At 33.0% G+C, this 273,278-nt stretch overlaps 29 protein-coding genes and 2 pseudogenes across 43 annotated transcripts; 14 read left to right on the top strand and 17 right to left on the bottom strand.

Moving 5' to 3' along the window:
* The first annotated feature begins 681 nt into the window (after window positions 1–681).
* LOC108480444 (omega-amidase, chloroplastic-like) lies at window positions 682–4,792 on the top strand. The gene is made up of 10 exons (XM_017783455.2): window positions 682–1,074; window positions 1,173–1,289; window positions 1,630–1,854; window positions 2,350–2,443; window positions 2,712–2,786; window positions 2,894–2,972; window positions 3,520–3,535; window positions 3,990–4,070; window positions 4,213–4,295; window positions 4,407–4,792. Exons 1-10 carry the CDS (start codon window positions 799–801, stop codon window positions 4,483–4,485), a joined length of 1,125 nt encoding a protein of 374 aa, XP_017638944.1. The 5' UTR covers window positions 682–798; the 3' UTR covers window positions 4,486–4,792.
* Window positions 4,793–14,516: 9,724 nt separating this feature from the next.
* LOC108480436 (protein BIG GRAIN 1-like B) lies at window positions 14,517–16,220 on the top strand. The gene has a single exon (XM_017783443.2). It carries the CDS (start codon window positions 14,772–14,774, stop codon window positions 16,131–16,133), a length of 1,362 nt encoding a protein of 453 aa, XP_017638932.1. The 5' UTR covers window positions 14,517–14,771; the 3' UTR covers window positions 16,134–16,220.
* Window positions 16,221–20,212: 3,992 nt separating this feature from the next.
* LOC108480454 (serine/threonine-protein kinase STY46-like) lies at window positions 20,213–22,340 on the top strand. The gene is made up of 5 exons (XM_017783467.2): window positions 20,213–20,646; window positions 20,948–21,232; window positions 21,311–21,824; window positions 21,903–22,045; window positions 22,143–22,340. Exons 1-5 carry the CDS (start codon window positions 20,398–20,400, stop codon window positions 22,338–22,340), a joined length of 1,389 nt encoding a protein of 462 aa, XP_017638956.2. The 5' UTR covers window positions 20,213–20,397.
* Window positions 22,341–23,729: 1,389 nt separating this feature from the next.
* Window positions 23,730–28,623, top strand: LOC108452496 (mechanosensitive ion channel protein 10-like). Of its 5 annotated transcripts, XM_053028545.1 has the most exons (8): window positions 24,026–24,442; window positions 24,735–26,103; window positions 26,209–26,329; window positions 26,550–26,843; window positions 26,927–27,129; window positions 27,311–27,600; window positions 27,725–27,752; window positions 27,836–28,623. In XM_053028545.1, the coding sequence occupies exons 2-6, from the start codon at window positions 24,758–24,760 to the stop codon at window positions 27,585–27,587; spliced, it is 2,241 nt and encodes a 746-aa protein (XP_052884505.1). In that variant the 5' UTR covers window positions 24,026–24,442; window positions 24,735–24,757; the 3' UTR covers window positions 27,588–27,600; window positions 27,725–27,752; window positions 27,836–28,623. The 5 variants fall into 5 exon arrangements, with proteins under 5 accessions (XP_052884504.1, XP_052884505.1, XP_017605783.1 ...); XM_053028544.1 differs by lacking the exons at window positions 24,026–24,442; window positions 27,725–27,752 and adding an exon at window positions 23,730–23,990 and having other exon boundaries at window positions 27,836–28,531; XM_017750294.2 differs by lacking the exon at window positions 27,725–27,752 and having other exon boundaries at window positions 27,836–28,531.
* On the bottom strand, window positions 28,254–31,205 carry LOC108452519 (40S ribosomal protein S3-3-like). Its single transcript, XM_017750320.2, has 6 exons — window positions 30,663–31,205; window positions 30,152–30,299; window positions 29,868–30,039; window positions 29,058–29,112; window positions 28,835–28,966; window positions 28,254–28,620 (listed from the first exon to the last, which is right to left on the bottom strand). The coding sequence occupies exons 1-6, from the start codon at window positions 30,690–30,692 to the stop codon at window positions 28,435–28,437; spliced, it is 723 nt and encodes a 240-aa protein (XP_017605809.1). The 5' UTR covers window positions 30,693–31,205; the 3' UTR covers window positions 28,254–28,434.
* Window positions 31,206–31,223: 18 nt separating this feature from the next.
* LOC108457474 (NAD(P)H-quinone oxidoreductase subunit U, chloroplastic) lies at window positions 31,224–32,642 on the top strand. Its single transcript, XM_017756561.2, has 5 exons — window positions 31,224–31,635; window positions 31,787–31,848; window positions 31,939–32,028; window positions 32,115–32,255; window positions 32,416–32,642. The coding sequence occupies exons 1-5, from the start codon at window positions 31,365–31,367 to the stop codon at window positions 32,509–32,511; spliced, it is 660 nt and encodes a 219-aa protein (XP_017612050.1). The 5' UTR covers window positions 31,224–31,364; the 3' UTR covers window positions 32,512–32,642.
* A 52-nt stretch (window positions 32,643–32,694) lies between these two features.
* On the bottom strand, window positions 32,695–36,435 carry LOC108457465 (uncharacterized). Its single transcript, XM_017756548.2, has 3 exons — window positions 35,971–36,435; window positions 34,574–34,803; window positions 32,695–33,198 (listed from the first exon to the last, which is right to left on the bottom strand). Exons 1-3 carry the CDS (start codon window positions 36,311–36,313, stop codon window positions 32,920–32,922), a joined length of 852 nt encoding a protein of 283 aa, XP_017612037.1. The 5' UTR covers window positions 36,314–36,435; the 3' UTR covers window positions 32,695–32,919.
* A 629-nt stretch (window positions 36,436–37,064) lies between these two features.
* LOC108487811 (transcription factor MYB114-like) lies at window positions 37,065–38,187 on the bottom strand. The gene is made up of 3 exons (XM_017792166.2): window positions 37,955–38,187; window positions 37,737–37,866; window positions 37,065–37,628 (listed from the first exon to the last, which is right to left on the bottom strand). Exons 1-3 carry the CDS (start codon window positions 38,097–38,099, stop codon window positions 37,331–37,333), a joined length of 573 nt encoding a protein of 190 aa, XP_017647655.2. The 5' UTR covers window positions 38,100–38,187; the 3' UTR covers window positions 37,065–37,330.
* An 11,492-nt stretch (window positions 38,188–49,679) lies between these two features.
* On the bottom strand, window positions 49,680–50,653 carry LOC128293207 (transcription factor MYB114-like). The gene is made up of 3 exons (XM_053028886.1): window positions 50,419–50,653; window positions 50,178–50,307; window positions 49,680–50,064 (listed from the first exon to the last, which is right to left on the bottom strand). Exons 1-3 carry the CDS (start codon window positions 50,558–50,560, stop codon window positions 49,737–49,739), a joined length of 600 nt encoding a protein of 199 aa, XP_052884846.1. The 5' UTR covers window positions 50,561–50,653; the 3' UTR covers window positions 49,680–49,736.
* Window positions 50,654–67,135: 16,482 nt separating this feature from the next.
* Window positions 67,136–68,209, bottom strand: LOC108486926 (transcription factor MYB114-like). The gene is made up of 3 exons (XM_017791096.2): window positions 67,980–68,209; window positions 67,739–67,868; window positions 67,136–67,623 (listed from the first exon to the last, which is right to left on the bottom strand). Exons 1-3 carry the CDS (start codon window positions 68,119–68,121, stop codon window positions 67,296–67,298), a joined length of 600 nt encoding a protein of 199 aa, XP_017646585.1. The 5' UTR covers window positions 68,122–68,209; the 3' UTR covers window positions 67,136–67,295.
* Window positions 68,210–84,779: 16,570 nt separating this feature from the next.
* Window positions 84,780–88,211, top strand: LOC108454579 (cytokinin dehydrogenase 7). The gene is made up of 4 exons (XM_017753123.2): window positions 84,780–85,636; window positions 85,781–86,053; window positions 86,660–86,922; window positions 87,733–88,211. Exons 1-4 carry the CDS (start codon window positions 84,941–84,943, stop codon window positions 88,058–88,060), a joined length of 1,560 nt encoding a protein of 519 aa, XP_017608612.1. The 5' UTR covers window positions 84,780–84,940; the 3' UTR covers window positions 88,061–88,211.
* A 4,154-nt stretch (window positions 88,212–92,365) lies between these two features.
* Window positions 92,366–94,161, top strand: LOC108489258 (uncharacterized). Its single transcript, XM_017793665.2, has 2 exons — window positions 92,366–92,627; window positions 93,232–94,161. Exons 1-2 carry the CDS (start codon window positions 92,561–92,563, stop codon window positions 93,825–93,827), a joined length of 663 nt encoding a protein of 220 aa, XP_017649154.1. The 5' UTR covers window positions 92,366–92,560; the 3' UTR covers window positions 93,828–94,161.
* LOC108489267 (uncharacterized) lies at window positions 93,709–95,232 on the bottom strand. Its single transcript, XM_017793677.2, has one exon. It carries the CDS (start codon window positions 95,106–95,108, stop codon window positions 94,551–94,553), a length of 558 nt encoding a protein of 185 aa, XP_017649166.1. The 5' UTR covers window positions 95,109–95,232; the 3' UTR covers window positions 93,709–94,550.
* A 2,286-nt stretch (window positions 95,233–97,518) lies between these two features.
* LOC108489250 (myosin-15) lies at window positions 97,519–114,450 on the top strand. The gene is made up of 39 exons (XM_017793652.2): window positions 97,519–97,911; window positions 98,100–98,228; window positions 98,334–98,483; window positions 99,382–99,527; window positions 99,619–99,775; window positions 100,201–100,259; window positions 100,856–101,012; window positions 101,488–101,637; window positions 101,719–101,855; window positions 102,535–102,681; window positions 102,815–102,916; window positions 103,091–103,148; window positions 103,243–103,344; window positions 103,877–103,914; window positions 104,011–104,137; window positions 104,229–104,402; window positions 106,078–106,209; window positions 106,909–107,018; window positions 107,390–107,450; window positions 107,584–107,761; window positions 108,278–108,483; window positions 108,765–108,884; window positions 109,419–109,517; window positions 109,814–110,035; window positions 110,234–110,373; window positions 110,545–110,656; window positions 110,846–110,896; window positions 111,015–111,104; window positions 111,235–111,405; window positions 111,576–111,728; window positions 112,002–112,178; window positions 112,583–112,717; window positions 112,917–112,987; window positions 113,075–113,174; window positions 113,243–113,299; window positions 113,380–113,436; window positions 113,524–113,604; window positions 113,682–113,764; window positions 113,944–114,450. The coding sequence occupies exons 1-39, from the start codon at window positions 97,906–97,908 to the stop codon at window positions 114,065–114,067; spliced, it is 4,569 nt and encodes a 1,522-aa protein (XP_017649141.1). The 5' UTR covers window positions 97,519–97,905; the 3' UTR covers window positions 114,068–114,450.
* A 789-nt stretch (window positions 114,451–115,239) lies between these two features.
* On the bottom strand, window positions 115,240–116,435 carry LOC108483215 (protein OXIDATIVE STRESS 3 LIKE 1-like; annotated as a pseudogene).
* A 1,987-nt stretch (window positions 116,436–118,422) lies between these two features.
* On the bottom strand, window positions 118,423–123,774 carry LOC108458825 (guanine nucleotide-binding protein alpha-1 subunit). Of its 3 annotated transcripts, none has more exons than XM_053028570.1 (14): window positions 123,418–123,774; window positions 121,920–122,113; window positions 121,725–121,797; window positions 121,117–121,154; window positions 120,941–121,030; window positions 120,731–120,808; window positions 120,529–120,636; window positions 120,301–120,402; window positions 119,962–120,017; window positions 119,610–119,744; window positions 119,387–119,480; window positions 119,223–119,282; window positions 119,061–119,140; window positions 118,423–118,981 (listed from the first exon to the last, which is right to left on the bottom strand). In XM_053028570.1, the coding sequence occupies exons 2-14, from the start codon at window positions 122,004–122,006 to the stop codon at window positions 118,804–118,806; spliced, it is 1,179 nt and encodes a 392-aa protein (XP_052884530.1). In that variant the 5' UTR covers window positions 122,007–122,113; window positions 123,418–123,774; the 3' UTR covers window positions 118,423–118,803. The 3 variants fall into 3 exon arrangements, with proteins under 3 accessions (XP_052884530.1, XP_017613717.1, XP_017613710.1); XM_017758228.2 differs by having other exon boundaries at window positions 121,920–122,233; window positions 122,925–123,763; XM_017758221.2 differs by having other exon boundaries at window positions 122,925–123,757.
* Window positions 123,775–134,120: 10,346 nt separating this feature from the next.
* LOC108450097 (polyadenylate-binding protein-interacting protein 7-like) lies at window positions 134,121–139,593 on the top strand. The gene is made up of 6 exons (XM_017747561.2): window positions 134,121–134,606; window positions 135,408–136,295; window positions 136,970–137,420; window positions 137,525–137,595; window positions 138,306–138,430; window positions 138,873–139,593. The coding sequence occupies exons 2-6, from the start codon at window positions 135,501–135,503 to the stop codon at window positions 139,165–139,167; spliced, it is 1,737 nt and encodes a 578-aa protein (XP_017603050.1). The 5' UTR covers window positions 134,121–134,606; window positions 135,408–135,500; the 3' UTR covers window positions 139,168–139,593.
* A 989-nt stretch (window positions 139,594–140,582) lies between these two features.
* Window positions 140,583–144,559, bottom strand: LOC108450080 (uncharacterized). The gene is made up of 10 exons (XM_017747549.2): window positions 143,529–144,559; window positions 143,357–143,448; window positions 143,054–143,156; window positions 142,530–142,792; window positions 142,190–142,321; window positions 141,938–142,060; window positions 141,693–141,821; window positions 141,390–141,604; window positions 141,152–141,305; window positions 140,583–141,032 (listed from the first exon to the last, which is right to left on the bottom strand). The coding sequence occupies exons 1-10, from the start codon at window positions 143,731–143,733 to the stop codon at window positions 140,814–140,816; spliced, it is 1,635 nt and encodes a 544-aa protein (XP_017603038.1). The 5' UTR covers window positions 143,734–144,559; the 3' UTR covers window positions 140,583–140,813.
* Window positions 144,560–152,403: 7,844 nt separating this feature from the next.
* On the bottom strand, window positions 152,404–154,739 carry LOC108484885 (uncharacterized). Its single transcript, XM_017789015.2, has 2 exons — window positions 153,282–154,739; window positions 152,404–152,670 (listed from the first exon to the last, which is right to left on the bottom strand). Exons 1-2 carry the CDS (start codon window positions 154,487–154,489, stop codon window positions 152,622–152,624), a joined length of 1,257 nt encoding a protein of 418 aa, XP_017644504.1. The 5' UTR covers window positions 154,490–154,739; the 3' UTR covers window positions 152,404–152,621.
* Window positions 154,740–164,883: 10,144 nt separating this feature from the next.
* On the bottom strand, window positions 164,884–168,076 carry LOC108454444 (F-box only protein 13). Of its 2 annotated transcripts, none has more exons than XM_017752908.2 (2): window positions 167,084–168,076; window positions 164,884–166,368 (listed from the first exon to the last, which is right to left on the bottom strand). In XM_017752908.2, the coding sequence occupies exon 2, from the start codon at window positions 166,342–166,344 to the stop codon at window positions 165,100–165,102; it is 1,245 nt and encodes a 414-aa protein (XP_017608397.1). In that variant the 5' UTR covers window positions 166,345–166,368; window positions 167,084–168,076; the 3' UTR covers window positions 164,884–165,099. The 2 variants fall into 2 exon arrangements, with proteins under 2 accessions (XP_017608397.1, XP_017608414.1); XM_017752925.2 differs by lacking the exon at window positions 167,084–168,076 and adding an exon at window positions 166,564–166,681.
* A 1,295-nt stretch (window positions 168,077–169,371) lies between these two features.
* LOC108454464 (protein TIFY 3-like) lies at window positions 169,372–172,290 on the bottom strand. Of its 2 annotated transcripts, none has more exons than XM_017752938.2 (5): window positions 171,974–172,290; window positions 170,686–170,797; window positions 170,402–170,609; window positions 170,216–170,273; window positions 169,372–169,826 (listed from the first exon to the last, which is right to left on the bottom strand). In XM_017752938.2, exons 1-5 carry the CDS (start codon window positions 172,120–172,122, stop codon window positions 169,664–169,666), a joined length of 690 nt encoding a protein of 229 aa, XP_017608427.1. In that variant the 5' UTR covers window positions 172,123–172,290; the 3' UTR covers window positions 169,372–169,663. The 2 variants fall into 2 exon arrangements, with proteins under 2 accessions (XP_017608427.1, XP_017608434.1); XM_017752945.2 differs by lacking the exon at window positions 171,974–172,290 and adding an exon at window positions 171,588–171,925.
* A 5,079-nt stretch (window positions 172,291–177,369) lies between these two features.
* LOC108481728 (brassinosteroid-responsive RING protein 1-like) lies at window positions 177,370–178,307 on the top strand. Its single transcript, XM_017784820.2, has one exon. It carries the CDS (start codon window positions 177,489–177,491, stop codon window positions 178,035–178,037), a length of 549 nt encoding a protein of 182 aa, XP_017640309.1. The 5' UTR covers window positions 177,370–177,488; the 3' UTR covers window positions 178,038–178,307.
* A 1,629-nt stretch (window positions 178,308–179,936) lies between these two features.
* LOC108489690 (brefeldin A-inhibited guanine nucleotide-exchange protein 5-like) lies at window positions 179,937–197,488 on the top strand. Of its 2 annotated transcripts, none has more exons than XM_053028872.1 (34): window positions 179,937–180,240; window positions 180,313–180,546; window positions 181,407–181,467; window positions 181,853–182,036; window positions 182,273–182,394; window positions 182,478–182,536; window positions 182,621–182,678; window positions 182,755–182,839; window positions 182,928–183,089; window positions 183,235–183,293; window positions 183,411–183,480; window positions 183,564–183,626; window positions 184,352–184,474; window positions 184,608–184,661; window positions 184,779–184,867; window positions 185,024–185,120; window positions 185,212–185,310; window positions 185,441–185,599; window positions 185,733–185,843; window positions 185,914–186,098; window positions 186,620–187,243; window positions 187,540–187,957; window positions 188,783–189,022; window positions 189,194–189,317; window positions 189,410–189,558; window positions 192,864–193,199; window positions 193,385–193,551; window positions 193,651–193,901; window positions 194,182–194,360; window positions 194,856–194,972; window positions 195,051–195,187; window positions 195,283–195,616; window positions 196,177–196,272; window positions 197,059–197,488. In XM_053028872.1, exons 2-34 carry the CDS (start codon window positions 180,444–180,446, stop codon window positions 197,119–197,121), a joined length of 5,178 nt encoding a protein of 1,725 aa, XP_052884832.1. In that variant the 5' UTR covers window positions 179,937–180,240; window positions 180,313–180,443; the 3' UTR covers window positions 197,122–197,488. The 2 variants fall into 2 exon arrangements, with proteins under 2 accessions (XP_052884832.1, XP_017649880.1); XM_017794391.2 differs by having other exon boundaries at window positions 179,940–180,240; window positions 180,384–180,546.
* Window positions 197,489–198,031: 543 nt separating this feature from the next.
* Window positions 198,032–202,295, bottom strand: LOC108489697 (uncharacterized). The gene is made up of 11 exons (XM_017794402.2): window positions 201,699–202,295; window positions 201,515–201,608; window positions 201,286–201,366; window positions 200,472–200,588; window positions 200,209–200,400; window positions 199,639–200,081; window positions 199,446–199,545; window positions 199,243–199,302; window positions 199,045–199,137; window positions 198,701–198,820; window positions 198,032–198,521 (listed from the first exon to the last, which is right to left on the bottom strand). Exons 1-11 carry the CDS (start codon window positions 201,830–201,832, stop codon window positions 198,186–198,188), a joined length of 1,770 nt encoding a protein of 589 aa, XP_017649891.1. The 5' UTR covers window positions 201,833–202,295; the 3' UTR covers window positions 198,032–198,185.
* A 3,656-nt stretch (window positions 202,296–205,951) lies between these two features.
* LOC108458180 (pectinesterase-like) lies at window positions 205,952–208,555 on the top strand. Its single transcript, XM_017757477.2, has 3 exons — window positions 205,952–206,654; window positions 206,763–207,222; window positions 207,622–208,555. The coding sequence occupies exons 1-3, from the start codon at window positions 206,103–206,105 to the stop codon at window positions 208,311–208,313; spliced, it is 1,704 nt and encodes a 567-aa protein (XP_017612966.1). The 5' UTR covers window positions 205,952–206,102; the 3' UTR covers window positions 208,314–208,555.
* Window positions 208,556–208,954: 399 nt separating this feature from the next.
* Window positions 208,955–214,922, top strand: LOC108479091 (uncharacterized). The gene is made up of 6 exons (XM_053028519.1): window positions 208,955–210,381; window positions 210,492–210,652; window positions 210,757–211,443; window positions 211,529–211,560; window positions 212,939–214,052; window positions 214,139–214,922. The coding sequence occupies exons 1-6, from the start codon at window positions 209,162–209,164 to the stop codon at window positions 214,819–214,821; spliced, it is 3,897 nt and encodes a 1,298-aa protein (XP_052884479.1). The 5' UTR covers window positions 208,955–209,161; the 3' UTR covers window positions 214,822–214,922.
* A 473-nt stretch (window positions 214,923–215,395) lies between these two features.
* On the bottom strand, window positions 215,396–221,672 carry LOC108483005 (DNA repair protein RAD51 homolog; annotated as a pseudogene).
* A 1,586-nt stretch (window positions 221,673–223,258) lies between these two features.
* Window positions 223,259–233,738, bottom strand: LOC108453098 (1-phosphatidylinositol-3-phosphate 5-kinase FAB1A). Of its 4 annotated transcripts, none has more exons than XM_017751044.2 (14): window positions 233,490–233,738; window positions 232,985–233,071; window positions 232,045–232,742; window positions 230,993–231,721; window positions 230,467–230,620; window positions 229,972–230,316; window positions 228,240–228,810; window positions 227,899–228,137; window positions 227,489–227,820; window positions 226,885–227,008; window positions 226,627–226,797; window positions 224,897–226,432; window positions 224,157–224,423; window positions 223,259–223,842 (listed from the first exon to the last, which is right to left on the bottom strand). In XM_017751044.2, the coding sequence occupies exons 3-14, from the start codon at window positions 232,650–232,652 to the stop codon at window positions 223,519–223,521; spliced, it is 5,400 nt and encodes a 1,799-aa protein (XP_017606533.1). In that variant the 5' UTR covers window positions 232,653–232,742; window positions 232,985–233,071; window positions 233,490–233,738; the 3' UTR covers window positions 223,259–223,518. The 4 variants fall into 4 exon arrangements, with proteins under 4 accessions (XP_017606533.1, XP_052884250.1, XP_017606507.1 ...); XM_053028290.1 differs by having other exon boundaries at window positions 232,045–232,716; XM_017751018.2 differs by having other exon boundaries at window positions 227,899–228,810.
* A 2,911-nt stretch (window positions 233,739–236,649) lies between these two features.
* LOC108452629 (AT-rich interactive domain-containing protein 4-like) lies at window positions 236,650–244,113 on the top strand. Of its 2 annotated transcripts, none has more exons than XM_053028288.1 (15): window positions 236,650–238,222; window positions 238,323–238,511; window positions 238,775–238,828; window positions 238,922–239,010; window positions 239,282–239,555; window positions 239,687–239,743; window positions 240,430–240,461; window positions 240,619–240,754; window positions 240,848–241,021; window positions 241,302–241,841; window positions 242,421–242,558; window positions 242,633–242,731; window positions 242,944–243,044; window positions 243,152–243,242; window positions 243,706–244,113. In XM_053028288.1, the coding sequence occupies exons 1-15, from the start codon at window positions 238,067–238,069 to the stop codon at window positions 243,799–243,801; spliced, it is 2,226 nt and encodes a 741-aa protein (XP_052884248.1). In that variant the 5' UTR covers window positions 236,650–238,066; the 3' UTR covers window positions 243,802–244,113. The 2 variants fall into 2 exon arrangements, with proteins under 2 accessions (XP_052884248.1, XP_017605924.1); XM_017750435.2 differs by having other exon boundaries at window positions 241,302–241,853.
* A 10-nt stretch (window positions 244,114–244,123) lies between these two features.
* LOC108452639 (uncharacterized) lies at window positions 244,124–247,288 on the bottom strand. Of its 2 annotated transcripts, none has more exons than XM_017750443.2 (8): window positions 247,091–247,288; window positions 245,977–246,736; window positions 245,770–245,862; window positions 245,562–245,663; window positions 245,407–245,472; window positions 245,057–245,122; window positions 244,865–244,933; window positions 244,124–244,763 (listed from the first exon to the last, which is right to left on the bottom strand). In XM_017750443.2, the coding sequence occupies exons 2-8, from the start codon at window positions 246,625–246,627 to the stop codon at window positions 244,305–244,307; spliced, it is 1,506 nt and encodes a 501-aa protein (XP_017605932.1). In that variant the 5' UTR covers window positions 246,628–246,736; window positions 247,091–247,288; the 3' UTR covers window positions 244,124–244,304. The 2 variants fall into 2 exon arrangements, with proteins under 2 accessions (XP_017605932.1, XP_052884249.1); XM_053028289.1 differs by lacking the exon at window positions 247,091–247,288 and adding an exon at window positions 246,860–247,060.
* A 7,132-nt stretch (window positions 247,289–254,420) lies between these two features.
* Window positions 254,421–262,156, bottom strand: LOC128293108 (uncharacterized). The gene is made up of 7 exons (XM_053028518.1): window positions 262,135–262,156; window positions 261,584–262,052; window positions 260,929–261,241; window positions 259,795–260,062; window positions 259,629–259,746; window positions 258,971–259,124; window positions 254,421–254,498 (listed from the first exon to the last, which is right to left on the bottom strand). The coding sequence occupies exons 1-7, from the start codon at window positions 262,154–262,156 to the stop codon at window positions 254,421–254,423; spliced, it is 1,422 nt and encodes a 473-aa protein (XP_052884478.1).
* Window positions 262,157–273,278: the final 11,122 nt, after the last annotated feature.

Raw genomic sequence — 273,278 nt, 5'->3', positions numbered from 1 at the left:
CACGTTAACAACACTCCTTAAATATTTACAAAAATATTTATGGCTCGGTTTATAGATATGATGTCCCAATACCTCATTTTCTAAAATCGTTTGAACTTAATAATTCACTTATATAACAAAAATAACTATATCAATGACCTTTTTAAAACTATATTTGACACTTAAATATTAAATAATAATATTCATGAACTTACTTATCGAATTTAATGACCTCAAAACTATTATTTCTGACACCTCTGAAAAACTGAGTTGTTACAACATCACGATAAACAATTTAATTTATTTTAATTATATGCATATTTAATGTGTTATTTCAAATCATATGTTTCATTATTTATTTTAAATATATATTTTATTTTAAATTTATGACTTTTATTTATATATAAGATTTTAGTATTTAACAAAAGCCAAATATTTAAAGCTAATACCATTTCAAAATTAAAATAACCGCATACAAAATTTAAATATCGAATTTGGTAAAAACACAGTACTTTTTACGTGTGACTAAAAAAACGCTTCCTTAGATGTGGATACCATATTGTTTAATTATTGTTCAGTTTAATATTTGGATATAAACTATAAACTTTAGTTGATTTTTTTCCCTTTTCTTCCTATAAATAACAATTTTAGTAAAACACCAAATGTTGGATTAAGTTTTAATCTTTATTATTGGTTGTTTCCATGGGTTTTAAGATGATATTTGAGTACGAATAACTCTTGTAAAAAAAAAAAAAAAATCCCATTAAAATATTTGCCGGAAGCAAAAGACTCAGTAGTAAACAAAAGGTCAAAACAACTATGAAGTCATCAGTTGTTAGCTCCAAGAATCTAATAAGACTTCAATCCGCTATCTCACGCTCCTTTCTTCAACACTCATCCAAACCCATTTCTCAAACACCGTTCTTCATTCCAATCTTCCTCACAAACACCATAAACCTGTACAATCAACGTTACCAAAACCTCCAAATCCAAATCCGGTCCAACTCATCATCCATAATGTCATCATCAGCTTTCAAGCCTGAACAAGCGAGGCTACCACCTGCTCTTCCTCTTCCCTCCCCTCTTCTCACCAAGGCAACCTCTTTTGCTATTTTTTTTTTTGCTGTCTTTTCCTTTTTGTTGTTTTGATTGCGTGTTTGTTAAAGTGATCTGTTTTGGGTTTGTTGTTATAGTTCAAGATTGGGATTTGTCAGTTGGCAGTGACACCTGATAAAGAGAGGAACATACAGCATGCTCGGAAGGCCATCGAAGAGGCCGTTCAAAAGGGTGCCCAGCTTGTTGTCTTGCCTGTGAGTTTTATTCTTGTCTATGTCTCAAGGTTTCTCCGTTCTCATGTTCGCATGAGGGTTTTCGTTAGGTAACAAATTGTGCATAATTAAGCTTTGTGCTATTGGATTCGAGGTTGAAAATTTAGAAGCTTGGAGGGTCTTAGAAATTTGAGCATACCAGATAAGCTAAAGCCTAATTCTTTTTTTTCCCATGATTTTTGGTGAAATCAGCTTGACGAGCCAAATATATGGTGGAATATTAAACCAGAAAATGGTTGTTTTGGTGTTCCCCAATTACATATAATAGATTTTGCTATTAACATTTTAAGGCCCGTCCTTCTTTTCTGTTTTTCTGTTTCAGGAAATATGGAACAGCCCATATTCAAATGACAGTTTTCCAGTTTATGCTGAAGATATAGATGCAGGTCATGATGCATCTCCTTCAACAGCTATGCTGTCTGAAGTTTCTAGTCGTCTGAAGATCACGGTAGTTGGTGGCTCTATTCCTGAACGCTGTGGGGATAAATTGTATAATACTTGTTGTGTCTTTGGTACCGATGGAAATCTGAAAGCCAAGCACCGCAAGGTAGAGGCACTTACTATCCCGTATGGTAGTATATAGGAATTGCCAATTTTGTGCATTGTGTATGGCTGAACTTGGCAATGCATTATGGAGCTACTGTTTATTTTTAGTTCATTAGGTAGAATGAATTTGACTATGGTGCAACATCTGTCAATTCATCACCTGTATAAAAGCTCATACATCTACACATATTGCTAGATGGCTGAGCCATTTAGTACTCAGTTCTTGATATAATTGTGAAATTTTTTGTTTTGTACCATTAAAACTTATCTGTCAGAAGAAAAAAAAACATTGATATTAAGCTTTATCTTTACTTTTTGCTTTTGCTGCTAAAGTTTCAAATACACACACACACCAGTATGCAAACACCAAAATTCCTGATCTCTGATACCAAGTCTGCTGCTTTCTTTAGACAATTCTAAAGTTCTCTAATATCATTTTGAAGATTCCCTTTGAAGCTGGTGCACATGATATTTATGAATTCCTTTGGAACTACAGATTCACCTTTTTGATATCGATATTCCTGGGAAGATTACCTTCATGGAATCCAAGACTCTTACTGCTGGGGAAACTCCTACCATTGTGGACACAGGTTGATGTTTCCTTAGACTTCGCATGCATGAACATGTTACCCTGTCCATAATTTTTTTAGAATGGTTTTCTAGATCATATATTGTATATCATCTCGTCCACTGTCATGAGACATTCCTATGTTTCTTACATCTTTACCATTATTTGGTGAAGTACTATGTCAAATCTTCTACAATCAGATTTAACTGACTAGTAATTATTATCAGCAATTAAGTATACTAGGTGAATGGTTTTATAAGTGGGAAGCTAATCATCAATAGTTCATGCAGATGTTGGGCGAATTGGTGTAGGGATTTGTTATGACATTCGTTTTCAGGAATTGGCAATGATATATGCCTCAAGAGGTGTGTATTCCTCTCCCTTGCACCGTTATTCAATTAATTTCATTTGTAATATTGGCTTTTGGTAGCTGATGAATGCAATTATTATTTCCTGTGTTTATTGAAATTAGGTGCTCACTTGCTATGTTATCCTGGAGCATTTAACATGACAACCGGACCATTGCATTGGGAGTTGCTGCAGAGAGCAAGGTGCTAGTTATTTCCCTGCTTTCACTTTCCTTGTTAATCTTTTTAACTTTACTGAAAGGTAGAGAGAAATAAGGTAGACTGGGGAGGGGAGGTGATGCAGTGACTGAAAAAAGCAATATAAAAGTCAGTGTTATAATTCTTTTGGCCTTGTATCCTTACAGAGATGGTTCCTAGTTTTAGCTTTAGGTGGACGTTATGAACTTCATACATGGCAGTAAGTTTATCTTTAAACATTACCTTCTGAATTTTCTTTGCCAAGACACCAATAAATTTACTTGATGAAATGGAATTTATCATGTTTGATCATCTTCCAAAACCATCATTTCATTTAAAGAGAGAAAATTAGATTACTTGTACAGCGATGGATAAAAACTTAGATCAAGTTGTACCAGTTTGTCCTCCACGTTTGCTCTTTTTTGTTTTTAACATCCAACCGTTTCTCAACCTGAAGGGGACTGTCGTATTGGATGATTTAGTGAGCTAATTGTTATTTTGTGATAGTAGTTGTTCATCTACTAATTTTTTTTTCTTGCTATTCTGTATGCAGGGCTGTGGATAATCAGGTATGGTAACAAAATTTTTCGTAAAGGCTTTCATAAGTCTCATAATTAGCATACTATACTATTTGGTTTAATAAGACAGACATTGCTATTACAGATGAAAATTAATGTAGATCCTGTTATTTTTATAGTCAAAACCAGAATGCAGTCAGTATTTGGTTAGTCTAACATGCTGGACTTTGATGGTGTTCTGGTTGGTAGCAAAGACACTGCTTTTTTTCCTTTGGCCTTTTTTTTTACGAAGGATTCTTTCCTTCTGTTTAATCTTAAAAATACTTGTTTATATAATTCATGCTCTGATGTTACCATATATACTGGATGGTGAAAATGGGACGGATTCATCAGAACTGTGACTTCAGATCACTGGATCTCTGCACTGTCTAGGACATGAATATATGATTTCTCATAAAAGATTTCATTCTTTTTTTCCTTCTCTAATAAAAATTTTAAATAACAGTTATATGTGGCAACTTGTTCACCTGCTCGAGATGCTGGAGCCGGTTACGTGGCTTGGGGTCACTCAACCCTTGTAGGACCTGTAAGTGGATACTTGTTTTTTTAGCTCTGCTGTGGGTTTATGAATAAAAAGGCTTTTCTCCTGTAATACGAATTCCTGAATCTTTTATGGCTTGAAGTGTTTTGAGCAAACAAATACATACTTAAATTTTTGCTTGTGACAGTTTGGAGAAGTCCTAGCCACAACTGAACATGATGAGGACATTATTATAGCAGAGATTGATTACTCAATACTTGAGCAACGAAGGTGATATGGCTTCCACATAATATTTGTTCCATACATGTTGCATGTTTATGGTTTTATTCAATCGTATATACTTTCTAGTCTTTTTAATTGGGTGCCTTGTATGAAATTTAGGTCTAATCTCCCTTTGGCAAAGCAACGGCGGGGTGATCTTTATCAGTTGGTGGACATCCGGAGAGTCCGTGCTCATTGATTAGAGAAGAGAAGCATGTAAATAGCTATGAGTCATGGTGGGGATGTAATTTAAGGTGCAACTTTACTAAAATCATGGGACTGTTGTCGTCCTTTGTCCAGTTGAAGAAAATCTGTAGTTAACCTTAACCAGATGTTTATCATTCGGATGATAGCTTTGCAACCCATATTTGAACAATAATTGGATGTGATACTGTTGCCATGTTTTTAATTGCTAATTTAGCCGGACTTAGTTTTCAACACTCTGTAACATGGATGATGGACTTAAAAATGATGACACGTTATCTTATCAGCTAAATTTTGCAGAATTTTTGAGTCGTTATGATACCGTTTCCTACAATTTTCTTCAAGAAACGAGCTAAATTACTCAGGATAGCACATATATATAGTGAAGATCTAATATTTGGTTGGGAGAGGTCACAACTTTGCTCGGACAAGGTTGGATTACAGTATCATAGCCAATATGAAAGAGTCAGTTTTGACCTCAATTGCTGATGTAGGCTTGAAAATGATTATTTGGAGAAGTATTTCCGTAAGTCAACCATTTCTCCTGGCTATCATTTTCATTTTGCTTTCTCATTCTCAATTTGTTTTTCATCTATATATGATTGAATGGGCATGTCAAATCCTGTGGATAAGTGCTAGAAAATGTGGGCCTAACCTTAATAAGTATCATGCATACCCAGAATAATATATATTAAAAACTATAGACCTACTTAGACTGGAGACGTGAATATTAAAGAAGAAGACGACCTTCAGGGTTAGTTTGTTCATTCTCCATATCCACTCCCCCCTCGCCCCATAGGCCCTAGCTTATATTATCCTTCTTCATTCACATGGGTATTCTACATGGGAGAGTACCAGAAAAATGTGGCTTTGTCTCCTATTTTTGAATAGTAATCGCGATAGTGTTTCCTACCATTGTTCAAACAGAAAGATACCGTTTAACAAAAGAAACAAATAATCTAAACCTAAAACACACTATTTCCTTTTGCTCTACATAAAGGACTAGAAAGCTGCCGAGTCATCGCATGCACGACCGCACGTGGATGCATCATGCTGGACTCACTCCACTGCAATTCGCAAACATAAGCAAAAGACCCCCAAAATAGAAAGCTATTATATCTCTCGTCTTGTTTGCTTCGTTGGAAAAGACCAAAGTTGTTCTGTTCCTTTCTTCATTGCCAACCAAAAACGAAAAGAAAAGAAGACTCTAATCAACATTCTCAACCTCTGATTCTCAGTTAACAGTTGTGGGATCTTGCCCTGTCCACGTGAAAAAATAATACATGTCTGAGGCAGGCAGGCAGGGTGTACAGTGTTGTCTGCAAGATTGCAAATTGAAGAGGTGAAAATATAATCAGGTGTGGCCATGTAGTTCTCTGCTGAGGAGGCAACCTCTCGATCCTACGAAGTCTATGTCCCCTTGTGATTAGACCCTACGTATGTCTCGTTGGGGCACTTTCAGATTGTCCTTTGGAGGCCCCAATATTCTCATATTTCCCATCCCAGTCACCCAACTTTTAATTTAATTGACTCATTATAAAAAATTCTACGCCTTAATTTTTTTTTATCGGAAAGGGACTACTATACACGTGGCGAGTCACAATTGGTGAGTATCTGGGAAACTAGACCTTTGGGAAGGAATGAGGAAGCTCAGAAAGGATAAGAGAGGCTAATAGCCTTTAAAGCGCACGTGTCAAAGGCAGTGAATGTAGTTCACGTGCCTCGGAAATGGCCCCCACATTCCGTTTCCCCACAGTGGCCAAATACTTTAGGCCCCACCAGACCAGAACAGCGCATGATGCCCTAACAGCCGTTAATTATTAACGCCCGTGCAAAGCTTATGGTCATAGCTGTTTCTGCTCACATTGGACCCCCTCCGCCCCTACACATTCTAATTAATTAAGAAAATCAGTCAGTCGTCCACATCCCTTACTTTGCTGTTAACTCTTAGTCTTAATCCCCTTGACTAAATCTAGGTAAGGTTTATATTAGATTAATTATTAGCATATAAATTCATATAGAACCAATCAATGAACTACACCGAGGATATATAGCAACTTGATTTGTTTAAGAGAATATCTTATATTGGCCCGTTTCTGTTTTTTGGAACCTCTAATTGGTCTTTTCTGACTGTTACTCTTGTTGGCCTCTTGACCCGATCCTACACACAATTTTAATATATATAAAAGTTTAAGTAAAAGGAATGAAATAAATTACATCTGATTTTGGGAAGATACCCAAGTTTAAAATGGGTTGAAGATTTAATTGATTTACAATTATGATGACCAAAGTATGGTTGAAGAGAGGAATCATGCAATGGGATGGGACCAACGTTCTGAAACCGCGGGTCTCTCTGTCTCTGCACCATGAAATTAATTAAAGACAAGATAGTCGATATAGGTTTCCCCATGGTGCCAATGCCATTCAGTATTGCCCTGGGAAATGGGATATGGCGTTTCCTTTTTAAGCAAAGCAAGGTATAAAATGCCGCACGAGGCATCAAATATATCAAGGGCCTACCCCCCATTTTTTTTCTTTAAATAGTAAAATATATATCTAATATCTTCAGGGTTCAACCAGATCTATTCGCATCATATGTTGAAAGTACAGACAACCATGATATTCAAAACAAGAAAAGAAAAAAGTACACATCGATCATTGTCTAATATTGCTTGCTAAGTGGTGGAAGCCACCCTTGCATGTTGTGTATTTTGTAGGCTTATTTTAACTCTAAAATTCAAAGGTGATTGATGAGAGATACTGCTTGAGACCAGATCAATGACCTTTCTGTATCGATCCCCTTTTTTCCCTACCACAAAGGGCACATAAAAGAGTTATGCTTGTTGCTTCCATTATAGCTTATGTCCTGGAAATGGAGGTACATTAGCAAACCAGAAACAGGAAAACATGTGATCCTTACAGGAAGTTTCGAGGCAGACGATCCCTCTCCTCGACCACCCTGTAAATGATAATTAAATAGGGATTGCAACACAATGTTATGTAATCACTAATTTACGTGTTTGGGCTGTCAATATCCACTGCACTACCAATAAAAACGATCCGATAAATAAAGCAAGTAGCAGATAATGTCTAGATGGGGTTTGCTAACAAGGTTAAGTGAACTTGGCCTGGGGATGTTGCTATAGCATGTGATGTCTTCGGCCTCCTCGATGAGAACCTTCCTTCAAATTTAATTCGTCCACATGGTTCCTTCGTTGTTAGGTTGATGGATTCAATCCATACCATATCTGATCATTTATGCATGTCTAGAGTCACTTTCATTAATTATTCAGGCATTAGATTGCTGGTACACTTTTAGAATATGAGCAAATTTACTAATCAACTATTTTGTATGTAACTGAATTTTGTCACTAAACTTAAAATTTAACTGAATATTTTTGCCACCAAATCTAGTTTTAATTAACTTTTACAGCTGATTATGTGAAAATAAAATTTTAATTTAATATCTAAAAATAAGTTAATTTATAAAATATTAAAATAATAAATTAACTTAGAATTCTAATTTAGTAGGAGAAATACTTGAATTTTTTATAAAAAAAAAGCATGTTTATTTTTTATAAAAGAATTGCTTTGTTAATTTTAATATTATATTCTTTTAGTTATTAAAGTAAAATATTAAAAATAATTTTAAATTTAACTTTGCCTTCAAAACAATTTAAATGAAAATTGAATAGAAAAATTAAGTAGAAATACAAAATTCAAGATATAGAATTAATTTATTTTTAGTTTGTTGATATATATATATATATATATATATATAAAATAAAAGGTAAGTTAGATGCAAATTTAATGTAGTTTAACAGTTGAACAGCTAGAATAATCTCTAAGTCTCTAACACACTACAATATTCTTCTTTTTTTTATTTAAACAGAGTGATTTTAATCAAATAATGACGAGTTTTAGCTTTGGATTAGCCAAACACACACACACACACACTTGTCTTAGTCAAATACTGTAGCTTAGCTACCCAAATCGTGTCAGAAAATAATGCGATTTGCTTTTCGGGAAGTAATGGGTGCATGAACTTTCTTTAGACCGTATATTGACTATTCCCTTTTAAAGTAGAGTAGAAAAAGGCATCTCAGCCTATACGAGATGTGCAAAAGTGGATATTTTAAAATAATAAAGAAGAAAAAGCCTTTGTTTTTTGTTTCAACTTTGAACCGTTATTGAATCCAGAGCTTTTAAAATTGAAACAAAATTAAGGCTGCCTCCCCCTATCAACTTACCCACATAGTTAAATCTGATTTATCCATTCCTTTTACTTATATTTCACATATATATAATTTCACAATAAATTTATTTAATCTCAAATATTTCTTAAATATTTAAATTAAATTCAAATTTTAAAATTAATATTATTATAAAAGTTTCACTTAAATATCACATTTAACCTGAATAAAATTAGACTCAAATTATAAAATACTTAAAATTGTGCAATGCTATTATTGAATCTCATTGCAAAGTTTTTATCGATAATCTTTAATGAATCATAAAACATTTTGAATATTAACTCTCCTTCATTTTAAATATTTTTATTTATTTAAAAATAACACGTGTCATAATTTTACTAAATAAAAATTACACAATTTACCAATTTTTGTTATAAACCATTAATACGTACAATGGAACATTAAATTTTAAGTTTTCGTAAAAAGTGAGGTCTGGATTACATCATTATAATATATGTTTTTTTTTTCGAATAAACGTTATTTATTTTGTGATTAGAAAAAAAGGTAAAAATATTGTACGAATTAGATTTACTTTCTGGTACATCGTACAAAGCAGAGAGTTGTCTCAAAACTGTAGCAACTGCTCCCTGCTGAAGATTCACGGCAGTTCCACAACGATTTGCTATCACTTCAATATTTATATGGTAGTGAAAAATATGCACTTAGAATTAATCAGTTAATTGAATGACAAGAAACTTTTTAGAAGGAAATAAAAAAATATATATCGAGGATTTCCACATTCCATTGTATGTCTTGTCTCCTGCCTATTATGGTTCAACTATGCCAACTCAATGGCAATTTTAAAACCATAGCAACACTCAACCTTCCTTCATTAGCCAATAACAAATTTTTAGTAATAAAATTTGAACTTTCCTGCCCTCCCTCCTCCTTTGATTAATTATTCTATAATTGTTTATTTTTATTTTAAAAATATTCTAAGGAATAAAAATGCCTTTTTAATTTTGTCTTATTTCATTTTTGCTTGTTATATTATACACCTACTGTAACATTCCCTACCCGTATCCATTGTCGGAATAGGTACGAGGCATTATCGGAATTTACTGAATATTTTCAGATAATTCTGAGTCATTTATTATTCATATTTTGAAAATAATCATAACGTCTCTCTATTCGGCCCTCGAAGCCCCAAACATACATTAAAAACCAACCAGAATTAAATCTGGATCATAAAAATAATTTCACAAAATCTTAAATTTTATTTTCATCTAAGTACTTACCATTTCAATACTTCTTATAATTAAACATGTTACCGTTCAATCAATAGCTTGACACTTGTCTAAGCGTCAAACAACATCATTGTTAGTATACTTGCATATATTTCATATAAATTCAACATTTATATACTTATTTTCTCGACATGTTACACTTGAGTTTAATAATTGTCTTTACTTACGTAATTTCCTTGTATTAACATATCAAAGATAATCATATATGTACATGTCATGAAACATATCATTCTCTTACCGTTTCTTCATAAGTATATATCAATCATTTCATTGTATCAATATTTCATGCACCATCATTTCCATATATTTTGTGTATATTTATTCCGGTAAAGTTTATATCAAACTTAACATAATTTATATTCCATGTACTTATTCTTATTTTGTTTATCTATCTTCATAATTATTTCATACAACTATTTTGCACATATATTTCCATATGACCAGTTCTTGTAAACATTTCACACAACTATTTCATATAACCATTCGTCATTTGATACATTTTACCTGAATATCAATTGTTCAATAGATGTCATCGCGTCTCCCATCCATGGTCTTATTTATCTTTGTCATGATGCCATAGTGTCTTTCAACTATGGTTTTACTCTTTTTCTGTCATGTTGCCATGGTATCTTTCAACCATGGTCTTATTCATTTCATGTTACGCTGCCATGGTATCTTTTAACCATGGTCTTACACATTTCATATCAGGTTGCCATGGTATCTTTCAACCATGGTCTTACACATTTCATATCAGAGAGCACACTCCTACGAACCTCATTCTTACAGTGGGATTACCAGTCCAGGCTAAATCCCCTGCAACGACAATTGCTCTAATGAGCTTGGATCTGAATTACCAGTCAGGCTAAATTCAGACCCTAATTTGGATTACCCGTCCAGGCTAAATCCATTTACACGTATTCTTCGGGAGGGCTATATCAGGATAGGATCACCCGTCCGGGCTAGATCCTTTTTACCGTCAATTCCTTTTCAGAGATTCATCGAAATTTCCTTTTATTCAACCGGGATTTCTTCCCATTTTTATCAAATATATCAATGTTCCATCAATTTTCATACAATGAACATTCAAATTATTTTCACATCAATAACATACATTTCAAGCATTTAAGAATATAATTCAAGTTACATGAACTTATCTCATTGCTTGTTTGTGTTTATAATTTCATTAATCCGATATCTTTTCTTTTCTACGATCAAGTCTCATATTTGAGTCGTCCGGATCTTTATAAATAAATTTGATCACCATTTTCATTCATTTCATATTCTAATGCATTTAATTAATGCTCTAGGCAAAATTACCATTTTGCCCATAAACTTTTAATTAATGACGATTTCATCCTTAGGGTCAAGGAAAATAAAATTCTTGCAATTTAATCCTTATTTCCAGCTATTATTCTCATATGTATTGATAACAGTACATGAATTCTATAAAATATCAAAATTTTCCATAATTTCAACACTTTTCAAATTAATCCCTAAAACATGTTTTCCCCTAATCTTGAACTAAATTAATAATTTCATTCAATTTTGTAATTTAAATAATAAAATAATCCATTTAATGCAATTTGGTCATTTCTAAAATTTTTACAAAATTGCCCATAAAGTTTTACTTTTATTCAATTTAGTCCCTGAGCCTAAAATATACAAATTAGCCATGCTAGATGACTATTCATACATATTTTTCCTTCTCCTCCTCTCCATTCCACATCCCTAATGTAGATAACACACTTGTAAGTAACATTATCCATAATTTTTATTATTTATTTTTATGAAAATTCAAGCTGTCTATCTGCATCATAGTCACTAAATTATTTATATCTGGAGCTATAGAACTCCAAATTAAGATCTACTAATTTTACCTGAAACTAGACTCGTATATATTCTTACCATAAAATTTTCAGAATTTTTGGTTTAGTCAATAAGTACAATTTATTCTTTAAAGTTACCCCTATTCTGCTGTCTAACAGTTCTGGCCCTTCTTCACTAAAAATTAATTATCTTCTCGTACAAAATTCGAATGATGTTCCCGTTTATTTCTATTGAAAATATACTCATTCAGGATTATAAAAATATAAATTTAATCCCATAATTATTTCTATCCAATTTTTTATGATTTTATAAAGTCAGAACAGGGGAATCTGAAATCATTCTGACCTTGTCTCACAAAATTCATCATATCTCATGATTTACAATTCCATTGCTTACATAATTTCTTCTATAAGAAACTAGACTTAATAATATTTAATTTAATATTTTATTCATCCTATAATTAGATTTCTACAATTTTTATGATTTTTCAAAGTTAGACTACTACTGCTGTCCAAAACTGTTTTAGTACAAGATATTAAATACCATGTTATAACACCCTTATTTTCTTTTTCTACACCATTTCTCATCACTTTCTCTTATTTTCTCTTCACTAACATTTCAATAACATAGGACCTTATGTAAGAAACCTCTACTATAACATTATTTCCATGCTTTGTCAATAATAACAAACTTAAAAACATATTGAAATCTTCTATTGATACTAATCTTTAACTTGATTTTCTCTCTCCTCCAACTTCTATTTCTTGAATCCAACTTGATATTCTAATTCCCCATGGTCTCTTTAACATTTTTCTCTCTTAGTAGTTATGGAAATTCTTTTGATTTCTAGGTGAAAATGGTGAATTTTTGGTGGAAGGACCAAATTGTAAAGAAAACAAAATTTCTTTCTTTTCCTTCTCTTCTAAGGTTGGTTGCATGGGAAAGGAAATGTGATGTTAATTCTTCATCTTTCCTTCCTTTTATACTAAATAAATAATAATATAATAATAATAAACATCTCATAGAAATATTAATAAAATAATATTTATCTAATTAATTAATTTAAAATATCATCAATATAATCATTACATTCTAGAATTCTCTCTCATACTAATTGACCATTTTGCCCTTCATGATCTTTTAGAATTTCTTCCTTGAGTCATCACTCAATTTGGTAAAATTGCGATTTAGTCCCTCATAAATTTTCACCTATTCAATTTGGTCCTAATTCATCAATTTTTCTTGGTTTCTAGATCATTCCACCCTTAAAATATTTGCACCATTAGTCCTTCAATTTTTTTATAATTACACTTCAATTATAATTACACTTCAACCCCTTAAATTTTGAGTATTTTCTCTTGTGCAACAAGACTTTTCTCATCTTTGCAATTTAGTCTTTTCTTGAATTAATATATCATAATATACTTCTCAATATTGACATAACTCAAAAATTCCCTTTTGTCACTTTATTTCCTTATTTTACTATATCACGAATAATATTTTCTTGTAAAAATTTTAGAGGTATTACACATACTTTTATAATAACTATTATTTTGAAAATTCATTTAAAACAAATTTTATTTAATGAGATTATTATAAGATACATGATAAATTTTAATTCCAACAGGCTTAATTTAAAATATCAATTAAAGATATTTAACGTTGTTTTAAATTTACTTATAGAGTTAGAAAATTTTGATTATAAAATTTATAAATTTTATTAATACTTTAGTTTGGTAATATGATTTTATTAGTAGTGCCAAATTGTGAAAATAAAAAGTAATTTCAATACCATCTATTCATTGGTAGTATTAAATTCTCTTAATAACATGATATTTTGATAAATTTACCTCACATTAAATTATCTTAATTTATTTTCTCTATTAAATTCGCTTATAATATTATTTTATAACAATTGTATGATTTTTATTATTATTTTAGTTAAATTCGCTCTTAAATAGTGACAAAAATATTTTAATAAAAAACATATTTTTCAACAGTGCCGTATGTAAAATTTAAATTATATTCTCACCTCAATAGTGTAATCAGTATCACCATTACACCTAACATTTATTGATAATAATTTAAATAATATAATACAACATAAATGATACTAAATAATCTTATATTTCAATAATTTTAATATTTGGAAAATTCTACATTCCATCCGCCAAATCTGTGTAACTAAAATCAAATATACTCTCCCTATAAAAGAGTTAAAACCTTGAAAATAATATATATAGATATATAAATTGTGATACTGGTATATGAATAATTTGAGTTATATAAAATTAAAATTTGTTATTATATATAATATTTACAATGATTTTTCATTTTATATAATGATTAACTTTAATTGTAATTATTGATATAATAAATTATAGTTTTTAAATAATCCGAAATAATCGAATCTATTTCAAAGTCGTTTCATCTTTTCTTTCCAAAAGAATGTGATATGAAATTATTTCCCAGACCACCATTACGGCATTACCATCTCCATCTTTAAATACCCAGAAATCATTTTTCCATTCTTAAACCAACATTTGGACCCACAAGACTGACAAACCCTTGTCCTTCCTTAATAGATCTCATCGACGGTCCAAAATTCAAAGTGAATGAAAATGAAAGGGCTAATCTGGGGATTGCCCAAAAAAAGCGGAAGAGTGCCACATAGACAGATGACAATCTGGCATTACTTTCCATCGTAGTAAGTTGTAAAACACCGTTTATATAAGTACCTAGCTTCTGTTCTCCATCCACCTTCATCTCCAGGAAGAACAAAAAAAAAAAAAAAAACCCATCGATTTCTCTGTTCCGTTTCATATTTCCTTTCTTTCATTTCCAACAATTCAAAGAAAATTTGAAACAGTGATCTCATTTCTTTGTAGCGGAAATCTTCTCTTCTTTTTTTTTCCGCTGCTTTTGAACCCTTGTTCACAGGCAAAAGAGAAGCCATGTACAAATTGGAGAAAACAGTGTACAGGCAGGAGAGAGACAACCCATCTTTTTCATCTACTCTGCTTGACAAAATCTACCGTTCCATCGATGATGGTGACACCAGGAATGTTGACTTGAAATTCTACAGGGAAACAATGCAAAAGAAACAAAGCAAAGCTAGCGTGAGATGCAATGGAAGCAGAGCAGAAGAGGAAGATGAAGAAATGTCGAGTTTCCGACGAGCTCGTTTGATCGAGAAATGGATGGAAAAGAAGGTCACTGAAAAGGCAAATGCAGGCAGGAAACAGGTTTCACATAGTGATTATGATCATGATCATGATGTTCTTTTCTTTAGCTCCACTTCCACCTCATCCGATTCCAGTTCCGGTGGTTTCTCATCGTCGGACACTGAATCTATGTATGTTTCAAAATCGAAGTCATCATGTTTTGTAAGATCGAGGCCTAAACCAGTAAGGACCACAATGTCAGCTCGGTCGGAGAAACCACTTAAAACAGAGAAAACAGGGAGAACAGAGAGGGCTTTGTTTTACGACCACAGGGAGTCGCATTTGCTCGATGATTATCATTACAATTCCGCCTCCGACTACACACCAAAGCTCGAAGAAAGTCTTTTCAAGTCAAAATCAAGAGCCACTCAAATTTACGGCAATTTAAAGAAGGTGAAACAACCCATTTCACCAGGCGGCCGTCTCGCGAGTTTCATCAATTCTCTGTTCACAACAAGTAATACAAAGAAAGCAAGGGGTCCGTCTTCGATGTTAAGCTGTGATGATGAAAGGAAATTGAAGTCCGGACAGGTTTCAACCTGTTCTTCAGCTTCCTCGTTTTCAAGATCATGTCTAAGCAAGAACTCACCTTCGACTAGAGAAAGGTTACGAAACGGAGTCAAAAGAAGTGTTAGATTTTGCCCAGTGAGTGTAATTGTCGATGAAGACTGCAGACCCTGTGGGCAAAAATGCTTATACGAAGAACAAGACTCGAGTTCAGTGTCGGTTGCTGTCCCTACCGTATGGAAAATTAGGAAATCGCCATCAAGGAAGCTCGACGAAGAGATAAAGTTACAAGCAATGGAGAAAAGTAGGCGAGTAGAAGAAATGGCTACTAAGTTTTTAAAAGAATATCATCTAAACCAAATGAAGGACTTTATTTCAAGGGACAATCACAGTAATTATGTGATGGAGGAGATGGAGGAGATGGAGGAAGATGAAGATGATGCAGCAAGCTATTCGAGTTCGGATTTGTTCGAGTTGGATCATCTTGTTCTTATTGGTAATGATAGGTATCGAGAGGAGCTTCCAGTGTATGAAACTACTCATGTAGAAACAAATCGAGCCATTGCTAATGGCTTGATAGCATAGTTAATTTTTCACTGTTCCTTTTTTGTTATTTTGGTTATAGTAATGACAAGGCTTTATGCATTATTCTATGGCCAATTTTAGTGTAAATATCTTTCCAATGGATTTCACTTTCATTTTTTTGGGTAACATGTATCATTTTAGCAAATGGGTAGCATGTAAGAAATGAAAAACAAAGGCAAAGTGGTAAGATAGAAAGAAAAAAAAAAAGTGGAAGGGAAGAATGGAATTTTGGTTATCTTCTGTTTTTTCTCTGAAAAAGTGAGAAATGGGGATTTGATAATGCTTTTGATCATGATCTGAAGTGAAGAGATACTGACAGTGGCATTTGATTGAACAATGAAAAAGAAAAAGAGAAAGAGTGGGAAAATGAAAGATTCGAATGAATGAATGAATGAAAGACAGAAGGATTGTGATGGTAAAGGCAAAGGCAGATCTTCGTTCCCCCCATGGGAATAGCGAAAGTTAAGAATTGAGATTAGGAGCTTTTGCTTTCTTTCTTGAACACTGTGTTGCCAATTCACCCATTCAACCCTCTTCCGCTTCTTTGTGAATCCACTTACTTAAAGTAAATAAATAAAACCATTCGATAAGATTTTAAAACCCTACTTTGCTATGATCTTTTGAACCAGGTCGAACCCAGTAATTTTGTATCAGATATAATTCAAAAACCCAAAAATTCGATGTTAAAATAGAGAGCCAAAAACAGAATTTACCATTTAACCAAGTGGTTGAAATAGACTAAATTGAATTATTAGATTTTAAGAGGGGCTAGGAAATAAAATTATACCATGTTACCAATGGGGCAAGCTGCCAAGGCCATGCTCCCTGATTTCGCCCCCTGTTTTGAACCAAGATATGTTTAAATTAATAAAAGATATAAGGATGATAAAATTTTCTTGTTTGAAAGCCATCGTGAATTTTAACCGTGAAAGATAAAATTTTTGAACGTATTTAACAGATGAAATGTAACCTTTTTTTAACTATGCAAACAACAATGCCAAATAATGAAGCTTTTCATGCTACAATAATTTACTGTGAAAAAAAAAAAAAAAGAGTACATCTCCCACTGAAGTTTACGAACAATTTTATAAGTTAACAGGTAAAACGTAAAATATGTCAGAATCATTAATAGGAACAACCATTATCTGTTTTCTTTGTTTCTTTTTGGGTTTCCTAGGGAAGCAAGCAAGAAGATGGTCCACGAAATTTAATGGGATTTGATTGAAGCAATTTCAATAAGAAACAGAGTTATACGCTGCTGATCTCCATTATTACAATTCAATCTTAGGATCCCTTTACCTGGTAAAAGGGACCAAACACTGTGACTCTGCTCTTCAATTTTCCTACATTTTCTACAATACATCTTTGTCCAAACGATTGGAGAAGGCAGCGACCAGAGAGCTGAAAACGCTATGAAGTTGCCATTTATTACTATAGATTTACTGCTTCCTCTATAATCACCCTAATGGACCAAACTAGTCGCATAATCTGTAATAAAATTTAATTTTTTTTTTAATTTCATTTCAATCGCTGCTTCCAAGACAATAGATATAAGGTAAGAAAATTGGAAAGTCCCAAACATTCATTTATTTAGGTTGAATACGATTAAAGCAATCGATTAAGTAATAAATAAATAAATAAATAAATAAATAAATAAATAAAAACTAGAAAGAGATGTGTATATAAAATTATATTATTATTGGTATAAATTTTGCTTTTGGCAACCTCCAAGAACTTTGTAATGAAATGGATGGAGGAAACAGAGATAGTGACTCTTTAACCAACTTAAGGTTGATGTCAATAACTTTCAATTCATATATTAATATTTAAGTAGACTTTTATAATTGCCTATAAACGCATCATTAGTACTACGTGACAAGCATGAAACTAGAGTTTGTAATGTTAAAAAAAAGAGGGGTCGATCCTATCGAAATTTATGATTATCGGTTAGTATTTTTGGTATATTATTACAATTAAGTTGATTTAATGAATACATTTAATTTATACAAAAATATAGAAAAGATTATGAAAAAGAAGAATGGGTTTAAAATAATAAAAGACTTTGTACGTATTAATACGATACTAATTACCGCATGTTAAGAATGGGCATGAGCCGCCCACTTAGTAGATGAAAAATCTCTTAAAGTCAAAATCTAGTATGAGCATGCACTAATAAACAAGCTTAAACTATACTTGTTTAGGACGGCAGTGGATTTGTAACTAAAATTCAAGAATTGTAGGCGGAGGATGATTTGTTTATTTACTTCACCACCTTTAGAGTTTGAAAACCTTGAAAGTAGTTGCAACAAAAGCTTCATTGTTTAAACAACAACTAATATAGTAATAATAACATTGAAATTAATTAATCAGTATCAGTTACGAATCTATCACTTGTTTATATATTTTTATTTTGGGATAATCTCTCCTCTTTCCCTCTCTAGCCTCCATTTGTTAGAGATGCCCAAAACATCGAGATTAATCACTGAACTCGCATAATAAATTTAAAAAGCATCAAGAATTTGTCACTAAATTCGTCCTAATGAATACATTAGAAGCGAAACTTGCTACTTTTCATAAAAAATTATACCAGTTAAAGATAGTAGTTTTGAAAGCGAAACTTGCTACTTTTCATAAAAATTATACCAATTAAAGATAGTAGTTTTGAATGCATTACTTAAGGCAGTTTTGGTTGTTTTGAGCATTAGGGTTATAATTATCATCTTGTTCTTGCCCTCGTACTGCTTTATTCTTTAGTAATTAAGTTAGAACGTGTGGGATTGTAGCATAATTGGTTTGAAGTTTGGGTAGGTGAGTTTACTCATGGGACAAGTTTAAATTTTGAGCTGGGATTAAACAAAATTAATGATCAGTTTTGAGTAACCATGATCTACTTAAGGGCTTAAATTACCTATTGATCAACCCACAAAACTTGACTAATCCTTAATCTTATATATATTTGAAAGAATCTTTTATGTCAAATAGTTTGTCTTCCAAATATTGGCAGGCCCAAGGTTGTGGTAATAAATTGGTAATTTGATAGAATCGAGTTGTGGAGAATGGAGCATAACATTAGCTTCAAGTTTCTAAGTTTATTTGTGTCGTTTAAGGCAGGAAAAAGACAAACAAAACTAACAACCAATGAGTTGATAGACAATGGGGGTTAGGGTTCCATTCCAGGGTGTATTCCATCTGGTAAAGCGCTTTGGAAACTATTTTAGCTTTTATTCTATTATTTTCTTTTTGTGGGAATCAATTCCCATAAACAAAACAAGAAACCCCCTATTGTTTTTATCTTCAAATGCAGAGAGAAAATGTCACTATTTTGGAGCCTAATATCTGCTAACGAATAAGATGGCAGCAAGTTTTTTTTTTCTTTAATGGGTTCATAAATTTAACCACCATTCATAAACTTAAGTTGAACCAACCCCTATTAACAATTTTTAACTTAGCAAAAACCGCGTATGAGTCGGCAATGGCCAATCAACCTGACCTGGCCTGCTGCTCTGCAACTTGGGATGGTCCATTATTTGGCTACCGTTGCTTTGGTATAGTAAATGACAAAGATTTATGATTGGCGATCCCAAGAAGAGTTTCCATAAGATCCTTACCAGCTTTCCCTTTTTCTTTTCTTTGATCCATAAAAGTAAAAGAAATGAACTCAGATGCACGAGTGAGTTCATATTTGATCCACAAAAGATTCAATCTTAGCGATAAAGGAACATATTGAAAATGAAAAAGAAGAGAAAAATATTTAACTTCTTTTTGGAGCCATTTAACGTAGCTTGTAAACTTCATTGTTTCAACGACCCTATTCATTTCTGTAAAGTTCAGTTTTCAATTTTTAGAGTGAAGCAAATGACCTAACCTGGTTGGCCTATTCATTTTCACTTATTAAAAGCTTTGATTTCAATATAGCAGGAGGTTTTGCAAGGACGAAATGATGAATACAGTATAAATATAATTGCATTAATTTTCCCTAAACATGCACGCTTTCTAATTTGCAGAGTAGAGTATGGACCATGTTTATTGTGGTCCAATTTTGTATGGATTCTGAACGTGTTTCTTAGGTAACCACGCCTGACAATGACCATCAACTTCATTTTTCACATCATCTTTTTGGCATTGGACTGAACGTCACAGTTCACAATTAACATTAGCCTATAGTTTCATTAGAATATCCGTCCAGAACAAGAATAAGACCATTTTAAAAGGAAGGACCATTAACATCGAAATGAACTAGGCAAAAATAAAATACAACATAGAAATGAACTCGACTTCCGGTACCCCAGAGCAGAGAAGGGGCACCGCCGTATCGCATCATCATCAACAAGCTCTATTAACGATTCCCGTGGTAAAAATAGATAAGGCTACGACATCTAAGCAATTTTGCTTTGGATTTAATGATTGTTTGGGAAAAGGGTCGGTTGCCTCTACGAACCCACAGCATTTGCAGCAACACCAACAAGGAAAGCAACAACGTTCACGTAGCCCGACCTCCAAATTAGAGCACCAGGTATAGACTTTGGACCACCTTCTTATTCGTTAGGTGAAATCGTCACTGCATTTTTTCTTTCTTTTTTTGGTATTATCATTGAAAATGTACATAAGATACAAAGCCTCATTTGAATATTGTGGTCCATTCACCCTTGAGGCCCGAACTCTTGCCTTTTTCTTCCACAAGGTAAACCAATGTTTTCATCGATTTGATTTTAATTAACAGCTGAAATTAAACGTAAGTGGGTCATAAAAAAATACCATGAAAAGATGGGCTTAAAGAGTTTTTCTGATGTTGTATGATTTGGGCTTTGGTGAAGGTGACAGAGCTTGAACAGGAAGTCCAGAACCAGAAAGAAATTCGGAGCATGTACAAAATGAGAATGGAGAGAACACAAGACTATTTAAGGTACTGTCTTCAAATAGCTCAGGATAATGGATTCTTGGACCTTTTAAGTAACCACAAATCTCCTGTTTCTCGGGATGTTGTCCTCAATATCGATACCACCAGTCCTCAACTCCCTGCCCCGGTTTCTCACCAATCAGATCTAGGTCTACTCATCAACCAAGCCAAGTTGAACGGATGGTTCATTAACCCCATCGAGGTAATGCTTACGGGATTGCATGATCGTTTTGTTTCTTCAGAGAAGCCAATGACATGTTTTTATAACTTACTGGAGCAGATTGAATTGCGAGAAGTAATTGGCCAAGGAAGTACTGCAGACATTTACAGAGGAATTTGGCGAGGCCTTGAAGTTGCGGTGAAGTGTATATATCCCGATTTCTTCGAAAAAAATGAAAACGGTGTGTCATTTTTTGCTCAAGAAGTCGAAACATTATCTAAGCAGCGCCATCGCTTTATACTACAGCTAATGGGTGCATGCCTCGAGCCACCTATGCAAGGTTGGATAGTGACGGAGTTCTTGAGCATGACGCTGAAGGATTGGCTACATGGACCGGGAAATAACAGGCGAAAAGAAAGGGTGATACCACTCCCTCCGTTGCAAGAGAGATTGAATAAAGCCGTGGAGATTGCACAAGCAATGCAATATCTCCATGAACAAAAACCCAAAGTTATTCACCGTGATTTGAAGCCTAGCAACATTTTTTTAGACGATGCCAAGCATGTAAGGGTGGCTGATTTCGGGCATGCTCGGTTTTTAAGTGACGAAGAAATGGCACTTACAGGCGAAACAGGCAAGAACCGATCTCTTTTGCTCTGATTAAGTCACTCCGAGCTAGTTATTTGCTCTGAAATTTTGCTTGTCCTCTCAGGAACTTTTGTTTACATGGCACCAGAGGTTATCAGATGTGAACCTTATAACGAAAAGTGCGATGTATACAGCTTCGGAATCATTCTGAACGAACTCATCACAGGCAATTATCCTTATATTGAGACCAATTATGGACCGGCCAAGGTATTTTCAATCGATTACTCGTTAACGTTGTATCATCTCTGCTGCTAAAATGTTACGAATTTAACACACAACCATCGGATGATATTGTTATCATTAGATTGCCTTGGAGGTTGGAGATGGAAAGCTAAGACCAGCACTTCCAGAAGACAATGGCGAATGGAAGGAGCTGATCGAGCTGATTTGCCAGTCATGGGATGGAGATGCCTGTGTTAGACCCACCTTTGCAAACATCACTTCCACTCTATCAAATATCCAAACCAGATTCAATGACAATAGAGTCCCATCCATCCATTAAGTAGCCATGGTTCAGTGCAATTTTAAAATGTTAAAATTTATATAGATGTTTAATTGTATTAATTTTCTAGTTCTGACAATTTTACATTTTTTTTTGTCAAAATATGCAATTACAAAACAATAGTAGTATCAACAAGACTAAGCATATAGAGTCGTCTATCTAATCGAATTTGGTCAACAACCTTTGAACGAGGTGCATAGAATATTTCAGGGCCAATGGGTAATTTCTTCATCAATCCGGCCAGAATATGAGCGAAATTGGCATCCTTTAGTATCTGCTTAATTTCCACATGCCAATCATGTATGCATAGTTTTTGAATTCTTAAAATCAAATCTTTGTTCGGTTGACCTTTGATTCCTCCCTGAATCCCCTTGATAACTAAAGCACAGTAAACCTCAACGATAACTCTATCTCATTTAACATCTTAAGTTACTCGGAGACTATCATAAATAGCTCAAAATTTTAATTGCTCTATTTCTTCTAATGTTACGTCCTATCCCCACATTCATTTACCATACTCATCTTTTATTACTGTGGTAAAAAAAAAAAACTAAATTTGAAGACTGAATGTGAACTCTATCAGCATTCAACTTAAAAGAACCAAGATTAACAACTAAGAAATGGTGGACAGGGAAGCACTAAAATTACTTGACCTTAACTTAATAGATCTTACCCAATACCATGAAGACTAAATAACATTGTCAACATTAAAAGGGATATCTTGGAAAACTACAAAATTAAAAGAAAAATATATATTGGGATATGGGGAATGAAGCTATTATAAAACATGGGGAGGGAAAATTCATTAGCAATTTTGTTCCAAATTTTGTATTGTATTGCATAGTAAATTAAAATAAATTTTTTTATAATTTCCACTTAATGGTAACATATGGAAGGGAAATAAATTATTGTTAAAGACTTTCATTTCGATACATTTTTTATACCTGAACTTTTATTTCAATTGAAATTATTTGTGTTTTGTTAAAATAATTCACGCCTATTTACCTTAAATCAAACATCTTTAATTGATCACTTTAACTTATATCCCTAAACCTAAAAATTAAATTTTGTCTTTCTTTTAAAGCATATACATGCTTTATCATGTTATCTGTTTATCATTGACTCATCTCAACTCAAAAAATAAAAATTGCCTCAATGTTAATTGCATTTTATGGTTAAATGTATTCATGAAATAAAAATAATTTAAGTATGAATTTTAAAAAATAATTAAATTTTCGTTCAAAAAGTAAAACAGTTTTTTGAGAAAAATTAAAAATATGGAAAGATTTAAAATAAATAAAATATATTAATATTATTTTTAAATCTGACCAGCCCGCCATCGACGCCTCTAGTTAAGTCGGGCACCGATCTCAGACATTCAAAGCTGATTCCTAGGTCATCACCCACATGAACAAATCTAGTTATGACATGCGTCACCAAATAAAAGCTACGTCATGGCCTAAAGCTCAAACAAAACTACAGACCTCGTTGCAGAGGAGCGAAACCCTACCTCGTACTCACAGATCTTCAAATTCCCAGATTACCCTTCATATGCTCATCGTTTACTTCCGGCTCCCGCCCTAGTTTTCTACAGTAACACCACAAAAAGGAAAAGCAAGGGTCATTCTCGTCCACGAATAAAAAGTAAAAGTTCGTATCATTAAAAATAAATGTATATGCTATCTCGGTGACAATGAGTTTAGCCATGCTAAGGACGGTTTAATAGTTTATTTTTTGTTTGACTCCATTGTTGACTCTCTCCAAATATATGTATATATATATCTCTGTTTCCCACTCTGTAGCGTTTTCCATTTTTCCTTCTTAGATTGTTCTTCTTTTTCTGTTGGCTTGTTAATGTGAGAGTAATTAACTAGTGCAATTGCTTGTCTTTCACTGCCTCAACCAAATATCTCTCAATCTTCGTCTCTTTCATTTAATTCTATTTTCCCTTCATTTTCCAGTTCTTTCCTGCTCTTTATTTGGTATCTTTGCACTGCTTTGAGTGGTGCACTCCTGGTTCTTCCTTTGTACGCTTCCTTTGTACGCTTTCTGGGTATTTTTTGGATTCTTACTTTATTCTGGAAACCTGTTTCTTTTTTCAGGTAATAGTGAAAGGATTCGCTGCGACTAATTTATTTATAATTTTTTCTTGCTAAAGTTGAAAATTAGTAGTATATTTTTTTAGTTAAATAAGTTGATTCTTTGTTTCCTATATGGTGCCATTGATTTAACGGAGATGTTATTCCAAGCTACTTTAACAGCTGTTTATATTTGATTAATGAAAAGTCTCACTTTTTAAATGTAAAGTTTCCTCTTTTGTTTCTAAATGTGAACCTGGTTCTGTTTCATAGGCGAAAGCTAAATTATTTGTTTAATATTTTTATCTCTTACCAGGGTTTTGACGGAAAATTAAAGTAATGGCGGAGGGAAACGGTGGAGGAAGACAAGTGGTGATTAATGTTGCCGGTGAAGGGCTAAAAGGGTCTTCTCCAAAAGAAGCAGAGGCATTGAACCCTAAGCAAAATTCTCAAGGTGCACCCAACAAAGCTTCGACTGAATCTGGTGCTGTTACTGCAAGTAAGCCACCAAAAGCCCCAGTTGCAGGTAATGAACCTCTTCTTAGACGAAGGTCATTTGTTAAACCCAAGTCAAGATTTGGAGAACAATATTATATCCCTGAATCTGATGAAATGGAAGAAACTAATTTAGCTAATCAAGAACAAGTTGGTTGTAATTCTCCTTATAGACACCCCATCAACAAGGCCTCCCCTAATAACAAGTCGGCTAGAAGTATTAGGACGGACTCTGCTGTGTCGAAAACGTTATCGATGGCTTCTAAAGGCTCCACTGGGGAAAATGAAAATGAGGAGATAATTAAGAAAGTTAAACAGCATAAAGAGCAGCATAAGGGAGTGAAAGCTAAGGTTGTGATTGAGTGGGTTGTATTTTTGTTGCTCATAGGGTGCTTAATAGCTAGTTTAACAGTAGGTGAAGAAAAGAATATCCTTTTATGGGGTTTGGAAATTTGGAAATGGTGTGTACTTGTGGTGGTTATATTCTGCGGTATGTTGGTTACTCGTTGGTTTATGCATCTAGTTGTCTTCTTGATCGAGATTAACTTTTTGCTTCGGAAGAAAGTGCTATACTTCGTTCACGGTTTAAAGAAGATTGTTCAGGTGTTCATTTGGCTGAGTATAGTACTTCTTACTTGGGTTCTTCTCTTTCTTGATGTTGAGAGATCGAAGACTGCCTCAAAGATTCTAGATTATGTGACGTGGACTCTAGTGAGCATCCTCATTGGAGCATTTTTGTGGTTGTTGAAGACTTTGATGTTAAAGATTCTGGCTTCGAATTTCCATATGAACAAGTTCTTTGACAGAATACAAGAATCAGTCTTCCATCACTACATACTTAGGACCCTTTCGGGACCACCATTTATGGAGATTGATGGGATTCAAAAACCACCGGCTCATTTGATTGTTAGCAATGCAAAAAAGGGTAAAGAACCAAAAACAAAAAGGTTGATTGACATGGGAAAAGTCCATAGATTGAAGCGAGAAAAAGTTTCAGCTTGGCATATGAAGGTGTTGGTAGATGCCATCACGAATTCAGGGCTTTCAACAGTCTCCGAAACATTAGAGGAAAGTGCGTATAATGGTGGCAAAGAAGCAGAACAGGAAATTACTAATGAGGAGGAGGCACAATATGTTGCTCATCAAATTTTTGCACACGTTGCACAACATGATAGTAATCAAAATCGCAAGTGAGAAAATCCGCCCTCCATGATGCATCTAGTGATTTTCCTGCCAACTTTTATATTATTATTTTAATATTTCCTTACCCTAACTATTTGCTGTTTTACAATCAGTTACATTGACGAGGATGACCTCTTAAGATTCATGATTAAGGAGGAGGTGGATCTTGTGTTTCCTTTGTTCGAAGGATCTAGCACTGGAAAAATTGATAGAAAAAGTTTCACAAACTGGGTGGTAAAAGCTCCTTATGAAAATCGGATAAAACTTGAGCAACTTTTTGAATCTTTTTATATTTTACAGTGTGTGTGTGTGTGCTTCCTTGCAAATGGAAAATAGCAAGTTTTTATGGTTTGAACACAATCGGACACTATAGGGTGTTGCTGCAATGAAGGAAAACCATCCTTAAAGATGAGGATTTTTCTATTAACATGCCCGTTGTTGTTATTTTGTACAGGTAAAGGTTTACACGGATCGGAAAACACTAGTACATGCTTTGAGTGACACCAAAACAGCCGTAAAGCAGTTGAATACACTCGTGACAGTGATCCTAATTATTGTTACTGTCATCATATGGCTTCTTTTGCTGGAAATTGCAACCACGAAACTGCTTTTGCTCCTTTCATCGCAGCTTGTAGTGGCTGCTTTTATGTTCGGAAACACCTGCAAGACTATCTTTGAAGCTATAGTATTTGTGTTTGTGATGCATCCTTTTGATGTCGGCGATCGTTGTGTGGTTGATGGTGTTCAGGTAACTATTGAAAATGACATTCTTACATGCATGTATGGGAAAATTACTAATTATGCTTATCACTTGGTAATGGTAACTGACAGTTGCTGGTCGAGGAGATGAATATTTTAACGACCGTCTTCCTGAAACTTGATAATGAAAAGGTGTACTATCCGAATTCAGTTTTGGCTACAAAGCCCATCAGCAACTATTATAGAAGCCCGGATATGGGTGATACAATAGAGTTCTCGATTGATTTTTTGACCCCAGCAAAGACAATAGGCAGGCTGAAAGAAGAGATAAAGAAGTAAGTTGACTTCAGTTCAAGCATGTAAGGTGTCTCCATGTTATATAATATTTTTTATTATGTTTTGATCTTGATAGTTGAGTATGATTTTTATTATGTTTATCAGAACTTACTGTTCTTTGTTCTGAGTTCGTTTTGGTCTGTACAATTTATGATCTTTCTGCTGCCATGTCTTAACCAGGCATTTGGAAGCTAATACCCTGTGGCGTCCTAATCACCTTGTGGTGGTGAAGGAAATCGAGAATGTGAATAAGTTAAAGATGGCTCTCTTTTGTAATCACACGATGAACTTCCAGGACTTTAGAGAGAAGAACAGGCGTAGAACCGAACTGGTTCTTGAGCTGAAAAGAATTTTTGAGGAGCTGGGTATACGATACAATCTTCTTCCTCAGCATGTGAATCTCAACCAGGTCAATCAAGACAGGCCGGATGCAACCTATGCGACCCCTTGGTCATGATCGCGTATTATAGGTATGCATCCTCATCCTTTTGGCATATAATAAAGAAGAGGCCACTTGTTATGATATTTGATCCACTCTTTTACCTGTTTGCATTTGATGCATAAATAATTCTAGATCATTGTAATTTATTGTAGTTACGTCGAAATGGAACTTTTGTCAGAGGTCGAGGAAGGCAATGCTTTGATGAATTGGAACTTTCTTCGAAATTTACTTCTAAATTCTAATGGCATCTTTGTTTCAACCAGGGATGAAATGGGCTGACACTGTTATCCGGAGCTTAGGACAGGAGTGGTAAGTAATGAAGCCCGTTCAGCTGTTGTAATCTAACTTGAACCAAGTGCATTTTCAGATTTAAGATTACTAGTATCGAAGACTTTTAAGACCTATGATGCTATGCCGATTTGAAGATTAATTTTCCTCATGTTTAACAGTCTTGAGCTCTATTATTAAATGTCAAACTCAACCTCTATTCATCATCAATTTGCCAATATATTTCTATCACATAACCTACAAACAAATTACAAAAGGGAATATTTACATCTTTCTATCAAATTCCCAATATGTATCGCCATGGTTAATAATTGTAGTTTGAAGGTACTGCCCTCAAATATCTTGGTTGATTGAAACCATCTGCTTCCGATTTAATCAGCGTGGACGATAAGCTAAGCAAACAGATAAGCTTAATAATATTCCTTTAAAATATACCAAGTACACTAAACACGACCAAAATCCACCTCATTCGCGAAATAGTAATCCGTACAGGCAGAAATCTAGTGATCTCCTTTAACTAAATAGTTGAAAACTTGAGTGAAACACTACATTCAAGGCTCATTTGGGGTGGGCTCTAAACCACAACAGGAACCTCGATATTGGTTGGGGGAGCAAGCGGTTCAAAGTCTTTCTTTTCTGTATACTCTTCCTCTTCCTTGGGAGGGTGGATGGTGACGAGATCAGGCAATGGGGTCATTGGACCCTGCTTGCCCTTTGGATCCCAATCCAGCATGATTTTAACTTTGATACCCAGCACACCCTGAATACATTTCAAACACAAGAATAAGACTCGATCCAACAAAAGATTGTGCGAGTCAGAAAGAAAATATTGCAAAAAATACACAAACCAAAAAAGGATCACTCTTCGAGTTAGAAGTCTTTACACTAAACGAGTTAGAAGTCTTTACACTAAACTGAACCGTTAGATGATAGCAGCAAGATACCAAGCAACTAATTTAAGCATTTCAACTGACCTGCCTAAGAAGGACATGTCTAACAGCAGAATCAATATATTCCTTGACGGGATGACCAGAGGATATCATGTACCCATCCTTGAACTTCATCGACTTTGCACGCTGAGCTCGGAGTTTTCCACTCACTATGACCTGAGTTCATATCCCAGAAATATAACTATGATGTCTAAATTCCTGGGTGCAGCCAGTTAGAATCAAGGAGGACAAAAGCTACTGGATTTACCTCGCATCCCTTGGCTCCACTCTCCATGACAAATCTGAGAACACCATAGCAAGCCCTATCCACAGTCCAGAAAGAACAAAAAACCCTACTTAGACTTTTGTTTGTTTTTCAAGGGGTATAAATGAATGCTGGCATTCATTTCATTTAGAAAAACAAAGACTTAAAATGCTAGCATGAGAACATCCTTAAGAGTTAGGTAAACAAAAATACTACAATTAACTTCTCTACATCTAGATGAGGAAAAATAAAGAAAAGACAATTAGCTTGCAGAAGTAAACTAAATCTCACAAGACCAGCATACATTGTTCAAGCAAATAAAAATGTAAAACATGTTGGAGGATATTCCAAACTCCAAGCACCTTAAACTGAACACAAGAAGCCTGACAAACTCCATTGAAATATTTTATTTGGGCATCTGATCACACCCCCCCAGGCTTTCATGCAACAGATGGGGGGCTAAATAATAGTAATGCATCAATGCCCGTGCAAAGAGAATTGTTGCTACATACACAAAAATATAAGAAATATATTCGATGAAATCTACCATCTAGATTGGTGTTGCAAGAATATGAATGTATCTTTTCCTTGACCTAAGAAATCTAGATGGAATAAAAAATATAGTCATCCTCAGACACGAGAGAGTATTGTTTGTAAGTTACCAACTCGCTGTAAAGATGACATTAGACTAATAGGACACCTGCACCAACATAAGCTGGAAAACATATTTTCATGCCCAAGCCCCAAAGCAAACCCAAATCTTATAAAACTTTATGTAAAACCAAGACACGACATAAGTTTTCTTTAATTTACCTCCGAACAGCAAGGCCTCCAAGGAGCTTGTATCGCAGGGATTCGGCCTGTGCAATGGCGCAAAGACCCCTGTTGTTAACTTTCTCAGCATAGAGTTCCACACTGTTCTCTGGAAACTTGAATCGTTTCTGAACAACAGAAGTCAACTCTCTAATCCTTCTACCCTTCTCACCTGACATAAAATCATCAAACATCAAGTGAGAATTAAAAGATTAAAATCAACAATACAATCACAGCAGAAAAGGGATGATCGACACCTAGAAAAAATTGGGTGAATTAATTACCAAGAACATTTTGAGTACGAGTAGCTCTGATGATGATCTCAGTACGCATAGGAGTAACTCTAACTTCAACTCCGGAGTATCCATCCTCAGCAAGCTCCCTTGTCAAAACCTCATTTAGCTCCGCGTAAAACACTCCATCCGCAACAAACTGTACGCCCGATCAAATCGTAAACAAAAAGCTTTAAGCATCACATGATGACTATTCAGCTCAACGGATGTGAAGTAGCAAATTTTCTTCTTTTCTTTCAAAAAAAAACTCCTTTGGTTAGCTTATTATATAACCAAGTATAAACTCGATTTCGGTTTCTAACCAATATGATATCTTCCAAATAAATGAAGAAGAAACAACATATACATAGTAACAATCATTCAAGTAATTACAAATGCTTTATTGCATAATTAGAAAGAAATGAATTGAACTAATAGATTTTATCACTTGACAACGAAACTAAAGTTGCAAATCAGAATAAATTCTGGGAAATGAAGGAAAGAAAGCGAATGGAGGAAGAACCTTGCGCTTCTTGCTAATCTGAGCAGCCATGATTTTAAGGAGAATCCAATCGTGAGAAACGGTGAGTTGAGATTGCAAATCGCTTCGCCGCTTTGCTAGTAATTAGCTAACAGTATAACTAGTGTTCCTTTTATGGGGCGAAAATATATGGATAGGTGGCGGGCTAGGGTTAGGTTAGATACCCAAAATTACTTTTCAAACCAAAATCCAAATACAAGAAAAGATGGTTTTCTATTTTTTGTTTTATTTTCATTTTTAGAAGATTATCTTTTTTGGAAATTTAAAAATACATTTGATGAATAAAAAGAAATTTTACTTTCAATTTTCAAAATATAAAAACACATTGATTTTTTAATTATAATAAAGTATGATTAATAAAATATGTATATTTAAAACATATTTGAGAAAAAAAAATTATTTATTTCAGTAGGTGATGGAGGGATCCGATCCTCAGCTTGGGCCAGGGTTGTTTGAAAATTAAAAAGATTAACGCCGTTGCCGGGGATCGAACCACGTGACAGGCGGAATACTCACCACTATACTACAACGACCCGGTTGAAAGCTTGAAAAATAGTTTATAAGTTTATATTCTTATTGAAGATAATGTTCCTTTGGTTCAAAGTTCACGTCTTATCTACTCTTGTTTTCAATAGAAAAACTATTGGAAAGTAGCATACCAGAAAACTGAGTATCAAACAAGTCATGGCTCTATCAACCACAGCTGCAACAACACTATACATTTCTGGCAACAACATACATGCCTCAACCCCCAAAAACGCCTCCTTATTCTCAAATTCTACCATCAGTTTTTCAGCAAAGCAGAGAAGAAGGCTAAGCATCAGGAGCTCTGGTGATGTATCATCCGAGACACCAACGACCGAAACAGAATCTGAAAAGTCCATTGATGAAGCTCCTAAAGGACCTCCTTCTTTGATCTCTGCTCTTAATGTTGAACGAGCTCTTCGTGGCATCGGTAAAAGCAATGATCAACCCTTTTCACTTTTATTTATTTATAGGACTAGCATTTTAATCCAACAACTTCAAATTCTTACGAGATGTGCCTTCACCGTTATTGCTGGGAAAAAGAATGCACTCAATTGATGAGGTTTTAGTTTAGCATGCAGCAATCACAGACGCAGATCACTATGGTAGACTCGGCCTTCAAAGAGGATGTTCTTATGAACAGGTCCTTACCAAATCAACAGTAGCATTTACTCCATTCTGATAAACTCTCTTCTTCTTTTTTAAACTTTGGTTCGGTCCCTTTGTGTTTCAGGTCACTGTGGCCTACAGAAACAAGGTTGATGAACTCCTGAATCAGGGACTAGATGAAGAAGAACTCAGCAAGAAAATGGATCTCTTAAAAGTTAGTCTTTTCAAACTGTTCTCTCGTATAATAAACAACAAAGTAACTATGTATGATAAACTGAAAAAACTTGGTTTTGATCACAGGAGTCGTACTCGATTTTGTCGTCGGTAGAAGAAAGAAGGCTGTATGACTGGAGCTTGGCTAGAACTGAACAACCAGACAGATATGCTTGGCCTTTTGAGGTGGATATCACCCAAACTCCTACGGAGGAGCCTCCACCAGGCGTACGTAATCAACCCAAAATCTCTTTCATTTTCCATTTTCGTTTCTAATTATTTTCTTTTATACTTATTTGTTTTCAGCCAATTATAAGTTACTAGTACTAGTTTTTAAACCATACATTTTAGCTAGCTCTGAGAGTTTATTGATCTGTTGGCGTGACAGGAGCCGGAGGACGTCGGACCAACAAGAGCGGTGGGATACTTCATGCTGGGATGGCTAATACTGTCTTTCGTCTTGTCTATTGCCTTTGCTCGATAGGGCATGTTTTAATCTATATATATAATACTTGTTTTTTTTTTCTTTGCTTACACGAACTTGGCTGAAGAGAACCGCCACTATTATCATTCTTTAGCATCAGGAAAATATAATTAAATCAACTTTCAATCCAATCCAGTCATGTCATCAATGATACAGAAAACTGCAAAAGGGCAAACCATAAAATAGAAAATCCAGTGTCTTGCTGATAGTGAAGGTAGCAAACAAACTTCAAAAATCTTTTTACAAGGTGAAAAGCAAGGTAGGATTAGATCACTTCCATCCTTTATTTACAATCTTACAAGAAGGCATAGCTTCCGCTATATAGTTTAAGGAGTTTTACCAATACAAAACCTATATTCTGGTAGCTTTTTATCAAGGAATACAAACATTTAGTATTCCGATTGAGCTTCAAAGCGAAGAAAATATGGGAATACCTGGTAGGGTAGACCCGGCATCAACGATGAATATGTTACCTGTTACGTATTTCGAAGAATCATGGATTAAGTATCTAACTAGCGAGGTTAATGCAGGATCTGCCGTACCAAATGTTCTTAAAGGGTTGATTTTTGTAGCCACTTCTTGTAGCCAAGCCTTCTTCAGAAGGCCTTCTGTGATCTCAGATTTGAAAAGCCCAGGTGATATTGAGTTCACTCGTATTTTATGCATCCCCAGTTCCATGGCCATGGTCTGCATAATGATCATTGTCATTCTTGAATAATAATAACTTCCATCGTTCTATAATTATTTTTCGAAGAAATATTTAATAAACTAACAATTCAAAGAAAAAAAAAGATAAAATTTAATTAAAATATGAAAAAAATAATTTTGGAAACAACTACCCGATTGAAAAAGTGATGGGAGAATAAACTTGAAAACAGTCACCAGTTTTTCATTTTTCCTGAAATATTTAATAAAATAAAGAAATACATGATTCACTTCATATATGCTTGTTGGAGGATCTAATATTCACCAAATTCTACAATTTTAAGATACAACCTCTCATTTCTTACAATAGGATGCAACCTTTCTATTTTTATCCATTCAGAGAAAACTGTAAAAAACTTGGTGACTACGCTTAATGGTTTCCATATAAAGGAAAGTACCTTGAAAGAGATTTGAATCCATATTCTAATTGGTTGTTTGGGTTTGCACTTGATAGGTTTCTAGTTTTGTGTTTTTGCTACATTAAGAATGTCATTTAGTTAATGAAAAGTCATATATTTCATCATAGGACCAAACACATTGATTTCACATATCACTTCATTCAAAATAATTGTTTTGCTTTTGTGATTAGTAAGGCTTCTATTGAGGAGAATCTTATGAAAATGTTGGTCCAAGCTACCCCTACGTAGGAGTACAAGCATTCCTTGGACTTAGTCCTTTAATAAGGAAGTACCAAAAGTGTCAATATAGGGGAGGCGGTGATTGGCTATAATACTTGCTTTGAGCAATTTTAAGCCAATTAGGACATTTACGGAAGTAGATGGCTGAAAATTCAACATGACAACTTCCACACATGTCGTCTTTTTTTTTTTTTAATTGTTGTCCTACTTGCACCCTATCTTGCCTAAAGCCCCTTAATGCGACTTGGGAATAGGAGGAAAAAAAATGATGCAATATGAGGCTTTATGGTGTGGTGTGATAAGTTTTAAGAGAAAACTAAAAGTAATCTTCATCTTTTCTTGAGTATATTGAAAATTTCTACTCTGACCCGTGGATATAAGCATTAAGCAACCATCTAAATTCATGTGTTTTTGTAAGATTTTATTTTAGGAAATTATTTTTAGATTTATGCTTTAGTTTAGTGTTCAGTATATGTATTTGCTTTATATTTGACTTCCTTGGATTAGATCTAACACAGATTTTTTTTTTTTTTAAATTAGTGTTATGTACATCATAGAATTGCTTTCTTTCTACCACTTGATAATCATCTTACACTATATCAAACTTGATACTCACAAATGCTTAGATTTTCTAGAGACAATATTGCATAAAAAGTTGAGAAAGTTAAAAACTCGTATAATTTTAAAACATCTAAAAAAGTTTTTAGTAAAATAATTACCTTTGTCATGGTGTTCAGGCCTGCTTTTGAGGAAGCATAAGCCAAACCTCCAGGTAGTTGCCCACGATTAAGACCAGCGATGGAAGATATATTGATTACAGATCCTCCTTGTTTTGCATCACGCATGAGCATGCAAACATATTTTGACACCAACCAAGACCCTGTTAGATTGGTTCTGATGTTTTGATCCCATTCCTCCTCAGTCAATTCCAAAGGATCCTTCACATTACCTACCAACGCATAATAGTTGCAAATGATAAACAAATTTCCGACATAATGACCACAAACTGAACAAAAGGATTGTGACAAACTTGAAAATGTTTCACAAAGATCAGGTAAAAAAAACGAAGCTGGAACTGGTTTCTTTCTTTGTTTCCATTTTAAATTATTAATGAATAATATTTTGTACGTAAAACCCAAATGACCCCAACCCTACAAGACAAGTTCCACTTAAACAAGCATTCTTGCTTTCTTTGTCAAGGATTTGTTTTCAAAAAAGATAAGATGGCCCGACCGAAGGACTAACACTGCCTTATTATTGCCACTAAGTGACATATATACCAATTATCTGTGTAACAGTATAAGTGGAATTATGTAAATAATCCTAAGCAGATTTACAGGGATCTAGAATGATTTATAGGGGATCATATAGTTGGCATCCAGAAGTGCTAAATGCCACCACAGAGAGAAGCATGGTGTCAGTTAGGCTATCCGCCTGAGTCCAGTAACCGGATCACCGACAAGTGGATAAGACGTGCCAACCAAAGATTCTGGAATTTCCTTCCCGTGTCAGCACATGGGAGAGTATGGCTTTGGATCACTTCTACGACATCAACTCATGGTTCCCGTCATAACCTAGTTTACAAGTGATTGAAGTGTTGGTGAAAACCTCAGATTGACTAATTTGCTCACTGTTGGAGCATCGTTGGTTGAGAATATTTGGTGAATTGATATGCTACTTTGTGGGAGGTTTTGTGCAGTGTTGGTGTTGATTGGTCAGTGATTTATTGCTTTGTCGATTACAAATTACAATGTTGGTGATTGGGACTTGGCGTTAGCTATGGAACGATCCATTGGACAATTCATAGGAAAGTGTTTCGATCGAGGAAGCCTTTCCCTTGTTGTGGTTCGTACCATGTGAATAAACTATGATTAATATATGAAACTTGTCGAACGGAGCTCCTAGCCCTAGAACATCGGAGACTTTCAAAAAAACGCCTCTATCTATTCTAAAATTTGTCAAAGAACACCTTTATCTATTCCATTGAAAATTAACATCGGAGACTTTCAAAAAAAAAAATCGGAGGTAATTTAGACCCTACTAATTTTCCAGCAAATATGATTGTGCAAAACTAATTAAGGAACGGGAAAATTTTAAATAACAGAAAATGGAGAACCTCTAACGCCAGCGTTATTTATTAAAGCATCGATCCTCCCAAAGGCATCCCAGGCCGCTTTCACAGAGCTCTGTATGGTGGATCCGTCAGCACATATGTCGAGCTCGACGGCGAAAGCTCGAGGGCCACTAGGCTGGGTTCCGGAAAAAGGAAAGCTGAGGTGATTGATTTCATCACAGAGGGATTTAAGGCGATCGACGCGGCGCGCGGCAGCCACGATACGACAGCCGGCTTTACTCAAGTCAAGACAAAAGTCACGACCTAAACCAGAAGATGCCCCCGTCACCATCACCACTTTGCCACTGAGGTCGGCCCATGGCTCTAGTTGCTGCTGCTCCGCCATCGCCAAATCAGATGGACGGTGGAAAAAGAAGGATACCAAATTTAATAATCACAGTCTACGAGGGAGTCGACTCTAATGGTTTTAAATAAAAATGGGCAAACCAACTTAATAGAATGAATTGATTTATTTTTTTTCACTTAATTATTTATTAAATTTATTTTTATCATTCAACTATTTAATTTATCTTTATTGTTCATCCAATTATCTTAAATTTTTAATATTTATATTTTTTATTAACTAGCTGATAACCAATTACAAAATATAATTAAATTGATACAAAGTAAAAAAAAAATTAAAAAAATCAGAATTTAATCATAAAAAAATCTGCAGTAATTATGTATGGCGAGACTAGAGAACAAAACGAATGGACCAACACTTTATATCTAATTTAATACTGTTAAGCATAGGTACAACATTGATAGGTAGTTATCAAAATAGACATTTTTAAAGTAAAAGTATCATATTAAAAGATTTAATAAACTGTAGGGATCAAATGATGACATTATCCCATCTCTTGTTAATCGTTTCACTTGTCAGCAAACCTACCAGTACTGTTTTGGGCTTGGGTCCATTTTGAATCAAAGTGGGTACAATCTCGAAGGGGAAAAGAAAGAGTTGCAAATATCATCGCTAATTCCGGATTAATTAAAGTGCTTGTAATGAGCCATTCAAGTAAGGTTAATATAAATATTGTAACGATACTATGAAATAGAAAGTAAATTAAATAAACCATCTCCATCCAAATCCAACCTTATTTATTAGACCTCCACGAAAGTCTTCTTTCTTTTTTTTTCTTTATGAAATAATCAAACATACAGCTTTACTTTTCCAACTTTACAATGTCTTTTAATGGCCGACTCTCTCACTCAGTAGACAGTTCCGAGGTCCAAGTCTGCCATTAACATCGCGACATTTTTCATAATTTGTTAATCCAAGAAAAAGAATCCCTTAGTCAACAACATTACCAGAAATGAAACTGAAGGGTTGAAATAGATGGACAAAGTCTAAATAAAATAATCAAGCTAAGTTAAGCCATAACTCATCCGTTTCAAAGAAATGACTCGTCCACTCCAAGTTCAGAGGCTCCTCGCTATAACAATCGAACAAGCTATCATCACCATTAATGAAACAAGCTGTGGAGTTTTCATCTCTCTTGGATTCACTTACCTTACAATTCTCAAGCACCGATTCTTGCATTCTTGAACCTATGGTTTGTTTCTCATTTTGCTTCGTTTTCTTGCTCAAATGAGAATTCCAGTAGTTCTTGATTTCATTATCGGTTCGACCTGGTAGTCTTCCAGCAATCAAAGACCATCTGAATGATAATTAACGTCATATATATTCATTTCAATCATTAATTGGTCAATAAACTCTGACACTTAGTTATCACAACTACGACATAAAATATAAACTAATAACTTACCTGTTTCCGAGCAGTTTATGTAGCCGTAATATCAAGTCTTCTTCTTGGTCCGAAATGTTGCCTCTCTTTATATTGGGCCTAAGGTAATTCATCCATCTCAATCTGCAACTCTTTCCACTTCTGTTAAGACCTGGAACAAAGAGGAAACCATCAAGTACAGGCTCATAATAAAACCATCATTGTAAGAATTACACTTCAACATTTATTCTCAAATGAACCTGCTTTTGCTGCAACTGCTTGCCACCTCTTTGGACCATAAATTTCAACTACTTGAGCAAGCTTTTGGTCTTCTTCATCTGTCCAAGCTCCTCTGTTCACTTCTTTCTTACTGCATTTAGTGCTTATAGGAGGAGCCACTGGCATCTTCTTTCACCTTCTTCCTATATTTTCCACAAAACCAAAATTCTATTAATTAGCAGAGACAGAAAAGGAGATGGGTCTGCAACGGGATTGCAATGGAAAGGTTTATTTATGCAAGGTGGTACATATATATAATATAATACGTAAGTACGTACCATTCTAGGGTAGAATATAAACCCAAGGGATTCGCAGCCAACTAACATAACCCATTTATTGGTCAAAGACGGGATTTAGAGACTGAAAGTTATTCCAAATTAGATGATCGTGGCATAAAGACGTAAACAGTGTCTCCACCTTCTATATATATTAATTGCATGTGATGTTGTAGTGGGGAAGAGGAGTGAATATGTATTACTGCAGTTAGTTCTCCAATCAAATTCGGGAGGTAAGAACAAGTAGCAGAGAGTCAAATTAAACGACAGTCAAAAACTTCATTTCCGATCCGTGACCTCCTTGCCTGTGCCATGCAGGGGAATATACTCTAACTATAAGCACATGATCCATCTTTTCTTTTTGGGGCAATATCATTTGGTTTTGATTTCCATCACTTATTTTAGTGTTTTTTAAGAGGGTTAAAACCAAGTAACGTGGACCAATAAAGTTATTACACGTGTCACACATGTAAAAGAGACCTTAGGTATTTAAGTAGCTTTTTATGTGTATTTCTCTAATCTCACCAATCTAATTACTATAAGAAAAGATTGTATGAAATAGTAATTTTTTTAATAATTTAATATTACATCAATATTTTAATTTTAAAATTTAGGATAAAATTACTAATGTAGTATTAAATTATTGAAAAAGAATAATATTTTTGTTCCATACATTTCTTTCTAAATTACTATGAGTGAGCTCACTACAACAAAACAGGTTTTTAACGGCGTTTTTTTAGGCCTATAGCGGCACTTATAAGCGCCACTAAAACAATTTGCGGCGTTTTTATAAGCGCCGCAAAAATCGCAGCTATAGATGACGCCGATAAATTTTGTGGCATTTTTTGAGAAAAAAAACAGCTAAAGGTCATGACTTTTAGCGACGCTTTCCCCAAAAACGCCACTAAAGATCATGACCTTTTGAATCATTTCATATTCATTCTTACCTTAAATGATCATACAAAATTTAAATAACCTAACAATGGACACATTTTAAATTGTTTTTGAGTTCAAAAACATTAACAAGAGAACTTTTCATTTGATCAAAATGTTCATAATCAATATTTGAAAACCCAATCTAATGACTACAATACACTTTCTTCTAAAAGTAAAATATTTGAAACTTCTACCGAATAAACAACATGATGTTCACTATAAGAAACTTTAACTACAAGCATACTACACTTGTCAGTTTAATTCCAGCACAGCTTCTTGATTGACCTACTCCAAACCTGTACAAGTACTTTTCAGTTGAAGCCGCTGCACCCATGATCATACCTAAAATTGCAAAAACATAGAATCAATGAACTCATAAAGAGTATAACAAATCATCTGTGAGCTTTGAAGTTCTTAAAATGCTACACAAAGAACTTACATAATTTATACATATTTATTTCTCTTTTTTTTTCCTGGCTATAGATTTTTCAAAATAATTAATAAAATTATAATAAATTCCACTTTTAGCATAAATTCAAGGGCTTATGCAACCAAAAAATCTTAAAATTTACCCTTAAATAAATCCATAGATCCCTATATTACTCTTATTAAATCCTTAACCTTTAATTTACATTCAAGTAAGTTCTAACTCGGAAGAAAACACACCGAACTCGCACACGATCCTCAACCAACGATGGAAGCCGAGAAAGGCAAATTTCAGCAGCCATGTCCCATGCATCCCGGAATGTGCGAAGAAAATTTTAAAATAAACAAGCGAGAAACAAGTTGAAAGGTAAGTCAATATCCCTTGCAGTACCACATATGGTGCGATGGGTGACCAAAGAATCATCGACTTACATTTATAATCATTGGAATCAAGACAGAGAAATAATTGCACAAAGGACTACAATCTAAGCAATAATTAGATAGATACAGCTTTTAGTTACCAGTAAACCAAATAAGGAAAAATGAACATTAAAGCCAATACAAATCACATTTTAAGCTGAAAGACTCACTGAAGACTTATATGTAAGAAGAGCAAGAAAAAAAAGGAAAAAGAACAAAACCAAACCAAAACCAAACCAAAACCAACATCCAAGCATTCCATTTTATACTGGTGAAAGATTTTTCAAAAGAAACAGAAAAACCTGAACTTGAACTCACCTAACAATTTTTGTCCTCTATTACAATTCTAGATGCCAAGAACAAGGCAAGAACTCATGTCAGAATCAAACTGGTAATGGATAAACTCGGGACTCATCAAGATAAAAAATAAAAAAGAACCTACCTCGTGCTATTGCATCCTCTTTCCTTCTCAATTCCTGCAAAATATAAAGTTAACATTCAGTTACTACAAGGACAAATTAATCTAAGAGCAAAATGAATAGCAAAACCACCTTACATACAACACAATTACATCTTGCATCCGAACATATAAAAATCAAGTCATTGCATAATTTTAATATTTTCATAATAGAAAGACTACAGAACATAAAGATATTTTACAAGCATTCAAACAGAAAAACTAAACTGAAATATGAATAGGAAATTCAGATTCAAAAACTATGGTTTTAATTTTTTTGTGCCAAGATATCAATATTTAAATTACTTCAAAAATCTGTATAATTTGTAACTGCAATGCGAAAGGAACAACTTATCACAATTGATATCGAATATATCAAAAATAAATCGGAAGCATCACACTTATTATTCAAGGGCCAGCCTCACTCGAGTGTAAACAGCCAACAACAAATTACCCGTTCACGCTTATTCAATTTAGCCTCTTTTTGCTTTAAGTTCCTTCTATCTTGCTTTTAGATCTTAGATTTGATAAGACAAAAACATCAAAAGAAGTCTATGATTTTAATCATATATATTTTAATCATTTTGTGACCAAAGAATGGCTGTTGGATAGAAAATATGATTGAAAACTTAATTTGTGCAAGTGCAGTACTAGGATTCCAACTTTTTCCTCCTTAAAACATGTTGTCGTTTGTAACCGCATTGAAGCGGCGGCTGTTTTGTCTCACGTCACTGTTATATTCTTTCATTTGTCGCTGCACAGAAAAACATTAGTCTAAGAATGTTAAGAAAGATGAAGGTTTTATTTAACTTTTGGTTGATTGTTGTCAGTTTTTAAGCAAATTTGTAAGATAAAAAAAAAAAAAGAGTATATTTTGTTGATATATATATTGTCACAATTCAATCTAGCTCATTCTATTATGGAATTTATAGGTTTTTCAATTCTTATCTCTTTTTAAAAACTTGAATTCACATTTTCAAATATAAATGGTATAGCAATAACAATTATATATTTTTAAAGATGAAAATAACATGTTGCTTTTTCAGAAGCGATCGATATGGAATTTTATCCATTCTTAATGTCGTAAATCCACATCAAGATATTTCATTAATTTTACAAATTAAATAAAATAATAAAAATGTGCCAATGAAAGTTAAAGTGTTAAAATTAAACCTATAATTACTTATAAGTAATTGCAAGAAATGGAATTAGACTAAGTTTATATCTTAAAATTATCATTATTACGAAGATTTTACTTAAAGATCATCCCGATTAAAATAGTACAAATCTCATACCCATGGTTGTATAATTAAAATTTGAGATATCTTCCGGTGTTTGTTGTCTTACCTCACCAGACATTTTTAAGGTGTTGATCTCAAATGGCATCTATTTAAACAACGGTTGTATACCTCAAACTTGGGCCAGTACGAAATATCATATGATGAGTACAACGTGAAACAAGTTCCCACATATCTAAAGCCGGTAGCTCAACTAAATCTTGGCTAATCTCAAATTGAAAGACGTAATCCATAACTTTTTTTTAATAAGTGAAACAAAAATATTGATGAGACTCAAATTTCGACATTAAATTTGTAACGTTTTATTTATGTTTATATCTAGGAATTTCAAGCTCCTAAAAAGTGATGATTTCATGTAAAATGGTGAATGCTATAACAATATAAGGCTCATCCTCAATAAGGCTTCAACAGGATGACAAGTGATCCTTCTAAAACTTTAGAATATCTCTAGAAAGCCATGTGCAAGATCAGTCCTCAGCTTATTAGATGTTCTTTGTCAAATGGTTGTATAAATACTAATAACAATAAAAGAAAAAGGTAAGAAAACTGACACTAGGCCACATTCATACAGGCATTTGGAAATAAATCAAAGTCAGGATAAATATATAGAAAATCCCTAACTACTAGACACACAGAAATGAGAAAACTTCATTCAAAAGCCAATATTAACCAAATATTAAATTTGTACTACAAGAAATGAACCCAAATTAATCTGCAATTAGAATATCTTATCTTGTATTCTTTTAAAGCAAGAAATATTACTATCAAAATCATATCCCTTTAAACTTTAATTACCGTCAATAGAAGTTTTAAAATTTCAACGCTTTATCTTAACACTAACCAACACAACAACAAATGACCATTAGGTTCACATATCTATCTTTCTAAGCAAACGTAATTAGGAAATGGACTTAGTCCATTGACGAGAAAGTAAGGTAAAAGGAGGAGCTTAATTGAAAACCATCTAGCCAGAGAAATATTATTTCATGCTATCAATAAAATAAAATAATGCATAGAAAAATGTAAAGAGCAAAGAATCAGTTGAAGAAGCAAGTAAAAAATAGCTTAAGAGTCAGGTATAACCTTACAAAGCTCGAGACTGCACGAGGCTGCTTCCATTATTATAAAATTTAATTCCCCTGCTCCTTTAAAGATAAGAACAGTAAATAAAGATCTGGAAATGATAAATTCTGTGATATAAAATGAAATGCAGTGTAACAGCCAAATTTTTCAGTGGTGTCGGAAACAGTGATTCGAGATCACTAAATCCGACGAGTAAGTTTAGAAATTTTAACAAATAATAATTATAGGCCAAGCGCGAACTTAAAAGAATTATTTTTAATTAGTGAATTTTGCGATTTTAAAAGAATTAATCAGGTAAATTTGGTTGAAAACGAGGTATCGAGATCTCGGATTTATAAACCGAGCCATAAATATTTTTATAAATATTTATGGAGTGTTATTAAGTTATTATTAAAGTTTTGTTAGAAAATTTTAATGTTTGGTTAGTCAATTAATTAAAAAGGACTAAATTGAAAATAGTGCAAAATTTATTAATTTGTGATTAAATAGTTTAAGTGATTAAAAAGGATGGATTTAAAAGGAAATTGGACCCAAATTGTATGGGCTGGACGGTTGGGCAAGAAAATCAGCAAAAAAAGACAAGGAGAAACAAGGGCAAAATGGGAAATTTGGCAAATTAAACATATAAAACAAGACAAATTTGAAAAATCTAGAGATATCATCATTTTTCTTCAGAAAAAACGCCATGGGAGGTCTGAAAGCTGCTGGTTTTTCATACTTTGACATATGTGAGTTCAATTCTTACCCTTTTCTTTGAGATTTTTATGTTTTGTGACTTTTACAATTAGGTCCAAGTGTTTAATTCATTAGTTTTGATTTTATGAACAAAATTAAAAGCTATCGTTGATAAGCGTTAGCTGTTTATGATGAAATAAAATGAATTTGAAGCTTTGATTTTGTTGTTTGATGATTTTATCAAGTAATTTCAATAGATATTGATTTTAGGACCTAATTGTGAAAAAGTTGTGAATTAAGGTTTAGTGTTAAAATTCTGATTTTCAAAGATTGTGTAATAGTTTAGAATGATGGAATAAAATGTTAATTTAGAAAAATTAGCTTAATAGATGGGCTAATTGAGCAAGGACTGAATTGTACGACCTTTGAAATTTAGAGGAAAAATGGTAATAAACATCTTGAACTAAAACAATATTGGACAGCAAAAGTAGACTAACTTTGAAAAATCACCATAAATTGTAGAAATCGAATTAGAAGATGAATAAAATATAAAATTAAAGCTTATTGAGTATAGTTTTTCATAGAAGAAAGCGTGTAAGCAATGGATTTGTAAATTATGAGATATAATGAATTTTGTAAGATAATGTTAGAATGAATTCGGGTTTAGGACCTATTTTGACTTTGGAAAATCACCAAAATTGGAGAAAATTAATTAGAGTCTCAAATGTATATGCTTAGAATCCTTAATGAGTCTATTTTCAATAGAAATCAATGGGAACATTATCCCAGTTTTGTCTTGTGATATAATTAATTTTAGTGAAGAGAGGTCGAAGCTGTTGGATAGTGAAACAGGGGAAACTTAAATAAATAAACTGTACTAATTGGCTAAACCAAAAATTCTTAAAATTTTATGGTGGAATGATATGTGAGTCTAGTTTTAGGAAAAATTTACGGATCTTAAATTTGAGCTCTGTAGCTCGAATTATAAATAATTGAGTGACTATGACTCGTGTGAACAGATTGATATGAGCATTAATAAGTAAATTGTGAAATCGTACTTACAAGAATGTTATATACATTAAGGATGTGGAATGGAGAGGAGGAGGAGGAAAAATATATATGAATATTCAGTTAGCATGGCTAATTTGCATGTTTTAAGCTCATGGACTAAATTGAATAAAAGTAAAACTTTAGGGGTAATTTTGTAAAAATGTAAAAATGACTAAATTGAAGGAATAAATTGTTTTATTATCTAAATTAATAAATTGAATGAAATTATCAATTTAAGATTGGGTGAAATTTGGGAAAATGGTAAATTACCAATATGCCCCTAAATCTTGGTATTTTTGCAATTTAGTCAGGTAGGTTCAGATACCCTGAATGAGCATGTAAATATGACAATTTAAGTATTGTATCGTATTTTATATGATATTTTGAATTGAATATATGAAAAGGATGTTACATGAAACATGAAAATGAATACTAAATAATATAAATTAATTGAAATTATTCTGAAAATTTCGGTAATACCTCGTATTCTATCCCGGTCTCAGGTACGGGTATGGGGTATTACATGCAGGGGGCGAAATCACCTTTTCCTCTTTGTTTTGGTTCCACACCTACAGAGATAATATATATATTAAAAAAAATGAAAATGAAAATACTTTTAAAGTCATCGACTAGACTAGAATTTTGAAATTGAAAATAAAAGACTTAGTACAGGAACTGATTCTTAAATAATGCTAAAACACAAAAATTACAACATGGAAAATTTCCCTAAATTCCGTAGCTAAATTGACCATAAAATCATCGAAAACAAGCACCATCAGATTTCAAAAACAGAGAGAGCAAATCGAGTAAAAGAGAAAAGAGTGAGAAAATGACTGATCGAGAATAACCTTCAAGTCATCGGTGGAAGGAGAAGCGTTTCCTTGAGTACGGCAAGCAAGTAAACGGCGACCACCTTCATTTTACTTTGATATCGTGGGAACGAGAGTGGAAATGTAGCCGCGGAGGAAAAGGAAAAAGGCTAGGGTTTGCAGTGAAAGGATGAAAATGTGCGTTGCTAGCTAGGGTTTTTGTTTTTTACATCGTGGCCGTTTGATTTAATTTCAGCCGTTGATTTTAAAATTAAATGCCCGATTTTACGGATTGATGGGTGCTCTTTGAGCCCATCTTAGAAGCTTCAACATATCATATTTGAAATGAAGTTTGGTATTTTTAGAGTAAATTACATTGTTAATCACTCAACTATTAATAAATTTCTTTTTTATCATCTAATTATAAAAAGTTACAAAATAATCACTTAATTATCAAAATTTTCTTTTTTCATCACCAACTATTCAAATTTTTATCTTTTGGTCATTAGTCGTTAAATTACTATTGGAAAGATAACTTGGAAACTTTAAAATTTGTATAATAATAACTTTAATTCTCAACATTTACACATTGTGAAATTTAGTCCTTTTTTTCATATTTACTTTTATTTGTAACATTAAGGGTTAATTTTTCAAAAATGATAAAAGATGAAAATTACTATGGATTTTCGGTATTTCCATCTTTGTTATATTTCCAATCAAATTTAATTGATAGATTTTTTAGGTGAAAATGTCACAAAGAAAATTAAAATTGAAGAAAAGACTAAATTACACAATGTGTCAATATTGGGGTTAATTTTTTAGAATCAATATTAAATTAACACAACATTTAAATGTTGATATTATGTCAAATTTAAAATATACCATATCATCTTCATTGACCATTTAAAAGTTGTTGACCAAAAATAAAAAATAAAATAGTTGGGTGATCATTTTGCAACTTTTCATAGTTGGTGACCAAAAACAAGACAAACGAATAGTTGAGTGACTACATGTATAATTTACCCTATTTATAATTTAGCCTCTATGATTGAGAGTGGTGAAACAAGAAAAAATTTATACTAAAGGGTCAATATCAAATTAGAGGTAAAGGTGTTTATGAGTCGGGACTAGGTATGAGATTAACACTCTTTCAAATTGAAATTCTTGAATTGTATGTGATATCGTTTCAAACCCCATTCAATTTTAATTCCATAATTTATTATGAACATAAGCTTTTACATTAATATCTATGTATATACACATCAACATCCATATGATGTTTTTTAGAGTTTAGGGTTTTAGGTGTTATAGTTTAATGTTTAGGGGGTTTTTAGGATTTAGGGGTTTAGTGTTTTAGGGGTTATAGATTAGTGTTTATTATTTTTTTGGGGTTTAAGATTTTAGGGATTATATGACTTTTAGCGGCGTTTTGCCGAAAGCGCCGCTAATGCTCTGGTTTTTAGTGGCGTTTATCGAAAGCGCCGCTAATTCTCTGGTTTTAGCGGCGTTTTATCGAAAGCGCCACTAATGCTCTGGTTTTTAGCGGCGTTTTACCAAAACGCAGCTATTGCTCTGTTTTTAGCGACGTTTTTGGTAAAACGCCGCTAAAGCCCTATTTTCCTGTAGTGTTTACTGGATTATATTTTAATTTTTTGTCTATTTGTATGGTATAGTTTATAATAATGAAAGCGTTTCAATGGAATAATTATTTTTATGATTATTCATAGTATATTCGGTTTAAAAATATGAATTCCTTTTGCTGGAAAATACTGCTTCATAAAATTCAATAGCAAATATAAAAGGAGAACAAACCCTTATAGTAACAAGCAGACCCAAGGCCCTGAAAACATCAACAATCCAAAAGACCTGCACTAAAAATAGAAGAAACCAAAGCAATAAAACAACCACCTCGGGGACAAATGGTATCAAAACCCTAAAGGCCAAAAAGAGCTTGATAATTGAGAATTCTTGGCAGAAAGAAGAGAGGCTCTGCTTAAAGCCAAAGCCTTATAGCAAGTGTCAGTCACCAGTGCTCTGTCTGGTGTGTTGATAGTGGCAATACTTACATCTAAGGTGTTAAGGATTCTTAGTATCAACTTCAGAATTATATACTCAAAATCTTACAACCAAGTCCATCCCTTATCCTGTAACTTATACACATTCTTACTTCATTTTAGGAGGGCCCCTTCTGTTCCTCTGCAATTTCCTTGATTATCACGTTCAGATTGGAAGGGAAGTCGTACTCCAGAAGCTAATCTTCCAACTTTTTTCATAACAAGTTGCTGCAAAAGTTGATACCTACCGTCTCTTTCCATAACTTCTTTCTCAGCGCAGACCTTAAACTGAAAACTCATTTTATTTGCATGAAGCTTCTAAATTGATATAAACAACTGATCTGTCGGAATAAGAAATTAAGAAGATTAACAAATTCCGCATTCATATCAGCTATGCTTTCTGGGAAATTTCACACTCCACGCCTAAATTCCTAGATGTTTTCTTCAATGTGGGACTTAGCTTCCTTGTTTGTAACACCATCCAGATGAACTAATGGGCTTTCATATGTGCAAACCCTTTTAATCAAGAAAACAAATAATAGAATTGAAGCGTGGTTGATTATTTTAAGGATACAACAATTCTTAAAATAACAAAAACATGATGATAAAAATAGCAGTATTAAGTTTTATATAATGTTTTTCACAACATTATAAATTTCAGAAAAATTATATTTATTCATTTATTACTATTCTTTTTTAAAGTTATATTTATTCGAATAAATTTATTTAATTACAAATAAAAATTATTATTATTTTTAAATAAAAATAATAATTGTATGTATAAAAATAAAATTCATCTTTTGACCTAACAATAACCCAATACATAAGCCCACTGGATAGGCTAGTTACCCAATTCAATTATCAGAAAATTCTTTAAACTTTATATATATTTTCAGAAACACTTAAATAAATATATGTTAGGAATGTGGGATCATTAACATTGTAAATTACTAATAGATATAGATTAAAAATATTTATAAAAGCTTGATATTAAATATAGTAATGTTTATTATTTTTAAAAGATAAAAGTTTTTGATAATTGTCTACTTGAATTATGACCCATTGATAGGAGGTAACAACTCAGTTAACTTTTTAAATGCAATATAGACAATAACTAGAGGGTAATCGAATCACCAACACAATTTCAAATCTATAAAATTAAATCTTGTTTAATATTTATCTACTAGTCATCTAATTTTCTCATGTATATTTTTCCCTTATTGATAATCGACGTCATGTTGAATGCCTTTTCATCTGATTTGGTAGGAAAGCACGTCTAACAGAGTACATTATCTATTTTTCTTTTAAAAAATGACTTATTTTCCAAAACATCTAAAAAAAATCAATCTAAAAACCTTAATCATTTCTTAAAAATCAAAATTACCCCTTTAATTTCATATTTATTTATAAGACTAGTATTTGATACATTGTAAAAAAAGTGGAAATATTTCATAAATAGAGTTAAGATAATAGAACTTGTATTTTAAAATATATATTTGAAATATATTTAAATAAATAAATAAAACAGAAGTCAATTATTATTGTATCGATAGAAACAATAAGGTATGTTCTAGGATTTTTTTTCTTCCTTTGATTCGTTTTTTTTTTTTTTGCTTTGACAAATTTTTTTTACGTCAAACAAGCACATGAAAACAAGTAAAATATTCATTGTAAAATATTTTACATACAGTCTTGATATATGTTAACTATAACAAAAAAGATGTGAGAATAATTTTTAATTTTGAAAAACATTTTACTGAACTGATTAAATAATTATACAAATATAAATAATAATTAAAAAAAAGCAGATTCTGAAATTCCATTAGGAGTTGAGAAGTAGATAAAACTCCGTTAGTGAATGTCTTCAATGGTCTGTTAACCTAATACCGATAGGCTTTGGGTTTGGGTACAATCTCCAAGGAAAAAAGAAACAAGAAGAGAGTTGCAAATATCATTGCTAATATTGGATTAATCAAAGTGCTGGTAATGATCCATCCAAATATATTATTAAACTTATTTTCCTTCCACAAAAGTCTTCTTCCTTTTATCTTTTAATGGCAGACTCTGACTCAGTAGACGATTCCAAGGTCGAAGTTTGGCAGCAACATGATCACATTCACACTTTTCATTTCTCTACCTTTGAAAATAGAATTCAATAATAATCTGAATTATACTTGAATAAGGAAACATAACATTTAATATTTGTTAATCCAAGGAAAAACCTTTGTTAACAGAACTGAAACTCAAGGATTTTACTTGGATTACCAACAAATGTAGATATCAAGCTAAGTTAAGCCATATCTCGTCTGTTTCAAAGAAATGACTCATCCACTCCAACTCTAGAGGCTCCTCGTTATACAAATCGAACAAGCTACTATCACCATTGAAGCAAGATGTGGAGTACTCTTCATCTCTCTTGGACGAACCTTCTTCACTCGCCTTGTGTAGAGGCTCCTCCCTTTCGCTTACCTTAGAATTCTCAAGCACCGGTTCTTGCATTCTGGTTTGCTTCTCATTTTGCTTTATTTTCTTGCTCAAATGAGAATTCCAGTAGTTTTTTATTTCGTTATCGGTTCGACCTGGTAATCTTCCGGCAATCAATGACCACCTAAATCATAATTAACGTCATATTAATTTCAGTCATTCACCAATAAACCCAGACACTTAATTATCATAACCACGACATATATATATATATATATATAATATAAACTAACATACCTGTTTCCGAGCAGTTTATGTAGCCTTAGTATCAGGTCTTCTTCTTGGTCTGAAATGTTGCCTCTCTTTATATTGGGCCTAAGGTAATTCATCCATCTCAACCTGCAACTCTTTCCACATCTGTTGAGACCTGAAACAAAGAGGAAAGCATCAAGTACAGTTTCAGAATAAAACTAGCTTAATATGATCTGCTTCATCGATCATTGTAAGAATTGAGTTGAACATGTATTCTCAAATGAACCTGCTTTTGCAGCAACAGCTTTCCACCTCTTTGGGCCATGAATTTCAACGACTTGAGCAAGCTTTTGGTCTTCTTCAGCTGTCCAAGCTCCTCTGTTCACTTCTTTCTTACTGCATTTAGTGCTTGTAGGAGCCATCGGCATCTTCTTCCACTTTCTTCCTATATTTCCCAGAGATGGGTGGTAGGGATTTGCAAAGCTATACTGGCAGGGATTATTTATGGAAGTTGATATATATATATGATTGTAGAATAAAGGGAATCTATTATATTTTATGTTCATACAAAAGATTACCAGTGCTACAATCCAGCGGCTGCTAAAGACATACAATATTATATAATATAATATAATATATAATATATTAATTGCATGTGATGTTTTTAGTGGAGAAGAAAAATACATGTAATCTCTCAAGCTTGCATGTATAATTTATATATAATATGTAATTTATATATAATTAGCGTCTGACGTTTAGTGGAGAAGAAGAATGAGCAACTGGGGGAATGAGCTCGATCCTCTAGATTTGAGGACAACAAAGAGTCAAATTAAATGTCAGTCAAACCCATCATATACGTGACATGACCTCATTGTCTGTGTCGCGTCCGGGAATATATAACACTAGCTATTGTGAACTGTGAAGTAAAAAATTGTTTTTGAGTCTTTTTATTAATTTGTAATTAAAGTAAAGTCACTGAATCAAATGGGAAAATTTTGTTCTAACTATAAGCACATGATCCATTCCTTTTATATATATCTTAAAAGGTCCTGAGATTCAGTTTCCGGTCATAGAAGCATGTTACATACGGTTGGAAGATAGAGTACAAAAGGATGTTGGTGGGATAAATCACCTAATCCCAGAAAAATGTAAGGGGTTTAGGTGAAGATTAAACAGCGCTTACGACATGTGAGAGTGATGGATTTAGCATGTAATTCAGGAATGGTATCTTAGTGGATGTATATATATGGCTTGGAAGGGTCTGTCCTCTTGTACGTATCTTCAGATTCAGATACAAACGCCTGCTAAACTTAAACCCACTAGGCTACCTAAAATAGATCTAATATACATTCAAGTATTCTAATATTATTTTTATATATCAAAGGTGAAACTTGGACGAGGTGATATAATATATATTCAAGCAGGGACGGCGCGAAGGGCAGGCAGGGGTAAATTATAAGTTAATTTAGTTGTAGAAATTTATTTTGGCCTCTCCAAACATGAAATTTTTTTAGTTTCCCTTTCAAATTCTATTAACAATATACAAATATAAAGTTATATTTTAACTCCAAAAATAAATTTCTAGCTTCATCATGTGGTCAAGTGAATCCACCAGTTAAGATAGTTTTTTATGGCTAAATTTTACTATTAATTATTGTATTAGATGTAGGTTTAGTTCATATACTTCAAAATGATAAAAACAGTTTCTATATTTTTTGAATCAGTCAATTTTAGTTAGTGTATTCTTCAAATTTTAAATTTCAATCTTAAACCAAATAATAACAATTAAATTCAATTGATTAAATTTGGTTATTGATTTTGTACAATGCATAAAATTATAGACTTAGTTCATGTTTTTCAATTGGATCATTTTAGTCCCTACTTTTTAAATTTTAAATTACAATTTTAGCACAAACGACAATAATTAAATCTATTTAACGGACTTTTTTTATGAGTAAAATGTGAAAGTAACTAGTTAGCTAGCACAACATTGCACATGTAGTAATATATTTGTCGCATCAAATTTTAAAAATAATAAAACTTAATAAATTTAAAATCAACCATTTAATAAAGATTATAATTTTAAAATTTAAAAATAAAATTACTGAAATTATCAAATTAAAATATAAAAATTAAATTTACAACTTTTTTTTTTTTTTCATTCAATGCCTTCTGATTTTGGATTGAAGCAAATTTTTTTTTCCAACTATTTGTGGAAAGAGATAATGGTGCGTCAATCTTTTGTTGTGATGAGCACGAGAGGCAATCATAGAAACATTTTAATCGTTATAAATATAAATTTGAATATATAGAAACAGAGGTTCCAAGTTGCAAGCACCCACATCCCTGTCATGATTACTGATGTATGTAACGGTGATCATGCGTGTAGTAAATTATTTCAATAAATTAGGTAACAGCCGGTTTTTTTTACTTATTGTGGGTTTAGTTAGAATAATGATGACAATTATCTAACATTGTAGTTTGGGAACTAATATTCTTAATCATCTCCAGAAAACTCCATCCTACACCACACCCACTTATGCTCCAATGGTTTGTTGTAAAGTCAATAAGTTTTGAAACAAGAAACTCGGGTTTTTTACCTCAATATTATAAAAAAAAAATTATACACCAAAATGGGTTGTCAGCTAGATTAATTACGAAAATGATATACTTTTTGGGGTCGTGCCTACTTGACAGACACAACCTATTATTTTATTATTAATTTTTTTTTTGTTGTAAAAAATTATTATTATATTATTTTTAATATTTATATTAATATATGGATAAAAATACGGGTTTTATACGGATAAAAATACCGAAGCGAATCGAACTGTCGGGTAGGCACGACTAGTCGTGCCTAACATGACACAACCTCTACACATTTCTTTTTCTTTATTTGCATTTTACAAAAATTAGTCTTATATCACTTTTGGTCCCTCTACTAGGCCTAAAATTAAAATTCAATCTTTATACTTGAATTTCTACAATAATATTTGGTCCTATTTTTATAATTTTTTCTAAATAATTAATATTGTTAATTACTCTGTTAAAGTTTTTAACGTGTTTTTTAAACAAAATATTAGTTTAACAAAACAATGATATGTTGTTGTAATAAGTTTTAAATAATAAAATTTCTAACAAAAATGTATTCCAACTTAACATATCATTGTTTTGTTAAACTAATATTTTATTTAAAAACACGTCAAAAATTTTATCGAGTAATTAACAAAAATTTTAATACAATTTTGTTAGAAATTTTATTATTTAAAACTTATTCCAACTTAACATATCATTGTTTTGTTAAACTAATCAAAATTTTATAGAGTAATTAACAAAAATTTTAATACAATTTTGTTTGAAATTTTATTATTTAAAACTTATTCTAACTTAACATATCATTGTTTTGTTAAACTAATTTTTGTTTAAAAAACACGTCAAAAATTTTATTAGAGTAATTAACAATGTTAATTATTTGGAAAAAATTATAAAAATAGAACCAAATATTATTGTAGATATTCAAGTATAAAGATTGAATTTTAATTTTAGGCCTAGTAGAGGACCAAAAGTGATATAAGACCAATTTTTGTAAAATGCAAAGAAAGAAAAGGAAATGTGTGGTGTTGTGCCTACTGACAAAGCTTGACCTGCTTTGGTATTTTTATCCGATAAAACCCAGATTTTATCTATATATTAATATAAATATTAAAAATAATATAATAATAATTTTTAAAACAAAAAGAAATTTAATAATAAAATAATGGGTTGTGCCTCTGTAGGCACAATCCCAAAAAGTATACCATTTTCGTAATTAATCTAATGACAACTCATTTTGGTGTATAAATTTTTTTTTTTATAATATTAGGGTAAAAAACCCCAAGAAACTCAATGTGGAACCAAATATTTTTTTTCTTTTTATAACTCAAATTCTCTTGCCAGAGTCAACACCCATGCCTTAATAGGCTTTACATTTGAGTGTATTATATTGTAAGAAGAGATTACCACTTACAACTTAAAATTTTACATCAATAAACAATTTAACCAGCATAACTCATTTTTCACTACACCAATGATTAATTGACACAAATTATAATTTGTTGACAATATAACGAAAAAAGAAGAAGTTATTTTTAATTTGTAAAATGGTTATATCCTTAATAACATGGGACAAGTGGTTCGCAACTGACTCCTCGTAAGTTATTTAGGTCTTCTTATTGGACTAGCCTATCAACGGTCTATGACACACCCCTCATTAAAGCCAGCTAAGTTTAATTGTCCTATACGACCTCAATGATAAGAATGTTAGAACATGACAACTAGACCTGATTATGGATCGAGTTTGGGTCATGTCAGTGTCAAATTTTAGGCCTAGGCTCGTCCCAAAAGGCCTAAAACTTTTCTCAAGCCCGACTAGATAAAAAATGCTAAAATCGTGTTTCGACTGGTCCTCCAGATTAAATTTTTTTATATAAAAGTAAATTTAAAAAATATAATACATCAAATACACTAAAAACATTAAAATAAATGTTTTTCAACAAATTAAAATGCATTAAGAAAAAAATTTATACTTAAATAATACAAATATAGTTACAACTTAGCAAGCAAACCTCTAAAATAGTAGCAAATTAACAATAAAACAACAGTTATACAATATCCAAACAATAACAACAAAATATTAGCAATATAATAGCAAAATGACAGCAAAACAACAAGAAGAAAAATAATTTATGCATATTCGGGTCGGACCGACCCTAGGCAAAAAAAAATTGCCCAAGGCTCGACCAGTTTAGAAAACGGGTCTTATTTTTTGTCCAATCCCATTTTTTGGGTCTATATTTTTGCTCAAACCCTCCCACTTTTAGGATAGACCTTCGAACATAGTTAGGTGGCCCAACCTAAGAACAAGTTAATGACAACCTACGATATTAGCAATACCACACAGTACATGCCACGGTGACACCTAACCTAAACAACATTGACATTTAGCCAACCCACATAAATATTCAATTTATCATACGACTTAATAAATGGCACTACAAGACAATGAGTGACTAAACTTGATCATGTGTTGAGCCACTCACCTAGGCTCGAAGGCCCACTCGAAAAGTGAGAGGATTTTGGTAAAAATATAGGCCCGAAATATGAACTTGGACAAAAAATGAGGCTCGTTTTCTAAACGAGTCAAGCCTCGATATGATTTTTTGCCCGAGCCCAACCTAAATCAACCTAAACTTTTTTATTTTATTTCTGTTGCCGCTTTGTTGCCATTTATGTAACACCCCTAACTCGTATCCGATGCCGTAATAGGGTTACGAGGCATTACCGAACAAGACATCTCATTCACATACATTTATACATTCATAATCAAAATCTATTCACAATGTCCTTTATAAAGTTCTACGAGACCTTAAAACATGCTTAAAAATAGTTCGGGACTGAACCGATAACATTTGCAAACTTAGGAAAACTTAGAAAATTTTTCAACATTTAAGGGTCACACGCCCGTGTGAATAGCCCGTGTGCCTCACACGGCCACTAGACATGCCCATGTGTCTAGGCCGTGTTTATCTTGCCTTTAATTTGAAAGGGTACCCTGGGGACACATGGTAGTGTAACATAGCCGTGTGTGACACACTGCTTAAACACACGCCTGTGTCTCTGTCCATATTGACAAAAATAGGCCATTTGTAAAGCCAATTTGTCATCCTACACTCATGCATACATAACAACCAATTTAGAAACATTTCCATACACTTATAGTCAGCCAAAACATACCAATTCACACACATATCATACCATCTATCATCAACCATTTTAACTACTCAATTCCATATTCAAAAGATACTAAATCATTATGCCAAAATCATCATAACTTGCATAAGTTCCATATACATTAATTCATCATATTATCATCTATTTCATATCACAAAACACATCATTAAACTTTATCAACACTAAGGCCATTACACCAAATCAAACCAATATACATAAGGCATTATGCACATCACTTAGGCCAACTTAAATGACCAAAAACATACCAACATTTTCAACCAAAAGTAAGCCAAATCTCATGGCTTAAATCATAATTCAAAACATATCATCAACTCACTAGCTTATACATGTCATATACCATGTTTACAAGCATCTAAAATACCAACAATGTAATACCCCATACCCGCACCTAAGACCGGATAGGATATGAGGCATTACCAAATTTTCGAATAATTTCAATTAATTTATATTATTTAGTATTCATTTTCATATTTCATGTAACATCCTTTTCATATATTCAATTCAAAATATCATATAAAATACTATACAATACTTAAATTTTCATATTTACATGCTCATTCAGTGGTATCCTAACCTACCGACTAAATTGCGTAAATACCAAAATTTAAGGGCATATTGGTAATTTACCATTTTCCCAAATTTCACCCAATCTTAAATTGATAATTTCAATCAATTTATTAATTTAGATAATAAAACAATTTATTCCCTTCAATTTAGTCATTTTTGACATTTTTACAAAATTCCCCCTAAAGTTTTACTTTTATTCAATTTAGTCCATGAGCTTAAAACATGCAAATTAGCCATGCTAACTGAATATTCATATATATTTTTCCTCCTCCTAACAATACAAAATTTAAATAACCTAACAATGGACACATTTTAAATTGTTTTTGAGTTCAAAAACATTAACAAGAGAACTTTTCATTTGATCAAAATGTTCATAATCAATATTTGAAAACCCAATCTAATGACTACAATACACTTTCTTCTAAAAGTAAAATATTTGAAACTTCTACCGAATAAACAACATGATGTTCACTATAAGAAACTTTAACTACAAGCATACTACACTTGTCGGTTTAATTCCAAATGACTTCTTGATTGACCTACTCCAAACCCTGTACAAGTACTTTTCAGATTGAAGCCATTGCACCCATGATCATACCTAAAATTGCAAAAACATAGAATCAATGAACTCATAAAGAGTATAACAAATCATCTGTGAGCTTTGAAGTTCTTAAAATGCTACACAAAGAACTTACATAATTTATACATATTTATTTCTCTTTTTTTTTCCTGGCTATAGATTTTTCAAAATAATTAATAAAATTATAATAAATTCCACTTTTAGCATAAATTCAAGGGCTTATGCAACCAAAAAATCTTAAAATTTACCCTTAAATAAATCCATAGATCCCTATATTACTCTTATTAAATCCTTAACCTTTAATTTACATTCAAGTAAGTTCTAACTCTGGAAGAAAAACACACCTGGAACTCTGCATTACGATCCTCAACCAACGATGGAAGCTGAGAAAGGCAAATTTCAGCAGCCATGTCCCATGCATCCCTGGAATGTGCAGAAGAAAATTTTAAAATAAACAACTGAGAAACAAGTTGAAAGGTAAGTCAATATCCCTTGCAGTACCACATATGGTGCTGATGGGTGACCAAAGAATCATACGACTTACATTTATAATCATTGGAATCAAGACAGTAGAAATAATTGCACAAAGGACTACAATCTAAGCAATAATTAGATAGATACAGTTTTTAGTTACCTGTAAACCAAATAAGGAAAAAATGAACATTAAAGCCAATACAAATCACATTTTTAACTGAAAGACTCACTGAAGACTTATATGTAAGAAGAGCAAGAAAAAAAAGGAAAAAGAACAAAACCAAACCAAAACCAAACCAAAACCAACATCCAAGCATTCCATTTTATACTGGTGAAAGATTTTTCAAAAGAAACAGAAAAACCTGAACTTGAACTCACCTAACAATTTTTGTCCTCTATTACAATTCTAGATGCCAAGAACAAGGCAAGAACTCATGTCAGAATCAAACTGGTAATGGATAAACTCGGGACTCATCAAGATAAAAATAAAAAGAACCTACCTCGTGCTATTGCATCCTCTTTCCTTCTCAATTCCTCGCAAAATATAAAGTTAACATTCGGTTACTACAAGGACAAATTAATCTAAGAGCAAAATGAATAGCAAAACCACCTTACATACAACACAATTACATCTTGCATCCGAACATATAAAAATCAAGTCATTGCATAATTTTAATATTTTCATAATAGAAAGACTACAGAACATAAAGATATTTTACAAGCATTCAAACAGAAAAACTAAACTGAAATATGAATAGGAAATTGATTCAAAACTATGGTTTTAATTTTTTTGTGCCAAGATATCAATATTTAAATTACTTCAAAAATCTGTATAATTTGTAACTGCAATGCGAAAGGAACAACTTATCACAATTGATATCGAATATATCAAAAATAAATCGGAAGCATCACACTTATTATTCAAGGCCACCTCACTCGAAAGTGTAAATGACCAACAACAAATTACCCGTTCACGCTTATTCAATTTAGCCTCTTTTTGCTTTAAGTTCCTTCTATCTTGCTTTTAGATCTTAGATTTGATAAGACAAAACATCAAAAGAAGTCTATGATTTTAATCATATATATTTTAATCATTTTGTGACCAAAGAATGGCTGTTGGATAGAAAATATGATTGAAAACTTAATTTGTGCAAGTGCGTACTAGGATTCCAACTTTTCCTCCTTAAAACATGTTGTCGCTTGTAACCGCATTGAAGCGGTATTGTTTTGTCTCACGTCATCGTTATATTCTTTCATTTGTCGCTGCACGTAAAAAACATTAGTCTAAGAATGTTAAGAAAGATGAAGGTTTTATTTAACTTTTGGTTGATTGTTGTCGCTTTTAAGCAAATTTGTAAGATAAAAAAAAAAAAAGAGTATATTTTGTTGATATATATATTGTCACAATTCAATCTAGCTCATTCTATTATGGAATTTATAGGTTTTTCAATTCTTATCTCTTTTTAAAACTTGAATTCACATTTTCAAATATAAATGGTATAGCAATAACAATTATATATTTTAAAGATGAAAATAACATGTTGCTTCTTCACAAGCAGATCGATATGGAATTTTATCCATTCTTAATGTCGTAAATCCACACATCAAGATATTTCATTAATTTTACAAATTAAATAAAATAATAAAAATGTGCCAATGAAAGTTAAAGTGTTAAAATTAAACCTATAATTACTTATAAGTAATTGCAAGAAATGGAATTAGACTAAGTTTATATCTTAAAATTATCATTATTACGAAGATTTTACTTAAAGATCATCCCGATTAAAATAGTACAAATCTCATACCCATGGTTGTATAATTAAAATTTGAGATATCTTCCGGTGTTTGTTGTCTTACCTCACCAGACATTTTTAAGGTGTTGATCTCAAATGGCATCTATTTAAACAACGGTTGTATACCTCAAACTTGGGCCAGTACGAAATATCATATGATGAGTACAACGTGAAACAAGTTCCCACATATCTAAAGCGGTAGCTCAACTAAATCTTGGCTAATCTCAAATTGAAAGACGTAATCCATAACTTTTTTTTAATAAGTGAAACAAAAATATTGATGAGACTCAAATTTCGACATTAAATTTGTAACGTTTTATTTATGTTTATATCTAGGAATTTCAAGCTCCTAAAAAGTGATGATTTCATGTAAAATGGTGAATGCTATAACAATATAAGGCTCATCCTCAATAAGGCTTCAACAGATGACAAGTGATCCTTCTAAAACTTTAGAATATCTCTAGAAAGCCATGTGCAAGATCGGTCCTCACTTATTAGATGTTCTTTGTCAAATGGTTGTATAAATACTAATAACAATAAAAGAAAAAGGTAAGAAAACCGACACTAGGCCACATTCATACAGGCATTTGGAAATAAATCAAAGTCGGATAAATATATAGAAAATCCTAACTACTAGACACACGAAATGAGAAAACTTCATTCAAAAGCCAATATTAACCAAATATTAAATTTGTACTACAAGAAATGAACCCAAATTAATCTGCAATTAGAATATCTTATCTTGTATTCTTTTAAAGCAAGAAATATTACTATCAAAATCATATCCCTTTAAACTTTAATTACCGTCAATAGAAGTTTTAAAATTTCAACGCTTTATCTTAACACTAACCAACACAACAACAAATGACCATTAGGTTCACATATCTATCTTTCTAAGCAAACGTAATTAGGAAATGGACTTAGTCCATTGACGAGAAAGTAAGGTAAAAGGAGGAGCTTAATTGAAAACCATCTAGCCAGAGAAATATTATTTCATGCTATCAATAAAATAAAATAATGCATAGAAAAATGTAAAGAGCAAAGAATCAGTTGAAGAAGCAAGTAAAAAATAGCTTAAGAGTCAGGTATAACCTTACAAAGCTCGAGACTGCACGAGGCTGCTTCCATTATTATAAAATTTAATTCCCCTGCTCCTTTAAAGATAAGAACAGTAAATAAAGATCTCGAAATGATAAATTCTGTGATATAAAATGAAATGCATGTAATGACCAATTTTTCGATTAGGTGTCAAAGCAGTGATTCGAGATCACTAAATCCGACGAGTAAGTTTAGAAATTTTAACAAATAATAATTATAGGCCAAGCGAACTTAAAAGAATTATTTTTAATTAGTGAATTTTGCGATTTTAAAAGAATTAATCGTAAATTTGGTTGAAAACGAGGTATCGAGATCTCGGATTTATAGAACCGAGCCATAAATATTTTTATAAATATTTATGGAGTGTTATTAAGTTATTATTAAAGTTTTGTTAGAAAATTTTAATGTTTGGTTAGTCAATTAATTAAAAGGACTAAATTGAAAATAGTGCAAAATTTATTAATTTGTGATTAAATAGTTTAAGTGATTAAAAAGGATGGATTTAAAAGGAAATTGGACCCAAATTGTATGGGCTGGACGGTTGGGCAAGAAAATCAGCAAAAAAAGACAAGGAGAAACAAGGGCAAAATGGGAAATTTGGCAAATTAAACATATAAAACAAGACAAATTTGAAAAATCTAGAGATATCATCATTTTTCTTCAGAAAAAACGCCATGGGAGGTCTGAAAGCTGCTGGTTTTTCATACTTTGACATATGTGAGTTCAATTCTTACCCTTTTCTTTGAGATTTTTATGTTTTTGTGACTTTTACAATTAGGTCCAAGTGTTTAATTCATTAGTTTTTGATTTTATGAACAAAATTAAAAGCTATCGTTGATAAGCGTTAGCTGTTTATGATGAAATAAAATGAATTTGAAGCTTTGATTTTGTTGTTTGATGATTTTATCAAGTAATTTCAATAGATATTGATTTTAGGACCTAATTGTGAAAAAGTTGTGAATTAAGGTTTAGTGTTAAAATTCTGATTTTCAAAGATTGTGTAATAGTTTAGAATGATGGAATAAAATGTTAATTTAGAAAAATTAGCTTAATAGATGGGCTAATTGAGCAAGGACTGAATTGTACGACCTTTGAAATTTAGAGGAAAAATGGTAATAAACATCTTGAACTAAAACAATATTGGACAGCAAAAGTAGACTAACTTTGAAAAATCACCATAAATTGTAGAAATCGAATTAGAAGATGAATAAAATATAAAATTAAAGCTTATTGAGTATAGTTTTTCATAGAAGAAACGGTGTAAGCAATGGATTTGTAAATTATGAGATATAATGAATTTTGTAAGATAATGTTAGAATGAATTCGGGTTTAGGACCTATTTTGACTTTGGAAAATCACCAAAAATTGGAGAAAATTAATTAGAGTCTCAAATGTATATGCTTAGAATCCTTAATGAGTCTATTTTCAATAGAAATCAATGGGAACATTATCCGAGTTTTGTACTGTGATATAATTAATTTTTAGTGAAGAGAGGTCGAATCTGTTGGATAGTGAAACAGGGAAACTTAAATAAATAAACTGTACTAATTGGCTAAACCAAAAATTCTTAAAATTTTATGGTGGAATGATATGTGAGTCTAGTTTTAGGAAAAATTTACGGATCTTAAATTTGAGCTCAGAGCTCGAATTATAAATAATTGAGTGACTATGACTCGTGTGAACAGATTGATATGAGCATTAATAAGTAAATTGTGAAATCGTACTTACAAGAATGTTATATACATTAAGGATGTGGAATGGAGAGGAGGAGGAGGAAAAATATATATGAATATTCAGTTAGCATGGCTAATTTGCATGTTTTAAGCTCATGGACTAAATTGAATAAAAGTAAAACTTTAGGGGGTAATTTTGTAAAAATGTAAAAAATGACTAAATTGAAGGGAATAAATTGTTTTATTATCTAAATTAATAAATTGAATGAAATTATCAATTTAAGATTGGGTGAAATTTGGGAAAATGGTAAATTACCAATATGCCCCTAAATCTTGGTATTTTTGCAATTTAGTCAGGTAGGTTCAGATACCCTGAATGAGCATGTAAATATGACAATTTAAGTATTGTATCGTATTTTATATGATATTTTGAATTGAATATATGAAAAGGATGTTACATGAAACATGAAAATGAATACTAAATAATATAAATTAATTGAAATTATTCGAAAATTTTGTAATACCTCGTATTCTATCCGGTCTCAGGTACGGGTATGGGGTATTACATGCAGGGGGCGAAATCACCTTTTCCTCTTTGTTTTGGTTCCACACCTACAGAGATAATATATATATTAAAAAAAATGAAAATGAAAATACTTTTAAAGTCATCGACTAGACTAGAATTTTGAAATTGAAAATAAAAGACTTAGTACAGGAACTGATTCTTAAATAATGCTAAAACACAAAAATTACAACATGGAAAATTTCCCTAAATTCCGTAGCTAAATTGACCATAAAATCATCGAAAACAAGCACCGTCAGATTTCAAAAACAGAGAGAGCAAATCGAGTAAAAGAGAAAAGAGTGAGAAAAATGACCTGATCTGAGAATAACCTTCAAGTCATCGGTGGAAGGAGAAGCGTTTCCTTCGAGTACGGCAAGCAAGTAAACGGCGACCACCTTCATTTTTACTTTGATATCGTGGGAACGAGAGTGGAAATGTAGCCGCGGAGGAAAAGGAAAAAGGCTAGGGTTTGCAGTGAAAGGATGAAAATGTGCGTTGCTAGCTAGGGTTTTTGTTTTTTACATCGTGGCCGTTTGATTTAATTTCAGCCGTTGATTTTAAAATTAAATGCCCGATTTTACGGATTGATGGGTGCTCTTTGAGCCCATCTTAGAAGCTTCAACATATCATATTTGGGCTGAAGCTGGTATTTTTAGAGTAAATTACATTGTTAATCACTCAACTATTAATAAATTTCTTTTTATCATCTAATTATAAAAGTTACAAAATAATCACTTAATTATCAAAATTTTCTTTTTCATCACCAACTATTCAAATTTTTATCTTTTGGTCATTAGTCGTTAAATTACTATTGGAAAGATAACTTGGAAACTTTAAAATTTGTATAATAATAACTTTAATTCTCAACATTTACACATTGTGAAATTTAGTCCTTTTTTTCATATTTACTTTTATTTGTAACATTAAGGGTTAATTTTTCAAAAATGATAAAAGATGAAAATTACTATGGATTTTCAGGTATTTCCATCTTTGTTATATTTCCAATCAAATTTAATTGATAGATTTTTTAGGTGAAAATGTCACAAAGAAAATTAAAATTGAAGAAAAAGACTAAATTACACAATGTGTCAATATTGGGGGTTAATTTTTTTAGAATCAATATTAAATTAACACAACATTTAAATGTTGATATTATGTCAAATTTAAAATATACCATATCATCTTCATTGACCATTTAAAAGTTGTTGACCAAAAAATAAAAAAATAAAATAGTTGGGTGATCATTTTGCAACTTTTCATAGTTGGTGACCAAAAACAAGACAAACGAATAGTTGAGTGACTACATGTATAATTTACCCTATTTATAATTTAGCCTCTATGATTGAGAGTGGTGAAACAAGAAAAAATTTATACTAAAGGGTCAATATCAAATTAGAGGTAAAGGTGTTTATGAGTCGGGACTAGGTATGAGATTAACACTCTTTCAAATTGAAATTCTTGAATTGTATGTGATATCGTTTCAAACCCCATTCAATTTTAATTCCATAATTTATTATGAACATAAGCTTTTACATTAATATCTATGTATATACACATCAACATCCATATGATGTTTTTTAGAGTTTAGGGTTTTAGGTGTTATAGTTTAATGTTTAGGGGGTTTTTAGGATTTAGGGGTTTAGTGTTTTAGGGGTTATAGATTAGTGTTTATTATTTTTTTGGGGTTTAAGATTTTAGGGATTATATGACTTTTAGCGGCGTTTTGCCGAAAGCGCCGCTAATGCTCTGGTTTTTAGTGGCGTTTATCGAAAGCGCCGCTAATTCTCTGGTTTTTAGCGGCGTTTTATCGAAAGCGCCACTAATGCTCTGGTTTTTAGCGGCGTTTTACCAAAAACGCAGCTATTGCTCTGTTTTTAGCGACGTTTTTGGTAAAACGCCGCTAAAGCCCTATTTTCCTGTAGTGTTTACTGGATTATATTTTAATTTTTTGTCTATTTGTATGGTATAGTTTATAATAATGAAAGCGTTTCAATGGAATAATTATTTTTATGATTATTCATAGTATATTCGGTTTAAAAATATGAATTCCTTTTGCTGGAAAATACTGCTTCATAAAATTCAATAGCAAATATAAAAGGAGAACAAACCCTTATAGTAACAAGCAGACCCAAGGCCCTGAAAACATCAACAATCCAAAAGACCTGCACTAAAAATAGAAGAAACCAAAGCAATAAAAACAACCACCTCGGGGACAAATGGTATCAAAACCCTAAAGGCCAAAAAGAGCTTGATAATTGAGAATTCTTGGCAGAAAGAAGAGAGGCTCTGCTTAAAGCCAAAGCCTTATAGCAAGTGTCAGTCACCAGTGCTCTGTCTGGTGTGTTGATAGTGGCAATACTTACATCTAAGGTGTTAAGGATTCTTAGTATCAACTTCAGAATTATATACTCAAAATCTTACAACCAAGTCCATCCCTTATCCTGTAACTTATACACATTCTTACTTCATTTTAGGAGGGCCCCTTCTGTTCCTCTGCAATTTCCTTGATTATCACGTTCAGATTGGAAGGGAAGTCGTACTCCAGAAGCTAATCTTCCAACTTTTTTCATAACAAGTTGCTGCAAAAGTTGATACCTACCGTCTCTTTCCATAACTTCTTTCTCAGCGCAGACCTTAAACTGAAAACTCATTTTATTTGCATGAAGCTTCTAAATTGATATAAACAACTGATCTGTCGGAATAAGAAATTAAGAAGATTAACAAATTCCGCATTCATATCAGCTATGCTTTCTGGGAAATTTCACACTCCACGCCTAAATTCCTAGATGTTTTCTTCAATGTGGGACTTAGCTTCCTTGTTTGTAACACCATCCAGATGAACTAATGGGCTTTCATATGTGCAAACCCTTTTAATCAAGAAAACAAATAATAGAATTGAAGCGTGGTTGATTATTTTAAGGATACAACAATTCTTAAAATAACAAAAACATGATGATAAAATAGCAGTATTAAGTTTTATATAATGTTTTTCACAACATTATAAATTTCAGAAAAATTATATTTATTCATTTATTACTATTCTTTTTAAAGTTATATTTATTCGAATAAATTTATTTAATTACAAATAAAAATTATTATTATTTTTAAATAAAAATAATAATTGTATGTATAAAAATAAAATTCATCTTTTGACCTAACAATAACCCAATACATAAGCCCACTGGATAGGCTAGTTACCCAATTCAATTATCAGAAAATTCTTTAAACTTTATATATATTTTCAGAAACACTTAAATAAATATATGTTAGGAATGTGGGATCATTAACATTGTAAATTACTAATAGATATAGATTAAAAATATTTATAAAAGCTTGATATTAAATATAGTAATGTTTATTATTTTTAAAAGATAAAAGTTTTGATAATTGTCTACTTGAATTATGACCCATTGATAGGAGGTAACAACTCAGTTAACTTTTTAAATGCAATATAGACAATAACTAGAGGGTAATCGAATCACCAACACAATTTCAAATCTATAAAATTAAATCTTGTTTAATATTTATCTACTAGTCATCTAATTTTCTCATGTATATTTTTCCTTATTGATAATCGACGTCATGTTGAATGCCTTTTCATCGATTTGGTAGGAAAGCACGCCTAATGAGTACATTATCTATTTTCTTTTAAAAATGACTTATTTTCCAAAACATCTAAAAAATCAATCTAAAAACCTTAATCATTTCTTAAAAATCAAAATTACCCTTTAATTTCATATTTATTTATAAGACTAGTATTTGATACATTGTAAAAAAGTGGAAATATTTCATAAATAGAGTTAAGATAATAGAACTTGTATTTTAAAATATATATTTGAAATATATTTAAATAAATAAATAAAACAGAAGTCAATTATTATTGTATCGATAGAAACAATAAGGTATGTTCTAGGATTTTTTTTCTTCCTTTGATTCGTTTTTTTTTTTTTTGCTTTGACAAATTTTTTTTACGTCAAACAAGCACATGAAAACAAGTAAAATATTCATTGTAAAATATTTTACATACAGTCTTGATATATGTTAACTATAACAAAAAAGATGTGAGAATAATTTTTAATTTTGAAAAACATTTTACTGAACTGATTAAATAATTATACAAATATAAATAATAATTAAAAAAAAAAGCAGATTCTGAAATTCCATTAGGAGTTGAGAAGTAGATAAAACTCCGTTAGTGAATGTCTTCAATGGTCTGTTAACCTAATACCGATAGGCTTTGGGTTTGGGTACAATCTCCAAGGAAAAAAGAAACAAGAAGAGAGTTGCAAATATCATTGCTAATATTGGATTAATCAAAGTGCTGGTAATGATCCATCCAAATATATTATTAAACTTATTTTCCTTCCACAAAAGTCTTCTTCCTTTTATCTTTTAATGGCAGACTCTGACTCAGTAGACGATTCCAAGGTCGAAGTTTGGCAGCAACATGATCACATTCACACTTTTCATTTCTCTACCTTTGAAAATAGAATTCAATAATAATCTGAATTATACTTGAATAAGGGAAACATAACATTTTAATATTTGTTAATCCAAGGAAAAACCTTTGTTAACAGAACTGAAACTCAAGGATTTTACTTGGATTACCAACAAATGTAGATATCAAGCTAAGTTAAGCCATATCTCGTCTGTTTCAAAGAAATGACTCATCCACTCCAACTCTAGAGGCTCCTCGTTATACAAATCGAACAAGCTACTATCACCATTGAAGCAAGATGTGGAGTACTCTTCATCTCTCTTGGACGAACCTTCTTCACTCGCCTTGTGTAGAGGCTCCTCCCTTTCGCTTACCTTAGAATTCTCAAGCACCGGTTCTTGCATTCTGGTTTGCTTCTCATTTTGCTTTATTTTCTTGCTCAAATGAGAATTCCAGTAGTTTTTTATTTCGTTATCGGTTCGACCTGGTAATCTTCCGGCAATCAATGACCACCTAAATCATAATTAACGTCATATTAATTTCAGTCATTCACCAATAAACCCAGACACTTAATTATCATAACCACGACATATATATATATATATATATATAATATAAACTAACATACCTGTTTCCGAGCAGTTTATGTAGCCTTAGTATCAGGTCTTCTTCTTGGTCTGAAATGTTGCCTCTCTTTATATTGGGCCTAAGGTAATTCATCCATCTCAACCTGCAACTCTTTCCACATCTGTTGAGACCTGAAACAAAGAGGAAAGCATCAAGTACAGTTTCAGAATAAAACTAGCTTAATATGATCTGCTTCATCGATCATTGTAAGAATTGAGTTGAACATGTATTCTCAAATGAACCTGCTTTTGCAGCAACAGCTTTCCACCTCTTTGGGCCATGAATTTCAACGACTTGAGCAAGCTTTTGGTCTTCTTCAGCTGTCCAAGCTCCTCTGTTCACTTCTTTCTTACTGCATTTAGTGCTTGTAGGAGCCATCGGCATCTTCTTCCACTTTCTTCCTATATTTCCCAGAGATGGGTGGTAGGGATTTGCAAAGCTATACTGGCAGGGATTATTTATGGAAGTTGATATATATATGATTGTAGAATAAAGGAATCTATTATATTTTATGTTCATACAAAAGATTACCAGTGCTACAATCCAGCGGCTGCTAAAGACATACAATATTATATAATATAATATAATATATAATATATTAATTGCATGTGATGTTTTTAGTGGAGAAGAAAAATACATGTAATCTCTCAAGCTTGCATGTATAATTTATATATAATATGTAATTTATATATAATTAGCGTCTGACGTTTAGTGGAGAAGAAGAATGAGCAACTGGGGGAATGAGCTCGATCCTCTAGATTTGAGGACAACAAAGAGTCAAATTAAATGTCAGTCAAACCCATCATATACGTGACATGACCTCATTGTCTGTGTCGCGTCCGGGAATATATAACACTAGCTATTGTGAACTGTGAAGTAAAAATTGTTTTTGAGTCTTTTATTAATTTGTAATTAAAGTAAAGTCACTGAATCAAATGGGAAAATTTTGTTCTAACTATAAGCACATGATCCATTCCTTTTATATATATCTTAAAAGGTCCTGAGATTCAGTTTCCGGTCATAGAAGCATGTTACATACGGTTGGAAGATAGAGTACAAAAGGATGTTGGTGGGATAAATCACCTAATCCCAGAAAAATGTAAGGGGTTTAGGTGAAGATTAAACAGCGCTTACGACATGTGAGAGTGATGGATTTAGCATGTAATTCAGGAATGGTATCTTAGTGGATGTATATATATGGCTTGGAAGGGTCTGTCCTCTTGTACGTATCTTCAGATTCAGATACAAACGCCTGCTAAACTTAAACCCACTAGGCTACCTAAAATAGATCTAATATACATTCAAGTATTCTAATATTATTTTTATATATCAAAGGTGAAACTTGGACGAGGTGATATAATATATATTCAAGCAGGGACGGCGCGAAGGGCAGGCAGGGGTAAATTATAAGTTAATTTAGTTGTAGAAATTTATTTTGGCCTCTCCAAACATGAAATTTTTTAGTTTCCTTTCAAATTCTATTAACAATATACAAATATAAAGTTATATTTTAACTCCAAAAATAAATTTCTAGCTTCATCATGTGGTCAAGTGAATCCACCAGTTAAGATAGTTTTTATGGCTAAATTTTACTATTAATTATTGTATTAGATGTAGGTTTAGTTCATATACTTCAAAATGATAAAAACAGTTTCTATATTTTTGAATCAGTCAATTTTAGTTAGTGTATTCTTCAAATTTTAAATTTCAATCTTAAACCAAATAATAACAATTAAATTCAATTGATTAAATTTGGTTATTGATTTTGTACAATGCATAAAATTATAGACTTAGTTCATGTTTTTCAATTGGATCATTTTAGTCCCTACTTTTTAAATTTTAAATTACAATTTTAGCACAAACGACAATAATTAAATCTATTTAACGGACTTTTTTATGAGTAAAATGTGAAAGTAACTAGTTAGCTAGCACAACATTGCACATGTAGTAATATATTTGTCGCATCAAATTTTAAAAATAATAAAACTTAATAAATTTAAAATCAACCATTTAATAAAGATTATAATTTTAAAATTTAAAAATAAAATTACTGAAATTATCAAATTAAAATATAAAAATTAAATTTACAACTTTTTTTTTTTTTTCATTCAATGCCTTCTGATTTTGGATTGAAGCAAATTTTTTTTTCCAACTATTTGTGGAAAGAGATAATGGTGCGTCAATCTTTTGTTGTGATGAGCACGAGAGGCAATCATAGAAACATTTTAATCGTTATAAATATAAATTTGAATATATAGAAACAGAGGTTCCAAGTTGCAAGCACCCACATCCCTGTCATGATTACTGATGTATGTAACGGTGATCATGCGTGTAGTAAATTATTTCAATAAATTAGGTAACAGCCGGTTTTTTTTACTTATTGTGGGTTTAGTTAGAATAATGATGACAATTATCTAACATTGTAGTTTGGGAACTAATATTCTTAATCATCTCCAGAAAACTCCATCCTACACCACACCCACTTATGCTCCAATGGTTTGTTGTAAAGTCAATAAGTTTTGAAACAAGAAACTCGGGTTTTTTACCTCAATATTATAAAAAAAAAATTATACACCAAAATGGGTTGTCAGCTAGATTAATTACGAAAATGATATACTTTTTGGGGTCGTGCCTACTTGACAGACACAACCTATTATTTTATTATTAATTTTTTTGTTGTAAAAATTATTATTATATTATTTTAATATTTATATTAATATATGGATAAAAATACGGGTTTTATACGGATAAAAAATACCCGAAACGGGTCGAGCCTGTCAGGTAGGCACGACTAGTCGTGCCTAACAGGCAGGCACAACACCCTGCACATTTCTTTTTTCTTTATTTGCATTTTACAAAAAATTAGTCTTATATCACTTTTGGTCCTCTACTAGGCCTAAAATTAAAATTCAATCTTTATACTTGAATTTCTACAATAATATTTGGTCCTATTTTTATAATTTTTTTCTAAATAATTAATATTGTTAATTACTCTGTTAAAGTTTTTAACGTGTTTTTAAACAAAATATTAGTTTAACAAAACAATGATATGTTGTCGTAATAAGTTTTAAATAATAAAATTTCTAACAAAAATGTATTCCAACTTAACATATCATTGTTTTGTTAAACTAATATTTTATTTAAAAAACAAATCAAAATTTTATCGAGTAATTAACAAAAATTTTAATACAATTTTGTTAGAAATTTTATTATTTAAAACTTATTCAACTTAACATATCATTGTTTTGTTAAACTAATCAAAAATTTTATAGAGTAATTAACAAAAATTTTAATACAATTTTGTTTGAAATTTTATTATTTAAAACTTATTCTAACTTAACATATCATTGTTTTGTTAAACTAATTTTTGTTTAAAAAAACACGTCAAAAATTTTATTAGAGTAATTAACAATGTTAATTATTTGGAAAAAAATTATAAAAAATAGAACCAAATATTATTGTAGATATTCAAGTATAAAGATTGAATTTTAATTTTAGGCCTAGTAGAGGGACCAAAAGTGATATAAGACCAATTTTTTGTAAAATGCAAAGAAAGAAAAGGGAAATGTGCAGGGTGTTGTGCCTACTGACAAAGCTTGACCTGCTTCGGTATTTTTATCCGATAAAACCCGTATTTTTATCTATATATTAATATAAATATTAAAAATAATATAATAATAATTTTTTAAAACAAAAAAAGAAATTTAATAATAAAATAATGGGTTGTGCCTGTCAGGTAGGCACAATCCCAAAAAGTATACCATTTTCGTAATTAATCTAGCTGACAACTCATTTTGGTGTATAAATTTTTTTTTTTATAATATTAGGGTAAAAAACCCCAAGAAACTCAATGTGGAACCAAATATTTTTTTTCTTTTTATAACTCAAATTCTCTTGCCAGAGTCAACACCCATGCCTTAATAGGCTTTACATTTGAGTGTATTATATTGTAAGAAGAGATTACCACTTACAACTTAAAATTTTACATCAATAAACAATTTAACCAAAGATAACTCATTTTCACTACACCAATGATTAATTGACACAAATTATAATTTGTTGACAATATAACGAAAAAAGAAGAAGTTATTTTAATTTGTAAAATGGTTATATCCTTAATAACATGGGACAAGTGGTTATGAATCGACTCCTCGTAAGTTATTTAGGTCTTCTTATTGGACTAGCCTATCAACGGTCTATGACACACCCCTCATTAAAGCCAGCTAAGTTTAATTGTCCTATACGACCTCAATGATAAGAATGTTAGAACATGACAACTAGACCTGATTATGGATCGAGTTTGGGTCATGTCAGTGTCAAATTTTAGGCCTAGGCCTGTCCCAAAAAGGCCTAAAACTTTTCTCAAGCCCGACTAGATAAAAAAATGCTAAAATCGTGCTCGACCTGGTCCTCCCGTATTAAATTTTTTTTATATAAAAGTAAATTTAAAAAAATATAATACATCAAATACACTAAAAACATTAAAATAAATGTTTTTCAACAAATTAAAAATGCATTAAGAAAAAAAATTTATACTTAAATAATACAAATATAGTTACAACTTAGCAAGCAAACCTCTAAAATAGTAGCAAATTAACAATAAAACAACAGTTATACAATATCCAAACAATAACAACAAAATATTAGCAATATAATAGCAAAATGACAGCAAAACAACAAGAAGAAAAATAATTTATGCATATTCGGAATTTGACCGACCCTAGGCAAAAAAATTGCCCAAGGCTCGACCAGTTTAGAAAGCGGGTCTTATTTTTTGTCCAATCCCATTTTTGGGTCTATATTTTGCTCAAACCCTCCCACTTTTAGGATAGACCTTGAACATAGTTAGGTGGCCCAACCTAAGAACAAGTTAATGACAACCTACGATATTAGCAATACCACACAGTACATGCCACGGTGACACCTAACCTAAACAACATTGACATTTAGCCAACCCACATAAATATTCAATTTATCATACGACTTAATAAATGGCACTACAAGACAATGAGTGACTAAACTTGATCATGTGTTGAGCCACTCACCTAGGCTCGAAGGCCCACTCGAAAAGTGAGAGGATTTTGGTAAAAATATAGGCCCGAAATATGAACTTGGACAAAAAATGAGGCTCGTTTTCTAAACGAGTCAAGCCTCGATATGATTTTTTGCCCGAGCCCAACCTAAATCAACCTAAACTTTTTTATTTTATTTCTGTTGCTGCTTTGTTGCCATTTATGTAACACCCCTAACTCGTATCCGATGCCGGAATAGGGTTACGAGGCATTACCGAACAAGACATCTCATTCACATACATTTATACATTCATAATCAAAATCTATTCACAATGTCCTTTATAAAGTTCTACGAGACCTTAAAACATGCTTAAAAATAGTTCGGGACTGAACCGATAACATTTGCAAACTTAGGAAAACTTAGAAAATTTTTCAACATTTAAGGGTCACACGCCCGTGTGAATAGCCCGTGTGCCTCACACGGCCACTAGACATGCCCATGTGTCTAGGCCGTGTTTATACTGCCTTAATTTGAAAGGGTACCCCAGGGGACACATGGCCGTGTAACATAGCCGTGTGTGACACACGGTTAAGACACACGCCCGTGTCTCTGTCCATATTGACAAAAATAGGCCATTTGTAAAGCCAATTTGTCATCCTACACTCATGCATACATAACAACCAATTTAGAAACATTTCCATACACTTATAGTCAGCCAAAACATACCAATTCACACACATATCATACCATCTATCATCAACCATTTTAACTACTCAATTCCATATTCAAAAGATACTAAATCATTATGCCAAAATCATCATAACTTGCATAAGTTCCATATACATTAATTCATCATATTATCATCTATTTCATATCACAAAACACATCATTAAACTTTATCAACACTAAGGCCATTACACCAAATCAAACCAATATACATAAGGCATTATGCACATCACTTAGGCCAACTTAAATGACCAAAAACATACCAACATTTTCAACCAAAAGTAAGCCAAATCTCATGGCTTAAATCATAATTCAAAACATATCATCAACTCACTAGCTTATACATGTCATATACCATGTTTACAAGCATCTAAAAATACCAACAATGTAATACCCCATACCCGTACCTAAGACCGGGATAGGATATGAGGCATTACCGAAATTTTCAGAATAATTTCAATTAATTTATATTATTTAGTATTCATTTTCATATTTCATGTAACATCCTTTTCATATATTCAATTCAAAATATCATATAAAATACTATACAATACTTAAATTTTCATATTTACATGCTCATTCAGGGTATCCTAACCTACCTGACTAAATTGCAGAAATACCAAAATTTAAGGGCATATTGGTAATTTACCATTTTCCCAAATTTCACCCAATCTTAAATTGATAATTTCAATCAATTTATTAATTTAGATAATAAAACAATTTATTCCTTCAATTTAGTCATTTTTGACATTTTACAAAATTCCCTAAAGTTTTACTTTTATTCAATTTAGTCCATGAGCTTAAAACATGCAAATTAGCCATGCTAACTGAATATTCATATATATTTTCCTCCTCCTCCTCTCCATTCCACATCCTTAATGTATATAACATTCTTGTCAAGACGATTTCACAATTTACTTATTAATGCTCACATCAATGCATTCACACGAGTCATAGTCACTCAATTATTTATAATTCGAGCTCTGAGCTCAAAATTAAGATCCGTAAATTTTCCCTAAAACTAGACTCACATATCATTCCACCATAAAATTTTAAGAATTTTTGGTTTAGCCAATTAGTACAGTTTATTCATTTAAGTTTCCCTGTTTCACTATCCAACAGCTTCGACCTCTCTTCACTAAAAATTAATTATATCACAAGACAAAACTCAGATAATGTTCCCATTGATTTCTATTGAAAATAGACTCATTAAGAATTCTAAGCATATAAATTTGAGACTCTAATTAATTTTCTCCAATTTTTGGTGATTTTCCAAAGTCAAAACAGGGGAACCCGAATTCATTATATCTCATAATTTACAAATCTATTGCTTACACCGTTTCTTCTATGAAAAACTAGACTCAATAAGCTTTAATTTCATATTTTATTCATCTTCTAATTCGATTTCTACAATTTATGGTGATTTTTCAAACTTAGTCTACTTCTGCTGTCCAATATTGTTTTAGTTCAAGATGTTTATTACCATTTTTCCTCTAAATTTCAAAGGTCATACAATTCAGTCCTTGCTCAATTAGCCCATCTATTAAGCTAATTTTTCTAAATTAACATTTTATTCCATCATTCTAAACTATTACAAAATATTTGAAAATCAGAATTTTAACACTAAACCTTAATTCACAACTTTTTCACAATTAGGTCCTAAAATCAATATCTATTGAAATTACTTGATAAAATCATCAAACAACAAAATCAAAGCTTCAAATTCATTTTATTTCATCATAAACAGCTAACACTTATCAATGATAGCTTTTAATTTTGTTCATAAAATCAAAAACTAATGAATTAAAAACTTGGACCTAATTGTAAAAGTCACAAAAACATAAAAATCTCAAAGAAAAGGGTAAGAATTGAACTCACATATGTCAAAGAATGAAAAACCAGCAGCTTTCAGACCTCCCATGGTGTTTTTGCTGAAGAAAAATGATGATATCTCTAGATTTTTCAAATTTATCTTGTTTTATATATTTAATTTGCAAAATTTCCCATTTTGCCCTTGTTTCTCCTTGTCTTTTTTGCTGATTTTCTTGCCCAACCGTCCAGCCCATACAATTTGGGTCCAATTGCCTTTTAAATCCCTCCTTTTTAATCACTTAAACTATTTAATCACAATTTAATAAATTTCGCACTATTTTCAATTTAATCCTTTTTAATTAATTGACTAACCAAACGTTAAAATTTTCTAACGAAACTTTAATACTAACTTAATAACACTCCATAAATATTTATAAAAATATTTATGGCTCGGTTTATAAATCCGAAGTCTCGATACCTCGTTTTCAACCAAATTTACCTGATTAATTCTTTTAAAATCGCAAAATTCACTAATTAAAAATAATTCTTTTAAGTTAGCGCTTGGCCTATAATTATTATTTGTTAAAATTTCTAAACTTACTCGTCGGATTTAGTGATCTCGAATCACTGTTTCTGACGCCACTGAAAAATTTGGCTGTTACAAATAAGTAGTCGATGGTGTGATGATGGTTCCCGATGATCCCCAATGTCCGTGCTAGCTTCGATTCTCTATAAAACAAAGACAAATAACACACAGTAAGCTTCATGCTTAGTAAGTTCGTACTAAATATACTCAACAATTCATAAAATACAAATCATCAAATAATAAACACTTAGTAAGTCTAATATCATCATTCAATTCTAGTCCATGACCATTATCATGTATACAAATCCCTCACTTCATACGCATAGTATCAACTACCATATAGGTTTCGTATCGTACGTACCTGTACTTTTCCGTATTTATTTATTTCATTCTCACCTCTTTATTCAATACATTAAACCACCCAGCAATCTTTCAATATTCAATAAACTCGTATACTTAGTGCAATAATAATTAGCTGAAGTCATAACGATATCACACACATAATGCCATCACATTTTACCGAAGCTATCTCGGTATCGCACACTTAGTGCCTCACATAGTCGAAGCTATTCAAATTCGCACACTAAGTGCTTTATATAGCCGAAGCTATCTCGAAACACACACTGGTGCCAAACATAGTCGATTTATCGCCGTACGCAATCGTAGTCTCATATGTACAATTTATGCAATATTAAAGCATTAAAACATAATTGTAGCAATGTTTATCACATATGAATTTATCTCGTACTCGGAATTGACGAATCGAATCGATTACTCGACAACCTTCGATTTTCCCCTATTCAAATCCGAATTCTTTCTTTCTTGATCTATATGTATTCAAAATTAACTCTTTTATTCCTCAATTCATTCAATTTCATCCAAAATACACAAATTTGGGAAATTTTACACATTAACCCCTATAAATTCACATTTTCTCAATTTAGTCACTATTTCATAAAAACACAAATTACTCAAAATTCACTAAGACTCATGCTTGTCTGAATTCTCTATGGGTCCCTAACAGCCCATATTTCACATTTATTTCACAATTTAACCCCTCAATTTACACTTTTCACAAATTAGTCATTTTTATGAAATTTCACTAAAAATCACTTTACAAAACATGATAATCTATCAACAATTACTCATTTTCCATCATCAAACATTCAAGAACACATGAATTCATCAATGGAAACTTTCATAATCATCAAAACTTTCAAAAATTGAGGCACGGGCTAGCTAGTACTCAAAGCAACAATAACAAAAACATGGAAATCATTAAAAAACGAGCTAAAACCGTACCTTAATCAAGATGAACAAGCTAGCCGAAATGTTAAAGGTTCCAAACCCTATTTTGTTTTCTATTTTCGGTGAAGAAATGTAAAGGATTAACACAAAATCACTTTGATTTTGTTTAATATTCATTAATACATAGATTACCATTTTACCATTGATTATTAAACCATTTTATTATCAAATATAAGACCATTTATGTCCATTCCCACTATAAATGGTCTATTTACAACATAAGGACCTTTCATTTAATAATTCATAGCAAATAAATACCTTTAACAAATAGAATGCAACTTTTGCATTTTATGCGATTTAGTCCTTTCGTCAAATTAAGCACTCAAACGTTAAAATTATTCCACGAAATTTTCACACATACATATTCACATGCTATAAACATAAAAAATAATATTAAAATAATTTTATGACTTCGAATTTGTGGTTCCAAAACCACAGTTTCGATTTAGCTAAAACCGAGCTGTTACAATTTACGCTATTATATTGCTATTAATTTGTTGTTATTGTTTGAATATTGTATAACTATTGTTTTATTATTAATTTTGCTAGAGACATTTGCTTACTAAGTTGCAAATATCTTTAATGTTATTTAAGTGTAAAGACTTCTTTTAATATAATTTCAATTTGTTGGGAAATATTTATTTTAATATTTTTAGTGTATTTAATGTATTATATTTTTAAATTTATTTTTATATAAAAATAATATAAATTAAATTTAATTCGGGCGAGCCGAGCCTAATTTGGGTTTAGCATTTTAAATCTGGACCAAACTTAGATAGAATTTTAAACTTATTTTTTAAATAGACCTAAAAAAAAAAATTTAGAATTTTGCATTCATTGAACCCAAACTCCCACTAGGTGTACGAGGGTAGGAGGATCTTGTCCTTTCCCACCATCTCTATTATTACCATCTCTCCCTTTTCCTATAACACCCCCAACCCGTATCCCTCGCCGGAATCGGGTTACGGAGTATTACCAGAGTTTACCGATTAAACAGACAAAAATTTCAAACATTTCATATCATCAAAACAAGTCATCAAAGCATCATTTTAAATCCAAATTATAAGCATACTAAATCTAAATCAATTTGCTTAGTTCATGAGCACTTAAACATAGAATTAAATTCACATGCACCTATTTAGATTTAGTTCAATTTACCATGCTATAATATGGCTTCAAAAACAAACACATATTTATATGTATAAAACCAAGCAAAATTAAACTTATAACCTCATTTACAATCAAACCAAAAAATAACTATTATTTAGACACCTTAAGTACATGCCGACACAAAGTATAAACATCACCACATTTGAGTTTGGGATTGTTGTTGGATGCTGAATCGGCGATAAAAAATTAAGTACCTAACCTGCGCACCGAAAACAAAGTCGTAAGCTGAGTATAAACTCAGTGGTATTTTTATAATTCGAATATTTAAAGACAAAATAATATAATAGGCACAATTAAATATTAAGCACAATTGAGTATTTAAAACTCACATTTATTTATACGATCGTATTAACCATTCAATACTCAAATCATAAATACAACATTTTATACCATACTCAATTCTCATCACTTGCTATATAAATAGATTTTCAAAATTTATTTCACATTTTATTATATAATTGCATTATTCATTCCATAGTCATTTCATGAGTATATAACTCATATATTCCATATATTTGCAACATATTGCACATTCTATTTTCAATATTTCACTATTAACTTCCATTTGTCATACCGTACATTTCAATATCACTTATAAAACTTTATTATTCATTTACCTCTATTAACATGACTCGGACTTGGACTGATACATGGGTCCAACCAAAACATACCAGTTTGGCACCTAGTGCCTTATCGGATAATTCAAAGTAATAATTTGAAACCTAGTGTCTCATCGGCTAAACCGAAGTAAATTAGCACCCAGTACCTCATTGAATTAATCTGAAATAATAAATTGACACCCAATGTCTCATCGACTCGAAGTCGAAGAAATCTCTGAACTCTTCCAATCCTATGGCATGCCATCTATATTCGACTCAACCTGTTACATCTAATAGGGTTTAATTTAACATTTCAGATATAATCAATATCCAATACTGATTTTTCATATAATCACATAATTACACAAATATTCATTTCAATTCAAAAAAAGTAATCCATTCATAATATATATATATATATATCAATTCAATCAATTCCTTCGGTTTAAAATCAATTCAATATCAAAATACTAAATATTTATTCAACTACTTACCATAAGCATTCAATCAAAATTTAATAATTAACAACTAGATTCGGATTATAGAAATATAAACTAGAAATTCCAAGCTATTCCTCATCGATATTATCTTTCCCCTTTTTAGTTGATGATTCCTGATACGACGTTAGCTACGGAATTAAAACAATTAAAATTCATCAATACAATACAGTTTAATTTCATATTGAATATTTTAATTTTTACTCAATATTTGTCTAAATTTCAATTTAGTCTCTAAACCGAGACTAATTTTATTTCTTCACAATTAATCTTTTATTTTCATGCAAATTTCATTTTAGACTAAATTCAACTCCCTATTTTCACATAAATTCTTAAATTTTAAAATTTTCACAATTTAGTCCCTAATATACAAAATTTACTATTTGTTCTACAATTTAATCCTTTTAATTTCTAACTTAAAATCTATTAATTTAGTCCCCAATACTCAAATTATTCAACATATTAAAAACTCAATAATTTCTAAAATTTTGACATAAGTCGAGTAATATTTAATACCGAAATTCTAAAAACATAAAAATTACAAAAAAATAGACTAAATTAACTAACCAATTAAACTTTAAACTCCTGAAACCCTATCTTTTCTCCTTCTTTCCTTCTCTTTTTCTTTCCTTTCTTTCTTTCCCTGTTTCGTTTCTTTCTCTCCTGCTTTTTCTATTTCTTTTTCTTTTACTTAATTAATTTAATATAATATAATATATACTTAACATTTAAGTTTTATTATAATATTATATTATATATTTTAATTTTAAGTTTTATAATAAAATACACTTATGCCGCCTCATTTAATGCTAATGGCATAATTCTTCTTTGGTCCCTTAAATTTTTCTTTAATTAATAATTCAACTTTCATCTTATATGCAATTTAGTTCTTATTCCTAATTATTCTTAATTTATGCAAATTCATCAAACCAAAACTTAATTAACCACACAAATAGCTTCGTAAATATTTATTAAAAATATTTACTAGTCCGATTATGAGAACGAAGTCCCGAGAATGTATTTTTTTAATTTGATCTTTTTAAATTAATAAATAATCGAAACATTAAAAAATCTTAACAAAACTTTAATATCACATTAATGACACTCCGTAAATATTTATAAAAATATTTTATGCTCAGATTCTAAGAATAAGGTCCCGATACATTATTTTCTAAAACCACTAAAACTTAATAAATCACTTATATAACATAAATTATCAAATCAAAATATTTATTTTAAATTACACTTGTCTCATAAATATTAAATAATAATAGTTACGAACTTATTCATCAAATTTAGTGATCCCAAAACAACTCAAAAATACATTTCCGTTCTCTTTGTCCTCAAAAACCTCTTCCTACTCCCCTTTAATTAATTCTCCGACTTAGTTAAGATGAATCGCTACTCTTTGTTTGACCATTATCTTCTGTTTGTTGATAGTAATCAGTATATATCAACAAAAATAACTATAAAAAAAATTATGTTTTAATAATTACATCAAAGTAGAAAAAGAAATGATATAAAAATCTAGTCAAGCAGGATATCTAACTCAATTATAGCGCAAACCACCATTCAAAGCCACATAACTGATAATCCCCCCAACTTTTTTATATTTTAAATCCGAATCTGGGTTTGAGTTTCCTTTCTTGGTAAAATAATTTTTAAATACAGCTGAATAAATAGCCAAGCTTATAAACTCAAAATTCAATTAAGTATCAAAGATTCACACAGCAATAAATTAGTATTTCATAATAACAAGGCAGCAGCAACCTTCAAAATCACCCATCCCCTCACTCTTTTGTCATTGATGAAACAGTCGATTATTTTTTCTTCACATTTATGATTTTTCTTGTATTTTTCTCATGAACCATGCATCCATAATTTAGAACATTCCAAAATGCATGCCCCATGAAGATATATTGTTGAATTTCCAACTTTTCCAATAAGCTCATTTGGAGCAAATTGAACTTGAAATTTAACCCAAAAGACTGCATCAATAACCTTGTAAAACGATTTCCTTTTTTTCTTTTTTTATGTTTTATGATTAATTACTAGTTTAAGGTTATCCTATGCTAAAATCAGAGACCATAAGATTAACTGATAGACCTTAAAGGTGGGGGACTACTTGAAATTTTTTGCAGATTCAACATGTTGCCATTATTAAAGTTTTTTCCCCCTCATTTATAGCTTGATAATTGCGAGGAGAAATATCATAAAATTACAGAGAATAAAGTGGGCCATGAACTGAAGATGAAGCCATCATAGCAATTGCTCCGAAAAACTGAATAATGATGGGTAGAAAATTTCAAACCATTGTGAAACAATATTGTGATTGGGTAGCTAGCTACATGTCATTGAGAGCTTTGGCCATGGTGGGATTTTCCAAGGCATAGGGCGACTAAATCTTTACTTAATAATTCCCAGACTCGAATCATATCCCATGGCAGAAGTGCAAAAATGTTGCTCAGCCATCCCAAATCAAAATTTGTGTCATGTTGGATAATATTTAAAATTGTTAGATTAAATGAATGAAATGAATTGGGGTTTTGACACTGGTTATGAAATAAACAAAAAATTGAGTTGAAGGGAAAGGGAAATCTGCTTTTCATTCATGACAAAATATCCATGGAATCAAAGGACACATATGAAATCAAATGGTATTTGGATGTAATGAAGCGAAGGTGGAAAAATAATGGCATTTTTTTGGATTCTATAGGCATCATAAAATAAAAAATTTCATCTCACTATATATTATTATTCAGCATTATATCCAAAGCCAACTCCATTACATAAACGTGGACATTCACTCACAAGCGACAAGATAATGTATTCACAAGTTGCTATACATGCTCATAAACTGCAACAAATCATTTCTTTTTACATTATTACAAGATACCAACACTTTTGTTAAGGAAAGCAAATAGAGTTATGGACTTGTTGGGCTCATTGTTTTTGGTTCTATTCTCCTCATAAACAAAACAACAAAAAAAAAAAAAGCAGCAGCAGCAGTAGTGATGTTATAAGATTCTCATCCCCCAATATTCAACCTTAACTATGATGTTTATTGTCTTATTATCTTACTTCGGAAACATGATATCTTAACAAAATAACACCACAAGATTTATATATATCCCACACGAAATCTATTACCCACCTAAATTTTGGTCAAGAAAAATCAAAAAAAAGATTTCTAAAATTTCTTTAAAAACTTATATATATATAAGATTACGAACAGGACAATATCTTTGAAAGTTGAAACAAATATGCATGTTCCAAATACATGTACCTAAAAATTTTGAATAACCCTTTCTTCTTTCTTGGTATAAAATCATATTGTATGATGGAATTGAGCATATATGCCTTACTTTTCTTCTGAAGTTAGTACTAAATAAAACCATTTCGTTTTCGAATAGAATTGCATGGCATCATGCTTAAATCTTTCTTTGGATCAGGATATACACAAATTTCAGTAACCAATTTGTCAATGCTTAAACGAATCTTATATTATTAACCGTATAGACTATGCTCCATCGTTGTATAAAAATCATACATATGTATAGTTGACTGTGTTAACCCAAATATAAGATGGAATAACCTTGGAAAACATAGTTTATTGTAATAATATGAATATGTAAGTTGCAGATAAGTGAGGCTGTTATTAATGTAATTTATTGCCGTTGTGTTTGAGCAAAAGCAAATTTTAAATAAAAAGGTGCCGACGTTTGAAGTTTGAACAAGTCTCAATCAGAAGAACGCATGTATTATGCAATGAAAAAACAAGGTGTTGGAATGGTAGTGACACTCAGACCAAATTTCACATTGCCAAATCGGGGCACAATATTTTTTTAAAACTCCCAAGGATGTAAATTCTGAAAAGGTGGCGTAGATAAGTTTGGCATCAATGGCGGGCGTTCAAAGCAAATCAATAATCCAGATTTACCTTTGAATTTTTAATAATGGGTCGTTTCAAAAACTGTTCCACTATCAGTTAGTCACTATTCACATTGAATGAACGGATAAAATAAAATAAAATATAAAGTGCTACTTTTCTTAAGCTCATACGCAAAGTGACTTTCGAAAAGGATGCATTCTATGGTACATTATTAAGACATTTATACGAGAAAGTGTAAATTTTAAATTTCAATTTTAACTGATATAGTTTGAATCAAATTGGATTAATCGGTGGTGAAATCAGAAAATTTTTTAGGAGCTAAAATTAAATTGTATATTTTATTAAAGTAAAAAATGTAATTTCATCATTTTAATAGCCTATATCTTTATAATTTTTAAAAGATAAAATTAAATTTTATTATATTTAGGAGGGCTAAAATAAATTTTACCATTATTAATTTAAAATTTTATAAATTATAAAGGATAATGAAAATTTTTCGTTTTAGCGACTGCGTCTCCTTCCCGCCTTTGGCTCATTATGAATTAGACTTATTGAATCAAAATTAATTAAAATATCAATTCGAAAAAGACTTTGAATCAATTAAATGTTGAATCAATACGATTTATAATTATACCACTTCCTAATATTCATAAACTTAATTGGGAGATTATACCTAATTCATATTCTAAATTATTATTATTTTGTTGACATAAGGTGTAAATGTGATAGAAGCAATCCTATTGTTAAGTCTATTTTCACTTAAACTGGGTGAGATACATTTTCGCATTAAAATAGCAAGTGTTTGTAGGGATAGTTTAACATTTTTATTTATTAATTAACAAGAAATAAAAAAAAAAGTAAATGCACAAATAATCCAAATGTTGCATTCATTTTAAATTGAGGAAATTTTTTCAAAGATATTTGCAATGGAAAAAATTATAGAGGCTAAGATTTGAAATCCTAATACATTGATGTTACTAATAATGCTTTAATATATTGTTGGAAAAATAAAATCTAGATTCATTTTTTCTTTTAAGTTGCAATCATTATTATTTTCATATATCTTTATTCAAAATATATATATAAACGAAAATAATACATATTATTTTTACAGTTCTTTATCATACACAAAATATACACCATTGCTAGAAAAACTTCTTTTAATTTTTTTAAATATATTATTCAACTATTATTTAATTAAATAATATTTTAGTTCTTTTAAAAGTAAGTTCTTAATTATATATATATATATATATTTAAAAATAATATTAATATATTTAATATTTTTTGAACTAGTCTAATAACTAATTATTTGTATTCTATAAATCTATTAAAAGAATAATTATTGGTTACAAACTTTAAATTGACTCTATACTCAAATAAAAATCTTAACTCTAAACCTAATAAAAATCCTTATTATATCATAGGTTAGTTAGCCCAATAATTTTTTAAACCTCATAAAAAAAAAATCTTCATTTCAGCATTATTTAAGCCCCTCCAATTAACTTCCAAAGACGGCTCATCTTTACAGTGCTCTAAAATCTAAATAAACTAAAACTACCATTCCTTTTATTTGTCTCTTTTGCTTTTGCATACAAAGATGATAGCTTACTTGGGGCGAATCGTACACGACAACGACGCCGAGTCCAAGCTCGACGACGATGTTTCCAGCATATCTAAATCCCTCGACCTCCAAGGCAGCATCGAAAACGGTGATGTTAGCAGTTTAGCCAGTAAAGATTTCGGTGGTCTTTATTCGGTTAAGCCCTTGTTCTTAATCAAACCCTCTGGAGCCGAAGATATAAGTCGGGTCGTTAAGCTCGCATCGAGGACCTCCAATTTGACGGTGGCGGCAAGGGGTAACGGCCATTCAATTAACGGTCAGGCGATGGCCGAGGGGGGGCTCGTGATAGACATGCGTTCGACGGAGAAAAACCATTTCGAATTCTTGCCAATCAATGGCTCTCATTATATCGATGTTTCCGGCGGGGCATTATGGGAAGACGTCTTGACACGGTGCGTCTCGAGGTACGGCTATGCTCCAAGGTCGTGGACCGATTACCTCAGCTTAACGGTGGGTGGGACTTTATCTAACGCTGGCGTTAGTGGACAAGCTTTCCGTTATGGTCCGCAAACGTCGAACGTCACGGAATTGGAAGTTGTAACTGGAAAAGGAGAAATAACGGTTTGCTCCGAAACGCTAAACTCCGAACTCTTTTTCGGAGTCCTCGGCGGGCTTGGTCAGTTCGGTATTATTACCCGAGCAAGAATTAAGCTACAACAAGCTCCAGACATGGTGGGTATTTCTGTTTTAAGAAATAAAATAATTCTTGTTATTCATATACAAATTTTCTACATTTTTTAATTTGAAGTGCATGAGCGACACGTTTCCGCTACGTAATTTAGCTATGTTATTTATTTTATTTATTTGTATGATTAGGTAAGATGGATCAGGGTAGTGTATTCTGAGTTTGAGGAATTTACTCGGGATGCTGAGTTTCTGGTGACTCAGAAAGAAGGCGAGTCGTTTGATTACGTGGAAGGGTTCGTATTCTGCAACAACGATGACCCGTTCAATGGTTGGCCATCCGTGCCATTGGACCCGGGCCATGAGTTCAACCCGACTCATATCTCTCAAACCGCCGGCTCAATCCTGTACTGCCTCGAAGTGGCTTTCCATTACCGCAACAGTGACCACCCAACTGTAGATACGGTAACAATTCTTTTTTTTTTTTGGTTTATTCATTAATCTCCTGCATCATGGACTAACTAACAAGTTTGAACCTTGATTGCTAACCGTCGATGACTGAGTGGGACATACATGATTTCTCCGTTGCATACTGAGTTTTTAGTTTTGACCTAGGCGTTTACTAAGTGGATCCCATATAAAACTGTTGACCATGAACATCAAAAAAGAAATTCGTGGGGTCCTATCATCGACCCTGTTGTCGCCGGACAGTGAAAAAGAATGTCAAAAGAAAATCTCAGAGCTTTCTCACACCGTCAGCGATGGAGGACTGCCTTATTCTACTCCTCCATCGGATTTTCTGACATTCGAAATAAAGCAGTTGCCGAAACTGCCAAACCTAAGGGGTTTAATTACGAGAATGGGACGCTACTGTAACTATTCCTTATATGAATGAGATTTTGGGTGGCGTTTTGGTCCCCCACTGGCACAGTTCCGGAAATGGCCACAAACACCCCCATCACAATCATCTATCATGGAATCTATGTAATTCACGAGTGCCAATTTGGTTTAAACAATGGAATGACGGTATTGTCCTTGACTTCCTTCTATTTTACTGTATTCCCTATGCAGGCCGTAAACGGGCTTCTTGGACGGCTACGATTTGTTGAAGGGTTGAAATCCCAGGTGGACGTAAGCTACACGAAGTTCTTATTGCGTGTAAACCGAGCGGAGGAACAAGTGAAAGCCAATGGCCCTGGGGATGGTCCTCACCCTTGGTTGAACCTCTTCGTGTCTAAATCGGACGTCGTTAATTTTGATCGGACGGTGTTTAAAACGATGTTGAAAGATGGAGTCGGTGGGCCCATGCTGATCTACCCTCTTCTGCGTAGCAAGTGAGTAAAACTCCCCCTTATTTATTTTATGGACCCCCTATGTCAAAACTGCATGTCTGTGAGCTTCTTGTGGTTAAGATTTTATGCTGTCCGAAAGAGGTCAAATAATTTCTTAATAAATTTTCCCAATAGAGTCAATCACATAGAGGGACCCACAATATTATATCATATGGCCTACAACATCAACCTATCCCTAAGCAAACTGCGGCTGTAGGACCGTCTTACTCTGTGCTCAACTGTAACGGATCATATCCGTCCTCGAGAATTTGTGCAGTCAGACCAGTAAAAAAAAGGGTAACCGTATCGGTTTGCGGCGTAAAAAATTGAACCAAACCGAGCAACCAGATCTTTTGACATGCATTGCCGCCCCACAAAAGGAAAATATCAAAATAATTCTATAAATGATATTAAGGAAAACTGAGATTCTTTTGTCCCAACTTCCTCAATTATAGAATAGGATAAGATCGTCGTTACCCAATGACATGCAATCCTACGTGTCTTTTTGCTGTATATAGTTACATACCTTATAAAAGCCTGTCATTTATTTCATTCAATTTTGGATAAATGCAGAGAAAAGAGAAATGCTTGATTATCAGAATAAACAATTCATTTCTAGTTGGCGTGACAATGATGGGATATGATGAAAGAATGTTTTTATTTTATTGAATAATGAATAAAAAAGGGGCAGATATAGAGCATCATTTATTGGTGCTGCTTTCATCCTCTTCCATATAAAATGGATGGGTATACATGAATATCTTGTTCTTCTAATATGTGTGTGTGTGGTTGCTTTCAAATGTGTTTTTTCAGATGGGGTGATCGAACGTCAGTGGTGTTACCCGAAGGTGAAATCTTCTACATCGTGGCTTTGCTACGCTTCGTTCCCAATGGCCCATCTGTTGAAAAATTGGTTGCTCAAAACCGTGAGATTGTAAATTGGTGCATCAAAGTGGGTTTGGATTTCAAGTTATACCTCCCTCACTACCAATCAAAGGGGGATTGGGAACGACATTTTGGGAATCGATGGTCAAGATTTGTGGAGAGGAAGGCTAGCTTTGATCCTATGGCCATACTTGCACCGGGGCAAAATATTTTCAGGAGGGACCCATCAAATATCATAATTAGTAGGGAATTTTAATTTTTTTTTTTTTTTTGCATATCATCACATTTATCAGCTTTAATGTTCCCCCCTAATTAATTTGTGGGTTAGGTCAGTTCCGTTTGCAAATGATTGATGACAATGAATGTTGCATTGTCATTGTAAAGGGGAAAAAATCATCTTCAATTAATTTGGATTCTTTTTTAAAAGAAGAAAAAAAAAACTCCAAAAAAAATTTAAATTTCAGTTAAACTGATTTTGTATACGATTCATTTTAATTAAAAATCTAAACTCGACTAATAATCTATTCGACTAAAAACTGATTTAACTGTTATAAAGTTTTTTCTTTAATCTCAAAATGGGGCTTCATGCAGAAACTACTTCCATTTGCTTCTGGACTCTATTTTTTATTCAGGTCCCTGTCATTCATATAAACTAATCAATTTGGACCATTCAATTCATGTCATCTTTGAGATAATAATTAATCCCAAGTGGGATTTAATGTTACAATTCTAGAAAATTTGACTTCAAACTGTAAAATTACATATTTTAAAATTTATGTTCATTTCTTTTTCAATAAACATCATTTTAAGAGTTAAAATTATAAAACTCGAAAAAGTGCATATAAAATTAACTTGTCATAAAAAAATCAAAAAATCTTCCCATTTATTTATTTATTGGCAATAACTTTTAAAAAATTTAACTCTTAGGTACCAACAATATTAAGCTATGTCATCAAATTTTAAAGAAATAAAAATAAAATATACACACATCCATAGGTAATCTCTTCTCTAACTTAAATTGACTTTAATTAAATAATATCACATAATACAACAAAATTCTCTTTCATTATATGTAGTTGTTTCAGCTTTAAATTAATATTTGCTACAAACTTAGTTCAAGTTTCGTGAAGAAAGGGATATTGAAACATGGAAAACGAAAGATGCAGTTTTTTACAAGAATTATAATGGGAACAACACCCTTCAGGTTTAGGCTGTGAAAAAAATTATAAAAACATTAACGGCAAAAGTCATGAAAACATGAGTTCATGACTTTGATAATATTTTGTGGATCAAAATGCCAAAACAATAATAAATATTATATTCTCAAGAATTCAGAGAAACATGTGAAGGTTACAAGAGGAATGGAATCGTGTTTGCTATGAAATTGAATTTCTAATTAAGTTTGACTCTTTATTTTTAAATAATTTGAGGCTGACTATGAATGTATATATATATATATATCTTTTTTATCTTTTTATCTTTTTAAAAATAAATGACATGACTTGATTTTATTAGTGTCTAAAAATTAAACATTTTAATATAAGCTATTCTCTTTCATTTATTTATTCCTTAAGCATTAGGTTTTCTTAATTGTTTGAATGTCGAAACAATGCAAATCGAATCTACTTGGTTTCCTTTTTCCTTTTCTTTTCGTCTTTTCCTTTTTCCAATTTCCACTTATAAAAAGAAGAGAAAAAGTTAAAAATGGAGGGGGTCCAATAGCAACTTTAGAGTTTCATTACAAGATCATGATTTATTGTAAGATATCACATGTACCAACCAATCATTGATGGCTCCCTCTAACATTTGTTGAGGTACAATTTGATTCTAGCCTACCCAAGAGAAGATAAATTTTTATATATTACACTAAGAAAAAAATGTGGTACTTTGCATGCATTCGAAATTAAGTTTGGACGGTGTTAGTGGTTGTATTTCTATTATCTTTACTTTTCAATAAAATTACTCTTTTTTATTGTCACGGTCTAATGAAAAGCCTAAAGGCACGGACATATAGTCCACTTACTTCGTTAGGTAGTAAGCTATCTTGTAAGGCAGATTAAAGTTGGAGTAGGCTGCATGCATGCCTTTCTCTGCATAAATAAAAAATTAAATCGGTATTTTCATAAATGTATATATTATGGTTAGTGAACTTTACAGTTGGTAGCCATGAATGATTCTTTTTTCTTACGTCTACTGATTATATATGCAGTTTCATTATGGTCCACTTTCCCTTCTCTTATAGTTCCCTACAACTGTCTTGAGCGAGGATGAAGCCACAAACATATTATAGGTGTGGTAATAGGATTTGAAATGTGGGGCTTCAGTGTGGCTGACATGGAAGGAAGACGACAGATATTATTAAGGCGATACAGCTTGGAGATGTTACTATATTAGAGACGACATAATTTAATACTGAATATTATTGATTTTAATATATATTAGAAACGACAGCCACAAATCAGCTGACTGATCCTTGATTTCATAGGAAAGATTGTATTGCGAAAATACTAAATCTCTCAATCCTCTTTGGGTCTATTCATAAGAGTTGGAGTGTGACTTCTTCTTTCTTTTTCATTTGATTTGGCTAAGTGAAATGATTTCTGAAATGTATATATATTAATCTTACTGATTTTTGGTTAGTCGCTTAGTTAGAATTTTTTTTTTTTAGAAATACTGAATCGTTGTTACTATCAACTGAATCATCAATTCAGTCATTAAATTATAGAAATATTATTTTTCTATAATTAAAATAAATTATATTATTCAATGGTACTTTAGTATTTTTCATTAAAAAATAAAAAATGCATATAATGAGATTTAAACACAAAGCAATTGCACTATGCATTTTATTTACCACTAAGCTAAGACTTCATCTTGATATATTTTATACATTTTATTTTAAAATGCACAACTTATTATCTCCATCAAGATATTAATAATATTATTAATTGAATTCATGTTGCAAGTTAACTCGATACTAACTCACAATTGATGACAACATCGTGATAAATAATTGTAATGCATTTAGTATTGTTAATTTGATGTATGTATGAAACTGTAATTTTACGTCATTCTTATCCCTTTCTAGTAGGAGAATGACAAATCAGTTTTTCCTCTTAATTTTTAGCATTTAGTTGGATTTGAATTTTTCAGAAGTAAAAAATCTGATTAGTCATTCTCCTATTGAAAAGAGATAAGAATAAAGTGAAATCATAATTTCGCATAATCCTCTTTATATGTATTTTATTAATTTCATATGTAATTTTAAATTTCAAATTCTAAATATTTATGCTTATGTATATTATCATCACTTTGTTTGGAATATATTTATGAAGCTTATGATAAAAGTTATATATGGGCTTGATGATGCAATTTCATTTGGAAAGTTCAATTAATCTATAAATGTTTTTGAGCTTAGATAAAGATAAGAAAAGATGAACTGAGCTGATACATTTGGAGGCCTCACGCCCAGCAACCAGCTGTGTTAGGGTTAAGCCCGACGTAAAAGACCCAATTATTCCCTCATAGAAGCCCTGTTGGGTTTGTTCTTGAGGAAAGTGAAAATCAAATGTCCACATTTTCATGGAATGTTTTTTTCCTCCCGTTGTCTTATCTGTACTTACATATTTTATTACTATTTAAGCATTTTATTAAATTAATATCGTTTCAATTAATTCACTGATTTAATTATAAAATTATTAAAATATTTTTAAAAATTATATATAATATTATTATGATAATACTTTTATCTTTTATACTTTTATCATATTTAAATGAAATAATTAAAATTATAAGTTCATCACTGCTCCATCTATATTCAATATTAAATTATTTTATTTTAAATGTGAAAAATCTAGTAACTCGATTATATTATTTTGATACTTAAATTATCTTTATCCCATTTTATTGTTTAAAGTATTTCTTATTATAAATTTTTTGTCAAAACATGGTGGGTTTTATATATATATATAGAAGGCAAACTCTCAACAATTAAATCATGTCATATAATTTTTTTTTTTTGTTAAGAAAGAAAAAAATGTTATGATCCTACAAAGAAATGGTTGCATTAATGATGTATACACATATATTTGAAGGAATATGCATTAAGGATATCAGTTGATTGGAAGGATGAATTTGTGACGACAAACATTCAACATTTGAAGTTGGGGACCTTAATATCAGATACATTCAGAGTACGCACTACTTAGGTCCATTAATTGAGCAAATGGCCCAATAATACTTAATTGTGTGTTGACGTTCTTTCCTTATTATTTAATTAGAGCCTTTATTTAATATGCAACCATGTTTAAAGATATTTTATTTTGTATAAATAAGATTGCATCTAAAAAGTTCAGAGATATTAATATTTAAATTCAAATATAAGTTTTATTGAACATCAAAAATAATATTTAAACACATTTGGGGTTATAATAATAAAATAATAATTTATAACTAAAACAGTTGGCTTTAGAAAAATTGCCTTCCTCACGTCACCTGCATCTGTGTTGTAGATTTAATCATTTTTTCTTAAAATTAAAATAGAATAACACACGAGATAATTATTTTAAAGTCCAAGAAGAACCCGGATGGTGGTAATGTCGGCAAATAAAGACCAAAATAACAGATTAGCCATAGTTGTACAGCAACCGAAACGAAGTAGACATTTTACTGACTCTTTCTTTCTTCTGTATCAGATCTACTGAGTTATATTCTTCATAGCAACATAAGGAAAAAAAAAGGGAAATACCCAGCAACAATGGCAATGGTTTTATGGCTTCTTTTTTCTCCTTTTCTGTTCTTATCTGTTTCTGCCAACACTCAAAGTAAGTCTCCCTCTCCTCTTCTTTCTCTTATCCAGCTTTAGCTTCTGTTACAAAATTAAAAAAAGATAGTTTATTTTTCTTTTTCTGTTGGTCTGAGTAAGTGATGAATCTGCTTAATAACTATTAAGTTATATCCTTTTTCCATGTTTATTTCTGGGTTTTTTTTTTCGTATTTTCCAAATGCTGCTTTTATTTATTAGTTGGTAAGATGTAGTATTGATCTGAATCTCAGGCATTGCGGTTCTAAAGTCTAAACTTTGAATGGTTGCCCATTTTGATATGACTTTCTTTAAGCAGTTTTCCCCCCTGGATCTCATGTTTAAAGCTGTGTATTTTAGGCAGTTGGCTTAATCTTTTCAGGCCTTTATTTAGTTGATAAAGGAGGATAAGTGAAAGAAAATTTATTTTGCATCTCAGGTTTCCGTGTATTCTGATTGGAAACATTGTTAATGCATTTAATTCCACCGTATATTTCTTGCTTGTCTATGATAAGGAATAATCATCTGTTGTAGAAGAGGGAAGAGGAACTATCTTTGTGGTTTCAGTTTATGGTCTAATTTTATCATTATGCTGGAGCCCTTATGATGGAACTGTTCAATTGTAGCCAAAGTAACCGATAACCCTGCGGATGAATTGGTGGCTGCGCTTAATGCCAATAGGACAGCTCACAAGTCATCGGCTCTCACCGACAACCCAGGCCTGGCCTGCATTGCTTTGCAATATATAAAAGCATACCAAGGTGACTGTAAAGCTGTAGGAGAGGCCAAGAAGCCCGCTGACTCTGAATTTTCTGAAACTTTTGCCCCCAACTGTGGTGTGGAAGCCTCAACCCTCTCTCCAATCACTGGTCGTTTACTTGGATGCCAATCGAAATATGTCGAGCCTTCTGAAGCTTTCTCGATGTTGATGAAAAACGAGAAGAGTTTGGAAATTCTTTACAATAAGAACCACACTGAAGTTGGGGCTGGTGTGACCGGCTCCGATGGTGGGGGTCCCTATTTCTGGTGTGTACTTTTCAGCAACGGCAAGCATAACAGTAGCTTTGTTGCACAAGGTGGTGTGGCTAAAATCTCGAGACCGGGATGCTTTAGTGGTGCCAATGATGAATGCAGCGGTGCTAATGATTTATCTCGACTTCATCACATGTGGCTGTACGCCGTAACAGCTTTCGTTGCTGCAGGATATGCCTTCGGAATATGATCATATCCTATAGTATCCGAACTCTTTATCATTGGATTGTTCATTCTGAGGCCTGCTTCAGTCCGTTGCCTTATATATCTCAGCCTCTCTAGTAGTTTTTTCGAGGGGTTTATATATTGTTATAATTTTATTGATTTGTTTCTTTTTTCACATTGAGCAAGTTTCACACTGTGCCATTGAATTCTCCAGTTTCATGTGTCAACCTTCAAATTGAGTGAACCTACTTGGAATGACAATTACTTTTTTTTTTTCACTTGGAATGGTACATGTTGTTCATCATTGACTTGTGAACCATCATACACCACGATTTAAAGAGGCGTTGGCTTTTCTCTTTCCCGCTTGGAATGGTGTATGTTGTTATGCTTGGCACCCTGGTAGGCCCCCATTCGATGTTGTTTTTGTGGTGCTTCATGAAATTTATCTTGAATCTACATTTTATGCATACGTGAGCAGGTGACATTGTTGAACACTTGAACTACATTCACACCATGCGTCCAATATGGTCAAGTATAGAGCTTGGCTTTGTGGTGCAAAGCCCTGTTACAGAGATTATGGAAACCATACACAACTGGATAAAACACCAGTTTAACAGTAAACTGTACATTCTTGCTTCTTACAATGACATGGTCTAATACCCGCAACTATGAAACGACATTGACAGGAACAGAAGTTTCATGACTTATGTTCTTTAATGAATCACTTCCTGTTGTTAGAAATTCAACTTCAACCGGTATTCTTACACTTCAAAACGACAGCAAGAACCAAAAGAACCAGTAAGATCCCAGCAGAAGAACCACCAACTCTGTGAATCCAGTTAGGATCGAACTTCGTAAAGCTTCTATCACAGAAAAGCAATGTAACGATGGCCAAGGTTAATATCAATAGCAGAAGAGGCAACCACGAAGCAAAGTTGATGGGCTGCTCGTCAGGTTCGAACTCACTCGTGCCCTTGTTGATATAAAGAGGAGAAAGACCACCTAAGACTATCAAGCCTATTGCAACCAGTCTTTCATATGACGAATACCTGCTCGGCCTAATCCAATGACGGTCAAACCTAGTAAAGCTCTGGTTCAGGTAAAGCCAGAAAGCAAAGGCTAAGAGCAGTAGCACAAACAGGAGACATAACCATGAGGTGAAGTCCATGGATTGCTCTTCAAGCTCCAGTTCTGTTGGCTTTTGGTTGACATAGAGAGGTGAAACCACGGCTAGAAAGGTCAATACAATTGCCACCCATTTCTCAAATGAAGACCTGTTTGATCTGCAAGCACCTCTAGGCTCCATTGATGAAAACAAATTTCTTTAGGAGCAACCCTTTTTTTTCTTATTGAGAATTTCCCAGTTCGTAATATAATCCTATATTTGCCTCTTTTTTTTCCTTTTTAAAGAAAGGTGTGAACTTTCCCTTTGGATCATCCATTTGGAATATAGTTTGGGGTGGAGAAACATTCCAATCCAACGGCCAAGGCACAGGGATGAAATGAAAGAGCAATTTCTTTAAACCAATATCCCATTGGAATCCTTCTGGAAGTTGCATTTTAAATTGTTTGGAATCAGATTCTGGGAGCAGAATTCCTCTGCAAATTTCCAGTTATGTCTAAAGTTGTTTAAATAGATGCCATTTGAGATCAACACCTTAAAAATGTCCGGTAAGGTAAGACAACAAACAGCAGAAGATATCTCAAATTTTAATTATACAAGCATCGGTATGAGATTTGTACTATTTTGATCGGGATGATCTTTAAGTAAAATTTTCGTAATAATGATAATTTTAAGATTTAAACTTAGTCTAATTCCATTTCTTCCAATTACTTATAAGTATTTATAGGTTTAATTTTAACACTTTAACTTCCATTGGCACATTTTTTATTGTTTTATTTAATTTGTAAAATTAATGAAATATCTTGATGTATGTTATGGATTTACGACATTAGGAATGGATAAAATTCCATATCAGTCTGCTACAGAAGAAGCAACATGTTATTTTCATCTTTAAAAATATATATAATTGTTATTGCTATACCATTTATATTTGAAAATGTGAATTCAAATTTTTAAAAAGAGATAAGAATTGAAAAACCTATAAATTCCCATAATAGAACGAGCTAGATTGAATTGTGACAATATATATCAACGAAATATACTTTTTTTTTTTTTTTTCTTACAAATTTGCTTAAAAACTGACACCAATCGACCAAAAGTTAAATAAAATCTTCATCTTTCTTAACATTCTTAGACTAATGTTTTTTTGTGCAGCGACAAATGAAAGAATATAGCAGTGACGTGAGACAAAGCAGCCGCCGCTTCAATGAGGTTACAAACGACAACATGTTGGAGCTGCGTAATATTTGATGTTATTATCAGAACAAGTTCTTGACGGTGCTTTTTGTTTTCAGCCAGCATCAATAAAAGCTCTTTACTTAAAAAGGGTGGATCGCAATTTAACCATTTTATGGGAAAATTGAGTAAATTAATTGTATATATTTTGAAATTGTATAAAATAATATATTAATTAAGTTTTACTTGTTAATTATAAGTTAGAATTATATCATTTATAAACTTTTCATTAAAAATTCGAATGACAAGATCGAGACGTTAAACTATTAATCACTCTAAGTATTAGACGAAGGGAATATATAAAGCGTAATTGAATTTCAATCTGCTCCTAAGTGTAAGGGCTTTTCTAATACTTTTACCACCAACACTTCATATACAAATACTTTAAAATGTAAATATTATAATATTAAATCTATTTTTTTCTCATTTAATGGGTGTAACATGGTTTGTATCTATGTTAAACGAATGTTTGACGGAAATTTTAACCACCATTCTATTCAAATCAATATATAATTTAAAATAAATTAAAATGTTCATGAAGTATGATAACCCTATTTAAAGTTGATTAATTTATTCAAATTCTCTTAAAAATTTAAAATTATTATTTCATAATATTTTAGTTTTCTCTTTAAAATTTGGTACATGCTAAGCCTTATGGCATGTGAAGCCATAAAAGCCTTAATTTGAAAATTTGATAATGGATTGGTCCTTGAGAGAGAAGAAAATGCAGTGGGGGTAACTCCAAGTGAAATGGACTTATTGTCATCAGCCAATAATGACGAAACAACTTACATTCCTTTCTGGTTTGGATGATTAATTACTTACCATAAGTTTTAAAACAACTCAAATTATATGTATGTATGTGGACTTCATTGCACTGTTCCTACCTAACATCACCATTTATTAAAACCGCCCCTTTTTATTCAGAATTTCTTTAAATAAAAAATACTCTACAATTAAGGTTCAAGTACATTTTGTAAATTAAAATTCATTTTTATAGTTGGAGTTCAATTAATAATGCGTTTAATTTTTTTTTTGGCTAAAATCTATATTCATTATACCTTTTTGTAATGTTGTTTTAGATAAAGATGTTACAATACAAAATCAACATTTTAATTTGTTTATTTGATATTTCATGAATTTCATCTTAAAATTGCTATCCGGTTTAATGAAAAATTTGTTAAATAAAAAATTGAAGAGATTAAATTATTGATATTAAAAGTAAAAGAGTTGTGAAAGACTAATAGATTTTGAAATTTGAATTTTCATAGGAGGAAAACAAATAAATAAGTAAATAAATGTCTTCAATAACATTTTGTTTTTTAAGAAAAAAAAACGGAGAAGAAGAAATGGAGCGTTGAAAAAGCAAAAGTTAACTGAAGCTACAGTTGAATATGAATAGATTACAGCTCCCGGGCATGGGCATCCCCACGCAAATTCAAAGTTTCGAAAACATTGGGGTTTTCCCTTCTCTTTCAAGATTTGAAAATTTCAATTTTCCCAGTAACCAAACAAACAGTCAAAGTTATGAAGAACAAGCAAACTTGTCCCGCCCGCTCCAGTAAATTTATAAAAATTTGTATTTACATTACAAAATAGAGAAACACAAGCTAAGCAAAGGGCACAGTAAAGAGTGACGTGTCCGATACGATATATTAAAAATCAACATAGTACTCGTTCAATGTTGTTTAGAGTCTACAGCAGCAGTTAGGGCGGGAAGTCGAAAAAATTCACAGCTAATAACATGCCCGTAATCTCTCTCTCTCCCCTTTTGTCTTTCTATGTCCGTTTAGGGTTTCTTTGAAATTTCCAATGTCACACTCGTCGCACCCACATTTTACTTCACTCTAACTAACAAACAAACAGAACGAGATTCTTTAGGGTTTCATTTTAATTAATTTTCTTCCTTAGTTTCTTGAATTTTCCAAATTTTCTCAGGAACCAAACATGAATTTCCGCAAGGGTGCTAAGGTTTGGGTTGAGGACAAGCACTTGGCTTGGGTTCCAGCTGAAATTACTGATTGCAGAGGCAAGCAGGTCCAAGTCCAAATTGGCTCCGGTAAAACGGTATAAGTTTCATTAATTTCCGTTTGTTTTTAAATTCTTTTGGGTGTCTTGAATAGTATTTGTTTGCTTATTTTTGAACTTGTTGGTTTCATTTTCGTTGTTCAGGTGTTAGCTTTGCCAGAGAAATTGTTTCCTAGAGATGCGGATGAAGAGGAGGAGCATGGAGGAGTTGATGATATGACGAAGTTGACTTATTTGAATGAGCCCGGTGTGCTTTATAATCTCCAGAGGAGATACGCTTTGAATGATATTTATGTAAGTTTGATTCCGTTAGCTACTCGAGATGTTCAAAATTTTGCTAAGTTGTGAACTTAATTATTGGTTTTTCGCGCATATTTTCTTTGTAGATGTTCAAAATGGTAACGATTATAACATGTGATCAATATGTTTGATTTGTTACTTAAATTTGATAATGAATTTGTTCTGACATCTGAACCGCCACATTGGATATATTATCTTTGAGTTACGTATTAATGGAATTATAGTGTTTGTGATCCACTATGCAGCCTGTCTTCCAATTTTGGTTAAAAATATATTTCCCATAAATGCTTGAATCTTGGTTCCATGTGTTAGCGCATTGAAACACTAGTCATCCCCTCGCATTAATTAAGAAACCCGTTTAGATTCTTTCCTTTTTGTTTATTTCTTACTTATTGCCATGATGATGTAAATTGTGGTCAACGAGATTTATGTTCCATGGTTATCATGCAAAAGCTAGAGTTTTGAATTGTTTACTCACCTTTGGTTTTTTTAATGTAATATGTTGTTTCAGTCAGCGTACCATATGGACAAGTTAATGTCGAGTTTTTACTAGTTTTCTAGACATGTTCTTTTCTCTTACTTGTATAGCTTCATTCATTTGATGAGACACTGCTGACTAAATTTGTATTTTCCAATTTGGTTTTCTAGTTTCATTATGAGATTATTAGTGATTGACTCTGATCTTTTGTGTGTTGTTATCAGTGGTCTTTAGCAAGCCAAGACTAACATATTTTAGTTTAAAAAGAAACCATTTTTTATTCTCATTGGTTGCACAATGTGTTCGCACATGCACTTGTGCATTATTTGTATAACATTTTCTGATTTTCTTGGTATCTTTAGTTGGTAGTTTTTCAGCTACCAAACCAGTTACAAAGATGTTTCTCTTTTATAGACATATACAGGAAGCATTTTGATAGCCGTTAATCCGTTCACAAAACTTCCTCATCTTTACAATGTGCATATGATGGAGCAGTACAAGGGTGCTCCATTTGGTGAGCTAAGCCCCCATGTTTTTGCTGTGGCTGATGTATCATACAGGTATGTCATCTTTGTCTGGATGCTTGATCCATAATTTTACTCATGGCATGATTCAACTGGTATCTATTAAACTCCTTGTTTTATAACCTAGGGCAATGATGAATGAGGGTCGAAGCCAGTCTATACTAGTCAGTGGAGAAAGTGGGGCTGGTAAAACTGAGACAACAAAACTTATCATGCAATATCTTACTTTTGTTGGAGGCCGTGCAGCTGGTGATGACCGAACTGTTGAGCAGCAAGTTCTGGAAGTAAGATGGCATAAGTTGACTAACTTTATTATTACTTAAACACCATGGTTACATATATAAACGTTTTTATTTTTCTATTATTAGGTTTTTCTCTAACTGCTAAATGTGGTCTCTCTGTTTTCCCTTTCTTTTGAGGGGTGGGGGTGAGTGAGTGGACTGGCATGTCAGGTAGCCCGCTGTCTTATGAAAGTTTGGCAGCTACTAGCAGTTTACTTATAGAATGGATCAAACGTTATAGCAGATTACTTTTAGAATGGATCAAACCTTTATTTTTTCTTATTTTGTAGTTTTATGGAAGCTTAATAGAGGATCCTATAAACTAATTATGCTGTTTAGCCTAGTTCATGTTTTCTTACACACTCTTGGAATGCGCTACCCCTCTTTGCTACCAACTTGCTCTTAATTTCATTTCCTTTGTGATTCAGTCAAATCCGCTCTTGGAGGCTTTTGGAAATGCGAGGACTGTTAGAAACGACAATTCGAGGTGAGATTTAGAACAATTTTCACAAAATGCATGTGGCTACTGGCTAGTGCATATACTTTCGTGTTGAGTTTATATACTCCATCAGCAGTGTGTAGGATTATAGTTCTTTTCAAATAGATCTAATTATAACAAAGTTCGAAGTAAGAGTTTAGCTTCTTTTACATTGTTGCTAATCTTATCCTACTAATCCATGTTGTTTCTCTAATCTTTGATTTTTCCTTCACTACTGTCCTTATATGGTTGTTCTTCATGAGTACAATATTTGTGTGATCTGTATTGTTGATTCAATCTGTGGTGTGGTAAGTATCATGATTATAGCTATAATCATGCAAGATAGATGAAACCATGTAGTTTGTTCCTTTGCTTCTGTATCAGTATATGTTTTAAATGCATCAAGATGGGAGAATATAAGATGACTTTATTTGAATGTGTCACATAAAGCCATATCATTGCAACTCAGAATCTGTTAAGCTTGGGCTATTTCCATATAACATTCCAGTTTGCTGTTGTGTGCTAACAAGATAGAAGCGACAGAGGATATAATTTATTTATCTTGCACTATTGTTTAATCCTTATGCTTAATTTGTTTGTGGCAGTCGCTTTGGAAAGTTTGTTGAGATCCAATTCGATGCAAATGGTAGAATATCTGGTGCTGCAGTCAGAACTTACCTTCTTGAACGGTCTCGCGTTGTTCAGATAACAGATCCTGAGAGGAATTATCACTGCTTCTACCAGTTGTGTGCATCTGGGAAAGTAATCTGTCTTACCTTTATCTTGTTATTTTGGCCATATATGTCTCTTTTTCCCTTTTTCTTTTCTTCATTGTCTATCTCGTTGTGTTTATCCATGTTTAGAATTTGTGTACATGCTGTATATATGCTTGAGAATGTTTTGTTTAATGTTGAGATTGCTGCACTTTCTTTTATTGCTAATATTATGTTTAATTAGTATGCATATACACATTTTATAATGCTGTTTTGTTTGATTGTGTAGTTCCTTTTTTTTACTCTTCATGTTGTTGAATTTTTCCTCCAAATGTTTTTGTTAACATACTTCATGTACGCCTATAAGAAATCTGCTGTTGTAGTATTGTACTACTTTTACTTTTTAAAAATGGCTTTAGTTGAGCTACATTGTATTATTAGGATTTAGAAGTTTATTTCATTAATGTCGGGATATAAAATAAGGGCTTGGCATATTTTCATCCCTATCACTTTTTTTTGATCAGGATGCAGAAAAGTACAAATTAGGCCATCCAAGCCACTTTCACTATTTAAATCAAAGCAAGACATATGACCTTGAAGGAGTAAGCAATGCAGAGGAATATATGAAGACAAGGAGGGCAATGGATATTGTTGGTATCGGTCATGAGGAACAGGTTTGAAAATATTACACTTATCTTTTACTTTTGAATTATTTTTTCCTGGATTAACTTATGCTATTGTGATTTTTTTATCAGGAAGCTATATTTCGCACCTTGGCTGCTATTTTGCATCTGGGAAACGTTGAATTTTCCCCTGGAAGAGAGCATGATTCTTCAGTTGTTAAAGATCAGAAATCTACATTCCATATGCAGATGGCTGCTGATCTTTTTAGGTGGGTCACCCTAGAAGATAGCTTTCAATCTTGTCTTGTTTGTCATTCTTGAGTAAAGTATAAATTATGGAACTTTCTTTCTGTTTTCAGTAATGGTTTCGAAACTGTAATATGAATAAAGTAACAACCAACGTTTTTAGAAGTGTTAAAAGTTGTTTCTAATGTCATGTATGTGTTGATAAAAGCAACTATTCCAATTCATGGATGAGCCTATGAGGATTCTTGGATGTTTTTGCAATTTAAAGACAAAATTACCATAATGAACTTGAGGTTTGGATTGGGAAGCACAGTGTTTAATTTCAATCAATGGTTTATGTTGATATGTTCTATCACTATTGTGCTAATTGGCTAAATAAAATATTTTCTCAATAAAAAATGTTGGATTGCATGTATAGTTTGGAACAAAAAAGACTAAAATCAAAGCTGTGATTTATGTTCACTAGTATATGAAACAACTTTTGTAGTATAATTAGTTCAAATTTCAGTACTAAAAGTATCTACTTTAAACACCTAATAGTTTTTGCTCGGATGTTTTGAGTTTATTATATGCCCTGTGAGTTGCACATTGGCAATGACATAGTAGGTTGCTGGGTAGTTCAAGCCAGCGGCTTGTTGATCTATGCAATTTGTAGATTTTCATTCTCTTGTTAGGTATGTTAAAAAATTGCTTATTTGGCAGGTGTGATGTGATCCTCTTGTTGGCGACATTATGTACTCGTACCATTCAAACCCGTGAAGGAAGTATAGTTAAAGCTCTTGATTGTAATGCTGCTGTGGCTAGTCGGGATGCATTGGCAAAGACAGTTTATGCTCGGTTGTTTGATTGGTATGCTTATGTTAATTCATGTTTGTAGGCATTTATTTTATCATATGCTCATATTTTGTATTACTTGCCTTGCCAGCATGGGGTCAAGATTAAACTGTTTTCTGTTCTGAAAATTTTCTTTCTATTTTGTAAGGCTTGTTGATAAGATTAATATATCCGTGGGGCAAGATCCAAATTCCCGTGTGCAAATTGGAGTTTTGGACATCTATGGATTTGAATGCTTTAAGCATAATAGGTAAAATATTGTTCTTTGGTTTTGTATGTTTATTTAATATTTTTATTGTTATTATTATGTAAATATATAGCTTTATTGACTCTCTGATCTCTAGTGCATTACATTTGTCAATACTTACATAGAGTTGTTTCCGTGTTTCTTTTCATTGATTGATTGTAATCTTTTATGCTCTAGTTTTGAGCAATTTTGCATTAATTTTGCAAATGAAAAGCTTCAGCAGCATTTCAACGAGGTTAGCAGTCAATCTTCCATGCAATGAAGTCTACATTTATTCTGATGGTGCTATGCGCTCCAGGCTTATATATTCCCTTCTTGATTTGTTTCAGCATGTATTCAAGATGGAACAGGATGAATATAAGAAAGAAGAAATTAATTGGAGCTACATCGAATTTATAGACAACCAAGATGTCTTGGATTTGATTGAGAAGGTTTTCATGCTTGGTCTTCTAAAAAGAAATGTTTATCTTGTTTAGTTTTATTTGTTATTTCTGTTGGCAATAGAGCTTTACTTTGGCTATTTTTATCTTCCTAATAGTACATTCAGGTAGCCAATCAATATGGAACTAAGTACTATTCTTTCCTTTAGTTTAAACATCCTTGTATACCTAAGTTGTGCAATACTACATGTTGGAGACTGTAAGTGCATAAGGCCTTATCTAAGTTCTGCCATTATCATCATGGTGTATTTGGAATACCTTGCAATATCCCATTATCTAAGTTTTGTGTCCTTTATGGTGCTGTTATTATAAGTAGCATTTCTTTTAAGGGGGTGAGGATGAATCTAACTTAAATGATGTGCACTTGAAATTTGCACCTGTATGATAGTTAGTGATTACTGATTAGCAATGTACATGTAGGTACAGTTATTATTTCACTGTGTAAATTTGTGCTTGAGCAAATATATAACACCCAATTTGTACATTTTTTAAATATTTTTAACTATTGTGCTTGCATATGCAGAAACCGATAGGGATAATTGCTCTCTTGGATGAAGCTTGGTACAGTTTAAGTTCTTCATTATAAATTGGTGCGTGTTGCTCTATACTATTTGATCTGTGCTGTTAGTCCTTATCCTGATTTTCTTATTTGTGCAGCATGTTCCCGAGATCAACACATGAAACATTTTCAACCAAATTATTTCAGAATTTCCGTGGTCACCCAAGGTTGGAAAAGGCTAAATTTTCAGAAACAGATTTTACCGTTTCACATTATGCTGGCAAGGCAAGTAATAGAACATTGTGTATTAGATAATATAACTATATTCTGATATGGCAGATAATGTGATGATGTGTACATCTTCCTTTCTTTTTAGGTTACTTATCAAACAGATTCCTTTTTAGACAAAAACCGGGATTATGTTGTGGTAGAACATTGCAATCTCTTGGCTTCTTCTAAATGCCCATTTGTTGCGGGTCTTTTCCCTTCACCACCTGAGGAATCTTCAAGATCATCATACAAGTTTTCCTCGGTCGCCACAAGATTTAAGGTACGAGACTCTTTTTGGTTTTCGATGGCTTTCCTAAGGAGTCAGAAATTTAAAGATGTTTCTAATAATTATGTCATATGATATATTTAGATAATTTTTCTTAGTTATTGTCAAAAACTGCTATTTTTTTGGCTTAAGTCATGATTTGGCCCCTTAATTATACTCTTTTTCCCGCTTTGGTACCTAAGCTTTTTTTATGCCACTTTGTTACCTAAACTATCATTTTTGTCCCATTTTACACCAAAAGTTACCTATGTACAATAAAAATATGCCACATGTCACCTTATTGGCAAGTTTTATATTTTCAGGTAAACTGAAATGAAAATGATAGTTCAAGTACCAAAATGGGATAAAAAAAGTTTAGGTACCAAAGTGAAAAAATAGGTATAGTTTAGGAGCCAAATTGCGACATTAGCCTTTTTTTTCTCTTCAAACACCAGTGTTGCATGGACAAAGCATTTTCTACCCACGTATCCATATTCAAGCAACATGACACAGATTTGAGTGTGGAATATGTGTCCAGTATGGTGATTCTTATTCAGACTGGGTCTCTTTCATGTACAACAAATCTTAAAACCCCAATCCAAACGTTATAGGAAAAAAAGATATTCTGATGGGGTAGTGTAAGAAAGCATGAGAGGAAGTTTAAAGCTGCAATTAGGAGCTTATTGCCATGGGGGGGATTGGGCTCCTGAGGCACATTCACATCACAGCCTGATTTAGTTTTTTTTTTTTTTTTTCCCTTTTCTAAATTTTGCTTGAGCATTTTTTTTTTTAAAAAAAAAAGAGCAGAATGGTAGCTATTGTCAAGCAGAAAGAAAACAAAGAGGACATTCAGGGGTACCGTTAAAAGAAAATAACATGTGGCTTGCAACTTGCAATGGTTTAAAAAAATAATAAATAGAAGTTTGTTTGAGATTTTTTTTTTTGGGGGGGGGTGTTAAATAGAAGCAATTATTAGGTCGTATAAAATTGTTATTGTGTCACCATAAGCCCTTTTATAAAATGAGAGAAAGGAAGAATATGAGCTGACCCTCGGTTTGGAGTTGGATGGGTCAATTTGTTCTTACTTTTCTTAACACGGTGTTTTGCTTGAGTCAAATGGAATTTTCTAATATCTAACTTTTAGAAGTAGGATTATTTTGTTCACATAAGTTTTTACAATGATCCCCATTTCTGTATCTTATTTTTCTTCACTTTTAAGCCAAATCTGCAAGTAACATATTTTACCAAAAGATTAGTCTGATACATGGACACATACTTTTATTGGATACTCAAACTCGAGTCCATGTAACATAGTTGAGCACTTATTTTAGGAAGCTCTTGTGAAGGTTCAGGCATGCATAAATGCATGTCATTGAATGCATTTTGTAAGAGAATAAACTTATGAAACGAATTTTTGGCTATTTCAATCTTTTCTTTCTTGTGGTGCTGATATTATTCTTTGTTGGATCATACTTTTAGCGAGTGGAATAAATTTGAAGGTTTTAATGATTTATTTTCTTTATTAATGTTCTTGGTTGAGTGCCTTGATTACTAAAAGATTTCCCTGTTAACTTGCCTATTTAGTTGTGATTTACTGACGAGGGCTTTCTGCTTACTGTAAGCACATCAGGCATGATATCTATAATTCACTAAAGCCAATGCTGTTAATTATTTTTCCTTTTCTTTATAGCAACAACTTCAAGCACTCATGGAAACCCTCAACTCAACAGAACCTCATTATATACGCTGTGTGAAGCCAAACTCATCGAACCGGCCTCAGAAATTTGAGAACCTTAGTATCCTTCATCAGCTACGCTGTGGGGTAAGTAGTCTCTTTTATGTATACTTCCTATGTTGAATTTTAGTGCAAACAATCAAAATGGAAAGGCCAGTCTAAAGCTTTGTGCTCCTGATGATGTTTAGTCTTGCGTTGTAACATTTGACCTTGAACTTTCATGGTTACATAATTATCTGTTCATTACTTTCCTAATCTCTATGACTGCAACTTCTTTTACATGGAAATCTTATCCATGTATTCTGGCTCCATTTCATTCTGGAAATTCTTTATTTCTAGTTGATTTATGAATCTGTATTAATTTCTACATGAAAATGGGTTCTAAATTTCTAAAACACTACTTAAACGGTCCAATTTTGCAGAGTTTTTCTTTGATAAATGGCAGGAAAGTATGTAAAAGCTTACTAGCAATGAAGGCATATCTTTTACTTTTTCAGTCAGACTTGAAAATGTCTCTTTTAGATGAAGTAATAGAATGGGCAAGTCTGTTAACAAGAAATTTCCGATGCCATTAATAATGCTAAATACTTAGTATGCTATGGAAGAGGTTCCTGGTGCAAGTGACACACGATTAATTCATGATTGGTTTTACATTTCTTATTTAAATCTGACTGCCTGTGCATTTCTCCCCTCTGGCACATGGATATTCTCCCATTCCTGGTCTTGATTCTTGCTAAATACTATAGATTTGATTTGCTGAGAACTTTTTTTTTGATTTGGAATTAGGGTGTTCTGGAGGCTGTTCGAATAAGTTTAGCTGGCTATCCAACTCGACGGACTTATTCTGAATTTGTGGACCGCTTTGGCTTCTTAGCTCCAGAATTTATGGATACAAGGTGTATATGTTTTCCAAACATACCTGCTTATCATGCAGATTAGCATATGCACATGTAAAACTGCATATTTCCTTAATTTTCTTTAGGATGGTTAAAATATAGTCAGTATCTCCCCGTATTCCTTGTAGAAATCCTTTTTTCATCTCTGGTAAAATCCCTGCTTGTGCAGTATCTTGCGTATCTAGTTCTCCCAAGAATTTGCTTACAACTTGCCGTTCTTTGTTTGTGAATAGTTAAAAGGCATCCTTGCTTCTCCATGGTTGTGTTTTTCCAGATTTTCTTTTCTAAAGAAATCCATTTCTTCTCCGTTTTGCAGTTCTCTGTGACTTCTTTTTCTGTTTCTTGTTTAACTTTTAAAGTTATATTTGCAGTTATGATGAAAAGAGATTGACTGAAAAAATTCTGCAAAAGTTAAACCTTCAAAATTTTCAGGTAATTATGATTAACATTGTATAAATAAATTATTTCCAAGTTTTTGTTGCTTCGTTTGCCTATCTTTTGCAATTTTGTCTTTAGATTGCCTTTTTTTTTCTTCGAATTCTTCATTTTCAAATATTTTGTGCAGTTGGGCAGGACAAAAGTGTTTCTTAGGGCTGGTCAGATTGGTGTTTTAGATTCACGAAGGGCTGAGGTTTTGGATATGGCTGCAAAACGTATTCAGCATCGTTTGCGGACATTTATTGCTCATAGGAAGTTTATTTCAGCTAGGGTTGCCGCAATTGCACTCCAGGCATATTGCAGAGGTTTTCTTGGCGTCTGGATACCAACTTTTCTTACATAACTAATCTGTTATTCACTTTTTGTTTTGCTGCTTGAATCTTTCTTTTTCTTTAATGTTATTCTCTTTATATTCTTCGAAGATTACATTTGGCTATATTTTTCATTTCACACAAAATTAATATTTGATTCTGATGTATGGCACGAGGGTAGATAGAATATGAATTGGGAAGCATTGAGAAAAAAGGAATCAGAGAGAATTTAGGTAAACAGAGGAATAAGAGAGGAGACGAGAGAATCAAGCCTTGAAATTATTCAATTTATCAACACAATAACTTTGATGTTCAAAATATATAATGGAAATTTAAAAAAAAGACTAGCACAAAACTTAAACTACATATTCTTAAATCAAAATTGAAATTACAGAATACTCATTTGATTAGCCTCTTCTGAGAACAAAATGTGTTAACTATCCTTTCCGTGTGATTGTGTCTCATGCATTCCATCTAAGCTGTAGGACTAAGTTACCATGATTCCTACAGGATGCCTTGCTCGAAAGATGTTTGCTGCAAGGAGAGAGGCTGCAGCCGCTGTTTGTTTACAGAAATATGTCCGCAGGTGGCTATTGAGGCATGCGTATCTGAAACTAATTTCTGCAGCTGTTTGTATACAGTCCAACATTCGTGGCTTTTCAACTCGTCTAAAGTTTTTGCATGGAAAGAAGCATAGAGCTGCCTCTGTAATCCAGGTGAACACAACTTCATCTAATTTATATATGCATTTCTGTGCTATCTTGTGGTTTCCAATATGTATATGATTATGTCCATCATAGTTTTATGAAGTTGCACTCTAGGCACGTGAGTGATAAACAATTAATGTGTTTCCCCGTCCTCAAATTCATAGCATGCCTAGTATTCAATTGCTTATTTTGAAGCTGTTTCACCTTTTCTGGTTTTTTTGAGAGTTCTGTAAAATCCTTTGCAGTCTGCAATGTGACTTTTAATATATTCTGTTTCTTGTATTGAGCAGGCTCATTGGAGATTGTGCAGATTCCGCTCTGCTTTCCATAATTATAAAAAATCTATCATAGCATTACAATGTCGTTGGAGGCAAAAACTTGCAAAAAGAGAACTCCGAAGGCTTAAGCAAGTATGTGGAACTGCTTTTTCTTGTGTTTTCTTTCACTGTAAATGGCATTTTAAATGAGTTTTGTGGAATCTGCCTAGTGCTACCTCTAGGGCCCAAGAAAAAAATACTTGAAGAGAAGAGAATCCTTGTTCGATGAAAACTGTTTTTTGAATACCTTAAACTTCATTTTAGTTTCATTAAATGTAAAGGTTGTTGTACGCACTTATTTAGTAAGTCCAATGTTTGGTCAACAATCTTCATGTGTGAGGTATAAAGCAGGCTAGGAAAGTCCTATATTTTCCAGGTGTATTAATCTTTTTAATAATTGTTAATTGTACTTGTTATGGATTTAAGGAATTGTAGAAAAGTAATCAGTAATGATTCCTAGTTTTCTCAAGTTTGACTTGAGAAGTGAGTATTCATTTAAGATCAGACCTGTCTATACAAGGAGATGGAATATTCCTACTTATGCATTCCTTACAATCCCAATTCATCATCAAACTTTTCACATATTAAGTTTCAATGCGTGACCACTTTTGCATGTACATTTTTCAGGAGGCTAATGAAGCAGGTGCCTTGCGGTTAGCTAAGAGCAAGCTTGAAAAGCAGTTAGAAGATCTAACATGGCGGCTGCATCTAGAAAAACGAATGCGGGTATCGCTTATAGTTTTTGAATTCTTGTTTTAGAAAAGTTGGTGATCATATAAATTTAGGAAGTTTGTATTTTGGTCTTTTCTTTGTGGTTATGGCTAATGATGCTAATGACAGGGTTCTCCACTTTCTATAAAAAGCTGAATCACTTAATTACGAACTGGAATTCTTAACTTTATTTGTGCTATAAATATCTGGCTCTTAGATCTTTGTTTTAGTGCCTCTATTCTTTTCCTTAATAAAATACTCTATTATTCTACATTCTGTTTCCTTTTTAATTTAAATGTCGCAATCTGCAGGTTTCCAATGAAGATGCAAAGTCAGTTGAAATTTCAAAACTTCAAAAAGCCTTTGAATCTTTGAAGCTTGAGTTAGATGCAGCTAAGCTAGCAACAATTAGTGAGTGCAACAAGAACGTAGTGCTGCAAAATCAATTGGAATTATCAAGAAAAGAGAAATCTGCTTTGGAAAAGGAATTTACTATGATTGCTGAAATGAGAAAGGAAAATGCATCACTTAAGGTTCGTGTTTTGGTGATGATTATGAGTATCTCATGATAAGTCTAAGAGTACTATTTACGTTCTGCTTTGGGACTTTGTGGTTTACTTTGTCTGATTTAAATATTTTCTTATATATTGAATTTAGAATATGCTTTTGTATGTTCTTTATCTGCTTTATTATTAATAAGGACTTTCCATTGGCTCCATTTACTTTTTCAGAGTTCTTTGGATACCTTGGAAAAGAAGAATTCTGCCCTGGAGCTTGAGCTCAAGAAGGCTCTAAAAGATGCCAATGATACCGTTGAAAAGTTGCAGGAATTAGAACAGAAGAATTCTGAGCTCCAGAATAACATGCAGAGGTATCTTTCATAACTGAAACTATTATATTACTTTTAGACTTAATGCATGCATGTCTGCTATGAGTACTGTTTATTTGGTTGTCTTGCCATCTGAAGTGAATATATTAATTTGGTTTGCACACTTAATTAATTTTACTTCCTGATTCATTTTGTTTGGTGGTTTTTTTTAAGTTTGGAGGAGAAGCTCTCACATTTAGAAGATGAAAATCATGTTCTACGACAAAAAGCATTGACCCCATCCCCGAAAAGCAACCGTTCTAACTTTTTAAAGTCATTTTCAGATGTAAGTGCTTGTGTGTTTTGTCTTTGATGGCTTATCACTGTACTAACCATAGTGTTTGTTTTTCTTGGATGATGCTGGTCTGACAGGCATTCTTTTTTCAATTTCTTCTTTATTTTCTTATTAAATTTGCATTTTTTTGGACTTGCTGTGAAGTGGTTCATGTAAATTGTTGTTTTCTTAATGAACCAGAAATATGGTGGTATGCTTAATCTTCCTTTGAATGACCAGAAGCAAGTATTTGTAAGACCCTTCCCAATTTCTCATTTTTTCCATGAGAAAAATATTTCTGCATTTCACTAATTTTAGCTCTAACTGTTGTGCAAGTTTTAAGCTTTCTTCATTACATTCTTTTCTGCAGGAGTCTCCCACTCCTTCAAAACTTATTGTACCTTTCTCACATAGCATGTCTGAATCAAGAAGACCTAAACTAACAGCAGAGAGACAACAGGTTTCTTGTTTATACGAATATCATTAAGTTTATTCTTTTGATTTTCATGAGATCTTTTAGTAGATAAATAGTTTCGAAATTGATAGTTTTACATTTGCATGACTTAATATATAAGTATCTTTGTCCACAGGAAAATTATGAATTCCTTTCAAGATGTATCAAAGAAAATTTAGGGTTTCACAATGGTAAACCGCTGGCTGCTTGTATCATATATAAATGTCTCCATCATTGGCATTCCTTTGAGTCTGAACGGACAGCTATATTTGACTACATAATAGAAGGAATCAATGATGTTCTGAAGGTACTATTAGACATTATCACAAATTTCATGAAATTGAAAGGCCATATGTAATAGATACTGCTGATGATGAGTCATATTTCATACCTTCTCTCAGCTCAATCCCATAATATTTTTAGCAACTTTTTTGCCTTCTGTGGATGTTACCCATATTCGTCTGGCCTTTTTTGCAGGTTGGAGCTGAAAATGAAACCTTACCTTATTGGCTGTCCAACACCTCAGCACTTTTGTGTCTGCTGCAGAAAAATTTGCGATCAAATGGCTTTCTGTCTGCTGGCACTCAACGTTCTGGGGGAAACACTGGTTTACCTGGGAGAGTTTCTTATGTGAGTTCTGTTGCAATATTTTGAAAATAAGACCTTTTCAGGTTGTAATTTTGTTATATATGGTAGAGAATATTTAATTTCTTATCTCTATTTCTTTGAAATTTTAATGCAATTCCAGCTGAAAATATTTCCTGAGTTTTGGTTATCATGTTATCGTTATCATATGACTGAATAGTTGACACCTTTATGAATTGGTCTTCTCTTGATATATTTTTTTTCTAATGATAATCATTATTGTTGTATGTAAGCTGATTTTGTTTATGACGCCTCCAGGGTCTAAAATCCCCTTTCAAATACCTCGGGTTCGAGGATGGCATGTCACATATAGACGCAAGATATCCAGCAATACTATTCAAACAACAATTGACAGCCTGTGTTGAAAAGATTTTTGGCTTGATTCGTGACAATATTAAGAAAGAATTATCTCCACTTTTGGCACTGTGCATTCAGGTTTGTATTAAATGTTAGATGTTAATATCTTATGCAGATCTAGAATCTAAAGCCAAAAATCAAATTTATAAATTAATTGGCCCCAAGATTAGCTTTTTCTATTATTTAGCTGTATGTGTTATGTCCCAAATAATCTCTGCATTGTGCGGTTCAAGTGCTTAGCTTTTTATATTGAGTTAACTTGACACTGTAAAAAGTAACTTAGGCAGAAAGGCATTAGGTGTCTGATTAAGATTTGATCACGGTGTTTTTTATATATGATGTCATGTATATGCAATCCTTTTATTTATTTATTTTGTTAAATAAGGTATATTTGTTTGGATTCTTGTGAGGAGGCATTAGACTTTTAGTTGGCTAGAAACTTCAAAACTCTAATTGCTGGATAATATTTGTTAATTTTGAAGGTGCCAAAAAATGCACGAATGCTTGCTGGAAAATCAAGATCTCCTGGAAGGCTTCCCCAGCAGTCACCTAGTAGTCAATGGGATAGCATCATCAAGTTCTTGAATAGCCTTATGGATTGTTTGCGTGAAAATCATGTAGGTGTAAAAGTTTAAAGCAAGGTTTATCTCTTCTAGAAACAATTATTACTAGTTTGCAGTTGATCCTTAAGCCTTAATTGAGAAGGTGGTCATATGTGCACAATAATGAAGAAAATTTTTTTAGAGCAGTACTGATAAAAATCATCCCAGCTTTTGCTTCTTTAATTACCTTCCTGACTAGCTCCCGTGCATGTAGGTACCCTCTTTCTTCATTCGTAAGCTGATAACTCAGGTTTTCTCCTTCATCAACATGTCTCTTTTCAACAGGTATGTGCTCATACCTCATAGTATCCAAAATTATCCTAAGATTCAATTGGTTGAATGACCAGACTATTAAGTTGAAATTTTCTCCAGTCTTTTACTTAGACGAGAATGTTGCTCGTTCTCAAATGGGGAATATGTTAAATCTGGCCTAGCAGAACTAGAGAAATGGATAGGCAATGCAACAGAAGAGGTAAATAACTTTTTTCTGTGAGTTATTGTGCTAATGGTATCAATATTCTGAAATATTGCAATATGTAGTTTGCAGGAACCTCATGGCATGAGCTAAACTATATTAGACAAGCTGTTGGCTTTCTGGTTAGTGTCCTACATTTTTTTGGCTAGTTAAACTATAGATTATGAAGTTTGTTCAGTTTTTTCCTTCTACATTTATTTAGGTTATACATCAGAAGAGGAAAAAATCTCTGGATGAGATCAGTAATGATTTGTGTCCGGTAAGTTAATGCTTATCTGAATCCCCTATCTCAAGTTCACCCTTTTGGATGCTAGTCATGTTTCCTTGTATTGTGGAACTTGTGCAGGTCTTGACTATCAGGCAAATTTACCGAATAAGTACCATGTACTGGGATGACAAATATGGCACTCAAAGTGTGTCAAATGAGGCAAGTTATAAATCAGGGCCCGTGTTAAATTTGTGTTCCATAATGTTCCTTGGGTTTCTAACTTTATTTATCACCAGGTTGTTGCTGAAATGAGGGAGATGTTGAACAAGGACAACCAGTATCTTGCCTCAAACTCATTTTTGTTGGATGATGATCTGAGGTAATACATTCTCTATCAAATTTGTGTATGATTGAACTTACCGGAGTAATGGCATGTCATGCCTTTTGAAAGTGTTTTTTTCCCTGCCAGAACCCACTTGGTATTATTATACGTGAATACATGTTTCTATGTATATCAATTTGATTTGCTATTGATTTCAAATCATTTTCTGATTGCAGCATTCCATTCTCAACTGAAGATATAGATATTGCGATACCAGCAATAGACCCTTCTGACATTGAACTCCCTGCGATCTTGTCGGAATATTCATGTGCACAATTCCTAATGCAGAACCAAAAGTAAGTCTACCGTATGATTCCGAAGGCAGCTGTTTGAACTCACAGTATAGCTCGTATTGAAAGTTAAATGCATCGAAGATAAAAGATTTAGCAGCAAAGAACCTAGAAACTTGTGAAATTAAGTAATTAAGTCTATATAAACTGCCATCTCTCTTGATGGCGTCCACATTGGGTAGCCGTAGGACTTAGGTAACCACATGGTTGGCATTGTTTAGAGATAGCCATTTATTTGGGTTTTAAATTGAGAAGGATGCTTCTTGTTTTTTTTCTTGTGAAGCTTGTCCTCTCCTGTTTTGTCCTTTCTTCATATTTGCTTTTTTAACTGTAGAAATGCTTTCATGTTGTATTCTTATGCCTGTATACAGAATGTTTAGATTGTACATAGAACTGCCATTACTGCTCATGGACTGAGTTCTGGACATTTTTTTTTTCAAGTTCTAATTATTTTAAAGAAAAACATAAATGTTTAGTAAAAAATGTTTTCAAGATTTGACAGATCAAATTGAATTTGATTGAGTAAAAATTTATCAAGCCAATTATGTGCCTACGCCTTATCTTTAGCTTCTTTATTGTAAATGAAATCTTTATTCTTATTTTTCCTTTTTTTTACTTCATTCCATTTTAATTTGATTGATTATGACATTCTTATTTAATCCATTCACATTATTCTCTCCACGTCAAGTATTTTACAAATAAAGTTAAATAGTAATATTATATGTCGTTATACATATTTGCTATTTCGCTGGTTGTGAACAGTCCATCACCTCCACCCTAGGACCAAAACAGATAAAAAGTAAACCTCAGAAATCAATAGAAGTAGAAGACACTTTCTCCGTTTACTTTATTCAGTTCCATCTTTTGAGGCGAGCGATTGATACGCTTTTACCAGAATTTTTTGTTTAAGTTTTTAATGTTTATCAGAATTTTTAATTTATACCAATATCAATATTTTTAATAAAAGCTTTAAAAATTTTTATGTGTGCTCCACTCTGAAGCATTACAATGATTAAAACAAGAACATTTTACCTTTTTTTTTTTTTAAATTAGGGTTGAATATTTAATCGACTTTAACTTGAATTTTAATGTCTATATGTAAAAGAGAAATGCTCAGCATGATCATCCACATGCATTAGGGTCAATAAAATATATATCAAGCTCTGTAAGAAGCAAAGCAAATTAGTATCAATTTTGTTTCTTAAGAGTTAGTTTTATCCTCAAGTAATGAGCAATCGGGATGAATGCTTCCCATGACAGTGCCGTACATTAGAGAACGAAGAGGACAACCAATTAGAGAAATTCCGGCTACGACGAGTAAGGGGGTCTTATATTATTGAAAGAAGTGGGGGTTTGAGGGCGGGTGCGGAGGGCATGAAGTTAGAAGTAGAGTGGTCACTTGTGGTAGCAGAGATACTTTCAGAGCTACCCATGTCAACAGCTAGAAAAGCCAATCTGCTTTTTCTTGAATTCATTATGGATTTGATGGGTCTTTTGAACTTGTTCTTGTCCCATGCATAGTTGATTGCTAACAGATTTCTCCTCCTCCGTGTATAGGCGTTTTCAGGTTTTCCTATCTCTTTAATCGATGAAGTGGATGGGCCTTCAGCTAAATTTGTGAACACTTGGATTTCCCATTGTAAAAACTTGAGATCCCTCTTCTGTTCACAAACACAGTTTTTTGTTTACATTATGAAATCAAAAAAAGAAATTTTACTGTAAGCGGCGGGAGAATAGATACGAACCTCATAGGCAAAACCTGTTGAAGCGAATCCATAATGTCTAAGCCACCTTTATAAGAGCTTTCCACCTCATCATCATCTTCGTCGCAATCTCCACCATCGGTAGATCCATCACTATTCATCCCGATCCAAGACGACGACGTCGTGGTGGTAGACGATGAACTCCTCCAATCATCTTCCTCCACCTCTTTCCTTTGGTTCACCGCCGTGGATGCATTACACGCCATTCCCGATACAGTCGAGATATTAATCACTTCTTCGCCAAATTACTAAAATTGATAAAAAAAAAGTAAGAATAAGAAGAAAAAAGAGTTTGTTTCTTAAAACAAAAGGGCAAGGAAAATGGAAGTCTTTGGAGAGAAAAAACAAGGATAAATTAGATTTTGATCACTGAAATGTTTATTACTAAAGTTTAAAGCAAGCAACTGTGGACCTTATCCTCACCCACTCATTGTTGATGTTTCCATTTTCTTTTTCTTTTTAAAAAAAAGAGAGTATAATCAGGTGTTTTCGAAGCGCACGACTTGTTTGTTTGCACTCGAATGCGCTTTATCGCTGTGTAAATGTAAAGTTTAATTAAGTGAAGTGATGAGTCACAACTACGTTCTCATCTTAAAACAAAAAAGCTGTGTAGTATGCAAATGGATAATCATAAAGTTGTGATGAGCAACTGTTACGTAATTAAATGATAAGAATGGTTGGCAATTTCATGTGCCACGTGGTCCAATTATAGAAGCAAGGTGTTGGTTTACTACATGTTGAGGAACTGTCTGTCTCCGACTCTGACATGATAGTATGACGCGGTAGTTCGTACTTACAATGTTCTTTGGGTATGTCTGCTGACAATGCATTTGCCTTATCCACATCCTTTATTTATTTTTGAAGGTTGGCTTTGGAATCGGATGGCTCCAGTTTGGCTTTCTTACCCTACCTTTTTTTAAATATATTATATTTCTCTTAACATTTTTAAAATATATGTTTATTTAAATATTTTCTTTAAAACTATTTCTAAACAAATTTGGTTTAAAAATATTATAAAATGAAGTTGATGTTTTCTATTAATTAACTTTAACTTAATAACAAACAGTTTAATTATAACATAAAGTACAATGTTTTAAATAGAGATAATATACAACTATAAACTATCTAAATTTAAAAAAGAAATTAAAGGTGGGATATCTAATGATAACATTATTCAATAATATTATTATATATTTAATATATAAATAGTTCGATTAATATCACGTTTTACTATTTGATTCCATTTTGTGTCAATATATATATATGTCTGTGATAAGCCATTTTTTATTGTAAATATGTAATTGTAAAAATAAGCCAAAATTGCAGCTTATGAAAAAATAATTAAGGCTAAATAATATTTTATGCCAGTGCTATCACTTTTACCATACATGAAACAGCTTTTTTTTTTTAAAATCATAAATGTACACCGAAAAGAATGGGTTGAGCAGAGCCGAAGGGTTTAGTTGGGAAGTCGGCTTGAATGGGCCTATGGGTTTTGTGGCATCTGCGTAGAGGAGTCGGTAAGTGGGGCTAGTTAACAGGGCCCGGCTTGTTTTATTTAATATTATTTTATAATAATAATAATAATAAGGAAAGACCGTAAGAGTTCGACACGAGTAGAAACAGTTCAAGGGCTCGGTCTTCCTTGTTCTCCGTCTCAGATCGCTGTCAATGTACGTTTTGGTTAGTTTTATTGTTATTTTACTTGCCATCTGCTGCACCGAAGGCCACGCGCTTTATATCCTCACGGATCACCTTGTAACTATGGTTTAGTTACTATAGCAATAAAATTAAAATTAATAATAAAATTATATTTAAATTCAAACGCAATGATGATAAAAAAATATTATTAAAGAAGTAATATTAAAATGAGGATATAACTTAAAAATGTATTATCAAATTCATGTATATCTTAAATAATAAAATATAACTAATAATACAAAGGATTTAAAAATTAAGACATAGGAGATGTACCTTAACAGTTTAAGGTTTAAGATTCAAGCCCAACAATAATATCACCTGTGCTCTCAATTTGTAATATATCAAATATATATTAGATTAATCATAATGCTTAATTCAAATTTAATTTTTTTATATTAAAATGAAGAATTAGAGCAATTAAAAATACATAAAAAGAATTAGTTAAAATTTTCAAATCCAGAAGTAGTGATGTTGCTAATACATTTATCAAACAAGAAGATAGGCCATTTAATTTTGTCGGTTAAAATTCCCTGTAATCACTTCTTAGGTGGCAAAAAGAACCCATATATTGTGACAGACACAACTGCCAGTAACAAATTCAGTTTTTTAACCAAAGGAACTTGGTTTAGACGACAAAAACACCGCCTAAACTTATCCCTTTATTATTTTTGTTTCTAAGAAAAGGCCTCACTTTGGGACAGATCGAGGCTCAAAGAGTTCGGTTGAATGAACAGTAAAAGGAGAAAACTCCAGTTTCTTTCTTTTTCTTTTTGGCTTAATTAATAATCATGAAATAGTGGCTTAGTTATATTTGCAGACATTGTGTGATTTAGAGTAAGATTAAAACAGGGTGTAATGCCAAATTCCCAGACAAGAATAATCATGACGAGAATTACTAGAATATTATAAACAATGTGTTGTATTACTAGGAAATAAAGAATGTCTTTTCATGTTCATTGTTCCTTCATATGTCTGATCCGATACCCCCCCCCCCCCAAAAAAAAACCCTGAAAGACAAAACAAACAAACAAGAAAAACAAATTCCTCTGGGGAATGTTTTACCCTGAACAAATCAGAGTCCCTAGAATCATGGGGATTTTAGAGAAGATTTTTAACAAAAAAAAAATTTGATCAACAATATGGGGAAATCAAAACTTTTAGCCTGTGATGAAAATATGATATGATATGATATGCCAGCATTTCAAAAACATCCAAGATGGTGTGATGATCACATTCTTCATATTATGAACAAGTCTTTGCAATTAGGGTTTTGTGATCTCGTTCACAACAACCCAGCCTCGAACAGATTTCTCCGTCTCAAAGACTCATCAACGAGCTTGAAAGTTTTCTTCACAAGCTTCTGGTCAAGGGCAGTGGTTCTATATATCTTAAAGACTCGGTCAACTCTATCAGGGGCTGTGCTTTGAAAATACAGCTCCTCAAATTTCTTCTTTACGAACCTGAACAGACAGAGAGTTCATAAAATTGTCGTAGGTTGAAAAATTCCTTCTTAGCAAAGAGGGGAGATGAATTGCTTACTCATATGCATGCTCGATCTCTTGTTTTCCGGTTGAAACTGGCTGGTAATCTTTGAACCACTCGCATACATTTAGAGGAACCTATGGAATCTCGAATTCTAAAGATCACACTCATGCAAACATATAAATATTGTAATTTTATACCCATTATACTGGCTTTTACCTTTAGAACCTTGTTTTCGAATATGTCGAATTTGTTGAGGAACAGCATGAAGGATGTTTTCTGTAAAAAAACAACCAAGTTTTTACATTAAGTTAAATTCCAGCTATAACCAAAATCCTTTACCTTGTAGACACACAAAGAGCATAATATAGCATAAGGAAAACCTCAAAGCATGGTTGCTTTAAGACCCAATCAAAGAGTTCTTTTGTCTCCACCATCCGATTCTTCTGTTCGTCCTCGAAAAGAGTTTGATCATACCTAAACCACGACAGTTTCTAGGTTAATATTTCTGCATTTTGATACCAGGTTCAATATAGAAGCAGTGTTGTATCTTTACATGTACAGACAAAATGGAATTTGCAGATGGCAAAAGCAAAAAGGTCTTACTCGCTAATAGCAGCACAAAATATCACAGCCGTAACACCTTCAAAAAGATGGATCCATTTCCTTCTCTCATTTCTCTGGCCTCCCACATCAAAGAGTCTGTATACTTCACCACTTTTCTTATTCTCCCCCATGGGGCTGCAAAGCAGACATCATACATAACAACATGAGTTATTAATCAAGTAACCCAATAAAATGCAGACAGGAACCTATGCTGTATTGATGATCTAACCATTGATTTTTGAGTCACCTTACCAAAATATAATCTGCATAGATCATGTCAAACATGAACACCTATTTGAGTACCTAATTGAAGATATCTATATAAGCAAAGGATAGACTAGATATAATTCACCTGAACTGAATTTCAACAACACCAGTTGTACGAACTCTTGCATATAGAACATCCTCCTGCAATATGGAACAGATTAGGAAGCCAATGGACAGAGTTTGTAGTTCTTAAAAAAGTGCAATATTACCAACATTGCATGTTAAATAGGCTAATAAAGATGCAGACAGGACCAAAAAGAATTCATTTTCAAGGTTTTTTTTATCATTCACACTCATCTTGTTGAGGGTATAAATCATATATATGATAATTGTTTTGATAAGCAAGGACGTATATTATAATTGTCTTTATCATATATACATGATGGAACTTCTTTAAGAAGGAAATATTGCAAATTCTAGATACCTTTGTGGGAATATAATTTGCATCAGACAATCTTTGCAAATTTTCCATGAAATAATGAGTACAATCGGGAACTTGAAGTTCATTACCACGAGCATAGGTTTCCTACAAGTACACAGAGTGATTAAGTACTAAAATACACCATCGAAAGGACCAGTTTCAACAGGTTCAGTAAATTCCAGACACAAAAGGAGCAATGCTTAAACAGCTTAACGTAAAGCAAATAGGTACCTGAATTGCAGAATCTTTCCAGAGAGTTTCTATCTCCTGTGCAAGTTCTCTATTTAGACGTGGATAGTCCAACCTGCTTCCGATTTCTGATAGTTTCTCTCCAATAACCTGACAGAGTAAAGAAAGTGTGTGTAATACCTTGACTACAAATCAAAAACTGATTTATTCAAAAAAATGCAACATAAAAATGATGAATTCAAACCTTAATTTCGCTGGATAAAACATATTTGGAAGAATCTGCATCATTTTGAGCAAATTCCTTTGATCCATCATACAGTATCTATCAAACCATGTTAAGCTCAAGTTAAGAACCTAGATAAAGATCCTCGTATGATATAAATAAAATTCCTCGTCATAGATAACTGACACCTGAAGGGAAATAACCAACACACCCTTTTCAGGTTTTGCGTACTTTTATAGTCTGATAGATGTTTGCATGGATGACAGAGATATAGCTCTTTAGCTCGTCCTCGTCAAAGCCAGTTTGAAACAGAAGCTTTATCTACAGATAAGAATAAAAGAACGATATACCAGCATTCTCGACTGATAAGAAATCAATTCAATAAAAGGCCAATCAATCTGTTTTACCTGCTTAAAAATTGTTGACTTCCCAGATTCACCAGCACCTTAAAAACAATGAATATTTAAGTCATTGAAAGAACAAGAAAGAAAAAAAAAAGGCATTGCTGCAAATCAGCACGAACAGTTTAGGCCGCTCAACTTCGTATCTCAATTGTTAAGGATTAATCGACCAAACGTTCTTTGATACTAATATTAATCGACCAAACGTTCTTTGATACTAATCTAGGCGTAGCAAGTATAAGCATAACCAACTACAATTTTATCATAAACAGTACTATTTGCCAGTCTTGGACAAAAACAAATGAAAAAAGTGCAATTTAGCTATCAATACAAACCATTAAACAAATTAGGATAAAGACTGATATGCATGCCAAGTCCTCTATAAGCATGAACATTTTCCATAGACAAACAGAAAAACAAATGGCATTTAACATGCTCCTATTCATATCCATAAAATTTGGACAGTGTTAGAACATGAATGGTTCCATATCAATGTCTTAAACCATTCAAACATAATAGTAAGAATTTAACGGAGTCAAAATACAAAAAGTACAAAGCTCATTTTTTGCTAACGAACAAGGCAAAAAAAGGAAAGCAAACTAAGTAGCACACACCAAGTAGTAGAAGTTTTTGGATATGCTTTTCAGCTTTTCGCTCTTGTTCGATTCTCCTGTCAATTTCTGCAGCCTGAAAATGAACAAACTCGAAATTAAACTAAATATACTATGTAAATAAAACCATATCCAAAGAGTTAGTCCGGTTGTACTAAAATAAAAGGATGGTATATGTTGCATGTAAACTGTGTTCACCTGTGCATTTTCCTCGGCATCTGCTTCAGTGTAACGATGATTTTTACTGCATAATAAACCCATATTCTCTAGAACAGTAATCAGCATAGAAGATGCATAAAATTAAGCACCAAAAGGCATCTTATGTGCCCTTGCCTCCAACAGTATTCACTAATAATGAATTTTAAGGCAACAATGATTACAGTCGTCTCCTCCTACAAGAGATCCTTTCGTAAGAATCCATGAAATTTCTTAAAACAACTTCATAAGCTTTCTAGCAATAGTCCACAAAATGGCAAGAAAGTTTCTTTTACTACAAACATGAGAAAATCTGCCTGAAATTCAGGTTACAAACAAAATCATGATCAGCAGTCAAAACATTCCAAAACAACTGTACAAATATAAATCAAAGCATATCATAACTGATTAAATTGCCTCCCCCCTCCCACTCAGATGTAAGCCTACAAATCAGCAATCAGATTCCATTTTATTTCACGTGAATCTACAAACTTAATGTGAACATGACATCGAAGCACATGGCCACGTGCACAACAATTAATAAACCATACATGAACGTCCATTTCTGTATTCACCATTACCCACAACAACAATATACCGTTCTTTAGATGTTTTCAATGTTTTTGGGACTTCATTACCCTCCTTTACAGCATAATTTTCATGCCTCCTCGACTTTTTCCACGAAATATTAGAAACTAAAGTGCTCAATTTTGTCAAACAAACAGAAATTAACCCAAAAATCTCAGCTGCTCACCGGATCACTCACCGGAAGCTTTTCAGTTCAAAGAAATGCTAAGGAAAACAGTAGAATGAAGATTCTCACTAGTTTAACAAAAGAAAAAATCAAGACAAAAAAAAAATGAGCATACCCAAAATCCTCCTGATCTAATCACCAAAAAACCAACAAAGAGATCTCCAAAAGCAGGCACGAAAAAACCCAAAAGATCTAAAGCACAAAAGATTGGAAGTTCAACAAGATGCAAACAAAAATAAGAAGAAAAAACTTACCTAATAACAAGAAGAAGGGTCTGGTAAGGTTGATAGACTAAAAGGGTTAGCTTTAGATTCGTACAATTGGGGCAAGAAAACAGAGAGTGAAAGAGTTTTTCTTTTGAGGCCAACTACGGATATGTTATTTTATTAGTGGTAATAATAAAAAAATGTTTTGAAACTTTGTTCAAGTGTGAAAATTATAAATAAACAATAAAAATTGGAATTTTAAAAGAGAGATTTTGGAGAGCAAAACAAGGAAGAAGAAAGATGGAGACGCAAGCAAAGCAAAGCCAAAGGGAAGAAAGAAGGAGCGCCGAAAGTGTTGGCTTTGGTTGCCTTCTCTTTCTTTCAATCTTCAGTCAAAGTTAGAAAGATCTGTACTTTTTTATATATAATAGAAAATTTTTAAACCTCATACTCCCCCATTAAAAAATATGTACAAATTACACAAGAATATGTAGTATATTGTTTTTATATAGCGAGAGAAATGGGTGTCTCGGGAAAATACATAGACGCGCTTAGACTGGAACTCTGCTCTGCTCTGCTTCAGCTTCAGCTTCAGCTTCAGCTTCAGTTGCTGCCATTGCCATTGCCATTGCCATTGCCATTGCCTATCTTTTTTCCTTTACTTTTTTCCCTCTGATCCTCTCTGTTCACAAAGTCTCGAATATCTTCTCACATTTTGACCGTAGAAAAAATAATGCACTTTTTATTTGCGTTTTCTTTTTCAAAATAAAATTAATGCTTTGTTTGAATTAATTTTATTAATTTAATGAATAATTTAAAAAAGTGTTAAGACCTCGATAAAACTACTCAAGCTTAGAGGTATTACAGCTCAACAAAGAATAGGACTGCCCGAAATAAGCTCCAGCCTAAAAGCTAATTTCATCCAAATAAATTAGGATAACGTTCATATCTTTTACCCGGGTGAAATCACAAATTTTTTTTAGGTGGAAATTAAATTTTATATTTTTATAATAGTTTAAGTTTTTATAATTTTTTAAAATTTAAATTAAATTTTGGCTATCTTTTATATTAAAGTATAATTTTACTTATAAATTATAAAGAGATTTAAATAAAAAATATTTTAAGGAGACTTTTTACCAAATACAATGTAAATGTTGAAAAAATAGATACTTAGAAGCTTTGAAGCATATTTTTATTAGTAAATGTTAATATTTAAATCATAAAATTATGGTTTTATATTCTATTCCTTGGAATCTTTATATCAATATATTATATGCTCAAAATGATTGAGTGATAAATGAGAAATTAATGCTCAAAGTAACTCACTTATGAATTAAGCAGAGAAAAATAAAAAAACTTAGTCTCATACTAGTTAAATATAAAAATGAAATATGTTTATATATGAGAACCAACTTGATAATTATTGAATAACTAAGTTAATACTTTCCCTCATATGCAAGGAGTGCAAATCTAAACTTATTAGGGTGGAAGGGTGTACTCATAACATGCCTTATTCAATTATCAATTTACTGTTATTTAACTAACGCTTATACAACGGTAAATACTCTTAAATTAAAATTTTATTCCAAATCAAAATTTTATTTTTGGCATTTATAATGAAATTACTTGTTTATCTCAATTTAACTTATCTTTTATTTTATAATATAATATCTAAAAAAATGATACATATTGTGAAACTGTTGGAAGTATTTTTTACACGATTTTTCAACTTCAATAATATCGATGGAAGAATTTAGGCAAAATGTGAAAATAAATAAATCAGCGAATGAAAGTTGATGGTTAGATTTAGGCAAGTGGGGAATGGAACTCTAAGCAACTTCACAATGACTTATAAATACTGAAGTCACGAGATTAACCAATGTATGACAGTTCTATTCTCTATCATCTATCCTTCCAAAATATTTATTCACTTCAATATTTTTACCTTGCAGTCCACTTACAATGTTTATACCATTCAACGTAGACCCCAACATTGTGTATTATGTAATATTAATACACTCATTTTACGATCATAGAAAAATAATTTTAAGATATAAAATATATTATTTTAAAATGTTTTAGATAAATTCTTTTAACATATGTAAATCATTAGTTATTTTATTTTGAAATTACAGCATCTACAAGTTTGGTCTAAATTAATTTTAGTTTAATAACGGAGATATTCCAATTACAAAGCATAATTAATTAAATCTTTTAACTTTTCTAACTTAAAAATAATAATTAATTAGATCCTTTAAGTTGTTTAATTATTATTATTATTGTTTAAAATTAAAAGTGTTTTGAATTAATGGGCCAATTGAACCAATTTGTAAGAATAAAAATATGCATACCTTTAGACTTTGTACTAAAACCAAACAAATACATTAACTTTAATTACCTACCTTTGGTTGGATTAATTACTCATAAATTATTTTATTCGTTTTATATAATTTTAGATTGAGCCGATCAAACGATCGAATACTCTCTTCTTCTTCTTTTTTCTTTTTCTTTATTAGCATAAATAACATAAGGAAAGATTACTTATTTATTTGTTTTAATTACTTTATTAATTATCTATCATCATATTTTTGTTTTTGTAATAATTACAAAGACGGTGATAACATAAAGTGAGAAATAGCGTCCATATAAGGCTTTTGGCAGGTGATGCTCATGGGTCTGGAAATTCAATAATGGAGCAGGTAGTGGTGCAACCGACGTTTCGGGCAAAACACATTAGGCCGCATCCCATGCTTGGATTCGTGAAGCAACCTGCAAGACAACTGAAAATATCGCAATTTAAGAAGCAGGTTACACTCCCACTAACTTTGTCTGGGCAACTGTCCTGCCGTTCCGAGGCCAACGCATTTTGGGTCATCGCCACCGCCCCTATCCCTACTACCCCTATGCAGATATTCAGCAACAGCAGTCGTGCCAGTACCACGCTCACGGACCTCGATGATCTCAATCCAACACTACCCATTTTTATTACGAATTAATAATAATCAAAGAGCTTGAATATTTGTGTGTATATATAGCAGCTTGTGTGTTATATGGGAAGGCAGAGAATTGATTAAACGAATGTAAACACGTTTCTAAGTATATATCAAATCATGCGAGAGGAATGATGATAAATGGTGGGTAAATTTGCTTCAACTGCACGACAATTCTAACTCCAGTTGTTAATATAAATTGCATGCTTGCTTGCTTCATGGCATACCCTCACTACCTAATTGCATTTTACTCCCAAATACGAATTACTCGTGTGTAATTATCATATTTGTTATTTAACGGATCATGCAGTGTTGTAATTATGACCAAATACAAAGTTATTGCATTCATTGCAGTTATTACGAATACACAAGTTACTGTAATAACATATAGAAACTACATTGTAAGGTTTTGTATGTTTAAAGTATTCTCAATATTTATTTCATGCATTAATTTTATTTATTTTATTTATAATTTTGCGTTTTTATCTTATTCTTCTTGTCATGCTTTAATGGCCGTGTATAAACTCATCATTTATTGATTATAATTTTAATTTTAAATTCATTTACTTTATAAAATTTTGATCATTCTGTCAAACATTGATATAAATAGTATAGAAATAACTTTTAGCACTTTAATTTAATTTTCTAAAGCTTAACGAAGAGCATACTCCCTTTTAAGATTAATGTGCTCTTCATGTTACTAAGGAAAGCAATAGTGGATTATAATTGAAACCAATTTTATAGGTTTATGATAGATTTAGGGGTTTTTTTTTTTAAATTTAAGTACTTAATCTGATCATTTATTGAAATTAGGATTTAGTTATTAAAAAATCAAATAAATCAACAATAATTGAAAAACCAAAGCGGACAAAATTTGTGCATAAAGATGGAATACCCTTTAACATTACAAATTTCGTACTCAAACAAAGACAAAAGAATTGGCCATCTATTTAAGGTTAATTATTTGTGATGCATCATGAATAATAGGTGGATTCAGTACAATCAACTTATTTTATTTTTATAATTTTAAATCAAATCAACCTAAATGGTTGAATGCTCTTCTTACATGTTAATCATTAACAACATAACACACTAATCCAGTGGCATTGTATAAGTTTACTTGTTTATTTATTTCAAAGACATTATTCATTGTGTATCATCATATTTTTTTGTTTTGTAATAATAATAACAAACACTTAATAATAAATAAACAACGCGCGCGCTCACACATATATATATATCCCTCTAGGTCTTAACACGGGCTGATTGGCCTCGAATATCAAAGGGGGTGCAGCCAAATTGGCAACTGGTGTTTTCGAAAAAGCACTTAGTGCCGCATCCGATCGAGGGAGATGTCACACAGCCTGCAAGGCAGCCGAGATAACCGCATTTCATGGAGCAGGACATTGTACTCTTTCCGCAATAGCCCCCCAGTTTTGAGGCCAACGCATTTGGGGGCTTCACTTGAGCTGATGCCGCCTTCGCCAATATTCCTATGCAGATACTCAACAACAGCAATCGTGCCATTACCGGAGACTTGGTGTTGGATCCCAGACCACGACCCATATTTTAGTATGCTGCTACGGTCACTGATGGTTAAAGAACTTGATTCACCCAGAAAAGGAAAAAAAAATGTGAAAGAGCTTGAATATGGATACTAGATTTTATATATATGTAATTGCAGCTTGTGTTTAAATGGGAAAGAAGAGTGTTGATAAACGACTGAAAACATGCACGTTTCTCAGTATCATGCAAGAGGAGTGATGACGGTGGGTTGATTTGCTTTAGCTGCACGACAATTCTAACTAATAAAACATTATTATATGCTTGCATTTTACTTTAAAATATGCATTCCAATTCTCATCTCATAGATTGTTTTAATCATATTATGTTTACCCCAATTACAATGTTAGGGAGACGTAGTCATTGATTCTTTCTTTTTAACATTTTAATTGCAATATTTATTATAAAAAGTAAGACACGCACTTCAAAAACCACCCATTCATAATTCATTAACTGTAAAGCCACAATGGGTAAAATATAAAAGTGGTTTCATTAGATAATAGTTAATCTTGAATACATGTTCTGTTCTGTATATCCAGAGTTACTAGCTAGAATATGATGTCGATCGGAGCTTTGCGATATGTGTGTCATACTGTGATTAAGCTCTTGGTTCACTTCTACGATCTATTAGATTCAACTATCCATGATTGATCGGAGGAGGTCTCCCTCGCCCTTCTTTCTTCACCACCTTCATCAAAGTTTCCCGTCTTAATTTCGTCAATGTTCTCCCACTTTGCTAGCTCTCTTCAGTTGCAATGTCGTGTTATCTGATTTTTCTCAACTTGAAGCCTCTTCATCATTCATCGACTTTCCGATCGAAATGACAGCCCGAAAATGAGCAAGTCGGGAACGAAAGCCAGTGCTGGGTTTTTGTCATTGGGCTGCTTGGTCAAGCTTTGGAGGCCATATATAAGTGTTTGGTGGTCTCGTTGTCAGTGTCAATGCGTATGTGACGTAAGGCCAGAGGTGGCAAAGCATTGGTGGAGGTAGAAATTTGTTTGGATTGAGTAATGACTTTTTGGAAGGCCGCCTATAAATTTATCCGGAAATAATGTAGAAACAAAATGTTTTCATAGAAATTCAGCTTTTTTTTATGGATATTTTTTAAAATAAGCTCAATTTCTTTTATTAATTTGATTTGTATTATTATTTAGTTAATTTGATCAATAATTTTCTAAAATAGATAATTTTTTAATGTAAATGATAACTATAATATTAATTTTTAATAATATTTTTCTAAATAATTAAAAATATATAAAATTATTTAAATTTAAATATATAAAAATAACAATTTGACTGTATTTAAAAAGTTAATAATTAAATTTGACTCTTTTCAAAATATTAAAATCAAAATTAACTAAAATAAATAAATTTAATAAAAATTAAATTATCATTATATCTAAAAATAAAATAAAACATCGATTTGGTTTGTTACTTTGATTAGATTGATTTGATGTGGGAGCCATGGTGACCTGCTAGCAAACTCTATGTCACAATTTACTTATGATTAGAATTTTGTTTTAAGGCGAAGGTTGGGAGGCTCTGTTACGAAAAATGGTTTCCAATTCCTTTATAAAATCTAAAACAAATATATAATTTTATATTATAAAGATTAAATAATATAACAAATCTCAATAAAATTAAATACCATTAATACTTAATAAACATATCATATTTTCATTCGAAATATTAATAATATCTATTTATGCTTACACAAATGAAATCAAAAAAATTAAATACGCAATTCAATTAGCAAATGCAAATTTGAGCTGTAAATGTTAACTGCCTTGGTTAGAAAACTTTCATTATAACCTCAACCATATTTGGTTTTTGTTCCCCATCACCCAAACAAGGCTTGTCTAGTGTACATTTCAAGACTAGGGTCGATGGGGACCATGTTATATACCTATTGGTTTAATTATTATTTAATATTAATTCATTTATTAAATAATTTAAATCAGTAAAGAAATTAAAAAAAAAAAACTGATTTTTTTTAAATACACATCCATCGTTTCACTTCTCTCTTTTAATGTCTAAAATAAAAATATTATTTTTAAGTAAAAGGAAGTGTAATTAAAGGATTAAACGCATATTATTTAAATGCCTAACAAAATAAATTTTGACATTAAGGATGTATTTGGTTGGGTTAAAATATGAAAGAATAATAAGAGAGTAAAAAGAAATCAATTTTGAGTATAGTTGATTGAGAGGAAAGAAAATAGAAGGGATAGTCATTTTCCATTCTAATATATAAATATTAAAAATAAATTCTTATAAATTAAAAAATTAAATAAGAGAGATGTATATAATATTTCAAACTTATACATTTTCTAAATATTTTATTTTTTCTTATCATTTTAAATTCTACCGAGTAATTAATAGAAAGAAAATTTATGAACCTTCCAATTTTTTCAGACTTAAATAAAATGTATAAAATAAATTACAGCATCAATACTCAAAGTTGATAAAAGTTTTTTTTGGATGTGATTTACGAGGGAAAGGAGTTGGTATTAGATTATGAAAACATTTACCATGTAAATAGAAATTTTATATAATAATTAAATATAATTTTGTTTGAAATAGTAAAATTGAGATGTTCAAGTTTATGTGTTCCAGGCTTGAAGTTATTATTTTATAAAAGTAATATATTTTGTGTAATTTATAACTCATAACGGAAATTTAATCTAAATTTTACATTAATTTAATCTAAATCTTAAATGTAATATAGATTACGGAATGAATGTGAACATATGTACTATCTTTTCATTCATTAATATTATAAATTTTATTGAGTTTACAGATAATTGAATATTAATTTACTTGAAAAAATAAAATTCCATATTCATTAATTAAAAATGGTTGACTTCACAGGATAGTAGAGGGACAGCATGTGAGAGGGCTTCTCGGACTTAGAATTTCATAGTCTATTTCCTCTCTGTAAAAAAAATAAAAAAGAGTTGGATTTGATGTACGAACTCCGTTTAGTTGGGAAAAAAAGGGTTTCTTTAATTTTGAGAATCATAATAAATTAAAGATATATTGACATAAAAATTTCAATTATTTTTTAATAGTTAGGAATTCTTCATAAATTTAAGACATAATTGCGTATATAAAAATAACATATAATAAATAAATATATTATTTGAAATTAATTAATCATAATATCACAGTAAATATGTACAATATTAAATAAAAAATAAATTATGAGTAAAATAAAATTTAAACCCATAAATAAATCAAATTAATAACATTAAATGTAGTACAATTGTTTTTCATGTGTTGTCATCAATTGTGATTTAATATAGAGTTAACTTGTGATACAAACTAAATGAACAACATTATCAATATATACAACTGATGAAAATAATAAATTGTATATTTTAAAACAAAATTCTATACAATAAATTAAAATTAAACTTTTGTTGAGTAGTAAATTTAATGTTTTAGTAATTCAATTCATGGAGGTTCTAATTTCGAATATACATATCTTAATTGGCTTTTGTTAAAATGAAAAACGAAAATACCATGGAATAATATTAATTTTTAAATTAGAAAAAGATACTTGCGTAATTTATTGACCGAATTGATAACTCGATTGAGGGTGATACCAATTCAATCAAAGAGTTCAATAAATAGAATAAAAATTAAAATTTAAAAGCTATTCAATTTATGAAACCACCCACCTCTCACTTTACACTTTTTTTTTTTATCTAGAATTTTCAAAAACAAATAGATGGTCAAATTAATTAGGTTATTGATTCATAGATCCAATTTGTCTAGTTCAATAAAAATATTAAAAATTCATAAAAATAAAATATATTAAAAATAAAAGTTTTGATTCAAAGTACTTGGGTTTAATAGTGTAAATATGAACTATGAATATATAGAAATATCACAAAATAAGTGTGTGAATGTAATTTTAATTGATGAATTATGTGCTTAAATATAACATCTTTTGCTTAAATCCATACTATTAAATTGAATAATAGGTGTTATATAATCACTTAATTCAATTGGATTTTAAACCTTTCAATCAATTTATATCATTTTTCGAATCAACCCGTTTAATATATTTTTTCAAAGTGATACCCCGACAAATGATCCAATCACAGGTGGGCATAGCATTTTTCTTCTTCATTTCCGGTTTCTCAACCGGTCATATTTTATTTTATTTTATTTGACACCTTTTATCTTTAACAAAATATTATTATTTGGTACTTTCTCGTATTTTTATTATATTTAATCACTTTTTACTCCCAAACAGAGTGTACCGATTTATAATATAATTAGTGGTTACTAATTATTTCTGCTATACATTATAAAAAATATTCTTTTATCAATCCATTTTATAAAAATATACATTATTATTGTTTATTTTATAATTGAAGGAGGAAAATAAAATTATTTAGGATGGAGCTCAAAATTCTCACATTTAAAATATAATATTTTTATTATTAGATAAAATGTTGTTGCATATATTATTATAGTTATACACAACATTTAATTATAAATAATTATTACATTATCCTTTTCTATCAAAACTAATCCCTGATAGCTACAAATGACAAATGTTGGATATAATTAAAATATTTTAGTGATGTAATGGGAAAATTTTGGTCATAAGTCCAGCAATTAACCATGTTTTAATATTACAATTTATTCTAGAATTAAAAAATAAAAAGAATGTTTATTATTTGGTTTAATTATACTCCAAACCTCTGTACTATTTGAACATTTTCAAGTTTAGTTCATTTATTTCTAATTTCATGGATTTAGTCCCATTACTCTTTCAGTTTAATAATTGCAATCCAATTGATACTACTGGTTAAGTTAAATTATGTGACTTTTTAAACTTAAAAAATTATTCATGTGATTAATATTACACCCATAAAGGATCAAATAAGCAAATAAAAATATTGAATGAGACTAGAAGGTTTTATTATTATTATAAATATGAGTTGGAAGGATTTTTATTACGAATACGATAATTGTACATCTCTTTGGCATTAATTTAGATATGGAGAGTGAAAGTTGATATATGTATATATATATTTACTTACACAGCTTCCACATGTTTTAAAGTTGATTACATCTAATTTAATTTAATGAAAGTCTTTTGATAGTGTTATTAATTTGACTTTAATTATTAAATTAAAATAATAAAAAGGATCAACTTTCAGGAATTAAAAGTAGAGAGTACATGGACTGGAAGCGAAATTAGACCTTTGCCCTTTCATTTCTCGAAATCGCAAACATTATATCAATAATTAAATGATTGTGAACAATTATTTATGATTACCTAAAATGGATAGATTTAAAGAGTTAGATCTCTACATCAAATTAATGTTGGTTTTGCAATTTGATGGGTAATTTATTATCTGATTTTCTTTTTTATATTTAAGGTATAAAATTTCATCAATTTAAAAAAAAAGAAGTAAGTTTCTGTTTTTTTTTTCTTCTTTCTTCACTCAATTGGGTATTTAAACTTTTAAAATGTATTAAAATGCCTTTAAATTTTTTCAAATAAAGCAATTAAGCCCAAGCTCTATTTTTCGCACTCAATTGAGTACTCAAATTGTCAAAATACATTAAAAAAGCCCTTTAACTATTAAAGTTATTTAACCCTAATTTTTTTCGGTTAAAGTCACTCCGTGCCACAATCACAAAGTGACATTTGACAAAAAAATATAAAAAATAAAAATCAATAAAAGTTATAAGAATGATTAAATTTTAATAAAAACATAAAAATTATAAAAAAATTATAAAAATTGTAAAAGATTGTAGATTTTATAAAATTATAAAATGCATCAAAAGGCTATTTACTCATTAACTTTAATAGTTGATTGTTAAAGTTAATGTCCCTAAATTTTTCTAGTTAAAGTCATTACGTGTCACAACACAACGTGACATGTAGCGAAAATGATAAAAAATTAAAAAAATAAAAGTTATAAGGAAATTAAATAATGTTTCTTTTGGTACTATAAATTTTATAATTTTTAAGAATTTTATATTTATTTACATTTTTATAATTTTCTATATATTTTATAAATTTTTCTAATTTTAATAAATTTCAAATATTTTTATTTAAATTTAATATTTTTATAATTTTTACCACATGTCATATCGTGGTTGTAACATATGGTTGCTTTAATTGAAATAAATTAGGGATAATTGATTTTAACAATCAACAGTTAAGTTAACGATTAAAGGGTCTTTTTAATATATTTTGACGATTCAGTACCTAATTGAGTAAAAAGTTAAATACTTTTTTGAAAAAATTGAGAACTTTTACCCTTAATTTTCTCTTTCATATTAAATGATTTATTGTATTAAAATGTATAAGTAGTATAAATTCATCAACTTTTAGCATTATTTTAAAACTAAATTACATCTTAAATCTTCAAAATCTTACAATACATCCCAACTTGGTTGTGTTATTAAAGTTGAGATTGTTATGAGTTATTATCTATGAGTTCAATCAAAGATTTTTTAGGTTTAAAATTATTTACGATTTCGAAATTTCGATAACATCATACTTTATACTAATATTACAATAATTATAATATATTATTTGTAATTTAAAGATTTAAAATGGATTTAAAATCTATTATATTATAAATTGATGTAAAATTAATGTTATAATTCAACTCTTTAGAATTGATTGTGGGGAAAAAAGTTCTAAAACATTTATGATTTTAATTTATTGCCAAATAAGGTCTAAGGTCGTCAAATTAGAAAAAATGAAAAAAAGAGTTCTTTTTGAAAATAAAAGATAAAATTGAAATTGGAAAAAAAGGTCAAATCTTCAAATGAAGTGGCGAAGGGGGTTGGATTGGAATTAGATGTGTAGTTTTATTTTATATATATTTTTGTGGTGGTGGGCTTTAACCGTTTTCAAACCAAAAAAAAAAAAAAAGAAGAAAACTCGAAGAAAAGAGATAGAAAGAAAAGAGAAACAGGGAAACCTGTGCTGTGAAACAAAAAGCTGAGATAATACACTGCAGCCAAAGAAAAACAATAAACCAAAAAGCTCAAATCCCAATCAGTTTAATTAAGCCAAAAATCATCGGGAATACATACTTTGTTCATCGATTCTCCTCTTTGATCTTCTTTTCGTTTTTTTCCCTTTTTCATCTGAAAGCTTTAGCTATGGATCCTTTCGATTTGTTTCGCAAAGGTATAATTTTCTTCTTAGATCTCTCTCTTTTTTTTTTCATCTGTCTTTCTCCGTTCCGTTTATTACAAAATTTACCTTTTTTTATAATTTTTTTTATTTTTTTGTGTTGGATTGACTTGAGATCTCGGATACTTTGGGACTAGATAATGGGAGATTATAGATTTGACTTATGCTGCCTTTTCGTTTTAATTATTCGTTTAGCTAGATACCTAGAAAGCTTTTTTCTTATTCTTATTTTTATTTTTAATTAGGGTTTTTAATTAAAGGAGCTTGCTATTTAATTCTTACTTGAGGATTTTGTGATTTTCTTTTCTCTTCAGGTTAAAGTCTTGTTGATAAGTGAATTTCAAGGCTTTGAACTGTATATTGGTATAATTTTGGTTTATTTAATGAAAATCTCGCTATTAATTCGTAGTCTCAAGGCTTAATTTTAATGTTACTTTTATAGGAAACTTTTGGCTGTGAGCCCCATTCAGTTTTTAATTAAACACAGCACTATGTTTGTTTCATTTAAAGCAATGGATTTTGCCTGCGTAAGAGTCAAATACGGTTTAATATTTCCTTTATCTTAGTCATTTCGATTGTCTTGGCCTTTCGTAATCATTATTTTATTGGAGATGATTAGTGTGACAGTTTATATAAAGAGCAATGTGGTGTTTTTGGTATTAATCTCGTTCTAGATTTGTTATTGAGTTATTTTCTGCTGAGGGTTGATTTTATACATGTGTGTTTGTCTTCAATTTAAGATTCTTTTGTAAGTTTGACTAATTAATATTGTGATACGGATGGACGGTTTTGCAGGTTTTGGTTAGAATTTAGTGGAACTCAAGTGTATATCCTCTGCATCAGTTTCCTTTATATACGTAGAATCTACTTTATCTTTTTCAGTAAAGAATGAGCTTGTCCAAGAAAGGGACCCAAATTAGTGATGCAAAATCAAATGCCCCTAGCAAGGCAACAACTTTGAATCCTAATGCAGCCGAGTTTGTGCCCTTCTCTCTTAGGTCGCCATCTTCATCAGGAAGCACTAGAGCAGCTGCTACAGCAACGTTTTCTACTTCTGGTAGCGTAGGAAAAGCAGTGCTTGATCGGTCAGGGTCTTCTGTTTCAAATAATTCTGATGATGAGGCTCATCAGTTCTGGCGACACCAGCTCCCTGATGATATTACCCCAGACTTTAAGGTTATTAACGAGGATGATTCACAAAGTATGGAGCCTGGGAGCCTCTCCTTAGCAGGCTTGTCTTTGCATGATGGTAGCGAAGCTTCAAGGTTTCCCGCATCTGCTGCTGGTGGATTTGTATTTGGTGATCAGCAGGAACTACTGCATCAGTATGGTAATGGTAATAACTTGGATGAAAAATATAGATATCCTTCTTCATCCTATGGAGAGGAGCCTATTTCAGCTAGTTTTTTGAACTTACAACTCAAACCTTGGGATGAGCAACTTGTTAACAGTGATCAGTTGATTGGCAATGGGAGGGAAAGACAACTGTTTGATGGAAATTCTAGGCATGCATTTGCCAGTGATATTTTGGGTGAGCACACAAATATCAATGATACTGAAATGAATCATGTGGATTTTTTGGCTTCCCAGTTCCCTGGATTCGCTGCTGAAAGCCTTGCTGAAGTTTATTTCGCCAATGGTTGTGACTTAAATCTAACCATAGAGATGCTTACACAACTTGAGGTGAGTGGTGCTCAACTGTTTTTAGTTGGTCAATTTTCAAGTGCTTGCATCTGTGCTTTGTTTATGTAGTGATGAAGAGCTATTATATCTTCAAGTTATATGTAGATATATATTATTTTATGGTTATCTTATTTTTTTGCTTAATGTATTATTTTATGATTATCATTTGCTAGAAAGTTGCAGAATACTAAAGGAATGGTTTATGTTTGAAGTCTCGATGTGGAACTCTTTTAGAAGTTTTCCGTATTCCTTTATTTTTACACTGCAACTGCTTATCATTTTTCTTCTCATGTGGTACTTATGGGATGTTGGGAATCTGCCGTGAGCACCATGGATTTCGTGGATGGTAATAGTTGGATGCTATTGCTAACTGTTGTTTTACAGGGAAAAGTTGGCTCCCCTTAAAGTTTTGAGGTGACTCAATTCGACCATAGTCTTGTATGTTGACTCTAGTTCATGCTATCCTGTGGCCTGGTAGAGGGGTAGATTTCCTTATGTGATTTTCTTCTCTTTTTGTTATTCCTTTTTGAAGTTATATCTTCTTAGGTTTTTGTTTTCGGCTCACAATTATCTAGCATACTCAAAAGGGTTTTGGAGTTTTGTTATATGTTTTGGTCCTTTTAATGGTACCAAAACTTTTAGCATTTCATGGGTCGTTTTGATTCTTATTGCAGCTTCAAGTTGATGGCGGTTTCAACCAGAACCTGAATTCAAAGACCTTGTCAGCTCCCAATCTGAGTACAATGGACTTTCCTGCACTTACTGTGTCAGATGGTCAGAGTGGTCCTCCAAAATATACAGGAGATGATCTTCAACATAGTGCCAGTACCTATCGATCTTCGGACAAGGACAATCCGCTTATGTTCAAAACCAGTTCTTCCCTTCCATCCAGAGGTGCCATAGATTTTGCATCAGCTGTCAGGAAAATGGCATCTCAAGATTCTGGAATGTGGAAGTATGATAGAAATGGTTCTGCTGATTCAACTGTGGGGTCAAGTAGAAGTTCTAATGGGTCAGCTAATTCCTACAGTGCTGCACCTGGAAGAGGGGTTTATGCTAATAGGTTGCAGACTCGTGGTTCAGCTCGTTCAGCTCCTGTTTGGCTTGAAACTGGAGATGCAGTGGGTAATATTCTGCTCTTGATAAAATTCATGCATTTATAAAGCTTTTAATAGGAGCATTCTATCCTCTCTACATATCTATATGCTTTAACATTATTGCTCTGGCAGGAAATTTATACTCTGAACTACGGGAAGAAGCTCGAGACCATGCGCGTTTACGTAATGCTTATTTTGAACAGGTGTTTTATTGGAAATTTTATTTAAGCTGCTATATTTTGTAGAGTTTTCATTTTTGTTTGCAAGCTATGAAATGAAGTTCCTTCACATGTTCAGCCTAATTGCTCAACTGCTTCTTGTTTCTTTCAATTTTTTTGTGCCCCATTTTGCAACCCTAGAAAATAAGTTTTCTTTTTTAGTCCTTTCCTGTATGGCACTTTGAGTTTTGCTTCTGCTTTTACTGCTATCTCTTTGTTAACTTTATAGTTTTCCACTAAGTTATATCAATCTTCAATTGGCTTAGCTAGATATAGGAAAAATTAATAGAATTTGGACTCCAGTAGTGTACTCCCTCCCCCCACTCAAAAAAGAAAATAAAAATCTTGAGGTAAGCTTCAACGCGTTTCATGTTGACTGATGCATCATCATTGGGCTTTCTCCATGTTGACTGATGCATCATCATTGGGCTTTCTCAAGTTAGGAAGTAAACAAGTCTGTTTAATATCCTGAATGAGCATGTGTTTGATGAGTAGCAGCCCTTGCTTTTGAGAGTTGATTGAATTATACATGTACAGAGCGCATCAACTATTGACTGGTAGAAGGAAAATTTCTAAAGTTTGGCTGCTCTTCATCGATTGTATCTCTCTTGTTCTTTCTTTCTACCCCACTGAACTAGGCCCACTCATCTTACTTATATATTTAAGTGATATTACTTCTTGCATATTTAACATAGGCACGTCAAGCATTTCTCATTGGCAACAAGGCTCTAGCAAAGGAACTTAGTGTGAAAGGACAAATGCACAATATGCATATGAAGGCGGCTCATGGAAAAGCTCAGGAATCTATATATCACCAGAGGTTTGTCATTTCTTTCCTGTTGTACGTGGTCCCTTGACAGGGTGGTTTCAAGGCTTCTAGCCCTTCTTCTCTTGCTATGAATTATTATTGCTTTTATTATCTGTTTGATCAATGGATATTTTTGTGTGGAGACTGAAGAGTAAAAACATTGGTTCCTGAGATCTATGAGGGGGTGGTATTAATTATCTGTGCTGTTTCGACATTTAAGTATAATTGGTTTGTATACCTCACTTCTACTAGCCTGACCCCCCGTTTCTTCTTTCACTATCCATCCATCTGTTCATCTTTCATACTCACAGGTCTGATGCATAATATAACTGAGTTTGTCAGTTTTGAAGCCTGGTCGTTTGTTATTTCCAATAATCCAAATTCATGTTTTCTTATTAGGTCGCTTAATACTAGTTTTTTCTTGTTTGACTGCTTATGAACTATGATAATATAGGAACCCAGTTCCTCTAGAGAATTTCAGAGGGCAGGAGCGGATGATAGACCTGCATGGATTGCATGTTAGTGAAGCCCTTCATATGCTGAAACATGAACTATCAGTGCTGCGGAGCACAGCACGGGCAGCAGATCAGCGTCTGCAGGTATGCATATGTGTTGGAACTGGCCACCATACTAGGGGTTCTCGTACTCCAGCGAGACTTCCAGTTGCTGTGCAACGGTATCTGCTTGAAGAAGAGGGCCTTGACTATACAGAACCACAGCCAGGGCTACTTCGAGTTGTCATATATTGAAGCCATGGACTTGACAGCGTTGAGCTATAGGAAGTTTTTGACACTACAGAAAAAAAAAAAAAACCATCAAGTCATAGTCACCATAGTCATTCTTGTATCTATACATGGGAGGAAATGGAAAGGGGGATGTAGTTGAAGTCTGGAAAAGGAAATCAAAAAACAGAAAGTTAGGGGAAGGAAAAAGTTTAAAAAACAAAAAGAAGCAGAAGTGTATCATTAAAGTTTTAGCCAGATGACCTCAGGAATTGCATTTTGGTAGCATCAGGGGTGGGGGAGTTGCGCTGGGGCGGACATTGCCTGCAAGCAAGCAACATCTTTTCTCCGGTTTGTTAATTTTGTATCTTAAATCTTACTATGTTAAATTTTGGGTTTAATTCTCAGATGTAACTGATAGATTTGAATTACATGATATTACGATTCATGAAATGTAACTCATGCTGGAACTTTGATGTTTCTATTCTGCTTGTCTGTGCTCTCTAGTATGGAGATTTTATTAGGGTGTAGATTCTCTTTTTTGGTTCATTATTAGGGGATGGATTTAGATTAGGGTCGGAATTTTGGTATATAATCATTTTAGTTTTAGGTTTGGTTTTGTTGGTAAAAAGAAATTGTATTGACATTCCTTTATGCCTTATTGCGAGTGGTTGGGTGCAAGAGTTTATCGTTAAATGGAAGGAAACACCCCTTGAACAGCACACATTTGCCGACATGATCAAAACAATGACGTTCTGATATAGAAAACAAAGATGATGGAATCCAATAATACACGAAAAGCATTTCATACCAAATGCAAAAGAACAATAGCAAACAACGGGATGACTGTGGATGGGGACTCCCAACATTTTTGTATCATATAGTCCTTAATAGCGGCCACTGTAAGATTTACTTGGTCCAAATGTTGTATGTCTGCAATAGCAGAGGACAGGAATCTTGTGGAAGAGAACAAAACCGGGGGGGGGGGGGGGTAACTCTGAAGATTCAAGTCAAAGCCGAGTGATATTGTTGAAAGGATATTAACCCAACTGAGTAGCCTTACCTGACCAATCTTTTGTTTCTTCAACTTTATGATCACTGCTAGTTTCTTATCGTTCTCACTTTTTTCTTGATGGTAATCCTTCGGAAATTTGGCCATTGTGCTGAGCCTGAGATAGACTAGAAAAAAGGGGGTTTTCTTATCAGCTTTGCATAAAAAAAAATCACCTTCAATGCACCCAGATTTCTGCATGATGGAATGCAAGTAAGGGCTGCCAAAAACCAAAGTTGTTGGGACACTGCAACACTCTTTAAGCTTTATCAACTTTTAACGGCAGGGGAATCTCATCATTGGGTTCTACCATCTTTTTATTTCTATATATCAATAGAGAATGTTGTATTATCCGGCAGTCGGCCATTTTCCTTCATATTTCTTCACAGTATTTTAGGACGAAGCTGATCTTCATCATGTTAAATATAGAGCTATGAAAAACAAAGTTTAAGTTCGCTCATTCACTCTTCCTTTCACACCGGACACACTATAACTAAACAAGGATCATGTCATAATACGATGTGTAACTATTTTTTTTCGTTGAAATGTTGATGCTGCTAACTGAAGATTCGAAACCATCTTCGGTATTGGTATATGAAGGCATCTAATGCAAATGGCATGTTTAGGCTCTAATCAAGAGTTCATATACATTACTGTTATTATCTCCGCTAACACGCTTCAACATTTCAAAGCTTTTACGACTTCCTAGGAAATCTATTCGTTTGAAAACCGTATATCCATGTTCTATTGTCTCTTTGCTACAGTATGCTGATCGAAGCCTGTCAGCATGCCTTGAGTCTGTGTGAATAGCGGCCTCTATTTCATGGACTGACATGTTCTCCTACAAAAGATGAGCAACAGCAAAGAGAATCCGGGTAAAGATTGATTGCTTTCAGGACAAGTGCAATATTTGAACAGGTTCCATTAACACAATAAGCTAGAGGCGTATACAAGTCATACCTGATAAAAAGCATATATATAATCCAAAATCTGCAGACATGTAAAGCCATTATTGCTGAAATATGTCCGTGATGAAGGCCCCATTTCAGAAAATCGATCAACTGGAAATAGTATGGTAAGAAAATGGTTCTTGAATATCAACTCATTTTTCTCACTGCAGGAGAATTGAATCAAAACATGAGAAGGAACTGACAATTACAAGGCTAATCAATAGAATATCAAGAGAGTGATCCATCACCTTTCTGTAAGTGACCGGGTTATGTTAGTAAATGAGGTCTCAGAATCCTTGCCATCACCATTTGCATCAAAGAATACAGACTGATGCTCACTAGCATCTTCGCCGCTAACAGTGTCTGTAAAAATAGAGGCAGTCGAAGTTGGCTCTGATATCGACCAGCAAACCGTCTCCAGAAGAATGGTTGGGCTTATTGGACGGAAAGGGTTTTGACAAGTCTGAAAGAAAAACAGATGTTCAAAGAAATGCAAGAATTCACATTAGTATGAAGCTCTAGCACATACCAAACATGATTAAACCACTTGCCTGCATACGGAGACTGCGATGATTTCTAACCCCCGTTTTAGCCAAATGTACAATTTGTTGCCTCTCTTCATGACTTGCATTCCCTCTAACGCTCCGAGTAGATATTGTTGAACTAGCCACATTATTTTCCTATTAAACAAAAGGTGAAAACTTAACATTAGCATCATTCTCGGTCTTTCTAGCATCACAGGGAAGGCATAATATAGTACTATCTGTAATTCTGACAGGAATATATTCAAAAGTACCTCTCCTACAATGCCTTTCTGAGATTTTTCGAGCAGTATCCCAATTTGCCTGGCCAAATCAGCAGACATGTGAACAAGTCTTTGCAAATTTCTATCCTCGGCTGTTTTCAGGACCCATAATGGCTGAGACATTAATATCAAATTCAGTTCAAGCATAACAAATATTTATTGTTCCCATAAGTGCTTCGTATATCTTTTGATGATTATACATAAAAGAACCCTGTCTCCATAACGCAATACAGAAGCACTCACTGTAACTATGTTGTTCGAGTTGCCAATATATCGATGTACAGAGTTTCCTTCACACACTACATGACTTGCACTGCAACCAACAAACCAACCATCTACTGCCATGGCCCCTTCTTCTGATGCTGCCTCGAGAATCTATCAACATACTAAATGTCTCAAAGAATTGCTAAAAGCAACGTAGAAACCGACAGTAACTAAAATAGTGAATCATTTACTAGTCTTTCAGTGATAAATAGACTGATACACCAAATCTATGACCTTAGTTTATGACTTATATATGCAGCAGATGCAACATATTCTAAACTAGCATTACAAAAAGGAAACATGAATTTCAGAATGTTACCTTATTACGTAGTTCAACTGAAATATCAGAATCGATGTATATTGTATGACCAGATAACACTGAGTCCATACTTCTATTGAGGACTCTTCCAGAATACCGTACATTTGCCTTTCCTATCATGTCTAGTTTCTTTGCTTCATGAAAACCGGCAGGAAGACATGAGCTTTCAGAAGCAGTAGACCCAGCAAGCCGATTCAACTCATCTACACATGCGGCATGTTCTTCAGCACCCTTCACAGTGTAGAGTGATTCACTTAACCTTACTGCATGAATGGAGAAAACAAAAATTATAAACTAACAGAAATCAAATTACTCCACAAAAATTATAAACTAACATTTCTGCTTCCATTAACAAGGCAAGCAACAACAGGTAACATAAGGTATCCTAATCTTAACAAGTAGTAGAATAACAGAGTTCGAATTTTCGTATTAAACAAGCATCTAAGTTGTAGCAAATCCTTCATATTGCAACAGAACATAACACAACAGGGAAGTATGAAATGAGAGGCATATCCTAATCTTACCATTCCTCTTGACACTATCCACAAACCATCCAAGTTTAACAAGGAATAGACCATTTCTCGATCCATGTTTTACAGCGTGATCGAACTTACGTCCAGTAACACTGTGACTAATATTAAGGTTCGACATAACAACTGCACTTGCAGCAGTAGAGACAATATAAAAGACAGACAATAGGAAACCTTATTATTATCCATCTGCCAGTTACAATAATGTTAGAAAAATTACAATCAAATTGGTCATTCTTTTTCTCTTTATTCCAATCAGCCAATATAAAGAAAACAATAACAATGAGAAAAGGATATCTGGACCACCAAATGGGTGCATTGAGGATGTAAACTGGTACTGTATTGACCACCTAATCTCTCTGTAGCCTCCATTACTTGTTTCCTTGCTTCTGCAACCAACACATCATCTAACATGAATACAAAGCACAAAATTCTGGGGAGGATTTCATTTAGATACAAATTTACCAACCTTTGGACAAGCCAGTTACGCATATAACAAGACCGGAAAATGGACCAGTGGATCGAACCGGTTCAGAACCAAGAGAGGTAGAAGCAGGGGACATTGGTTCAAACGATTGGAAACTTCTAAATGATGGCACCGAAGATGAGAACCCAACAAACAACTTTGAACAACCTTTGCTGTTTATCACTTCCACCTTGTTAACACCACCCATGTTTTTTTTTCCTTTCTTTCACTTCAAAATTTTCAAAACAAACGAATTTAAATGAACCCAAGGAAAGAAAACTTGAAATAGGCGAGTCAAAAGAAGGAATCCTGAATGTTAAAAAAGAGGAATCAAATAAGGGAAAAAAAATAAAAGTAAGAGAGAGAGGAGGCAAATGGGAATCAGAGATTGGAGACAAACGAGGATTTTTAGTTTATATTTTCATCAGTAGGTTAACTTATTATATACAAAAAGGCTATGGTAAAAAAGAAAAGGTGAATTCTTTTCGAAGGAAGTGATTTGTTTTTGGAGCTCTGCCATACACAGTCATAGATTGAATACAGAGATCAACTTTGGGTGTGTGTGTGTGTTTCTTTTTTCTGTATTGAGTGATCTTTTGAATACAAAGTGGCAACCGTTCAAAGTTTGCAGAAGAAAAAATTGCCAGCTTAGCCAACTATATCCAGAGCACGGGACAGGGTTTTTCTTTTTGCTCTTTTTTACTGTAAATTTCTCGTGCTTTCAAAAGTTTGGTCCTTTTCCTTTTTCCTCTAAAATGGTTTTATGATTTTATTGAATTCACGAGCACCTAGCCAAGTTCGCAGACTTGCAGGGGCTCCACCATTGTAGAGGCCCCCTACCTTAAATGGCGGCAATGGTCTTAGTTTTTAGCCTGTTATATATATATATATAATATTCAAAAATAAAAGAGGATTCCAACGCCGCTCTTTGAGGTACAGAACCACTCATTTATCATTAAACCAAATGCTGGTGGTGACTTCGATGAAGCCGAGCTGTTTTTTTTCAAAGGCATCTTGCCTGGTTTTTCTTTAGTGTTGATATTTAGGTAAATTACACCTAATATCATTAAATTATTAATAAATTTATTTTTAATCATTTAAAAAATTTATTAAATTATTTAAAAATTTCATAATTAAATTATTTAAAATATTTTATTTAAGTTATTGGCTTGTTAAATTATTTTTAAGAAAAGGCTAGTTGATGAGTTTTAAGTAACGGTTCAACGATTTGATCTATCATATATTAGTATACATTGACGAGTAAAAGAAAATGTTTTAAATTTAAATCGATCCAATGATCAGATCGAAGAAGAAAATTGTTTGAAATTTAATTGACAGATTTGTGATATTTAAAGCTATTTCATAAAAAAAACTTAATTATTAAAGAAAATGAGATGAGAGTTTTCAATTAGTGCGCATAATACGAATAAAAAAGCCATACAACAAGGATTTTAATAGCTCAACGACTTAAATAAAAAACTTTTGAATAGTTTAATAAATATTTTGTAATTTTTAAAATTAAGTGACCAAAATATAAATTTACTAATAATTCAAATGATCTTGAATGTAATTTACCTTAATATTAATTTTCGAGTATATAATTTTATATATTATCAATTTATTATTAAAGTAAAATTATATATATTTTATAATATTCGGTTGTTTACATTTATTAATAATATATAAAATTATTCATTAAAAATATTTTTTGCCTTCTTAGACTCTATATTTAAGGAATAAATAAGATATTAGTACTAATAAATTACTAGAGTTTAATAAAAAGAATTTGTTTCAATAATTATAGAATCGAGCTCAAACTATTAATAGAGTTAAATTTAAATTTAATAAAACTTGATTTGAATGACTCTCAAATTTTATAAAAAATTTATATTTTTTAAATTATTAAATTACATAATTATTTTTAATATATATTATTAACCTTAAATTTTATTATCTAACCAAGTTTAAGCTCTAATTTTATCTTTAAAGAAAAAAATTATTAATTGAACTTGAATAATACAATTATATCTTCAACCGAACTTCAACGCAAAAACAAATATTTGACCAAAGTCAAACGGAATATGAAGGTCGGAATTTTGAATTGAACCCTAGCAAATAGGAATAGTCCATGAATGATATTGATGTGACCTTTTTCCCCTTTACCAAAATTTTTACAATGATGGTATTCCTTACTGTCATTTGCGACAAATAAAGTATCTGTGATTGAAACAGGAACCCCTTAAAATAAAGAAACTGCAGCTACTTTTGATTTGAAAATTAACTAGTTTAGTGTCGATTACTGTCATTTTACATACCGTATTTAGTATTTTTACAATTATAAAATTTAATATTCAAATTAATAAATATTTTTAAAATACTTTCCTCTTAAATAATATATTAAAATAAAATAACTTTAACAACTTTTTATCAAAACCACCTCTAAAAATTCATTAAATTTAAAAATAAATATAATTTTTAGGTTTAATTTATTATTAGTATTTGAGTTTATCATTTTCTTATGTAGTATTTGTCTTTTTTCAATGTGATATTTAGTAAAAATTATAAAGTAATATTGTCGAATTTTAATGTTTAAATTAAGGTTTAGAATTAATTTGATGAAAATTATAATTAAATAATAATATTAACAGTTAAATTTAATCAATTCTACTCTAAAACTTCAAGTAATCACAACAATCAAGCTGCATTTAACAAAATAAAATAAAAATTTAAACAAAATCATAAAAATTCAAATATTATAATATTAACAATTAATTTTCATCAAATTAATATAAAACTCGAATTAAATATGTTATTTGAGTACCAAAATATGTAACTTTTGATAAATAAAAATACTAAAAACACATACTACATTTGACAAAAGAGTCAAACTCAAATATCAAATGATGTTTTAAGCCTTATTTTAAATACATGTTTTTCATTCATCAAATAATATATGTGACAAAATTAATATCTGGCGTAAGTAAAGTACCTGAGTAATTTAGTATCATGTTTTAACTTGATGTCAACCCACTTAAAAATATCAAATAAACTAAATTTATATAAATATTTATGTATATAATCTAATTTTTAAAGTTAGATTAAGTAATATATTCCAAAACTAACATTTAATAATTGATTTTATATTTGGTAGTAGAAAGATATTTTTCATTTGTGGAGGAGAAACAGAATGAGATAACATATGCAAAATAATCCTATTATATTTTATTGAAAGTGACCCATATTATTATCCACTTCGATTTGGGACACAAATTAAATCTACCTCCATTAGTTTTAGAATTAATCGATTTTCCCTGCATTTATGAAGGCAGCTATAAACCAAATATGATTTCAATTTTCCTCAAAAACAGGAGAATGACATCATAGGTATAAAACATTTAAAATATTTATTAAGAGTCTTATTTAAATTTGGCTGAGTTTGATATTCGGTTGACTCTTAATATTTTATTAAATAAAATTTGTATAATATGAGAAAAACAACACTATTATCTATAATCTAACATATATATATATATATATATATATATATAATTAATAAGAAAGAATCTAAAAGCAGTAACTAATTTGAATCAAGAAACATGATTCATCTTGTAGAGAAACAAGTTAATTGAAACAAGAGTAGCAGTAACAGGACGACATGCAAATGTATCTATTCAAATAATTTAATGTTGTCTTTAACTCTCAATTAGTCTCAAATTGCCAACAAGTACTTTTTGTTTTTGTTTTGTTGGATCAAGATATATACATGTACAGAGAGGTATGTATGTAAAGTGTTATCAGTTCGGACAGTGATTATTAGTAATCTGGAGCTATCCAATGAAGATATGAATAAATCAGAGAGGGCATTGCACGCGCATGAAAAATATGGATATCACATTGATTGGCCAAACTTCATCTGGCTTGCACATCATGACAAAGGGAAGGGGATTGAGTCCACCATGAAATGATTAATAAACCATCCAATTTTTTCATGTATAAATATATGTAAGTTCTGTTTAGAAGCACAAGTGTTCAGTTATATAAATCTATATACAAATATGTGGGACAATGGACATGAGTCATGTCATGAATATATCATCAACTCTTTTTTTTCAACCATCTAGTGCCTACAAGATCCTATTTAACTGGCCACTGTCTTTTTTATGTCATTGTTGCTGGAATATATCAAAAACTGTAGGAAAAATCTACACGCACAAAAAAAAAAAAAAAAAAAAAAAGGGTCTTTAGAATTAGTCTAGCTTTAGGGTATGGCCTATTCCTATATTATCACACAAGTCGTAAAATTCAAAGAGCTTGTGGTTCCAACCATAGAAAATCTATATTGCTTAATTTTTCATTTAATTAAAAATTATATATCTGTCATATTCAACATTCATGCATAAATATATTGATTGATGTTTGGGGAGAATGGAGCTCAAAGAAGTAGAGGCACGGGGCCAAAGTTAAGCAGTAAGGTAGGGGTTGCAGTTAAAGATTCTGTCAACGCAGAAACAGATGAAACTTTTCTTTTTAGTTGTGTTATCAAAATCATCGAGTTTAGTAAAGTATATATTCAAAAGACGAGCGGGGGTCAATGGAACTATCTTTTTTTTTTCTTTTCTTTTCTTTTCTTTTTCCATTAAACAAATAAAAGCATTCATATTTCATATATTTCTACTTAATATTTTATTGTTCCATGTTTTAGTTTTATTTGTGCATTTAGTATTATTGTTTATCCATGTTTTTTTTAGTCTGTTTTTATGTTCGTTGGTTGTAAGTAATTATTTTGAGTATTTTCGTAACTTAAATTAAGTACATATGAGTTTAGAAGGCGATTCATAAAGGATGGAATGAGCGTCAAAAAGAAGGCCCAAACAAGGACAAACAGGCTGCGGCCTCACAACCCAGTGCCGCGGTGCCAGCCCAATGCAGTGGTTGGCGGCCCAACCCAACATCCAGCGCCTTGAGCCTCTGTTGCGGTGTTTTAGTTTTAATTTAATTTGCGTTTTATTTTCTTATGGATCGCTAAACACTTCTTTTTTATTTGAAACAATATTCGAAGTTTGATTTCACAAATTTATGAGATCTAAGTACTCTCAATTTTTTCTTTGTTCTTTAGTATTTGTATATCTTTTGGACAATATTTGATAATTTAGAATAATTGATTTGTTAATTAGGTGATTAATCTATTGATTTATTTCTAATAATTGTGTCGGCATGATAATTTGTGTAGTGTTTTTCTTTCTTAGTAGACTGGGTTAATAGAATGGACTTGGGTTGGCTAGTTAACCAGGTTTAGAAAAAGGCAAACCAATGCCTGCAAATTGAACTGTAGGTTAGTTAAGATTTCAGGACTACACTCTGTCTCCTTAAATTTTGTACACTACAAATTCTGAAAATTTTCAACCAACCAAATCTTGACAAAAAAATAAAAGGGATTAAAAGAAAACATATTCCTCTAATCCTTTTTTATATGTTAATGTTAATTATTCACGAGGAAAGGTTAGATAAAATAATTGGGTTCATGCACCTTAAATCTTGACGTCTCTTTTTAAAAATCTGCATTGATTTTCAAATACTTTTTGTTCAAGTTATTTTTCTTCATTAAACTTGCTAATAAAAATAAAGAAAATTGAGATAATGACATAATGTTACATAGAACAATATCAATCCACGAAATTAAATCCTTGGATTAAGTCTGAGTCTTACATGCCGTTGAACCCATTGAATCTATAAAAAGTTCCAGTTGACTTCTAAAAACCATTGAAACAAAAGCTGGAACCCCACACATAATGTATAAATATAATTCTTGAGGTCAGTTTTTGAAGAGATGACTCGGAATGGTCAGATTAACGCTTCAAGTAATTTACAAGACTAGAAATATGATAAAGGGTGCCGAATTCATCTCCCTTAGATGCTTAAGTCAATAAAACTTGAAGAAATGAGTTAAAATGGTGTAGAATTTGAACAGAATTCATACCTGATGAATGTCATGATGCAAATATTTATAGATTTTGTAATGTTTGCCCAAAGCTACTCGGGTAATGCTTCATTTTACCAAATGATTTGAGCTGGTGTAAGTTTATAAAAGATTCTTGCTGCTTCATAAAGGAGTGCGCAGAGTGTTTTGCGGCCATGCTGGCCTTGCAGGGATAATGATCCCTTGTGAGACTCTTCACGCCTGTTTACATTTTAGGAAAATTACCTCTTCAGGCCTGTTTGCATTTGAGTATTTTATCTTAACAGACTCTTTATGTCTGTTAAGATTTGAGCATTTTATCTTAACAGGCTCTTCATGTTGAATGCCTCAATTTAGGGTTGAGTATTTAATCAAGTAGAGATCACGAATTGAGTTAGAAAATTTTGAGTTAGTCCAGTTGAGAATCATATTTTAGCAATCGAATTTAATTTGAAATTTTTTTCGAAATGAGTTGAGTTAATGAAACATATTATTTATACTCAATGTTGCGTTTACATTGACTGATTATTTAACTAATAAATGAAGTAGAAGATTATTTAACTACATAAGTAAGGTTGATGGGTAAACATTTATTAAAATGACGTCGTTTTGTCTTTTACTTAAAGATTTTGACTTTTAACTTTAGAAAAGATAAACATTTATCACAACGACGTAGTTTTGATTTTTCTTATTCGAATTTTCGAATAACTGAAATGATGTAATTCATATTCAAGTTAAATATAAAAATTTGATTTTTGTTATTCCAGTTGATTTGAATAACTTGATTAACTTAAATAATTTAAACTATTTAATTTAAAATTTAAATTTTTTATTAAAATTTTCAAATTGAATCGGACTTTACTCATCCTACCTAAACTTGGGAAGCAACATATTCCAATAAATCAAACACTAGAAAATGTAACTTTAAACCCTAGGTGAAATATTTTGCTAGAGTTTCCAAACAACTATTGTTTGAGTGGTTTCAAAGCAAGAACACATGAACTCATCATTTTTAAATTGAAAAAGAGAATAGAAAATATCATCAGAAGATATTGCTTTTGATCGAAGTTTTGAAGACAAGCTAATTGATTTGATTATGAAACATCTAAGGATGACAAAATTCAAACTGTTTCATAGATTTTGAATCAATTCACTTCATTTGAAAAATATATAAAGGAGGGGTGAAGTAGACTGGATTTTTTTTAGACAATGAGTATAGTGATAATTGATTGTTCTGCCTTACTCTATTATATAAAATTATCATTTTATTTTTGTATATATATAACTATTAAAAGAATAAAAATGTAATCATATATTATAAATATATATTATGTTTAAATATTTATTTCACTTTAAAAATATTAAAATATTAAAAATAAGTAGCAAAAATTAAATTAAAGTGGAGCAGGAATAGTTGCATCCAACATCCATAAAAATGTTAGTAAATTTTAAAATTATACATCCACTATAGAGATGGTAGAACAAAATGTACCATCTGTGAAATGATAGTGGATTTAGCAACATTTATCCTGTCCTATCCCGTTGCCATTCCTAATCAAAGGAAAATGGCTTGTGACTAAAGAAGATAAGATCATTTGGAAGAAGAAGAGGAACGGTTGATCGAGTAACAATCAATTAAAGATGTTCTGGGATTCTAATGATGTAGATTGATAAATGGATTCAGCTAGGGGAGATTTTGGTTTTGTGGGTTGAGTATAGGGCCAAATGGGTGATTCAATATAAACATATCCTCAGCATTTTAGGGTGGTAAAATCTAAAGAAAGAGGTTGAGATTCTGGAGGTTATAGATGGAAATCCTGCTTGGGTAATTGCAGAGTTGGAAAAGACATCATTGGGTTCACATTCTTTGCCGTTTCCTCTTGTACACGTTTTACACTGTGTTTTACAAGGTATCATCTGTTTTTAATATAAATTGCATGTCGATAACGAGCTAAACATACATTGGACGTGATAAATGTGAAAGCATTCATAGTTCAAGTGGGCCCCTTAAAATGTTCTTTAAGCTCTCACGACTTTCGAGTTTCATTTATACGAATGGAACTTTGTTTACTTACTTGGTTGTATCAGGAAATATAAAAACCTTTTCTTTTTAGAACGAACGGTAATTGTCAAAACTTTAAGCATGAAGCTCTTCATTGTTTTCACGTTTTTCTTCGCCTTCACATTGCTTTTTCAGCAAACATCAAACTGCTTCATTAGGGAAGATGAGAATTGAAAATTGCAACATATCATAAACATATAGCTTGACTTTTCAATATGAAAGCTCAACTTCAACTGGGTCTCTGGTCTGGTTTTTTGAGTTTATTTATTTATTTTTCCTCAGTTTGAAAATATATTTGACTAAAGGTTACAAATGTTGAGATTCTCATCACACAGACTTCAACTTTTACTTACCAGTTTAAGAATATCCCTCATTTATTTACTTTAGATGACGCTTCGGAATGGTAAAAGATCCAACTTTAAACTTACTTGAATCTTACTTGAATCAAGTTGGCCTAGAGTCTTTTTTTTTTTTTCTTGTTAAATACAGTAAGAGATGCATGAACTGATCTGGCAATTTGCATGGCAATACCATCTTAACAGTATATATATGTGTGTGTTTTATAACCAGGCCTTGACGCTTGCCCCTTTGCATGGCTGCTTTTGTACACTTGGACTTGGACCGCTTCTGCTTTAAAGCTCAGCTTATAGCTGCCTTTCTCTCAGTATTTTTCCCTCTTGGATTTTCTTCCACTTCTCTCCTTTATTTTTTTCATAAACTCTCTACGTGTATTGAAATTATTTGTGTTTCTATCTAAATTTTACGATATATTCAACATATATAGATATAAAGGGAATCAAATTAAGACCGAGTAAAGGTTGAGAAAATAAATATAAAATTGTTCGATATTGGAAAATTGGTAGAGGGAAAAAACAAACTCCTCTTGCTTATACATATATAGTAATAGTATTTTTCTCAATCGGCTGCGATGCATGCCAACCTTTCACATACTCGCAAGCCTTTATTATTTAGATTTCTAGAATAGCAGTAGGGAGAATAAGAACTTAAAAAAGGAAAAACAAAGGGAGATAAAATGCCAAAAAAAGGTTTGATTAAACTAAAACACAATCAATCCTTGTTAAACCAGCCATTCGCCATCTATTCCTTCAATTTCTCCAATGTCCATGCTGTGTGCATCACAACAAAAAATTAAATAAGTTCCTCTACTTATAAAATCTCAAATTTCTATAATAGAAAGAATACACTTCTCTTGTACAAACGTATTGAATTATGGCAATGGAATTTATAAACCTTTTAATAATTGCTAGGAGAGTAAAAAAAAGAGAAGCTTCTATAAGGAAAGCCCATATCCTTGACTTAAATGGGCTATTTCAGCATTGGGTTTGATAAGGATATAATTGGTATTTACTGGATTATTACGATAAAAAAAAAAAAAAAAGAGGTTGTATTTATTCGAAGTGTCTGTGGAAGAAACTTAGGGTAAATTCACTCTTTTCTTGATCAAAATTGTAAACTATCTATGAAAAATTGAGAAAAAAGGGTGGTTAAACTTCTGAGTATAACAAATTTACAAAGTTCAATTGAATTGGATTGAGTGGAATTCAATCCAATTACCGTCTGATGGATTTATCGAAATATTTTGTTTTTTTCTTTTATAGTAGTTATATTGAGAATCAAAATCATAGTAAATATTCAATGTATGAATGGACATGACCTTAGAAATATTCCATAATAGAGGTACTTTTAATTTTGTATAAAAAAAAATTTGGACTCTTACCAAGGTAAGGCAGGATCCTGGAAGTAGTCATCAGGACAAAGATCAGTGAAATGGTGTTGCAAGCAAGTATCATTTGCATTCAACCAGGCAGGGAATTCCATCACTTGATCAAACGGTTGATACCCACCATCATCCTCAGTTTTCAATTCAGGTGCCCCCAGGTCCATAGTCTTCAAGAACTTGAACCACCATGCTGATGTTACCAAATTCATGGTGTCATTCCACTCCATTTCATGCTGCTCTCCTAATGATCTGATCTCCGCCATCTCCTCATCGTCCATAGCATGATGCAGGCCTCCTCCCCCACCGTAGGCCTCAGTTAGATCGGCGGCCCGCCCCACTTCATGCGATAGTGCAACTGAAGGAACTTCTTCGGTTACAACAGATAGAGTTGGAGAAGATGAAGATGATGGAGATGATGATGAATAAATTGATGGGTTGTTGGTGTTATAGTAAAGGTTGGTGTCTATGGTGTTGAAATCATGAAAGTTGAGGTTTAGGCCTAATGGTTGGTTTGGCAGAGTGAAGTTGATAGCATCTGTGGGAGATGGAAGAGGAGATTGAAGAGAAGCAGGCCATGAATATGGATTTGTAGTAGGAAGAGGAGGAGGAGGAGGGTAATGTTGCGAGAAAGATGAACATGAAAAACTGTCTAGATTATAAGGAGACAAGTTGTTTGTGCTTGCTGGGTATATCCTAGGATTTCTCCTAGACTTTGTCTTTGATTCTTGTTCAAAAGGTAGTGGTGATGAAAGATGAGAGGCATGTGATAATTGCTGTTCTTGTTGTTGTTGATGCTGTTGTTGTTCATTTGCATGTTTCATGGAAGCTCTATGGAACTTGAGTGCAGTGACAATTTCTCTCCTAGCCTCAGCCATGTTAAGCAACCTTTCTTGGTAAGGCCTGCTAGTGTGAAGTCTCCTCCTCACTTGCTTCTTATGCTGTTGAGGAGGTTGGGGTTTGTGGTGGGTCGTTTGTGGCGGTGTTTCACTAAAACCATCACTGAATTTCGCCGAGTTCTGGCCATTGAAACCGTCGTCAGATTCTTTGGGAAGGTTCATGGGGTGGGTTTTGGTTCTAGTAGAGGTCAGTTGTTTAACAAGACTACGGATATAAGCACCGGACATATGAGGCTCTTCTTTGAGTTTACTAATTTGATCAATTTCCATTCCATCTTTTGTTTCATGCTTGGAAGATCGACCCTTCATATCTCACTTTTTTTGTTTTTTCAATTTAGAGCTTGGTAGAGAAAAAAAATCATTGATTTTCTCTCAAATATTCTTCGAGGGAAAAAAAAAAAAAAAAGTACAGGCTGCAGAGGGTGATAATGGTTAAGGGCGGAGGCGAGGGGTAATATAAATACTAGTAAAAGCCATGGGTTGGTTTTGGGGGCAGTGGGGACTAAAGTCTCCACCTAGCCTAGGGCTTTTCAATTGTTTTGGATTTTTCCTGGTTTTGGTAATCAACATTTGTTACCATTTTATTACATGCTTTAAATGGGCAGTTAAGATTTCAGATTCCTCCTTTACTAAAATGCCCTCGGTTTTCAACTACATCCATTTGGACATTGTAACTTCGATACTGACTGAGGGTAGCTGACTCAGGGTAATTAAAAAAGTTCTAGAATTTTTATTTTTTACTAATAATCTTGTGCGCTGGAGCACTAATTCAATTAAGAAATATTTTTAGTATAGTTTTATTTTTTAATTTTTATATAATATTAAAATAAAATAATTTAAATCATGAGCTTTTAAAATAAAAATTGACAGATAGATTTAGTTATTAATTTTTATTTTTATTAAATTGGTTTTTATTTTTTCTTTTTTAGTTAAATTTAATTATTAATTTTTAAAAAAGTTAAATAGTTTTTCAACAAAAATGTTGAAGATATTTCGTGTTAACATGACATCATTTATCTTATATATCGATCGAATAATTTAAAATTTATAACAATTCTAAAAACATAAAAAGTTTGTAACAATTCAAAAAATATCATAAATTACACGTGAATTACCATGCAAGCTACCATATTTAAAAAGTTAACATTTTATTCAATATTTATGTTTAATAAGCAATAATTCAACTTTTTCTGAAAATTTAATAGTCCAATTTATTATTTTAAAAAGTTTGAAGGCCAAGAATAATAGGTAAATCGGTAAAAGATGTAAATATTGAAGACTAAAATTATCATTATATTTTTTAAAACAAACTTTAAATTAATAGTTGAACAGTAACTCAAATTATTGAATTTATCCCTAATAAAATTGTGTGGCTTGAATTGAGACAAATATAGGAGACAAGTTAGCTCAATCATTAAAGCAATATTTGCAAATATTTTCATGCTTGCATGATAAAAATATAAAACTCACTATGAACAATATATTTGTTTTTCTTATGCCTGTGTTACCCTGCATTATTATTAAAATGAAAAATAAATTATATATACAAACAATGGAGGTTTTGGTTGTTGGTCCTCATTATGTCGAAGGGGACGGCTTCTGACTCCTAGGTTGGGGATTTTGGACGGTGAAAATGAGGTTAAGTGGTAAATGGAGAATAACTAAATAAGGTCTCTTTCTATTTGATTTTGATGAAATCAAATATAATCTGCAATTTAATTTATTAATTTTTTAATTAATTTACATTTTAATAACTTAATTTTAAAAATTATAAATTAATTATTAAATTATTTTAAAATTTTATTTAAACCACTTACTATTAAAATTATTATATGACATTTTTGTTGTACCAATAAAAATTTTTCATTCCCCATCTCTTTTATTATTATTATTTTTTGATAAAATCAATTTTAAGAATTTATAAATTCAAATTCAAATATTTTTTTATCTCTTACAATCGACCGCCAAATCGAATTAGATATAAATTATTTTTTACTCAATAATGAGTAAAAATTCACGATATTAATAATAAAATCGTCTTTTAAAGTTTACTAGCCAAATATTTTAAAAAATTAATAATTCAATCACTAAAATAAAAACATTTAAATAATTTAATAACTTAAAAGAAAACCTCCAATAGTTTAATAAAGAGTAATAAAACTAACTACACTTTGAAAATCTAATGATGAAAATTTGTCTGGAATTATTGTTTCCTTCAAATAATTGGTTTGATGTTTGGTTTGTAATCTCATTAACCAGAGTGAATTATTGTCATGAAAAGGGTTTTAGTATTTAGTTTGTAATTTGTTGCAAAGTGAAATTTAGGGCAAAGGAAAAGATAGATGGGCTATTGTGTGGTATCTTTGTCTGCAAGTACGATGGGACCAGGCTATATGAGCAACGTCAGCAACACCCTAAACACAAGAGACTGACAGAAGAATCTCCATTACTGTTGTAACTTTCCTTTATATATATATGAAGGGAAGAAAAAAACAGGGTTCCAATATTTCTGTTTTAAAAAACAAAATTGTTGTACATGATGATTTGAGTCTCATCTGTTTTTGAAACAGAGAACTTGGACCTTTTGTGAACCCTTTCTACGGCAAGTTGAAACACATGTTTGAGCCACTTCTGTTTCATCAAACAAATTGTTCCACATGATTTGAATCTGTCCCATGCCGTCGTCTTCATCATTTATATATATCGTTCTAAAACTGTTTGCTGCCATTTTCACTTGACCCTCTTCTTTTTTTTACTGTAACTCTTTTAATTCTTACTCCGATTGGAGGTAACAGAGGCAGAGGTATGGTTTTCTGCTGCTTTTATCAGAGCTTTTTCAGGCACCAAAAACAGTGAAAATAAAGCCTAGAGAAGAGATATTATTACTGCTGTCAATCATGGTAAGTAATAATATTGCACAAATCAGCTGCTTCCATACGCAATTCTGAAAAAAAAAACGAGAAATTTATATATAATATTAATATTATATATAGACGGTTGTGGTTTGAATTAAAAATTTATGAAGAAAATAAAGTCATTGTAAAGTCAAGCGCTGCTTACCTCATCATTATGGCCTAAGAATGGAAGCAATGAACCCAACCCTGTTGCTAATGATTGTTGGGAAATTTACAAAACTAAATCACTAAATTTGGCCGCCCAACTCAATTTCACCTGTTAATTGAGAATGTTATTTTAACATACAAAAAAAAAAGGGGGGGGGGGGTAATTACATAGGGTGAATAAGTTACATAATTACGGTGAAATTAAGCAGAGAGGGTTGAAAATATAGAGTAAATACAGAACAGAAACAAACATGTGAAATGTTTAACCATGGCCATTGAGATACCTGCAAGTGACACCTGACAGAAATATTTATAGCTAAGATAAAAATAAAACAGTATACATATATACAGAGAGAGAGAGGGGAAAGGGGCAGGGGCAGGGGTGTTGGTGTGAAATGGATAAAGATGCATGGTATTAGGCACTAGCAAGTAGCAATGCAACTAGCATTCCGACATGGAAGAGGGTTTTTCAGGTTGCGTAGAAATTGCATGGCATGCCGGCCCTTAGATGAAAAAGATCGCTTTCAACTAACCAAATAATTATTTAAGCAGGTAAGCTAAGGTAAGCAAGCACATCATCACCATCCATCCATCCCCCCTACATGTTTCCATTCATACATTCCTTAGCTTTAGCATCGCTGCATGCCTTTGGATTCCATTCACACCACTGCCCTTTCTGCCTCTGTAAGTTACTTACCCTTTTATCCTTCTACAACAATACTGCTACAGCTAGCTCTCCTTAGCTATACCATCCGCACATTTTATTTAGGGCATCAAAACTAGAATTTTCTCTTCACATTTATTCAATTCCAACCTTTTATTTTTTTTTTCTTCCTAATGCAGCAACGGCGTTACTTCTTTGGGGTCTCTTAATTAGATCCCTCCTGCTTATGGTTAATATTTGATGCGTATAATTTTGTTAATAAATTAGATGGTGATACATCATCATAAATAAAAGTGAATTTAATTTTAAAATTTGACATCATGTAATTCGTTGATCAAACAAAAATCCATATTATAAAAAATTAAGATTATTAAAATTAAAATGTTTCATTTAATTTATCTTTAAATATCAATAACCTGCCTATAAAATTAAAATTTTTACTTGGAATACAAAATAATTACCCAAACAATTATTTGAATACTTACAAATGAGTCTATTAATTGAGTAATATTAATTGCAAATTACATTATGCTCTGTAAATAAATCTTAAGAACTTAAAGGTTTTAAGACAGGAAGAATACTGTTTTTTTTTTTCACGCAAATAGACTTGGTTTGGTTGTTATTACAATAATCAATAGAACCTAAATTTGATTGCGTGTATTTTTCTCTGATTTATGGTGGGTTTAGATAGATGGCGGAGTGTAGTGTTATGTATTTACTTTACTTTTTATCTCACGTTATAATATCGCTATAGTATTTAATTTTATTGCCACCATTATTTTTATACTAATTGCAAGTAAACGCACTGTTTATCTAAATCTACTATTAATAATATGATGTTATCGATAAATGTAAATATTGTATAAAAAAATTTCTTATAATTTTATAATTGACTTAAATGTAAAAATAACCCTCAAAATTTTTCACTTTTTCTAATTAGATACATAAAGTTTTTTTCTATTTATCAAAATAATAACTAAAATATTAAAATTCGTCACATTTTACTCTTAAAATACTATACCATCCAATAAGAGTGTGGGATGTACGATGTTTTTAATGGGTATTGCACACTTTTAAAATAAAATGAAATAAAATTAATACTTCAAGTATTTTAATCAAAAGATTTTGATTTGTATATAGTTTGAAGTGGAATTTTATAGTTTTATTGAATGTTACAGAGAGAAAGATGAATTTTATAGTTAAACCTTTAATAATTTGGCACCCATATTTTTTCTTTTCTTCTTTTGCACGTAATCTTTTAAAGTAAAATAAAATCAATAATTTATCATTTTCTCATACACTAATCTCAAGGACATTAATTAAATTTATAATTAAATTGATGTCTTTTATTAATCAGACAGCAATTCAATTCGAGAAAATACAAGTAGATAATAATTTTTAATTTTTCAATTAAAAAGAATTCCTATTTTCAGCCACTTCAATTCAATTTTTTACTATACCCTTTTTTTTAGTTTCTGGATATATTTGTAGCAACTGATCATATAAAACTTTTATAACACGACTACTAGTATGGATTCTTGATGTATTTTGTGATTTTGTATATATGTGGATAGAACCGGAAGTGTCTTGTTTGTCATTTTAGGTGTTATCGCGATTGCAGGAGCATTGAGCAGAGGTTTTTCCCCCTTTTTTTTTTTTCTTTCTCTTATATATTACAGTGTCTTGAGGGAGGGCTGAACTGAGGATGGAATTGATTATCCAATTGCCTAAGAATGGGGGTGGGACCGGCTGCCTGCAAAGGACAGACGAACATGATATGATGGGTCATAATCAAACGGCTATTTTCCACTGAGGGAGCATTTCCTGACATTTTCACGCCACGTGGTTATACCTGTATGGCTCCAAACAGAGGCAGTTTGCCACGTGGGATTGCACGGAAAGGGACAACTTCTTGGCTGTCACTGCCCACCGCCGAAAAAGCCTGCGCCTTTCCTTTCCTTCCAACCCCCCCCCCCCCCTCTTTCCTCTTCGCTTCCCTACCGTAACATCTTCATTTCCGTAATTTTACTATTCTAATCCACCTAAATTAACATATCGTTGATAAAAAATAATAATAAAAAAAGAAGACGTCCAATAATTAACAATGCAAAGCTTACCTGTAACCACAAGCTATATTGTTTGGATTTTATGCATGATGAAAGAAAATTAAAAACTTTGGATATATTAATATCATATTCAATCAACTTGACCCACTATAATTCTAAAACCGTTTTGTTTGAAAAAATCTACCTCTGCATGCCTATCTTCAACTCATCCCTGGAAAAAACCCTTTATTTTGTTTTATCTGGAATACTGGAAAACTAGAAATATACTGCTTCGCACGTTCTTATTCACTGTGGAATTTTTATCTCTTTCTCTTTAACTACTTGCCGTTCAAGTTATTTAAGTTCCCTTCCACATATTGAATTCTACCAGCTGGTAAAATTAAAAACAGTGGTCAATGCCATTGCCATCAAGAATGGCTTAAATGATTTTCAATTTGAATTTGACTTTCAGGGTTTAGCATATCCTGTTAGTATTTAATAACTGCAGCTGTGTTTATTTTGGTAAAATGAAGTTCTGGTCCGTGGTGTCACTTTAAGTGATACGGTTTCGATTTTTCAATTGACCGCGATACCATTCGTTACTTTCACGATTATCATAAATACGACGTGATTGAAATTTAAATCCGAGTTGAGTTGTTTTCTCATAGGATATCGATGCATCCCCCTCATACTGTCTTTCATCTCCATTTACCCTCCAAAGTGTATGGTCACTTTCCGCCATAAGTGGGAGGGCGTGGGGGTGGTGGTGGCGGTGGGACCATTTTTTTCCTTATTTTTCAATCTGCCACCAACAACATACTGCTACTACTGCAAACACAACTCTCTTTCTAGAACCCCAAAGATGAGAGAGATGATAGCATCAAATGTTTTGGACCCTTTTTTTTAACATTATAGCTTTGGTTATGGTTTTTGAATGACAAGTTGCAGCCAATAAAAACCCAGCATTATCAATCCAATTCTATGCCAAAACACAGTCTTTTTTCTCTGAAATATAAAGTGCAAAAGGATGACCACAAAGAGAAAACTGCAGTGCAGTATAGTCCCTGATATCTTTCAATCTTATCATTTATAATTAAAATCCTTCTCTCTTCTCTCTCTCTTCACACACACACTGTTATTCTCATTGATTTGAGGTGCAATATTGGAAAGATATGTAAATTTTATTCCACTTTAATGCAAGCACATGATAGGAGCTGATGGTGAGAGGTGACATGCATGCAGGAAGAGAGAAATATATCAGAGACTTATCAGCCGCATGCATGCATTCAAATTAAGAAGCAATGGGCTATCCATGAATGAACCAAAAAAAAAAAAAAATTGCTTTAACAGCTAACATTACTGTGGAATTTTCTGGATTATATATATCATCCTTTCTTCAACTTTTTACCATTTAATGTGAATAGTTAAAGACGATTGAACCCAATTTTATTAGTGGATTAAAGGTTATTCCAAATGCAATTCTCTCAAAGGAGACAAACAAGTTTTCTATTCGACTTAGCTGCGTTAAGACAGCAATTTCATGCTCTATATCTGTGTTTTTCTTTTTTCTAATTTGGGATGAAATCTGTCATTTAGCTCGACATGTTGATGGATTACTTTTGGGTGAACCTGAAACACATTGAAAACCGTCCAAAAAAACACCATTGCTAAGCAATTTTCAATTGATTTGAAGAGTTACAGTGAATGTTGAAACCAATTAAGTTTGCTGATGTGGGTGCTGATTCATTCGCTTAAAACGGTACATCTCCTAAAGTCGACAAATCTGAATTTGTTTTTATTACAACCTTCTTTTTCTTTTCAGTTTGTTGCATCATTCATGTCTTTTCCTTCATCAAAAAAGGACTTTCTTCAGCTTAACCTAATCCATTTGTACAGTCATCTTTACGATTTAATTTTATCCAATTTCTAAATATCATCTCTTTTACTTATTTATTTATTATTATCCAAGTTAATTCCACTATACATTCTTAAAATCCTCAAATTGTCTAAATTATATCAATCATTTAATTTGATCGTTATAATTTGAGGGTGTTGATGCAATTAACATTTATTGTCCAACACTACTACCTTTTGTAAGTATAAAGAAATAAAAAGAAGAGGATTTTTCAAATTACTATTGCATCTATACCATATTTACAACTAGATATGTTTACGGGTTGAGTTATCCATGCAGGTCTAAGGCTTGCCTAATATTTGGAAAGATTTTTGGTAAAAATATTAGGTTTGAAAAATAAGTTTTGACAAAAAATTTAAGCCTATTTAAAATATGAGCTAAGCTCAAACTTAAACATTCAAGGCTTGAGCCCAACCCAACTCATTTATCAAGTTTGTGATGTTTTATATTATGTTATTTTTATATATTATGTAAGTTATAGCACATAAAAATTAAATATATAGTAGTATTATATACTACTATAATGTAAACATTAAAAAAATTAAGATGACTATATATAAAACTACAATAAATAAATAAAATATTAAATCATTAAATATTAAATTAAAATAAATATATTTTTTATTTTTTATTTTTTTAAATTATATGGAGGTCTAAAATGGGCTTGGGGTTAGTCATTTATAAATATGGGTTGACTTGTGCAAAATTTCATATTCATATTTTGGATCGGGTTAGACTTTAACAAGTATAAAGTGTGTTAATATCATATTTAAGCTTGGTCGGAACCTGACCCAACCAATGAGTATCTCTACTAACAATGGATAAGGCAGAATTTTTTTTTTAAGGAAACCGAGTTCATAAGAGTTAAAATACAATTTTATCATTGTATTGATTTTTATTTTTATAGTTTTTAAAATGATTAAATCGAAATTCTAATTTTTTTGGGATTAAACTATTATTTTACCATAAATTAGCTTATGATTTTATAAATTTTAGAGGACTAAAACAGGAATTTTCCATTTTGCTGACCAAGCCTGCCCGTGCTGACTGAGACAATGTTTTTATCGCTCCATTACAGGGGCCACTTGGAACAACAGATATATGAAAACTTAAATGTTAATTTTTATCAGTGGTAATGGGAAGGGAATCTGTCCATGTCAACAAAAGACTTAAAGCAAGCGTAAATCAACCGATGACTAACTTGACAAAATTTCCTTCGTAGTTGTTCCATAAAATGCAAGGAAATGGAAATTACGGTGATCATTTTAAGGGTGCATGATTAATAGGAAGTGAGTGGTCTTAATTGGTTGCTATTACTTTAATCCTCTGTTTTGTTATTATTGTGATAATAAAAAATTATTTATTATATATGTATTACAATAATTATATATAAAATAAAAATAAAAATATAAATTTAAACTTAAAATTAAAAATAAGTAATAATTCTTATAAAAATAACAACTCTTTGAAATAGGAAAAAATTTCATTTTAAAAATAAGAAAAATAATAATTATATACTATTAATTAATTTATTTACTGCTAACATATATATATTAAAATATTTATAAAAACAGTAGAAATTTTAGTTTGAGCATAAAAGTCACAGTAGAATTTTTCAAAATTGAACACATAAAACCAAATTGAAGTAAGCGGTCCAATCTTTGCTTTGCTTTCTTCCTGCCCAATCCCTGCAGCTAGGCCCACGCTATTAACCAACTTCAGATATTGGGTTATAGTGGCAATGGCCCATTCCATAAATTCAAAACAATTTAGTGTACTTTCATTTTTTTTCAGGAGTCGTTCTTCAGAAACTAAGTCAAAGTTAGAACAGGAAAAAAGATTATTTAATTGCAGAAGCAATAATAAAAGTAGAAAAAGTGAAGAAGCAAATAGTAAGTAAGTACCATAACATATGGCAATAAGTTGCATTCTTATTGCATGATAAATAGTTTAATTCAATTGGTCATTTAGTTATTTTTAAAAGTTAACTTTATTTGAAATAAAGGTTTATTTTTTTATATCATATTTCACTCGTCACTGTTGTGAAGATCAGAGGAATGCCATGATTATCTTTTTCACCACATTTATTCGAAGTCTGTTAAACATTAGAACAATCATAAATATATATATATAGTTTAGCAGAAACTTTCAGTAGAGTGCAGTAGCTGCTGCAACCTGCAGACATGTTTAAATTAAACCTACCCATCATTATAATGTGGAACCAATTGAACCATAAGCATTGTCTGCATGCATTAGCATCGAAAAACGAAATTATTGACTTTTATGCTGAATTAAATGGAACACAAATAATAATCAGTGTTAAAAATAAGGGGTTATGTTCACTATGTCGTGATATTTAGCTTTTTGTCGTCGATATTCAATGCAACCCACCGCGGTGATATTTAGTTCAATTTGTAATCATAGTAAACACGACATGTTATGATTTAGACCTTTATTCAGTTTACCATAACATGCAAGAAAGTGTGTATTTTGTATATATATACAAGTGGGGAAAGAGAGAGGGATGGTACAAGTAGTAATCATGCAGAAATGTGAAGGTTGAAGAGACAATGCGAGGAACATCATGATATAAGTCATTGGAGAAAAATGCTGGACCTTCAGACATGACATGCCTATGCTTTTATAGCATGCTTCCTGGTCCACCATCGCCATTCTGTAGCTTTCACTTGCTCTCCAGATGTGGCTGAATTTTAGATTTTTTTTTTCATGCTCTGGGATTCGATTTATTTGGGACACTAACGAAGCCAAAGATTAATCAACCATTGAAACTACTTCCTCGGTTGCGTGCCTTACGAAACGTGATCTAAGCATTGCCGTTTTAATCGAACAGCGTTGGATTACATATTTTAAGAACCAGTGGATCTCTCTTTCAGAAACTTGGGAAAGGCGATATAGAGACAGTGATCATCTTTCTGGCATCAGCTTTTTTATGTTGGTTTTGTATATGAAGTAAATTTGTTGAGAGATATTAGCATTGAGTAAAAAAGACAACTAAGTTTTATCTATGGCAACCAATACTCTAATAAGTAACATTATCTCATTAATTAATACATCAGCAAAGGGGCTGAATTTGCTTAAACAATTAAAATAAGAGAAGAAAAAATCAATGCTCTAAAAGAATACAAGTACAAAACAAATTAAGGAAAAAAAAGAGGAATCACAGACGGCATTATCAAATCTTTCAAAACATAGCAAAAGTCCACACCATGTGTTCATACAGAAGCTTCAATCCTTGGCTCGAACGAGAACGCCGACATGAACTCCATGGCTTCACCATTCAGACAACATTTGGGAACTTCAACCCATTCATTAGTCACAATATCACACCTAACATAACTGCAAAGCTCAGCAGAGCTTAAGCAGATGAATATCTGGTTGCCAGCCCCAAGACAGTTTATGTCAACTTTCTTGCCATAAAACTCGTGTGACATCGAAGGAGGCATGCCTGCAATCTGAATCCAAGTCTTGGTTTTCTCATCAAATCTCCACACTCTAATGCTTGCACTTTCGAAGAACTCTGATAACATGACGACCAACATCTCGCCTTTACACTCCACCACGTCGATGGAGTACTCCAAAAAGAGGGGCAACAGCCTGGGATATTCGGAGAAATGCTTCTGGGTCAGATTGCAAGCCACAACTGTTCCGGAGGAGCTGAGGAAATAAACAATCTCCTCACCATCTTTATGAGTAATAACTGATGAAAACTGCTTGGAGGGGCTTCTCTGCATGTTAGTTGCAACTACGTTTCCAGCTTTGCTAAGGAAGTACACGGCGTCATCATCATCATTCGAATCGAATTCGAATCCTGTGCAGTCATCAGTTTTTCTCCTTAGCATAATCTCTTCTTCCCAGGAATCAGCACTAGAGTTATAAACTTTGTATGAAAGCTTTGGAAGATCACCCAAGACTAAGAATAGTTTGTAGGAGCCATGGTAATTGGAATATGCATTCATTGCTATAGCATGAAGGGAACGATCGTGAGAATCCGGATTCACCGGAGGGAGTTCACGACATGATCCTGTTACGGGATTGCATACGAAGTAATCGCCGGACATATTGCGGAAACACACGAGTCCGCCAGCTGCTGCAACCGGAATGGAGTTGCAGTTACAGTTCTGCGAGAGGAGAGGCGGATGACTGAGTTTCTTCCAACTTCTCTCAGCAGAGTCGAAGACTACGGATTGATTAAGGTTGGGATCCACCATGAAAAACCAAGGTTCCCTTGAAGGAATCCTTGAACAAGCTAGCTTAAAACTTTCAGAAGCTGCAACTGATTTCCATCTCTTGCACACCGATTTGAGGCGAAAGAACGTCGAGGTTGGTAACCATGAAAGGACCCTTTCAAGGAGGTCGTCACTGAGTTCATCCAAGGTGAAGTTCAACACATCGTTGCCTTCTTGTGGCAACTTTCTCTTTCTAGATGGCCTTGAAATGCAGCCATTAGCCTTCTCCATTGGCAGATTATTTCAGAAAATTACCTGCAATGATAAAAGAGAGGATAGCAACACTATTAATAAAAGGCCATTATAAATCATCGTTTAACCATTAAACAGATGAACCAAAAAACCCAAATTCTTTGTCAAATATATCTCCCATCGTAGGGAATATATGAAACAAGGCAAATAAGGCTTGAATATATCACATCAATTAAAGATTAGGAAAAATTTGACAACCTAACTAACATAAGCATTAAAGGTCCACACATGACTTGAAAGCACTACGAGGCTCTCCTTTTCCTAAGCTCTTCACTCAACAAAAAGTCTCTTGGGGAAAAAAAAAGTAGGGTAAAGAAGAGCAAAGAATAGTACTACTATTAAAGAAATGACAACATCATAACAACTTGGTTAGAAGTTATGACAAAAGGGCCATAGAAATTTCCTTTATTTTTCCCGAAAGGGTCCAATTCGAACACGAAATAGCTCCACTCAAATTCACTTCAATGAATGCAGAGAGTAAATTCTTCAAACAAAGTTACTAAAAGAGCAACAATCACGGGAAGCCATAAATTAAAGAGGAAACCTCAAGATAGTAGAAAAGAGGTAAATTTTACCATTTATTTGCATTTTGCAGGAGACTATTTTAAATTTTCAAATATATATATATATATAAAACCCATTTAGCTTGATAAAAAAAGAAGCAGAAATGAGCTTGACATAGAAGAAGATGAGAAGATAAAGGGAAGGACAAATGTACCTGGTGATATGAAGCTGAAAGGGAAGCGTAGAGTGAAGCTTAGTGGGGGCTATGGGGGGATAATACAAAGGGACAAAGTTGAAATGGAGACAGTCCAAAAACAAAACAAAAGGGAAAGCAATAGCAAAGAGAGGGAAAGTAAATGGGCTTTAGGGGAAGGAAGAAGGCAGGTAGTAAACTTCTTTTTTGCAAGCGTTGACAATAGAATGGCATAAGAGCGAGAGAGAACAGAACCAAAGATTTATACTCATACGAAAACAAAAGTGAAGGTGAAGCCTCTCTCACAGTCACAGGCTCACATTACTCGCACACACACACACGAGTGGAGAGAGAAGAAAAGAGGAAAAAAAAGCAGCTAAAGCAAAACAAAATCTACTGAGTTGACTCTTTAGCTCTACAACTCTACAAGGAAGGGTAGTCTACAAGACAGGGTCAGTATAGGGTAACAGAGAGAGAGAGAGAGAGAAGTGTGCATTGGATTCTGGGTCGGGCCGTCCCGTGAACAAAAACAAAGTTTCAAAGCTCAAGAATTTTGTTTGTTGTATTTGCACTTTAATCAAAAAAAGAAAGTGAAAACACACGTAACGCTGGTTGAGTAAAAGAAAAGAAGAAACAAAAAAGAATGGCATTTCTATGTCAAAGGAGCGAGACCGTGAAGGGTTGAGGCTTGTCTGAAGAGACTCTGTTGGGTTGCTGACCTTTATAATATAATAATAATATACACACCATAAAGTAAAAGCAACCGAAAGAAAGAGATAAACAGTGTTTTTTCTGGTTGGGTATAATTTGCTTTCTTTTGTTTGCCTTCCTCGTTGAGGAATCTTTTCATCTCTTTTCCTTTTTTTCTTTCATTTGGCTTTGGCCGCAGTCAGATTATATATGTTGTTTATTAAAAGTCAAAATGCCCAAGAAGCAAGAGCCGGTTCCTACAAACCTCACCCCAAAAATAAAAAACAGTTAAACCATTAATCGAAACTCTAAAGACAAAAGAAAAAGCCGTTAATTACGATCTCTTTTCTCTGCTGAGTTTTCAGAATCAAAACAGAAAGACTCGGATCTCGATGCCGCCTTACATGGGCCGAACCCGCAGTTCTTAACCCATACCAAGTTTTTATCGATTGAACGCATTTCCTAGACACAAAAAGCCAGGCCTGGTTAATATCCACTGAATCCATTCCTTTTCTTCTGGAAAGTCCAAGGATGGGAAAAGAAAATGGAGGCAAGTCCAAAAAGAAAAGGAAAGGAACTGGCGGATTTGATTTTGATTTATTGATACCTGATGGTAGCCAGATTGGTGTTTAATATACGTCTTTGCTTCCACTTTAGCCAAAGCCCAAAGCTTCAATCATTTCAAAGGCTACACTCTTTGACAGTGATGATTGTCCAATATTTTCAGCTCTTGGCAACCGGTGAGACAATCTAACTGGACTAGTGGTGTGGCAAACAGCAGAACTGACTGGTGCATTGCAGTGAAAAAGTAAGTACCTTTAACTTCAACGCACTGGAGCCAAAAGCTATGCCAAAGAAAGCTTAAAGAAGCGGCTAAAGCACCACCCCCTTGTTTATTCTGCCAAGGGAGGAGGAATTGACAACGAAGTAGGCACGGGAACTGAAGAGGAGGCGGTGGTGATGGGGCTAATAGCGGTGGAAGTGACAGTTAGACTGAAGAAGGGAAGTTTTTGGATGGCGGTAGTATGAAAAGGATTGTTTTCTCAATGTCCCAAAGTTTGACAGGTGGTTAAGTGTGCTCACATGTAGCGAACCAAATCCGGATGCGAAAAACATTATTTTGGATTAATTCAGGTAGATATGTAAACGGGGTGTCGTTATGGGGCTACATGAAGAGTGGCAACCAAAAGCCGCCTCTTGCATGAGGGTTGTTACGTTAACACTGAGCTACCCATAAAACCACTTTTAGGCTCATCCCTTGGGCTTGGTAAGTCCCTTTTTCATTAATGGACCTCGGTAATGTCTGTTTATGTTGCAAAATACGAGTAATTTACGTCTCTAGTATGTTAGAAGAGATAAAAACCTGCCACTTAATACATCTTTTCTTTTTCTTCATTTTTTTTTCAATTAAATTTTTGTCCACGATGCGTATAAATGATGGCCTAGTTCATATGTTTCTATGATCTAAGCGCTATAGATGCATATGATGCTAATTGCAAATCAATGCAACGTCAAATGTTCCATCAAGATCGCCCAAATCATCAGTCTTCACTTACGAAAATAACAGATAGAAACAACCAAGGCGAACATACATACATAGCAGATCCTACATAGCTTAGTTTGTTAATTGTCAGAAAGATTATAGACATGGTGCCCAGGTTTAAAAGACATCACAACAGCCCCCTAGAGGCAGTAGGAGAACAAGAGAATTGACTCTACATTTAGACAACACTCTCATGGCAAACAATAGCAATACCTACCATGAGACCTACTTTAAGTTGTACACTTGCAAACAACATCAACTCCACCGACAGATCAAAGTCATTATCCTAGTTCAGTTTGCATTTCACAATAATAACACAGCTAGTTTAGTTTTTATCAAATATATATAGGGATTCGTATATGCTTAACTTATGCAACATGAGCTGGAGCTTTTGGATGGAATTCTTCTTGAGCAACAGGCGATTTACCAAAGCAACCCGATTCTGGTGAAGTTGCAGCACTGAGGTTAGCTTTGGTGTCATCAAATGATTTTGGTGTTGATGGATTAGGATATGGATTCCTGTTCACCAGCCTGCAAAAGGAAACAAGCAAATGGTAACACTTACCACCTCGACTATATTCCCCAATCCCCATGCTTGACACAAATTCTAAATAGCTAATATTATATTATGACCGTTATTTTTTTTTTTTTAAATAAAGGGATAAGGGAAAAGGAAGATGTATGACTATCATATAATAATGTTGTCCACTTAGTGAATAGTTGATAGTTTTCATCTAAAGTAAATCACAACAATAACTAACAATACTTGTATTGATATAACATCATCTTATTGTATATATTAAGTGTCTATCATGAATCCTTAGAAACATAAACCTAAACATGAAAAAGGAAGACTTTATTCTGCTTGATAGAAGAAAGAAAGAAACAAGGAGGCTGGTAGTTCAGTATGGAAGGGGTACCTGTCCCGCCGCTTCTCAAAAAATCGCTGAAGGGAGTGTCTCCTTGCAATTGGTAGTTCTAATCCAATAGATATTTACAAAAGCATCAAGCTATATTAGCTAACATGCGTTGAAATGATTAATCATAAAAATATTTACATTTGAAATTCATCTGTCTTCCAGATAAATTAGTTGAGAGTCACTGACCTTTCAGTTTGCAGAAAGGGGTCCTGTTAATAGGGTACACCTGTGCCTGTGGTGAAGCCAGAGCAGTTGCAGTAGCAGTACTTTGAAGCGAAGGAGACCTCGTAAGAACAGGTGAGGTGGTGGCACAATCAGTTGCAACTTTCTTCATGTCAACAGAGTTAGCAGCACCAGCAGCAGCAGTTGCGGCAATAAGCATAATCTCCCGCACCTAACAAACATGAATCGATGTTGAATTTTGTAATAAGACCTCATTCTGCTAGAACTTAGTAAGTAAAAAGGCCAACCTTTTCCACAGGAATTGCGTCAAACACACAAACGTGTCCATCATAGAAGATGGTTAGTTGAGATGGAGCAGGGCTAGTGGAATTCAGTCCAGATGTAGGAGTTGCCATGGAACTTATTCACAAACGAAAGAAAAAGCGTTGATAACATTATAGAAGCTTGTCATAGGAACATAACATACAAGTGGTACATGCTCATCCAAAAAGAAGTTGTTCTTATATCTATGACTTTATACAAACTAATACCGTTCTCTGGTGTTCGTTATATGGTTAGATACATCGTCATGCAGTAACAACAACCATAAATTGATTGCTCTTTTTTTTTTTTTTCCCTCTTTTCTTTTTAAGTTTGTCCCGATATAAATATTGTAGAATCCAAGAAGAATAGAACATCTTCAAGTGCTATGGAAAAAGATTATACCAAAGGAAAACATAACTAGAACTAGAAGCCCTCAAAAGAACTATGAGATTTAGAATTCAACAAAATGGTTAGATACATCGTCATGCGGTAACAACAACCATAGACTGATTGCTCTTTTTTTTTCCTCTTCTCTTTTTAAGTTTGTCCAGCTATAAATATTGTAGAATACAAGAAGAATCGAACATCTTCAAGTGCTATGGAAGAAGCTATATACCAAAGGAAAACATAACTAGAACTAGAAGCCCTCAAAAGAACAATGAGATTTAGAATTCAACAAAATCCTAACAATTACCTAGAATCTAATATCCAAAGCTTGCTGTACCTCTACCCATTCCTTTTATTTTAAAATAAAAATAAAAAGACGGTAATTAGGAAATAGAGAAATTATTGAAATTTACAAGTGCTGAAATTTCAACTGAAACTTGTTAAACTGCACTTTTACAAGGATTGACTACATGAAAGAATCGAAAAAAGCGTGGGTTACCTTCCAACCATCATCTCAATTAACAGTAGGAGTACTATGTTTTCAAAATATGCAAAGCCGTGGGTCACCTTCCAGCCATTTAATATCTCAACAAAAACTAATAGTACTACTACTATACTCTAGAATTATGCAGTGTCGAAAAAATAGCCCAGCAGGAAAAAAGAATAAATCACAGCCGGATAATTTATCCTCAATAAATTAGATTAGGGTAATTAATTAAGTATTTAAATTTCACACGATTAAGATAAATTAACCAACACAAAGTGAAAACTTTCTATTTTCGAATCCAAAATGCCACAATAACCGAACTGCAGTCTAATAATATACCCATATCCAGAAATAAAATTTCTCTTCCTTCCCCAGGAAAGAAAATAAATAACCCTTACCAGTTCTGGAAATTTTTCTTGGAAAGAAAATCGGGGGCTTCAACGGATCCCAGATTTCCAACACCATTATCCCCGACAACATCGCCATTACTTTGTTTAACGACGACGTTTGGCTTAACGTCCTCGTATGAACCAGCTTCCCCTTCCATGGAAAACCTTATTTTTGCCTTCGTTTGACCTTGCCTTTTGTTGCTGAATTTGGATCTGTTTTACTATAGGCAGACCAAAATGTGATTAAAAACTGCAAAAAAGAATGTGAAAGTGAAAAGCTAACCGATCAATGGTTGTGTTTATTGTTTGTAATAACACGTGTCAATCATATAAGAAACCAATTTTCTGATGGATTGATATTAAAAAAGTCAAGGAAAATTGCGTGGTTTTCAAAGGTTGAGTGGAGTGGGGACCAGGCTACGAGGTGCAAAAGCAAAAGCGACAAATGTCATGTCGTGTCATTTTGTCAGGTCACTCACTTGTCTGTTTGATTTATAAGCTATTACTTTCCACGTTTTTTTCACTTCATTTAAATAATGAGTATTTTATTCTTGCTCTCCCTCTCTCTTTTTCCAGGAAAAATCATTTTTTATTAAACCGGAAAAATCATTCATTCGAAGACCAAAGGCCTAAAAGTCCGAAGGACATAACAACCAAACAATGGTCATCAGGCCAAGTCCAACAACAAAGCAACGGGCTCATATCCTCAGCAAGAAAATGTGCCCGTCTTAATGTAGAAACATGCGAGTTTGGCTTTGGATCTGAACCTGAAACTCGACTCTCATTAATATTAAGCTTAGTTTAATATTCTGATTATTTTACTAGAGCAAATATAAAATATTTATTGGATTGCATGATATTGTTTAATTCAAATATTAAATTAAATATTAAATTCAAGTTTAAGTATTAAATTAAGATAAAAATTTAAATATTAAATTAAATATTAAAATCAAATATAGATATTAAATGATCTCTTTATATATAATGTTAATTTGGCTACCATTCTTGTACCGTACTCTGCCTATTGGCATTGTGATCAATTAATTGAAAACCTGAAGTTGGATGCTATAGTAATATCATGGATTATGATTTCCATGTAGATAAATTTCAGATGAATTATGATTTACTTGGAGAGGTAGCTTTCTTTAATTAAGTGATTGAATAGTTATATGATTCCCATGTTGGATGCAAATAACAATACACTTTGGAACCGCATAAATTCCCGGCGAAAACACCAATGGATTTTGCACCATCACCCACCACTTAAAATGAAGATGAAAAAGAGTGATCACGGCATGAAATCAAATAGACAAGCAAATGTGAAGGAAGGTGCACCATTTCACTCTTTTAACCGACATGCATGAACTCGACACGTCAATTTTGATAACAAATCATTTCATATACTGCTGCATGCCGTCAACTTCAACAATAATTTTTATTGTTATGGTTCGAAGAAATTTATCAAAATATAATGCTGCAAGTGTATGTATGTTATTATTTTATGTGTAGACAATCCATCAAACTGGTCATTGCACGACATGGAAGCTCAATTAAGTTGCTGTTTGTTAGGCAATGATAAAGTTCCACGTGTAATTTACCTAACTCGTTAGGTTTGTTACTGTTCTGGCAACACGTAACGTGTGTGAGAGAATGTCATGGCCCCATCTTGTTAGTAAAGTTACTGTTCTGTTTTAACATACAACAATGTGTGAGAGAATGTGATATGGGCCACCTTGGTCGATGAATTAAAAAGTTTTATGCTTTGGGCTTGTCACATGGCCTGTCTCTTTCCATCCTGTAAATATAAATATAACAAAAAAAAAATTCTTTTTATAATGTGGCAATTGGAATGCAGCGTGGTGAAAAAGGATATGGATTGGGGGGGGGGGGGGGGGTTCGAATTCTACTTTTTTTTAGTTTCCGCATTTATTCAACAAAATCTTCTTAATCACAAGTTTGCCACCATTGAAATAATAAACAATGATAATAATCAAACTTGGCCTAGTCACTAGGAAATGACAGATGATGGCTTTCATTTTTTTTACATGTGTCTGCCTGAACTCCTCGATGGCTTTTGGGTAACAAATTTCTTTTGTTTCCCAAAAGTCAGAGCGATTGATGTTTAAGTTTTTTTCTCTCTTGTTTTTTGTTTTTTAAACTTAGCACAAATAATTATAACACAAATAATTAAGAATTCACACATGAAAATAAACATATACTAAATATTCACTATCCAAAGTCTCCGTATTTACCAGTTGTACCAAGATTTTATTGTCCATTTTTAAATTTTTTAATGCATTCTTTAATGTATTTTTTCCCTCATTGTTATAGTGACCGGTTGGGATCTGACTTGGATTGTGGAAACCCACGTACGATGGGGCCATTTCTAACGTGTCAGTGAAAAATCAAAAGCTATCTTCTTTGTTTTTACATACATAGCTGGAATGAGATTTTCCTATCTTCTACCTAACAATCTAAAATTATTCGTGTGATGATTGAAAATGAGTCACTATTACCTCATTGCCCTTCCGTTCTTTTTTTCCCTTGTCGGTGCCTTTAGAGTTGAATGGAATGCTTTAGGCCTTGGGGCACACATCAGATTCAGGCAAAATAAAGGGGCAGCAACCAATAGAGCACAAGCCGGAGAAAAGCATTTCAATTAACCTACAAGATGGGTCCATCGGCCTGCATAAATATAATCTTAACCTCCATGGATTTTTTAATAACGGTTCTAGTATATTTTTGTTTCATATTTTATCACCACAATAAGTTATACAATATATGTTTCTACGTTTTATTACGAAAGTAAACACTACATCATAAAAGTTGACACTGACACGATCCCTTGAAGCTAGAGAATATATATAAATAAGATTTGGTCAATCTTTTTTTCTTTCTTTTGATATATTGAAAATATATATTTAAATATGAAAATAGTATTAGAGGTAAATTAACATATTTATACACTATATTACTTTGTATATTTTTGTACTTTAAGACATTGTTCCGAGGCATCACTCATATTCAATTTTTTATTTTTTAAACGAATTTGTGAGTTCATTTTTTCTTTAAAGGAGAAAAAGTAAAAGCACACAGTTTCATGTAAAATAAGTCCTGCATCTTTTTTTTTAGCTTCAATCACGGCTGAAATGGAGAAATATTTTATCTTTTTATTGATTTCTTCCTGGATCAAAATCCTGTAATATGAAAACATGTTTCAGTTTAGAAATGTCGATACAAACATGTACCCTTGAAGACCGTTCATATGACGTGCCGATGCACTTGTAGAGCCAAGAGCCACAAGTGGTATTTCATGTTTTAAGCGGAGGAGGAAAGGGTGTAGAGAGTTGGAGATCCGGGGAAATAGTGTTGAGAGAGAATGTGTCCATCGGTGATTACATAATTTAAAGAGGTATTATTGGAGACACTTGTGGGCCATGTGTTCTTTCTTTATTGATGAGTTTACATTTGATTGGATATGTATATACATTTGTAGGTCATGTGAACTTATGAGCCTGAGCGCATAGTTCACCTTATTAGGCATCCAAACGAACTAATCATCCTTTATGAACCTGTCGCCTCTTCAAAAACACAAACTGCTAGTAGATAAACCCTCCCACCAAGGACAATACCAACTTGTTGAGGGGTTTACTAGCTTTGGACGAGACATTTTGCAGATTTCACTTGACGGAATTAACTTCCTTTCAACAAAAAAGGTATAATTACCCGTAAGTATCATATATTGAGCAATAGTTCAAATCCCACCAATAGTAATATGTTGAGATTTCCTAAGTGAGTGACCATGTGCTTTTACATGGTCTGTATTCTCAAGCACCTGGTGTGGTACTTCCACTTTGTGAATTTGTTGCCTTTTGAGGCCATGTCTCATTGGGAACTCAAGGTCTTAATAGAATTGAGAGACAAAACCCTTGTTGGGGACAATATAAACCTATTAAAGGGTCCACTAACAGACTACACTTTACAAACTTCAATCTATTGTGGGGCGATCAACTTCATCAGAAGTTTGCGAAGTTTTGCCTATCAAGAGCTTGTGAACCCCTCAACACATTTGGTATTGTTTCCAGTGAGGGTTTTGTATCTCGACGTTGTTAGGAACCCAAGTGTCTAAATAAGCAGTGGGTTCATAAAGCATATGATCACCTTATCGGGAGCTTGAAAAGGTAAGAACATACAAACGCACATGGCCACCCACCAAGAAAATTGACATTTGTTGTTGATGGGATTTGGACTTGTGCCCTATATATGGGTAAGCATCCAACCACAAAATGTTCTCACTCCATGAACCCGCCACCTCATCTTATATCTCTTTTTTAGACACTTGAATTCTTGGCGGAATCTAAAAGCCACCCATTAAAGGCAATACCGAATTTGTTGAAAAATTTGATGACTCTAAACAAACAATACCTCACAAACTTCTCTTCAAAAATAAAAAAATTAATTATCACTATTATCCCATCCAACAAATAAACAATTAAATAATACGTTAAAGTGAAATGAATCATAGTTTTAAAATCAAAGAATCTGGTAACTAAAAAAAAAACAGACACGTAAAAAAAATAATTTTCTATTTTATCTTGTCATTTAAGAAAAAAATTGATCGTTGCAAACAATGTAGTTAGTGCTGGACAACCTTTTGATAGACTTTCCATTACCTAATTCCTTACAAAGCAAACACCAGATTCATTTAGTACATCCACAATCTCTCATGATACGATATACACTATGCTTCACTTTAATCCTTTTAAATACAAAACTTTAAACAACATTAAAAATAATTAATATGTACTTATGAAAATATGAAATAATATTTTATAGTGTTTTGAATTGACAAATATTTTATAAAAGTAGAGTATAATATTAAAAAATATTTAAAAAAGACACATGATTATTTTTAAGACTGTTTGTAGAATAAAAAAATATATTATAATATGCTAATAAAATACAAATAAATAATATATAAAAATAAATATAAATATAAATATCTTATATATAATATAACGTCTTTAACAGCCCATGTATAATTATATAAATTATTGGATGTAATCTAACTTTAACCAATGCGTTCTTTCCTAATATTTTTGCTTCTCCTTGATAACTTTTATTATAATTTTTCTAAAAGAGAAATTATATATATTTCCAATTAAATACCACAAATTTTTTTTTGAAAGATACTTGAGATTTGAGATAATCGACCACCGTCCTTGTGAGCTGTGGCTTACACGATTGCACCCGATGGTGGCGTAATGCCGTAATCATTCACTTGGACCCTTCGACCTCCCCCTGCCTCTCTATCTTCCCTTTATTCCAAAGCTTACTCACACACCAACAAATTCCAACAAAGCAATCCACTATCTCTACCCCACTTGGGCCCTTGACTTTTATATAAGCCCCCTTAGATGCTCCTCTAATTCCCCCCCTTTCTTTTTCCTTTCCTTTCTCTTGCCAATTACTTTCCATTCTCTCTCCCTTTCATTGCTGTTTTTTTTTTTTTTCCGTTGCTTCAATGGGTTTCTTTGTAGAAGATCCAGGGCTAATTGTAACCCATCTTCTTTACAAAACAGCTGTTGTTTTAGCAGTTTTAAGATGGGTCTGGTCTTGGGCTCTTAGGTTTAAAGACACGAGTTTATTTAGTTTCATTTTTTCTGACTCCCAAAACAACGCTTCTTCTTCTTTGGTTTCTTCACAAATGATTAGAGACAGCCTGGTGTTGACAACCTTTGAAGATGCTAAGGAAAGGGTGCCTTGGGTGTCTGACACGTGTGCAGTCTGCTTGAGTCAGCTGAAGGAAGGTGACGAGGTCAGAGAATTGAGGAACTGTTGTCACGTGTTCCACAAAGATTGCATTGACAGATGGGTTGACTATGATGAGGATCAAGATCACGACCATCATGATTATGATCATGATCAAGATGATGGTAACAATCACAAGACTTGCCCCCTGTGCAGGTCCCCTTTACTCACTTCTTCACAATGCTCGGTGTGGCCTAAGAATGAACCTAGTTGGGCCGTCGAGCGACTCCTTTACCTATTCGGGGACGATCTTCTGCCTTGATCTATTTTCTACAGTTTTTTTTCTTTTCTTTTTAACATATTATTTGCTCAATTCATCATGGAGATAGAGCTTGGAGCAATAATTATTGTATATTTAGCAGTCAGTTGATAGTTTGGGCATAGGGACAAGGGTCAATTTTGTTCTTTGGGGAAGTCTAAAGTGAAGAGAAGAAAAAAAAATACAGTCAAATGGTCTAAACTCTAAAAGCTTGATCCTTTGAATAGATGTATGTATATATAATGAAATACATATTATTCTTTTCTTGTATTATTTTTCTCGTATTCCTAACATGCCTATTGCCTATTATCTCCGAGTTAAAACTTAAATACTATGTAAAATTATATATGTAATATATTAATAATATAGCTTTGCAATGAGTGGATGAACGAGTCAAAGACTTTGGTCAAGGAAGCTTTTGATTGCTAATTTTTTTTAATAATATTAGCATCATTAATTTTTTGGGGGCTTTCCCTGGACCGCACATATATAATTCACTTTATATAAAGTTTTTCCTTTTTCCGGTTTTTTTGCACATTAAAAATAATAATTTTAATAATTTACAAATAAAATTAAGAGATGCTATATGTATCATCTATTTAAACTACCTGGTAAAAATATCGATATTTTTAATAAAATAAACTTTAAAAATAAGAGGTTTTATAATATATTTCAAAAACTTTTATTTATAGTGAAATTTTAAAAATAAGAGGTTGGAGCTTAAAATTTTGATAACTAAAATCAAAATGTGATAAATTTAATCCAATGTCAAAATTTTTAAAAATAATAATAATATGAATTTGTTTTTCTTTGTGGTATACATATATATAGCTAACAGTAAAGTTGGACAGTGAGATAATAACTTACTAAAGAGGTATAAATAAAATTACAATATAGTTCCACAATTGAATCATTAATTACTATATAGTTCCTTTTTCTAGACCAATTCATTTGGTTCGTTGAGAGTATTATATATATATATATATATATTGTGAAAATGGAAAAGTTAGGAAACAAAAAGCAAGTGGTTGATAGATAATCAAGAATCTCCACCTCCACCTCCACGGTATAGGAAATTCCTCTCCTCATTTTTACTTTTTCTAAAAACACATATAAAAAGAGTCTATCGAATAGAATTTGGAAACGAGTACTCTTTACATCTCTTGAGCCCATTTTATTGGCCCGAATTCGAAGTCAATATTCCATGATTCCATCCAAGGGGGTTTGGGCTTGAAACTGGGTTCAAAATTTGAGTAATATTTTTCTTTTTTTGAGTAATTGTGTTCGTTTCTTTTATATTGATGTAAATGGTTTGATATATATTTTTAATTATGTAAAAGTTTATGAGTAGAGCAACATCTTATGTGAAATTTATCAACTAATCTGATTGTATATTAAATAGTTGGCAATTAATTAATAATTTATGCATTAAAGATTATAACTTACGTGGTAATTTAAAAGGCTGTCATAAACATTTTTGTTCATTAAAAGTAAAATAAAATTATTATCAATTTTATAATTTTATAATCTAATATATAGAATTTACTGAATTTTTAAAAATATAATATATATTTTTATACCCTTACGTTTTTTCTTTAAATATTGATAAACAAAGTACACATACATTACTATATTGTTGAAATTAAAAGTAAATTAATACATATTGAAATTTATAGGAGGAGGAGAGAAATGTTTTTCCTTTAAAAGTTACTGGTAGATTACCATTTTATGAGAATTAGAATTTTATATTTAAACTTTTATTTTCCAATTCACAATGAGATTTTGAGGGACTCATACGGCAAAAAAGTATATAACAATATTAACAATCATTGAGAAATCTATAAAGCCCTTGTAAAGTATACACATCACTTAAAAAATTCTCTCAAAACAAGGGTTAGCTCCGAACAAATAATTTATTGTATGATATTGTAAAAATAATTGTATAGAATTAAAATAAAAAGAGAACAATTTTAGCCAAGATCGAAAGGACAAATCTGACCGTTATTAGTCCTAACGCCAAACCCAATCAAAATCCGGGATTGTCCGGGTTCATCGCAACTAAAGCCCAGTAAACGCAAACAATGCATACTCTTTTAAACATTTTCCTGCAAATATAATCAATTCGCTAAATCTGCTTATTTCTTTTCCACATCTTCATGGGTTTTCGCTACAATTTCTTCTCTCTCGGAGCAATTTATAAAGCGTGGTAAGTCTCCTTCTCTTTCTTCTTCCTTACATATATGTATATATTTCTCTATTTGTGTGTATACATTCGCAGATCCTACCTCTTCCTCTGACGATCTAGAAGCGCTCAATTTATCTGTTTGGTCTATGGATTTTGCGTTTTAGGTGAGAGAGCGAGAAACTCCGAAACTATTGCGCTCAAGCGTCGGGGAAGAGAAGAATAAAATGGCGGCAGGTGGATTTGTGAGTCGAGCATTCGAGTCGATGCTCAAGGAATGTTCCTCCAAAAAGAATCCTGATCTTCAAAAGGCTATTCAAACTTATTTAGGTCAGATCTGTAGTTTCTTTTTAAATTCATATTTCATGGATCTTTGTCTTTTACTCTTTTTATTGTTTCTTTGGATTCGAAGCTGAATTTGCCTTGCGATTTTTATTGATCTTCTTTTATCTGGTAATCGTGCTTTAATTATAATTTCTTTGCATTTAGTACGTTTTCTTCTTATTGTTATTCGTTAGTCTAATTTTGAGTTTCAGTGAATTTAAACACCGATGCGAGTTTAAAAAGTCATATTTCCTGACACTGGAACATGCTTTATTGAATTTTCTACAGCATTAGCTGTTGTTCAGTTATTTGAGTGTTGCCTTCCTTTTTAATCGCATTCAACTATTAAATTACTTAGAGTGCAGTTAGAATGGTACTTAGGACACACAGTAGGGTTTGGAGTAGTTGTGGAGCTTACAAGTTATGATCTGTTCTAAGATTTGATTAAGAAGCTTCATGTTTCTATCAAGTACTTCTATATTTCTATGAGCAAAATGAGTAGGATTTTCTCTATCATGTCTGATGGATTTTAGAAGGGATGCGTAGGGGAAATCTGTGTATTTCAAACTTGTTTTTATCCAAAGGGAATAATAAAAGAACTATGAAAAACAAATTGATAGTTATCTTTGTCTTTTTCTTGTTAAAATGGATGAGTCTAGGAGTATGTTGTTGCTTCTTCTCCCCCGATTGACTAATTCTCTAAAAGGCAATCTTGCTGATAGGGTTGCTACATGAAATAAGAAGTCATTAAGAAGAGGAGGGTGGGAGAGTAATGATGAGGTTTCCTGTAATTTCATGTTGAAATTGTTGCTGGTTGGTCACAGTTTTCACCTATTAACTTTTTGTTATATTTTTGCATTCCTCAGATAGTCCAAAACAAAGGAATCAGCAATCTTCATCCACTGAGCCTAATCCTGGAGATGGAAGGTTTACTCTGTTTACAATCTTATAATCTGCTACTCTCTTTTTCTTGTCCCTAGTTTCTTATCCAAGATATAAACCCAATGAAATAGCCTTTTTATATGTCTTTTGGTCAATTTGTTTACAATTATTTAGGCTCCCTATAGTTCAGAGCTAAAGTTTTTACCCATCACTATAGCCTTTGTCAGATTCAGCCAACACTTTAAATGGCCTTGTTAAAATTAAAGTGGAATTGATATCATTTGCGGTAATGTGGTCATGTCTGATATTGTAACAATTACTGATCACCTCCAATTTTGTTTTTTGTTTTACTTGCAGTTCCCTCAGAACTAAAACTAGAAAGGTACCTCATGGATGACCTCCCATTTTTGTTTTTTTGTTTTACTTGTAGCTCCACTGGGGATACACAGCATGTTAGTAAGCCAACTGGTCTTAGTGGAACCATCACAACTGCCTTGGCAAATGCTGGATACACCTTGGAAGGGGCTGAGGTGGAGCTTGTTCTAAATCCTCTTCGACTTGCATTCGAGACTAAGAACTTAAAAATCCTTGAACCAGCTTTAGATTGTCTTCATGTATGTAGTTGCTTTCTTTCTAGATTTACAATTTTTCAATGTTTATTTTCTGCTTAATAGTCTTCTGTATGTTTTTTATATAGCATTAAGGGAAGACATAATCCATCTGAAAGCCTGTTATTTATATTCTGAAAGGACCTCCACCTCCCTATTTTTGTTCAATTTGGTTTTGGAAATTCAAATGCTTCACTTTTTGCATAATGTTACTGACATGGTCTGTAATTTCATAAGAACAGAAACTAATTGCCTATGATCATCTGGAGGGAGATCCTGGTTTAGATGGTGGGAAAAATGTTCCTCTGTTTACAGACATTCTGAATATGGTTTGCAATTGTGTTGATAATTCTTCTACTGACAGGTATGAGTTCTCGTGTCTGTTAACCTTGTTTTTAGCATATGTCACTTGTTACGCATTTTTTAATTCCAGAAAACAATTTGCAGTACAATCCTGCAAGTTCTGAAGGTACTTCTTACTGCTGTAGCATCGACAAAGTTCAGAGGTAAATTGTCCAGGATCTATTTATCTTGTTCTTTGTCTAGTATATGAACTGAGTCTAGTTGCAATTTTCTAATTGGAATTGCAGTCCATGGGGAACCTTTGCTTGGAATTATCAGAGTCTGCTACAATATTACTCTTCACAGGTGTTGTTTATATTTGTTAATGATAGTTATTCACCAACATAAATTCATTCTCATAATTTGTGGCTTGGATTTGTAGCAAGAGCCCTATAACCCAAGCAACATCAAAGGCAATGTTGACACAGATGATTAGCATCTTATTTAGGAGAATGGAGACTGATGTAGTATGGAATTTTATCTCTAAGCTTTCAACTATCTTTTGCCTCCATGTTATATCTGGGAAAAGATAATAGCTTCTTACATGAAATTCAGGTCCCTACTTCATCTGGTTCTTCAGATCATACTGAAGCTGCTTCCTCAAGCGACCAAAATGACAATGGAACGACTTTAGGCGATGCACTAAACTGGGTCAAGGATACAACATTTGCATCTATTGAGGAACTTCAAAAACTAGCTGGAGGTGCTGACCTCAAGGTGCATCCTTCTTCTTTTTGCTGTTATTTGTTTTGATTCATTTGATTTGTGGGCCTTAACCTTTGTAGCATTTGCTAGGTGTTTTCTTTAGTGAAGTTTTCTTTTGATTTTGTGGTTCTTAATATGGAACTTATGTGTTTTATAGGGTCTAGAGGCTGCTCTTGACAATGTTGTGCATGTTGAGAATGGTAAAAAGATCACGAGGTATGTGCCAAAGTATTTTACCCTGTTTGCTAGTTTTTGTATCTTACTTTGGCTGACATTTTTGTTTCAATTGTTTGTTGATGCTTGCTATCTTGACTCTTTTCAAACTTATCTCAGAGGGATTGACCTTGAGAGCATGAGTCTTGGTAAACGTGATGCATTACTAGTGTTCCGCACCCTTTGCAAGGTACTAATTATACTGTCACTAATTGTTCTTTGCATTTTGAAGTCTCTGCTAGGATTCCCTTCATGAAATGTTTTTTCTTCCAGATGAGCAAGAAGGAAGATACTGATGATACCAAGACACAGATTCTGTCTCTTGAGCTTCTTCAGGTTAATTTTATGAATTTAATTTATATAAGAATGTTTGGTGTCTTTGGATAATAGAGGTGAATGTCCTTGTAGGTCCCTCTATTGCAGGGACCTGATCAAATTAGTCCCTCTATTATTAAACGGATCAATTTAGCCCTTATACTATTAAAAAGAACCAAATAAGGCCAAACTGGAATAGAGTTAACATTTATTGTATAAAATATGTCAATTATTGTTTAATAGAGTTAATATATTTAAAGTTTTTATGGTTTTGTGACTGAAATCTTTTGTTTGGAATTGAATTGCATTTGAAAAATATAATTTTAAAAACATTTTTTATGTAGACTTTGTTACCAATTTGGACTTTTTTGATTCTTTTTAATTGTATAGGGACTAAATTGATCCATTTAATAATAGAGGACTAATTTGATACGGTCCCTATAATACAGGGACTTCCCAAGTACTTTAACTGATAATAGAACACAGCGGTGTCCCAACAATGTTGGGTCATTTTTATTTATGCTTCATTTTTTTTCTGTGTTAAGAGGATATATTTGCTTTTTTTATTCTTTATTATTGGCAGGGAAAGAATTCACGATCGTCATCATATTTGAGATTGGATAGATAGGGAACTCTGAAATTCAAATATACTCATTGTTTTAAAATGCTAAAATTTATCTGTAATAAAGAATGGGTATCTTAGCTAATATCCTTAATTATATTATCTGGCCTTTATGGTATTGCAGGGTTTGTTGGAAGGGGTTAGCCATTTATTTACAAAGAACTTCCATTTAATTGATTCAGTGAAAGCATATCTTCTATCTGCTTTGCTGCAGGCTTCAGTTTCACAATCTGCTGTCATATTTCAGGTTATCTATGTCTACATAATATCTTTTCTTTATCCTGTTTTAGAATAATCTGCTGTGAGAATCTTTTCTTTATCCTGTTTTAGAATAATCTGCTATGAGAATCTTTCTCTGACTATGCATTTCTATGTTGCAGTATGCTACTGGGATATTTTCTGTGCTTTTGTTGCGATATCGAGAGAGTCTTAAAGTATGATTACTATCTTTAGAGATTATCAAAAGCTAGTTCCTTCAAATAAAGCATTATTGCAGTGATAGACAACATCTTTGCTTCATGCTTGACTACTTTTATCTTATTCCTTTTTAGGGTGAAATTGGTGTCTTTTTTCCCTTGATTATTTTGCGGTCATTGGATGGTTCAGACTTCCCCGTTAACCAAAAAATGAGTGTTCTCAGGTACGGTGCCCTTTCTAGTTGAGTGGCTGTTGCAATTACTGGGGCATTGGTTTTAGTTATTTCTGTGCCTTCTTTCACTGTTCAACATGTTGTCATCACCATGTCAATTTGCTATTTGCTTTATACTATCTAACCTTTTTAATTTTATTTTTCTAGAATGCTTGAGAAAATTTGCAAAGATCCCCAGATGCTTGTTGATGTTTATGTGAATTATGATTGTGATCATGAGGCACCTAACCTATTTCAACGCATGGTATTAACTCTGTTAACCCAACATTTATTTATATATTTATTATAGGTTTTTTTTTTTAGATAAGTATACCATTTGTCTTCTGGCCTTTTAGGTGACATTTCTGTCTAAAATAGCTCAAGTGCCTCAAAATGGCGACTCAAACCCTGTTGCTGCCAACCAGACAACATCTATTAAGAATTCCTCACTCCAGGTAGGTTTATCTATCGGACAACTCGATAAAATCTGATTTTCAATTATTAGAACCATCTTTGGGTTATATTTGTATGCTTCCATGTCCTTTGTAGTTGTTTGATAAAGCTTTACTTCTTTAAACTCTTTAGTGCCTTGTCAACATACTAAAATCACTGATTGATTGGGAGAAATCTAAAAGACAACCAGAAAGGAATAGAAGAGGTGACTGGGCTCCTGAAGAAGATTTGGCACGAGAATCTGTTGAGACAAAAGGTCATGAATCTACCATGGCAGCTGCCATCTCCGAGGTAGTTGGTCAGGTTTTGTACTAACAGTTCATTATTTTAGACTGGAAGTTTTCTGCAGTGAAGATATGATAGTGGGAATCAAGTTTCTTTTACTGTAATTAGGCACTAAAACATAGTTTTAATTATATTGTAGTTTAACAGGCAACCAGTGAAGGGTATTGAGAATCTGATATCAAATAAATTGGTGGAAAAGACTCCTGCCTCAGTTGCCCAATTTCTGAGAAATACTCCCAATCTGGACAAGGTAGGGCTCTTATCTGAGGCAAATTTTGCTCAATTCTAGGGAAGTGGTCTAATTCTTAGCATTGTTTCAGGCAATGATTGGTGATTATCTGGGTCAACAGGAGGGGTTTCCCCTTGGTGTCATGCATGCTTATGTAGATTCAGTAACATTTTCAGGAATGAAGTTTGATACTGCAATACGTGAATTTCTCAAAGGATTTTTTCTTCCTGGGGAGGCTCAAAAGATAGATCGAATCATGGAAAAGTTCGCAGAAAGGTATGGGGGTTTCTATAACTTTTGTGCCTGAAACATAAAAACAAACACTTAATTTAATTACGGAGACAGATTTAAACTTGCTTTAGTTTACTGGGGATTCTTGCCAGCCATTATAGCTAGGTTTTAAGCCAAAAAGTGTTGATAATTTTTTTTCTTTTTTGAATGGAAATCCTCATTTGATGAACAAATTCTGTTGTCTTTATAACAATGTTCTCATATCTTTAAGCATCCTTCAGATTTCCATTTTTTGTTTGTTTGATTATCTAAGATTGAAAGTGGTATAACTGTCATCATCAAATCCAAAAATCTCTGCTACATCATGCTGAACCTGTTCTTTAAATTCTATAGAGATTCTTCCACAACAAGGCTGTGCAGCCAATGTAAATAAGAGTCTAATGCTTTCTGCATATGATCTTTACTCTTGTATGAACCATTTTACTATGTTCTATGGTGAATGTTCTTCTAGTACAATTTTTACTGTCCACTTATGATGATTAGTTGTCTCATTTTGTTTTTGACAGGTATTGTGCTGATAATCCAGGTCTTTTCAAGAATGCAGATATTGCATATGTTCTTGCATATGCAGTTATAATGCTGAATACTGATGCTCATGACCCAATGATCTGGCCTAAAATGTCAAAGTCAGATTTTATACATATGAATAACACATATAACCCTGAAGAGCATGCCCCTATTGAACTTCTGGAGGAGATATATGATTCTATTGTTAAAGAGGAGATAAAAATGAGAGATGAAGCTGCTGGCACTGGGAAAGATAGCAAGCAAAAGCCAGAGGGTGAAGAAAGAGGCCGCCTTGTTAGTATCCTTAAACTATCTCTCCCTAAAACAAAGTCTTCAAGCGATGCTAAGCCCCAAAGTGAAGCAATAATTAAGCAGACACAGGCTATTATCCAGAACCGAGCAAAAAGAGGAATTTTTTATACTGCACAAGAGATTGAACTTGTAAGACCGATGGTTGAAGCTGTAGGATGGTCATTGTTGGCTACCTTCTCTGTTACAATGGAGCAAAGTGAAGACAAGCCAATGGTTGTTCTTTCTATGGAAGGATTTAGTGCTGGGATACATCTCACTTATGCCCTTGGAATGGATACTATGCGCTTTGCCTTTGTAACATCTCTGATCAGGTACAGCTGTCTTGTTCTTAAAAAGCTCCTTTTGCTGCTGTTATTTACCTAGTTACATTACCCCACCTCCGTTTGTAATTGCTTTGTTGTTCTTTGTCATTGTAATTGTTCTGTTCTTCTTACCTTGTCTGGTTTCTCTATTTTCTAAAGAAGTACAGCTAATTACATCATAAAGCCCTTGCATCAATTATTATTGCATTTGTTTAACTGCGCAGTCCATGTCTCAATAATTATAATTCTCTTAACCTTAGGGGAATAACTTAGCTGTAATTCTTTCTGTATATTTTGGATGTTAGGTTTACTTTCTTGCATTCCCCAAAGGAAATGCGTATTAAAAATGTGGAAGCATTGCGGACTCTATTTGATTTATGTGACGTAGAGCCAGACTGTCTTCAAGACACGTGGAATGCTGTTCTTGAGTGTGTTTCTCGGCTTGAACATATTACGACAACTCCTGCTGTTGCTGCAACTGTCATGCATGGATTAAATCAGATCTCCAAGGAAGCTGTTTTGCAGGCACTGAAAGAACAGGCTGGGAAACCAGCTGAACAGGTTTTTGTGAATAGTGAAAAGTTGCCTAGCAATTCTATTGTGGAGTTCTTCACTGCCCTATGTGGTGTATCTGCAGAAGAACTAAAACAAAGTCCAGCTCGCATTTTCAGCTTGCAAAGGGCTGTTGAGATCAGTTATTACAATATTGCTCGTATACGTATGGTACTTTCCTTTAACTGACTGAGCTCCACAATACCCTTTTCTTTATGTTTATAATTATTATCAAGATTTAGTGGCTAGTCATATTTTGAACCTTAATATGTGGATTAGGATCTGCATCACTTCAATGGGCATATGGAATGTAAAGGAGAAGCATGTAGAACTGTTTAAGAGCATGCTCTGACCATTTTTGAATTTCAAGTAACTCTCAGTTCAAATTGCTTCTCATTCCTTTCTTGACAGTTTTGGTTTTTTAGGAAAATGGTTCAGAATTGCATGATGTATTTGTGTGATGCCACTTGATAAAATGTTGAGAATATTCTGAAAGAAATTTAAGTTTTGTCAATGAATCAACATTACAAGTAAAGTTACACTAGTTTCCAAGAATAGAGCCTTTTATATTAATTTAGCTTTTTTTTTCACCAGCAAAAGCATTTTTAAGAAAGAATTAATTTGAGATTTGTAATTTGATCACTCATCAGCTGTTTTTTTTATTTAGTGGAATCTAACTGTAGTTCGTTAATTGATTTATAGATAAAAAATCATTTGTCTTTTCCTGCCAAAGTTCGGACTGGTTTACATTTTAAAATTTTTAATAATATGTATTACAAAAATAATAGATAGTTGAAGATTTACAAAATGAATTTTCTTGTGTTTACATCTCAAAGGCAAACTAATTTATACAAGTTACATAGGTTGAAATAAGGAAAGAAATCAAATAAAATCAACATAAAAATCCCTAAGATAATGTTAGAATATTTATGTAATAAAATTCCTGAAGTTATGCTAGAATATTTTCATAATATTCTCTAACAATATGTCTACCAGGTCTGGGCTAGAATATGGACTGTACTCGCAAATCATTTTATCTCTGCTGGCAGCCATGCTGATGAGAAGGTTGCTGTGTATGCAATAGATTCTTTGAGGCAGCTTGGTATGAAGTATTTGGAGCATGCTGAATTGACCAGTTTTACTTTCCAAAATGATATCCTTAAACCTTTTGTTGTTCTCATGCGGAATAGTCGAAGTGAAACCATAAGAAGCCTTATTGTGGACTGCATTGTTCAAGTATGTGTGCTTGCTCAGATTTCCTAAACATCTAGCCCTCTCGCTTGCTGCTCTTTTATCTATGTATATTTTGAAGTTAATACATTTTCAGTCATAAACTTATAGCGGTCAGTTTTTCCTTATTCCATTGGACACGTGTGACACCTTGAATGATAATTGATGTTATCGCAGCTGATTAAATCAAAGGTTGCAAGCATAAAGTCTGGATGGCAAAGTGTTTTTATGATTTTCACTGCTGCTGCGGATGATGATTTGGAATCAATTATTGAAAAGGCATTTGAGAATGTGGAACAGAGTAAGAAACTCCCATTATTCTTCTACCAAAGTTATGTTTCTCTTCTTTTTTTTTTTTCTTTTCCAATTAATCTAACATCATGTACCTTGCAGTTTTACTGGAACGATTTGATCAAGTTGTTGGAGATTGTTTTATGGACTGCATCAACTGTCTTATTAGGTTTGCCAACAATAAAACTTCCCACCACATTAGTTTGAAGGCTGTTGCCCTTCTCCGTATATGTGAAAATCGTCTTGCAGAGGTTCATTTTCTGTCCTTCAGCCTGATTTTTTAATTGAGCGCTTTGTTCTCTCCTTTCTCTCTCAAAAAAATATAGCTTTCATCATTTTATTTGCCCTCATCTAGAAGATACATTTTTCTTTACTAATGCATTGGCCAACATCTTCAATTGATCTGCATTTATATCCTTACTATTATTAAAGCAAGTTTGTTTCATAAGGGCGGCAATTGGCTGGAGTCAGACAAGTCAGCTTTGGGCTGTTTTGGCCTTGGGTTGTAACATTTTAGTTAATTCAGGTTGGTATGGTTGCTCAGGTTTTTGTCATTTGGTCAACTCTTGCCACATTTAGGCAAATCTTGCAGAAAGTAATTGGGTTCAGGTCTGGGTTGAGCGTCTGTTTGTTATCCTAAAATACATTTACATCTTGCATTGCTTGCTTTTATTCTTACATTGCATTGAAATGTGTTAGTTTGCTTTCACTAATTTCAGTATGGAATATCCAATCTAGGGTTGAGCCAAAGAGAAAATCATGTTTGGGTTGTTACATATAGTTTTGATGCGGTCAAAGGAATTCCTTTAGATTTAACCATGTTATTTGAAGATTCTTATCCTAGGCTTAGCGGGTTGGTGAGTCTCCCAGGTGACGCAAATAGATCCTACTATAAGACCTACGCTTTGAGCAATAAGTAACAGCAATAGTAGTTTCCTGGCTTAATAATTAATATGCCAAAAGAACATATTCTGCTTCAGAACATATTTGAATGCTTTACAGAGAATTTTTTTTCTAAAACAGTAGAAAATATTATCTTTAACAGCTCAAAATGTCATCTGCTCCTCACAGTTGTAGCAAAATCCCTGAATCTGGCCTAAAATCAAAGAGAACAGCCAGCCGCCCCCAACCCCCAAAAGTGGAACAGCATCTGAACAAATGAACTGCTGCAGATTCTAGTCTTCTATATCCAAGTGGTCAATGCCATTACTTCAAAGCCTTTCTTGGAGTGGATCTGGAATTAACTCTGAAATCCCTAGACTGCAACTTTTTGCTTCAAAACTCAGGATGGTAAATTTTAGTGCAAAAATTCCCCAATACAACAAATGCTCCAAGATAAGGTCTAAAAAGCAAAAGCACAATCTTAGTTGCTAATGCAACAAGGCTTAGAAGTGAGATTTGCTTTCAAAGTTCGTCTAACTTTTTGAATTCTTGTGTGGATATAGAATGAACACCAAAGTTTGGTGTTCTTCAGCATAATTGTAAATTTGGAAAACAATTAGGGCCATTTAATTGAACTATTCTCTTTATGATTTAAAACTGGTCACAGTCATCAGCCTTTCAACCAAGAAAACTCCATTTGTTGTTGTTAAGGAATTTGTAGATATGTAACTGTAGGTTAGTTGATTACTAGGGATTTACACAATGTAGGATAACGGTGCCAGATCCAAGAACACAAGAAGTGGATGGATCCACTAAAATAACTTTAGGAGTATGTGTATAGCGCTTAAAGGTTGAAAAGAGATTTGGATTACCTGTCATATGATCTGTAGCACCATAGTCAATGACCCAGTTGGAGGATGAGGAAAGGAGGCACTTAGTGGAGTTACCTGACTTGGCAATAGCAGTGATAGGAGTGGATTTTTCAGATGATGAAATGGTATCAGTACTCGTTGCTGCAACATGTGTTGACTGCTGTCCTAGCTTTATTCTGAAGCTTTTGGCAATACCGCTTAGTGTGGTCAGGCTCATGACAATAATAACACAGCACTCCCCTTGTCTCGTGATTATCACCTCTTTTTTCACGAGTAGTTGATCCCTGTATCTTTTTCCATGACTCACCAATGCATTACTACGAGTCTAAGTAGAACATGAGTTTTCAGTTCGCAGTATTCTTGTGAAGGCATCATGTAGACATGAAACTTCAGAAGTCAAAAGAATCTGGTATTTGACAGCCTCAAAATCCGGAGGAAGACCAGAAAGAAAACTCATGACTGCCATTTGTTCCTGCTGAGACTGTTGCACTTTAACATTTGAACAACAACACATTGAGTTCTTCATACATTCTCTTAAAATCCATGAAGTATGCTGTGAGGGATCTATCCTGCTTCTATGGACGATAGAATGCCTGGCATACTTCATACATACGGGAGATATTGCCTTTCCCAGAATACAAAAAATCCAAATACTCCATTAGCTCTTTAACAAACTCACAGGATTGATTAAATCAATTACCTAACTGCCAACAGAGTTGCGAATCCGCAAAAGCAATCTGGCATCGTCTCTTAGCCATGCTTGCTTTTTCTCACTAGTGGGTGGATCATCGGTCAAGTGATCATCCATGTGACATGCTTCTCAAATAGATCTAGACCGTCTTACTCCAATCAAAATAATTGGTTCTGTTGACCTTATGTTCTGTAATTTTGGACATTACAAGAATCATCTCACTCATCGTAACTTTTGTCTCCTCCATTGTACTTCTCAAAAAAGCAAGGAAATTGAAATCACACCAAGTTGAACAGCCCAAACTAAGACAAACAGCAACAAAAAGAGTCTTGAAACAGTAACCAAGCTTAAACAGTACCAAAACAATGCGAAGACTCAAAAAATCAATAAACGACCCACAAACCTTTACATATCAAGTACCCCTGAGCTACGGTTGCCCCAAGGAGTCGATGTCAGGGACGGAAGTTGGTGGCCTGACACTGCCTCATGTGCCGGTGTGTGAAGATAGGTTGTTGGCCTCCTGGTGGTGCATGAGCTTCACGCATGGGGTTTTTGGTCGCCAAACTTTGCAGACTGCCTGTGAAGATGGCGGTGAACCCAAAAAATCATTTTGAGAAAGTGACCCACAAAAACCCTAACTTTTTGCATTCAAAACAACGAAACACAAACCCTCTGAATCGAGCCAAGAGACTTTGATACCATGAACGAAATAGTAAAAGTGAAATAACAAAACACAAGGAGAGAGAGAATGAAATTCTATGTATTGCACACCATCAAATAATACATATATATACAGGTTGGAACCTACTTTATAAGGAAAGAAAATAAAGTAGAATAAAATCAAAATCGAATCAAATCCCTAGTAATCAAGTAACCTACGATTACATACATATCTACACGTTCCTTAACAGTTGTCTTTCTTATTATAAGTATGCTTTAGTTGCTTGGCACTGTGAAGGTTTATATGAACTCTTTTTCCTTCTCAGGGAAAAAAGAGGTCCAGGTTAACTGTTTGCTCTCAGTGATTATTTCAAGCAGTGTTTAAAAGTCTGCTTAATTTCTTTGTAATGGACATCTTGCTTAAATGTTTCAATATACTTTTCAATTACAGGGACGTATTCCTGGTGGAGCTCTGAAACCGACTAATGTTGATGCTGAGTATTATTGGTTCCCAATGCTGGCTGGTTTATCTGATCTAACATCAGATTTGAGACCGGAGGTTAGGAGTTGTGCGCTTGAAGTTTTGTTTGATTTGGTGAATGAAAGAGGTAGGAAGTTCTCAACTCCGTTTTGGGAAAGCATTTTCCATCGTGTCTTGTTTCCCATATTTGATCATGTGAGACATGCTGGGGAGGAGAGCTTATTTTCCGCTGGAGATGAGTGGCTTCGTGAAAGTAGCATTCACTCACTTCAGTTGCTGTGCAACCTTTTCAACACTTTTTACAAGGTGGGCAAGTTTTAATAGTCCTCGTTACTGTATTATTCGCTTGACTTAAAAATGGAGGGGCTGGGTGGAGTTTAGGTTGTAACAGGAAACTGAATATGATCTAAATGGTACATATATAATCTTGTGTTTGGAATTTGGAACTTCCCTGAAAATTATTGTTAGCCTGAACTCTCTTTCTTCTATAGGAGGTGTGCTTTATGCTGCCACCACTCTTGAGTTTGCTGTTGGACTGTGCTAAAAAGACAGACCAAATGGTGGTTTCAATTTCTCTTAGTGCGTTGGTGCATCTCATAGAGGTTGGTGGAAACCAGTTCAGTGAGAGTGACTGGGATTTGTTGTTGAAGAGCATAAGGTCTGTATGTCTTCAGGTTTGAACTTAGTTCATAAGTCATTGAGAATTTGAATTTGAATTTGGTACTCATGTATTCTGTTTACTTTTTTCTATCACCAGAGATGCATCATACACAACACAACCGCTTGAGCTACTCAATGAGTTGGGTCTAGAGAATCCCATGAACCCTTCAATTGCACTAGGGGATTCAAAGGTTCATACAAGTGGTGAAGTCTGGCAGTTTGATTCTACTGATAACGGGAAGATTTCACCACTTGCATCACTGAGTTCAGGTAATAATAGCAGCACAAGGGATACTAATGCATCACTTTCACAAGATCACCATCAAGAATCTGGGTTACAATCTGAAGGTTAGCTGTTAGAATTTTCCCCTTGTTATTTCTTAAACTTTATACAACTGGGAAGCTGTATTTGTCATTAGTTAATACCAATTATATTCGGAATCAGTTTGTAGAAATCTGCCAAATTTTTTTATTTAAGTTCAGTTCTCCTCTATGTTATTCTGATGTCCAGTTTTCCTTCATACCATGAGCGAATGGACACTTATGCTATCCATGAAACAGCCCAATCCTGGCTTTTCAAATTTGTCCATTAGCAAACTTTACAAATCTATACATCATTGTCATGTAGGTGTTCCCTCACCATCAGATAAAGCTCAGAAGTCTGCTGAAGCTGCAAGCCTCCAACGAAGTCAGACAATAGGTCAAAGAATTATGGGGAATATGATGGATAACATATTTCTTAGAAGTCGTTCCGCAAAAGCAAAGAGTGGCACATCAGATATTCCAGCTCCTTCTTCACCACCAAAGGTAAGCAATTCATCTTTGGTTGTGCTGTTTTGTGGTTAGTGTTAAGTAGTCTTACCCCATATTTCTGGTAGATCAATCACAAGAGGTGTTCTACTTATGCGCTTCAATTTTTTCACCTTATAGAAGACACTTTAGAAGTTCTTGATTATCAGTCTCCACTCTCCACCACTTTCAAATATTATTTTATTGGGGTGTAGGTGCACATAAGCCATTAAATGCTTGCTTAATTAGTTATTTCACCCATTATATTAAAAGAAGGGAAATTATTTATTGCGGTCAGTTTGTTTTATGTTTATAAAATTATTGGTTACAAGAAGCTGTTTTTATTATTTCAAACCTGCAAATGTTTTTATTTAAGGATCAGATGACGAACTGGTAGAGATGGTATGCCACACCTTCATATATGGATGTAACGTGTTATTGATGCTATTTGCCTGCCTTCTCCCTTGTTCTTTTTTACTTACCATTCTTTTATTTCATCTAATGATTGTCTAGCTTCCTGAGGCTGTTGAACATGAAGCCAAAGATGAGGAGGAAAGTCCACTGATGACTACTGTTAGGGGCAAGTGCATCACTCAGTTAATACTTCTTGGTGCTATTGATGGCATTCAGGTTTGCATCTTTGGACTTTTTTTCATGTGGTATAATTTATGTAATCTTTTACCAATTAAAATATGTCTTAATTGGCAGAAAAAGTATTGGGAGAATTTGAATGAACCTCAGAAAATTGCCATAATGGACATTTTGTTATCCTTGGTAGAATTTGCTGCATCATATAATTCATACTCTAACCTCAGAACACGTATGCAACACATTCCTGCAGAAAGGTAAGAAAAATCTGTTTTCTCCTGATTTTAGTGTTTATCATCTCCTTGTTGCTTCTGGGGGGAACCTTGCTTCTAACACCTTCATATCTTGTCAGGCCCCCTCTAAATCTTCTTCGCCAGGAACTGGCAGGAACTTGCATTTATCTGGATGTCTTGCACAAAGCAACTTCAGGATTTAATGACAATAATGGGCAACTTCTAGAACCTAAAAGTTCTCAAGATACTGATGTATCTTCAGACAACAATGGTTTGGAATTGGCTGAACATTCTTATGAAGAAACAAAATTGGAAGGAATAGCAGAAGAGAAGCTGGTCTCTTTCTGTGCACAGGTACTCAGGGACACATCTGATTTCCAATCTACAATAGGGGAAACAAGTTCCGTGGATATTCATCGAGTTCTGGAGTTGCGGTCTCCAGTTATCGTTAAGGTACAAAGTTCATTTTCACACTTTCTCTGAGAAAAAATATTAAAACATGATAAGGTTTAGACCATTTTTTTAATGCAATAACATCTAGTTGCTTATTAGTCATTAGTTAGATATCATGGTGGAACTATGCCTTGTATATGAAACAGTAATACAATATAGCCTTTGCCAAACTTATATTAGTGCAGATTCATGAATGGCTGGATCATGCTTATAATTGCAGCATATATGCAGACATTGATGTTGACTGAGAATAGCTGTGCGGATTGGTTGTTTTTTTACTTTTTCCTTCCCTACTTACCTATCAGGCCTGACCATTTTTTTATTCTTGCTGTCTCTGTTGGAAACCTGTTGAACTATTAGCATTGAAGTGAATTTCTTCCTTGTTGCCATTCTGTCATTGGTCAAATTATCTCTTAGTTGCTTTTATTGATCAGATAGTTCGCCTTAAGATCACCTCTTGGAGTGGATATGAATGTTAAGTTGTTAACTTGATTCTTTGCACTTCCGGCTTCTATTAATCTCAGTGGTTATAGAGAATCTCTGCCGTTTTGCTCTTGCAGGTACTTAAAGGCATGTGCTTCATGAACAATAAGATTTTCAGGAATCACCTCGGGGTGTTCTATCCATTGCTTACAAAACTTATTTGCTGTGACCAGGTAATCTTTATTTCTCTTTGCCTGTATCTTAGATCTCCCAAGTCCTAATAGATTTCCAGTACAAGATTGTATGCAATGCATGAACCGTATTTGGTTTTGAGGCAATTTGTTTCTGGTTAAGATTTACTGTTTTATGACTTAATCACCACTACTCTGCATTTAGTTTCGTCTCGACGTACTCACCTCTTAAAATTATCTGACATAAAACCTATTGACAGTAAACAGAGCCACAATGATTCAACTTCTCCCAATCCAAGTCTAGCAATAATTTGTACTTTGCATAATACTCTCATTTGTAGCTCAATACTAACAACAAAGAACAACAAAGGGAGCAACTTGGATTTTCATACGATTTTAGCTCATTTTATTTACTTCAATTATGGCTTAAAAGTAATAAAACGCTTAAGCTGCCAACCTTTCATACTGAAAGGAGTACTATAATGCTGTGGCATTATCACTTGCTAGAAACAATATTTTAGACTTGGTGTAACTGATTAATGTATTTCTCTGCTATGAGTCTTCAATTTATATTATTAGAGCAATATTAACTAAATTTGGAGGTGATTTTTTTTTTAACATTTGTGTAGATTTGGTAAAAAAAATCAGCATGTCATGCCCTATTTTGCGAGAATGCAGATATTACTGTTAGGCCATTTTTGTGTTTTTCTTTTTGAGTAGTGTTTAACAAATGATGTGAAACAAGTTCATTGATGTTTCTAAAATCCACATATTGACATCTCCTCCTTTAAATCGTTTGATAATTAATTGAAACTACTTTTTCTTCAGATGGATATTCGTGGAGCACTAGGTGATCTTTTTAGGGTGCAGTTGAAAGCTCTCCTACCGTAAGAGTTTTAATAACGAATTATTTTGTTGAGAAACTTTTTAGGAATGGTTTTCAGCGTCGCTGCACATTCCTTAGGACCATAGGCAAGAATTAATGTTTATCAAGGAAAATAGATGGTTGAAAATTGACATTTTATCTTCTTCGCAAGGTCCGGGTGCTTATAGGTATCAGTTTTAAAAATTATTTAATTATCATTTTAAGAAAATATTGCGCATTTAATACTTTAGTTTTACTAACTATTAGAAAAATAATCCATTAATTACTTTTTTTTTCCCTGTCCACAACATATCTATTTCCTGTATCAAATTTTTCAGTGTTGTAAATGAATATATTAGAGTAGCAAATAAAAGACCTATATCTGTTTCTAAATTTTCAGTGTTATTAAGGAGAACTACTTTAGTTACTGAAGGTCGCTGATTATATTTTTGGACATTCTCTGCTGCATTTTTATTGGAATATTTCCGAAATCTTAATGAACAAGACTTGCTTTTATTGAGAAAAATGGATCCGTAACTTCCATTGTATGCAAGGTTTTTTGGACCTGACTTGACAGCCAGTCGGACCAGTTGGGCAGAAAATCAATTGGGATACTAGACTAGAGAAGGGCATTGGACCAATTAAACCAGATAAAAAAAATCAATTGAATCTAGAGTTAAATCAAATTTTTAATATTTTTATTTTTATGAATTGTTTAATAATTTATTTAATTAAACTAGTTGGATTGACAAACCAATCACCTGATTAATCTAACTATTATTTCGATTTTGGAAATCTTGATTGTATTGTATATAACCTTTGATGATTTATTTGATGAATCTGATATTTTGGTCTCTTGCTCTTGTTTTTCTGTTCTTATTTTACGTAGTACGTTTATATTTGAATGGGCATTCCGAAGAAAATTTAGGTCTGATATAGAAAAAAAAGGAACCTTGGCTTGAATTTTTTCCCATGCATAACTACTGTACAATGAGATCAATTTACAAGGCAGTAGATAACATGGAAACAGCCCTTGTGCTGAAGAATTGCCTGCCTACTTTTGGAGTTAGAAAACGAAACATGGTTGGTCTTATGATGTAGAGGAAAGGGAGTTCCCATCATCCTCCAATAGGAAGAGAAATCGAAACCTAGAATCAAAGGGTAGAACACAGAAGCTCCTAGCACCAAGAAGCTTCCACTTATTACGAGATAAGCATTCTCTAACCATGGAAGCTTGCTGAGGTGTCAAGAATCGACAAATCCAATCAGGTAAAAGTGAGTCTTCGATAACTCCTTTGGCAAAACAATGCAGCAATTTAGGTACCAGTAGTTTCCCTTTGTTACTTATACCAACAGTTGCCTGAATGTAATCTTTCATTGACCTTTTTAGCAACTCATTCACATTTTGAGGGCTGAAAATCCTCACCTGATAACAAGAAATGAGGACACCGGGACAACTCAGTAAAACTAGAAGCTAATCATATCAAATAGAAAATTTATTATTACTAATCAGTCATTACTGGAATTTCAACAAAATTAGCCAATTCTGATGCTTTTTGGAACAAATAGACACACAAACTACTAGAAGGGGAAATGAGAAGTTACCGCCGGCGAAGAATGTAGCCCACAACTTAAAGCAAAATATAGAAGAGGCTCAGCATGATCAATTGTATACTTTTTCTGCTCGTTAGAAGAGTTGAATTTTTGAAGTGCAACAGCTGCAGCCTAAAAATGAGAAGAAAATATGGCAGAGAATACTATCAAGGAAGAATCTCCGATACAGAAGAGAGAAGAAAATAACCCTCCACAAAAATGGAAAAGAGAGCATGGTAAAACTTGATTTCATCTTTGGAGAAAGCCACCAAGTTTTCGATAAGGGAAGCTACTATTGCATCATGAAAATTTCCATTACAAGGGGCTATATAAGTAAATGGAGTTATTATACATACAATTTGTGGACGATAAGTAGCAGGGTTCATTTTTAGAACAGTGCATTCAATGTCTACTGCACTCACTGATTGTCCTCCAACAGTATAGGAAGCCTGCATGTCATCATGCCCTGCTGTTAGCATTTGTTCAAAACAGCATAGAGAAGGAACAAGAGGGAAAGAGTGGAGGGACAACAAGGAAAAGTTCCTCCATCAAACCTTCTGCATTAAGGAAAATAGCTTGTTAACGTTTCTCGGAACCCCATATGCTAAACATGCCTGAGAAGCATATAAAAGAGAAAAAATCAGACATATTTAATTCAATCAAGACACCCCATATATTACTGAGTGTCTCTATGCATTGTTTGTGTATGTGCAAGAGAGTAGAATGCATAGATTGTAAATAAACATAAGTGTATTACATGCATAATCAGAGCATGATACAGGTTAATCCAAAATGCCAGCTTTTCGTTGCAACTCATTTGAGATGGATCCACTTCAGCCAACTGCTCAACAAGCAATCTGCAGGCAAACAAAGAGGAACAATACAAGCAACAGCTGTGAGGCTCACTTTAGACCAAGTGCTTAGAAGCCAATGAAACAAGGATATTAAACCTGAATCTTTTTAGAGCCATTGTGGCATATTCGAGTTCTTTCTTTCCAACAGACAAACATGAGACTTCAACTGCTGTGCTGTAAGTCCCAATATTACATTTCCAGTCGACTTGGCCAGAGACTCCATATGAATCAGATGCACCACCTACTGAGGGACTCTTTACTAAGGAAGTCACTATAGGTGAGTCGGAGAAAGATGCCAAAAAATTGGCAAGGGGAAAGTGAGGTGAAGCTGGTGACACCAAATGATCTGAAGAATAAAGCTTTGATGAATCTGCTAAGAAGAGGAAAATATCTCTCATACGCAGGACCATTTCTTCGGATAGCTGATTGGGATGATGCCAAAGGTTCTCCACAATATAAATGTTATCAATAGCAGCCTCTGATAGACATATATCATCCACGTTTTCTTCTGCTTCCTCTTCATTGCAAGGCGTCGTAATCTGAAACATAAAATATACAGTTAAAAAGAACATCCAATGCGTAAAATCGAAATGATAATGAATTTTGTAACTATTTAACGGCAATAGAATCACTGGCATAACACTTTAATGGTATATATGACAGTACTGGTTCTGTTAAGTGAGCCAGAGAGCAATTGAAAAGTAATGTTGTCGGACATGGAGAATGCTTTAGATGGTACTCAGCAAGACGTCGTTCATTCCTCTCCTGACTGAGCTGATATTGTAAAGAAAGAATTTCCTGCTCAAGCTTTGACACTGAGATCTCCAGAACAGCTATGCTATCTAAAAGCTCCAGGGCCTGAAATCCAAATTTAGGAGATTGGAAAGGCACATAAAAACAGAAGAGAAACCATGCACAGGGAGGCTGACCTTATATGGAAGCTTGCTGGGAGAATTAGGTGAATGTGAACCAGAGTGTTCGACCGCACTTGCTAGAGCTAAGTGCAAATCAGTCTCTTCCTGCAACTGCTGCTGCAACTTTTTAACCTGTATTATCCAAGAGTTAGCATGTTGCATAAGCATGAGATACAATCCTACACAGGGTTGGCTGTTACTACTACTATCCCTCTAAGAAACAAAATCCAAAACTTGAATGTCATGGAGCTTCTATAATCATTCATTAGAACAAGTGTTACTCTCTATGAGTAGACATGCACTGTATTAGTAAGAAAGCTTCTACTGCATTGCCAATGCAAAGGCTTTGTCGCTGAATAAATCCAAATCAACCTTTGATAAGCTTAAGATTTATATAGATGAAGATTACAGTGATATAGACCAAAAAGGAGTTCAGTGGCTTAAAGCACAATCATCTTGCAACAGGTCTGGAATTCACTGATCATTTGTCCATCCCTTGTTTCATGTTACAAAACTTAGCAATTGAAAAATCTAATTACCTTGCCTAAACACTTCTTTAGAACTTTCCCGACTTGTACGAACTCAAGAAATCATAAATGACAATGAAAAATGAACTTTACAACAGCAACTGGAGATTTTATGCATCAAAGAACCATGGCATCGACTTTGAACAACTAAAAGGCCACATGACCTTAAGACAAAACAAACAATCTCCAACAACTTTTTTTTTTGCAGATGAAGGCTAAACAAAAATCTAGTGAAAGAAACCAATTTCATAACTTGCAAGAGAGAAGGGGAATATGAAGGCTCATATGCAATTTCTTCTTACTTCTTCTTCAAGCTGGTGTTTATAATGACACATCTGCTTACTTTTCTCTTGTCCACTCATTTCCTGGGGCTTAGCATCCTCCTGGCAACAATAGTGTTTCAGAATCTAAGAATCTTCAATAAGTCTAAATAGAGGCACACCATAATTAATAACTCCTCATATGGTAATTTGCATTCTGAGAATTACATAAAAATAAAATTGGGAGCCAGAAATTAGCTTTACAAATTACCTCCAACTCAGAAGAAGAGTCGTCCGGAGCCAAAAATGACCTGCTCCAAACCTTGCCGCTTTTCCATTGCAAATACCTATTAATAGAGCTTGCCCTGCAAAACCATTCCAGGCATCCACCATACCACATTTACCATTACAGAAGGAAAAGAAAAAAACACAAACAGAAAAAGAAGAAGACCCACCACTTGATTGGTAAAACAAAACCCCCACTATTACCACCATTGCAATCTCCACTCTCATCACTGCAATTACTATCAAGACTTTGAGGATGAATATGATGGTCTTCTTCCAAAGCTTCAGCCTTTAGACAAAGCATCACTCCAGAAAAGGGAAAAAAATATCAAATGAAACCCCCCAGAAGCAAGCAAAGCAAGTAAATTTATTGGTTCATGTCTTCTTCTAGCAATGCTGACACCATAGGAATCTAATACCTCCACTCCACAAAGAAAAGACCAGCCTTTTCAAGAAAAGGAAAAACAAGGAATTGTTTTCAAGTGCGAGAATCAAAGAAAAGGGACAAACTACAAAGAGAAAGTGGGGTCTAAGGGATGGGATTTTGGGGTGTAAAAAATACTAAACATTAAGAGTTAACAATAACAAGCATGAATAAAGCGACCCCAGTTCAACAGCTGCTGCAAATGTGGGATCTATCATATTCATATGCCCCTCCTCTTCTCCGCTTTTCGGGCGGGAGTTTCATAAACCCGACAACACTCACATGCCCCTTTTCCTCTTTTCACTTGTTTATTTGTTTTCACGGCTTTATTTTATATCCTTCCTTTAACCTATTTATTTCTCAAACGGTGTCGTTTCTTAACATTAAAAATGATTGCTGTTGCTTGCATCATTACATGAAATGAGTTGTCAGAAGGATTTTTGGGGGAGTTTTTTTATTAATAAACTTAGGGTTTTATATGGATTTAAAACAATTTGGAAAGGAATTAATAAGATTTATTTTATTTATGGATTTCATCTGAATTTCCTTGGATAAATATATTTTTTATCATTTTCAGATATTTCGGAATCTATATATTTGATGAGTCAATCAATTTTTATTGTTAGTGCTAAAATTTTGGGATTATTTTTGTTTCGGGTGAATATCAATCATATGGGAGCGTCCAAATTATTTTCATTAATTCTATTTACTTTGTGCAATTTCACCCCCAAAAATTTCATGTTATGTTTTTATACGGATGAATTCCAAAATTATAAATCAACTTTGATTCAATGTGTAATTTGATATATGAGTTTTAATATGGTACAATTATATACATAAAACTTTGGTTGTGGTTCAAATATATATATATGAAATTTAATTTTAATTCAATCATGCACATTTAAATAAATAAATATATATATATATCAATTTATTTTAAACCTGAATAAACATAATTATTTGTGTATGCAATATATAAACATAAAATGAAACTATATCAATGATTGTATTAATAAATTGTAAGAATTTGATCAAATCAAAATTTTATATATAAAATTACATATTAAACCAAACTTGATGTATAATTTTAAAATTTATCATTTTTTATATAATAAAATTTCAAGTTTTGGTCATTTAATTAAAATTTACAATTTGGTTATTATATTATTCAAAAGTTTTATTTAAATCATTGGGCTGTTAAAATCGATGTTATATGACTTTCTTTGTTTATACCACCTGCACTAATTAAAAACTCTCTTTCACCTTCAATTCCACAACTTTGATTGATATAAAACAACTTTGAGCGTCACGTATATGTGAATCAAAATTTAAATAATTTTTTTTTTGATTTCTTACACTAACTGTCAAATCGAATTGGATTTAATATGTGTTTTTCTACCCATCGATAGGAATTGATCCACCGTACCGATTGTTAAATCGTTGCTTAGAATTTGTTGGCGAAACTTTAAAAAAAAAAAACTTAAGAGTCCAGTGGCTTAAATAAAGTTTTTTGAATAGTTCAGTTACTTAAATGAAAACTTTCAAATAGCTTAATGAATAAATTGTAACTTTTTTTAGTTAAGTAATCAAAACAAAAATTTATTCATAATTTAGTGACTAATAATGTAATTTATCCTAAATAAAACGGGCCCCCGAATTTGGCATTATAAGTATTGACAATTGGTAATTTAAGGCCTGGGCCACTCCGTGCCTAACTCCCTAACCTGGCCTCACCACCACTCGTCTTAAATGACCCTATCCATTTGCTTGAATGGATTTTTTTGGCCTCATTGGTAATTATTTGTACTAAAAAATAGATTCCGTTTTTATTAAAAAAATAAAATAAAATAGCATTTATGTGTTAGATTAGAGAGTAAATTGATATTTTATGTTAACATTTTTGTTTATTTATACTATTAAAAATTAGCATAATTGATGGAATAATCATACATTAACACTTGACGTATCACGTGTACCTTATGCTGATTTATAGAGATCGTGTTTTAACAATAAAAATTGATAAAATGTTTAAAAAGAGAACTAATTTACTCTTTGATCAAACGTACAATAACTACTTTACTCATTTTTTAAATGGAGGAAGCAAAATACAATATGACTAAATTTAATAAATATGAATTTCAATCTCTTCATATAGACACAACTATCAAAAGAGAAGTTTACTTGTATAGTCTCGTCTCTTCAACTATAAATAAAACTATTGAGTAAATATTTATGTGAAAGTTGCACAATTTAATAAATTTCTACAGGTGAAGGATCTAGCTTTTATCATTTTAACTTATAAATTCAAATTACTTATAAACCTTTTATGTAATTACTGAAATATTATAAATATTTTGTAGAGTTTTAATTTTAAAAATTAATTTCAGGTAAATTCATTCAATTATAAAAGAAAATTCATTTTAAACATTAAAATAAAAAGTTTGCAATTTAAGTATTCACGTTACATAATTCGGTCATCTTAGTCACTCTCGTTAAAATTATTAACAGTGGTGATGTGACAGTTAAAAAATCGATATAATAACAAATTTAGTCATTAATTTTTACATATTATTTCGATTTAGTCATCATTTTTAAAAATTAACTCTCAAAATTTACAAATATTCTCAAATTCATCTTAATTATAAGAAAATAAAAATTATAAAATGTAAAAAATAATTTTAAAAATATAACAATAAATTTATATTTATATTATTATTAAATAAAAAATCCTACCTTACTCCATCCTCTCCCTCTCCTCTCCACCTCCCCACCACCCGTCATTTTTATTTCATTTAACCCACGAGCCATAGTGGTGGGGACTCTTTATATTTAATATCAATATAATGATTTTTATTTAATATAAATATAAATTTATTATTATTTTAAAATATTTACATATTTTTATATATTTTTTTGAATTTTTTAAAAATATTCTGAGTTTAACAACTTGATGTACTCTCGAGGAGGAGCTGTCCATCCAATCCTTCTGTAAGTCGCCCCAACTTCATTATTAGTACACTGAAATTTAAGAGGCAATTCCTACATGGTGCTAAAAGGCAGAAAGGAAATAAGATGATGAAAACCAGAGTCAAGTTTTCTTCTCATTTGAAAAAGATAAAAAAAAAAAATAAAACACAGTTTTTCAAAAAAAACAGAATCACAAGTCGAAAACGAAGCTTAGCCAGTGTCGGTGTTTGCTAATGTCAGTTACCGTTGCAATTTTAAAAGACAGATAATTGTTTTTGGTCGTATCTTACTTATCCCATGGCCCATCATCATCATCATCCCCATCACCCCTTTAGGATTTCCAAGCTTAAACAAATCTTATAAAACAAAACATTTTGGTTTAGTTTAACGTTAAAATATTTTATATAATATTTATATTGAGTATGTAATTATTTTTATTAAAAATATTTAAATTTTTATTAGTTATATTTTAATATTTTAAATATTTTAAATTAAATTTTATAAATAATATTAATAGTTTAAAAAGTATTTAAAATTTATATTTTATATATTAAAATATTAACAACAAATTATAATAAATTATTTTTATATTCATCATATTAATTAATCTGAACATATTATTTTAAAACATTATGTTTAAACTGAAAATTTTATTTTTAAGAAACACTTTTAATATCAATATTAAAAACTTAAAATCTTAAACTAAAATTTTAAAAAAATTTTTGAAATAATTTTTCAATCACTTTTTAAAAGCAGTGATTAAACTAAACCTAAACAATTAATTAATGTTCAAATTTTGTTTTAAAATATAATTATTAATATATTTTTAGGAAAACTTCATTAATAGTTTATAAACCCAAAAGATACGAAACAATAAAATGAAAGGTATTTAAGATATAAATATAGCAATGTCATGTTCAGTGCAACCTTTTTAAAACCTCTTAAATGTTTAAATATAGGCATAATAAATTATAATAGTAAGACAAGAGACAAAGGCATTTAATTGTCGATAAAATAAAATAGAATACCCTAATCTTCTTCTGCCACTGTTGTTGGATCGAGACATCTTACTCTTACTATAAATGTTGTGGCCATTTTTAATAGCACTACAGCTACTACAAAGTACTGAAATAATAAGCCTTTATCCCCTTCTCTTCTACTAATTGGCTTGGCTGCCATTGAAATGGCTTTCTCCGGTGAGCGCAAGAAAAAGCTTTTCTTGGCTCTCTTTGCGTCAATCCTTCTTGTAACTGCCATAGTCACCATTGCCACCACCGTCTCCATTTCCAAAAAGAAATCCAGTAATACTGTAGCAGCTCACTCCATCATCAAATCTTCATGTAGCTCCACGTTGTACCCAGAGTTATGCTACTCAACAATCTCTTCAGCACCAGATGCTGAGACCAAGGTCAAGAACCCCAAGGATGTGATTGAATTGTCGTTGAACTTGACGGTGACTGCTGTTCAGAGTAACTATTTGTCCATCAAAAAGCTCATTAGTACCCGAAGGAAGAGCCTCACGGAGCGCGAAAAGGCTGCCCTTAACGATTGTCTTGAACTAGTGGATGAGACTTTGGATGAGCTATTCGTAGCTGAACATGATCTCAGTGACTATCCAAGCTTTAACAAGTCAATTTCCCAACATGCTGATGACCTTAAGAGTCTTCTTAGTGCTGCAATGACCAACCAAGAAACTTGCCTTGATGGGTTTTCTCACGATAAAGCTGATAAAAAGGTTTTTTTTCTTTTTACTACTCAATCATACTAGTTTAACTAACATTATTTGTGTTTCTGATATGTTACTGTTTTGATTGAATTAATCATTGTCTTGTTGGTTTTAAAGGTGAGGCAAGCGTTGCTTGACGGGCAGATGCATGTTTTTCATATGTGTAGTAATGCCCTGGCAATGATCAAGAACTTGACGGACACAGACATGGCAAGCCAAGGTTATCATCCATCATCTGGGAGGCAACTTGAGGAGCAAGACCAAACAGAATGGCCTAAATGGCTGTCGGAGGGAGATAGGAGACTGTTACAGGCTACAACAGTGATTCCTAATGTAACAGTGGCCGCTGATGGTAGTGGAGACTTCCTCACGGTGTCTGAGGCGGTGGCGGCTGCACCGGAGAGAAGCACCACGAGGTACATTATTAAGATTAAAGCTGGAGTTTATAGGGAAAACGTGGATGTTCCAAGTAAGAAAACCAATCTCATGTTTGTGGGAGATGGGAGGGTCAACACCATCATCACAGCTAGCAGAAATGTTGTCGATGGCAGCACCACTTTCCACTCTGCCACTGTTGGTTAGTAATCTGCTTGAAATTTTGAATGATAATGAAGTCGAACATGCCATTTAATTTTAAATTAGTTTTTGGGGTTTCCATGCCATATTATTGAAGACTGCAATTTGTTAATTTCCAAAGGACAAGGGGAATAGATTGTTGAGCATGGTCAAAAATGAACTATTTTTAATGGTAAATGAAATAAAATAAAGCCCAAAACACGAAGAGCCCTGGCCCTTGAAATAATGAAACTTTAATTAAAATGGGACCTAATTTAGATCTCAAACAATGTGGCTGCAGTGCCATCACTTGTATCTGTCAGACATTAAATTGTGAATCATGTCGTATGGGGTCTGGAATGCCTATCTAACTGCCCTTTCAGATTTGGAAAATTTTACAAATTTCTATACAATATTGCAGCTGCGGTAGGGGACGGGTTCTTGGCCAGGGATATAACATTTCAGAACACGGCTGGACCATCGAAGCACCAAGCAGTGGCACTGCGTGTGGGCTCTGATTTATCAGCATTCTACAGGTGTGGCATTTTAGCATACCAGGACACTCTCTATGTCCACAGCCTTCGCCAATTCTATTCACAATGCCTTGTAGCAGGCAGCGTGGACTTCATATTCGGAAATGCAGCAGCAGTGTTGCAAGACTGCGACATTCATGCTCGTCGACCCAATCCAAACCAAAGGAACATGGTCACCGCACAAGGCCGTAGTGACCCAAACGAGAACACTGGGATTGTGATTCAGAAATGTAGGATCGGTGCAACCTCGGATTTAGAAGCCGTTAAATCCGATTTTGAAACTTATTTAGGGAGACCATGGAAGACACATTCGAGGACTGTTATCATGCAATCTGTTATAAGTGATATTATTCATCCTGCTGGTTGGTTCCCATGGGACAAAGATTTCGCACTCGACACTTTGACGTATCGGGAATATCAGAATACTGGCCCTGGAGCTAACACGTCAAGCAGGGTTACATGGAAGGGTTATAGCGTGATCACCAACATATCGGAGGCACAAACCTATACTGCTCGGAATTTTATTGGGGGAGCTAATTGGTTAAGCGCCACGGGCTTTCCTTTCTCTCTTGATCTTTGAATAAAAGCTCAAGTTCAGATTCGAAATAAGGGAATCATCTCCTAGTTTTCATTTGCTCTTGCTGACATTGAATCAACTTGTTCCTTGAGCATATTAGTTTAGCAATAATAAGTTATTCGGTAGGTAAATGCATGAATGTACCTGAAAGAAGGCAGTATGTGTAGTTATTTCTTGGATTAAAACTAAATGGATTAAATTCCGAGCAATCGAGTTTGAATATTATCAATATTTTTTCCCATTAACATTTTTTTCATCCTATTTGCATTATATATATATTCTGGTTTGGTTCTTTGCTTTGCTGGTAGAGAGGGGTGTTTATGAATCTATGGTCCGGTGTTGTTAGCAAGAACCGATCAGTCTTTTGTTAGTTTAACAATAGCTTTAACGGTGGACAAGAGCCACAAAGAAATTAAAGCAAAGCGATTTTGGCCAAGTTTAGCAATGCAGGTGAAGCAATTTATTATCCTTGTAAAAAAATGGGACCTAATTTAGATGAGCAGCCATTTATAGCATGCGGTGGAAAGCAAATCAAGGTCAATGGTGGAATACCAAAAAGCTAAAATGGAGGGAAATGCGGTTAGGAGAGAGAAAATGTGTATCATTCGTTTAATTGCAAACATAACAAACTTTTAAATAGAATGCCTGAAAGCTCTCCTGTCCAGACTCCATTTCTAACGTTCATGGCATTAAGATTGAACCTCAAAATCCGAACAACAACAGGACGATAAAGGTAGAGATATAGGAATATATATTGTCGTTGGGTTTCTTGATTCCCCTCTCTGCCTTAGCTTGATTCTAAGGCAGAGAGTTCTCTGCCTGAACCAAAATATTATTCAAAATAACAAAAAATGGTGTTTCAAGATTTTGATATAATACAGGAACGTCGAAGACAGGAGAGACAACGGAAACTCAAAAAGAGGCTTACCATTGCCTTGGTGGCTATCTTTGTTATTGCTGGTATAGCGGCGGCCGGAGCGCTTGCTTTTATCTCTATGAAAAATAGTAGCAAGAAATCAGAAAAAAACAAAAGCGATGATAATAGTAAAGCCGACGACAGTAAACCAAAAGATAACCCTCCTCCGTTAACTCCTTCAACCCCACCCTCAACTCCGTCGACCCCACCGTCTCCGCCAAAACCATCATCTCCACCATCTCCACCATCTCCAAAACCACCAGCTCCAGCTCCGAAAGCATTATTTCCACCAGCTCCAAAACCACTAGCTGCAGCGGCTCCAGCTCCAGCTCCGAAAGCATCATTTCCACCAGCTCCAGCTCCATTATCTCTGCCAGCTGCAGTCCCAGCTCCAGTTCCAGCCCCAAAATCTGCACCAGCTCCATCACCTTCATTCGGGGAAGGAGCTAGTGAACTCATAAAATCCTTTTGCGAAATTTCCACTTTCAAGGAATACTGCGCCAACACTATTGGGAAGACACTAGAAGAAAATCCACTATCCGCGACTCAACCCAAAGAACTTGTCAAGTCTTTTATCACCAAAACAACTGATGAGCTTGACAAGGCTTTCACCAAAGCCAGCACGTTCGAATTGAAAACCGATGTGGAGAGAAAAGCGTTTGATGTTTGTAAAGAAGTGATGGCCAATGCCAAGGAAGAATTACAGAGTTCCGTTGATAGAGTAGGAACTATAGAACCAGGGAAGTTACCAAGCAATGGTGATTTGAACACTTGGTTAAGTGCTGTAATGTCTTACCAAGAAACCTGCATTGATAGTTTCCCTGATGGACCATTGAAGAATGATTTCAGGACTACCCTTAACTCTAGCCAGGTTTACACTAGCAATTCCCTTGCCATGGTCAGACAATTATCTTCTTTGATGACTTTAGGTAAGGAAAAGCCACCAGCCAAACGCCGTCTTTTACAAACCAATTTTCCTTTGTTGGCCAAGGGTGGGTATCCGAGCTGGTTTAGCCATGAAGAACGCAGGCTATTGAAGGAAGACGATGATGACAAGAAGCCAATTCCCAATGTAACAGTGGCACAAGATGGTAGCGGAAATTTCAGAACTATTAATGAAGCACTTGCTGCTGTGCCACAAAAATACGAGGGAAGGTAATGGCGTAATGCTATATACAAATAATAATCCATCATCGAATTGACCTCACCATTTCCATTATAATAATTTTCATAAATGTTGCTGTTTATCCACTTCCAACATGCAGGTATGTAATATATGTCAAGGCAGGAATATACGACGAGACTGTAATCGTTCCAAAGAAAATGGTAAACCTTACCATTTTTGGTGATGGATCACAAAAGAGCGTTATCACTGGGGCCAAAAATTTTGTTGATGGATTCCCCACTTACCAGACGGCAAGTTTTGGTATGCTAAGCCATGACTTTTTTTAATATTATGGTAAAACAACTTGTTCATTTTCATTCCAATTTTTATATGTATTTGCGGTATAATTGGAATTTTTGTTTCAGTGGCTTCTGGTCCTGGCTTTATCGCAAAAAGCATGGGCTTTAGAAACACGGCTGGGCCTGATAAACATCAAGCAGTGGCCGCAAGAGTCGATGGTGACAGGGCCATTTTCCTCAACTGTCGTTTCGAAGGATTCCAAGACACCTTATACACACAAACTCACCGTCAGTTCTACCGAAGTTGCGTGATCGCCGGCACCATAGATTTCATCTTCGGCGATGCGACAGTCGTGTTCCAGAACTGTTTGATTTATGTAAGGAAGCCCAACGACAACCAAAAGAACATCGTCACCGCCCAAGGGAGGAAAGACAAGTTAGAAACAACAGGCATCGTTATACAAAACAGTAAAATATTACCCGAGGAACCATTCAAACCGCTCGCAAAACAATTCAAGAATTATCTAGGAAGGCCATGGAAGGTATACTCGAGGACCATCATAATGGAAACACTGATCGAGGATTTCATTGACCCTGCTGGATGGCTTGAATGGGAAGGCGACTTTGCACTAAGTACCCTTTTCTATGGAGAGTTCAACAACACAGGGCCTGGCGCAAGAACTGACGGTAGGGTGAAATGGGCAGGACGAAGAGATATTAACAGAGAAGAAGCCCAGAAATATACAGTAGAAACATTCTTAAAGGGAACATGGGTAAAGGAAGCAGGCGCTCCTGTTCGTATGGGACTGGGGAGTTAAGGATTCGTTTCTCGTATATTGATTATATCTCAAGAAACGGAACTAGTGAAACAGAGATATATTTAATGCCATGAATATAGATGTTTTTGGATTCCTCTCATCCCTAGCAAGTGTTTCCTTGAGTTGAAAAAAACCAAAAAAAAAGTTTGAGCGTAATTGATATTTTATTGAATTTTTTTTTTATACTCCTCAACTAAATTAATACATATATACTATGATATATATATATAAATATATATCAAAAGGCTTAGTACTACCAAGAAACGAAATAGAAAAACTACAATACAATGTATTATATATACAGTTTTCTTTACCATTGTGTTTCTCCTAAAAAGCTATTCTACATAATGAATATCTCAATTTACTTTAATTAAAATACGAAGATAATAGTTTCAATTGAATCGTGATTTATAGGATATCAATGGAAGCAAGTTAAGAAACGCAAGATTCTGCAAAGAAAAAGACACATTTTTCTAACAAAGATGAGCTGAGACCAACCTTGTTTGATTCCTAATTGATAAGAAGAGTTGATGGAGATGCTTTTGATAGTTCAAGAAATAAAAATACAGTAAACCGCGTGGTGGTTGACAGCCATTAGTTTCAGATAATTAATAAGACAATGCCGGCTAGACCCATTCAAGAAGACGTAGTTTTCCGAGTTGTAGGGACAAATGGAAACTACTTGTAACTAGAGATAAATTTGCCTCTCAAGACTTGTAGTTTTGTTTGAAAACAACAAGTGAAAACAGCCAACTTCATCTCTAGATATTGTTTTTCTACGATATTGCACCTTGCGTACTCTTCACATATAAAACAATTTCTTTACAATTTCAATGCAAATAATATGCTGAAAAACCCTTCAATTACTAGACTTTATTTAAATGAACTCTTAAATTATTTTTGTAATTAAATAAGTCCTTAAATTATGATTTTAACTCATAAAAAGTCTTTGATTTTAATATTAAAGAGGGTCTCATCTAAGTTTTTGTTAATGCAGTGGAAATTATATATACTTTAATATAGTAATCAAAATTTTCAAAAGAGTAACTGTGTTATGGATATAAACACTTTAAATAAATTTTAAAATATTATTTTATTTTAGTACTTTTTAAAAATATATTTTATTATTTATTTAGTAAATTATTTTCATTAAATTCACATCATCACTAGTACAAATTAGTTTAAAAATTAAAAGATATTATACTTTAATATTAAAATCAAAAGCTTTCATGGTTAAAAATCATAAGTTAGGGTACAAAAACAATATAAGGGCCTGCTTAAATCAAGTGTAATTAGTTTAAGGACTTTTTGAAGATATTGACCTAAAAAGAAAAACAAAAAGGAGTGGAAGTTGACTTGGTTTAGCCGACCGTCCATTTCAAACAAGCCCATGGTTGGCTCACCAGCCATGTAAAATGAGTGAAAATCATATGGATATGGATTTTCATATATATTCATTACAGACTTGTTTGTAACATTTGTAATACAAGGAGAATAATCTTATGGATTCAATGAAATCCTTCCAGAGTTATTGCAAGGCAGACGAGCTCGAAGAACGGGCTTATCGGAGAAGGACCCGCAAGCGCTTAATCATCATCGGACTCTCAACAATCGTCTTGATAGCCATCATCATTGGTGCAGTCTTTGGGACGCTTTTCCCTGTAAAATCCTCAAAATCCAAAGAGAACCCACCAACTTATACTGCAGAGAGCATCAGAGCAATATGTAATGTGACCAGGTATCCTGATTCTTGTGGTTCAAGCATAGCGGCCATAAGGAGCTCCTCAAATGATACTGACCCAAACCCTGGTCCTTCAAAAGTCTTCACACTGTCCATGCAAGTTGCGGTCGGTGAACTGAGAAGGCTCTCGTCTCTGCCCCAAAAGATCATTTCTTCTAATGTGAACATCAATCCCATGGTGCGGGAAGAGTTGGAAATTTGCGAAAATCTTTTCGAGGACGCAGTTGAGTATATCAATGACTCCATATCAGCCATGCAAGTAGGGCAGGGAGACGAAATGGTGTTGTCAACGGCCAAGATAAACGATATAAAGACGTGGCTCAGCAGCGCAATCACGAACCAGGAAACATGTTTAGATGGACTAATGGAAGCCGCGAACCATGCGGCTATACCCCAAGAAATGGAAAATGCTACGAGGAACTCCACTGAATTCAGCAGCAACAGCTTAGCTATTGCAACCCACATAATGACCATCCTACAGAGTTTCCAAGTTCCGATTCATCGGAAGTTGCTAAAATTCGACCGCCACCACCATGGTCGTGAATTCGATCCCCGTTTTCCTCTCTGGGTTCGTAGGGGGGACAGGAGATTACTTCAGGAGGAAAATCCTAAACCGAATATTACCGTGGCTAAAGATGGTAGTGGAGATTTTAGAACACTAAGTGAAGCAGTTGAATTAGTCCCAAAGAAGAAAAAAACCAGGTTCGTTATCTACGTAAAAGAAGGGGTATATTTAGAGAACGTGAGTATCCATAAGGATTATTGGAATGTAATGATTTATGGAGATGGAATGTACAAGACTATCGTCTCTGGCAGCTTGAACAAGGTCGATGGAACCCCTACCTTTTGGTCAGGCACTTTAAGTAAGTGAAATATAGTTAGTTATTGCTTGCTGGGTTCCACTTTGTGATTAAAAAAAAAAATGGTTTCATCCCTTTACATGATGCAGTTGCTGCGGGTAGGCGATTCATAGCAAGAGACATGGGTTTCATAAACACAGCAGGCCCAGAAAAAGAGCAAGCTGTTGCAATGCGTTCGTCCTCGGACCAATCTGTGTTCTACCGCTGTTATTTTGATGCATACCAGGATACTCTTTACGTGCATTCCAATCGCCAGTTTTACCGTGATTGTCATGTCACTGGAACCGTTGATTTCATCTTTGGGAATGCGGCTGTGGTTCTACAAAATTGCAGCATTCAACCCAGGCAGCCCGGGCCTGACCAGTTCAACACCATTACCGCGCAAAGCAAGACTGACCCAAATCAGAACACCGGTATTTCGATCCAACGGTGCCAGATTACTCCTTTTGACAACCTGACGGCTACCACCTACCTTGGTAGGCCTTGGAAGGATTTTGCAACTACAATGTTCATGCAATCACATATTGGAGATATTGTGGACCCAGCTGGTTGGACCCAATGGACGGAGGGTGTTGATCCGCCTAATACTATATTTTATGCGGAGTACGAAAATTTGGGGCCTGGATCAGGGATCAATGAACGAATAAATTGGCCCGGTGTTAAGCCGAATGTCACCACTGAAGAAGCAAGAAGATTTACCGTAGAGTCTCTTATTCAGGGAAACCAGTGGTTGCCAAAGGATAGTATGGTGTATGAATCAAGTTTAGAATGATGAAGATAAAATCATGTTAAAAAAAATTATGAATTATTCTTTTGTTATTTGAATTTTCATGGATGTTAATACTACCTTTTAACTCTTAAGTTCATAGGCGACATTTCTAATCTAAAAATTAGCTACAAAATTATGATTAAGCTAGGGGTTAAATCACTAATTGAGCCTGAACTTAACAACTTTTTTCACATTGAGGTTTGAACTTTTTTTATTATTATCTAAATTACGTCCTAAAACATTGACAATTATTCCCACATTGAGACTAAGACTTGATAACTTTTCCCGCATTGAGACTTGTATATTTTTTTATCCAAGTTAAGCTCAAAAATTGACAATTGTTCTCATATTGAGACTTAAGCTTGACAATTATTCTCATATTGAAGCTTGAGCTTTAGGATTTTCAAAAACTAACTTGAAAAAAAAATTCAAATCCGAATGTGGGAACATTTGCGAAATTCAAAGCTTAACTTGAACAAAAAAAAGAATAAGCTTAAACCCTAATGTAAGAACAATTCCCAGGTTCAAGGTCTAACTTGAATAAAAATATTTCAAGCATCAATGTGGAAAAAATGATCAATTTCAAACCCCAAAATGTAGATCACCAAATTATGATTATCGAAAAATGTAGAGATCGAAACTGAGCCATTCAAGTTTTGACTAGACTTAGACTCTCCATCACACTAAACTTAGTACCTGATGCCAATGTTATATACAGCGAAATGTACAGCAAGTTTTATATAAATGGCTTCTTCCAAAATCCAACAAGCTTCATAGCAGACAAGAATTACAGAGCTGTGGTATGCTACAAAAACATATTGATCAGTAGGAGTTTGCTTTGCTTTGACTTTTGTTCCGGAAACAAACAGTGAGCTAAAATGGGTTAGTCTTGGACATCAGAAACACCTTCTGGAGAAATCTGAAATCGGGCTTCAGCCTCAGCCAAGCAAGGAGAACTTATTACTTTACAAATACGCTCCTTTGCTCTTCCTTTACGGAGAGCTAATCTATTGTCAGTAAGAGCTTATAGTTAGCGGATTTTAAAAAAAAGAGTTAGGAAAGTGGGATATTAGGTCTTTTGATATCAAACAGGAAAGTGGGATATTAGGTCTTTTGATATCAAACCTTGTTGTGGAAGCATGAGCCATGATGTTCCCACCAATAGGCTTGATTTGAGGACCGGCAAAGATTGCTGAACCATCCACTTGAGCAACTACCTGGTTTGTAATTACAACAGCCACACCAAACTACAATCATAAACAACGAAAAAACATGATAATTATGTAATACCCTAAAAATTTTTACAGTAATATATTATCCTTGATATAGTAAAATAAGGAAATAAAGTGACAAAAAGAGAAATTTTGAGTTATGTCAATATTGAGAAGTATATTATGATATATTAATTCAAGAAAGGACTAAATTGTAAAAGTGAAAAAAGTTTTGTTGCACAAGAATAAATACTCAAAATTTAAGGGGTTAAAGTGTAAATATGAAAAATTTAAAGGACCAATAGTGTAAATATTTTAAGAGTGGAATGATCTAAAAACTAAGGAAAATGAATGAATTAGGACCAAATTGAATAGGTGAAGAACTATGAGGGACTAAATTGTAATTTAGTCAAATTAAATGATGACTCAAGGATGAAATTTTAAAAGATAATAAGGGACAAAATAGTCAATTGGAAGAGAGAAAAATTTAGAAAGTAATGATGATGTTGATGATATTTTATAATTATTTAATTAGATATATATTATTTTAATGAGTTATTTTATTATTTTATTATTTCATTATTATTTTATTGTTAATTATTTAGTATAAAAGGAAGGAAAGATGAATTTTCATCATCTTTCCATGCATGCAACCAACGTGATGGAAAGATATCAATATATTTTTAAGTTTGTTATTATTGACAAAGCATGGAAATAATGTTATATTAGATTTTTCTTACATAAGGTCCTATGTTCTTGATATGTTAGTGAAGAGAAAATAAAAGAAAGTGATGAGAAATGGTGTGGAAAAAGAAAATAAGGATGTTATAACATGGTAATTAATATCTTGTACTAAAACAGTTTTGGACAGCAGCAGTAGTCTAACTTTGAAAAATCATCAAAAATTGTATAAATCTAATTATAAGATGAATTAAATATGAAATTAAAGCTTATTAAGTTTAATTTCTTATAGAAGAAATGATATAAGCAATGAAATTGTAAATCATGAGATATGATGAATTTTGTGAGACAAGATCAGAATTATTTCGAGTTCCCCTGTTCTGATTTTGTAAAATCATAAAAAAATTAGATAAAAATAATTAAGGGCTTAAATTTATATGTTAGAATCCTGAATGAGTCTATTTTCAATAGAAACAAACGGGAACATCATTCAAATTCTGTACGAGGAGATAATTAATTTTTAGTGAAAAAGGGCCAAAACTGTCAAACAACAGAACAGTGATAAATTTAAAGAATAAACTGTACTTATTGGCTAAACCAAAAATTCTGAAAATTTTATGGTAAAAAGATATATAAGTCTAGTTTCAAGGAAAATTAGCGAATCTTAATTTTGAGTTCTATAACTCCAAATATAAATAATTTAGTGACTATGACGCAGATAGACAGCTTGAATATTCATAAAAGTAAATAATAAAAATTATAGATAATGTTACTTACAAGTGTGTTATTTATATTAAGGATGTGGAATAGAGAGGAGGAGGAGGAAAAATATGTATGAATATTCATCTAGCATGGCTAATTTGTATATTTTAAGCTCAGGGACTAAATTGAATAAAAGTAAAACTTTATGGGTAATTTTGTAAAAATGTCGAAATGACCAAATTGCATGAAATGAATTATTTTATTATTTAAATTACAAAATTGAATGAAATTATTAATTTAGTTCAAGATTGGGGAAAAACATGTTTTAGGGATTAAATTGAAAAGTGTTAAAATTATGAAAAATTCTAATATTTTATAAAATTCATGGACTGGTATCAATACATATGAGAATAATAGTTTGAAATAATGATTAAATTGCAAGAATTTTATTTTTCTAACCCTAAAGATGAAATCGTCATTAATTAAAAGTTTAAAGGCAAAATAGTAATTTTGTCTAGAGCATTAATTAAATGCATTAGAATATGAAATGAATAAAATGATGATCAAATTTATTTATAAAGATCCGAACGACTCAAATATAAGACTTGATCGTAGAAAAAAAAATATATTGGATTAATGAAATTATAAACACAAACAAGCAATTAGGAAAGTTCGTGTAACTTGAATTATATTCTTAAATGCTTGAAATGTATGTTATCGATGTGAAAATAATTTAAATGTTCATTGTATGAAAATTGATGAAACATTGATATATTTGATAAAAAGGGGAAAAAATCCCGGTTGAATGAAAAGAAAATTCGATGGATCTCTGAAAAGGAATTGACGGTAAAAAGGATCTAGTCCGGACGAGTGATCCTATTCTGATATAACCCTCCCGAAAAATACGTGTAAAATAGATTTAGCCTAGACGGGTAATCCGAATTAGGGTTTGAATTTAACTTGGACTGGTAATTCAGATCCAAACTCATTAGAGTAATTGTCATTGTAGGGGATTTAACCTAGACTGGTAATCCCACTGTAAGGATGAGGTTCGCGAGAGTGTGCTCTCTAATATAAAATGTGTAAGACCATGATTGAAAGATACTATGGCAATCTGATATGAAATGCGTAAGACCATGGTTGAAAGATATCATAGCAACCTAATATAAAATTTGTAAAACCATAGTTAAAAGATACCATGACAACCTAATATGAAATGTGTAAGACCATGGTTGAAAGATAGCATGACAACGTGATATGAAATAAACAAGACCATGGTTGAAAGATACCATGGCAACATGACAAAAAATAAATAAAACCATAGTTGAAAGACACTATGGCATCATGTCAAAAATAAATAAGACCGTAGATGAGAGACGCTATGACATCTGTTGAACAATTGATATTCAAGTAATATGTATTAGATGACAAATGATTATATAAAATAGTTATGTGAAATGTTTACAAGAACTGGTCATATGGAAATATATGTACAAAATAGTTGTATGAAATAATTATGAAGATAGATAAACGAAATAAGTATAAATACATGGAATATAATTTATGTTAAGATATAAGCTATTACCGAATAAATATACATAAAATATATAGAAATGATGAAGCATGAAATATTGATATAATGAAATGAATGATATATGCTTATGAAAAATGGTAAGAACATAATATGTTTCATGACATGTACATATATGATTATCTTTGATATGCTGATACAAGGAAATTATGTAAGTTGAGACTATTATTAAACTCAAGTGCGATATGTCAAGAAAATAGATATATCAATGTTGAATTTATTTGAGATATGTGCAAGTATACTAACAATATTGCTGTCTGATGCTTATACAAGTGTCAAACTGTTGATTGAATGGTAATATATTTATTTATATGATGTATTGAATCGGTAAGTATTTAAAATTTTTTTTAAGTGATCTGTAAATGGTAGTAATGCTCCAAAATCCTGTTCTAACAGCGAATAAGGGTTAAGAGTGTTACAAATTACAAGTGATATAAAGGGCTCAATTCCATACCTATAGCAGCTGATAACAAAAAGTTTCAAATACATTATAAACTGATATAGTAATCAAGCAGGAAAGCAATTCATTAATTATACTTGCAAAAATAAAGATGCAAACACCCTACCTCGTCTGCCAAATTCTGAAGACTCCTAAGGAATTTTGCAAGGTGCATTTGTCGGGCAGAGAGTTCACCCCTTCCAGTAAAATCTGTTCTGTAGAGGGCAGTAGCGCTATCTACTATCATCGAAGCTGCTTCAAGCAAAGTAGATGCATTGACAATACCTTGTTTCTACCATCATCGAAGCTGCTTCAAGCAAAAGCCTTGACTGATGATCAGTGTTATACGCTCTAGCATAGGCCACGTTTTCCAAGACATCTGCACCATTCAGTCCAAACCTGCAGCATTCAACAGTTTTAGTATCGGTTCTGCATCCAGTGGACCAGCATGGCCATTTCAAGGTAGCCGTGTATCACCTCTCCGCTATCTGCAAGAGACTTTGTGGTCTGAGTGTCCCTTCAGCATCTATGTACATTGCTTTTCCCTCACCACCTCCTTGATCTAATGGAAGCTAAAACATCAAAGAAAATTAGAAGAATGCCTTGCCAAAGTGACTTACTGCATAACATTACAACAATTTTGCAATGACATAAACCATTAAGGGCTCTGCTTTGCAATGAGCTGATGTTAGGAAGTAAAACCACAGTATGTGCAAGTGCAATATACATGAGTAGCAGAGAACTTCAAATGCAGAATACACCTGTAGTTGTCAGGAAAATGATAAAGGAACAGCTCTTACTTGGCATGTGACACATAAAGTGTGACAAAGCTGAGTCTTTCCAGAACGGAACTCACCATAAATTTCAGTAATGGATCCTGTCTCAATTCCACCTGTTGTGGAAAAATCAAATGAGCATGTAATGATACAGAAAATCACTTAACTAGCAGAAATATTAATTACAGTTCTTAGGTCTTGACTTGTCGAACAAGTAGTCAATGTCATGGAGAGTTTTGTTTCAAAAGTCAAACAAAACTTCAGAGGCATCAAAGCACATATACCTTCCAAAATTTTATCAAGTTCACTTGACCCAGATGTTATCTGAATTATCTCCAGCCTCTGAGCATGGAGCTGGCTAGCACTGGTGAAACCCAATGGGACCAGTTTGGAGGCTCCCAAGAACCAACGACAAACATAGTAATATCAGAACCTTTTACAAATAATAGATAAATGAAAAAAAAAAAAGTGTGGAAAGTGGAAACAGTATACCAGCTTCCATGATCTTGTCAACTTTAGCTTCACTGATTCCTTTGATCTGAAGAAGATCTTTCCTTGGGGCGTAAGCAATAGATTCAACCGTACAAAGACCTGCATCCTTGAGCTTCTTTACGTCAAGGGATGCAATGCCCAACTCCTTCAAGTGAAGACAATAAATAAGAATTGTATTTACAACTGCTAAGCATTAATAGAATCATAGCGCCCTTCTTTAGATACAATTACATATAAAATTGTCAAGAAACACTTTACAGAAAATCACCGCACCTAATAGGCGGTCGAAGTAATACAACCCATTTGTTCTAGCATTAGGTAAAAAGAAGGGTAAAAAACCATATTGAAAAATAACCCACGCTGAAAAGTATTAAACGCAATGAAAGGGACAAAACCCCATTCCGATTTTCAGAATCTTGAAAAAAAGAATTATCAATTATCCCTTCTGAAAATATGGAAAAATCAAGTAAAGAAACAGCTTTTCGGCAACTTGGAAAAAAACCCCACATAGAAAGCATCTTATTTTTAAATAGAATAGAACAAATAAACAAAATATTGAAGTGTATTTTTTTTCTTTTTTCACCTGGAGTTGTTCCACAGGGAACGGGCCATGGTGCATCTCCTCAAGCACCTCTTGTTGTTGTTGAACCGTCCTCTGGTTCCTCTGCTGCTCCATTTGTGGCTCACTATGCCACCCCAAATAACTGCTTAAAGATACAAGCCTCCTGGTAAAAGTGATGGCTCAAATGTGGAGAGGAAGGAAAAGATTTTGAAAGGAGTGAAGGGAGCGCCAAATTTGGAGAATTTATGGAGTTCCACTGGACATATAAATGGGCCATTTACTTGGTTGCAAGTACTGGACTTGCGAACAAAGCCCAAACAGAGTAAAGATTTTCTTTTCTAGCTATAAATGAATTATGGTTAAGATCGCGAATGCTAAATCAATCTTCATTCGCTATTTTGCAGCTATTGAACTGTTAGTATTTACTGCCACCTGAGTTTATAGTTGGTTTTCGATTGAGATAAAAGAAGAGAAAGTTAAGTAACGGAAATATCTTTAATAATATTTTTTTTAAAGTCCATTTGTTTATTTCAATTTAACTTTTTATTTTGCACTTTTTCTTACTAATAAATTGGATTGCTTTTTTATTTTTTCAAATAAAAATCATGTATTGAAAGGCACATTAAATTAAAATTTATATATAATTTTGAGATTTATCCTATTAATAAACTATCAAAATAAATTATTTTACATTTTTAATTGTAATTTTTAATTTATATCAAATTAATTACTAATTTTTCTGGCTAATTTTAATTATTGTTTTGCTAAGGAAATTCATTTTTAATTTAAATTTAAGTATTAAATGCTATTTAAATAAAGTTATAATTGGAAATTTATTTAAGCAGATTATCCGCATTTTAACCAAACAATTTTTTTTCATTTCTTTATTATTAATTATCTAAACATAAAATAAAATAAATTTAGAGTTTCAACCGAAACTAAATATCAATTTATGTTGATTTATCGCTCACTAGATATGAATAGCTTATTAGTTCTATCTTATTTAAATAATTAAAATCATGTTTATTTAAAATTAATTATAAAATATCTTCTAATTTTCAATTTTTCTCTAAGTTATTTGCTTATTCTCTTTTGTTTTGCATAGTAAAAGAGTTTACCTTTTTCTCTGTCCCACCAATTCTTTTTTCTTTTTTCTTTTTCTTTTTTTTCCCATTCACTCCTTATGTCTTCACTCATTTCAGATTACAAATTTATTTTATAAGTATTTTTATTGTCTCCACAAGTTGTGATAGACAAATGATATCACCAATCCTCACTAAAATTTTACCAATTTATCTTGGAAAATAAATTTAAGAATGATTTTGTTATCATCATCTCTAATTTGATAGATACTCAATTTTTTTATCAATTTTACCCACTATTTTGGACCATCTAGAGCTAATTTTATTATTCTATTAAATGTTTACAATCGCTCTAAATATATCGTATTTGAGTTATGACTAAAATTGAAATGTTTATCATCTAGAAATTCATTAATCCATTCCATGAATGGGATTATATAATTTGGTGAAAATAATTAACACTCCCATTCATGAAATGAATTAATGAATTTCTCTTTAAAAAAATAATTACTTTGAAAAATTATATTTACACTTTGAAAAATTGTAATGAAATGAGTTTTTAATTAAAAAACATTATTTGATTAAAATTCAACAGATGCATGGATACTTCTAGCCGTCACTACTATTCTCTTCAATTGTTGTAAAAGTATATCAGAATTCATGCTAAAAGTTGTGGTTGTGAGACCGTTAGCTTTTATTTTGGTTGTTAATTGGTGAAAAGGAAAGGGAAAAGAAAATTATAACACGGTTTAATTGATGTGGTAAACTATTCAAATGACGCAAGTAAATTAGGTTCCCCGTCTCGTTGCCAAAAGGGCACCCGGCGAAGGGAACCATTCCCACCGCAGCTCCATACAAAAGCTTTAAAATCATTAAAAAAAAAACAGTAATCATACACAAAAACTATACAAGTATGAAAATACAATAGTTCAAGGTAGTAAAAATAGCTTTTTTGCAGCTTACAATGGACATCAATAAATAACAGATGCATACATTGATGATGATGATACATAAAATGTGGCAGCCATTTAACAATTACAATTGGATAAGAGAAAAAAGAAGAAGATGGGCAAAAATGAAGTTAAAAAGAAGGTAAGAGATATAAAGAGAGAGAGGAGTATTGAACTTACATTTTGGCATATACAAGTAAAAGGATTCACATTATCATTCAACAGAGTTACCACCTTGAGTATTTTCTTCACAAAGGTCTGTCTGTGACCCACTAGGAGCAATTGTCGGAGGAGACCACTGGTCTGGCACCATGAGAAAATAAGCAGTCATAGCTTTTCTGAATCTTTTCTTGTACTGTTGGGGCGAGATCACTGTTGGAGGTGCGTTTTGCCCGCCAAGAATGCCTGACGTCTTCACCCAAGTTTCAAGGTGCTTGTCCCATGTGTATTGCCTCATGAAATCAATTATTCCAAGAACAAGCTCATGTTTTTCCTCGTCCACCCCAACTAGTAATGAATAGTCCATTACATCAACTAACTGTTGCAAAATGTATACATAATTATTAGAACATTAAGTGGCAAATTGGACCGTTGGATCAATTCAATTAGCTTATAATATGAAGACCATCCCTATTTAATAGTATAGTATGAAGAATGCTAATGAGAAGAAACCAATCCTACACTATGACAGACAGCCCACACCCAACTACATTACACACCATTGTTTCTTTTATGTCATAGTGATAATTACCAAAATATATGCCGTGGCACCACCGCAAAATATAAAGAAAATATTGAAAATTGTATGTGCAGCTCCAAGACATTTAAATGACAAGTTAAATTCCAACTTACAGCAAGAAAGGAAGTGTCATTCCAGACAGCCCTCTCCAACAACCGCTTCGCTTTGCTTCCAACAAAAATTGGAGAAGTCGGCATTGCTTCAATCAAATTTTGATCCAGAAGAACTTTGTTACTGCCACTTGTATCAGGATTATACCTTGATCGTGAAGATCCTTTAAGGTCATAAAGCCTTGTAACCTTACGCCTGAAGAGAAGATTTTCCATCACCAAAACATCCATTTTTGATTCCTTCCCTCCTTTAAGGTGCTTTGATGAAACCTTCAAGATAATGACACCAGAAGGAAAATTAAACCGAAACTCGAGGTATAATTATAACAAAATAAGAAAACAACTACTTTTGGTTGGGAAACTACAACATAACAAAGCAGATAAAACTTGAAAAATCTTCTCAGTGGTATGCACTTGGGCAGCTCATATCTCAGGCTTTTTAACATTAGAACATCAAGTGCTATCACAGCATATTTGGACACATCTATGCCAAAGGTGGAGTAGATTAGTAAGGATCACATATCCCTAAGATATCACATTGTGAAATGTGCTTTTAGCAGAAAGAGAAAAAGGGAGAACTGCCAGATGATTGAACTAGAGTGTTTTGAAAATGAATTAGAAAGCATAATTGACAAGACAGGAAAAGCAATAGATAACCAATGCTTTGTGGTATTAAATCAAGTTTTTTGCTAGGAATAATTGTCAAAAGTTCACTCATGAAATTTAACTAGTATAATGAATACCTGGTATATGCCCAAAATCTTTGCCAGGCAAGTTGGGCTTCTTGTATTGATTGAATCAGACAAATACTTGAAATAAGCTGGTCCAAACTTGACGAATGATTCTAGTTCTGTCTTTGTAACCTGTTTGATGATAAATCGGTCATCTAAAGTTTTTGCAAAGAAGACTTTGCTCTTGCCGCCTTGGGCGTCCCACTTCTTACAACGACTGAGAGACCGTATAAAATCCAGCTCAGAAGGGCAGCAAGTCCTCCTCAAGCTCTCAAACCGCTTTGCGTAGTAACAAGTTACTGAGTACTTCACCTTCCCAAGGGGACCATCATCGGTAAAAGAAACTCTGGCATGCAAATCCTTTGTGTACAAGAGGGGGTCAGAAACCAGGGAGATTTGTGACCCAGACAAAGACAGTATACTATCATCACCAGAACCAAAGCTTCTGTAAGTATCAGATATGTCACTAAAAGAATTAAGTGAGAGCAGGTTTATTGAATCAAAAAGTGATGACGAAACTGCAGAATCAACAGCATCTTTTCGTCTCTCCAGCTCAGAGATCTGTGAATGGTAATCTGATGAGACAAGTGCATAGGCTATAATACTAGCAGGCTCATCATCATAAACAGGCACGACTGTCTCATTAACACCAACAGGAAGTAGCAACCTGGGACCACTTTGCTTTTCCAACTCCCTAAATGATGAGATATAGACTGGATTATGCTCACTGACATTGAGTTTTTGAACATTGAATGAAGAATTCTTATTAAATGAGTCATGAAAATTTGGAAATGGCATGCTTTCCCAGCTCATAGGCTTCTCCATACTTTCAAGTCCTTTAGTAGGCAGATCAGACTGAGGAGAACGTGCCACTTCCATTTCACCACGACCACTAGCACGATTTCCTGGATCTGAACTTACTGCAGCTGACATATCCGCCACAGCTGAATCAGGAACACTGCAACCATTCTCCTTAGGAAGTACGCTACCTGGATGAGTTTCACCAGTCCATGCTGCCTCAAGGGTGTCAGATAAATTTTCCATACTTGGAAATTCCCCTTCTGACAGGACTCCTCTTTTAACTCTTTCAGACTCCACAGAATCAGATTTCTGGCTGCTATTTGCACTAGAAGAAAGAGATGATTCGGCCTCCTTCCTGTTATCGAAGTTCTGGTCCATGTGTTTTTCTTTCTGACTGCCACCTGGCTTGCTAATTTCATCAGTATTGCCTACTTGATTCATGTTTATATCAGGCTTGTTCTCAACTAGGGCAGAGCTGCAGCCACTAATGACTTTAGTTGGCTTGGGACTAACATTCATCTCAACAAGCTTCTCCACAGAACTCGTAGGCTTCAGTCCAAGCTTTGGGGTGGGACTGCTTATAACTTCCTGGATATTATTGTTAAGTGAACTATATGCATGTATCAGACGTTGGTCCCAAATATAAGAAAGAAAGAGCATTTTCCTGCGCAACTTATTGACCTCAAGAATGTCAATAACAGGTTGGCCAACTTTCACTTCCTTACAAAGCACTTCCTGTAAAGAATCCTAAGAAAAAAAATAAACAGATAAGAAACAAGACAGGATGTGAGGGTGGTTTTATGCATAAAAAAACAAAAAATTTAAGAATGGGTAAAACTTCTGAACAACTAGGTTCATGCATTAATTATGGCAACCAGATAGCAGTTGTTGCTCATAAGGGACAAGAAGAGGGTGCACATGACGAGTTTCAAACCAACAACCTGAAATTCTTTTCTATCTTTTTGGAAAATTGCTTCCAGTTCTTCGATGCAGCTTCTTCTTTCAGGTGCCTTTATGCCACAATTATTGGACTCTGAACCTAATAATTTCTCTGAAAACTTTTGAAGAGCATTGTACACTTCACTAAAAAGGAATTCTGCCCTGTTACTCACCTGCAAAACAGTGCCAATGACCTTCAAGGTGTTAGTTGACTGAAGATTAGCTTTTTGAACTGGAACAAGAATTTTGGATAGTCAAACCTCATTTGCTTCACTTTGTATCCACTCCTGATTATCATGATTAAATTCCAGTTTTGAAGGTGGAAGATAAACAGAATGGACATCAATGGAAGCATATCGAAAACAAGCAACCATTCTCCCGAATCTGCATGAGGTAAAACAGTACAATCAGAGGCCACATGCAACTGATATTTTTCATTTGATTATTTTACACCTTTTGAATTCTTTTACAATCTATATCTCATACAACTAATTAACCCTGCCCTTTCCGTCCCTTTCGAGGCCAATAACCCTCCTTATCCAGAAGGGAATAACTGACTTGGGAAGTCCTAGGAATTCAAGGCAATTAGGCACTTTATCTTGAAGCAACAGCCATTTGGTAAACTTCAGGTGGTCCCTAACCATGGAAACCTCATACATATGTCTATACAGGTGTATCCCTTATTACTGCTCAATTAAATATATGTAATACAAACTGTACCAATGTACTGGTGTAAGTATTTGCATTGAAGACCCAGGCAACTCATTAGTCAATACCACACACCAGATACAATCTATGAAGGGATGACTGTAATATTTATTTTTAATAAACATAGTACTTCATATTTCTTATGTAAAGCGTTACCCATAAAATCGAAGACAATCTCTGTGAAGGGAATGACCACAGCTTGCAACTCTGCTAGCAGCTGCATGGTTAGAAAAGCTAAGCTCCAAAAATTTCCCGAAGGATAAGCCCCAAGCAGCATCAGACATTACAACTCTTCTTGTGGCTGGAGGGAATCCATTGGTCCGAGGGCATCGCAAGCACCTATGCCACATCCAAATCTTGTCTTCCCGTTCTCCTGGTAAGGGAGGATCTGGTAGTTTCTTAACAGATATTGTCAGGCTACCTTGCCGATGAGTATAACAATGAACATGTGCCTCAGATGGCATCTCACATGATCGACAACGGGAGCTCTGATAAGAAGAATCTTTAGTAATGAGAAGCAAAGAGGAAGACGAGTTTTCTACATGAAATAATAACAATAAAAATACCTGATCAAATAGATGATCTTGTAAAAATCGCCCCAAAGGCTTATCAAAGCTCCCATAGTATTTGATCCGGAAGAGATGAGACCGTTCACACACAGTGCCCTTCAACACACAACGTGTTGATAACGACACCAAAATGCTCTGGTGGTCTGAAGGTGATGGACTAAACTCATCCTTCGAGGACCCTGCCTCTTCATTATTGTTAATAGGCTCTTGTTTTGAGGATGCCATCCCTGGGTCATCTAGATGAAATGCAGCCAACAAAGCGCAATCAGCATGATGACTGCCACCACGTTGCTGTGGTGCTTCTGATAATTTTTGAGAAAGAGAAATAAACTGGTTACCTGTTAAATCTTCTCCACTGCTAGTTGTTTTTCTTTTTACAGATTCTTTAGGGTCAACTCCAACCTTGCAAAATGCAAGATTTGATGAGGGAACATAGTCACAAGAAGAGGTTTCCATCCTTGAAGCAGATTGTGAATTCAAGGAAGAAACATCTTCAACAGAGTCAAAAACAGATTCCTTGGAGTTTGACACAGTCTGAGGACCTTTGGACAAGCAAGATAAATTGGCCTCTGTAGATTTGCCCCCTTGTAAATTGTTGGCAAATGATGGACCATCTGAGACAACGCCTTTGTTGGATTTCTGCAATTCATTAATAGATTGAGAAGCCATCGGCTTCCTGGAGGATGGGATGGTAAAGCCAGGTACAATGGAAATAGACCTGTCAATACTTGATGGTTTATCGGGTAAGGCAACAGTTATAGGAGACTTTAAAGGGAGCTCTGGAAGCGTGGCACCTTCATCAGCTAGAAATGATGTCTCAAGAGCCAAGTGATAAGCTGCAAAAACTCCATATTGGACAACATGTTTCACCTTTTTCAGTTCATCTCCATTGGCACCCTTGAGTAAAATCTGAAACAAAGTTAACAGTTAGACCATCTCAGCACCAAACATTTTTACTTGGAAAGTTATTTTAGAATGATTACAATGCAATTTGTAAGTGGCATGACTTGACCCACAAAAGCTTTTATGCAGCCACATTCCATGCACCATGCCATTCTAAAAGTTGGCAAACAACTTGACTGTGGACAGCCACAATAGTTACTGCTACACTATAGTACAAATTTATTCCAAACTTGTGCAAGAACAAAGAGAACCTAAGTGGGTTTTTGCAGCCACAAGGTGCTCTAATAGATGTGAGTGCAGAAGATGATTTGGAGAATGTTAAGGTGGCAGATGGTTTCTTCCACATGCAAGTTATAGGACAACCAAAAGAGATGCTAGATGGCTGATGTTTTCCTTTTTCATATTAACAAAGTTATTTGTCACATGATAATAAAGGAAATTGCTGTATCAGCAGAATCTGAGAATGGTTATAGTAAAAACAAATTGTTCCATCAAGTTATGGCCAGATGAAACTCAGTAAATTAGCCCTTCCCCATATTGTCGTTACTCCAGGTAGATGATAATTAATAGGGTAGGTGGATCTTACACTAATATGATCATTAAAGCCCCACTGTATGAACTACTTTGACTACAACTGTGCACACAATATGGCTGGAAAGGAACAACAGTGTTAAACAAAGTGCAAACTGATTGCTCTGAAATGTTAAGGAAAAGAAATGCTGGTTGTTCCATGTGCTTTAAAGACAGGGTTAAAATACTGGACTCAGGTCAAAGATGATAAATGAATGTTGAGTAGACTTCCATGATTACTCATTAATTTCTTAAAAGCCTGACCTGTTTAACCCATTTTCAGGTTTAGTAGGAGCTTGTTTTAGACTTTTTCTGAGTTTCTCTTTAGGTGTTTATATTGCTGAGAGCGTGGAGCCTTTAAGACTGTTTATATCACTCTCATCTTTGTGAAACAAATGCATCACGGTAAACATAAACAAGATAAAAGATAACCTAAACAAAACATACAAAAAATAACCATACTTTTAATGCAAAAGTTTTAATAACTAAAATGACACTAAGATCAGCAATGCATACCGGAAAATTTTCCAAATTATAAACAGATTATGTCAGCACTAGGAAATCGATATGTGTACCATGTATACTGAAAGGACTTACTGTATAACCCAGAGGCTTCGGGCAACCCTCAAAAAACATCAGAGTCTTTGTCAATCTTTTTCCACCTTGCCCGGCACTTCCATGCTCCTCAAAAAATTTCTCCACGTGGAACACATCACAATAACCCAACTTTGGCGATGTTAGATGATCAATGGATGGAACAATTTGGGCACCAGTGCAGCGGGCTATACGCTCTAAGAGTGGCCTCTTAATGTTGAGAACAAGTGAAATATCTTTGGCAAGAAGGTAATCTTGAGCATAACGGGACACGGATTTCTCCACCAAAAGAACATTAGGATGATGTGCACCAATTTTAGCAACTGCCATCTTCAAATGGTCCATTTCCTGGAAAGGAGGGTAAGCTAACAAATATTAGCCTTAACTGCTTCATGTTCTAGAAGGTAGGAATCAAAGGAATGTTCCTTGCTTTAACCCTTATTATGAACCTAGGTTAATTAACAAACCAAAATAGAAGGGAACAGTAGAAATACAAACCTGCTGCAACAATGTATCAAAACTGGACAAGTGGTTAGAAATACGCTGATATTCCAAAGCTCCTCCAAGAATTAGAAAACGAGGTTTTTCTATTTTCGAAGTCATTCGTCGATGAGCTACATTTTTCTTACAAACAACTCCTTTAACCACAGCACTAGAGAAAATATTAACAAGGGAAATCAGAATCTCATCAGCAAAAGTAAATGGTAAATAGAATGAAGAACTAGAAAACCTATGAAGCATTCTTTTTGCAGCAAATTTGATTTTATTATTAATTGTAACTATCTTTCCATATTATTCTCTCACAATTGCCTCAAATGAACAAAAAAAATCACCGGAAAAGCATTCTGAATACTCTATACAAATATGAGGGATCTTCACAAATGATAGCTGATGAGATATGTGAAGGGATGCAATTGGATAAATAACTTTAGGATATTAAAAGGTGCTCAATAAAAACAGCTGATGTAGCATTCTCTTCACATAACAATCAACAAATTTTCAAAATGGGGTTCGGTGAGATTACCTTTCACTTGGACGCCCGGAAGCTATGCATTTAACTTTCACATATCCTCCAGGATCCATTCCTCCTCCCTTGCTTGTATCTGGCTTCAGAAGTGTTGCAGCTTCCCATGACAAAGACGTGATTATATCCAACCAATTCTCTCTGCCATCATCATCCCGTACGGGAAGGTTTTCAACCTGCAAAAGCTGAGAGACCAAAGCTCGAAAATGCCCTTCTACAACATTTTTCATGGCTCGCCTGTGCTCCTCAACAGACTTATCCCTGCTACGTTCCCCGGTGCCAAAGCTATTTGAACGTAAATATCCCCACTCTCCTGTAGCACCCTCATCCTCGTCGTCATCATCAAATAGAGCAGCTTCCCTCTCATCCTCCCCATCCGCAGGCTCTGGAGGGAGCCACAGTAGCCAATTGTTCTCAAAATCCACAGGCTCAGCATCAGTACCATCCACATCATAAGCAGGAGCTTCACCCTCATCAGCATTCTCTTGCTCATTTTCTTCTTCAAATTTCTTGATTTCATCCACACTTGTATCAAAATTCTTAGCTAATGGTGAACCACTCAAAGATTTCGCATCAATGTTCACCGCATCAGGATGCACTTTATCTGATCCATAAACACGGCCATATTCGTCAATATTGATTGCACCATAATACTCTTCAGCATGAGCATAATGCTTTGATTCTGAATCTGAACGATATGCACCATAATCATCATCTTCGTCATCACTCCTGAAAGTAATAAGTATTGATCACTAACTCAAAATCATCATAAAATAAAAGCACAAAAACTCATGTATTCCAGCCAAGGCAAGCTGTCTAATTCGAATATGAATTGACAGAGTAACACAAAACATTGAGCAAAGAAGTAAAAGCTCATCCAGACATAATTGGTATCATGAAGGAAGCATAGCTAAACCATTATAGGTCCCCACTCTCAGCAAGCATTGAAACATATGTGCACGCGCATGCGTGTGTGCATGCAAAGGCATGTGAAATTCCAAATTCAGGTAAAAACACTTTACTCAAAAGTACATTAGCAAGGGGGAAGGTACCTGTTACTACAAAAGTCAAAACGGTTTGAATAAGAATCTACTAAGGCTGAACTTTGATCTGTGCTCATCCCAGATGTCTCACTGTTTTGCTCAGCACCATTCATTTGGGAAGATTCACAATGGCTAAGACCAGAATTACAATTCACGCGATAGTAAGGTCCGGTTGCATATGGTGTAGAACCAACAAAGCTGCTACCACTATTATAGGTGCAGCTGGACTTGGTACTGGCCAAGCTTGCTGCTGATGGAGATGGACTGAGATCAGGACTAGGTGTTTTGGTCCCATTATTGTCAACTGCTATTCCCTGCTCCCATTGCTTGAAGCAGTAATTACATACCCTAATCCTTTCTGAATCTTCACGACCAGCTCTTGGCTCATCAGATGGGACAGGAACTGAGTTTGCTGTACACTTGGCACAGAAAACACGGCCACAAAGTCGACAATGATGCCTACGATTAAATATTGTAAATTGGGAGTCACACTCGTAGCATACCCTACAACTCTGATCGGGCATCCAAAAATCCCTTGACACATTCAGAAGCTCACTCCTAGGGATCCACGACTTAGTGTCAACATGGTCAGATTGTTTGTCGTCAGACGTGCCCATCGACAATTATCCAAATTGATCCCAGTCATCATGATTCATTCATTTGCCACTCTCACGACCTCAACTACAAAAACCACTACTCCCATTACCCTAGCCATTATTAAAACCACAACAAATAAATAAATATACAATTAAGTTCCAACAAAACTACTACTCTGAAACTTAAGAATCCAAACAGAAAACTATTAATTGAAAGTGGAGGGAAAACTTGAATTGGAATTGACTACTAATGTTTTTTTTACATGTTTGAGGCTTTGAGCAACTAATTAAAATTACATCAAAAGAATAACATGAACATTTTCAAAAGAAAGTAATACAAAAACCAAAATTACCTGGAATACTAGCACCTCAAGTTCCACTGTCCAAAAGCCCTAAATTCCAATATCTTCTTCATCAGTTAGAGTTGTAACTTCTATTCACTGCTCCATCCAATAAAACCACGAAATTGAAAAATTAATAACTTATACCATAGAAACCCTAAGATTAAATCAATCAGATAATTCTCATAGAGATCGATTAACAAAAGAAAGAAAAAAAAAGATTAAAAGTTCGTTTGGATCTACTAGCAATGGAAAATCTCATCAAGAAAACTGAATTACTCTTTAATTGATTAAAACTAAATTAACACGTTAAATTTCTACTTGTATAGAAATAAAAATCAAATTGAAACTGCCAAACAGAGAAAAATAAAAAATCAAAAGCCGTTAACCTCCAGACTTCTTCGTGGAAAATTTGGCGGCAGTGATGAAACCAAAAGAAAAATACACGATTGAATTTTCCAAAAAAGAAGAACAATATTTTTTTTACTACTATTTTTATAAAAAGAAAGAATTCTACCTTATTATTTTCTTCTTCTTTTTTCCTCGGTTTCCCGTTTCGCTTTATTTATTTGTGTATTTTGTTTTCCTGTGAAGTCTGTGCTTTTTGCTGTGTCGTTCTCGACTTCTCGTTTTGATTGTTAGCTTTTTCTCTCTTCCTTTCTTTCTTGTTTTCTTTTCTTCGCAAATAACAACGGTCCTTTTCTTTTTAGTTAACCCGCTTGATCTTTGTTTGGGATGATAATTCTTATTTTAATCTCTTTTTATAAAAAAAAAAAGAAGAAGAAGAAGATTTTTTTATAATTTTTTATGTAATTAAAACAATTAAATTATCAACATATTAAAATATATATTCTATAAATTATATTTGAATATTTAAAGTTTATTAAATGTATAATTTATATTAAAAACAATACTTAATTATTATTCAAAGAATATTGGTTACTATTACTTAAACCATTTTGTATACTATTTTCTATAAAAAATAACATTAATAACTCATTATTTGAAATTATGGCTTGAGAGTAATATTTTATATTAAATAACATTATGAAAGCTTTTTCTTTTCTTTTCTAGAAAGCTTTTTTTTCATTTTTTAGTTATTGTGTAAAAGGGCGCCTTGTGTTTACCATTTTAAATTATTTTTTCATGATTTTTTTAAATAATGAGTATAAACATAATTTTTCTTTCTGTCGCAATTTATTTTCAGATGTTTTATTTTATTATATAATTATACTTTTCCTAGGGCTTTACATAAAAATATAAATGCGAAAACTTTTATCAACTTCAAATATTGACAAATTTAAAGGAAAAAAACAATTTATTGACAAATTTGCCTTTGCAGTGCATGTCTGCATGAGGCAACCACGCATGGCACGTGACATTACTAATTGACTCATATGTAATACTTAAAATTTTAGATTAAATTAATATCCAATCAAACACCAATTTAATTTTAATGTTACCCTTAAATTAATATTTTATTATAAAATCTTTGTATATTTTAATTCTATTATATATTTTATTATCTCAATTAATTGTATATATTAATAATATTATTAATTGAATTAGTGTCGCAAGTTAATTTGATATCAACTTAAGATTAATGACAATATCATAATAGCATAATTAATATTGTTAATCTAATGTATTTATATATTGACTCATTGTTTAATTTTTTTTTATTTTAATATCATACATATTGCTTTGTGCTATAATTAATTACTTTTAAACTATAAATTTATTATTTGTTCGTGTTATTTTTAAACACCTTATTATGTTCTAAATATTTAATTTTCACATGTATAAAAAATTTCTATTTTTTATAAAATAAATAAAAATAGACAAGATAAAACTTAAATTTAAAATATTATAATTTTATAATTAATTTGATTTCTACATCAATTTTTAAAAGTAAAATTTTCACAAATATATCATAGTTAATCTATAAAAAGTCATTTGTCCAATAATTCCTTTTGCAGTGCGTTTTAGTTTTGATAATTACTTTTATAAACATTTTTGAAATATTTCAACTCAAAATAATAATAATAATAATATGAGTATTGTTAAAATTGTAAACATGTAAACTATGATAAGAGTGTTTTTACCTTAATCAGTTATTAAGAATTCAATTTTTACTCTAAGTACGAAGCTATTTTAATATTCGTGATTAATATCTACCTCTTTAATAGATTTATAATATGCAAATATATTAATTATTGGACTTATTTTAATAAATACCTTAAAATAAATAAAATTATAAACATGTATATGACTGAAATATGAAATAAATTAAAATATTATAATGAGTTTTGTAGCTAACCTTTTTCAAATAAAACTGCAATTTTTTTTTGGACTTTTTTTGTGGCACGGAACAAAAGATTTGACCTTTTCTTGCTGTGCACGGGAAGTCAACAATCCCTGTAAATTTTGGCATTTGAACGTGACACCAGCTTCTGTCCTGCACTTTTTTATTTCCGGGTCAAGTAGTCGGTTCGGTGGTAAACAGAAGAAACTTCTGACGATAGGACCCGACCCAACCTGACCTATCGGGACTATCTTTGGGCTACGGTAGCCCAAACCATCACTCAAAGAAATCCCTCGCCCGTCAAAGTTCTGACCATTTTTTTTTCATTATTTTCCATTTTAGCTTTGACTTACGTGTATGTGCATCTATATTTTCCAACATGTTCAGTAAGAAATATTGTTTTCACATATACGATGATAATACTATAAAAAAATAATAAACGATTTTTTTTCAAATTACAGTTTTACGATAACTAATATTTTGCTTCTAAGTGAATTTCTGTGATATAGCTGGAATTTAAATATAAGAATCCGGTTTAATTTAAATTTTAAGATTAATTTACAAGTAACTCATAAGTATTCAAGTCTTAGAAGTTTGAAAACATAGGGATAAAAGCATTTTATTAACATCTAAATGGATTATATAATAAATATTTTAGGAATAAATAAATATTTAATCCCTAAATTTGTTAATAAATTTTAGCTTCCATTTGAATCGTGTTTTATCTACATTAATTTTAAATTTTGATAATTTTTAATTTAATTTTAAACTTAGATTTCATAAAATATGATAATGTGACATTATAAAATTAAATAAATTATCACTTATAAATTTTTAGATATCATATAGAATCTAAAAGTACAATAAAATTATAAAAACTTATTATTAAATGATGTGACGTAAATTTAAAGCGTTGTACCATTATATTTTTATGAAATTCAAGTTTAGAGACAATTTTGAGAAATGTTTTGAGCTCTAAAACTAATGCAGATCATACATCAAGTGAACTTTAATTTTGGACACACGCGTATATATGTTTGATATTTAATAAACGCAACAACCACATTGCTTGAATTTAAATTTGAATATTGATTTATTATTAGGATAAATAATTATGAATTTTAAAAAATTGTAAAAATTATAACAGGTATAAAAATTGTAAAAATATATCAGGTATAAAAATTCTTAATTAAAAATTAACATTTGTTGAAAACAAAACCCTTCGATCAGAGTAAAATGTTATTGGTTTTCTTCAATTACATGCTGGTTAGGGATTTAAAAGAAACAAATAATACATGAATTTAAAAAAAAAAATGAGTAGTCCTTTTTGCCCTTTATAGCATAAATTAAAAGTAGTTAAATCCTTGGAGTCCCCGTTCTTAAACAGAGTGCAGACAGTTTTATCAAGCAAGATTATTACTTAAAAACAAAACTTCAATATTTTTTTTCTTTTTATTGGGTTTCTAATTAAGTTTAAAATAATATAGAGCAGACTTTAAAAACTATTATTTAATGGAAGACACGAGCCAAAAAGACAGCTGATGATTTTTTTTTTCCTTTGGCAAAAAAAAGATTGCTGATGATGATCATTATCAATGATCTAATGATCATGGAAATGATAATGACAACCTCGGACAATGAGCAGATAACCAACCAGTCCTGATCCTAAATTCGTGTCCGAATCGAAAACCCGAAAAATGAAAAAACATAAAAAGGAAAAAGAAAACCAATTCCTTATGAGAATCTTTATAGTAATCGACTAATGGTGTGGAGAAAGGAGATCTTTTTAACGTGAAGAACAACAAATAGGAGGGAGTAAAATAAACAAAAATTTTGCCTTCTCGAAGTTCGCGATTACAGTGTAGTAGTATATTTTGAAGCAGGGTAACATGAAGTTACTTACTTGATGGCTTTTTCAAAAGTCGAACAAACGTGAAACTTGAAAGAAACGAATTAATAAAAAGTCAATTTAGATTATTAGAGTTTAATTAACAAATGGGTATTTTCTTATTTTGTGGGTTTCCTGATCAAACGGTTCATGAATTTTTTTGTTTTTTGACTTACATTTAGATATACGAAATGTGATTGGGGAAAAGGAAACTGTAGTTATTAAAATGCAAACTGACGACAAAGAAAAAATGAAAAAAAATGGGGGCTGGGCTGTTTGATTCTCAACTAAACAATCCGAAAAAGCTTTTAGTCCTTTATGTTGCAATTATTTATCGCGTGATTTTGATTTTTGTTTTTTTTATTTCTATATTTTTTTTGAGAATTTTTATTAGGTGAAAGGAAGATGTGTCCTTTCGGGGTTTCTTATTTGAGATTTCTTTATTATTAGAGTCAGTCTTCTATACTTAGGGTTCTTTCTTTTTTGTTGTACTTTTTTTTTGTTCTTTGGGAGCGTTTACATCCTATTGTTTATTGGGGAATTTTCTGGGTAACCTCGTTTCTGGTAAATTTGCTCATTTGGGTTCCGGATCCCCTTGATAATCTTATCTGGGTCGGTGGGTATTCTTCAAATTTTGAAGTTTCGAGCTTTGGTATTTTAGGGATTTTGAAGTGTCTGCAAATACAAAGGGAAGTTTGTTTTCGCTCTCTGGTGGAATTTTGGAAAATTTGGAGATTTTTGAGAGGTGGGATTTTTTAGTTATCTGATTTGCAGCAAGCTTTTTAGGGTTTTTATTTGATTTCATTCTAGTGTTTTTGGGTTATTTAGATTTTTTAAAAGCAGGCATTGGTGCCTTATACTTAGTGGCAAGCCTGAGTCTTATTGGTTCTGGCATGTTTGCATGATGTTTAATGCTCAAGGGTCTTCAAGGAACCATTGCAGTCTCCTTGCAGTTCTTTGTAGTAGTAAAGTTTCTGATAATAAACTTAGGCAGCCAGTTTCTGATCATGAGCCCAGATACCCATTTCCAGAGATTGTTTCTTCAGGGCGCCTTGAGGTATATAACTCAGATTAATAGTTCTGCATCTTTTTAGAACTCTGACGTTTTAGCTGAAACGTATTTGAAGATTATGACATTTTCATGTGTGTGAGTGAAGGTTCAGCTTCTTATCAATCCTAGCATTGACGAGTTCCGGCGGGTTTTTGAATCTTCGGAGCCAAATATTGTTTACTTTCAAGGAGAGCAGAATGCAGATGAAGATATTGGCTCTCTGGTTTTGGGAGATGTTGACTTGTCCACTCCAGAAGCCATTTGTGGACTCTTTGGTTCCACATTGCCCTCCACTGTTAGTGTCGCATGATTTTTTTTACTTTAATTTCTGTGTAGAGTTTATCATTTGTTCTCATTTCCCTTGAAATTGTTTGATAATGGTGCTAAAGATACTGGATACGGTTGAGTTTTTCTTATACTTTTTGATCTTTCCCATTTTAAGTTCATTTTACGTTCATTTTTTCCTTTCCTTTTGTTTTGCTTCTTCTTTTTACTAGTTTTACTGGTTTCTATATCACAATATATGTTGAATTAATCTATTGTCAAATGTTTGTGCAGGTTTATTTAGAGACCCCCAGTGGTGACAGATTGGCTGAGGCACTTCACTCCAAGGTAAAATTATTTATCATGGACACGGGCAAACAGTTGAAATTCATTCATTATGTTTTCTTTGAAATGTTGTTGACATTCATTTCTCCTCGCCAGGGAGTCCCTTATGTTATATATTGGAAAAATTCATTCTCGCGGTATGCAGCTTGCCATTTTTGTCAGGCACTGTTATCAGTGATTCAAAGGTACAGACTTCTACTTATATTTGTTATATGTCTGTGTATGTGTATGTAAAACATAATAACTTCCCCTACCTTCCTGACTAGTGGTTATACTGCATTAGTTTTCCAGAGAAGTTGATGCCACTGCTTTTAATTTCCGAAATTGGTTGATATTTTAAAGTTATGCACTCTATTTTGGATAAACTTCACCTGGTTTATAGCACTATTGGCTACAAACTGGAAGGAATTTTACTTAGAGACTGTACTGAAGTTTTGCAGTTTTGGCCTAATGCAGTTCATGTAGCCATATATGGGATGCATTCCAATTTGCCCATGCTTCTTTTAGATTGTACTGTTTGTGGAGCAAGGATATTGCCTCTTCTGATAGTCAGAAACAGAGTGTTAAGCCAGGGCCATGTTTACTTGGTGAGCCTCCCAAGATTGATGTTTCTCAACCCGAGTTAGATATGCAAGAGGAAGAAGGCTCTCTTGAAAATCTTCCTGCCGTTAAGATATATGATGAGCATGTTACTATGAGGTTTCTTGTTTGTGGATCACCAGGCCTATTGGTAGGTTTGAGTTTCAGTTTTTCCTTGTTCAAAAAATAATCACATATTAATATTTTCTTCATGGTAATAATCATATACCAATTATTTTGTTCACGCTTTTTTATATTTGTTGTTAACTATATGGCCTGCAGGATGCATTCATATTGGGATCTCTGGAAGATGGACTTAATGCCCTCTTGAGCGTAGAAGTGAGTTTGTATAAGTGCTTTTTTTCCTTAGACGTATATCCTTAGTTTGCCTGTTTTAGCTTATATGTTTGTTCGCAATACCATCTTTTGAACATCGTAATCTAAGAGATTAAGTTATTGCTGCATCTAAATTTGGTTAGAGTAACATGTTGAGTTTTTAATGCTGAAGAGAGCATGAGATCCTCAAACTTTTCCTCCTTTTTTCTTAACAGTTTCACATCTCTTCCTAAATGTTTCAAATGATTGATTTTTTAGATTTTGGTTCACCATACAGTCGAAACAACATTATGATGTTGGCATTCTCGTTTGCAAAAATCAGTTTAGCTTGGAAAGATCAGCTAGCTGAAAAATACCTACACAGATTAGCTAGGGTGCTCATATTATCATCACCTTGTAATCAAAATGACATGAGAAAAATTTATGAATGAGATCTATATTATTCTGCACATGCCCTAATTGAGTTGGATAAGGTTGCACTTGCAGTGGCTTTGCTGTATAGGGCCTAATAACATGATATTCCAGGAAAACTTTCAATTGTTTGATTTTCATGTTCACATGGAAAAAGCGCACCATGTTTTTCCATGATTTTTTTTGGCAGTGTGTTGTGGTTTCATGTGTGAGAATAATCTGTGGTAATTCTTTGATTCTGTTTTAACCACTTATTAACTAGATGGCAATTGTTTCAGATACGTGGAAGCAAACTTCATAACCGTGCAAGGTACTTGTAAATTTGAGCTTAGTTAAAGTTTCTTTTGGGCTGAGCATTTGTGACTTTGATCTTTTCTTTTATGGAGTTCCCATCCCCCATGTACTGCTATGTCCAAGCTTCTTTTGTGTCATTATCATCAACATACTAATGGCTACTATTCTTATAGTGCTCCACCACCACCTCTTCAGGCTGGGACATTCTCTCGTGGTGTAATGACCATGCGTTGTGATTTTTCAACCTGTAGTTCAGCTCACATATCATTTCTAGTTTCTGGTAGCGCACAGACTTGTTTTAATGATCAGGCAAGTAGATCTGATCGGGTTAATTGCTACTTTTATTTCTTTAAGGTCACACCTAACAGTTTTGTTTTCTTGTTTTTTCTTTTGTTGTCTCAGCTGTTGGAAAATCATATAAAAAATGAGCTTATCGAGAATAATCAGCTTGTCCATTCACAGTCGAGCTCTGATGAAAGCAAAGTGCCTTCATCTGAGCCTCGCAGATCAGCCTCAATTGCCTGTGGAGCAAGTGTGTTTGAAGTGTGCTTGAAGGTTCCTACATGGGCTTCGCAGGTCTGATTTTTCTCTTCAACCATCTTATTCATTCTAGGACACTTCTCTTTTTATGCATATGCTTATATGTTCATGTGTCTATTGCATGTGTAAACTCTTTTGTTTGTTCTTTTTACCATAAACATCATTGGAGGCATGGAAAAGCATTTGAAGGAGAAACTTTCACTGAATTATGTTTTAACAAATACTTAAGAAGCCTTTTCCATGATGATAATTTTGTTTAACTTAGCTTGGCTTTTATTTTTGTAATCATGATCTGTTTCTGGGAATGGCTTAACAGGTGTTGAGGCAACTTGCACCGGATGTATCCTACCGCAGTTTAGTTATGCTGGGGATTGCTAGTGTTCAAGGGTTGTCGGTTGCTTCTTTTGAAAAAGATGATGCAGAACGCCTGCTTTTCTTTTCCGTGAGGCAGGGCAAAGATCCCCTCTGGGATGGTTCTGTAATTGCTAGATCTCCCAACTGGTTGGTGCCTCCGGCGCCTTGTCGTAAAAGATCAGAGCCAACTAAGGGCACTAAACCTCTAAACTGTACTATCATGGAAGGTTTAAATGGTAATGTAAGACTGAAACCAAATGTTGCTGCTATGAGGCCAATTCCTCATACCCATCGTCATAAGATGCTTCCGTTTTCTGGATTTTCCGAGGCTGAGAGATATGATGGTGACCAAGGAAAACTTAACTTGCCAATAGTACCTGTGAAGCCACCTGCTCCTGTTACACATCGGAAAGCATTATCAAATTCTCATCAGGCCCAGCAGATTATTTCTTTAAATCCGTTACCTCTCAAGAAACATGGTTGTGATCGAGCCCCAATACAGGTTTGCTCAGAGGTTAGCCATCTTCTCAGAGTTTAAGAAATTGTTTATATGGTACCCGCATTTGGGGTTTATTTACATACTATAGTGTAAGATCATGATCTATGCTAAGATTCATATGCCTTTATGGATATTGTTCTCTTAACTTCACAAATTTTTATCCACTCTAGCTTATGGGGCTTGCAATCTCTCTATTGGGAATGTCATAGTTGATGCTCTGATATTACTAAGAAAAATCTTATGCACGTGTCAGGATTTAGGAAAAAATTCATTAACTATTTTGCTTTTCTAATGTAATTGGCTATTATTGCATGCTCAGGTCTAGAGACGAACTAGTACTGTGATAATGAAGTTTTTATAGAAAATGTATTGACTTGTCAGAATAATTGGTTAATTTTCTCTGTTATATCTCTCTGTTGACCTGCTTTTCTTCCTCACACAAACAAGGATAGGTGTTTGGGTGAGTCTATTAGTCAACTAGAGAAGTAATTTTTGAAGGTTGCATAATTTAGTATCTCTGCAACTTTGTTACTCTAATATATTCTTTTTTTCTTTTCCTCATGTCAATTTATTTTTGGGCAGGAGGAGTTTCTGAGAGATGTAATGCAGTTTCTGATAGTTCGGGGACATACTCGTCTTGTTCCTCAAGGGGGGTTAGCTGAGTTTCCTGATGCCATTCTGAATGCAAAGCGGCTTGACCTTTACAACTTGTATAGAGAGGTAAGCTATTCTTTGTGCAAAATATGATTGAAATCTGTAAAAGAAAAAGAAGTATTTTAATATGTCCCTTACAGGTGGTGTCAAGAGGAGGCTTTCATGTTGGGAATGGCATAAATTGGAAGGGACAAGTTTTTTCGAAGATGCGCAATCACACATTGACAAATAGAATGACTGTATGTGTTCAAGTTGTCAGCCATGTAGATTTCCTTTCTGATAATATTTTTTTTCAAGATAGTTTGCAATTTTTGTAGAGCTTCAATAAAAACGACAAGATCCTGTCCGTTGCTTCAATATTTCTGTCCTTTTGATCCTTAATTTCTTTAAATGGCATTTTGTGTTTTCCGCTCTATGTTTTTGTCTAATGTTGTTTGTTGTTTGTTCCTAGGGAGTGGGCAACACTCTGAAAAGACATTATGAGACTTACCTTTTAGAGTATGAATTGGCTCATGATGATGTGGATGGAGAATGCTGTTTGTTGTGTCACAGGTCTCTCTCTCTCACAGACACACACACATATGCACTCACTTCACACAATTTACATGACCATTGTGAGTTTGCAGCCCTGACACTGGTGAGTTTCTGTGTGGCAACAGTAGTGCTGCAGGTGACTGGGTCAACTGTGGAGTTTGTGATGAGTGGGCACACTTTGGCTGTGATAGGCGGCAGGGTCTTGGAGCCTTTAAGGTATACCTTCTCAAAAATTTACTTATCAAGAGAGAAATGCAACTAAAAACATCAGAGTAACATAAGTTATATTTTGTATGGTTTTGGACGAGGTCAGCAAAAGTCTGCCTTACCTGCAACTAAAAACATGTTTTTTATGTCTTCCGCACTGAATTCAATACATATAGTATGATAATACTTTCCTAGTTTCACGGACTCAGGTTTGATTATTGGATATGGGTATGTATCCTACGGGGGTGTATTTAATTTTTCTAGAGTGTTTTATATATATATATATGGAGGATCTTTAGAGGATCATATCCCCATACCAATATCCAATATATGTCAAAAATGAGTTGTCAGATACAAATAAAGAAAAATAAAGTCTCGCAGCAATATAGCTGCTTTCATTGTTGGCAATCGAGTCAATAACCTATTCTATTTTGTTGCAATTAACTCGATATATTTGTCTTGTGAATGGCAGGATTATGCAAAAACAGATGGGCTGGAGTACGTTTGTCCACACTGTAGCATCTCAAATTTCAAGAAGAAACCCCACAAAACTGTGAACGGTTATTGACAAACCTTTGACTCACTTTAGATTCCATTCTACCCAACTTAGAAATATCTCTCTTTTAGTTTTATTTTTCAATCTTTTCGGCCTTTCTTCCTCAAGTATTATGCATAAAATAAAAGGCACGATATTAGGAATGTAATTATTGTATTGTATGTATTGCCCCCATTGTTGTTCCCATATATAGATGAAGCCATTAACCAGGCCCCCCAATTTTCCCCCCAATGTTTTGTATTCTTCAAAACTGAGATTAAGAAGAGTTAACTGTAGAATATGATTTAAATTAAAAAGCTAGTTTTCCCTATTATAATTAGTAAACTGCTCAAGCTTTGCTAAACAATTATTTCTCATTCTCTTTTGTTTGGGTTGTCTTCTATATGCATATATATTAGAAATATAGAAAAGGGAACAAAGATAGCCTTCGACAGTTTAAAACAACTAGTGTTTTATCTACTAGGTTAATTGGCATATTAGTGGACAAGTTTGCTGTTTATGGTATTGGGATTCAGTCATTTGGCAGTGCAAAGAGTCTTGAGTTCCTCTTGTTTGAAGGTGCCAGTACAACCTTTGGCCATAATATCAGAACCAAGCATTCCAGTCATAAAATTGCCATCAGCGTTGATGTTTGGAATCCCAACACCAGGTAAGCTACCACTGCTGTTACTGCTACTGTTGCTGCTGCTGCAGGTGGTGTTGATTAAAGTACCGTTGGTGAAGCCAAGTTTCTTACTCTCGTCAGAAGCAGGAACTGATGACGATGAGGATGTGGATGACTTAACATTGGATATGGCGGCAGCAAGTGCAACAGGCATAAGGCAGAAACCTTTACTTTGTAGATATTGCATGGCCATTGTCATATTGGATTCCATGAGCTTCACCACTTCTTGTTCGAAAACAACTTGATCAGGAGATGGTGAAAAATCAACCCCTTGACCCGCTAATGGTGCAAGTGATAAACCATTAGATCCCTGACAAACAGAATTTTGCTCCAACCATTACAAAAGGATGTTTAGATCATAATAAGGATCAAAAAGTGCATCAACTTAAAAGAAGAAAGAATTTGCCACACCTCAGCTTGACCATCAGTGATGAGAGGAACAACCGCAGCTGCTGCCCCAAGCCTGCTCATGCTTAGTACCTGCAAATAATTTGCAGAAGCAAAGTAGCCAAAATCTGGTTAAAATTTAACTTAAAACCGAGTCAGTTTAAGCTCAACTTCTGAAGCTTGGATGTTCGATATTAACAAAAAAGTTGGTCTTACCTGGACTTGGAGTTGAAGAAACTTGACGTACCCTATGATTTCATCAAGTATAGAGGCTTTGTCTGTCTGCAGTGTTTCATTAATGCTCATCAGCTAATCATTGTGCATAATTTATTTTGAAACTTAAGTATCCTCTTTTCTCTATAATCTGCAGAATGATGAAGATTGTTCATCATTCTTGTGTGTTACTTGACCTTTACTTAATTGAGATGGGGTAAGAACTGCAGAATTTATGCTTGCAGTTCATATTGCCAAGATATTGCATGTAAATTTCATTGTAAAACAAACAATAACAGAAGCAGAATGTCTGCCTGTAGACCTGGTTAAATGTAGCATCCAGAAGAGAATACCTTATTGGAATTAGGTATAAGTTCTTGCAGGTTTTTCATTCTTTCAGCAATCTTCTCTCTTCGAAGCTGCATTGGAACAAAAAATCAAGCAACTTATAATCTCAAAAACAATTCAAGTATATGAAACTTAGACAACAGGAAACATTACAACTGACCCTCTCTGCAATGCTGTGTGGATCAGTAGCCTGACCTCGACGTGCCCTTACTCGAGGCTTTGCAGTTCGGTCGGAACCATTGTTCAGGTTAGGGGATGCACCCTGTAATATAAGTTTACAAATAATAACCTTTGTATTTAATCTATCAGTAGTAGTAAAATGATGAGACCATAAATCCAGATTATATGGCTGAGACCACTACAAGTACCTGCACCAGAGATGGCAACCCAATCATGGTCTTTGTTATAGGGTGGTCAGCGGGAAAAGAAGAGTAAAAGGAATTTTGCATGTCTTGTTGTCCCTGATACATTGACATGAGCAACAAGAGATTATTCAGAAACCAAGCCCCAATACAGACGATACTGTAGAGCCAGTTAAATGAACCATACAAACTAGTCATAATTAAAATTAGTACCTTTGCATTGATGGAAGCAGATAAGTTCTCAGGTTGCAGAATTTCATCGATCTCAATAAATCTGTTAGTATTGCCTTCATCATCTACTTTGGTTTGTCCCACCAAAGTGGGAAGGGAAGAAACAGAGTCATAAGGTTGTAGATGCCATAATTGTGGAATTGGAGAAAGAGTTTCCAAGCCTGTAAATGATCTCAGAAACTCAGAAGAGTCACCTCCATTGCTTATCATACGCCCTCTCTCATTAAACGATAAAGATGGGACCATGTCACCAACAACTGGAACATCATTTGAAGAAACAAGGCTCAATGAGCCCGAGGAATGAACATCTGTGTCCAATTGCAGTCCCAGGTTTCTGAGTTCGAAGCTTCCATTCATCATCTCTTGTGAAGAGTTACCACTGCAATTTTCACCATTCATTTGTAAACCACCTTCTCCATACAGCAAACCATGTTCAACACTACAACCTGACCCTCGGTTATGAACTACAGGTGGCGTATTTTGTGCAGCTAAACACTCGATGCTATTGAAGCGCGAACTAGGAAACACTTCATTTGGGTGATCAGGTTCATTATGGACCCAATATGATCTTTCCTTGACATTCACAGCTGACGATGATGATGATGAGAAATACTGATCAAGATAATCATCCATTGTTTATATACACGGTCGAATAACTGTTTACAAAGCTCAAACTCTCAAAAACTCCAAATTACTCTTCCTCAAGAACTTCACTTCCTTTTTTTGTTGCTTTGTATTTGGCCTGGACAAGAATATAATGACATATAAACATTAGTTGGTAATGAAGCTATTTGCAAGTATATGGCATATATATAGAAAAATGATAGAATGATTAAAGCTAATTCTAAGCAAACAAAGCCCTAACCACTCAAATTCACAGAAAAAAGAAAAACATCATATGCAGACATGACATCTCTTCATATGCAATTATGCAGGTTCCTTGTTAAACCCATGTTCAGACACCTAACTCCCAAACATTCAATGCAAACTGGGTTCCATAAAAATAACTTCAAATACAGCCAAATTTCAAGACAAAAACAAACAAGGAAAAGAAAAAAGAAAATGAGAAAGAAAGATCAAACAACAAGAGACTTACAAAGTAAGTTAGTTGCACCTCAAGAGTTGAATGCAGAATTTAGTTTCAAGTGTTTGCTTTGCTTGCTTTCTCCCTTAGCAGCTGTATTACAAAAGAAAGAAAAGATGTTTAGCTTTTAACGTAGAAACCGCTCCCCCTTTTTTTCTGTTTAGCTTTTAACGTAGAAACCGCTCCTCCTTTTTTTCTTTCTTTTTCTTTTTCTTTTTAATTTTAGATCTTAGTATCTTTTTTGTTTTTTTAGCGACGTGTGCGATTTTGATTCGTTCGCGTGTCCAATAATCTGCTCGCCCCGTTTACTTATAAACTTTAAATACGGTAAAAAGGTGTCCTTTCGCTTTTTGAATATGCCGTCACAGTAGCCCACGTTCGCGAGTTATTCCTTTTTCACGAAATTAGCCTTGAAAAGAAGGCAAAGTATTTGTTAATCTCGATAGAATAATTGCATTTTCGTCATTTGGTTCAGGAGGAGTTAGCATCCGTCTCTGAAAATCCGGAGATTTTAACCGCCTTCTATTTTTGTTTTTAAAAGTTAAGCTGAGTTGATTGGTTTCTTAAAAGATTTTTTTTTTTTCTTCAAACCAAAAATACTGTTTAAACTATTATAAAAGATATATATACCGTTTAAATTGGTAAATATATTTTAATATAATAAATGCTATTATTATATTATTAAAATAAAATTTTAATTCACCTCCGATCTTATTCTCTCCTCTTATAATAAAACCCACTAAGATATGATATGTTAGATATTATGATACAATATTCTTTTTATTTTTAATTAATAATTTGTCTTTTATTATTATCTAAGTATTCAATTAAGTTCATTGTAGAGTCCAATTTTAGCCCAGGGCTCAATAAACAACAATCTAAGATACAAAGTCCATTTACTACCCAAATACCACCCTACTAAATCACTCCACTAACTCCAACACCCCACTAAACCGACCACTAAACTACCCCACTAACTTCATCACCCCACTTGCCTGCAAAAATAAATAGGAATCAGTTGTAAAATTTGGCTATAAAAGCCATTCAAAATTATTGTAAAAGGGGTGCTGGTTTTTGGAGAAAAAAGGAGATTAATCAAAAATCAAAGCGAAAGAGGTGTTTTTTTCGTCTATTCTAGTTTTAAGTTCTTTGTTTATTTTATTTTATCTTTCAATTTTATTTTACTCTTTTTTTTTACATACGAAAGTAAAAATAAAGAGGAAGAAGCTTACCCATTTTGAAATTCCCAAAAAGGTTTTTTAGGTCCGATCCTTTGACGATTGCGCCTCTGACGGTAGCATGGAGGTCCATGACGAGCAAATCCAGACCGATGTTTTAGAAGGGAGGGGGAGAGTGTTATTTTTAATATTATTATTGTTATTATTATTTTTACTACTTTTACTATTATTCTATATACTATTATTGTTTTCTTTTTATTATTATTAGTAGTATGAAATAATATTTTTATTATTTTATTATTATTTTCACCTTTTATTACTATTATTATTAACCTATTATTATTTTTATTTTTATTAATATAGTGTTATTTTCTTTTCTTTTATTATCATTATTAACATATCATTTCTATTTTTATCATTAATATATAATCATGCTTATTAATATTCCATTATTATTTTCTACTTTATTGCTATATTATTACTATTATTACTGTCCTATTACCAAACTAATCAATTTATATTATTATTATATTATATTTTTCCTTTTTGTATTTATTTATTCATTTTATTTTCATTTTTTTACAAATTTTTATTTTATTTATTTATTTCAGATTTTAAATAATATCTATTTCCAACACTTATACAAATTATTTATTTTAAATGTACTTATTGTTTATTTTGAACTTTTCTTTATGTGATTTATTTTGCTTTTTTATATATGTATATACATTACTTATTTTAGATTTTGTCATATATATATTTTTTTCATTTTGTATATTATTGATTTTCGGATTCTTTTCTCATATTATTATTTTGAATTCATTTATTATTATTTTCAAATTGTTTTTACACTTTATTTTGATTTGCTTTGTTTTTAATTTTTATATATGTCTTTTAATTCATTTGTCTTTGATTATCATGTTAGTTTGTAAATATTGTATATTAGGTGATCATCACAAATTATTTTATTAGTGCATTTGATCTTGTTTACGTGGCAATTGCATTCGCATATCATGGTTTCAAAGTAAAAAATACACCTCTTTCACTTGATATTATTATTCAAAAGTTTTCGAAAATAAGGCAATAGTTCGTATTTGAAAATTCAAGAAATCGTGCTCTAACGTGTTGGGTTTCGATTTACCGTTTGACCAAATAACCGAATATCCTTTTGAAATTTCAATGCATGAATTTTGGAAATCATGAGATGATCTTGGTTTCGAGGGTTTGTATTGTCGTATCCTAACGTACTGGATGTGATATTTTATTCCTTCGGAACAAGAGAATATTAGCATCCAATTCGAGTATATTCAAACACTTTAAAATGGGATTGTATTTTTAAAATAATTTTAAATTTTTGACATTAGGACATTAATTAATCGATTAGGTACCAATTTTGGGTGTTGCGAGGGTGTTAATCCTTTCTCGTACGTACCCGACTCCCGAACCCATTTTCTTGAATTTCGTAGGCCAAAATTAATATTTTAAATCAAAACGTTTTATTAGGTGATCCGATCACACCTAAGCAAAAAGGATTGGTGGCGACTCCATATTTTGTTTTAAAGTCAATTCCCGTTTTTCAAACTTAAAATGGTTTTGACAGCTTGGCGACTCCACTGGAGACCAATAAGAGAGTCAAGCCGTAAAATTGATTATTTTCTGTCCTTTGTCAAAAATTGAAATTTGATTTGAAAAATCATGGTTCTTTTGTCGGATTTGTTTGCGACATGTCATATGTTTGTTGTGATTTAAGTTTCATAGGATATTCCTACATTATATTGCATGACCGTTGTGGTCACACCTTTTAAGTGGAAGTGAGAAACTATGTATTCGTGAGGTTTTCACATCTGCATGGCCATAGGAAAATGTATTCCCCTGAGCTGAACTCGATCCACATGAGTCTATAATGGGTGAGGGTTGAGGAATCTGCTGGTTCAGGTACCCTTTTCTTAGAGCTAAATCGCATATAGCGAGCTTTAAGAGCCCAACCCTAAGTAGAGTCACTCCAAACCCTAATGGTTACCCAAGTAGGTGCTCTATTTGCTATTTATGTATTTGTACTGACATGTTTTCTTTTGTTTTAGTTATGATTGGATTGCATTTTCATCATAGAAAATAGGTGTTAATTCACGTTCAGTTGTTAAATAGAGAGCTTGTCATGGAAAATAAATTTCTTAATAAAGTGGAATACAATACAGCCGTCTGAATATGGTCCTAGTAAACACGACAAGAAAAGGATGAGGGTCTGCAGAGGAGTACACGACTTGGCTTCAAGATTCAAGCCAACAAAGATTATTCTGGAACCGCCAACGTCTCGACTTACTTAAAGAAACTGATGGGCATCACAAGGATTAGCGAGCAAAGAGTCACAGCCCAGATCAAGCAAAAAGGAGATAATTTGCAAGACTTGATTTTAGCATCCGAATATCAAGAAAAAGATCGATGTTTTCGCCTGGAGTATTCGGCCAAGGCCATACATGTTTTTGCTTTATGTAAAGAGATTTGTTATCTAGAAAAGTTGTTCTAACAGAATTGAACCAGAATCAACGTCTCTTTTTGCATTCATTTCATGCATTTGCATTGCATCCCATCATGTACATTAAATTTCACAAAAGAATCCTAATTAATTAGAAATCATTTTGTAGTTACCCTGGAACATCACTGCTACACACGGAGAAAAACTAAAGTTATGGATCAAAAGTTGGAAAACTGGAACAAATGCAGAAGGAAATGCAAGATCGTTTGCAAGTACAGATGCAAGAGCAACAGGCCAAGATTCAGCAGGATATGAAGGACCAGATGTTAGAATCGCAAACGAACATGATGAATCAGATGTTAGTATTCGCCCCAACAAATACCCCAATGCAGCCCAATGCATATCCACCAAGGGTGTCTGTCAATATCAGTCCTCAACATCAAACCGGCATTTCGGCATTAACACATTTCCCAATAGGCTCAAGTACTGGAGACAATCCGACAAATCCCGGTGTCACTGATCTGGATAACATAGAAGAAGTAGAAAGGGCAAAAGAAGAACTCCCAAAGCAGTTGGAAGACCGATACAAATGGCTGGAGGAGAAGTTCAAGGCGCGGAAAAACGCTAATTATCAGTGTGGTTCCGGATCTAATGCTCCTTCCAAAGTTTAAAATACTGAAGTTTGAGAAATACAACAGAACCAGCTGCCCTGAGGCCCACATCAAGATGTTTTGTCGGAGGATGACTGGTCATGTCAATAATGATTAGTTGTTAGTTCAGTGTTTTCAGGACAGTTTGACTGGGCTGAGACCAAATGGTACAATCAGTTGAATCGCAACCAAATCAAATCATGGAGTGACTTAGCATAAGCCTTCATGAAGCAAAAAAAAAGATCAGGTGCCGACAAGGAATGTCAGAAAGGATCATGTCTAATAAACTGTGCAATGTCAAAATCTTGCAGTCTGATCAGACACCATATCACATTGCAGCAAAGACAGCCAAAAAGAAAGAAAGAAAAAAAAAGAACAAAAAAATAAAAACAAAAACAACAAAAAAAATTGTGGAAGGTGACCGAGACTTGTAAAGATTGACATAAAGAAGTTACCGTTTACCCTCTATACTTATCAAACTTCGGCTAAGACCTTCATCGGGGCAATGCCTTTCTCATTAGTTTGTGGAATGGAAGCGTTTTGTCCATTATTTCTTTTCTCCGAGTCTTGCCAGAACTAAAGTTGGATGAGGTAAAATGGATCCAATTCTGATATGATCAGTCAAATTTGAAGGATATTCGGCACGGTCAAATGATGCGGGCTACGACAAAAGGGGTTCATCTTAAATAATTGAGGATCTGGTGTTGAAGAAGATCCTTTCTATACAAAAGGACTTTAGAGGAAAGTGGATGCCAAACTGGGAAGGACCTTATGTAGTAAAGAAGGCCTGTTCTGGAGAAGTATTGATCTTGACCGAGATGGATGATAAGAACCTGCCCAATTTGGTGAATTCAGATTCAGTCACAGTTAATAGTTTCAAAAAAAAAACACAAAAAAAGAAAAGAAAAAGAAACAGGAGAGGTTGAGGCGAAAACCCGCAAAAGACCAAAAGGGATTTGAGTTGAAAACCCGAAAAGGGTAGCTCAAATTTGGATCAAAGTAGGGCATACAATAGTCTTGCTATGTCTGAATTAACAATGAAGAAGTATGCTACATCTTGGGGCATCGACAAAGTACTCCGGATTCCCTAAACACAAATTGAGCTCAAAATGGTCCTCAATAAGTTGGTACAAAAAAACTCAAGCTGCGATATCTGGGGCATCTAGTTTTCCATTTTGCCCATTTTAAATTTGCTATCTTTGATTACCTTATTCTTTTCAAGATACGTCTCAATAAATTTCCTTCTTATTATGTTTGTTATCTTTGATTAATTTATTTGTTTCGAGCTATGCTCCTAATTATTTTCTCTTTTATCTATTGTTATTATATTTTTTAAGCATTTTGCATTAAAATAATGATTAATGGACTAATAATACCTTCATAAAAGAGGTTCTGCATATTACTCTAGAAGCTTCTAAATAATAAAAGAACCTGAAATGAGACTATTGTTTAGAACTTACCAAACTTAAGGGTTGGAAAGAAGAATCTAAATTGTGACTATCTCTTTAGATTTTTTATCAAAAGTATCAGATACAAGATATTCCATCGGTGATACAACCTCGATGAAGGACGAGCAATGTTCACCCAAGCATTAAATGGGATCAGCTCGAGAAAGAAAATTGATATTCTGCATACTCATCTAGTCATGTTACCGATAGAGGGGTGTAGCAGATCATTTGATTAAAGAATATGGTACGAATCCTATACTTTTGAGTTGCAGTAGGATGGATAGAAAAAACCAAATGTTATTCATCTGAAGTTGCAGTGGGAAGTACAAACTTTATTTCCTAGAAGGTACAATAGAAGGGACTTTGAAACTACAGTGGGGCAAGCTTGCTGAGCAGAATAAGATTGTTTATTGGGGTTTTTTGTCAAGAATACCAGCCAAATAAGATGGTAGTGTAATACGTCAGTGATAAGGCCCTGATGAACAACGAGCAACGATACCTTAAGCCTTTTAAAAATGATCATTTACATTTTTTGCATTTATATATCATTCATAACACATCTAGTTGGAGCATTGGATTCATTTCGATCATAGCATCCTAATTATTTGACATAGGCATCACATCTAGTTAGGAGCATTTGATTCATTTCGATCATAGCATTCTAATTGTTTGGCATAAGCACAGATACATGAAACCGATTCTACAGGTCATGTCCCTAGAGTATAGTATAGCAACATCGGTGAATTCACTTGCCTTATCCCCCTAAGCAGTAGGGTTTGAAAATTACAGGTCTTATCTATGTAAGCAATAGTGGAGTAGATTGAAGACAGCGAATCTTATCTCTATGCAGTGGTAATAGAGCAAATTTAAGCCACCAACTTATCCCTAAGCAGTAGTGGATCAGATCGAAGACGGTGAGCCTTATCCCCCTAAGCAGTAAAGAAACAGGCTAAAGATGACAGACCACCCTATCTCCCTAAGTAGTAGTGGAGTAGGTTGAAGACGGTAAGCCTTATCCCCCTAAGCAGTAGGGAAACAGGCTAAAAATTACAGATCTTATCTCCCTAAGCAGTAATGGAGCAGATTGAAAACGGTGAGCCTTATCCCCCTAAGTAGCAGGGAATAAGCTGAAAATTATAGATCTTATCTCCCTAAGCAGTAGTAGAGCAGATCGAAGACGGTGAGCCTTATCCCCCTAAGAAGTAGGGAAACAGGTTGAAAATTATATATGTTATCTCCCTAAACAGTACTGGAACAGATCGAAGACGGTGAGCCTTATCCCCCTAAGCAGTAGGGAAATAGGCTGGAAGTTACAAATCTTATCTCCCTAAGCAGTAGTGAAGCAGATTGAAACAAAAATTCTTATACCCCTGAAGATGAAATGGGCTAAAGTGAGGTTACCTGAAGAAAGGAAGCATCAAGAAGTCAAGACTCGGCAAGACCAGACAAAATTAGCCCTTTTAAAGTCTTTGTTCCATTCTCATTACACGAAAATGAGTAAAGAGGGGCAGCTGTAGGGCCCAATTTTAACCCGGGGCCCAATAAACAACAATCCAATATACAAAGCCCCTTTACAACCCAAATACCACCCCATTATACCACCCCATTAAACCACCCCACTAACTCCAACACCCCACTAAACCACCCCACTAACTCCATCACCCCACTTGCCTGCAAAAAGAAAGAGGAATCAATTGTAAAATTTGGCTGTAAAAGGCATTCAAAACTATTGTAAAGGGGGTGCTGGGTTGTGGAGAAAAAAGGAGATTAATGTAACACCTCTTAACCCCAAACCGTTACCGGAACGAGGTTATGAGCCATTACCGGACATATCAGACAACTTGCGAATAATTTACAATTAATATAACTTTTATGGTATAATATAATAATTAAGTCCCTATCTTGAACTCTTGAAGTTCAAACACGTATTAAAGGTAGAACGGGACTTGTTCGAGTATTCCAAAATTTTTTTTTTTTATAAAAATTTCGGCAGCATTTCTGCTTATTTTTACCTAAACCTCCTGCAAATTCAAACCAAAACAACCAACACCAATATTTCACATTCATATAACTATTATTTATATCATTAACAAAATTTTAACTTAATAACTATCATAGCATCATTCAAAATTGATTAATAACTTCATTCATTTAACAACTTAATGTTCATGTATCAAAATATCATGTACTTTCCTTACTATTTCATTTAACCATCTAAATTTTATAAATCATCCTTCACTACCCAAAGTAATATACATATTCAAGTGACTAAACAACACCTATGTACATGCCACTTTTATCCAAAAGAAAATATACATCACCAAATTTGTGTTGGAGTCGGGATTGTTTTGGATCTTGAGCGAGACACTTGACTTCTACTAACTCATGCACGGAAACAACCGTCTGCTGAGTATGGATATACTCGGTGGTATTACTATAAATCGAGTCATATCAACAACAGTAAAAACATAAATATTAAAATACCTAACAATTAATGTCATATGTACTAATTCATAAATCAATGTATTTTCTCAAACTTAAATTTATATCACTTATGAATATACATTTCATACTTTTCTCTTATTATCACAATTCCAATTTCAATTCGTAATTCTTCTCATTTCAATGCCTCAAATTCACATTTCAATTTTTCACCCTATTAACGTGCTTTCGGACTTTGGCGGATACGGATCCAACCAAACACACCAATATGGCACCCAGTGCCTCATCGGATAGTTCGAAGTAATAATTGACACCCAGTGTCTCATCGGCCTAGCCGAAGTAAAGTTGGTACCCAGTACCTCATCGAATCTATCCGAAGAAATATAGTGACACCCAGTGTCTCATCGACTCGAGGTCGAAGTATCCCTGAACACTTCCAATCCTATGGCATGCCAACTATATCCGACTCAGCCCGACTAGTTAATAGGGTATTCAATTCACTTTCTCAATCCTATACCACTTTCAATTCACAATTCAAATCACCAATCATTTTTCAATCAATACACTTTTCAAATAATTACATATTCCATAATTCACTTATTCAATTCAATTTGATTCAATTTGCATCACTTTCATTTTCACTCAATATTCATATCAATTTCACATACTTACCTCAAGTCTTACTTACCATACATAACAATAAAAAATTCAGCAATCAATAATAATTAAAATTCAAATTATAGTAATACACACCGTAATTCTCCGTTTTAGTCCTCTATGACTTTCTCCTTTCCTTTCGATGTTGATGCTTCAGGTTCTTTGTTGGCTACTGAAAATAATAATTTATAATCATCAATACAACATGATTCAATTTAATTCATGGGCCTAAACATGCAAATTTAACCATTTTTAATGTATATATATAATTTCACCATTAAGCTGTCTACTTGAGTCATTATTAATAAATTATTTATATCTTGAGCTACGAAACTCCAAATTAATATCCGTAAATTTTCCTTAAAACTAGACTCATATATCTTCTAACCATAAAATTTCCAGAATTTTTGGTCTAGTCATTTAGTACAGTTTATTCGTTAAATACTCCCCTGTTATTTCATTTGACAGTTCTGACCTCTCTCTACTAAAAATAAATTATCTCATTGTACAGAACTCGAACAAGGTTCTTGTTTATTTATTTTGAAACTAGATTCATTAAGGAGTTCACATATATAAATTACACTCCATAATAATTTTTGTACAATTTTTAATGATTTTCCAAATTTAAAACAGGGCATCTCGAAATCACCCCGAACCAGTCTTACAAAATTTCAAATATCTCTTGATTCATCAATTCATTGCTTACACTATTTATACTATAAGAAACTAGACTCAATAAGTTTTAATTAAATATTTTTTTTCATCCTCTAGTTCAATTTATACAATTTACCATTGCTACTTCCCAAAACTGTTTTGATGTAAAATGTTAATAACCAAATTTATAACACCAATTCACACCTTATTCCTATTCAAATTTCATTTAAACTCAAATTTAACTATTAAATTTTCAACATATTTTCTTAATTCCGAATTTTCCTCAATTTAGTCCCTAAAACACAAAACTTATAGTTTACTTTGCAATTCAATCCTTATTTCATTTCTAACTTGAATTCCTATCAAGTTAACCCCTAATTCATCTTTTTATTCAACATGAACAATATTTAGAAATCTAATAACTTTCAAAATATCAACTTAATTTCATCAAAACTTTGTTCTAAAGCTTTTAAAACATCAAAATTAAGAGAAAAGGACTAAATTTAGCTTACCAAATAAGTTTGAAGCTTCAAAATCTCAATTTTCCTTTTTCTTTTCTTTCCCTTTTCTTCCCTGTTTTCGAATGCTCTCTGTTTCTTATTCTTCTTTGTTTCTTTTTATTCTTTTCTTCATTTGTTTTATATACATATATATATAATATTATTTAATAATAATAGTTAATAATAATTTATAATTTATAATTCAATAATAATCTAGAGAAATCTTTAGATTTTTTCTTTGTTTGCCACCTCAACTATACTAAATGGTCTATTTTCCATTTTGGTCCTCTTCATTTTCTTTTAATCTACAATTTAACTTTCATCCTTTATTCAATTTAATCCTTTTTACTAATTACTCTAAATTAAGCTAAATTTACTTAATTAAAACCTAATTAAACACACTACTAGACTCATAAATATTTTTTAATAATTATTTTCGAACTTATTTCACTAAGACGGAGGCCGATAACACACTTTTCTCGGTGCCCACAGTTTTGGGTCGTTACATTTCCTCCCCTTAAAAAATTTCGTCCTCGAAATTTTACCTGAAAATAAGTGAGGATACTGCGATCTCATAGTTTCCTCTGGCTCCTACGTTGCTTCTTCTACACTATGGCTTCTCCACAGTACTTTTACCAGAGGGACTCGTTTGTTTCTTAATTCTTTCACTTCTCGAGCTAGTATTTGAACTGGTTCCTCTTCATATGACAGATCTGGTCTAATATCAATGTTTTCAGTAGAGATAATATGAGATGGATCTGATCGATACCTTCGTAACATGGAAACATGAAAAACATCATGAATTTGTTGTAATTCCGGAGGTAAAGCTAATCGGTAAGCAACTGGTCCAACTCTCTCTATAACTTCATATGGTCCGATAAACCGAGGACTTAACTTTCCTTTTCGGCCAAATCTTAATACTTTTTTCCAAGGAGAAACTTTGAGAAACACTTTATCTTCAACTGAATATTCAATGTCCCGACGTTTCAGATCAGCATAAGATTTTTGTCTGTCAAAAGCTGCTTTTAATCTCTGTTGAATCTTCTCGACTGTTTCTTCTGTTTCACGAATCAATTCCGGCCCAATTATTTTTCTTTCATTCAACTCCGTCTAACATACTGGTGATCTACATCTTCGACCATATAACGCTTCATACGGAGCCATCTGAATACTAGATTGGAAACTATTATTATAGACAAACTCAGCTAGTGGCAAATATCGCTCCCAACCTGCTTCAAAATCGATAATACAAGCTCGAAGCATATCTTCTAGTACCTGAATTACCCGTTCGGACTGTCCATCAGTTTGGGGATGAAAAGCTGTACTCAACGACTCATGTAACTGTCTCCAAAAACTCGATGTGAACCGGGGATCTCGATCTGAAATTATTGATATCGGAATGCCATGGAGTCTAACAATTTCTCGAACATACACGTCTGCAAGTTTCTGCAACGACCAATCAGTCCTGACTGCTATAAAATGTGCTGACTTGGTAAGTCTATCAACTATCACCCAAATAGCATTCTTTTTGCTTGCTGACAACGGTAATCCCGTAATAAAATCCATTGTAATGCGATCCCATTTCCATTCAGGAATATTAATAGGCTGAAGCAATCCAGTAGGAACCTGATGTTCTGCCTTTACTCGTTGGCAAGTCAAACATTTACTTACAAATTCTACTATGTCTCTTTTCATCCCTGGCCACCAGTATAATTCTCTTAAATCTCGATACATTTTCGTGCCTCCGGGGTGCATAGCAAATGAACTATCATGAGCTTCCCGTAGAATCAACTCTTTAAGCTCAGAAGTATTTGGAATACAAATCCGATTTCGAAACCTCAAGCATCTACAATCATCAATACTAAAATTTTCTGTTGTGCCATTCTGTACCATCTCTCTTTTCTTCAATAATTTGTCATCTTCCAACTGAGCTGATCTAATCTGATCAAATATTACCGGTTTTACTCTCAATTCGGCCAAAAGACTCCCATCCTCACTGATACTAAGCCGTGCAAACATTGCTCTTAATTCAATTACAGCTTTTCTGCTTAATGCATCAGCTACAACATTAGCTTTTCCTGGATGATAGTCTATAACACAATCATAATCTTTCAGAAGCTCGATCCAACGCCTTTGTCTCAAATTTAATTCCTTCTGAGAAAGAAGATACTTCAAACTCTTATGATCAGTATAGATGTAGCATTTTTCACCATAAAGATAATGTCTCCAAATCTTCAATGCAAAAATCACAGCTGCTAACTCAAGATCATGAGTGGGATAATTCCTTTCATGTGGTTTCAATTGACGAGATGCATAGGCTATTACCTTCCCATCCTGCATCAATACACAACCCAAACCACTCAAAAAAGCATCACTATACACTACAAAATCTTTACCCGATTCTGGCAATGTCAAAACTGGTGCCTCGGTTAACATTCGCTTCAATGTTTCAAAACTTTTCTGACACTGATCATCCCAAAAAAAAGGAACATTCTTCTGCAATAGTTTAGTCATTGGTGGTGCTATCTTCGAGAATCCATTTACAAACCTCCTGTAATACCCAGCTAAACCAAGAAAACTGCGTACCTCCGATACATTCTTTGGCGTCTTCCACTGAATAATTGCTTCGATCTTTTTAGGATCAACTCGGATTCCATCTGCAGATACTACATGTCCCAGAAATACCACTTCTGATAACCAGAACTCGCATTTACTGAGCTTTCCATATAGCTGTTTTCCTCGTAAAATTTGTAGAACTATTCGAAGATGCTGATCATGTTCTGTCTCTGTCTTCGAATATACCAATATATCATCAATGAAAACCACTACAAACTGATCTAAGTACGGCTGGAAAATGCGGTTCATCAGATCCATGAAAGCAGCTGGGGCATTGGTCAATCCAAATGGCATTACCAAAAATTCATAATGGCCATAACGAGTACGGAAAGCAGTTTTAGACACATCACTTTCCTTTACCTTCAGCTGATAATACCCGGATCTCAAATCAATTTTTGAAAATACTGAAGCTCCCTTGTCGATCAAACAAATCATCTATACGAGGCAACGGATACGGTTCTTGATCGTCACTTTATTCAACTGTCGATAATCAATGCATAACCGCATAGAACCATCTTTCTTTTTAACAAACAACACCGGAGCTCCCTGGGTGAAATGCTTGGTCTAATAAATCCACGATTTAGTAAATCTTGTAATCGCACCTTCAACTCTTTCAACTCGATTGGCGACATTCGATACGGAGGTATAGAAATTGGTGTTGTACCGGATACACCTCAATAGCAAATTCAACCTCTCGTCGGTGGTAAGCCGGTAATTCTTACGGGAATACATCTGAAACTCACGTCTGATCCTAATTTGACTGCACCGACTCCCAACCGAATCGAATTAATAACATATGCCAAGTATCTTTGGACAACCTATTGTAGTAATTTATTAGCCTTCATCATTTGAAATAATGCGTGTCGAACCATGATACAGATGCCATTCACTTCAATTCTATCCTCATTTTACGTCGAATCTGAACCTCTTTTATAGCAATCCAAAACTACCCCATGTTCATATAGCCATCCATACCCAAAATGATATCAAAATCACCAAAAGGCATGATCAACAAGTCCACAAGAAACATTTTATCATGTATTATTAACGGCACCTCCGACATACTCTATCTACTAACACCGTTTGTCCCAAAGGGCTAGACACTTCTATAGAAACTTTAGACATTTCATATTCTAATTTCCCCGATTCGACTAGTTTTGAATTTATATAAGAGTGTGACGAACCCGGATCAATTAAAGCATAAATAGGCTCAGAATACAATAGAAATATACCTGTAACAACATCATGTGCATCGCCTTCTTCTCGTTTTCTGACCACATAAGCTCTAGCTGGTACTCTGGCTTCAGACTGGCGAGTAGCAATATCACTGCTCCTTCTACCAGCACCTCCTCTGGAAGCCGAATTACCTCTACGACCTCGCCTCTAGCGATGAGATATCGATCTTTGTGACGATCTGGTGTATCACTATCGGTATTCGGACGGTCTACGATAAAATGGTGCAGTAGAACCACATCCAAGCAACCTCTAGTTACTTTCCAACATTCTCCTCTGTGTTTCTTTCCGCAGTGCTCACGATGCGAATTTCTACACCTCGAGATGGACCTCTCACATCGCTAGTAATTCTTGTCATCTGTTTACTGCTTCTACCACCTCGTTCGAACTAAAACTAGATTTCCAGTCACTTCTTGATTCTTTGAATCTCTTCGGTAATGGATTAGAACTAGTAGTTCCATACGTTTCCCGGTGATTTACCAATTTCGATTTTTATCCAGGCCCAAGACTTGTTCTATCATTTTTGCTCGCTCGACCGGATCAACAAGTTCAATGAATTCGAGACTTACCAATTGAATCTTGATTTCATCTCGTAGTCCCCGTAGAAATCGTTGACAACTATCAGCCTCGGTTGGAACATATTCTAAAGCATACCTGCTCAATCTAGAGAACTCTCGCTCATAATCCAATACTGACATATTCCCCTGTTTCAACACTAAAAACTCTTGCTTTTTCTCTTCGATGTACAGTTCCCCAATATACTTCTTCTGAAATTCTTTTTGAAACAAGTCCCAAGTTACCTGATCATCCGGCAAATGTCTAACCACAGATTCCCACCAGAGATACGCTTCTCCTTGTAACAGTGATATTGCACATATCAGACTCTCTCGGGGGGTGCAGTCTAATTGTTGCAAAACTCTTTTTGTTGTTTCCATCCAATTTTCAGCAACGGATGGATCAGCTCCTTTTAATCCCTGAAATTCCGTGGCACCATATTTTCGTACCTCTTTAATCGGGGCCTGTCTGACAGTAGGTATAGATGTAGTAGCAGGTATAGCTCTCACTATATGCTGTAATGCATCAGCTATATCTCTTAACACTTGTGAGGTATTTATTTCTCTCCCTACGTTAGGAGATTGATTATTCAACGGATTCACACTAGGTGTAGCGATTGATTTCTTCTAATTCTCGACTTCCAAAGATACATTTCTGTTCAACATTATCCATTCTTTCATCGACATTTTATCTATAAAATAAAATCAAATAAATACATTAGCATCCAAAATCCGACTCAATTTCGACTCGGCGTTGGCATGTACTTCTAAACTCACTTCCGAGCCCAATTTAGCCCGAGAATCGGCTAAACCGATAGCTCGATACCAACAATTGTAACACCTCTTAACCCCAAACCGTTCTTGGAACGAGGTTATGAGCCATTACGGACATATCAGACAACTTGCGAATAATTTACAATTAATATAACTTTTATGGTATAATATAATAATTAAGTCCCTATCTTGAACTCTCGAAGTTCAAACACGTATTAAAAGTAGAACGGGACTTGTTCGAGTATTCCAAAATTTTTTTTTATAAAAATTTCGGCAACATTTCTGCTTATTTTTACCTAAACCTCCTGCAAATTCAAACCAAAACAACCAACACCAATATTTCACATTCATATAACTATTATTTATATCATTAACAAAATTTTAACTTAATAACTATCATAGCATCATTCAAAATTGATTAAAACTTCATTCATTTAACAACTTAATGTTCATGTATCAAAATATCATGTACTTTCCTTACTATTTCATTTAACCATCTAAATTTTATAAATCATCCTTCACTACCCAAAGTAATATACATATTCAAGTGACTAAACAACACCTATGTACATGCCACTTTTATCCAAAAGAAAAATATACATCACCAAATTTGTGTTGGAGTCGGGATTGTTTTGGATCTTGAGCCGAGACACTTGACTTCTACTAACTTGCATGGAAACAACCGTCATTTGAGTATGGATATACTCGATGGTATTACTATAAATCGAGTCATATCAACAACGGTAAAAACATAAATATTAAAATACCTAACAATTAATGTCATATGTACTAATTCATAAATCAATGTATTTTCTCAAACTTAAATTTATATCACTTATGAATATACATTTCATACTTTTCTCTTATTATCACAATTCCAATTTCAATTGTAATTCTTCTCATTTCAATGCCTCAAATTCACATTTCAATTTTTCACCCTATTAACGTAACTTCGGACTTTGGCGGATACACGGATCCAACCAAACACACCAATATGGCACCCAGTGCCTCATCGGATAGTTCGAAGTAATAATTGACACCCAGTGTCTCATCGGCCTAGCCGAAGTAAAGTTGGTACCTAGTACCTCATCGAATCTATCCGAAGAAATATAGTGACACCCAGTGTCTCATCGACTCGAGGTCGAAGTATCCCTGAACACTTCCAATCCTATGGCATGCCAACTATATCCGACTCAGCCCGACTAGTTAATAGGGTATTCAATTCACTTTCTCAATCCTATATCACTTTCAATTCACAATTCAAATCACCAATCATTTTTCAATCAATACACTTTTCAAATAATTACATATTCCATAATTCACTTATTCAATTCAATTTGATTCAATTTGCATCACTTTCATTTTCACTCAATATTCATATCAATTTCACATACTTACCTCAAGTCTTACTTACCATACATAACAATAAAAATTCAGCAATCAATAATAATTAAAATTTAAATTATAGTAATACACACCGTAATTCTCCGTTTTAGTCCTCGATGACTTTCTCCTTTCCTTTCGATGTTGATGCTTCAGGTTCTTTGTTGGCTACTGAAAATAATAATTTATAATCATCAATACAACATGATTCAATTTAATTCATGGGCCTAAACATGCAAATTTAACCATTTTAATGTATATATATAATTTCACCATTAAGCTGTCTACTTGAGTCATTATTACTAAATTATTTATATCTTGAGCTACGAAACTCCAAATTAATATCCGTAAATTTTCCTTAAAACTAGACTCATATATCTTCTAACCATAAAATTTCCAGAATTTTTGGTCTAGTCATTTAGTACAGTTTATTCGTTAAATACTCCCCTGTTATTTCATTTGACAGTTCTGACCTCTCTCTACTAAAAATAAATTATCTCATTGTACAGAACTCGAACAAGGTTCTTGTTTATTTATTTTGAAACTAGATTCATTAAGGAGTTCACATATATAAATTACACTCCATAATAATTTTTTTACAATTTTTAATGATTTTCCAAATTTAAAATAGGGCATCTCGAAATCACCCCGAACCAGTCTTACAAAATTTCAAATATCTCTTGATTCATTAATTCATTGCTTACACTATTTATACTATAAGAAACTAGACTCAATAATTTTTAATTACATATTTTTTTTATCCTCTAGTTCAATTTATACAATTTTTAGTGAATTTTCAAAGTCAGACCATTGCTACTTCCCAAAACTGTTTTGATGTAAAATGTTAATAACCAAATTTATAACACCAATTCACACCTTATTCCTATTCAAATTTCATTTAAACTCAAATTTAACTATTAAATTTTCAACATATTTTCTTAATTCCGAATTTTCCTCAATTTAGTCCCTAAAACACAAAACTTATAGTTTACTTTGCAATTCAATCCTTATTTCATTTCTAACTTGAATTCCTATCAATTTAACCCCTAATTCATCTTTTTATTCAACATGAACAATATTTAGAAATCTAATAACTTTCAAAATATCAACTTAATTTCATCAAAACTTTGTTCTAAAGCTTTTAAAACATCAAAATTAAGAGAAAAGGACTAAATTTAGCTTACCAAATAAGTTTGAAGCTTCAAAATCTCAATTTTCCTTTTTCTTTTCTTTCCTTTTCTTCCCTGTTTTTCGAATGCTCTCTGTTTCTTATTCTTCTTTGTTTCTTTTATTCTTTTTCTTCATTTGTTTTATATACATATATATATAATATTATTTAATAATAATAGTTAATAATAATTTATAATTTATAATTCAATAATAATTTAGAGAAATCTTTAGATTTTTTCTTTGTTTGCAGCCTCAACTATACTAAATGGTCTATTTTCCATTTTGGTCCTCTTCATTTTCTTTTAATCTGCAATTTAACTTTCATCCTTTATTCAATTTAATCCTTTTTACTAATTACTCTAAATTAAGCTAAATTTACTTAATTAAAACCTAATTAAACACACTACTAGACTCATAAATATTTTTTTTATAATTATTTTCGAACTTATTTCACTAAGACGGAGGCCCGATAACACACTTTTCTGGTGCCCACGGATTTTGGGTCGTTACAATTAATCAAAAATCAAAGCGAAAGAGGTATTTTTTTCGTCTATTCTAGTTTTAAGTTCTTTGTTTATTTTATTTTATCTTTCAAATTTATTTTCCTTTTTTTTTTTTACATACGAAAGTAAAAATAAAGGGGAAGAAGCTTACTGATCGCGTAGTTTCGTGATAGGTTTTAAATATTTATAATTTCTTGTTCTTGAACTAACTATTATCGCGATGTAGGCAAGTGTGCCTATCGAACAGTAGTATAGTTTTAGTCAGACCAGATTATCGAACCCAAATGAACTGAAAGTACTAGTAATGACTGTCTTTTTATTATTTAGCCTAAAAATAAAGAGGTTTTTGTTTTAACTAACTAATTATCTAAACAAAGAACGCACAGAGAATGGAATTGGGGAATTGCTTTTGGAAAAATCGATTGAATGAAGACAATATCTAAGGAAAAATCCACTTAGACTGTACTTGTTATTCTGGCTCCGAATCGGACGATTTATTCATTTAACTTGTTCCGTAGAGATCCCTAAGTTATGTTATTATCCCTATTCAAGACTAATAACGTCTAATCCCTAGATTGAATAACCGAGACTTTTCTCTAATTAACACTCTAGGGTTGCATTAACTCCACCTATGGATCTCCTTATTAGGTTTCACCCCAATCCGGCAAAATCCTGTTACCCTATATCTAGGCGCGCAATCAACTCCGTTTGATTATGACAAATGTACTCTTAGACAGGGTCTATTCCTCCTTTGAATAAGAGCTTATCTTGAATCGGTATCCTGGGATATCAAAACAAGAATTAAGAACACATAATTAAGAACAAGTCAAATATTTATCATACAATTCAGAAAATAATAATAAGATTCGTCTTAGGTTTTATTCCCCTTAGGAATTTAAGGGATTTAGTTCATAACTAAATAAGAAAACATATCAGAATTATAAAGAATACAAAACATAAAGAAAACCCAAAACTTCTGAAGGGAAATTAAGGAGTGATCTTCAATCTTGATGATGAATTTGGCTTCTGAGATGGATCAATCGGCTTCCTTGGAGTAATTCTTTACCCCCTACTCTCTCCTCAATTTTCTTCCTTCTCTCGGGTGTATTTATAGGCTTTGGAATGCCTAAAAGCCCTCAAAATTAGCCTTTTCCGAATTGGACTCAACTTGGGCTCGGCAGGGACACGCCCGTGTGTGATTACTTCAGGTTGTGCTTGAGCCTGCCAAATTGACACGGCCATGTGGTCTGCCCGTGTGAGGAGGTCCAGGCCGTGTTAATTTCGTACTTTGGCCCATTTTCTCCCTTTTTTGCCCGTTTCTCTTTCCTTTTGCTCTCCTATGCTCTCCTAAGTGTAAAGCATGAAATTAAAGCATTAGGAGCATCAAATTCACCAATTTTAATGGAAAATCATCCATAAAATGCGTTAAACATGGGGTAAAAATATGTATAAATTACGGTTTATCACTTACCCATTTTGAAATTGCCAAAAAATATTTTTTTTAGGTCCGGCCGCCGTGTATGATGGCGTCTACGACGGAGCGTACAGGTCCAGTGACCGGAGCAAATCCAGACCGATATTTTAGAAGGGAGGGGGAGAGTGTTATTATTATTATTATTATTATTATTATTATTATTATTATTATTTTTACTACTTTTACTATTATTCTATATACTATTACTGTTTTCTTTATTATTATTATTAGTAGTAACGTAATTGTGTTTTTATTATTTTATTATTATTTTCACCTTTTATTACTATTATTATTAACCTATTATTATTTTTATTAATATAGTGTTATTTTATTTTCTTTTATTATCATTATTAACAAATCATTTCTATTTTTATCATTAATATATTATCATGCTTATTAATATTCCATTATTATTTTCTACTTTATTACTTGTATTATTACTATTATTACTGTCCTATTACCAAACTAATCAATTTATATTATTATTATTATTATTATTATTATTATTATATTATGTTTTTTCCCTTTTGTATTTATTTATTCATTTTATTTTCATTTTTTACAAATTTCTATTTTATTTATTTATTTTGATTTTTACATAATATCTATTTTCAACTCTTATACAAATTATTTATTTTAAATGTACTTATTGTTTATTTTGAATTTTTCTTCATGTGATTTATTTTGCTTTTTATATATGTATATACATTACTTATTTTAGATTTTGTCATATATTATTTTTTTTTCATTTTTTATATTATTGATTTTCGGATTCTTTTCTCACATTATTATTTTGAATTAATTTATTATCATTTTCAAATTGTTTTTACACTCTATTTCGATTTGCTTCGTTTTTAATTTATTATATATGTCTTTTAATTCATTTGTCTTTGATTATCATGTTAGTTTGTAAATAATGTATATTAGGTGACCATCACTGTAATACCCCTACCCGTATTCATTGTCGGAATAGGGTATGAGGCATTACCGGAGTTTACGAATTAAATTTTTTTTTATATTCAATATAGCCCCTTTATAAATATCTAACCTTCCCTGCAATATTAAATCGAGACCAATCCACATCAACCAAATCAATTCAACATATTTTCAAGATAAATTCATGCATATTTATAAGATAACGTCATCACATATCTAAAACCAGGTTTGTTAACCATACTAATGGCTAACTTTACATTCATTTCACGTTAACATTTACTTTGTTAGCTTATACATGCCATTGATTTCCAAAATAAAGTTTCTTTATATACCGAAATCCTGAGGTTGATAGTGTGATGTGTCTCCAACCAAATCCGACATCTGAGCTCTTAACACTACAAAACAGGGAAAAGGGAAACGGGGTAAGCACTTTGTGCTTAGTAAGCTCATGTAACAAGAATTATACTTACCTAATATTTTCAATACAATATAATAAACATTCATATATCCATTCAATGCATTATTACCCTAACATGCACAAACTCAACATTCAAGTTAGTACAATAATTTCCATGTATCAATAATATATATACCATGATTGATGAGCTCGTCAATACCATGATTTCTATTTTCTTGTTATTTTTCCATATTTATCCCGTTGAATTTATCGGAATTTCGATGGATTTTCAGAGGTACACATTTATTGTACAATTCCAGGTCCGTCAATTCATATTCATGTGCGCACATATCCATTTCAGAGAGCACACTCCCGCAAACCTCAACCTTGTAGCGGGATTACCAGTCCAGGCTAAATCCCATGCAATATAAACTCATAGAGTATTGTCGGGATTGCGGTCGAGCTAAATCGCAACGACAATTACTCTAATGAGCTTGGATCGAATTACCGGTCGAGGCTAAATTGAACCTAATTGGATTACCCGTCCGGCTAAATCCATTTTACACGTATTCTTCTGGAGGGCTATATCAGATAGGATCACCGTCCGGGCTAGATCCTTTTACCGTCAATTTCTTTTCGAGATCCATCGAATTTTCCTTTCATTCAAACGGGATTTCTTCCCATTTTATCAAATATATCAATGTTTCATAAATTTCCGTATAATGAACATTCAAATCATATTCATATAAAAACATGCATTTCAAGCATTTAAGAATATAATTCAAGTTACGAACTTACCTCGATACTTGTTTGTAAACAATAAAAATCTACTAATCCCGAACTTTTCCTTTCCTCGATCTAGCTTCATATTTGAATCTTCCGGATCTAAATAAATAAATTTAATTATCAATTTAATACATTTCATGTTCATATGCAACATTCTCTTTAATTCAACTATTATTTATAGTTCATTCAAAGCTGTCTACTTGAGTCATAGTCACTAAATTATTTATAACTTGAGCTACGGAACTCCAAATTAAGATCCGTTAATTTTTCCTGAAACTAGACTCATATATCTTTTTATCATAAAATTTTCAGAATTTTTGGTTTAGCCAATAAGTACAGTTTATTCTTTAAAGTCACCCCTGTTCTGCTGTCGACAGTTCTGACCCTTCTTCACTAAAAATTAATTATCTCTTCATACAGAATTCAAATAATGTTCTCGTTTATTTCTCTTAAAAATAGACTCACTAATGATTCTATACATATAAATTTAAGCCCATAATTGTTTTTCTTAAATATTTTATGATTTTTTAAAGTCAGAACAGGGGAACCCGATTTCATTCTAAACTTGTTTCACAAAATTCATTATATCTCAAAATTTACAAATCCATTGCTTACACTATTTCTTCTATGAGAAACTAGACTCAATAAGATTTAATTCCATATTTTTTTCATCTTATAATTCGATTTCTACAATTTATGGTGATTTTTCAAAGTTAGTATACTGCTGCTGTCCAAACTGTTTTTGTGCAAGCTGTTTATTACCATTTTTCCCCTAAGCTTTTAATAAATGATAATTTCGTCCCTACTCAATTAGCCTCTCAATTGAGCTGATTTTTCTCAATTAAATTTTTTTTCTATCACCTTAAACTAGTTTACAATCTTTAGGAATCAGAATTTCAGCAATAGACTTTAATTCCAAGCATTTTCACAATTAGGTCCTAAAAATCAATTTCTATTGAAATTACCTAATAAAATCATCTCATAAACAAATTAAAGCTTTAATTTAATTCTATTTCATCATAAACTTACAGCACTCAACCATGGTGACTTTCAATTTCATCCATGAAATCAAAAACTAATGAATTTAATAGTAGGACCTAGTTGTAAAAGTCTTAGAAACACAAAAATTACAAGAAAAAGGCAAGGATTAACTCACTTGGTGCAAAAATTATGAAATACCAGCTTATATAACCCTCCTATGGCGTTTTTAGCTGCTGGAATTGAAGAGAAATGAAGAGAAATCTAGATATTTCCTATTTAGTCCTAGCTTTATTTAGTTAATTTTGCAATATTCTAATTTTACCCTTAGTTTATTAATTTTTCTGCTGATTTCATACCCTTGCCCACCAGCCCAAATAAATTTGGGTCTAATTTCCTTTTAAATCCTTTCTCATTAGACTCTTAAGCTATTTAATCATTCTAGCAACTTTTACACCTATTACAATTTAGTCCTTTTCATTTAATTGACTACCCAAACATTAAAATTTCCTAACGAAATTTTAATACCACATTAATAACATTTCATAAATATTTATAAAATTATTTTCGACTTGGTTTTACGAGATAGAGGTCCCGATACCTTATTTTTACCCAATTTCTTCAATAATTTCTTCAATAATTTCTTTTTTCTAACTAACCACTAAATCGGTAAAATTTTTCTATCAATATTTTCATACGATTTTCCTATCATATCAATTTTCATGCAAAAATATTGAAATAAATTTCTCTTTAAATCGGATCTATGGTTACGAAACCATTGTTCCGATAACCTTGAATTTAGGCCATTACAACTCTCCCCCCCTTTAAGGATTTTCGTCCTCGAAAATCTTACCAGTAAAGTGGTTTGGGTATTATTTCCTCATTTCCTCCTCCGATTCCCATGTCGCTTCCTCAATCTCGTGTTTTTGCCATAATACTTTCACCAAATTTATCTTCTTATTTCTAAGCTCTTTTGTCTCCCGTACCTTGACCGGTTCTTCACTGTAAGTCATATCCGGTTGAATCTCTACTTCTGTCGGAGAAATAACATGTGAAGGATCTGATCGATATCGTCGTAACATAGATACATGAAAAACATTATGGATTCTATCAAGTTCCGGTGGTAATGCCAATCGATAAGCGACCGGTCCAATTCTTTCTATGATTTCATAAGGCCCGATAAATCTTGGACTCAATTTACCCTTTCGACCGAATCGGAGGACTTTCTTCCAAGGAGACACTTGCAGGAATACCTTGTCACCGACTTGAAATTCAATCTCTTTTCGTTTAAGGTCGGCATATAATTTTTGACGATCGGAAGCTTCTTTTAGACTATCTCGAATAACCTTTACTTTTTCTTCTGTTTCCCGGATGAAATCAATCCCATGCATCTTCCTTTCACTAAGCTCTGTCCAATATAACGGTGTTCTATATTTTCTACCATACAAAGCTTCATACGGAGCCATTTTAATACTAGACTGATAACTGTTATTGTAAGCAAATTCAATCAAAGGTAGATACCTCTCCCAATTACCTTCAAACTCTAGTATACAACATCGGAGCATATCTTCTAATACTTGAATTACACGCTCAGATTGACCATCTGTCTGAGGATGAAATGCAGTGCTGAAATACAACTGAGTACCCAAGGCTTCTTGCAATTTGTCCCAAAACGAGACGTAAATCGGGGATCTCTGTCTGATATAATGGAGGCAGGCACTCCATATATCCTGACAATCTCAGATATGTACAGTTCAGCTAGTTTATCTAAAGAATAATCCATACGTACCAGAATAAAGTGAGCTGACTTTGTTAATCGGTCAACAATCACCCAAATAGCATCTTTTTTCCTCGGAGACAAAGGTAGCCCCGATACAAAATCCATAGTGATTCTTTCCCATTTCTATTATGGTATAGTAATTGGCTGAAGTAACCCCGAAGGTACCTGATGTTCAGCTTTAACTTGTTGACATATTAAACACCTTGATACAAACTCAGAGATATAACGTTTCATTCCCGACCACAAGTACATCTTTTTCAGATCATTATACATTTTATTACTCCCCGGATGTACAGACATAATACCGCTGTGAGCCTCGCGTAGAATCTTCTCAGATGAGCTCAATTCGAGGTACACATACCCTACCTCGAATAATAAACAACCATCAGAACCAATCTGAAATTCAGAATCATTACCTGACTCACACTGTGCCCGTTTAACTTGTAACTTATCATCATTCTTCTGAGCTTCACATATTTGCTGTAAAAATATCGGTTTAGCTCTTAATTCTGCTAGGATTGAACCATCATCAGTCAATGATAACCGGGTATTCATAGCTCGTAAAACAAACAGAGATTTCCAGCTCAAAGCATCAGCTACAACATTAGCCTTACCCGGATGGTAATCAATAATCAAATCATAGTCCTTTATCAGTTCAAGCCACCTGCGCTGTCTCAAATTCAAATCTTTCTGTGTCATCAAATATTTCAAGCTTTTATGATCAGTATAAATATGACACTTCTCACCGTACAAGTAATGTCGCCATATCTTCAGCGCAAATACAATAGCAGCTAATTCAATATCATGTACTGCGTAATTTCTTTCATGTGGTTTAAGTTGTCTTGAAGTATAGGCTATTACTTTACTTTCTTGCATCAAAACACAACCTAAACCATTTAATGAGGCATCACTGTAAATAACAAATTCCTTACGGTTCATTTGCACTAATACAGTGCTTTCGTTAATAGGTCTTTCAATCGGTTGAAACTTTGTTGACATTCATCATCCACTCGAACTTTACATCTTTCTCGCAATAATCGAGTCATTGGAGAAGCTATCATAGAGAATCCTGTACAAATCTCCGATAATAACCAGCTAAACCCAAGAAACTTCTAATTTCGGATACATTCTTGATTGGATTCCAATTGACAATAGCGATATTTTACTTGGATCTACTCGATGCCTTTGGCAGATACAATGTGTCCAAGAAAACCCACTTCTCGAAGCCAAAATTCACATTTCCTGAATTTAGTATATAACTGCTTCTCTCGTAGAATTTGCAACACAATTCTCAAATGTTTTGCAAGTTCTTCTTCATCCCGAGAATAAACCAAAATATCATCAATGAATACTACTACAAATCTGTCTAAGTACGGTCTGAATATCTGGTTCATCAAATCCATGAATACTGCAGGTGCATTAGTTAGCCCAAACGGCATAACTAGAAACTCTTAATGCCCGTACCTAGTTCTAAAGGTTGTTTTTGGCACATCTGACTCCTTTACCCAGAATCGATAATAACTCGATCAAGATCAATCTTTGAAAACACAAGAGCACCTTTCAGCTGATCAAATAAATCATCAATCCGGGGTAACGGGTACTTATTCTTTATGG

Source organism: Gossypium arboreum, chromosome 5 (assembly GCF_025698485.1).
Source record: "Gossypium arboreum isolate Shixiya-1 chromosome 5, ASM2569848v2, whole genome shotgun sequence".
Taxonomy (NCBI): domain Eukaryota; kingdom Viridiplantae; phylum Streptophyta; class Magnoliopsida; order Malvales; family Malvaceae; genus Gossypium; species Gossypium arboreum.
This window is presented reverse-complemented; position numbering and strand designations above follow the sequence as displayed.

What these genes read in the sequence shown, in the direction of transcription:
- LOC108457465 (XM_017756548.2), bottom strand. Translation starts at nt 36,313, where the DNA reads ATGGCGGAGCAGCAGCAACTAGAGCCATGGGCCGACCTCAGTGGCAAA. An exon ending in AAATAACGCTGGCGTTAGAG is followed by an intron (nt 34,804 to 35,970) that starts GTTCTCCATTTT and finishes ATGCGTTGGTAG; the next exon opens with GTAATGTGAAGGATCCTTTG. An exon ending in GCCTGAACACCATGACAAAG is followed by an intron (nt 33,199 to 34,573) that starts GTAATTATTTTA and finishes ATCATTATGCAG; the next exon opens with ACCATGGCCATGGAACTGGG.
- LOC108454579 (XM_017753123.2), top strand. Translation starts at nt 84,941, where the DNA reads ATGATAGCTTACTTGGGGCGAATCGTACACGACAACGACGCCGAGTCC. An exon ending in TACAACAAGCTCCAGACATG is followed by an intron (nt 85,637 to 85,780) that starts GTGGGTATTTCT and finishes TTGTATGATTAG; the next exon opens with GTAAGATGGATCAGGGTAGT. An exon ending in TACCCTCTTCTGCGTAGCAA is followed by an intron (nt 86,923 to 87,732) that starts GTGAGTAAAACT and finishes GTGTTTTTTCAG; the next exon opens with ATGGGGTGATCGAACGTCAG.
- LOC108450097 (XM_017747561.2), top strand. Translation starts at nt 135,501, where the DNA reads ATGAGCTTGTCCAAGAAAGGGACCCAAATTAGTGATGCAAAATCAAAT. An exon ending in AGATGCTTACACAACTTGAG is followed by an intron (nt 136,296 to 136,969) that starts GTGAGTGGTGCT and finishes TTCTTATTGCAG; the next exon opens with CTTCAAGTTGATGGCGGTTT. An exon ending in GTAATGCTTATTTTGAACAG is followed by an intron (nt 137,596 to 138,305) that starts GTGTTTTATTGG and finishes TATTTAACATAG; the next exon opens with GCACGTCAAGCATTTCTCAT.
- LOC108489250 (XM_017793652.2), top strand. An exon ending in GAGCTGCCTCTGTAATCCAG is followed by an intron (nt 108,484 to 108,764) that starts GTGAACACAACT and finishes TGTATTGAGCAG; the next exon opens with GCTCATTGGAGATTGTGCAG. An exon ending in ATGACCAGAAGCAAGTATTT is followed by an intron (nt 110,897 to 111,014) that starts GTAAGACCCTTC and finishes TCTTTTCTGCAG; the next exon opens with GAGTCTCCCACTCCTTCAAA.
- LOC108453098 (XM_017751018.2), bottom strand. Translation starts at nt 232,652, where the DNA reads ATGGGCACGTCTGACGACAAACAATCTGACCATGTTGACACTAAGTCG. An exon ending in TTTGACTTTTGTAGTAACAG is followed by an intron (nt 231,722 to 232,044) that starts GTACCTTCCCCC and finishes TATTACTTTCAG; the next exon opens with GAGTGATGACGAAGATGATG. An exon ending in AAGATCATCTATTTGATCAG is followed by an intron (nt 227,821 to 227,898) that starts GTATTTTTATTG and finishes TCTTCTTATCAG; the next exon opens with AGCTCCCGTTGTCGATCATG.
- LOC108481728 (XM_017784820.2), top strand. Translation starts at nt 177,489, where the DNA reads ATGGGTTTCTTTGTAGAAGATCCAGGGCTAATTGTAACCCATCTTCTT.
- LOC108458825 (XM_053028570.1), bottom strand. Translation starts at nt 122,006, where the DNA reads ATGCTGATTACTGTTCTAGAGAATATGGGTTTATTATGCAGTAAAAAT. An exon ending in ATGCCGAGGAAAATGCACAG is followed by an intron (nt 121,798 to 121,919) that starts GTGAACACAGTT and finishes GTTCATTTTCAG; the next exon opens with GCTGCAGAAATTGACAGGAG. An exon ending in TTTTATCCAGCGAAATTAAG is followed by an intron (nt 120,637 to 120,730) that starts GTTTGAATTCAT and finishes TTACTCTGTCAG; the next exon opens with GTTATTGGAGAGAAACTATC.
- LOC108479091 (XM_053028519.1), top strand. Translation starts at nt 209,162, where the DNA reads ATGGTGTTTCAAGATTTTGATATAATACAGGAACGTCGAAGACAGGAG. An exon ending in TCCTCTCATCCCTAGCAAGT is followed by an intron (nt 211,561 to 212,938) that starts GTTTCCTTGAGT and finishes TTGTAATACAAG; the next exon opens with GAGAATAATCTTATGGATTC. An exon ending in CTTTTGGTCAGGCACTTTAA is followed by an intron (nt 214,053 to 214,138) that starts GTAAGTGAAATA and finishes TACATGATGCAG; the next exon opens with TTGCTGCGGGTAGGCGATTC.
- LOC108489267 (XM_017793677.2), bottom strand. Translation starts at nt 95,108, where the DNA reads ATGGAGCCTAGAGGTGCTTGCAGATCAAACAGGTCTTCATTTGAGAAA.
- LOC108458180 (XM_017757477.2), top strand. Translation starts at nt 206,103, where the DNA reads ATGGCTTTCTCCGGTGAGCGCAAGAAAAAGCTTTTCTTGGCTCTCTTT. An exon ending in ACGATAAAGCTGATAAAAAG is followed by an intron (nt 206,655 to 206,762) that starts GTTTTTTTTCTT and finishes TTGGTTTTAAAG; the next exon opens with GTGAGGCAAGCGTTGCTTGA. An exon ending in TTTCCACTCTGCCACTGTTG is followed by an intron (nt 207,223 to 207,621) that starts GTTAGTAATCTG and finishes ACAATATTGCAG; the next exon opens with CTGCGGTAGGGGACGGGTTC.
- LOC108452639 (XM_017750443.2), bottom strand. Translation starts at nt 246,627, where the DNA reads ATGGATGATTATCTTGATCAGTATTTCTCATCATCATCATCGTCAGCT. An exon ending in TTATACCTAATTCCAATAAG is followed by an intron (nt 245,123 to 245,406) that starts GTATTCTCTTCT and finishes GAAACACTGCAG; the next exon opens with ACAGACAAAGCCTCTATACT. An exon ending in TCACTGATGGTCAAGCTGAG is followed by an intron (nt 244,764 to 244,864) that starts GTGTGGCAAATT and finishes TCTGTTTGTCAG; the next exon opens with GGATCTAATGGTTTATCACT.
- LOC108480454 (XM_017783467.2), top strand. Translation starts at nt 20,398, where the DNA reads ATGAACTCGACTTCCGGTACCCCAGAGCAGAGAAGGGGCACCGCCGTA. An exon ending in GGTTCATTAACCCCATCGAG is followed by an intron (nt 21,233 to 21,310) that starts GTAATGCTTACG and finishes TTACTGGAGCAG; the next exon opens with ATTGAATTGCGAGAAGTAAT. An exon ending in GGCACTTACAGGCGAAACAG is followed by an intron (nt 21,825 to 21,902) that starts GCAAGAACCGAT and finishes TTGTCCTCTCAG; the next exon opens with GAACTTTTGTTTACATGGCA.
- LOC108486926 (XM_017791096.2), bottom strand. Translation starts at nt 68,121, where the DNA reads ATGCCGATGGCTCCTACAAGCACTAAATGCAGTAAGAAAGAAGTGAAC. An exon ending in AGCTGTTGCTGCAAAAGCAG is followed by an intron (nt 67,869 to 67,979) that starts GTTCATTTGAGA and finishes TCTTTGTTTCAG; the next exon opens with GTCTCAACAGATGTGGAAAG. An exon ending in CATAAACTGCTCGGAAACAG is followed by an intron (nt 67,624 to 67,738) that starts GTATGTTAGTTT and finishes ATTATGATTTAG; the next exon opens with GTGGTCATTGATTGCCGGAA.
- LOC108487811 (XM_017792166.2), bottom strand. Translation starts at nt 38,099, where the DNA reads ATGCCAGTGGCTCCTCCTATAAGCACTAAATGCAGTAAGAAAGAAGTG. An exon ending in AGCAGTTGCAGCAAAAGCAG is followed by an intron (nt 37,867 to 37,954) that starts GTTCATTTGAGA and finishes TCTTTGTTCCAG; the next exon opens with GTCTTAACAGAAGTGGAAAG. An exon ending in CATAAACTGCTCGGAAACAG is followed by an intron (nt 37,629 to 37,736) that starts GTAAGTTATTAG and finishes ATTATCATTCAG; the next exon opens with ATGGTCTTTGATTGCTGGAA.
- LOC108480436 (XM_017783443.2), top strand. Translation starts at nt 14,772, where the DNA reads ATGTACAAATTGGAGAAAACAGTGTACAGGCAGGAGAGAGACAACCCA.
- LOC108452519 (XM_017750320.2), bottom strand. Translation starts at nt 30,692, where the DNA reads ATGGCTGCTCAGATTAGCAAGAAGCGCAAG. An exon ending in TCGTACTCAAAATGTTCTTG is followed by an intron (nt 30,040 to 30,151) that starts GTAATTAATTCA and finishes ATTTTATGTCAG; the next exon opens with GTGAGAAGGGTAGAAGGATT. An exon ending in GGAGGCCTTGCTGTTCGGAG is followed by an intron (nt 29,113 to 29,867) that starts GTAAATTAAAGA and finishes GACTGTGGATAG; the next exon opens with GGCTTGCTATGGTGTTCTCA.
- LOC108489697 (XM_017794402.2), bottom strand. Translation starts at nt 201,832, where the DNA reads ATGCTTTGTCTAAAGGCTGAAGCTTTGGAAGAAGACCATCATATTCAT. An exon ending in TGGCTCACTTAACAGAACCA is followed by an intron (nt 200,082 to 200,208) that starts GTACTGTCATAT and finishes TTTATGTTTCAG; the next exon opens with ATTACGACGCCTTGCAATGA. An exon ending in TATTTTCCTTAATGCAGAAG is followed by an intron (nt 199,138 to 199,242) that starts GTTTGATGGAGG and finishes GATGACATGCAG; the next exon opens with GCTTCCTATACTGTTGGAGG.
- LOC108489690 (XM_053028872.1), top strand. Translation starts at nt 180,444, where the DNA reads ATGGCGGCAGGTGGATTTGTGAGTCGAGCATTCGAGTCGATGCTCAAG. An exon ending in ATTTGAGAATGTGGAACAGA is followed by an intron (nt 189,318 to 189,409) that starts GTAAGAAACTCC and finishes TGTACCTTGCAG; the next exon opens with TTTTACTGGAACGATTTGAT. An exon ending in TTGTTGTTGAAGAGCATAAG is followed by an intron (nt 193,552 to 193,650) that starts GTCTGTATGTCT and finishes TTCTATCACCAG; the next exon opens with AGATGCATCATACACAACAC.
- LOC108484885 (XM_017789015.2), bottom strand. Translation starts at nt 154,489, where the DNA reads ATGAAGGGTCGATCTTCCAAGCATGAAACAAAAGATGGAATGGAAATT. An exon ending in CAGGATCCTGCCTTACCTTG is followed by an intron (nt 152,671 to 153,281) that starts GTAAGAGTCCAA and finishes TGATGCACACAG; the next exon opens with CATGGACATTGGAGAAATTG.
- LOC108452496 (XM_053028545.1), top strand. Translation starts at nt 24,758, where the DNA reads ATGGCGGAGGGAAACGGTGGAGGAAGACAAGTGGTGATTAATGTTGCC. An exon ending in GTGTGGTTGATGGTGTTCAG is followed by an intron (nt 26,844 to 26,926) that starts GTAACTATTGAA and finishes GGTAACTGACAG; the next exon opens with TTGCTGGTCGAGGAGATGAA. An exon ending in CTGAAAGAAGAGATAAAGAA is followed by an intron (nt 27,130 to 27,310) that starts GTAAGTTGACTT and finishes TGTCTTAACCAG; the next exon opens with GCATTTGGAAGCTAATACCC.
- LOC108489258 (XM_017793665.2), top strand. Translation starts at nt 92,561, where the DNA reads ATGGCAATGGTTTTATGGCTTCTTTTTTCTCCTTTTCTGTTCTTATCT. An exon ending in TGTTTCTGCCAACACTCAAA is followed by an intron (nt 92,628 to 93,231) that starts GTAAGTCTCCCT and finishes GTTCAATTGTAG; the next exon opens with CCAAAGTAACCGATAACCCT.
- LOC108452629 (XM_017750435.2), top strand. Translation starts at nt 238,067, where the DNA reads ATGATGTTTAATGCTCAAGGGTCTTCAAGGAACCATTGCAGTCTCCTT. An exon ending in TTTCTTCAGGGCGCCTTGAG is followed by an intron (nt 238,223 to 238,322) that starts GTATATAACTCA and finishes GTGTGAGTGAAG; the next exon opens with GTTCAGCTTCTTATCAATCC. An exon ending in GTTCCACATTGCCCTCCACT is followed by an intron (nt 238,512 to 238,774) that starts GTTAGTGTCGCA and finishes ATGTTTGTGCAG; the next exon opens with GTTTATTTAGAGACCCCCAG.
- LOC108454464 (XM_017752938.2), bottom strand. Translation starts at nt 172,122, where the DNA reads ATGGAAGGGGAAGCTGGTTCATACGAGGACGTTAAGCCAAACGTCGTC. An exon ending in CCCTTTCTGCAAACTGAAAG is followed by an intron (nt 170,274 to 170,401) that starts GTCAGTGACTCT and finishes CTATTGGATTAG; the next exon opens with AACTACCAATTGCAAGGAGA. An exon ending in TTTGAGAAGCGGCGGGACAG is followed by an intron (nt 169,827 to 170,215) that starts GTACCCCTTCCA and finishes TTCCTTTTGCAG; the next exon opens with GCTGGTGAACAGGAATCCAT.
- LOC108450080 (XM_017747549.2), bottom strand. Translation starts at nt 143,733, where the DNA reads ATGGGTGGTGTTAACAAGGTGGAAGTGATAAACAGCAAAGGTTGTTCA. An exon ending in GGATAGTGTCAAGAGGAATG is followed by an intron (nt 142,793 to 143,053) that starts GTAAGATTAGGA and finishes CCATTCATGCAG; the next exon opens with TAAGGTTAAGTGAATCACTC. An exon ending in ATATATATGCTTTTTATCAG is followed by an intron (nt 141,033 to 141,151) that starts GTATGACTTGTA and finishes CATCTTTTGTAG; the next exon opens with GAGAACATGTCAGTCCATGA.
- LOC108480444 (XM_017783455.2), top strand. Translation starts at nt 799, where the DNA reads ATGAAGTCATCAGTTGTTAGCTCCAAGAATCTAATAAGACTTCAATCC. An exon ending in CCTCCCCTCTTCTCACCAAG is followed by an intron (nt 1,075 to 1,172) that starts GCAACCTCTTTT and finishes TTGTTGTTATAG; the next exon opens with TTCAAGATTGGGATTTGTCA. An exon ending in CCCAGCTTGTTGTCTTGCCT is followed by an intron (nt 1,290 to 1,629) that starts GTGAGTTTTATT and finishes TTTCTGTTTCAG; the next exon opens with GAAATATGGAACAGCCCATA.
- LOC108454444 (XM_017752908.2), bottom strand. Translation starts at nt 166,344, where the DNA reads ATGGAGAAGGCTAATGGCTGCATTTCAAGGCCATCTAGAAAGAGAAAG.
- LOC128293108 (XM_053028518.1), bottom strand. Translation starts at nt 262,156, where the DNA reads ATGGATAATGTTGAACAGAAAT. An exon ending in GGATAATGTTGAACAGAAAT is followed by an intron (nt 262,053 to 262,134) that starts GTATCTTTGGAA and finishes CTCCTAACGTAG; the next exon opens with GGAGAGAAATAAATACCTCA. An exon ending in TATTGAAGAAAAGAGAGATG is followed by an intron (nt 254,499 to 258,970) that starts GTACAGAATGGC and finishes TTCTTTTTGCAG; the next exon opens with GCAAGTGGGGTGATGGAGTT.
- LOC108457474 (XM_017756561.2), top strand. Translation starts at nt 31,365, where the DNA reads ATGGCTCTATCAACCACAGCTGCAACAACACTATACATTTCTGGCAAC. An exon ending in ACGAGCTCTTCGTGGCATCG is followed by an intron (nt 31,636 to 31,786) that starts GTAAAAGCAATG and finishes TTTAGCATGCAG; the next exon opens with CAATCACAGACGCAGATCAC. An exon ending in AGAAAATGGATCTCTTAAAA is followed by an intron (nt 32,029 to 32,114) that starts GTTAGTCTTTTC and finishes TTTTGATCACAG; the next exon opens with GAGTCGTACTCGATTTTGTC.
- LOC128293207 (XM_053028886.1), bottom strand. Translation starts at nt 50,560, where the DNA reads ATGCCGATGGCTCCTACAAGCACTAAATGCAGTAAGAAAGAAGTGAAC. An exon ending in AGCTGTTGCTGCAAAAGCAG is followed by an intron (nt 50,308 to 50,418) that starts GTTCATTTGAGA and finishes TCTTTGTTTCAG; the next exon opens with GTCTCAACAGATGTGGAAAG. An exon ending in CATAAACTGCTCGGAAACAG is followed by an intron (nt 50,065 to 50,177) that starts GTATGTTAGTTT and finishes ATTATGATTTAG; the next exon opens with GTGGTCATTGATTGCCGGAA.